The 251,093-nt window shown below is 39.4% G+C and overlaps 3 protein-coding genes across 8 annotated transcripts; all 3 read left to right on the forward strand.

Moving 5' to 3' along the window:
- Positions 1–11,079: 11,079 nt before the first annotated feature.
- efcab7 (EF-hand calcium binding domain 7) lies at positions 11,080–31,099 on the forward strand. 6 transcript variants are annotated; one of them, XR_007039807.1, is made up of 14 exons: positions 11,080–12,013; positions 14,007–14,218; positions 15,169–15,255; positions 15,553–15,742; positions 17,048–17,166; positions 20,021–20,162; positions 23,354–23,463; positions 23,613–23,776; positions 23,936–24,069; positions 24,151–24,299; positions 24,410–24,613; positions 25,955–26,050; positions 26,189–26,296; positions 30,709–30,730. XR_007039807.1 is itself a non-coding variant. In XM_047375787.1 (13 exons), the coding sequence occupies exons 1-13, from the start codon at positions 11,884–11,886 to the stop codon at positions 30,787–30,789; spliced, it is 1,830 nt and encodes a 609-aa protein (XP_047231743.1). In that variant the 5' UTR covers positions 11,428–11,883; the 3' UTR covers positions 30,790–31,099. The 6 variants fall into 6 exon arrangements, 4 of the variants coding, with proteins under 4 accessions (XP_047231746.1, XP_047231743.1, XP_047231745.1 ...); XR_007039806.1 differs by having other exon boundaries at positions 25,955–26,296; positions 30,709–30,753; XM_047375787.1 differs by lacking the exon at positions 25,955–26,050 and having other exon boundaries at positions 11,428–12,013; positions 30,709–31,099.
- Positions 31,100–36,131: 5,032 nt separating this feature from the next.
- pgm1 (phosphoglucomutase 1) lies at positions 36,132–48,370 on the forward strand. The gene is made up of 11 exons (XM_047375733.1): positions 36,132–36,471; positions 40,503–40,665; positions 40,817–40,960; positions 41,152–41,277; positions 41,364–41,554; positions 43,723–43,877; positions 43,966–44,081; positions 44,165–44,300; positions 44,607–44,790; positions 46,184–46,318; positions 47,680–48,370. Exons 1-11 carry the CDS (start codon positions 36,226–36,228, stop codon positions 47,767–47,769), a joined length of 1,686 nt encoding a protein of 561 aa, XP_047231689.1. The 5' UTR covers positions 36,132–36,225; the 3' UTR covers positions 47,770–48,370.
- A 9,633-nt stretch (positions 48,371–58,003) lies between these two features.
- On the forward strand, positions 58,004–230,256 carry ror1 (receptor tyrosine kinase-like orphan receptor 1). Its single transcript, XM_047375899.1, has 12 exons — positions 58,004–58,358; positions 167,285–167,344; positions 181,530–181,817; positions 181,998–182,031; positions 209,502–209,629; positions 212,012–212,329; positions 214,315–214,560; positions 216,341–216,552; positions 221,008–221,187; positions 222,657–222,884; positions 223,151–223,515; positions 225,890–230,256. The coding sequence occupies exons 1-12, from the start codon at positions 58,253–58,255 to the stop codon at positions 226,587–226,589; spliced, it is 2,865 nt and encodes a 954-aa protein (XP_047231855.1). The 5' UTR covers positions 58,004–58,252; the 3' UTR covers positions 226,590–230,256.
- The last annotated feature ends 20,837 nt before the right edge of the window (positions 230,257–251,093 follow it).

Raw genomic sequence — 251,093 nt, forward strand, 5'->3', positions numbered from 1 at the left:
TATGATACAAACTAAAATTTTCAAATCAAGGCAAGATTAATAATTTTTATATTCTATTGGTGTATTGAGGACATATTCAAACATTATTTGTTTTACCATTTAAAATCTTTATCTCAAACCTTTATATATATTTAGAATATAAGTCACAAAATTGAATAACACCGCATCATAATTAGTTTTGAGCAATGATTTCATCTGAACATTGTTGTTTATTTAACTTTGGACCTTCAATAAATGTGAGAAACTCTTATTCCAATAAAAATGTTAAAGACCCATAATAAAAAAAAAAATCAAAACACCAGTTTTTACACATTGCACTAAATGTTAGAAACATTTCTAGTGGGGGGATTATTGTGGGTACTACTTTAGAGTTTATGATAGCCTGGCTCTGACTTTTGGACTCCAGGCAGCACACAGTCTGTAAATACTGTATGGCTAACATGTAGCTCTCCTCACAGTTCTTTATTCACCAGCTCACTTTTGCCTTATTAAAAGAAGAGCTTGTAGTTTCTTAGGTCAACTTACAGCTAAAACAGCGTTTGTTTGCATCGTGTTCAGGTGATAAATGGTATTCAAGCCACCACAGGTCCCTCAATCAGCTGCAAAGGGAGGCTTGTATCAAAACATTAGCTTTATTTATGGGCGTGCTTGCTTTGTCCTTCACGTGGCCTCTAAGGGCGATAAAGTGAGAGTTACACGATCCACCTTGGGCAGAAATAGGAAATGTTGCTGTGAACGCCAGCTGTTGCTTAGGTCAACTAGGGCAGCGAGAGGCTTCGGCCTTCCCAGGCAGGCGCTTCCAAATTAAGAGCCTACAGTACTGTGTAAGAGAGTTTCCCTCACTGAACATGTCCTTTCTAAAAGCTGTTATACTGCGCAGCTAGGGAGGATGGCGCTGCCTTAGTCATAAAGAAGATGGGGGTTGCCATCTTAAAGAACATTATTTGCACAGCATACCTGCATTGTGTTTAATGCAGAATCAACATTTGTCAGCCTCCAGATTGACGCTTTGGTTGAAGGGATGGGGTCTAGCATGTCGAGCTGTTCTCTCCTGCCATATTCAGACACCTCTCTGAGAAACGAATGACGTCTTCCATGACTGTTCAGCCCCAACACTGACAGCGCAGATTCCTCATTCATCTTCTGTCTTATCTCCTCGGGATCATACGCACAAGTGCTGAAGAGCAATTCCATCACCTGTCATCAGCCGAGATCCCTCGCTAACAAAAACCAGGGGAATATGCGGGAGAAAAACATGATTGTAACCCCTCTGGCAACAAATGATATTCCACACCCGCTGCAGTCACTGTCAAGACTGAAGGTTTATGAAAAAAGGAGACTTTTTTTGCATCAAGCTGCACTTCCTGTTTGCAAAATGTGCAAATAATGTAGCGCTGGGTTTTTATTCATAATTAGTCAGAGGATTATTGTAAAAACAAGCCCTCTTCCTGAAACCACATACAAAGAAAAGTATATTTATATGTAAAAAACACATACAAATACAAGTTTTTTACAATATCAGTCTTTTGCAATGTAAAAACTATGAGGCCCCTTTTCAGAACTTCTTCCAACTTTAATGTGACATTTTTCTTGTTTAATTTAAATGAAAAATTAGAAGAAAAAAAAAGAATTTTCTTCTCAGATTTAGTTCTGGACACTGACCTGGCCATTCAAAATCTTACATTTTCTTCTGGGAAAGCCATGATTTCAATGAATTTGACATATGCTTGGATTAAGACAAACACAAAAAAATAAAATCCCTCATCATTTACAGCTTCCTAGCAGACACCTGAAGGTTTAGTGTCAAAGCTGCCTGATATTTAGACTGGGTCATGAAGTCATCCACCTCAACAAGTCTAGTTCCATCTGAAGAAAAGTAACTCCAGACATCCCTGTGTCAATATGCAGAAGAACTATGTTTCACTGCAATTACAGCAACAATTTTCTTTGGCCCATGTCTCTACCAGCTTTGCACATCTAGAGACTGAAAACTTTGCCAATTCGTCTTTACAAAATAGCTCCTGTTTAGTCAGACTGGATGGAACATGTGTGAATATTTATTTTCCTATTATCTTCCCATTAACTCTTACCAGCTTCACTGTTCATTCTAAAGAAAATCTATGGCATGATGCTGCCATCTCTACGGAGATGGTGTTTTCCTTCACACATAATGTTTTACATGTAGAACAAGTGTTCTACATGTAAAACACATAGTGTTTTACATGTCCCGTTGGTGTGTCATGTTGACAGATTCTCTCTCCTGAGCTGTGGATTCCTGCAGCTCCTACAGAGTTATTTTGGGCCTCTTGGCTGCTTCTCTGATTAATGCTTTGTCGGGTCTGTCAGTTTAGGTGGACAGACATGTCTTTCTAAGGTTTCCAGTTCCTTTTTTGGACTATGGATTGAACAGTGCTCAATTAAATGTTCAAAGTTTAGAATGTTTTATATCCTAAAACATTTCCAACTCTTTACATTTTCCAACTCTTTATGTTTGACCTGTCTGCTGTGGTCTGCTTTGGTCTTCATGTTGCTGATTGTTCTCTAAAAAAAAACCGAGGCCTTCACAGAGCAGCTGCATTTATGCTGAGGTTAAATTGCACACATCTGGACCCTATTGACTAATTTGGAGACTTTAAAAGGAAAATTGGGGCTTAATACATATGTACACCCCACTTTAAGATTTTTATTTGGAAAATGTTTTTCCTCTAGAAATATATACTACTTTTTGTTGGTCTATCACATAAAATCCCAATAAAATATATTAATGTTGCTCCTCTCATTATTATTTTGTTAAAACATGCCAGTATGAGGTTTCTTTAGACCTTAAAGTGAATGTAATGGCATTACCTAAATCAGAAATCACATCTTAAAACATTGCAAACTTGGCTATACACGCTGTCGATCGATAGCTTTCAGGTTCACTTTGATCAAAGCCATCGAATATAAAACTCTCCCCCTTAATTACATCCACCAGTCCAATCATAAAACACACGGTGGGTAGGTGGCATCTGTCCATGAGACTCCCTCCCTTGCCTAAAATTGATGTGCTCAAGTGTTTCAGCTTCCTAAGCTGACGGCCCCATGCCCTGCGACACTGTCCCATCGCTTTTATGACATCTTAAGGAATCTTTTTAATACAGTCCATTACTGCAGCCATACAAATCTTCCCCAACGCTGCTCCATCTATGGCCTGATCAATTTTTACTCTGCTGAGCTGTACCCTTTACCCTCATTTTGTCGTCTCAAAATTCATATTATATGGGATTTCCTTATGAGAAAAACTGCAATAAAAGTATGTTACAACTCTGACACAAGTCAGTACCTGACTCTACCTAAAAAGTCTTTCCATGAGACAGAATTTGTTTCTGCAGTAAGCAGAACTGTTTAAATGTTATTTATTTTCACGTACCTAAGAAAATATATTGTGAAGTGAAGCATTGATTTAGAACATAACCATGTCTTGATACGGGTTAGAGGGGCTGAATTTATGAATCCTTTGCACAACTCCTTTAATTGAATTTTCCAAATCTCTCACCCCACACAAATAATCAATACGCACTGCTGAGAGAAACTTGCCCCAGAATTATTAGGCCCCTTCTTTTTCAATTTTGTAGTCATCAGCAAATACCAGCGTTGGGGGTATTTGTGATGCCGCGACTATACCTGGAGGATTTATGCTCGCCCCGAGCCTGATTGCTTACTGAAAGTGACTTTTTTAGAATGCTTACCGAAACTTTTGTTAACCTTAAAAGAACAGCTGTAAGCGCTTCTGAAGTCTGCAGTCTCGCTCCAAAGAAAGATGTAGATTTAACAATTGCAGCACAGAGGTGAAAAAAGAGATGACAAGGCAGGAAGGAGGGGAAATAAAGCAAGAGGAAGAGTTGCCATAGATTGATTCAGTTCTGCAGATGTGTAAACTCTGTATTATAATAATATAACTTATTGTTATATTCTAATACATATTAGAATAATATAAGAATTTAAACATTGAAAACTGAAGAAAATACCTTTGAAAACTTTCTGTGAAATCCATCCATCCATCCAACATCTATACCAGCTTATCCTTGCATGGGGGCTGGTGCCTATCTCCAGGAGCCAGTGAGCAAGAGGTGGGGTAAACCTTAAACAGGTTTCAAGCAAAGGGCGCTTCTGTTAAATGTACTAAAAATGCAATCTATGGTAAGGAATAAACTAGAGCAAGCCCACATTAATTCCAAATTAAAATTACACACAGGCTAACACATCAGGTGCACATGATTACAACATAATTACCAAAGACATTTAGTTTAGTCTACTCCTTACTGTTGATGTGAGAGTGAACATTATGGTGAGATCGAAAGAGCTGTCAGAGTTCTGAAGAAAGCAGCTAATGCACCTGGTAAGAGATCTCAAAAATGTAAACATTGAACAGAAACTAATCTACAAGCAGAGAACTTTCAAAGAAGTCTCCAAAACCCCTAAAATGTCATCTTGGGACCTACAACAGGCTCTTATTTCTGTTGATATAAAAACACTTTTTAAAATTTAATGGGATTTGTGCAAGGAGGAAACTTTTGCTCTCCAAGAAAAGCATGAATGCCAGACTGAGGTTTGCCAGAGAGGATTATGATCATGTTTCCACCATTCTGGAATAATGTTTTTCAGCTGGAATAAAAGCTGTTATGCTTTCTTTGTTTTATTGTAATTTATTAACATAAAATCTCTTATATGCTGCATAGTTTCAGTATTTAGCTTTTGAGAATGCTGTCGAAGCTCACTGAAAACTGCTCACTGAAAAAAGAGTGGCTTCTTGGGGCCACCAAGTCTCCATTAGAACAATTTAATTTAATGCTCTTGTACACATCTTAACATTCATATAGGGCTCTGTAATTCACAAAATGGAAGTGCATGTCTATCCTGCTCATACATCAGCTATCTTTTCTTTGGAGTCTCTTAGACATTCAGTACATGAGCCCAAAGCTTAAAGACCATATCAGCCATCTGAACAAACACTTTACACTAGAGGACACTCATGCATCAAGATACCATCAACATCAATGGTTTGGATTTCATGCTCCCAGCAGATATAGGCCAGAGCTATCCAGCAGCTTTGAACAACAGTTTGTTTATTTAAAATGTGTGTCTTAGTGTGCATAGAGGCCCAATTCTATCTGCATCGACTCTATGAGGTCTGTTGTTGTAAGGAGGTTCCTGCAAAGCTGATAAATTTCACGGCTCCACCATGTGACAGAAATGTGACATTCCTGGGGTGTGCACACACAATGTATCATGTATGTTCGGCTCCTTTACTGGAACGAATTAAAATAATTTTTAACAACCTTATCAGAAAACAAGCTCGCCTCCCGACAATGCCCCCCATTGATTTTCCACAAGTCCCCATTGTATGATTGAATCACAAGAATTGCTCCGCTGCAGGCACAATATGTGCCTAAAATAATCAAATTAATTCTTTCCCTAGGAAATCTACTCATTGACTTGTTTGTGCAACCATAACAAAATGTTGTTTTTCACCAAAGGTCGCACGACACAACTCATACAAGCATCCATTGATGCCGGAGTTAAATAGCAAAGAAGATACAGGGAAAAAGATAATCAAATAGTGAAATAGTAGCACACGGGGACGTCTGAAAGAATGAAACAGCCTTGTGACTGTATCTGTTTTTCTTCATAAAGTCAAGCAAGCATAACATTTCTGACACAAAATAAATAGTCACATTAATGTAAACAAGTAAATCCAAGTCCATCTTAAGAAATTAAAATGTCACTAAAAGCTCATTTATTTCAATAATTCAATTTAAAAGTTAAACCCGCATAGATTCATTGCACAAAGTGATCAATTTCAAGCTTTTTTATCAGTTTTGATGATGTCTAGAGCCAATTGAAAACCAAAAATTTTGTCTTACAGAAAATTGTACTGTACTGTGCTTTTGCCTGAATTAGTGCATCAATGCAGCGTGGCATGGTGGTGATCAGACTGTTGGCTATGGTGTCCCTCATCTTCCTGTTAGTATCTAATCGATTCTCTAAGAAGTTTAGGTGATGCCATGGTCAAGAAAGCAGATATTGAGAAGAATGTAGAAAGTCCAGCATCTCCATGAAGCTTGTCAGCAGGGAAGCAAGAAGTGCTGTAAAATGTCATAGTAGATGGCTGCTCTGACTTTGGACTTGATAAAACACAGTGAACAATCACCAGCAGATGACATGGGTCCCAGAATCATCACTGACTTTGCGCAAATTCTACATTGACCCAAAGCAATGTGGATTCTGGGCCTCTTCACTCTCCCTCCAGAATCTGGGACCTTGATTTCTTAATGACATACATCATCTTCCATTCATTGGAAAAGAGGAGCTTGTACCAGGCCAGGTAAGCTGTTTTTTTCATTAATTTCAGTACTAGTTTAACACATTGGTCTTAAAGCATTGACCCGAGCTGCAGTCCACATTTTGTGAATCTCCACCAAACTCTTTAATGGGCTTTACTTAACCATCCTTTCAAGGCTCCGGGTCAGGGATTTGTTGCATGTGCATCTTTTTCTGCCACTCAATTTTCCATAAAATACTTGAACACAGCACTCTGTGAACTGCCAACTTCTTTAAGAATGACCTTTTGTGCCTTACTCTCCTTGTGGAGCCAGTGACGGTTTTCTGAAGAACTGTCAAGTCACCAATCTTCTCTATGATGTGTTGAATATAATGTCAAAACAGGATATTTCATAATTATAATTATTTTTTGGTCTTCTAGTTTTCTGATAAACCAAAGAAATGGGGCTTTCATTAGCTGTAAGACATAATCTTAATCATGTTAAATATGTCACTTAAAGTACGGCTTTGTTATAGCTGCACATACACATTATGTGCAATAAATCTACAGTTAAGCCCAAAGGTATTTATACTCGGGCAGATTTAGGTTTAAAATAGCATTTTGATAACATGTTTCTTCTGGCTAGAAAAGTAGTGTTGTGTTGCGGCCCATCATCAGTAGTCGGAGCTCATCATCATAGATAAATTGTTAAAATATCAGTAGAAACATTCAAAAAGAAGGGGTTAATTGCTGTAATGTAAGTAAAGATTTTTCCACTGATTATTGAGATGCATATAAATAATTTTCAACATGCTATTTTTTTAAAGAAAATGTAAAGAAACAGAGAATAATTGTTTCTTCTAAACTGATGTTCTTTGCACCTCATTTCATAATCTCTTGATTTGGCTTATTTCTGATCAGTAACTTCTTAGTTGCATGAAAATAATTTTGAATCTAAATCAGCCATCAGTATGAATATTCTGGGCTTAACTGTAAATAAAATGAGTTTTACCTATTGAATTGAATTTCTGAAATAAATTAACTGTGTTTAACAACCTACAGCTTAAGTAATAAAAAGAGGAAATACAACACTGTCTCAAACCAATAGTCCCAAGAATCTATTTTAAAGTTCAGCTGAATTTAAGAAAACAAAAGCTCTCAAATGGTCCAAATGTAGCTCTGATGTGTTTTCTGTTTCCATATGTATTATAGGCAAGGCAGGTCTATTTGTATAGCACATTTCAGCAACAAGACAATTCAAAGTGCTTTACATAATGAAAACAAAAGAAAAGAAAGATAAGAAAAGTACACAGCGTTGGCATAATAAATGAAAGAAAAGAAAAGTTGGACTACAGATTGAAATTAATAATGTTTAGCAGTCAAAGGCAACTCTAAGCAAATGGGTTTTAATGCTGATTTAAAAGTCAACTCAGAGTTTGAGCATTTTTACAGTTTTCTGGAAGTTTGTTTCAGATTAGTGGAGCAGAACAACTGGATGCTGCTTCTCCATGTTTGGTTATGTTTCTGGGGATGCAGCATAGACTTGAACCAGAAGACCCGAGTGGTCTGGAAGGTTGATACAACAGCAATAAATCTTTAATGTATGTTGGTGCTAAGCCATTCAGTGATTTATGAACTAACTCAAGAACTTTAAAGTCTATTCTCTGAGATACAGGGAGCCAGTGTAAGGACTTTAGAACTGGGGTGATGTGCTCTACTTTCTAGGTTCTGGTGAGGACACGGGCAGCAGCGTTCTGGATCAGCTGCAGCTGTCTGATTGACTTTTTAGGCAGATCTGTGAAGACACTGTTGCAGTAATCAATTCAACTAAAGATTATAGAGACTTTCCATAATCATTGTAAAACAAATTAAGAAATCTACAGTAATGTTATACTGCAATAAGAACATTTTTTATTATTACAATAATCATGACAAAACCATGGGCGTTATGCACATAAAGTTTTACATTTATCATAAAATAGTCTTTGTGATGTTGAAAACAAAATGTAATTAAAATTATGTAAAACGCCAGGAAGAATGTTGAGACTCCAACGTTTGACTGATACTTCGGAGCTATCTAAAAGAATCACTAGCATTGCCTTGTTTTCACGCTTAGTTGCGACACTACAGCCAGGATAACTACAACTTCTTCAAGAGAAAATCTTATTTATTAATGAAAGTCATTAAGGTCTCTGCATACTTGTCTTCTGCTCTCATTCAAAGAGAGGAAGTGTACTTGCTCGCTGCTGCCCTCTGTTGATTTATTAGAATACGGGAACAGAAAGGCAACAAGCACAAAAAAAGTGGAGGTTGCATTGAAATGGGATCGGAGAAAACTCATCCAGTCACATGAACAGCTGTTGTAACACAACAAGCAATGTCAGAAGTCAGTATTCAGTTGCAGACAAACATCATCTCTGTCTCTCAGCAGGATGAAGACAGGGATGTGATTTCCTAAAACTCTTTCTTGGCTCTAGTGACCAGTGACTGTTACAATTTAGATGAAAAAAAAAAACACATGACACTGCATAAAAATTACAGGAAAATTTGAATTTCTGTGAAAAGTGAGATAAGTATTTGATCTGCTACAACCCAGCCAGAATTTTGCCTCCCACAGATCGCTTATGCATGCATGTGGTACCCAAGAGCACCATCAACCAATTAATTGTAGATAATTCTATACTTTACTCTTCATTTGTCAAAAACACAAGAGTCCACAGAACCAGTTCCTTCCATTTCATTCTCTTTGCCAATATGAACAAAACCAGAGAGCTGTCAGGAGACGTCTAGGACAGGACGGCAGCCCACCGGCTAAGGTGTCCTACAACCCCATCAGCAAGAACAACTCATGGTGCAATTATACAGAATTGTAGTAAATATGATCCCCACTCCAGGTCTGGAGTAACTTGTTTTCCCATCTTGTTTATCTGTATCTGTTTATACACTGACATTATTCGTGTCCAGTTTCTCATACTTTTCAAAGTGATGTACTTGGATTGCTGCTGATCCTGGAGTTACCTTGAGATGACAAAATCAACCGTTTTTTATGAATGCTCTGTAGATTAATTTTGTGTGACTATAAAATCCCAAACTAATCCTTGTTTTGATAGATAGACCAGACTCCAATTGTCTGCTTCAGCTAAGGAAATGGTTCTTGTCTTAAGTGACTCTTACACAACTATTTTTAGTGCTATGTAAATCACTGATAATTTGGCCAGTGATGAATCGCCGTCGTTCCGTGTCTCCTGTCATTAAACTCTGCTATGTCATTTTGACCATCAGAAGAGTGTGACAGTTGAAATATAGTGACCCATAAAAGGGAGCTTTCTGTAACTCAGTGCTTATTACAGACTATGGCACATAATGTGTTGGCATTTTAGAAAAACCTTTAACTTATGAAGAATAACCATGTTTCATTCATTTTGAAGCACCATTTTGTGGGTACAAATTGAAATAGATAAGAGACAGAACTAAAGCTGTACTTGGACTGTCAAGAGATTAATTATACATTGAAAAGAAAATAATGTTTTTTAAATAAAAATCTGAAAAGTGTGGCATGTATTGGTATTCAGCCCCTTTTATTTCAATAAACCTAAATAAAATCTGGAGCAACTAATTACCTTCAATTGTCTTCTTATTAAAGCCTTTGTGCATAATGCACCTGTGTGCATTATGATCTCAGTTTAAAAATAAAGTTGTTCTATGAAGGCTGCTGAGATTTGTTAAGGAACATTAGAGAACAAACAGGATTAGGAAGACCAATGAACACACCAGACATCTTATGGATGAAGTTGTGGAAACATTTAAAGCAGGATTAGTTTGCACAAATTATCCTAAATGTTGTCTATCCCACAGAGTACTGTTCAATCCATCATCTGAAAATGGAAATAGTATGGCACAGATACGAACCCACCAAGACATGGCCAACAGTAACTCTGGAGGAGTAGCAAAGATGTTCAGGTTGAGAATCTGTCAATAGGACAACTATTAGTCGTGGATTTAACAAATATAGCTGTTCGTCCGCAGTTAAAGGGAAGCTGGACAGAGTTTATGGGAAGATGGATAAAGTTAAATACAAGGCAGTCCAGAAATGAAAATACTTTAGATTGCGGTGGAGGTTCACCTTCCAGCAGAATGACAACACTAAATATACAGCCAAAGCTGCAATGGTGTGGTTTAGACTAAAGTATTTTCATTTTTTATTCTTGCAAAGTCAAAGTCCAGACCTAAATCTAATTGAGAATTTCTGGCTAGACATAAAACTAGCTGTACCTTGTTCAGGCCTTGCTCTTCAACCAGTCAGACTAAGCTTGAGCTTCTTTGCAAATACAAATAGGCAAAATTTCAGTCTCTAAATGTGCCAAGGTGGTAGACACATCAAAATACTTGATGTAATTGCACCAAGCAGGGGTTCTAAAAAGTGTTGCTGAGGGTGGTCAGCTAATGATGCATAACATTTTTTTTAGGTTTTATTTGTAAAGCAAATAATGATAATAAACTCCAAATGAAAAATGTAATTTGAGGCCTACATGTTCTGATGTGCTGACACTATTTTGAACAGGTCATTAAAATTTGTATTTTAAACAAGACACAAAAGGTTCCCGTAAAAAGCCAGCTAGTCCGGTGACTGAGGTCGTGTTGATTGAGCCCAGTTCCAAAGCTTGTCCTGATCTGGGTCTTTTAAAACAACAACTGACTCAAACAGCGATGAACCTGGGTGTGACGCAGGACAGTGACCTTAAGTCTGATGCCCGGGTCAAATCAGTGGTCAAGTTCACCTTTTGTATTTAGGACAAATGACCAAGGTTGAACCATTCCTGTCACGGCAGCATTTTGAGACTTTAATCCATGATTTAATCCAAATCGTTTAGACTACTGTATGCGGGCTGAGCCAGTTGTACTCAAAGAGGAGGTTAACCGAGCGTTTTCAGTCGCTGCCCCCAAACTGTGAAACGACCTACCTTTGCGGATAAGACAATCCGACTCATTTCCTGTTTTTTAAATCATCTCTTAAAACAATGTTTTTCTCTTTAGCTTTTATTTCGGTTTGAGATGTTGCCTTTTATTGTTTTCATTGCTTTATGACCTTAACTGTTTTATTGCTTTGACTGTGTTTATTTGATTTTATTGTTTCGGAATTGTGTGTGTGTTTTATCTCGTGTTTTATTTGAGGTGTACAGCACTTTGATTAACGGTGTTGTTTTTAAAGGGCTTTACAAATAAGGTTATTGTAGAGCGCTGTATTGTATTGCACTAGTATCGTTTTATTAAACTCTTTCGCCATATAATTTGGCCAAACACGCGAACTTTAAATTGGGTTTATTTTGTCGAGGACACGTTATTTTATTAATTTAGGAGGAACGTCTTCTTTTTCGTTGTTTCCACCGTGTCCTATTTGAAGCGCACCGTGGAGTTTTTGTTTCCTTAGCAACAGTCCCAGCGATAGCAACTATGTATGTATCACATTTATCAACAAACAGGCAGATGTAACAGTTCAAACTAATAGTAGCCGGTCTGTTCTCGGTTTACTGTATGGCGGACAGACACAGCGAACGGTAGCCATATTGTTTTTTCCGTACAAAATGTCTTTTCAGGAACCATCTCGTCCCTCCGATGAAGATGAGGATTTTTACATGCAATGTCGAGCTGCTTATCTTGCTGTGTTTCGATCAAGTTTGGCAAATATTTCTTCAAAGCAGCAGTTATGTCGGGGTAAGAAACGCTTTTGAAGTACTTGTTGATTTGCTGCTCAACATTGCATTTTTACACGTGTGAAAATCGATAGTGGAGCCGATGTTTACTTCAATGCACCTTTTTACCTGAAGTCAGAATAGATGCGTCTTATAAACTCTGACCATGGTCGATCTAGGTCTCAGTCAGCCATCTCTATTCTCCATTAAGTATGTAAGTCTTTAAATGTAGAAGCATACCTGTAATGATGTCAATTTTTTTTAAATCAAGAATACTACAATCATGTCGAAAATGCACGAACATTTTCAAGTTAAAGTTAAATGTTGAATAGAATAACACTATTGTCTGCTTATCCAGACATTGCATTACAAGCTCTGGTTAAGCTAAATTCCAAGTAAAAATGTATAAAATACAGTTCTAAATTAATAAACTAGCTCCCATTCTGACTTCTGTGTAAAATCAGTCACTAGGTTTAGCTACAAACTGGTATCAAAATATATCAAGGTTTAAAGCTTCTAAAATCTTCTGTCAGGCCGTCCTTTCACAATGACATCCTAGAAAATGTTTTTTCCAACTTGATAGAGTAAAACAATGCTTCCCTCCGCACCTGTTGCTTCACGCTGCTGGTCAGCTGGCTGAAAAAGACCTACTAGACTTTTCTGCACTTGCAAGAAAGGCAAATTCGCCAGTTTGTAAATATTTACGGTTGCACAAAAGAGACAACCATATTTGGAAACTAAAGAAGTACCACCCAGCATTCTAAGAAAATGCTGTAATACAAGCAGCATTTTGGTTAAGTAGCTGACTGCAGGCTAGCTAAAACTGCAGATAGCCTGACTAATTAACCAGATATCATAAGCTTGTTTTACTGGTGTTCCTTTATAAAGCATGGCAAGTATTTGTTCTCGGTTATAAACATCTCTCGTTTACCTGATGGGTTAACTAATGGTTCAATTAAGAAAGCCACAGAAAGTTCATTAAATTGCCAACCTTAATCCTAAATAGTAAAGTTGTTCTTGAGAAAATTAGCCAGTTCAGCGTCCATGGTCAAAGTTTCTCTTCTTGTACACTTCTGCATTCATCACCTGACATTTGTCCTCCTATGTCTGTAGTCACTGAGCCATTTAGATAGATCCAAGGCTTTTTGGTGCGAAATAAATGATTTCAGCTTTGCTTCCTTTAGTTATCTACGCAGCCAAAAAATGCATGTTCTGGCAGTCTGCCTGCTGCTGAACATGGCAACTGGGGGGTGCTTAAATGCAATTGGCTGATGTACCAAGAAGTACCCAATGACAGCACAAAACTAAAACTATACCACCAGTTTTGATAACTCAGACTACAGCAATATAGTTGATTCATTTTATTTATTCAATTATTTAGATAATTATTTAGATAATCGGGCTGCACGGTGGTGCAGTTGGTAGCACTGTTGCCTTGCAGCAAGAAGGTCCTGGGTTCGATTCCCAGCCGCGGGTCTTTCTGCATGGAGTTTGCATGTTTTCCACGTGCATACGTGGGTTCTGACCGGGTACTCCGGCTTCCTCCCACAGTCCAAAGACATGCCTGTTAGGTTAATTGGTCAATCTAAATTGCCCTTAGGTGTATGAATGAGTGTGTGCTTGGTTGTTTGTGTGTTGCCCTGTGACGGACTGGCGACCTGTCCAGGGTGTACCCTGCTTCTCGCCCATAGACTGCTGGAGATATGGAATAAGTGGTAGAAAATGACTGACCGATTTAGATTATCAGTTTTTCTTTCTTTCAAACACATCAGCTTCAGATTTGTCTGCTGTAGGTGTATGAATCTTGAACTGTGGTGTAGGTACCATTGGTGGTTCTCAGTCTCTATTGAGTGTTCTTCCAGGGTAAAATAATTTGGTTTTAACTATTTACTTATTAAAAGCCAAACTATCGTAGGATAAACTTTTCATGGCAAACCAATTAGCCAATGTGTCTAACTTTCTATCAGAGTTTTTTCCTACGAGATGTCATGGTTTTTCCCATTAATCTCGCCTAGTTCTCCAGCAGGCTGGTAGAAATCCGTCCCATGCTACCCTTAATAAATACTGGACTTCTAGAACATCTAAGCTAAACTTTGATGACTTCTGCGAGATTCTGAAATGTGAGAGGAAAACCGAGGAAGCTGAGCTAATGAGGGCTTTCAGAAAACTGGACGTGAAGTGTGACGGCTACATCACACACAGCGTACTGGAGAAGGCTCTAACCTCTGTAAGTAACGTCTGATTTTTTTATACGACATATTTTCAGGAAAGTACAGGATATTTTATTAACAGTAAACTCTAGTTTTGTTGGTTAAATTTTGTAATACTTGCTTTCTCCTGGACTGGGGTCTTTAACTTGGGGTTTTGTTTTGCAGCAGCTCCTTCATAACGATCCCTCTTTGGTCCAAAATATTTTATAGAACTCAGCAATGAGAATGGCTAGTTTTAGCTGTTCTTCCATCTCTTTTTATGCACTATCTACACAACATTTCCACTAGACAATGAAACATTTTTTGTGATTAGGCTGCAAACTGTGTACTTTATTTCTAATTTTTGTTTAAAAAATTGAGTGTGCCACACAAGAACAGGAATTAATTTACTTGTTTTTTGTTCTAAAACCTGAAAACAGAGATGAAATTGTAGTTCTTTACTGCCACCATTTTATTTAAGTAGTTAGTATGCAGGCTGTGAAAGTTTTGTAAAGTATAGAATTTGAGTTTTTTATTCTGGGTGGAACTATTGGGGAAAAAAAGTTTGGGAAAATATCTGTTTTTTAGACTTTATTCCCTGTCCCATTGTCAAAAAATTGAATCCATCCATCCATCCATCCATCTTGTCAGCAGTTTTTGCAGGTTACGTATCTAAACACTAAGCACTGGATCTTATACAGTGGTTAGGGCTTTATAAATATCTGCCTTGAATCTACATTGAACATTTTTATTTAGATGTTAAACACTGGAATAAAAAGGAAAAAGAATTGAACTTGAATGAACTTATGTTATAAAAAAAGCCCTGTATTTAGTAACAGCAAAGTCAAAATGGCTGTTTAGAACCCAAGGGTTGGTGAGTCCAGTCTAGGACAGCTAGCCAATGGAGCTCTTTTGAGTTAACTTAACTAAGATGTATGTACATCATGTTTGGTCATACTTTTTTTTGTAACTGTGTTTATTCTTGCAGAGAGGTGAGAAGATGACAGCTGAGGAGGTGAATGCTGTTTTCTCATTGGCAGATATAAACAGGGATGGCAAACTGGACTATGCTGAGGTATATTCAGACAAGAGAAATCTGAATTTTTCTAACACTTATTATATTGTAGGATAATTAAAGCAACAAAGGCAAATGAATGAATATGAAATGAATATTTTAAATATTTTCGGGCCTTGTTACATTCCTTTGAACCATTTAGATTTCTGTACAGAGTTTTATCTCTGTTGTTTGTTCCAAATCTGTCTTGATTTGTTGTTCATTCTGAAAAAATTGAAGTCATTTATGTTCCTCTTTGTTGGCTCTTAACATTGCTCATGTATCATTCTCCTACTACTCATTTCCTGTTGCTGTCAGTTCTGCAGGCGACTTGTATCTACAGTGGAGCAGTCTCAGACGGCTGCTTTGGAGAAGCTAGAAGCTGACGCTAAGCTAAAGAGGCAGAACTTTGGCAGCCAGTTGTACAGCCCTCCTAAAAGCTCAGTGGCATCAGCGTCATCTGTATCAGTAGCGCAACATGCAGAATCAGACTCCACTGTGAAGAAAGGTATAAAATACTGTATGAATGGAAGATATAGCACAGGTCTACCTGAAATCTCCCCAGTGCACCCCTATGATCGGTTTTGATTAATAAATCATAGCTCTTTTATTGATCAATTTTTCAGCACCAGTGTGACAAATCACCCCATTAGGGCAGTCCACATTTCATAATAGCCACACAATTAGAGCAGCTTGTTTAGAGGGAGGAGACAGCTATTCTGGTAATCATTACAGCCATTAGAAGATTGACAAAAACTCACTTTGGCCTGAAACCACTTGGATTCAGTCAACGTAATGTTTTTGCTTGACAGTGATAAGGTATCTGTACATTTTCTGTAGGTCTTGAAAAAGGATGTGTGTTTTTAAAATTTTGAACCCAACTGTAGAAGAAAGGATTAGAAGGGCGGAGCTCCAGGAAGATAAGGCGAGTGAGAGGCCTACGTCGGTAAGATAGATGGGGTTGATTTAAGTGGTCAGTCCATGTTCTTGTTATTGATTTGGGGAGGATTCCACCACTTCTCACTGGGGAGGTGATGAGGGATTAGAGAGGAGGAGCAGCCAGCCACCACTGCAAAAACAAATGAGCTCCCATGTAGTAGTCAGGATTATCACGTTATTGTGCCGCTCCCATGTATTGATTTATACCTGTTGCGTTTTAACAAGGCTTAGACCTGAGATGCTGTATGATCACACATGTCAAATGGGTTATTTTGAAGCCTCAATGCTGTTTTGGTTTGATTTAATTTTACTTTCATTTAGGTTAACACTTGACTGTAAAGGAATTTGCCTCTACTGTAAATTGGTAATTTGACTGATTTGTTTGAAAAAATCTTTCAAAAAAGAGCTTTATTTTTACTCTCTTGGTTAGAACACGACATAGATCTAAAATATAACCATGGTTAAATATATTTACAGTGGATTTATTTATTTCTGTGTCTAAGTAACTTTTCATTTTTCTAATCATCCTGATTTCTATGTTTGGAAACAATCAGCCCCTTCATAAAAGTAAAATGTATGTTCTGCTCTCAGTTAGTGTTCAAGGAAAAAAGTTAAGCAAGAAAATGAATTTGAAGGGTTGCCTTTAGTGATCTTAATATGGCAACATAATTAATTACAGGGAGCTTGATCTCGAGATTGCACTTTCTCAGAACCCAAAACCAAGTCTGCATTGACACTTGTACAACCAGACTCTTAAGAAGGCAGATTATAATGCAAAGAGTGCTGGACTTTCCCTACTTTCCCTCAGTTATTCTGTAAATTAGTCATTTTAAATGTTGAGTGTTCCTCTAACTGCTGTGTGTGTGTTTCTCAGACAGCCAGTCCTCCTCTCGTCCTTCGGCTCGCAGCAGACGGTCCTCCCTGTCAAACTCAATCACAATGACATCCAGCAGCAGTAAGGCGGGCAAAGTTCTAGAACCTCCAGGTTTACAGGTAACTGAAGCTGTTAATACTACAATAATGTAAATAAGCATTAACTTGTTCAAAACGTACAGAAATGGGGAACCCGAGGTCCTGTAAATTGTGCGTGTCTGTTTTGGGTTGCCGGCTACTGCTACGACAGGACAGAGTGTGTCGCTTTTTGCTGAAACCAAATGTCCTGTTTTTCTTGTTCTCCACACCTAGGGATCAGCTTGCAGTCTTGGACTGATAGTTCAGTGCTATTTATACTGCTTATGTGCACCACCAAGTGGTCAAATAGCATTAAGCATGCTGAGGTGACTGAATCATTTGTCCTGACAGAGCCTCTGCATAGTGTAAGATGAGAATAATTGGCATTATTATTGGATAATTGCTACAATATTTCATAGAATGTTCAAACAAGTTGGCAGTGGCTCATATGTGGGGTATATATGGTGTTTGAAATCAGCATCTCTATAAAGCCTGTCAGCAGAGGGAAGCATAAGTGTTCCTAGTAAAAAACGTGGGACTGCTGAATTTGAGCTTGATTAAACACAGTGGACCAAGACCACAGTCGCCTTTGTCTCCTTAGCCCAGGTAGGAAGCTACTGCTGTTGTCTCTGTCTCGGGAATTGCTTAACACAAGGAGAGTTCTGGATCTGTGTGTGTGTGCTTGCTGTTGAAGTTCTGACTCCAGCTGCAGTCCACACCTTGTGAATCTCCCCCAAACTCTTGAATGTGCTTTGCTTCACAATCCTCTCAAAGCTGCTGTTATCCCTATTGCTGTTGTGTTTTCTTTAGCACGTTTGTTTCTTTGTGCTACACTTTTCATTGATATGCTTGGATACAGCACTATGTGAACAGCCACCTTCTTTAGCACAAATGTTTTGTGGCCTAGCATAACATAACATAATATTTCTGCAATACAAGCCCGTTTTTATTGGTTTATCTAATCATTTCTGTGTAGGTCATTTTATCAAAACAATTGCTTAATGTACTCTGCAATGAATCTAAATACTATTAGTTACCCATTTTAAAAATCAAATTACTGAAATAAATTAATATTTCAATCATATTTTTATTTATTAAGCTCTAACTGTGTATACAGTGCTATTGTGGTTTATTATAATTTCTAAATATGTACATTTTGTATGTTTGCTGAATAACTGGATATCTTTTTGTTTCTGTGGAGGACGTCAGTATAAGGAGGACCTAGCGCTGCCATGCAGTGGCTTCGATGGCTGAATATAGCCTGGGGTGGATAGATATACACTGTATTGATCTGGCGCTCTTTGTTTTCACTCTTTTGGGCTTAACCCTGGCTGGTTTGCTTTACAGCAAAGGGAAAAAAAACCGTAAATAAATAAACAGAACAGGACGGGTCTGAGCACTGTGTTGAGATTGGAAACGGCCAGACATCATTAAGGGTAACAGAATGTGTGTCCAGAGAGTACCTCGAAGGGGAACTTCTGCTCCCTGTAGTGGCTCCCTCCCTATATTGCCACCGGCTAATAACTGCAGCTGATGGAGGACAGATGTGGAGCTGTGTCGGTATGCATGTATTGTTGCATCTTCTGATATATAAATTTGTCCTTGTACACAGAAATCTACATAGTAATCATTAGTCTTTTTTTGCTATAGCTTTTTATATGTAGATAAAAGTAGGAAGAGAATAAAGAATGTTTAATTGTGTGTGTGTGTGTGTGTGTGTGTGGTGTCCTGCGACCCTGTGAGACACTAAATCAGACCTGTGGCTGGAGCAGGTGACAGAGCCTGTATTAGTCTGCAGGCTGACCCTCTCTCTATGGAGGCATTAATTCTGATGTCCTTAACCAGTGGATGGGTGCCCATGGCATTTTCCCTCATTTAATATTGTCTGGACAAACCACCGAAGTGTTATGGTTTGATCTTTTATGCCTCTCACTGCCCAAAATAAATACTCAGAGAAAATGGCTTTTCTCTAAAGGAGTGGCATGCTCCGTCTTTATGGTACTTTCTTTGTTTAACTTGGTGATTTATTTATCCACTAAAAAGATATATAGCCTATTCCAGACCTGCTCGGTCCTCAGTGTCCTCTTACTGTGTGTCCACACCAACTGTGTTTTCATTTAATGTGTCTCCAATGAGGGGAATGAAAACTTCCTTGTGTTGATGTTCCAATTCAATTTCAAATTATTACCTAATTTCGGTTGTGTAGCCAGACAAAGCAACAACGGGACTGCAAGATGTGAGAAATATTAGAATTCATAAATATCGCCAAAGTAGTCCCTGAACAGTTTTGAATGACTGTTCGCTCAAGATTGAAGAGGCCGTATTTATCAAGGTTAAATGGACTCCAATTTGCCCCAATCAGGTCCAGGAGGGAGATTTGCCTCAGCCCTCTGCAGACACACTGTGTGACACTCCTGCCCTCTTCTGGAGCAGTACTAGTATAGCATATGTTTCACGCTGCTGAGCTAAAATTAAAAAATGCTGCAATGAATTTTCCCTCTGAAGATTGGAGTGGTAATTATAACTGTGGTAGTCTCTGTTAATCAACTGAGCTTCTTCAGCTTATTTATGCCAAAATGTACTTCCCCTGTCACAAGAGCCATCCTACTTTTAATAGGAACTCTTAATTAGTTTTGGTTTCTGTTGACTGAATAAATGAATTTTGCTGTCAGAGATAAAACAGGGGTGTAATTTTGTCAGGATCTGAGCCAAGGCCACAAACACAAAAACGTTTCAAGATCGATACAAGATTTAATGTTTAATAAGTGTTATCAAGGCCTCAAAATGGAGACGACCATGTTTCTCTGATTGTTCCCCTGGTTTGCCAACCACACACCCATTCCTAGAAATGTAAACGTTTGTGTTTGTCAAGCAGAAATGTTTTCTGTCATTCCAGGAATGGCACCACAGCTATATGAAAGGCTGCTTCTTTGTGGAGGATAATGGGAGTATTAGCTCTCTGCAGTACCACCTTCATCTCTCTGAGACAACCAGCGTCTATCTAACCATCCAGCCACTGAGCCTCAGCCACAGACCCGGTTAGTTTTAACCTTATTTGTATGAAAATATAAAACTGTAGTATATGTTTTGTACAGTTGGGAACGTATTGCATAATCTTGCACACATTTAACCTGCAAGATTCCTTTTCCAGAAATCGTAGTAGAGTCTAAGCCACTCCTCACTTAGCTTCATTTGGCTTTCTGAATGTTTTTTGGACTATTTGTGAAAATTGACTATTTTTGACATTTTCTAAATAATGATTATGAAACACTGAATCATAAAAAGGCATCTTAGTTCAACAGACGGGTAACAGGAGTGTTGTGCCTACACACGACAGACAACTCGATAATAAATCTATTTAAGCTTTAGTTCTTTAGTTAGCAGCTTTAGGTGCTGTTATACTCAGCCTGTCATAAAAGTCAAGCTAAGCTTAACTGAACCTTATCTACAGTGGAGAGAACAAGTATTTGATACACTGCTGATTTTGCAGGTTTTCCCACTTGCAACGCATTTGGAAGTCTTTGATTTGTATCATAGTTACTCTTCGACTGTGAGTGAAGGAATCTGAAACAAAAATTCAGAAAATCACATTGTGTGATTTTTTAAGTGATTAATTAGCATTTTATTGCATGACATAAGTATTTGATCACCTAAAAACCAGTAAGAATCCCGGCTCTCATAGTCCTGTTAGTTCTTCTTTAAGAAGCCAACCTGTTCTCCACTCATTACCTGTATTAACTGCACCTGTTTGAACTCGTTATCTGTATAAAAGACACCTGTCCACACACTCAGTCAAACAAACTCCAACCTCTCCACAACGGTCAAAACCATAGAGCCGTGTGACGACATCAGGGATAAAACAGTAGACCTGCACAGGCTGGGATTGGCTACACGAAAATAGCCAAGCAGCTTGGTGAGAAGGTAACAACTGTTGCCGCAATTATAAGAAAATGGAAGAAGTTCAATATGACGGTCAATCTCTCTCGGTCTGGGGCTCCATGCAACACCTCTCACCTTGTGGGGAATCAATAATCATGAGGAAAGTGAGGAATCAGTCCAGAACCACACAGCAGGACCTAGTCAATGACCTGAAGAGAGCTGGGACCACAGTCTCAAAGACCATTAGTAACACACTATGTCGCCATGGATTAAAATCCTGCAGTGCACGCAAGATCCCCCTGCTCCAGCCAGCGCATGTCCAGGCCCGTCTGAAGTTTGCCAATGACCATCTGGATGATCCAGAGGAGGAACAGGAGAAGGTCCAGTGGTCTGATGAGACAAATATAGAGCTTTGTGGTCTAAACTCCACTCGCCTTGTTTGAATTAAGAAGGATGAGTACAACCCCAAGAACACCATCCCTACCATAAAACATGGAGGTGGAAATATCATTCTTTGCTTTTCTACAAAGGGGATAGGACGACTACACCGTATTGAAGGGAGGAGGGATGGGGCCATGTATCGGGAGATCTTAGCCAACAACCTCCTTCCCTCAGTAAGGGCATTAAAGATGGGGTCATGGCTAGGTCTTCCAGCATGACATTGATCCAAAGCACACAGCCAGGGATCAACTAAGGAGTGGCTCCGTAAGCATCTCAAGGTCCTGGAGTGGCCTAGCCAGTCTCCAGATCTGAACCTAATCGAAAACCTTCAGAAGGAACTGAAAGTCCATATTGGCCAGTGACAGCCCCGAAACCTGAAGGATCTGGAAAGATCTGTATGGAGGAGTGATCCAAAAAATCCCCGCTGCAGTGTGTGCAAACTTCGTCAAGAACTACAGGAAACGTCTGATATCTGGATATGGCAAACAAAGGTTTCTGTACAGAATATTAAGTTTTGTTTTTCTGATGTATCAAATACTTATGCAATAAAATGCAAATGAATTACTTAAAAATCACACAATGTGATTTTCTGGATTTTTGTTTTAGATTGTCATTCACAGTTGAAGAGAACCTATGATAAAATCTAAAGACCTCTTCCTGCTTTCTAAGTGGAAGAAGCGTATCAAATACTTGTTGTCTCCACACTCTTTTAAAACCTAAAATAAGAAGGATCTGCCAGATTGTGATAACAGAATTTGATGCCCCATAAATAGATTTTTTTTGTACCAGTCATGTGATTTACAAAAGAGAGATATCCTGAGACTCCATTCTGTTTCACGACTGATTCCATTTAATCCACTGTAGATAAAAATGGGAGCTTTTTTACTTATTTTTTCGCCATCCCCCTATTTTTCTCATCTTTTCAATTCTGTTTTTTTATATAGCGCCAATTCACAACATGTTGTCTCAAGGCACTTTACAATGTCAGTTCAATCGAATCATAAAGATTTCAAGTTTGGTAAATACATTCCAATTAATCCTAGCTGTCAAGCAGTGCAGTTGGATTCAGTTTATTATTCAAATTGATTTGTAATTTTTTATCCTCAATACCTAGAAAATATATGCTAATGCATGCTACTGAAGATTGTTATTCTTTTATACTTTTTAGTTATTTTTCATGATTTCCTGTTTCCCTGGGGTATATGACATGACGCAGAGCATTTCTTTTTCCATTCTTCAAAACTAAAAAGACACAACAACAGTAGAACATACCTTTTTAAATAAGGCAACTGTGTGTTGATCTTGGCTGCAACAAAATAGCTGCTCACCTAACCTTGCAAATATCTACAGTTAGAGTAGCAAATAAACAACTGGATCTATAACTAACAAGGCTGGACGAGGAGAAAACTCCTTCCCATGGTACCAGTGCCAGTAATTGTGAACCGCACTTGGTGTCCAATTTTTGGCTAATTTAGGAATCACTTTGTTGGGTAAAAATATATGTATTTTATGCCACCTAAGCAGCGTTAGCTTTGACTTTTATTGTTCTAGATTACAGAAACTGTGTCTTTGTCACAAGCTACTACATAACTGCAATGATTACATTTGACTATAAGTTAAATGGTTCTTTGTGAACACCAGTTTATTTCTGCATGTGCATTTTAATGCTTAAACTGTGGCAGGTTTGGTTATTGAAAATAAAATGGATCTCTAGTTAAATAGTTGAAAATTTGTAGAAACAAAACTCCATGGAAGCTTAATATAAAGAAATCATAGGTTCTAGAAACTTTACCCGGTACCGCACATTACATTTGTATCTGCTTTACATGTGTGGATTTTGTGAAATTAAATAATTTGTGGTAAAAAAATGTTTTATTTCTTGTTATATTTCTTTATCTTACCCTTTCAGACAAGCCTCCAACATGGATGAATGTGGACACAGCTCTTTTTGTCATGTCAGCTTGTGAAACCAAAGAGGACTCTGCTTTAGTTTGTTTCACCGAATCAAAAGACAAAGGAGTAAGTTTGTATGTAAAAAGGCACTTTAATCACTATATTCAGTCAGTCAGTCAGTAATTATATAAAACATCTGTGCTCTTACAAACTAATATAATCCCTGTTTGTTTGTTCTTGTTAGATTATTTGTTGATGTTCTTTTGCTCTTGCAGAAGTATGTTTGGAAAGGAGAACTAAATGCCGGGTCATACCACCTGCTTCCCTTCAGCACCGGCTGCAGACTAAAGAAGCAAAGCAAGAATAACTTTTCGGATAAATCTGTTGAACTTGTCTACAAGACTGACACGGGAGAACTAGACCTCACCAGCGAGCTGAGGTAGACCTCCCTATATTGATATATATCTGATATTGATATCTGTTGCTACTACAGAGTTTAAACGGAGAACGGCTTTATGGATGCAGGTTTTTTGTACAGGAAAATACGATGAAGTCAAGATGTGGGGCATTCATCTGTGATACTCCGTTTTTGCCACAGGGAGGTGCTGTCTGAAATCTTTGAGGTGATCGACCTGGATGGTAACGGCTTGCTAAGCCTGGAGGAGTACAACTTTTTTGAGCTGAGGGCCAGTGGGGAGAAGTGTGACAAGGATGCCTGGACCGTGTGTAAAGGTAATCATCAACAGAATGCCAACATGAAATCAATTGAGCACATCAAGGTTTTAATAATTCATCCTTATGAATATTGACCAGAAAACTTTGATATGAGAAAAAACCAGCTGACACGGCAAGGTTTTATGGAGCTGAACATGATGGAGGCCACCGAGAAAGATGGAGACCCCGCAGACTTGTGGGTGACCCTGGAATCTATGGGTTACAATCGTATGCTGGAGTTAGTAGAGGTAGGTTGTACCCAGAGCTAGACTCAAACACATAAATGTCAACTCACTTGAGTTTGTGCTATAGCATGAATGTCTACCAACTAAACAAACCTTTCTTCCTACTCTGAAAGGCATGTCCGTTCCAAATAGATGTTTACTGTGAAGGCACTCAGCCGTCCATGCAGCCACTTAGCATGGACTCCAAGCTTTTGAACCAAGCTCTCCAGAAGTCCATCACCTCGAGGTGTGGGGCCAAAGCACTGCGGGGGCATGGCAACGTCTTTATCTACACCTACAGAGAAGACCACCGGATTTCCTCCCTCATAGCCAACAAGGTGGACCACAGACTTCATTTACACTTATCCAGCTGCGTGGGTGGTACTGTACCGGTTACAGGTTTTCATTCACTCATGATGGGCATGAATGTTATGTTTTTTAGAATCATACACCAGCAATATTTGTTTCAATGTCTCTTAGCAAGTTGAAGAGAAATCCCACACGTTTTGTAGACATCAACAGGGTTCTGCCGTAGTTCTGGCTGGATCTTTCCCCAGAAATGATAGAGCTCATCTAATTTGGGCGATTTACTTTTTGAGAGTCAACTTTGACACATGTTCGGTAACTTTTCATTAGATGTGAGCTCGGGGCCATTCCGCGAACCTAATGTTAGCCGGCTTTATCCATCTGATGGAACATCCATTTGTGTCCAGGTTTCAATCTGACCGAAGCTGACACCAGTGCCCCTGTCCATAGTGAAGGGAGAGTTGAACATAGGCTCAGAGGGTACTACCAAGAAAGAAGGACCCGCTCCAGAATCAACGCCTCCATGCTTGTCTGTAATTTGCAGCTGCCCACTTGGTCAAGCCAGATTTTCTCTGGAGAAAAGTTTCATGGTCAGACAAAATAAAGTGAGCTTTTTATCCACAATGAGAATTATGTTTGAGTAGCTAATGTGAGGTTTTAACTTCAGAACATTGTTCAAACTGTCAGGCATGATAGTGGTAGCATGATGCTGAGGGTCTGTTTCGCAACCAGTGGCACTGGTGAATTATAGCCAGACAGAATTATACGTGAAGCTTGAAGATGGTTGTAAGGAAGTTGTTTTTTCTACAACAGGGTCAGAGACATTTATCCAAATATTAGTAAGGGTGTATGTATATATTTGAGCCTTTATGTATATTGTAGCCCTGCGTAGATTAGAGACGGTGGTAGGGGTTTGTCTTGTAACCGGTGGGTTGCCAGTTTGAACTTACGTGTCTCAGTCATTGTGTCCTTGGGCAAGACACTTCACCCGCCTTTCCTGCTGATGGTGGTCAGAGTGCTCGGTGGTGCCGATAGTTGGGCAGCCTCATTTTTGTCAGTCTGCCCCAGGCCAGCTGTGGCTACAATGTAGCTTACCACTGTCAGTGTGTGAATGTGTGTATGAATGGGTGAATGACTGATTGTAGCATGAAGTGCTTTGCGGTCCTTGGACCTGATCAAGCGCTATACAAGCGCAGGCGGTTTACCATTAAATTCGAACTTGTGCACCTGGTTCTTTTCAGAATGTGTATGTTTTTAATATGTTTTCTGTAACCCATTGACCTCTGTTGGGTGAGCATTAAGAGTTATATGAACTACATTTCCCAGGATTTCAGTCAATGCTATCTGTAACCACTGGAGTCTATTCAATTTAGCATCATTGATATGCAGCAGGGGTACCCATTCTCCTGGCAACAAAAGCCAGGCTGAAAGAATGGCTGAGTGGCCCAGAGCACAGCTAAGCAGAGAAGGTAGTTTACTTCCTTATCCAAAGATGAATTTGTGTAAAACTCTTAGTTTCTGTCATCCACATTTATCTTCTTAAACTAATTTCTGCATATTTACAGATTTAAACTGGAGAAAGTTAAGGACTGCTTTCTGTTCTGCAGGCCAATCAGAAGGTGACGGTTCATGTAAACAACGAACAGAGCAGGAACTGTTGCAGCAGCAGAGGGATGACCGTGTTTGCTGTAGAAGTTCCAGCCAGGACCAAAATGGTGAAAACAATTCTTAGGATCACTGCTTTAGTAGTGAAGCTAGTGTTTTCTCCACCTTGTGTTTCTGTTGTTGTAATTGCTTCATTTTAGCAGCATGGTCAGGTGACATCTACAGGGGTTGGACAATGAAACTGAAACACCTGGTTTTAGACCACATTAATTTATTAGTATGGTGTAGGGCCTCCTTTTGCGGCCAATACAGCGTCAATTTGTCTTGGGAATGACATACAAGTCCTGCACAGAGGTCAGAGGGATTTTAAGCCATTCTTCTTGCAGGATAGTGGCCAGGTCACTACATGATACTGATGGAGGAAAACGTTTCCTGACTCGCTCCTCCAAAACACCCCAAAGTGGCTCAATAATATCTAGATCTGGTGACTGTGCAGGCCATGGGAGATGTTCAACTTCACTTTCATGTTCATCAAACCAATCTTTCACCAGTCTTGCTGTGTGTATTGGTGCATTGTCATCCTGATACACGGCACCGCCTTCAGGATACAATGTTTGAACCATTGGATGCACATGGTCCTCAAGAATGGTTCGGTAGTCCTTGGCAGTGACGCGCCCATCTAGCACAAGTATTGGGCCTGTTGTGATTATTAATCTGAGAATATTATTTAATATTTATATTAATATTTTATCAAATAATATTTCGGTCTGTTAAGGGTTGTCCTGTAAATACCAGCCCAGTAAGGCGATGGTATTAGGACAAAATAGAAAGGTGTGAGACGAGCTCTGACATTATTAAACAGCATAAACTCTGTACATATATGGAATGAATTCATACAATTTCTTAAAATACAAGAATTTGACAAAAATAAGTTAACTCAAAGTCAAACATATTTCAATTAACAAACTCTTTACTATGCTAAAACAATCCAACTAAACTACCAAGCAGAATTAAAGAATAACGAAGACTAATGGGCTATGTACAATATAAACAAGTTGATTAAAGATGATTGGAAATTATGACCAAAAGAGTGATGCAACATTACCATGCAATGTTTATGTTTGAGAACCAAGGATTATCTTGAAGAATCTGGAAGTGAAGTTAAGTTAGTCTTGGAACTAACTTAGGCAATAATCAGCAAACGTTTAGACAACCCTTCAAAATGCAAGATCATTCTTAAAATATTATTTTAATAAAATAATGTTTTAAGAATGATCTGCTGAATAAAACCAACCTTCTGGATGACTAATTCTCAATGGTGTCTAATTAGCTGCCTTTATTTATTAAAATAATATTTGAATAAATATTATTAAGGGAATATTTTGGAAAGAGCCAAATATTTCTGGAGAAATGGGGCTTAATGGTGTTTACTTAGTTATCAAATCTAGTAAATGATGTTTAGGGAACTATTATTTACTGGAAAACTAAACCTTTCTGGGGTAAACATTATTTAGCAGCAAGCTCATGTCCTTAGCTGTTAGCAGTTAAGCTAACAAAGAAGCTGATAGCTTAGCACCAGATTCAAACACACACCTTTAAAAATACCGTTAATAAAAGGGTTAAAATGCATAAGTGCGGACGGCGCATTATGATCAATCTTCTGTTTAAAATCACCCTTTAATAAAGTGTGTCTTAACTTTAAAAACACACAAAGAACACAACCTGAGCACGTGTGCTGCAGATATTCTGCTAGCACCAAGATAGCTGAGGTCAACACAAACAAAACCAAACTTCATAAAATGAAAAATGTTTAGATCATTTCAATCTAAATCACTTCTATGTTATTCTGCCCAAACACTTAACCTCATGAACTGTGGTGAGGAACGTTGTCCAAGGCAGAGAAGTTTGAAGAAATGTCCACAGTCTTTAAACGGTTAGCTACAGCTAACCTCCTTAGCTGTAGGGAGTGGCGGCTGTTCTGTCGGCCGGTCTGTGCACAAGTGGTTAGCTTCTAGCTAACCTCCGTAGCTGTGGATGAAAGATGGCTCGTTCTGTCCGCTAACCACACTGCACGTTACCGTTACCACGGTAATGGGGTCTCTGCTGTCTTCCTTCCAGACTGGGAGACCGCTCCGCTCGGCTTCATAGAGGCCGCTTCTCTGTAGGGAACTTCTCTGGGACAGTTTGCTTCTGCAAGTCTCAGAGGAAAAAGTAAGCAATTCTTACACCTTAATTTCCCCGTTCATGAATGAAAATACCGGATACACAGACAGTATTTCATTCATACTTAACTTTGCATATGATCGATGATCGTATGACATCCTTGGATCCAGTTGAAGAGTTTATGTCTGTTTGCCAGCAGAGACATCAGCACGCTTCTCCCCTCCTTTCCCGATGATCACCGGTGGAAGAGGTCGGCTTGTTGGAGAGGGGATGCTCTTATTCAGACAGTGGCATCATGGGAAGTCTGCTGTTACCCCCCTTTTCTCAGTTGCTGGAAGTCAGTTAAATGCTATTTATTTTGAAAGTTCCAGAAAAGTGTGTACTGGAGTTTTAATGTTGTTTCCATGGCTGGGTCCCAACAGGCCAAGGGAATGCCATGATCCACCCCCATGCTTCACTCTGGGCATCCAACAGTCTGGGTGGTACGCTTCTTTGGGGCTTCTCCACAACGTAATTATCCCGGATGTGGGGAAAACAGTAAAGGTGGACTCATCAGAGAACAATACATGTTTCACATTGTCCACAGACCAAGATTTGCGCTCCTTGCACCATTTAAACCGACGTCTGGCATTGGCATGAGTGACCAAATGTTTGGCTATAGCAGCCCGGCCGTGTATATTGACCCTGTGGAGCTTCTGACGGACAGTTCTGGTGGAAACAGGAGAGTTGAGGTGCACATTTAATTCTGCCGTGATTTGGGCAGCCGTGGTTTTATGTTTTTTGGATACAATCCGGGTTAGCACCTGAACATCCCTTTCAGACAGCTTCCTCTTGCGTCCACAGTTAATCCTGTTGGATGTGGTTCATCCTTCTTGGTGGTATGCTGACATTACCCTGGATACCGTGGCTCTTGATACATTACAAAGACTTGCTGTCTTGGTCACAGATGCGCCAGCAAGACATGCACCAACAATTTGTCCTCTTTTGAACTCTGGTTTGTCACCCATAATGTTGTGTGCATTTCAATATTTTGAGCAAAACTGTGGTCTTACCCTGCTAATTGAACCTTCACACTCTGCTCTTACTGGTGCAATGTGCAATCAATGAAGACTGGCTACCAGGCTGGTCCAATTTAGCCATGAAACCTCCCACACTAAAATGACAGGTGTTTCAGTTTCATTGTCCAAGTCCTGTAAGTAAACATAGGAACTACAACAGGGGCAAGCTAGAGTACTTTGCAGGATGTTCACATGTGTACAGTTCTGTTAAATAGCCTAAAAATTGTACAATATACAATAAACAGAAATACAAAATTGTAAGTAAGTTTAACATTTTAAAAGCTGATGAGTTCTTATCTATAATTACTTCTTTCCACATTTTAAGCGTTCACTTGTAGTGGTCTTGCTATATTTAACTCTTTCCACACATTCAGGAATTTAATCTGTGAAAATATAAAGAAAAACAATTTTTTGCATAAATGTGAGAACTCTTATTCATAAAATCTATAAATGCAACCTTTTAAATCTTTCTTGAATAAAAGATGCAGATTGTGGAAAAACAAATTTTCTCTGCAATAGTTCCAGTATGAGTGCTTAATAGTGCTGTGACATTATGGGGTAATAAATTTTAATGTTTCTTTTTACCACAATAAAATTAAGGAGATACGTTCATTTTTCTTTCACATTGGCAACTAGTTGCTAAATGACAAACTCCTTCAAAAGGGTGAATAAAAATGCAATTTTTGTACCCCGAGAATTTATTTTCTTTCCAATCTACCAACCAAATGTTCCCTATCCACCCACCCATCCATCTTTCATCTCTGTTCCTTCCTTGTTCCATATTAAAACCCTGACCACCGTAGAATAGATTGATTGGAATGTATGTTTTATGTATGTACTTTTAAAATGGGTTAAAAGAGATTGAGTACTCTGGAAAGTGGGGTTTGAAAAAGTATGGCGTTTTAGAGATGAACAATGTGTGAACCCCTGAACACACCCACAGAAACCTAAGAAAACCAAGACAGTCAGAGACTGCATACCTCCACCACTCAATGTAGAATCACTGATGCCATAGAAAAACAAAATCCTGGATCCAGGTCATGATCCGGATCACCAACAATATTTAATGGATTCTTCGTTGGGCTAAGACACACCACTGGTGGAAAACTTTCCATAAATTTGGTAACACTCAAACACATACACATAGTCGAACAAACTAAACTGAAAACATAACCTCCTTGGCGGAGGTAATGAAAAGAAAACCAGCTCTGCTGTTACGGCAGCTTAATATGGTACCACAGCACATTATATGATAACATTTTGTCGTGGATTCTAATACAAACATGTTGTTTTTCCTGTAGGTGTGCCAGCACATGCTACCCATTAATGAGAAGCAGGATTGGATCTATAACTGTGCGGAGGCCAGTTTACCCAGCACGTAAAGCTGAAATTCCTTAGACCTACTGCAGTCATTAGGATGTCTAGAAGAAGACTCTCTGATGCTTGTTTAGAAACGTTTTACTAGTAATAATTTATTTCATATTATTGTTGTGTTTCATTTGACATTCAGTGAAGTTAAATTAAATCTTTTATCTTGTCAGCTTTTATGCCTTGTTTGAAAAAAACTGAGCACTTCTCCCTCATGGGTCACATTCGTTAGCTTCATCTGCAGGACTCATGCAACCTGTTATACCACAAGGTACAGTAAATAAAAGACAGTTTTCCTTTTCTTTATTAAATTTGTGTACTCTATCTTGCTAAGCTGTTGGTTTTTATTGAACCTGGTTTTGGACATTTAAGTTACAAACATACTAAGACAGTTGTAGAAATTGCATATCAAATTATTCCAATGGGTATAAGGGAACTCCTAACATTGGTCCTTACATGCATTTAACTCACAATAGATGGATCTCATAAATTGACAAAAATGTCTACGGCATTTAATCTGTAAATACTTTTTTTTTTTTTTTTACAGTAAAATAAAGTAATGTAGGTAGCTTCTGAATTCACTTAAAGTGTGTGTGGCATGTATGAAATATGTTTGAAGCTTTTGGTAATTTTTCTAATGTTGGTGTCCCAGGATGTGTAGTTTGCAGTGAAATGCATTCCTCTGGACTGCACTCTGCACTTTACTTGGCCACGACCTTTCCAGTACGATCCTGACCTCCTATTTTTGTCTCTCTGGCCATTATCTGCCCTTTGACTTTCACTGCTGAAACAGTAGAGCCAGCTGACTCAAATGTCACATGGCATGTGAGATGTATTTAATGTCCTGAACCTATCTGATCCTCTTTTCCCAACACAGTAGTCTCACTCAGCTGCTTGCATTGAAGTTTCAGTTGTTTAACCAGAGTGATGGTCTGTCACTAACAAGCTTCAGTTTGTTCTTTAGGATTTTATATTATAGACCAGCACAAAGTAGTGTATACCTGTGTGAATTGGAATAAAAACTTTCAAAATTTTTACAAGTAAAAACCTGAAAAATATGGTGAGTTTATATTCAGTCCCCTTTAGTCTGATATCCCTTAATAAAATCCAGTGGACCCAATTTCATTCAGTCATGAACTAGTGAATAGAGTCCACCATATTTTAATATCAGCATAGTTGTTTGTTGGAGAACATTAGTGAACAAACAACATCATGAAGACCAAGCAACACACCAGACAGGTCAGAGATAAAGTTGTTAGGAAGTTTAATGCAAGATTCGGTCATAAAACCACTTTTCACGCTTTGATCACCTCATTGAGAACCGTTCAATTCATCCTCTGACATTGTAACGATCAGGGCGCAGCTTTAAACTTCCTAAAGCAACAGGGTGGGCAAAAAGAGTATAAATCAGAAGCAGCCAAGAGACACATGGAGGAGCTGGAGATAGCCATAGCTCGGTGGGAGAATCTTCTGACGAGCACCCCATTAAGTAAACATGGCAGTTTTTGAAACGTGTCCCTTTTTCGGTTCGTCACGTATGAGACACAGCAAACGTAAAAGGTCCTCTCGTCAGATCAAATAATTTCACTTTTTGACTTGCATGTATAATGCTATGTGTGGTGAAAAACTAGCAATTCGTATCAATCTGAAAACATTTCCACTATGAAACGGTGGTGGCAGCATCATCCAATGGAAATGCCTTTCTTTAGTTGGGAATGTGGAGTTGGTCAAAGTTGACAGATGGAAAAAATACAGAGCAATACTGAAAGAAAACATTATAGAAACTGAGAAGGACTTCAGACAGGTTGAAGTTCATCTTCTAGTAGCACAACCCTAACTGAACAGATTGTACAGTACAATGGTTGAGATCAAAGCATATTCATGTATTAGAGTGGCCCAGTTAAAGTCCACACCCAAATTCAATCGAGAAACTGTAGCAAAACTTCCAAATAAATGTTATGCATCCAATCTGACTGAGCTTCAACTATTTTTCAAAGAAAATTGGAAACATTTTTAAATTGTAAGGAATGTAAAGCTACTTAAGACCCAGCCCAAACGACTTGCAGCGAAAAGGGATTTTACAAAGTATTGAGTCAGGTGGGTTGACTAAAAATGCATTTGACACTTTTACAGATTAAAAAACATTTTATTTCAAAAAGAAAACCTGTATCCTTTACTATCATCATATAAACTCCCAGAAAAAAAAACGCTTGTGGATGTAACAGAAAAGTATGAAAAAATGGTTCAAGGTTCATGAATACTTTTTACAAACCACTGTTTTCACAGTAAAGTCAGGGTTTTTAGTTTCAAAGAGAAAAAGGTCCTCTGCTGAGTTGACCAAACACTGTGATGCAACAAGCAAACTGTTGTGGCAAGCAGGGAACTATTTCCCAACGTTTTTGTTGCAAAATTCACCCTTTAAAACTGAAAATAGCAGGTGCCATATTTGAACATCTTTTTGGACATTTTGTTTGTAAAATGCAATTGCTTTCACTCATTTAAATAAAATATTTTTGTCTATATTTCTGCTTATGATGAGGAAACATGCTTTGAGGGTCACTGACAATGTACAGGTCCTTCTCAAAATATTAGCATATTGTGATAAAATTCATTATTTTCCAAACACCTGCAAAAGATTCCTGAGGCCTTTAAAAATCCCAGCCTGGTTCATCACTCAAAACCCCAATCATGGGTAAGACTGCCGACCTGACTGCTGTCCAGAAGGCCACTATTGACACCCTCAAGCAAGAGGGTAAGACACAGAAAGAAATTTCTGAACAAATAGGCTGTTCCCAGAGTGCTGTATTAAGGCACCTCAGTGGGAAGTCTGTGGGAAGGAAAAAGTGTGGCAGAAAACGCTGCACAACGAGAAGAGGTGACCGGACCCTGAGGAAGATTGTGGAGAAGGGCCGATTCCAGACCTTGGGGGACCTGCGGAAGCAGTGGACTGAGTCTGGAGTAGAAACATCCAGAGCCACCATGCACAGGCGTGTGCAGGAAATGGGCTACAGGTACCGCATTCCCCAGACCTGGGCTACAGAGAAGCAGCACTGGACTGTTGCTCAATGGTCCAAAGTACTTTTTTCGGATGAAAGCAAATTCTGCATGTCATTCGGAAATCAAGGTGCCAGAGTCTGGAGGAAGACTGGGGAGAAGGAAATGCCAAAATGCCAGAAGTCCAGTGTCAAGTACCCACAGTCAGTGATGGTCTGGGGTGCCGTGTCAGCTGCTGGTGTTGGTCCACTGTGTTTTATCAAGGGCAGGGTCAATGCAGCTAGCTATCAGGAGATTTTGGAGCACTTCATGCTTCCATCTGCTGAAAAGCTTTATGGAGATTAAGATTTCATTTTTCAGCACGACCTGGCACCTGCTCACAGTGCCAAAACCACTGGTAAATGGTTTACTGACCATGGTATCACTGTGCTCAATTGGCCTGCCAACTCTCCTGACCTGAACCCCATAGAGAATCTGTGGGATATTGTGAAGAGAACGTTGAGAGACTCAAGACCCAACACTCTGGATGAGCTAAAGGCCGCTATCGAAGCATCCTGGGCCTCCATAAGACCTCAGCAGTGCCACAGGCTGATTGCCTCCATGCCACGCCGCATTGAAGCAGTCATTCTGCAAAAGGATTCCCGACCAAGTATTGAGTGCATAACTGTACATGATTATTTGAAGGTTGATGTTTTTTGTATTAAAAACACTTTTCATTTATTGGTCGGATGAAATATGCTAATTTTGTGAGATAGGAATTTTGGGTTTTCATGAGCTGTATGCCAAAATCATCCGTATTAAGACAATAAAAGACCTGAAATATTTCAGTTAGTGTGCAATGAATCTAAAATATATGAATGTTAAATTTTCATCATGACATTATGGAAAATAATGAACTTTATCACAATATGCTAATATTTTGAGAAGGACCTGTATATAACTCGACCCTAGAAGAACAAAGGCCTGATGTGTACAAGTGTTGTTTATCCTACATTAGTTAAACTGCATTTTTTCCCAATATTTCTCATCTAACAGTTAAGCAGCACATAAATGTATTAATATATGCATACACAAATACTGCAGTAAAACTCAGATTGTTCTCCCCACCAGGTCAGGGTTACTACTTCTGTTTTCTTATTTTTATTTTTTTGTTACAAAGTTTTGTTTTAGAAAAATCAAATAATTTAATTTTGTTTAATTATGTGTTTATTTTATGTCAACTGTGCCAATTCACAGCAAATCATATAGAATCCAGTCTATTCTAATACAATCCAGTTATACAGTCAGATTCAGACCCAATAAAGTCCAGTTTACTCTAGATAAGATAAATCTTTATTGTCATTGTCACTTTTTCAAGGTACATCGAAATTAAAAGATGCTGTCGACTGAGGCATAAGAAGAGTAAAATGGCAATAAAAGGTAATACACACTGATTGACTTGAGTTATTCACCTGGCATCAAGCAGTTCTACTGAGAGTTTAGGGCCGTCATGGATTTTGGGTAAAATTAGATTAATGGCCGAGATATAAAAACAAAAATATTTCTCCAACTCGAAAGGGTGCTGCAGAAAAGCTTATGCTGCATTTGACTTTCATCGTTTCATATTCAGTTCAATTCAGTTTTATTTATATAGCGCCAATTCACAACACATGTTGTCTCAAGGCACTTCACAACAGTCAGATACATACATTCCAATTAATCCTAACCAGTGCAGTCGGAGTTAGCTTTTTATTCAAATTGGATAAAACGTTTTTCTATCTAAGGAAACCCAGCAGATTGCATCAAGTCAGTGACTTGCAGCATTCACTCATACTGAGCATGCATGTAGCGACAGTGGAGAGGAAAACCTCCCTTTTAACAGGTAGAAACCTCCAGCAGAACCAGGCTCAGTGTGAGCGGCCATCTGCCACGACCGACTGGGGGTTTGAGAGAAAGAACACAGAAGCACTGATCCAGCAGTACTTTCTATGGGAAGGACAAGTAAATGTTAATGGATGTAGCTCCTTTAGTCGTTTCACCTAGAAAGAAAGAACAAATCAACTCTGAGCCAGTTTTCAAGGTTAGAGTCTGAAAGAGAGCACATATAATTAGTTACAGTTAAGCTCAGTCAATTGCCATGTCTAGGAGAGAGAAAGGGTTCAACACTGAAAGACAGGGCCATGTGGATCATTGGTAGAGGGTGAGCATTAAGTTGTTGCCAGCAGAAGCTCGGACGACGTTTCATATACTGATGTTGCTTTTACCGATATCTGAATGTTTAAGAAGTTATCTCGCCGCTGGGTGTGAGGAAATCCTCCATCATGGTCCCTGCTTGCCCTTTAAACCGACACGGCGGGCGGGTTTGTGTGCGAAGGGGGTGGGGGGAGCTGTGTACGTGTAGCCGCTCAGCTCCTGCCGTCGCTCGGACTACACTGCGGATCACACGGGCTGCTCTCTGGTGGTAGTGGAGGTCAAACATGGTGAACATTACGACCGTTAAGACCAAACCGTACACGGACCAGAAGCCCGGGACGAGCGGGCTGAGGAAGAGGGTGACGGTGTTCCAGCAGAACCAGCACTATGCGGAAAACTTCATCCAGAGCATTATCTCCGTCATCGACCCAGCCGAGCGACAGACGGCCACTCTGGTGGTGGGAGGAGACGGGAGGTTTTTCATGAAGGACGCGATTCAGCTGATCGTTCAGATTGCGGCAGCCAACGGGGTTAGTTGGAGGAAAATAAGTGATAAAAAAAAACAACTCTCTGTGTTGAACTAATGTAGCATGTCTGCTAGCATGTGTAAATCTAGCTAGCTGTCAAGGTTGTTTGCTGGTTTCTTCCTTCACTCTACTGTATTCTACATTTATACGATATCATTTTAGTCCCGAACGATTAATTAAAAAGCTGGTTGCATTTGATGCTAAACTATAATTAACTTTACCCTAATTAGGCGTTTTGCAAGAGGGAAAAAAAAACCTTTAGTTCAGGCAACAATAAGCTGATTTAAAAAGTGATGCAACTGATGCTATCAAAGTAAACTGTCGATTTGCCAAATAACCTGCATGCCCCTAGGAGTTCTCCACAGTCCCTTGGTTGGAGCAACAGCAGCATTCCTGCCTTCCCTTGTCAGTCTCTTATTGGCCTGCTTTTTAAGTCAGTCTGTGTTTATTGTCCGGTTCCGAGCTCTTCAGAATGAACTATACTCACTTGTCATGTTTTACCAATCCCTACATGAGCAGAGGTCCTTCCGATGAAGTGCAGGATATGGCAAGCAGTTGTAACATATAATCAAACCACAATCTTTTACTGTTTTTTTTATTTTTATTAATTGACTATTAATTTACTTGCTTGAGAAAAAAAAAAAAAAAAAAAAGAGTAGCATAATGTTTGCACGAATCCTAATTCTACCCCTCGTGCCTTAGCACTAGTTATTGCATTTGCAAATACGTGTCAATATAACATAATCAGTCAATAAGTACAAATAATTAAATACAAATCCACAAACACAACAGAAACATTAAATTATATCATCTATCCATCCATTGTCTATACCAGCTTGTCTTTGCAGGGTCATTGGGGGGACGACAAACCATACAGGTCCTTCTCAAAATATTAGCATATTGTGATAAAGTTCATTATTTTCCATAATGTCATGATGAAAATTTAACATTCATATATTTTAGATTCATTGCACACTAACTGAAATATTTCAGGTCTTTTATTGTCTTAATACAGGATGATTTTGGCATACAGCTCATGAAAACCCAAAATTCCTATCTCACAAAATTAGCATATCATTAAAAGGGTCTCTAAACGAGCTATGAACCTAATCATCTGAATCAACGAGTTAACTCTAAACACCTGCAAAAGATTCCTGAGGCCTTTAAAACTCCCAGCCTGGTTCATCACTCAAAACCCCAATCATGGGTAAGACTACCGACCTGACTGCTGTCCAGAAGGCCACTATTGACACCCTCAAGCAAGAGGGTAAGACACAGAAAGACATTTCTGAACAAATAGGCTGTTCCCAGAGTGCTGTATCAAGGCACCTCAGTGGGAAGTCTGTGGGAAGGAAAAAGTGTGGCAGAAAACGCTGCACAACGAGAAGAGGTGACCGGACCCTGAGGAAGATTGTGGAGAAGGGCCGATTCCAGACCATGGGGGACCTGCGGAAGCAGTGAACTGAGTCTGGAGTAGAAACATCCAGAGCCACCGTGCACAGGCGTGTGCAAGAAATGGGCTACAGGTGCCGCATTCCCCAGGTCAAGCCACTTTTGAACCAGAAACAGTGGCAAAAGCGCCTGACCTGGGCTACAGAGAAGCAGCACTGGACTGTTGCTCAGTGGTCCAAAGTACTTTTTTCGGATGAAAGCAAATTCTGCATGTCATTCGGAAATCAAGGTGCCAGAGTCTGGAGGAAGACTGGGGAGAAGGAAATGCCAAAATGCCAGAAGTCCAGTGTCAAGTACCCACAGTCAGTGATGGTCTGGGGTGCCGTGTCAGCTGCTGGTGTTGGTCCACTGTGTTTTATCAAGGGCAGGGTCAATGCAGCTAGCTATCAGGAGATTTTGGAGCACTTCATGCTTCCATCTGCTGAAAAGCTTTATGGAGATGAAGATTTCATTTTTCAGCACGACCTGGCACCTGCTCACAGTGCCAAAACCACTGGTAAATGGTTTACTGACCATGGTATCACTGTGCTCAATTGGCCTGCCAACTCTCCTGACCTGAACCTCATAGAGAATCTGTGGGATATTGTGAAGAGAACGTTGAGAGACTCAAGACCCAACACTCTGGATGAGCTAAAGGCCGCTATCGAAGCATCCTGGGCCTCCATAAGACCTCAGCAGTGCCACAGGCTGATTGCCTCCATGCCACGCCGCATTGAAGCAGTCATTTCTGCCAAAGGATTCCCGACCAAGTATTGAGTGCATAACTGTACATGATTATTTGAAGGTTGATGTTTTTTGTATTAAAAACACTTTTCTTTTATTGGTCGGATGAAATATGCTAATTTTGTGAGATAGGAATTTTGGGTTTTCATGAGCTGTATGCCAAAATCATCCGTATTAAGACAATAAAAGACCTGAAATATTTCAGTTAGTGTGCAATGAATCTAAAATATATGAATGTTAAATTTTCATCATGACATTATGGAAAATAATGAACTTTATCACGATATGCTAATGTTTTGAGAAGGACCTGTATGTTGTAAAATGACAGCTAACATTTGTTACAATGAGCAATACCAGCTGTGATTAATACCCCAATGGATCACTGTAAATCTTCACAATAATCTCTTCTCCATGTTTGCTTTTAGCTGATTTAACTTTGAACACCTTTTAAGATGTTCCACCATTTTGCACTACAAATGGATATAGAAAACCTCTGGTCTCCCAAACACTCTTCATCTTTAGATTTAATGTTTGCCTTAGACAATAATTTTCCTCTCTATCATGAAAAACAGTTTTAATATCAATACACTGGAACTAGAGCTGCACCATAAATAAAATTGCTGTCCTCGTTGACATATCAGCGTGGGTAATATCGCATTCACAAAGGACTTTTTCCTGCAATATTTCATTGAACATTATGTTTCAAGTGTTAGGAATTGAAACCATGTATATCAGTAATATGTCTGGCCAGTTGAATGGACTCTAACTGCCCTTAATGCCCACATCAGTTGCATCTAAATTCATGTTGATTGTGATCTTTTTTTTTTTTTTTTTTCTTTGACAGGCTCCTGTTTCAGACGTTAACGATGCTCATTATTAAATGATAAAATGGCTTGTCAAAATGTCTTTGACATTTGCGCACTGACGCTGCAGCATTGCTGCGGCCTGAAGGATTGAATGTTTTCACTGACTCTCTACTTCGTTCTGTCTTGCAAAAGATATCAAAAAGTCTGTAAGAAGAAGTCAAGATTTGTTTCCGCGTTGCTTCACAGAGTGACCAGAGGGAAGGGATATCAGCGCCGGTGGGGGGGGGGGGGGGGGGCGTGACGTGCATCTTCTCACGTTGCTCTGCGGCCTTGGAAGCAACTGCGCCCGAAATGGCTAAAATGCATCACTGTTTGGGATTTAAATTCGGACTTTAAGGCATTTAATCACCAGAGGCTCGTGTTTAAGTCATGAAACCGTCAATGGAAAGCATCAGACTGCCTGACTACTAGACAGAAGCCACTACTGGTTACAGTCTACAGAATGTGTGACCTTTTCTTTAGAAGGCCATTTTGCCAAAAAGCAGAGATGTGCAAACCTCACCACTATTTCTAGTGAATTTAACTAGATTAAAAATATTATATTTGGGTTGTTTAGCAATATTTGGTCCATTTTGGGAAAATTATTTTTGGGTAATGCTAATGTAGACCAAGCAGCAGACAAAGGTACAGATGTTTACACAAAACATACCAAGATGGAGATAGTGGCATTGTTTCAAAACTAAAAGGAGCAAAGGGGCTCTATTTTTGGTTAACCTCCCCTGCAGCAACAGTCAAGTACCAGCAGGCATCAGCATTAACAGAAGTAAATGAAAATAGAAGAGGCTGTGGGGTTTACTAAACTGGATTTGACCCCATGCATGTTCCTGTTACATCAAAACACCTGATATTAACAATGACCTGTTTAAAGATGCTGCAGTTTTTTTATTAGCAGTAACATCTTGTTTTTTTTACCTTAACCTTGTGGTGTATTTACTTAGTTGTTGGATATGAGGACGTATCCAGACGTGGATTAATCTGTGCATTGTTTTGCAGATTAATCACCTTGTAATTGGTCACAATGGCATAATGTCCACCCCAGCTGTCTCCTGTGTGATCCGCAAGATGAAGGCTGTGGGTGGTATCATCCTCACAGCCAGCCACAACCCGGGAGGCCCCAGTGGAGACTTTGGCATCAAGTACAATATTTCCAGCGGAGGTGAGAGGAGTGTACAAACCTCAGCTTCTGATTGCCGTGGAGAAAATGCACAAAGCAGCATTTTATTGACATACATATGTTTCTGCATTTTATGTGTTATTAATCCAGTATTTCTGCTAATCATAGTTTTCTTACCACTCTTTTTCTCCAGGACCTGCTCCGGAAGGCATCACAAACAAAATTTTTGAGATCAGCAAAGGCCTGCAGGAGTATCATATCTGCCCAGAGCTGAAAGTGGATCTGGCTACGACTGGGAAGCAAACGTTTGAAGTCGACACTTTTAAGCCCTTCATAGGTACAGCAAAACATCTGTCTATAAATTGATATTGAGCAACAAGAAATGTATATAAAATTCTTATGGTTCATTAAATCTTTTTTTCTAACACAACCTTTAGCGGTTTTGATTTAATATTTAATTGAAATTTGTTGCAACTAGTGTCCAGATCTTGACAATTTAAGTCTAAAATGTGCATATTTTCTCATCAGTGGAGATTGTTGACTCAGTTGAAGCTTATGCTGAGATGTTAAGGGACATCTTTGATTTTGCTGCTCTGAAGAACCTTCTTTCTGCTGCTAACCACATTAATGTTCGACTGGATGCAATGCATGGAGGTATGAAGCAACCACAGATAAATATTAAGGAGTTGCAGAGTTGTATGAGCATATGTGTTACTTACTGATACTTTTCCTCTCCTTAGTGGTGGGTCCTTACATTAAGAAGATAGTCTGTGAAGAGCTGGGTTCTCCTGTCAACTCGGCTGTCAACTGCGTCCCCCAGGAGGACTTCGGTGGTCATCACCCTGACCCCAACTTGACCTACGCTGCTGACCTGGTCAACACCATGAAAAGTGGAGACTATGACTTTGGAGCTGCCTTTGATGGTGATGGTGTAAGTTACAACATGTTTTTCTGGGAAATACTTTGCAGCTTTAAATCTAGCCGTGTGTTTGTGAGCCGTGATTTTAATTGATGATGTCACTGCTCATGAAAGGACTTTATTAAACCTGGTTCTTTTTGGGTTGTAATTCATAGCCCGCATTAAGGAATCCAAATTATTGCTTTCATCTTCACTTATCTCATGTTTCATTGAATAAGAAAAATTAAACAATACACGACAGAGCAATAAAAAAAATGAGTGCAGCAGGTTTAGTGAATTTGTTATTAGATTTCTTTAATACACACCTCACAAAAAGTTTGGGATATTTCGCTATCACAGTAAAATTTATAGTAAATGTAAAAAGTTCATGATACAGTGATACTTTATCATTTTAAGTAGAAGCATGGAATGGTGATTTCCTCATCTCAAACAATTTGACAAAAACCAACAGTGGTGGGTATACCACAACAAAAATATCAGTGTCTTCGTAACGTGTCATGTGTCCTTAAGCATCAATTACAGCTCGACAGTGATGTCTCATGCTGCTAACAAGTACTCCTATTGTCTGGTAAGGCATGGCATCCCACTTGTCTTGAAGAGCAGCCCACAGGTCATTGAGGTTCTGGGATACAGAGTTACAAGCCTCTAGACGCCGATTCAGGTGACCCCATAGAGTTTCTAAAGGATTCAGGTCTGGAGAAAGTGCAGGCCAGTCCATTCGAGGTCCACTGTCCCCAGCAGCCGTTCACTAATGATGCAACCTCAATGCTGAAGCATTGTCATCCGTGAAAGTGAAATTAGGCCTGTGTCGGTAATGCGGGGGCACAGTGACTGGATTAATGATGTTATTCAAGTAGTTTGGGCTCATCACTGTACCATTCACAAAGTGTAGGGCAGTTCTGTAATAGCTAGACACACTTGTCCACACTGTAACACCACTACCATCAAAGGGTCATCTGGTGACAACAGTGGCTGATACATAGCGCTCTCCTTGACGTCTCCAACAACGTTGGCGTCCAATATTTTTTCTCAACGTGAATTGAGTTCCGACAGAGAACGACACTGAGGCCCACTGGTCCCTCATCCAGTGTAAATGCTCCTTGGCCCAAGCAAGACGATGGTGCCTGTGCCTGGTGGTGTTGTCTGGTGCCGTTCCAGGTCGGCTAGCGTGTAGATCACGCTGGTGTAAACGCTTTCTAATGGTGACACTTGGATGCTTCTCACCTCCCTGAAAAGTGCCTGGAGTTGAGTTGCATTCATGATCTGGTTCCACACAGCATTGTTCACAGTGAAGCGGTCATTAATGTGGGATGTGGGCAAACTAACATCCAGCTCTTTGCCTTTCTGTGACTCTTCCAGTCTCTCTGTATCTCTATTGCAACTTGTTGTCCCCTGTGACTCTCAGCTCAGTGGCCACTTCCATCTGAGAACATCCTGTTTGTCGCCTTGCAATGACGAGGCACTGTGATCAATGATAGGTGTCATTATTGGTGATTTGAAGTGAAAATGTGAACAGCATGATGAGGAGGACTGTTTAAATGTCAATTCTGACTGAACCAGATTTATTGGTTGATTCATGGATCAAAAACCTGTTGTGGATTTTGTCATTAAGCTCATTAAAGAACAGCAAGTTGTCCAAAAAGTACTGAAAGATTGAACAGTTAATACTTATACTTTTGATGCATTTCAATTAACCCTACATAAAAGTATTTAACACCTTTCTAATTTACTAAACGTCTGGGTACTTTTGGCCCTTGATTACCCCCCACCCACCAAAGAAGAAGAAATAGCACAAGTTTTAGATGAAATAATTTCCTGACAGGCTTATTCATATATGACCTGTTATATTTTCTTTGCAGTTTGCATTTTTAAAAAAGTTGAATCGTTTTTTTTTTTTTCCAAACTGTGCCGAATACTGCTAAGCTGGATTTTATGAAATAATGTTTGGGTTGGGTAAATATTTATTTTTGAAGAGAAAGGCATAATGGAATATGCTGAAAAGACGAAACGAAGCACAAAAACACACTTTCTGCTAAGCAGATGATAGCATTAAAAATCGATGGCTCGTGAAAGATCGTGGCACCGGTCTTCTGTCTTAATATGCCATACCTGACTGGAGGAGAACCAACGGACGTCACAGTGGGCTTTACATGATAAATGTTCTCTGGATTCCCGTTTAGGACCGAAACATGGTGTTGGGTAAACATGGCTTCTTTGTAAACCCTTCCGATTCTGTGGCTGTCATTGGTGCCAACATTACCTCCATCCCATACTTCAAAAAGACAGGCGTCAAAGGCCTGGCCCGCAGCATGCCCACCAGTGGGGCCCTGGACAAGTAAAAAAAACACATTAAATAATTGTTTATCTTAATCATACGTAATAGATCCATTTTTGATTTTGTGATGTGTCCCAATTTGTCCCAGTGTGGCCAAAGCTCTGAAGATGCAGCTGTATGAGACTCCAACAGGCTGGAAGTTCTTTGGTAATTTGATGGATGCTGGTAAACTCTCGCTGTGTGGAGAGGAGAGCTTTGGCACTGGTGAGAGCAAGTCTGGCACTCCAAAAAGAGAATACTGGCTTCCTTGGCCACTCGTTTACATCCCGTCTTTGTTACACATGCAGGTTCGGATCATATCCGTGAGAAGGACGGCCTGTGGGCCGTGCTTGCATGGTTGTCGATCTTGGCCACCAGGAAACAGAGTGTGGAGGAAATCATGAAGGATCACTGGCAGAAGTTTGGCAGGAACTTTTTCACAAGGTCAGAAATAATACAAGCTTGGGTTATAACTGTGTTGGAAATTCATGAATTAATTGATGAAAGTTAGTCTCCTAGTTTGTTTTGCACCACCTAGTGGTAAAAGAGGGAACTGCAGCACACGATATTTAATGCTTTTCTTGCCAGGTGTTTACTGTAATGCGCCCCCTGCCTGTAGATGCGTAAAGACTTTCCATTCCTGTTTCCTTTCATTTATAAGAAAATATTAGTACTATGAAATAAAAATTACTGTCTTCTCTCCTTATTCCACTCTATTTTTGTGTCACCTGCATCCAATTTTTCATCTAGGTACGACTATGAGGAGGTCGACTCAGATTCTGCAAACAAGATGATGAAGGATCTGGAGACACAAATGTCCGACCCGTCCTTTGTTGGAAAGAAGTTCTCATCGGGTGACAAGACGTATGTGGTGGCTGTTTCTGACAACTTTGCCTATACAGATCCCGTGGATGGTAGTGTGTCCAAAAACCAGGTAGAAATCCTTCAAAACTAGATGATCTCTTCATTTTCCTGCTGTTATGACAGGGCCTTTTCAAAAGTATTGATACCCCACTGAAACGTTCTAATTTTGTCATGTTTGAAACACAAACCTCACTAAACTGTATTAGAGATTGATGTGATAGACCAACACGTAGTGTTTTTTTTAATTATTAAATCTTCCTTATTGAATACTTTGTAGAACCACCTTTATGTACTGTATGTTTCCAGCTGCTTTACACATCTAGAGACTGAAACCTATGTTCATTCCTCTTTGCAAAACAGCTCAAGCTCAGTCGGATTGGATGGGAAGTATCTGTTAGCATCTATTCTTAAGTCTTGCCACATATACTCAATTGTATTTGAGTCCAGGCTTTTACTGGGGCCGTCTAAGACATGGATGTGCTTCGATCTAAACCATTCCATTGTAGCTCTGGCTGTGTGTTTTGGGTCATTGTTCTGTGTGAAGGTGAACCTCCCGTCTCAAACCTTTTGCTGCCCTGAACAGGTTTTCTTCCAGGATTTCCCTGAATTAAGCTCCCACCGACTTGGTCTCGTTTTCCTGTCCCTGCTCAAGAAAAGCTTCCCCGTGGCATAATGCTGCCAACACTGTGTTTCACTGTTCATGTATGTTTTCTGCCATGCCATAACGAGTTCAGTTTTGGTCTCATCTGACACGAGTTAACCCTACATGGTTTGTAGCAAACTGCAAATGTCTTTCCTTTAACACTAAATTTCCTCTTATCACTTCTCAGCAAAGACAAAACTTATGTGATGCATGTCTAATAGTTGTCCTGTTGACAGATTCTCCCACCAGAGCTGTGAATTTCTGCAGTTCCTCTAGAGTCCTCCTATTGGCTGCTCGGTTTGTGCAGCCTGTTGATTTAGGTGGATAGTCTTGTGTTGATAGGGTTGCAGCTGTGCCATTCTTTCTGTTATTGGACGGAAGACTGAACAGCACCCTGGGAGATGTTTAAAGCCTGGGGTATTCCTCATCCCTGAGCTGTGTGCTTTGTTTCTTGGCCTGCATGGTGCTTTTATTCAGTTTTATTTCCCTTTCACAGATGGCTTTTGTTTTTTCAATCATTTATCCCAATAAAATATGTTGAAGCTTTTCACTGTAACATAATGAAATGTGAAAAAGGTTCTCATGCTCAAATTTATAAAACGATTTAATATTTCAGACTGAACCCACATTATTGGATATAATAATGGTACTTGTATAGAAATTGCCCTGATGCTTGATTTAAGTCATCACTCAAGTGTTGCCATCCCACCATATGCATCCTAAATCCTCATCTTCTACACCTGCACATGGTTTCTATCAGCAACTATTTTCTTTTCTCTTTTTTAGCTTGTCTCTCCTTACCTCTCCTTTATTCTCTCAGGGCCTCCGGATCATCTTTTCTGACGGTTCTAGGATCATTTTCCGTCTCAGCGGCACAGGCAGCGCGGGAGCAACCATCAGGCTTTACATAGACAGCTACGAGAACGATGCCCAGAAAATCTTTCAGGATCCACAGGTCAGGACAACGAGCAGTGATCTCAGCTGATAAGACAATAACCAGAAACGGGTTCAGGAGCAGTCCAAACATTCTTCTTTTCTCTGAATATTTTAGTATGTCATCCTTTAGTAATGTCAAGGAAAAAATATATTAATTTACTGTGTCATAGCACCCTCCACCCAGATTACAGTAGGAGTCCCAGAACTGGACTCCTCTGAAGCTTGCAGGTCTGCCAGCTCTCTGTGCGTGGAGGTCTCGGAAAAACAAGTGTCAGACATTTTATTCAACAGGCAAGCTGACGATGATGGAGATGTTTGGCAAAGCTTTGAGTTCTGACAGCTTATCAGGGCATGTAGGAAAAGAGAGAATCACATTGGGGAAAAATAAAGAGCACATGTTCCAGCTGACACTTAATAAAGTGGTTCTGACTGGTGTAGACAGGGAGGTGATGCAGTACAAGAAAGAAAGAAAGTGAAAAACAGTTCTTCTCTGGTTCTTCATTTTCCTTTGAGCTTATGGAGCATGAATAAAGCGTTAAGCAGAAACATACTGCTGCCGACTCTTAGCTTGACAGGAAAATATCCCTTGGGGAATGATTCAGTCGGCTGATGCTGGTTAGATTTGATTTGCAGACCAAAAGGAAACTGGAGAAAGGAGTTTGTTACAAAACTAAATTCAGGATTTTTTTCCATCCTGCTGGGTTAAACAACGTTATTTTACAAATAAATATGGCCGTTTATTTGAAGTGTATCTGGTTGCATCGTTTTGGGCTAACACGTAATACATGAGTTACTTCCTCCCAAACCATTGTTTGACATTGATATTTAAAAATAAAATGTCCATTTATGAGTTGAGTTACTTTTTAAAAGGTTCCTACTCAGTCTTTATGTTTACTGGAAAACTATGACATTTCATTTAGGTATTTTCCAGGTCTGGATAAATATTGGAAAATATTTGTGTTTCCAATCAATATTTGTGTCTCCATCCATCCATTTATCTGTCTGCTTGTTTGTCTGGATGTCCATTCATTTCTTTATTCTTTCATTCGTCCATCAATTTCAGTGCATATAAAGAAAAACCTGACTTCATAATGAGTCTTTTGCATGAATTGCTTTAACAGCTGTAATGACTTTAAGGACCACTAGGTGTCACTACCGCCTACAGACGGTAAGAGGTGGTGACAGCTTGGTAGGCAATGTTTTGTTGTTTTTTTTAGTTTATATTTTCAGGTTCTACCTATTGATTATACCTCACAGCTTGGTCTCTCCAGTATTTTCATGCTGTTTATGAAAGCCACACGTTTTTCACATTGCATATAAGTTCCTAAACTAAACAGGAAGTCTGTTCCACTTAGTTCTTTTTGTTCTATCCTTGTCCAGGTGATGCTGGCCCCTCTGGTGGACATCGCCCTGAAGGTCTCCCAGCTCCATGAAAGGACCGGACGCACCGGCCCAACTGTGATCACATGATTCAGCAACAGATTACCTCCACTTTCTTTAGGGGGGTTAAGCTGCCCCTGAATGCTGTCATAGCCTCAGTGTGTTGTTAGTTGGGCTGAAAAAGGGAAACGCAGGATAAAAATAAGAAAATACACGAGAATTACTCTGACTTATTCACTGCCTTCTTTTTGTACTAAACCACAGTCATGTATCAGGCTGTTTATAATGTCCGAGGGGTACAGTTAACTGTCCTGACACATTTCACTCACCTGCTTGACATAAAGACATTGTTAGACGTTCAGATTTGCAGGAACAGTTTGGAGACGTGGTGCATCTTTATCACCCTGGTAGAATATGTTGTCACTTGTGATTTCATAAAAAATAAAAGTGCACTGGAGCCTGCCTCTATCCGACTCTGGTGCATGTCAAATTAACACAAAGCAGACCCCACTAATCTGAGCAGAAATCAGCCATTCTGGGCAGCCTTTCTCATCACTTTCCCCTGTCATGATGTTGGGTCTTCCTGTTTCTGTTTTCCTCCAAGCCACCGGCATCGCCTTTAAACCTGAACCCCAGCAGTGGTATTAAGAAATAATGAACCAACTATGAATAAAAGCATTGTGGAAAACAACAGTGGTTGAATTTATTTATTTTTGTATTTTCCGATCTAACACTTTTTAAGGTTGCTATTGCATCTTAGTAAAATAAAATATGATCAAAAAGTTTATTTCAGTAATTCAGTTCAATAAAGGAAACCTATGATTCATTACATGCAGAGTGATATATTTCAGTAGTTTATTTCTAATAGAATAATCTATAAGACCCAATAAAGAATAATGCAAAGGAAAGCAATAAGTGGTTTCCTTTTTTTCTACTGTGCTTTTCCTTCCACCTAACTTTCCTTTAACATGCTTGGAAACAGACAGCTATTTTAACAGATATTTTGTGGCTTACTTTCTTGTGGAGGATGTCAATGACTGCTCAGAGGTCTTCCTCGTCATGTGGCGTCATAGAAAGTCCTAAATTTAACATTTCTTTAATAAAAATGTTTTTTATTGGTCTTGTGACATTTTAATTTCGTGAGAAAATTCATTATGGGTTTTAATGAGCTTTAAGGCATAATCAAAATATGCTGAAATCAAATTCTTACATAATTCTGTGTGTAATTAATCTACATAAGGCTTTTTTTTAATGAACTTTTTTATGATATTTTAATTTTATCAGATGCAACTATAATCTTTAGTCAGGGACATTTAGCATTTATGTACGTCCACCTTCCTGAACAGACCAGAGTTAAGACACTGAACTTTCACAAGAGAAGATTGTGTTTAGTGCTGATAATGAACTTTCCTTCTCTGGGTTGAAAAATGACTGTAGATAAACTTAGACATCCTATTGGACAAGGAGTGAGCCAAGTGCTTCAGTATCCCTCCGAAACCCTGTCCTGAAGTAGATAAAAAATTATAAACATTATTTCAGTCCCTCCTAAATCTTTTTTTGTAATGAGATACACTGTAATCATAATCAAAAATTACAGATATAAAGTTTCAGGATGTCAGGAATCCCACAAGCTTGATTTAAAGACATGAAGATGAGATGATGTTTTTCTTCTTTTTTTTTTTAGGAAAATGTGGAATTTTTGGAAGGACGGCAACAACGCAGCTTGGATCATTTTACACTTGAGGTGCAGGATTAGTTTAAACCTTTCCTGAAGGACCTCAGTTATTTTTGGAAAATTGTTTGCAATTTAGTTCATTTGACATTTGGGTGGAAAGTCGGGTGAACCTCAGCAAGCTTGAGGATCGGTTCACTTTTCTTGGGTCGCAATAAAGAAAACTGGCCTCAGTCAAACATTAGGTTTGTGAGCAATGCTAGTGCTGCTCACTATGACCAACTACACTAGGTCGACATTTACGCATTACTGGTTGTCTTTTGTGAGCTAAGGTTTTTCACACAGCTGATGTCTGATGACAGCATATCACCGCCCACTGGATCATCAGACATTCATTTCCTGTCATTAAGCTCTGAGACACATTTCGCCTGGCATTGTTGGCTATAGATCTGAGTAATGGTGTCCGATCTTTTATCTGTGTTCACATTAAGTTAGCAGATAACGTCTTCATGGCTGGCTGCCACTCTTCAAAGCTTTTGGGCTCTACTGCTGCACCATGTTCCTCTTTATTCCACGAGCAATCAGGGCAAGGTGGAAACATTTTTCCATGCAGGATTGTTTAAACCTTGTCAAGCTGATACAGTGCAATGTATAGGATGTTCTTTTTGTTTGCTTCATAATAGCGCGCAGGCTTTATTTGGATTGGCTGTCATTAAATAGCTAATCACTAAGTGGCTTACGTTAAACTGGCCTCCAGCTATTAAATGTCCAAATGCTGGGTGATTTAAGAACAACCTTTTCAATGCTCTCCTGCTGGAAAAGAGCGACACAGAGGAGAAAGACATCATTCTGAAAGCCCAGAAATGAGGCCAAGTGAAGAAATGAGGTCTCTTCTTGTGTGTTTGAAATGTTTTATCTGTTCCTGCACAGTTGATAAAATATGACAGGAAGACCATGATGACACAGTATTTTATTCCAGTCTGTCAAACTGTAATAAATAGTTTTGTTTAGTTTCTTTTGGTCGTAGTAGATTTCTAACAGAACGGAATGACCTATAATCTGATCTTAATAGGTCTTAATTTTAAGTAAACAGAATCCACTGAACAGCAGTAGATTGTATTCGTTTTTCATGGTGGAGGGATTATACAGCATACAAATTCAGTAATTTACTTTCTCAACAAGCTTTGGATGCATATGTTTTAATTTGTTGCGAGGTTTTGGCTCATTCTCCCAAAATTATATGAATGAATGTCCCTTAGATTGAGCTGTTCCGCTACTTAAAGCCAAAAAAATATTTAGCAGAATTGACATGAGGCTTTCAAACCTAAGAACACTACCAACTGTCAAGTACGGGGGTGGCAGCATCATGCTTGGGGTTTGTTTCGCTGTTAGTGAAACAAAGGGCCCTTAAACTCAACCAACAGACAGGAACCATTAGTGGCTGTCCTCATTACCAGAGTTCTGCAAATCCTAATCATGTCATTCATCAAACAAATTAAAACATTTTATCATTTTTCTTGCTTAGACCTTTTCCATAAGCCAAAATATTTTACAATATCTGTCGCTCTTGGCAGTCATTCTAAATTCAGTTCGTACGGTTTAGAAATCTAAAGTCAAGATCAGAAGATTACACATGCTCATTATGAGATGAAAAATGTTGTCTTTCCTTTCCAGTTTGGGATGATTATACGTAAAGTTGCTTTAATAAATTATAAAAACAAGAATTGGCTGCAGAAGTTTGAATTTCAGGATTTTCTTCATCCACACAGGATCTAAATTGCCAAGCCTTTAGATGTAGCCCATAAATATTCAGGGTTATATTCAGGGCCTGTCCAGACACTTAGTGTTATCTTGCTTCATTCATTCCAGTTTTGAACTGTGCTTAGGATACCCGTCATGTTGGAACAGGAAACTGTCAGAGTTTCACTAATATGCCACAAATTTGAATTTGTCAGGATTTTCCAGAAAATACCAGAAAGCATAAAGGTCCAAATCAGTTCTAAACTCTAGCACCAGTATCAGTGTCCACAGTGAAACCAGTTGCACCAGCTCCAAAATCAACACCTTCACGCTCGATGGTCAGATGAGACATACATTAATCTGTTCGGCCACACAATTACAACAACTGTGTTTGGAGGGGTCAAGATAAGACTTTTAAACCCAGGAACACTTCCTAAAAGCATGTTGCTTGCAAACTATATTTCCTCACTTGAAAGCTCTTTGTTGCCTTATATGTTTAGATGGACCAATTTAAATGTAAGATTTACTTGTAATTTAGCATGTCTCTTTAAAAAGGGCCAAGACCACAACTGATGGGACATTTCCCCACCATTGTGCATTTTCACAAGACCAGCAACTATCGTTATCACATTACTTTCCAACTTAACAATGGCCAAGCTTTTAAAGAGAGTAAGAAACTGTAACAACTCTGCCTAGTTGAAGAAGCGAACCAGCTTTCCGCAGGGTGTGTGAGGATAGCCAAGTCCCAGAGAATCCTAAAATAAAGGATGACATTAATAGATGCAGAGGCACTGCACTGTATGAATTATCAGTTTTACCGTCTCAGTTTTCCGGGTCTGGAGCCAAGTGTACAGGATGATGTGTGAGGCCATTAAAAACTGTAAGTAATGATCCAAGATGAGCTGGAATGTTTCTGACCGTTCAGTAAAACTGAGTCGTGTGGAACCAAAACTGGATTTTGTTCAGACTTCTCACGGAATCGTCTTCTTTGTCTGAATCAAGAGGAAAATAAACACTCTACAAGACATATATATGGCTCATTGTCCAGGGTGTGTGTCAGATGGAAAGCCTACTGGACCTTTTATAGGAGTTAAGATGAAAGAAAATCAGGTACTGGAGATTTAACGTCAGCAACAATTAGTCAAAACAGATTATTTATGGTGTCAGCAGGTATGGTTTTCTTTTCTTCTTAAGAAATAGAAATATTAGAAGATCCCTTTCTCGATGAGGCTATGTTTGCCTTGTTAAATGAGACTTCATTTAATTTAAGATACTGTAGGTTCATTACAGAACAGCCTTAGTGCCAAGGCATAAGCTGTCCTGTGTTTTTAAAATAAATTGCAAGAAACTGGATCATTTTAAAGTTGTCTTAATGTGTTTATTACTCATGGATTTTAAAAGAGCTTAAGGAAACACCTAATGTGAAGTACAGTTCCCTGCAAAATATTTATACCACTATACCTTCCACATTTTTCTCATGTTACAACCAAAAACCTCAATGGATTTTATTGTTATGGGCCAAAACAAAGTGTTGCATAATTGTTACCCGTGCAAATCTGAAAAGTGCGATGCTTATGTCTCTACCAGATTTGCACATCAGCAGACTGAAAGTTTCTCCAAGTCTTCTTACCAAAAAGCTTGGTCAGATTGGATGCAGAGTGTAAAAAAAGTCTTGTAGCAGATTCTCTGTTGAATTTAAGTCTGGACTTTGATCGATCCATTCTAACAGATGCTAATGCTTTTATCTAAACCATCACCTTTTGGCTCTGACTCATAAGTTTCGCATCATTTTTCTGGACTTTGACTGTTCCATTCGAACCCTCAAATTTGCTTTATCTCAACTATTTCCTAGAAGCTCTGGCTTCATGTTTAGGGTTGTCGTCCTGGAAGGTGAACCTTCAACCCCGTCTCATGTCTTTTATGCCAGTATTTTTTAAGATACTGTATACTCGCGTTATTCATCTTCCTATCAGCTGTGACCAGCTTTACTGTCCATCCTGAAGAACATCATCCCCACAGCATAATGCTGCCACTACCATGTTATTATTGCTTTTCGTTACTACTAGTAGCTGCCTTGACAACAGAGATGTGAATCTAAACAGCTCCTACAGAGTTATCATTGGCCTCTTGTCTGCCTTTTTGATTAATGCTCTTTTCTGGGTGTTCAAGTTAAGGTGGACAGCAGTTTTGCCATATTATTTCCTTTTTTGGATGATGAACTGAAGAGCCTGCTGTTACGTGTTCAGTCCTGCTTTAAACTTCTACACAATGTTCTCCCTGACCTGTCTCCTGGGTTCCTCGATCTTCATAATACCATTTGTTCTCTAATGTCCTCCATTAGAGAACCTCTGAGAACTTCATTGAGCCGCTGGATTTATACAGAGATTAAATTACACGCAGCTTGGCTCCATTCACTAACTTGTGATGGCAATTGGTTGCAATGAATTTTTATTTAGAGCTATAAGAGTAAAGGGCGATAAGAACATATGCACACCACATGTTGTAATGTAGCAGAATGTGAAGACGTTTGACCATGTATGAAAGGCCCTCCATATTAAGACCAACCTAAAAGCGTACATCAGACCCTATTTTTGAGAGATTTTGGCGCAACAGATTGACATGTCCATTGACCACTGAATTGTGTTTTATCCAGTAAAAGCTAAAATTTTACATTTCGCCCGGAAATTGGATAGAAATCTTGGGAAAGCAGAAAAGCTAAGCATATGTCAGATATTTTTGGAACGATTATCATCATTACTTTTTTATTTATTGACTGAGACATCGCTCCCAGCTGGGGAACAAAGAGCCTCCCTGTGCATGTCGTTTAGTCACAGCAGAAAGTCGCAGCCTCTGGCATCTGCTCTCTAAGAGACCTTTTGAACCCTAATCCCCCTTCTATATATTATAGGAAGATGACTTTCACCATGTATGTTTGCAATTTTAGTAATCTTATCTTATTAAAGGACCGGAATTACATGGGAGATGTATCAGAAATAATCTCACGTCATGATTGGCTCTAAAAGTGAAATTTCCTCCATCGGAATTAAAACCACACAAAACACGCATCGGATTGAAATAATTAGGCTGCTTGTCCTATAAATGCCTCAGGAGTGAGACATGACTAACATAATGAAAGTCATCTCACACATTTCCTCTGACTGTAATTAGTCCCGTTGGATTTTTACTTTGCTGGTATTTGCTCGGCACATGATTTGACAGGAACACAAGAGCTTTGTCTTGTGTTCATTGGAATCTTATGTGAAATCACGCACATGGACATTATGTATATGTAAATTTTTTTTCCTAGAGGCTAGATGAGGTTTTGAAAAAGCCTCTTATGAGCGGCTAAGAGGTGACGGTTTGATGATTAGGGAGCTGGCCTCCACAACAATAGGGTATTGGGGTTTGGGATGATGGAAGTTGCAGGCATGGGGAGGGGTACCTTCCAGTGCTAGGCTCCATCCTGCACCTCAGTTTTACTACTACGCAGACACGTAGGGTTTTAGCCCTAACTCGCTCCTCCTGAATTTTGCTTTTGGGTACTGGGGCGGTTTCCCATCCTACTCACTGGATGGTCTTGCTCCCAGGTGCAAAATAAAAGTTGGACCCTCCAATCTTTCTGACATACCAATAAGATTGGAGGGTACTATACTCAGTCATATTCAGTAAATTAGAATTGGCGCTCCAATGAGGCTCATTCGTCAGAATAACAAATTTTAAGCAGGTATTAAACATACTTTTACTAAAGCCCACATTTCTGCATTAAAAAACGATTTTTTGGTCGGATATATTCTAATATATTCTAATTCTAATATTCCACTATTCTAATCTTAAATGCTACATTTTCATGAGCTGTAAGCAGAAAATCATCATTATTAACAGAAAGGCTTGAAAATATCACTCTCTGATTAATTAATCTATAAAATGTATTTTACTCAGCTATCTGACTTACAAATTTTAATTTCTTGAAAATGTTACTGAAAATTTTTATTTACTGAATATGACTGTACATACTGAACAGCTTTGGTTCAAACCTGACCTCTTGGTAAACATCGGTATTATTATTTAATATAAACCCTCACAATAATGACTTTGAGACATTTTTTCATCCCTGGAGTCAATGGAGGGCTGAAAATACGGTCCCCAAACGGAATTTAGAAGACCACCGGAAGAGAAACGTACACACCCCAACCCTATCTCAGCCCTTACAGGAAACTTGGACAGTTTTATCTCCACCCGTTAGTTAGCAGCAGCCCTCCAGGGAGGATTCTGTGGGTAGATTTAGAGATAATAGGGAAGGGTGCCATGAGGTAGCCATGGCTTCCTGGGCTTGAAAAGTGACTGATTCATCTTTTTTTTTTGCCTACAGATGAGAATAATCAAGTCCCAAAAATAATTGTTGTATGCTTTTCCTCTTCTCTGCAAGAGTTAAATCAAAACCTGCCTCGGAGAGGATGATGTTTCCCTCTAATGAGGACTGCAATAGGGGGAAATCAGGGATGCTAATTCGCTGCTATTCTTCTGACAGTACATGATAAAAACACAAGCAGGAACAGGATCTGTGCCAAAAGTAAGAAGAATTAAAGGAAACTACACTTGGGCTTACAAAGAAAAAGCAATACAATAAGAGGAGTGTAGACCCCCTTAGTAAGCCTGTTAAGGTGGATGTGTAGCCGTTTAACATGTCTGCAGGCACAAGAGGCCTTTGTCTTTTCCCCACACTTCCTACATTCATCCCTCTCTGTCTTTGTGCAAAGAAAAAACACGGCCACAAAGTAAATCTGTGAGCTAAGCATTTGGATGTGGTTTTAATATATTAGGTAATTTATCTCGTTGGTATGAAAGCGAACACTAAACAGCACCAGGTGGATCATTTTCAGAGAGCTTCGCATACAGCTTAACCATTCACATTACTCAGATCTGTGTTTTATTAGGTGAAAATGTGCACTCCTGCAAATACTTGCCAGTTTAAAATAAGAGTTGCAGTTCATAGCAAATGTTCTACTTTCTGATGTTCTGTCTTGTTTTTCCATTCATCCATCTTCCAAAGGCGCTTTGACCTGTGCATCAGAAGCTATCCCAAATTTGGGCCGACACAAACACGCAACCATGAACACACTCACTCTTGCGCTCAACTTAATCACCAATTAACTTAACATGCATGTTTCTGGACTGGACTGTGGGAGGAAGCCGGGTTGTGTCGACAGGACCCAGGCATTCACATGGAGAAGACCTGCTCACCTGGGGGTCAAACCAGAGACCTACCTCCTGTGAGGTGACAAAGATAACCACCACACCAACCTGTCGAGGAAAAAAGGATTTTCTTTCTTCCTATGAAACTATACTACTTTTACTGTAATTGTGGTACTTTGCTCATAAATGTTACTGTCATTGTTGAAATTCTCATAGTTGAACCAGGTTGACCTGTAAGACTGTAAAATAAGACAAAAATATTACACGCTAAAAAGTTATACTACCACTGCCATGGTGGAAATATAATTATTTTTCTTTATTAAAAATACAGCAAAAATCTTATGATTTTGACATGTTAATCAATATTTATATTTGATTTGGTACTTCTAAACATCATTGTTTTTGTTTTTGGCCTTAAATAAGTTTAATTACAAAATTATTTCAATTCTGATTTTGTTTGGGTGTCAATAAGCTGGTCAAAATCCATACAACTAATTTAAGATGACATCCATTTTTTTTAATTAAGTTTAAGAAAGAATCAGAATCTTTATACAAAATCGAGTGACATTTCCCCAATTGTCAAAAATCTTCAGAACACCATTGTTTCTTTGTCCTGTTGACATGTGATTACTACAGACTAACTACAGTTAGGTAAAGCACAGGTTGAAGGGATGATGGCTCAGGTCCATTTAGTTTACCAGAAGGTCAGGAGAGTGAACAGTTTGAACAAATGGGAGATCCTCACTAAGTGCAATGAAGCCACAACTTTTCAACCTTATATTTTTATTCGATAACAAGTCAGCATAGTTCTCTGCAGAAAAAAGAAAGATCAATGACAGAGCTGTACATCCCCTAGAGCTGAAAAAACCCTCAAATGATATTAACTTCTGGTTTTCTTTGTGGTTTGAGCTGTCTATATTTCACATTCTTTCAAGACACAAAAGAGAAAAGATGAGTTGCAGGTTGTTTAATGGAAGCAGCTGATTTGAATCCAGCTGAAAATTTTGCATTATCTCCATGTTCATCAAATGCCAGCCTATTCCTCTAACCTTTATTTGATTTATCCTTAATTCAAAAAGAATACATGTTTGATGTGTTTTAGACCCAAAAATAGCAGGAGTTCTTAGTTTTAATTTATTTAAAGAATGTGATTTTTTTTTATTATTTGACCTACCAATCAGCAGTCAGAGCAGATTAAGGGAAAATTGGCTTATTTTTATCTCCAGCCTACTGATTGGTGCATCTCTACTGGGAATGCAGAGCATGGGCTCATTCACAAAGGATTACCACATCTGATAAATACAAGAGTGCAATGACATTTATAATTTAAATGGTTAAAAGCAACACAATAAAATTCGCTCTAGTCTCTACTGGAAGCCAGATAGATGTTTATGATTTGGTCTTGACATTTCAATTAAGGTGGACTTAAAAGATTCCCCTACATGTGTGTGGTTGAAAGGTTCTGCAGTGAACATTTATCACTGGAAACTTTATGCATTTAGCTCTTTGAAATGGAGACTGCATGCACTTTAAAATAGGTATTAAAAATCAATTTAATACCGTTTTGAGAATATGGTCACTTGTTACCGAAACAGAGAAGCATCAGGCCGTTCAGTTGTTGTTCCCGAAGTAAACACACGGTGGCGACACATGTCTAAACACAACCATGTGGTTCCTTTGGGGCACAACTCTGATTATTGAGGTTTGTTGAAAGGAGTTTGCGCTCATTTGGAGAGGGAGACACACACTGTCGGGACTCCAAAGTTAGAAGGAAACGAGGCAACATTTCCCTTCAGCCTTTTTATCCAGATAGTTTCGGTGCGCCTTTTTGAAAGAAAGCGCAAACAGCAAACTCTAAGCCAGCGCGCTGAATCTGGAGACTCGTTCTGAGGAGAGAAGGCTCACCTTGAGATTTTGTTCGGATTTGGATGTGAAAAGCGAGTAAGGGTGTAAGACAGAGCCGGAGGAATGTATCAAAATCGGGCAGCGGTGCGGCAGCGTCTGTGGAGATGTCCACCCTGCGCTCTCTGGATCTCCCTGCTGCTCCAAGGCGTCCTGGACTTGAGCGCGTCTGGTAAGTTTCAGCAACTTTCTCCTTCCATCGGAAATCTTTCCTGTCGCTCTTCTGCGTCTCTGTTGGCTGTGTTCTTTGCGGGTAATCCTCATTCAGCTATGTGCCCTATGTGCAAAACTTGATTGCTCTGAAACGTGTATTTATTTTAATTAAATTGAGACGGTTCCAGTCTTTTACAACCATGTTTATATTTTGAAAGCTGTCTTTTGTTTCCACGCAAGAGACCATCTCCGTCGCATGAAGATAAAGCAGATCTGTTTCCCACCACTCATGCAAACGATCTTTGGTTTTCAGATTGAAGTCCTTTTGTGATTCTCAAGTCTCGGCACGGGGAGAGACTTCACCCATTGATAGACATGAGGGGGACTTTTACCTTGGCTGTTGGGAGCGCATTGTGCGCCCCACCACCCCCTCAAATGTAGATTAGTTAGAGATAAGGATGGTTGAGGGCTTATCTCCAGGGCCTTTTCTCTTTGCCTTTGGTTAATATCATTAATTGCTGTTGAGGACTTTTTATAGCGTGTGGCTGCTTATGCAGAGGGGTTCTCAGATTTGTGTTTGCAGTGCCCTGCAAATGTATCCATCCCCCTTAATCTTTTTCACATTTTGTCAAGTTACCACCAGACGTTATATTTGGGATTTCAAACAACATAATGCCTAATAAAAAAAAAAAAAAATTCAATGTTTGTGGGGCTAAGAGTATGAAAACACTGATGTTCATTTGCATCCAGCGCCTTTGAATCAATGCTTTCTAGAACCACCCTCTCTAGCACTTACAGCTGTTTCAGGGTAAGTGAAATTGTTGTCCATATATCTTCACAAAATACTGGAAAGTCAATCAGATTGGATGAAGAGAATGTGAATGTCTTTATTTTGGTCTCAGATTTTCAATTGTATCCGAGTTTGAACTTTGACTAGATCATTTTAACACATAAAAAGCTTGAACTTAAACATTCCACTGTAGCTCTGGCTGCATATGGTTGTTGCCCTTCTGAAAGGAAAACTGCTACCACACAAAGTATCCCCACAGCATGACTCTGCCTCCACCCTATTTCACGACAGGGATGGTGTTAGTGTTTTGCAAGTAGATAGAAAAGTACAATTTTGGTCTTGTCTGACCAGACCACTTTCTTCCACATGTATGCTGTGTCCCCTACATGGCTTGTGGTAAACTGCAAAGGGGACATCTTCTGGCTAATCTTTCAAAAAAGTAATTCTTGTCACTCTTCAATGACTTGAAAGGTGTTCTTTGAGATGTTTGAAGCTTGGGAAATTTTGTAACAGAATCTTGCTTTGAAGTCCTCCAGAGCTTTGAAGAACCTTGGTCTTCAGGATGCTGTTTGTTCAGTAATGTTCTCAAAGGCCTTTACAGAACTGCTAGATTTCTGCTGACATTAAATTACATACTGTTGGACTTTGTTCACTGATTAGACTGAATGCAATTGGCTGTACTGGATTTTATTTCGAGATATTAGAGTAAAGAGGGTTGAATACAACGTAAGCCACACGTTTCAAATTTTATTTTAATTAAAAGGTACGTTTCATATTCCTCCCACTAAACAATTACGCTTTGCTTGGCGTTGGTCTGTCATGTAATTCTCCATTGAAATACATTGAAGTTGGATTTGTATGAATATTTTTGCAAAGCACTTTATCTTTAGGGCCTTTGCTGCTTGGGTTTGGCTGATGCCTCTAATGGGCGTTAAGACAGTAAGATAATATTTTTTCAAAAAGTATTTAAGTGACTTCTGAGACAGAGTAACTCCCTGATTTGTGGGAAACCGTATTTAGGACTAAAGGCTATAGTTTTGTCTTGTCAGTCTTGAGTTTTACTGCTTTTCTCACCTCCTCCACCTTCACACAGCTCTGTGTGTTTGTGTAGGACTCTAAAGGAAAAGATGGCAGATGGCCTCATGCAGTATGTATATATATAACTGCTTGACTAATATAAGTATGATTAATTTTAGTTTGAATTAGCTATGAACTGTTTATGAAGCTGCTCATGGAAGGCATTTCAAGTTTTTTTGCTGTTCTGGCCTTTTTGAGTGTGTTGTAAGTATCCAACAGGCCTCCCGGTGCAGATAGGTAGTTATGAATTATCTCCGGAAGATTTTCTACGTTTGTTTGGATTACCTCTGTCCTCCCCTAAATGCTTTGGGCTGTTATTTACGATGACACTGTGCAGCATATGCACTGTTGAGCTTAAAGCTTTTATGTGATAGCCCTTTTTCCCATCCAATCCTGATATTCTGGCCTTTTTCTTTTGCTGGGAGACGGGGAGGAATGTTAATCCACATTACTTAACAGGATGAGTTGGCTATGGGTTTTTCAAATGGAGTTTAATGGTGGAATATGGAGAGGAGAGGCTTAATTCCCCCCCTCCATGAAATCCAGAAATTCAACTGTATCCTAATAGTAGAGGTGCACCAATAAATTAATCAACCAGTTTTCTGTGTCTTAGTGTCCCTATTATAGTCGTCATGTTGCTAAAATGTCACACTCGATTCCAATGCCAAAAAAATACTGAATCTTCAATACTGTGGGAAAAATAAAGATATAAACATGACAATATTTTTAAAGTCCTAATTACTGCAAAACCACTTAATAGTTATCAGGCAAGACAGCAGCCACTTAGATAAAAACAATGCTACTTTTTGTAGTTCCAGCACATTATCAGCAGGGTAGGATGACACATTTTCTGACTAGTTTGAAGTCAACGTTTTTTCTGTTTCACTCTGGAACTAAAGAAAAAGCCCCATAAAATTATTTTAAGATATGCTTTTTACAATAACATCGGTATATGGCGCATTGGCAAAGGTTTCTTCAAAACACCAGGATTACCATGACATGTTTTTTTATTATTCATGGATCAAAAAATGCTGGCTGCATCACTGCTGTGCCAAGTTCACTTCACCTTTATTTAAGTTATGTGACAACTTAGGAAGATACCAGCTCAATTAAAATATTTTCAAAAAGTCTTCTTGTTTTAGAATTGATTACCACCAAACATTTTAAATGTACACAGCCCCTTAAAACAAATCTGAATCATAAAAGAAATCAGGTCAGACCTTCAAGAAAATCAGAAATTGGTACTGGCCAAGGAAAGCTGTATTGGTACATCTTCACCTAATAATTTAAAATATAAATCAATAGGCTTTGCTTTACATTTACAAATTACTGATGTCTCAAGGACTGGCTTCATTTTTTCTGAGCTGAAAGTCAACAATTGTCAGAAAAAACAAAGTACTTTCTCAAGATTGAAATAAATATGCTTTACGTTTCCAGTCTATTCGTAAAAGTAAATGACAGTAATTAAGGAGCTTTTATGAAGCTTTTCTCTTTCAATGACAACCTCTCCACCATTTGTCAGTTGATGGGAGTTTTGTCTCTGTTCTAGCTTGGAGTCGGAGAGGCACAACAACAATGTGGTCCGGCTGTAATCAATTGTAAAGAGAACAGTGCGGCTCCCTGTGATCTGTGGCTGTGTTACAGCCACACTGTGGAAGTGTCTCAGCACATGTGGCCAAGAAGAAAGGGAAGAGCGTCGTTATCTGCTTTTATTTGCGGCCGTCTGGTTTGCATGTCACTCTTCAAGCTTCCAGTCAGGGGTCGGAGGTCGCAGGTCTGTCGGTGTAGTATAAATGCCAGCATTTTCAGGAACAATTAAAGTTTCCCCGGCTTCAACAAGGGAATTTTGATGACATGTCGGACAATACATGAGTTTGTTATAGATACAAACAGACACATGTAGTTTATGTATTTTAGGGAGCTACATATGCACTTCTTAAATGTTTATAAATACTGATGAAAGTAAGTCAGGAGGTCATGGAAGGAATTTGGTTTGATTATTGCTGGACAGGAGATTATGGCCCTTTGAATGGCCACACCCACTGAAGTCAAAATCTGCTTTTCAGGTGCAGAACTAAACCTATTGCTGCTAATTCATGTTACTCCCACTTCCCTTCAAGGTCTGAAAAACTTACACAAATATCAGCAGACCTTGTATTTAATATATGCCTTATATTAAATCACCACTATTAATTCAGCGTAAAGCAGTCTGTGTCGCATTGATTTATTTTCATTTATTCTGAAGTTAAAGTCAGGTCTTGCATAAGACCTAACATAAAAACAAAACTGTTTTATTGTTAAATGGTGACAGCTGTGCCTGTACTGCTTTTTGGCTATAAGTAATAATGTGGGACACTTTCATTAAACGAAAGTATTAGCTGTGTTTTTATAATTCCATTTCTACATAACCTGTGTAAGTATTCCTGACTGTAGGGCATTCACCTCTGAATGTTAAAGGTCATATGAGTGGCAGTCATAATGAAATCTGTTTAGAGTTGCATTTGGCCTTTTAATGTCACCCAGAAAGGCTTTAAACAGGGTTAGTCAACCTTTAAAAGAAAACTGGTATAATATATACTTGTTTAAGTCCATCAGTGTCTAGAAACTTTGTTTAGTAATATTCTTTCTCTCAGAAGAATGTCCAAAGAAAACTGTTGGAGAACTTCAGCAAGCCTTTTTGATTTGGGCCAATAAATGTCAAATTTAAATGAACTACAGATTTCTCTGAGATTCAGTGGTGTAGCCCAGGGGCCTGATGTTAATTGGTACACACAATTGTGTTACATTTCACTGGATCTCACCATAAATGCAACTGTAAAGTTCCACATTTTCCCTTTTAAAACGTAATGTTTCCTGTTTTAACCAATGAGAATTTGTAGGCAATGAAACATGAGATGGATGGTCTTCCCTTTTTTCCTGACAAATATAACGCCCTCTTTCAGCTTCCTTTGAGATCCACGGGTGTTTAGCTGAAAAAAGCCCCCCTGCTGGGAAGCCACCTCAGTCATGGGAAATGCTTCGGTCCTGTGTGTTCTGCCCACAGATGTGCCTCCCTTTTAATCAGCTTAGTGTCCTCAGGTGTGGCCAACGCTTCATATTTAGAAAAAAAACCTTGTTTCATCCAGACAGGACATGTCACACCTTATCTGGTCTGAGTGGTGCATCACTTTCAGTGTTTAGATTTTTTTTCCCACTCTGCACATCACACACTACGCCACCTCTAGTGTAGAGCGCCGTGCGTCCCCCTAAAAGCCCTTGGCAGGCGCTGAAAAATGTGTCAGGAGCTGTATGTGTGAAACAGATGTAGTTTTTGCTAGGAGTGGGAGAGAGTTGACTCTTTCTGAGACAGCTCGACTCCGTTTTTAGTGTTTGAAATGGGGGGAAAATCATTGACTTTAATTTAGTCAGCACATAGCCATAAATCACACACTCAGACTCTGTTCTATGTTCCTGATTTCAACCGTCGGTGTGTACATTGCGCTCGGCCGATTTCTCACTTCCCACTCCTTATTAAGCACATGTGTGTTGCCAGTGCTCAGTGTGCCTCAGTGTTGTACTGCTTTTTGGCTATAAGTAATAATGTGGGACAAACTACTTGGAGAATGCTTATTGTTTAACTGGTGTGTAGTAAGCAGTCTGACTGCTCTAAATTATATAAAGTATATATAAAGAAAATCCAGATATTTAGTAACTTCTCTTAGTGTTGTTGTTAATCCCCCTGAATACTGTTGGTGATGCAAAAAGCCCCAAAATGTTTATGTTGTCTCGCTGAGGTGCTGGTTTTGGTTGGTGGAAATGCTGGAAAAACGAGACACCATCTTTTCCAGCTTTTCTGTGCATGACAGGAGGTCTAAATTTACCAGTGAAGAACAAAAATAAGCTTTGAATCTTAAATCTGATTTTTTAAAATTTATTATTCCTTCATTTTCTGTTAGATTCAAATGTACTACTTCTATCAAAACGTCTGCAGCACATATTTTTTCTATTTGGATAAAAAAAAAAAAAAATTGGTATCGGTCAGGAAAAGCCTGATTGGTTCATCTTTTTTTTGGACTAATCGAGCTCTTAATTTTTTTTTTTTTTTGTGGTCAGTGGGAACGCTTTATCAAAGTCCATGGTGCAATTCACTCGTATCTTCCTTTTTGATGCTTGATAATGTTTCTGCCACTGCAAACTGTTGCCAAGCATGAAAACCTTTTTCCTGCAATTTACTGTCTGCTTGAGTGCTGAGTGGTAAACGGCTGGATAGAGAAAACTCTGTGGAGGGTTCATGGAAATCTGGAGCTGGATGAAGAGAAGGAATGAATTGCAGTGATTTAGGGTTTTAGCGCTAAAGTTCAGAGGTCAGTGTGGCTACTTAACATATTTTGCGGGGATTTTCTTTGGAAAAAGAAGCTGCAAAAATGTCATGTTGTAATCTCCAGATTCTGTAATCTTCAGCTGCGCTCTACTTTTCTGTTGATGTCTTTTGAATCAGCTTCGGAGACATAAAAAGCATTGCTACATATGTCAAGTTTCTCCGCTGGTCCGTGTCTTGTAGTCACTTCAAAATAGGAAGAACAGTTGACAGCTAATAATATGCTGAAAGCATCTAAGGATCAAGTATGATGACATTTGACGTCTTTCTTGACAATTTGTGGGATTTTCCATCAGGATATAATATAAAAGTGATGAGGGACTAGCAGGAATAAATGTTCTTCGACTGATGATTGGTTAGTACGTTAAAATGTTTGAAGTGAAGTGATTGTCTTTGCCAATAAAATGTAAGGTACTTGTTTTTTGACATAAAATTAATACTCTTTTTTTTTTTAAAGTAGAATTTAAAAAGTAGAATTTTACTTTGTTTTACTTTTCTTATTCATTTAAAACTAAATATTGTTTTTAACTTTTTTTTTTATTGATAATTACTTATTTTTTCATATTTTTTTCCCCAAGCGCATAAGGGAGATTTGGGCAGTTTTTAGGGGGTACAATGGCCCTGAGTGGTCAAGACAATACTTCCTGCAAGAAATGACTAAGAATAAAATACAAATCAGTTACAAATTCAGAAACTTATGATAAATTTGCCTATATTCACAATCAGAGCAATACATGAGAACCCTGATATAAGGCTGGCAGCAAGTTTATCCTGCCAAAAATGTCTCCAGTGATCACTGTTGGAGAATTGCAGCAAAGATTGGTATCTTGGGGTCACCAAGTTTTCAAATATAGCGGTTAAGGATTCTAGGGCTAAAGTTACAAACTCACATGTGGCCACTTGAGATGTTTTTTTCCAGAGAAAGAGGCTGCAGAAAAGTCTTGTTGTTTCTCTTCAGATCCCTAAATGTTCTGTTCAGTACTTTCTGTGTTGATGTCTTCCGACTCAGCCTGGAAGATAAATTACAGTTGCCAAATTAGGAAAATGTTCCCCGCTGTACTTCATGCTCACAATACAATGAGTTCTTTGCTGCAGCTCGGTAAGCCAAGCTGAGAGTGTGAGACTATGCTGATGGCAAAGTGACACTTTAATGAGTGTAATGGAATAAAGCACACATTTTTTGTATCAGTTTCCTATATGGATTTAAAGATGTTTAATGTTGAGCAGCACAGGGAGTAGAAGAGCTGTAAATTCCATCGTTTGTTTTATCATATGAGTGCTTCTTAAGCATCATCTATGGTAAACTGCCTAAAACGTGAACATCTTGCAGGCAGTATGAAACATGGTTTTTTAAGTTCCCCTATGCATGTCATAGTAAATCTTCTTAAACCTTGTTTGCTTTGCATTAAGGACCCCAGATACCAGCTCTCCATACAGGCAGACTGATAGCTGTTCACCCACAATTAGGTCTTTGTGAGACACTGCAACTCCTCCCAAGGTATTAAATATTGCTAACTTTATGGCCTGCCAAATACACATGCATTTATTTAAGGAAAGCCATTCACTTTACCATTTTATTACTTAGGCACTATCTAATTGATGCCTGTATAAAAATTAAAATATGTTCATTGCTTTTAGAAATTGAATTAAGTATAGGGTTGCAGTGTTTTTATGGGCAGTAATTTGCTATTACTTTTTCAGGACCGGATAAGTATGCAAAATAAAAGAGCGTGGAACAGTTTTGGGCCAGTATGACATTGTAATGGTATAACTTTGAGCAAAGATTTTGCTGTTTCATTGCATTTCCACAAAAACATAATGTTGCTTTTTTTCTAACAAAAACACTAATAAGTATTACCAATGCTGTCAAATATCACACAATACTGATTATTAGTCATAATAATGTCTATTGATTGCTTTAATTTTCATCCATAGACCATAACAAAGTAATACAATAAAGATGGTGGAAGTGTGCTTCCAATGTGACCATTGGTTTGTGTTGAATTTGGATCAACTTGCATTAGTGGTGAACATGTGAAATCTTGGCTGTGTGATCTTTTGAGAAATGTTTTTTTCATTTTCTGGAAAAAATAAAATAAATTCTTGGTTGAATATAAACAAGTTTAAACCAAAATCTACCAGGGTTATGCATGATCTTGGCCTTAACTTTGCTGCACTTCTCTGAATTTAACAAAATCAGATAAAGCTTAGGGACATATGCAAGTCATACCTGTCTCTAACTGCTAACAGTCTCTCAGGATCAGTCTAGGTTCTGCAGAAGTTGTCCATTTGTTTTCAGTGGTTCTCTCAGACCTCCTTTCTGCTCGGTTGGATATGAGAAAACACTCGGCTCCCCTATCATTCCACCACCATGATGGGCATGACAACCAAACTCCTTGGCACTCCTCTTATCTGACTGGCAAATCAACATTGAGACTAATGCTGGCACTTTTCTCGCAGTTTTCCTTTTGCCTTTACTTTCACACCGCCTTCCAAAGACCTCTTTCTCCCACTCAGACACACATGCACTCTGTGTCTATCCTTTCTCTGTCTCTGCAGCTCCTTTTGGCTGCTCAGTGGCTCCTCCACTTGGCCCTTCTGGCCCCTCTGACTGACATGCTAGTCTGAGCTCAGGCGTCTGTTTACTCAACAGTAACTGAGGGCAGAGTGGCTCCTATGCTCTGCAGGGTCACATGAATAACAACTCTGCCAGCTTCTGGCATTTGGTTGTCATTCTTATGTCTCAAATGTTAGTTAGAAAAATCTTGTTGAAATTAAAGCAGGCTCTCATGCAGTAATTCTTCTATTTAGAATCAGGGACCTTTTATCCAATGAAAAGATTTCTGATAACAGCATTGAGCAGCATATTCAGCTACTTTTTTCTTGTCCAAGTCGGTGTGGTTAGACAGCAAAAGCATTAGACCATCAGCTGCTGAGGGATTTGTATAAACTTGGCCTTCTGCAGTTATTATTAATACATCATCACATGTATTTTCTTCTTGGCAGGTCCATCCCTCTGTTTTTTGTTTGCTTCTTTCTGTTTTTTCACCCTTGCATGTGCAAACACAAATGTTGTATTGTATTGTGGAAATCCACCCCTCCTGGAAATGGAATCATTAAACAAAACATGTCTGGGCTCCGGAAAATCAAATTTTACGGACCATCTAATGATTTGTGTTTGGGGTGAATTAACTCTGTACTTCTATTTTCTGTTTGCTTGTGATTAGTTTAGGTCTTTTAGCATCTCATATATATATATTTTAGAAGGTTCTATTACCATAGAAGAAACCAAAAGAAGTGTGCTTTTGTGCTTTGGCTTTTACTGCTTTGTAAACACTGGTAGTGGCCACTGAGACTAGTGTTTAAGCCTGTCTCAGGTTGACTGCAAGAAGGTTCTCCTTTGGAAGATTAGTTCCTCCAAATTAGTTTAAAGCTGCCAGTTAAATTAGGCAACTTGGTCACCAAGCAGATTTTTGTGTTTAATGCTACATTTTATTATTTAAAGATGCTATCATTATATCAAATCTAAATTATTTAGGATCAAATTAATAATAAGATGTATTTTGCAATGTTACACAGCAAAAAATATGACAGCATGAACGTGAACAAATGTGAATGGTGGTTTTAAAATAATCTTTTAATTTTATGCTATAAATTTATGATATATTTGAATGTGAATTGAGATATGAAAAAGCATTCAGGCTGCCAGAGAGCAAGACTTTCAGAAGATAATAGGAAGGATCAGGATCAGAGGACAGCAAAGTTACTCTATTTTTAACTTTTAACCTCTGTGATGGAAAATGTTAGATATGGAAATGTTTTCAGTTGTTTTTGTAAAAGAGTTGAGGGGCAGCATTTGTTAGGGATTGCAATGTGATGTCGCCTCTGCTCCTGATATAAAAAAATAATGGCCCCTCACTGCAAGAAAACAGGGAAAAGCACTATGAATACTATTCTAATACCTTCTTATGTTGAAGTTCTTAAAGAGAAATCTGAATTAGCTAAAATTTGAAGTTATTAAACTACTGGATTCTTACAAAAGATGGGGTGTTGCCTTGAATTTGGTGTACAGTGATGTTGTTCAGGAGTTCCCAAAGATTAAGTTAAGACTGACAACCACCTTTCTTTAACAGTGACAGAGCTGCCTATAACCCCAAACTGGACTGTTATATAAAACGAATAAAAAAACATAAACCAAAGAAAACACAAAAACTTCACTGTCTACATTAACAAACGTTTCTTAAGTTAAAGGGCTCACTGTAATTCTGAATTATCGCTAAAAAAGCATCTACCAAAACACTGTTGGCCGCTGTCCTTAAAAATCATGCCTCATTTTGGCCTTAACTGTGTTCATTCTTCCAATGGATTTGGTAATAGTCCAGAAAAATGTTCATATATGTACACTAAGTTCTAGTTTTGTTTATAACATCATTTAAGAAATAGGTGGTAGTTTTAAATGTCTGAAGAATATGACTTGCTGGGTACTTGCTCAAGTTCAATTTTTGCAATTTTATGCAAATGTTTGCAGAAGGCACCAGTGCAAGATGTGAAGGGAATAAATTTATGACACATTGTATTCTCAGGACGACAAAGAAAATGAAACCTTTTTATTGACTCTTAGCTGAATATCAGTGACTAAATATTTGAACACAAACGGCTTATCGATCATTCGGGTGAGTTGCTTTCCATACCCTACCATATTTGTGCATTAAAATGCCCTAAATGAGTGTAAAAACATATATATGTTTTAAAAATTTTTACTTTGATATTTCCATAAACCAAATCAGTAAAATGAATGTGAGAGGATTCCTATATAAACATGCCAAGAATCTTCGGGAAGTCTGTCAACACTCACACATTCACACAAATCCGTTGTGGATTTGATTAACTCAGCACGAGGTAGCTTCCCTTAAGGAAGAGCAATTGAGGTCTTAACAATTCAGGTTTTTGGTGTATTAAACAGAAACAAAAAGAATGGAATGATACAGTCAGACTCTCAAGATGGATTTAAGGGTTTATAGCGCTACCGATGTCTTGTGTAATGTCTGACCATTTAGAGTTCCTGTGGTTAAATTCTGCCGGAATGATAAAGGAAGGGTTTGAGATAGTCACAGAACTGGAATCCACTGTTGTATTACCTTCTTCATTCTTGTCTCGTTCTGTCTGACTCTCATTCAGGATGCCAGTCGGTCCCACTGCGAGCCAAATAACAAAAATGGGGATCACTGTTACTCCAAAGTTGAGTTTTCCCTCTGAAGCAGTCTCCCGGTGTTCATATTTTCACTTTCACCAGTGATTTCGCACCTCAGATGTTTATCAAAGCTGACACTGACTTGGAACCACCCCGGCTTAAATTTACCAACTGGTGAGATCGTCTCCTGGGTGCCAGTGGTTCTCTCGCACCAACTTTTATTTTCTTGTCTCTCTATATATTTGTCTCCTTCTCTGTCAGTCATCAGCACTCCATCCCTCCTATCAAAGAGCATTAATTTCAGCCAGACAGGAAATGAAACTACATTGCCCTGCGACTCCAGCAGGAGAGGGGGGACCTGGGGAGGAAAAGGGGAAGAGGTTCATTGTGTATATGACGCACAATAGTAGTTTATGAAAAACAGGGAAAACGAACAATAGTCAGAGCAGGTCGGGAATGATACTGAAATGAAAAAATATTTTTCATGTAACAATTTGAGTCACAGCAGCCCTTTTAATTAAATTTTAAATACATCCAGAATCTGAAAGATTTGACTCTGGAACTTCCAATGATTGCCAGAGCAAAAGAGAACTTGTTGGACCTTCTGGCCCCTTTATCATGCACATCTCCTGAACTCCATCTTGCTATCAGAAGTCAATGATCTTCTCTTCAGAGGGGCCTATATAAGAGGCTTAGACCTGTGTGATTCCACTGTGTGTTTGTTTAACCTCTGTGTGGCTCCTTCTGCAGCACTAAGCTTTACCCAAAGAAGCTCATTACCTCTCGCCATTATGTCTGCCACCATTTTGTCGAGCCATTATAGTCACTGTACAAAAAAAGCCAGTTTACCTTAAAATCGCGTAATGACGGTAAAATAATTATTGATGCACATAATTTCTAAAATGAAAAAATAAACAGACTAAACTTGCAGAGTAAACTTGAATAGAATATTTACTGAACTTTTTGTTAAGAGGTACAACTGTTCGTGCAGTAGCATTTTGATACATCAGAATATGATTGAAAAGTTTACTTCAATTAAATAAGTGAAACTTGTATATTATATACATGTATTACTCACAAAGGGTTAATGTTAATGATTATTACACAAAAATAATGAAAACCCAAAATCCAGTTTACAGGAAACAATCATAGGGAAGACTACTGACTGAACAGCACTGGAAAGTTGAGTGGAAGAAAAAATAACTGATAGAAAAAGATGCACAACCAAGAGGGATAACCACAGCTATGAAGGGTAAAACCCATTCAAGAGTTTGAGAAATTTGAGGGAAGAGTTTTTGGGCTGCAGCTGCATTAAGTCCCTCACGAACCACCAGACACAGACATATTCAGGACATGGGCTACAACTGTCATGGTGCTTGATTTTAAGCCACTTCTGAACCATGATTTAGAAACGGCTAGGAGGAAAATGGTTGGATTCAATTGTGGTTTGGTCATCCTTTTATATCAAAAATAAACTTTCTACTCCATTTGGAAATCAAGGTCCCAGAGTCCAGAGAAAGAGCAGAGAGGCGCAGAGTCCAAGTTTTGTCAGTCGGTGATGATTTCGGGAGTCTGGGCATCTGTCCATTGGGTGTTATTAAGACCAAAGTCGGGGCAGCCATTTACCAGAACATTTTAGAGTCCTTCATGCACCCCTCAGCTGATGAGCTTTGTATAGGTGATTTCATTCTCCAGCAGGACCTGGCATCTGCCCACGCTGACAAGAGTACTGATACTTTTTTAATGACCAGTCATGCTTGATTGGCCAGCAAATCTGTCTGACCTAAACTTCATTGAGAAGCTATGCAGTACTGTCAAGAGGAGGATGGAAGACAACAATGCAGATGAGCTGAAGGTTGCCATTGAAGGGCTTCCTTAACACCTCAGCAGACCACAGGCTGATCACCTTCATGTCAAGCTGTATTGATGATAGTAATTCATGCAAAATGAGCCTTGATCAAGTATTGAAGGCATATACTTTACAGTACATTGACATACTTTTCTGTAAGCTGACATTTTTGTATTACAAATCCTTTTCTGTCTTAAGTAATGTTATAATTTTAAGTAAATTAGAGTTTTAGGTCATAAATAGCTGTAAGTCATAATAAACGAAATGAACAGAAATAAACACGTAAATCTAAATGAGTTCTAGTTGTTATTATTAAATATCTGAAGTAAATAAACTTTTGGATTATATTTTAGTTTACTGAGATGCACTAGTATTGTTGCACATAATGTGAAGTGATGTTTTGCAACAAGGTCTGTCTGTAGATGCAGTTTGTTTCTAGAAAAAACAAAACCCTGGGGTTGTATTGTGGCTTTTTATTCGACATGCTCAGCTGACGCACTGATAAAAACTGTGCTGCTGCTGATAATTTGCAACAAGTTGGATTGCTGTGGGTGTGATGCTAGACTCATGGTATGAGAGTTTTAAACAACAGTGGTGTCAGAATTTTCCACTGCTGGTACAGTTTAACAGTTTGGATTTATACTAAAGTTTGTCTCAACTTTCTTTCCCCTTTTCTCTTTGGCTTGATCTCTTCCTGTCCTCTCTGAGACTTCTGACCTTTTTAGTGTTGGTGTTTTAGTTTTATCCTGGAGCATGTTTTCTTCAGCTCAACATTATTATTATTTCTCGAGTTGTTCCTGTCTCAGCCATGCAGCACCGACCCATTGTCCCCTGCTGCCCTCATGTTGCACCCTTAGCTTTGTCTTTTTCATTTTATCTTTGCTTTAAACCTAATTTATCTCCAGCCAGCTGGCCAGCTAAAGCTCTTCATGAATACCCAGACCAGACACTGTCCTTTGTTTTGAAAGTTGCTTCTTATTTACAGTATTCTTGCCCGTACAACTTTTCAAGCAGCTGAATTCAGTTTACAGCTGCTAGAATTACCTGCTAAAATCAATTTAAGATATTTAGCTCACTCTCAGTTCCCTCACTGTTTGTTTTTCTTTTTCAAGTGACTGTTGGGTGATCAAACTTACAGACAAAAGAGTCGAGATTTAGATTGTAATAATAATAATAATAATACTATTATTTCGTTGGAAAGCTCAGAATAATTTTGTGTTTTATCTCTAGAGATAAAATCACTTTTTGATTTGTGTTTGTTTTCGTAATATTGTTTTGCTATGTCAGTTGCATGGTTGCGAGATAAGTGAAAGGCTGAAGCAAAGTTAGGTAATTCGTGTTTGCTCTGCCTCCCTATTTGCTACATGTAGGATAATTTAAGGAAGAAACAAATTTCCTGCCCATTGGCCTCCATGTTTAATGGCTACAAACAGCTCACTGCTAATGAGTGTAGTGTAAGCTCGTAAACCTGTTTAGAAAATCCCAACACTCTGAGTGAGCTGTGTTACTATGTTCTTTTACATATTGGGATTCTCTAGCAAACTGGTTCCAGTACTCCATCCAGTTGTAACGGGTTGAGCAAAGATGGTCAAGAACCATTTTGGTTTTCCATAACCAGAAAGCCAGCTTGGCACCACCTTATTGCTTACCTAGAGCATCTATTTCAAATCATTCATCCAAGCAGGTACAAAATTCATTGGAAAATTTTCATATTTGCTTAATAACTGCTGGTTGTCGAGATATCCAAATGGGACCCCAAACCAAAGCAATGGAAACAAGCTGTAATATAAAATCTTCATACATAATAGACAATTAAATTATCTGTGGGATTTTACAAAAATTTAGAATAAGCAAACCAAAAAATTTGTGCAGCCAGTGGGTGTTACACACTGCACTTTGCAAACATTCTCCAAATCCATCAGATTGAAAATAAATCTCCTTTGTCCTCTGGCCTCTTAAGCCCACTCTATAGAATTAACTCTGGACTCCAGCTAGAATATTCAAAAACTTTAATTCTTCTTGTGAAGCCTTCCTGGCCTGGAGTTTGCATACACGCGCGGGTCTGCGAGGATTAAGCCAGCATAGACCATTTAACTGAAAAATACTTTATTATTCCCAATGAAAAGAATGGATGCTGGAGAAGCTCTCGTCCTCCAAGTCAACTCCAAAAGGCATTATGAGTGGTGATGGTTGTGGGCAGGAAAGGTTGAATGTATGGTGTTTATATTGAAAACATGATGTTGCCTTTTGTCTAAGCAAGGCACAATTGTAACCAACTACCTTTCAACTATATGTTGCAAGGTGGTCGGGGTTGATATAGTGGTTTAAATCTCAATGTCTTTGTTTAGTCTACATTTTGGCATACTCAATTGGTTGAAAAAATATTTAACCATTGAAATCGTTGAATAAAAGACAATGAAAAATAGGCATAAAAATGTGACTATGGAAACCCATTGTTTGAAGAGTTAGCATCGGCTAGTGATGGCTACAATCTTACTACAATAATACAAAAAAATTGCAAACTATCCAGTTGTGACAACAATGAAATTGCAAACAGATATGAAATCAGAGTATAAATACAGATGTATTGAGATGTAAATCTGTAGCTGGTCATGCAGCTGGTGGGATTGGCTTGCATGCATTTGTGCACACCCCACGTCTCAGTGTTGGTGGTCTTGGAAAGCCACCAAGCTCACCCGGGTGCTCTGTAATGTGAAAGCAATTAGCAGCCAGTGGTTTTACGCAGTGCCGGTTTGTGTGGAATAACAAAGGGGAATATAGGTCAGCAGCGAGCGATAGGTAAAATGTGTGGCCACTGCATCACCTTGGACAGTGTCTGTTTAAATAACAATTCATAACAATTGCAAATCTGAACCTAATTTAGTTGCTTTATGTTTTCAATTGGTTTACTAAAACATGATTTTCTTCCATTAGATCAGATCAGCAAACAATAAAATTCTTAAAAAAGTCATATACTGATCATGAAAAGCAACTAAACTTGATGCTTTCTGAAACGTGCATGCAGGTTGTTTCTGTATCTTTTCTTCTCTTGCAAAGATTCATAATCAAATCTGACAGAAACGGGTTGTTTTAAGTTTAAACCCAGATTTATTCAGCTTCCTGCAGACCTCTTTGATGTATTTTCACGCCCTTTACATCATCTGACCTTCATCCCAATGAGACGGACCTGCCCCCGATAGAGATCTACCCACGGCTCTCAGTGGGAATAGGTTAAAAATGGATAAATTCACTTTGGATTAGCTTGACTGTTGTGCATGTTAAGTTTTTGTTTGTTAGGTTTACGGTGTGTGGTTAGGGTCTATGCCCCCCGTCACATATGGCTGTTTGTGGTTTTTTTCATGAACTGCTAAATGACGGGAAAAATACTCACAGCTGCATTCAGGAAATCTCACCTGGTGCAGATGCTTTTTTTTTTCTTTTTCTCATTGTTATTTACATTGTTTTCTATTAACCTTTTTATAGACCTTCTCAGAAAGTGCCCGGGTCTTTATTCAGACCAGCTATGCCATCATTAAAGCTTACAAATAGCCTTAAAGATCAATTTACTCCTAATTAGGATAGATTTGCCCCAACAAAACCTCAGAAGTCAGATTAAGACAAGACTAGAAAGACAGTTTGGCTAGGTTACATGTAGAGCACAGCCTCTACCCCTAGCAGAAACCTTTGGCTTTTTGAAGGGAGCGCAGCGGAGATGAATCAAGGTTCAGTGCGGATGTGCAGCTTTTGTCGCAAATGACCCTATGAGACCTCTGCCTACCCTTTCCATCAGCAAATCATAAACTATACAGACTACCCAAAAACAGAGGAGTCAAAAACAAAAGTAAAAAAAGATCAGAAGATAAGAGAGTGCAAGATGAAAGACTGAACAAATAAAATTTGTTGCCACTGTCACTAAAATTACATTTTTATCCAAGACTAAGTTTAAAATCAGCAGGAGCCTTGAGTAAGAAGACATCAAGAGTCAGACCTCATATTCAATGAACAACAACAGTGGAGTTCTTAACTCTACGTTACATTTATTATCTCAGATAATAGACGTCACTTAATAAACTGTCTTTGCCTTCAGTTTGGATTGCACGAGTCAGCTTGCTGTTTGCAAATGAAAAGCCTAATCAGCACAAATATTTGCATCGGCTTTTAATGGTTTGAAACTTTTACTAAGTTTCTCTTTTTTTTGTTGCCTCTAATTAATTAAATATATATGAATCTTTTCTTGTGTTCATTATTCTAGATATTGGCTAGTAAGTGATTCCCAAAGTGTGATAGACAAGCTTGAGGGAAAATATCAGTGGTTTACAGTGTCAAGGCATTTACATAAAATGTTTAAATAAAAATGTATAATACGATCTAAAATAGTGTGCACGGTTGTTTGTCCTGTGTGTGTCTGTGTTGCCCTGTGATTGGCTGGCAACGTATCCAGGGTGTACCGCGACTTTTGCCCAATCACTGCGGGAGGTAGGCACCAGCACCCCTGGGACCCTGCAAGAACAAGCAGACGAACAAAATTCTTAGTTATCATAATATATAAGTTATATGTAATTATAAACACCCGCTAAATTTAGCAATAGTTTTCAAATGCTTATTACATGGGATATTATACATATCAAGGAGACTACATGATATTGCCTGGTTAATTAGTCAGGCTATCTGCTCGGGATGCCAGCCCGCAGAGGGCTGCATCTTAATAATTGTGATTAATTGTGCATCTTTATTCTCCATCCTAGGACTGTGTGCATTTCAGAAATAAAGTGTAGAAACCTTATTTTAGTCTGTTAACTCATAGTTCCCAGCAACAGATGGAGCAGCAATGCATTACTCTATGTGCCATACAGCTGGAGAAAAGTCCAGTCACTTCGTCATTGCATGGCATCTTATTAAAAGGGCTTTAAACCGTAGGAATAATATAATGCCAAATTATAGCAGTTTTGAAACTGTAACTTTTTAAAATCTTGATATACATTGATACAGATAACAAACACACCTAGACTGCTTCTATTCTTGTTACATTTCATCTGTGGCTTCTCATGATGTCTTTGTTTTTCTCTTTACTGTTTTCGTGCCTGGGCAAACACAAAGCTGTCTCAGCCAATGAGTAATTTTAGGAACCACATCTATCAAAGCAAAGCTTAAAAGAGATTTTGTAGTCATGCTGCCTTCTACTGTTAAACCATCATTTTGGGATTTCCCAATTTCACACTTTTTATACGCTGAATTAAAAAAGGAAAATGCTGGTGGAAACAGACAAAAGTGCAGGGGAGTCTGGAACTCCATCCATGTATGCTGCTGCTATGGTGAGCATGTAAAACTTTTTTGTTGTCACATCCTGGTTATTCAACATTACCTAAATACCAGATTTACATCCTTCTGGTGTTATCTAAACTCAAACACAGTTATGTATAAATAGAAGAACAACACATCTAAAATGGCATTAAAATACTTTAAATATTTTGTTATTTTTTTAAGGGGTAATATTCTTTTAAAAGGTGGCAGTTTTTCTCACCTACAAAAGGTCTGTTCTCTAAAGCTCTGGCTAGTAGCAGTTAGCATGATTTCATTTGGATAAATTAGCACAGAAGAAGTGCCAACTAATTTAAATCTTTACAGAATTTCAGGTACCGGTTAGAAAAAGAACAGACTCAGCGCATGCCCTATAGCATAAAAATTACACAGAGGGAGCCGAGATGTCAAAAGGCTAATAAAAAATGAGCGTATCGGCCTAATTTCAGCATAGCGGTGACAACTTTCAGCGTAGCGGTCCGCTACACTGAAATGCACTGGCGAGAAGCCTGATTAACATAGACATGTCTTGCTGGAGTGCCACAAAACTAAACAGTTCGCCATTTATTATGGAAAGTTTTATCCAGAAGCATCCTAAATAGAACAGGTTTGAAAAGGTGGCTGTGGTAAACGTCTGAAGGCCTCTTCTCTTACAGTCAGGTATTCCCTACCTGAACCACCCAATACCCAAAAACATACCACTGCCCCACCAGTACCACCACTGACACATCACACCAATCAGGCCACAGTTGTAACTGCAGACTTTTCAAATTCTTACTAAAGGAACACTCTTGACCACTTGGTTTGCAGTGGATCTATTGTAAACAGTAAAACCACACAGGCAGCATATAAATGTTTCTGTGCTGAAACACACTGACTGAAACCAGGCGAAGTCAAAAGTTGTGAACCATAAAATCACTGTGAGGACAACCCTTGGATTGCAATGCAACACAACTGAATCTGGCAACGTTATTGACAGATTACATATTGGTGGGGTGGTGGACTGTTTTGGAAGAAGGTGTTGGCTGGTGGTTGCGGGTGAGGAGAGGATTTGGGTTGTTCAGCTAAAAAAAAAGACCCAACTCTAATAGGCCTGGTTCGCCACTGTAAAATACATTCGCTAAAGTCACTTCAGAGTTGCTAAAAAAAACAATGGTGTCTTTATGGGATCCTCAACTCTTCCAGTTGGACAGTTTTTCGCATCTCTTCCTCACATCATGTCCATGGAAAGTAAAGACATGAAGAAGGACGTGTTCTTGTAATGAAAATCGCAGGTTTTGAAAATAGTTTGTTTTAAAGGTATATATGATATACATACACTTTGAAAATAACCTCAGTTTTTTTCCTGCTGTTATTGCAGATTACTTTACTCTCTTCATAAAAGCTACATATCTGCTGTAGTTTCTTGTTCCAGTATCTTGAACTAACATAGTTCATAACTTATCAGAGTGGTGCAACAGAGTGAGAAGGAAACCAACTGTTTTACCACTGGCCTGTGCTGAAAAACCTGTGTTGGTAAATTTATGCCATTCATGTCTTCATAACTCAGACAGTGAACGACTACCAGACCTCTGAGAGGTCATTATGAACTGACGCTCCTCTCTGATCTCCTCTCAGAGTTTAGAAAATGGAAAATGAATGCCCCTACTGGGATATATAAAGTATGCCATGCAGATCGGTACACTTCCTCAAAATCTTGCAGCCCAGTCCCATAAGTGCTGCTGGACCACCAGTATTGGCAGACAGACCTGCTCTTTGGACTGGCCTCTATTCCAAAAAATAATTACAGTGCGGATGCATTTTCTTTGGAGTGCAAAACCTTCGACTGGAGCCTTACTTGTCTACCTCTGATGTTGTCAGAATCAAATGATTTGAAATATTCCAGTAAATGTGGTCAGATTTGATTACTTTTGGACTTGTATAAGAAAGCATTTGCAGCAGTCACAATGCCAAGAAAGTTATTTTGAAAAAAATGGTAAAAGTAAGCTTTCATAATTTTACCTTTTTCCAAAAATTCAACCAAATGCTTTCTTAGGGTTACTAAGGGTTGAGAGTATGGATATGAGGTGTGTAGTTTATGGGGATGAAAGGGAAGTAGGTTGGGGAAAAAACAGCAATAGCTTGGGATTAAATGGCAAAGAAAGGAATTTAAACCGAATGGAGACTCATCCACTTCAGCTTAAAATAAGCAAAAAAAGTATATCTCCTGTGTATTTGACTTAATAGACTCCAGGGGTCAACATCCAACAGAGATGTCATCTAATCTGTAAACCAGCACCTGTTTTTCAGACATTAGTGTAAACTTGGTTTAACTGACATTATATGGCCAGTCATAATCAATGACCTGAAGCTGCATATTTCAAATTAACAATGTTTCTGCACATCTGATGCTGGTAAGGATTTCCGCAGGTTACCAGGGTGATGGACCTCAGTACGGACTGAAAAAGCTTTGTAATACTGAAAACCCAAAGCTGAACTTGAAGTTACCTCGGTAAGCCATTAATCCCATTTTTCATTACAGGCCCAGTCTAATAGTGACGGTTCCAGTACAATATTTGAAGAGAGTTGATGAATAAAAGGAAGAAATGAGTCCAGAAGAGCATTAGAAAGGGCATACGTGGAAAAAGGAGAAAAACAAGACAAGGAAGCCAAATCTAAAGAGGCACTTTAGAAATCATCTTGCATTGAAGGATCTTGTTGTGTTGCTGCACGTTTCACCGAATGGTAGCAGATGACTGGGAAGCAGACTTTATGTAAAGTAGTTAATTCAAAGGAGTGGGAGAAAAAGAATATGTGAATGAAAGAGGGAGAGAGAGCAAAGCAGAGAAAAACAGAGACACAGGCAAACCCTTTATGGTGCATAGAAAAAGTGTGAAAGGAGGAGTTAATGCCTCCTGTTGGTTTGAATAGAAGGACCCCATGTCCTAAATGCTGTTAAATGAACAACTCCTGACCTAAAAGAGCCTTTTAATTAGTAGAACCACCAGTTAGGTGTTTGGACAGCTTATGATGTGAAAGTGAGAAATGCTCATCCTCTCGGTACTGTATTAAGTTATGCTGAATGTGTTCAAACCTTGGATGGCTATCAGTTACACAGTCATATAGGAAAATCTTTGATCAAACTCAACAGCAGCTTAGTTAGAAAGTTAAATTAAACTAAAAATAAATTAAATATAAATGAGGAAATTGTGTTGCAACAACATTTTGGGGTGTCCATGCCTGATAATTACATTTGAAGATGTGACCTCTACTGATTGTGAAAACAACCATAGGCAAAGAGAAAAAAATGGCATCCGTTAACATAAATATGGCTTAGAACATTTTTCTGCTTGATTTAAATTTTTTTTAACAATAAGTTAAGAGTTTGATTGCAACCTCTTTGTCATCGGTCATGTTTACCCCTAACATTTTCTGTGTGTTTTATTTAAGATGTAATTTTATATCTCCGGCAATTTAGCCTAGTAGTGCCCCTTCCTAATCTTAGCAATAAAGTATAAAATAGTCAGTGACATCATATACTTACCCTGCCAGGACAATACTTACAATATTTACAAGTTAAAGCCAAGATGGGTTTAAACTAGTTTGAGGTAATTGAAAGGTCATATTAAGTATTTAAATTCTGAGATGTGTAGTCCCTTTTTCCATTTCTAGGGTGCATCAGATGCACATTCTTATGGTTTGTAGAGGGTGAAAACTTCTATGTTTCTGTACTTGTGGTATTAGTAGATTAGAATATATTTTAGCTTAGATTTGGACCATGACAGTTGTTGGATTTCTTTAGCATTTAAAAAGTTTGATTAACACATTTTAAACATGTTAGCAAACCCGTTTGGCATTGTTTTGGCTCCTTCCACAATTGCTTTGCAAAGGAAACAAAAAAAAGGCTCCAATCTTTCTTTTTCCATTGACAGATCACTAGTCAGGGCAGTTCATGAGGAAATTTGGCAGTTTCTAGTGATTGGCCAATTTCACAGTGCATCTCTTGATGTGCCCTGAGCAGGGAGCGGCCAATAAAAAACTGAAGATGTCCAATCTTTTTCTAATCAGTGATTGCACCATATGTAAGCAATGCCATTCGTTGAAGTTTGACAGCAAGTTTAAAACTGCAGCCAGGGGATAAAAGAGATTTAACAAGCTAACAGGAAACTGTATTATCTACAAAAGGTTAAAACATTTCTGTGGTTCTTTTGGACTGAGGGAGCGAGAGAGCGCAATACCTAAAGCAGATAACAAGAAGGCTGAACAAAGTACACAGAATGTGTAAAGTATTGTGCTAATACCTAATAAAACAAACAGGCAATTGCCGCAATTCTGCGCATGTCTCTTTAGTAAGCAAATGCACCTTCTGCAACCTCTGCTGTATTTTCTGGTATACACATTAAGTCTTGTTACAGAAGGTTCTCTTGCTGCAATGTGACTTACTGTCTGAACTAGGACATGCTGAATTTGGAAATTCTAGCAGCCTTTTTGTAGCTTTGGAGGCTCTACATTTTCTAGGGAATACACACAAAAACTCATTTTAGTAATGCTAGCTGCAATAACAATGCTAATTGTTAGGATTAAGTTTTAAATACATAATAATTTTGTCACATAGTTTGATGTTGCCTTGCTATTAATCAATAAAATGAATTACTGCTAATGGCCAGAATAAACATTTTTTAAGCTGTATATTAAAGGCCCTGTTTACACTTTTCCGTTTTCACCAGAAAACGTGTTCCAGTGTAATGGTTTGAAAACATCACGATCTAAATTGTCGTGTACATGGAAAAAATTGAATCTTTCTTATGTGGAAGCCCTGGCTCAGGCGCAATATGACTGAAATCAGTAGTAATTAATTCACGAGCACAGCATAACGACTGCCGACCAGCTTAAAACCAACGGAAGACGAAGATATCAACAATAACAATGGCAGAATGCAGAGTACCTACTTGTGCTGCTGACTCTTTTGAATCTAACAACGGTTCTCCAAGAACGTGCTCATTTTCTTTCCCGTTTTGTAAACAGAAAGTGTTGTGCGTGTTAAGTTTCAAAGAACATACCACCTACTAGTGGTGGGGGAATTACACCATTTTCACATCTCCACTTTTGCTGTGTGAATGGAGATTGAGTTTAAAATGTTTTCACGTAGACATGTTTATAGAAACAGCAAAAAAAAAAAAAAATCACGTTTTCAAAGGATTGCTGTCTTGTAAGCAGGGCCAAAGAATAATCAGCCGACATTGATATTACAGGTGAAAACCGAAGATAGTACTAATTCCCTACAACATCCATCTTCTGTTGTAAATCGCTGTCTGGATAATCTGTTTTTACTGCGATTGAGGCTGTGGAAACAGTAGGGGTAAAACAATTCCCCTTAAAGAACTCCAAGGGTTCCAGAAAAAAAGCTTTCAGAAGGTTAAACATGCCTTCATATTTGTTTTGATTTAGGCCCCGGTTCGTTTTACTATTTCCTCATAAAGCCTACTCATTTTGACCCTACTAAATGGATTTAAGTTCCTCAACAGGTTTATTTTCATTGCACAGATTGAGTGCAAATATTTGTCCCCACTTTGTGCTGTTCTGCAACAAAAGATTTCAGATACTTAAGCCAAAATAATCCACCTAAAGCCACTCAGCGTCAGCAAAAGAAAGTCACTGACATTTTAATTCCAGGTATTACTGCTAGTAATACAATTTCTAAGAGTTCTTCAGTAGTACTCTGAGTGGCTTTTCATAAGGCTCCCAGCTTTGACTAAGACTTCTTGCTTGTTTAGGAAAAGAAGAATCCTTGGCCAGATGACCGTGGAGAAGAGTGATAGAGTGGGACTGCTGGGTTAGGTGGAGAGAAGATGAGTGAAAGAAGCAGTTCAAGCAGAAAGAGAAGGAAAAGGGTTAAGTGGAGGCAGGTGTTCCATGACAAACCTTACAACCCCCACTTCTTCTTTGGCTTTAGTTCCCTTCACAACCAGAAGTCCACTGAGAGTTCAGAAAGTCAGCCCAAGAACAGATAGTTGTTAGTCACTTCCCTCTTTCTCTTTTACCTTCTTTGTTAGTTCCTATGCAATCACTTTATCCTCCTGATCTAATCTGTCCGACCAAATTGTATCCTTTTCTTTTTATCCGAGGTTTCTTTCCACGGCTTCCCTTGTGTGCTCTCCCAGTTGTGGTGGGACCACCTGACTTTGTGGTTTAAAATTGTATAAAACTTGCGTCGCTTTAAGAAGATGAACAACGTTCTCTCTGCTTCACACTCCATGACCCAGCTGGCAAATTCATTTAGATTGAACTGGATTTGAAAAACAAAAACTGCGTTCTCTCATCAAGTTCCAGAGGGTTTTAAAATCTGAGCTCAATGCTGGAGATGTAAAGTACACAAATCTAATTCTGATTGCTGGTAAAAATGGGAAGCACATGATTTATGGCATTTTGTAATTTTGTTAAATGAAATGAAATCAGGCTGTGATAACGCAGGTAACCCTTTCAGAGAGAATCTCTTCCAATTGCTTTAAATTTTTGACACATTTCCTTCACAGTTTTGGTAAACCGACCTTTTTAGCTGCCTTTTCTATCCTCACATGCAATATTTTAGACATCACTAAATGGATTTTGAGGCACAGTCGAATGCTTTCTCCAGGTCCACAAAACACATGTGGACCGGTTGGGCAAACTCCCATGAACCCTCGAGTACCCTGTAGAGGGTATAGAGCTGGTCCAGTGTTCCACGGCCGGGACGAAAACCACACTGCTCCTCCTGAAGCCGGGGTTCGACTATCGGCCGGACTCTCCTCTCCAATACCCTGGCGTAGGCCTTACCAGGGAGGCCGAGGAGTGTGTTACCCCTGTAGTTGGAACACACCCTCCGGTCACCCTTCTTATGTAGGGGGACCACCACCCCAGTCTGCCAATCCAAAGGCACTGTCCCCGACAGCCATGCAATGTTGAAGAGGCGTGTCAACCATGGCAGCCCCACAACATCCAAAGACTTGAGGTACTCAGGGCGTATCTCATCCAACCCCGAAGCCCTGCCACCGCGGAGCTTTTTAACCACCTCGGTGACTTCAGCCCGGGTGAAGAAAGAGTCCATCCCTGAGTCCCCAGACTCTGTTTCCACCAGGGAATGCGTGATGGCAGGATTGAGGAGATCCTCAAAGTACGTCTTCCCCCCCAGTGGGCCCACCACCTGCAGGGGGATCCATGAGGGACCGGTGCAAAGAGGATTGGGCAGCGGACGAAGGTGGAGACCTCAGTGGCCCGATCCCCGGATGCTTAGGCTGGCTCTAGGGACGTGGAATGTCACCTCGCTGGGGGGGAAGGTGCCTGAGCTTGTGCGGGAGGTCGAGAGATATCGACTAGAAATAGTTGGGCTCGCCTCCACGCACAGCGTGGGCTCTGGAACCCATCTCCTCGAGAGGGGCTGGACTCTCTTCTACTCTGGAGTGGCCCACGGGGAGAGGCGGCGGGCTGGGGTGGGTTTGCTTGTCGCCCCCCAGCTCAGCCGTCTAGTGTTGGGGTTTACCCCAGTGGATGAGAGGGTTGCATTACTGCGCCTTCAGGTTGGGGAGAGGTCTCTGACTATCATTTCAGCCTACTGGCCGAGTGGTAGTGCAGAGTACCCAGCCTTCTTGGCGTCCCTGTCGGGGGTGCTGGATAGTGCCCCTCCCGGGAACTCCATTATTCTGCTGGGGGACTTCAACGCCCACGTGGGAAACGACAGTGACACCTGGAGAGGCGTGATCGGGAGGAATGGCCTCCCCGATCTGAATCCGAGCGGTGTTTTGTTATTGGACTTCTGTGCTAGTCACGGATTGTCCATAATGAACACCATGTTCAAACTTAAGGGTGTCCATCAGTGCACTTGGCACCAGGGTACCCTAGGCAGGAGGTCAATGATTGACTTTGTTGTCGTATCATCAGACCTTCGGCCGCATGTTTTGGACACTCGGGTGAAGAGACGGGCTGAGCTGTCCACTGAGCACCACCTGGTGGTGAGTTGGATCCGCTGGGGGAGGGGAAAGCTGGACAGACTTGGCAGGCCCAAGCGCATAGTGAGGGTCTGCTGGGAACGTCTGGCGTACCCCTTGGCCAGGGATGTATTCAACTCTCACCACCGGGAGAGCTTTGACCAGATTCCGAGGGATGTTGGAGACAGAGTCCGAGTGGACCATGTTCTCCGCATCTATTGTCGATGCTGATTGCCGTAGCTGCGGATGCAATCCCCGAACCCGGTGGTGGACACCGGCAGTAAGGGACGCTGTCAAGCTGAAGAAGGAGTCCTATCGGTTGTGGTTGGCTTGTGGGACTCCTGAGGCGGCTGACGGGTACCGTGGGGCCAAGCGTGCCGCGGCCCGGGCGGTGGCAGAGGCAAAAACTCGGACATGGGAGGAGTTCGGTGAGGCCATGGAGAAGGACTACCGGTTGGCCCTGAACCGATTCTGGCAAACCGTCTGGCGCCTCAGGAGGGGGAAGCAGTGCTTCGCCAACACAGTTTACAGTGGTGGTGGGGAGCTGCTGACCTCAACTGGGGACATTATCGGGCGGTGGGGAATTAAAGTACCCTGAGAAATTGTAATGTAGCTTTTTATTTGCTGTAAGCTATAATCATATGCATTAATATAAATCAATTCTTAAAATATATCTGTATGTTGAACCTATGAGTTTCATTAATTTTATTTCTGGTAAATGACTCAAAAACACCCTCTAAATGATTTTCTCATTTGCTGAGATGCACCTGTATGTTTTCTATAATGATCAAAAAGTAGATGTGAGTCAAAATGACTTCTTTATTGCACACATAGATTTTATTTAGTCTTTCTCCTTTAAGTGTGAATCCCATGGTTATTGGCAGTGAGGTCAGCCTGGACCTGTAATGTATATGTGTATATTGTGTTTATAATATCTATTTATAGAATATGTTAATTATTTTCAATATGTATGTTGTTATCAATGTAATATGCTATGTTGATATGACAGTGATGATTTAGTTACTAAGCTGTAAATGGCAGCAATCATGTAATTTCTTAAGGAATGGGAACGGCGGTGGGACTAAATAAGTTTTTCTTCATCCTACTCCTTTCCAAGTCATTCTTAGTATTATTATTATTGTGTTTGCTATTATTGTTATAATTATTTTTGTATTCTGTAGTACACTATACTTATTTCGTTTCTGTATTTTATGCGTTTTCAAACTGGCTTGGAATAAACTGTGAAAAAAATCAAAATTAATAAATCACAGAGCCTATATTGTTTGAGTCATATGTGGGTATATTTGGTGTCACTGGAATGTTTGGATGACTGAATGTTATGACAAGTGTGTATTATAAGGACTGTTGACGTGTGTGTGCATGCTCTGGCAGGGATGGGTGGACCTTTAGTCCTTGCAAGTCTGTTGATTTGAGTCTCACAGTGACAGATTCTTGTGTCCTTGAACAATGTGAAACAGGCGTCAGAGTCAGCGAGACATCTGGAGGCAAAACGGGGTGCCGTTCAATGGACTAAATGTTAGAATCAGCACAAAAATATCCCAATGCCACCTTACATTTTTCTTTCTTCTTTCATAAATATCATCTCTTTGTTCAAGTGTTTTTTGTTGGTTAGATTTTGTTTATTTTCAGAATGTTTTCCACTGGGGTTAAAACCTGCAGTCAGTGAAGTGGGATCCAGGGTTGTTGGAAGGTCTGAACCCCTCCCTGAGCAGCGCGACACTGATAGACACACAGGGATCTGAGTCTGACCCAAAATAGAAACAACCACAACAGTTAACTAAACTGGCACTGATTTTAGATGTAAAGAATCCAGACCTTCGGGTGCTAGCGCATGTTTCTGTTGTGTTAACATCAGTAATCATTGAAATCTAACGTATTTGAGATGATATTATTACAGTAAAGTGGAATCGTATTTAACTCAATTACTTTCATTATTGGATCTGTCGCCCACGCTCATATAGCTACAAACACTGTATGTCATAGCAAAATGCCTTTCTACTTCAGCACAAATCAGACCATTGATAACAAAGTCGCCACTTCATGGCTGCCGCATTATCTTAGCTGGTGTCCATTTGCGATAATGGCTAGACGTTATCCATGTGTTATCGCCCACAGGAAGAGAGGCTACATTCCCAGGCAGCAGCAGTTACAAATAAAAGTGAGGAGCACAACTCACAGAATGCATGGACATCTCCAACAATTACATACTCTATGATATTCTATTTTTTTTTTTAATGTGAGCTAATTCATCCATTTTTTTATGGCGGGGCAACACCATGACTATTCACAGATCCCCAGGTACAAAACATAGTACCTAAAACCATGTCTCCTCAAACTTTTCTTCAAAATGGATCTCATTTGTGCCACCAGTTGTACTATTGCCCAACCAATGCAATAAATGTAAAAATTACAAATGTCTGGATGAATAATTTTTCTTGTCCCTAATACTGGCATTTAGAATTAGAATGCTTGCCTAATACTAGCTTAAAATGAATAAAATCAACCCCGTATATATTTATTCAAACTATGTTGCTTTAATGTGCATTATTATGACACATTAGGAGACTAATCTAAAGTTAGCATGTTTACCACCTGTTTTGATATGACTCATTGATTATTTGGCTCATGATATATTTCAGTTTAGTTCCAGGTAATTAATGTGCATACAAGGCATACAGAAAAAGTGGTTGCCACCTTGTAACCTTTGCCATTTGCTGTAACGGCTTAAAATGTAATGAGTAGTGTTGCAGCTGCTCTCTGCTTAGATGTTCCCTGCACCACCAGAATCAGAACATTCCTAATAAATATATAAAAAAACATAGTCACCTTAACTTTAATTCCTCTTATAGTTTCTGTGCTTTACCTTGTCTGTTAACTCATGCCTTCGCCTTGTCTTACTATTACATGGTGACATTGGAGAGACATAGACGTATAGCCTCCCTCCCATCAGAAATTACAAGGAAAACGCTTTTATAGAAAGTCTATATACTGTACACTCTTCAAGTTATCTTTCCATTTCTATGTTTGTATTATGAAGTTCTTTTGATCTTGTGAGTCCGTTAGTAATGTCTGAAAGTCATAAAAGACGTGAGAATAAAGGCTATCTCTCTAATTATAATACTGAGTTTGAAGTAGAGGAACTGATCAGGAGAGCAGTAGGTTATTGGTTTGTTCCAGAAATGGCTTTCATGACTCCTTTCATGACTTCCTGAGCCTGGCTGTATCCTCTGTTTATGCTCAGGCAATGGGTCGCCAATTTGGCAGTCCTGGTATTCACCTGATTAAAATGACCTTCTTATGTAAACTAATCTGGCGGTTTGAGACCAGAGTGCACACATGGACCCTTAGGAGCCTGGACATTGTATGAAGGATTCTGTCGGGGTAATTAGCACACACACACATGCTGATGGCCCATGTTCACACTACTGCTTATCCATATTTCTGTTGAAATGAACATCTAAATCCCTTTGAAAGAATACTGAAAGATCTTCAAGAAATGATAAGTATTAAGTAACAACATCATTGCTGAAGACGATATCTTTGTTTGCATTAAAAAGATGATTTTGCAAGCAAACACATGGAAAAATGATTGAACATTATTGAACAACACGTATAGATCCAGCTCCTAGTTTTCTCAGGCTGCCTTTCTTCTTAACATTGTTTTGCTACGTGTTGTTTGCCTTTTCCTTTCAATCAGTTCCATCCCTTACAATTTTACTTCTGCCTTTCTCCCCGTTGTCCTTTTTTATGTTTGTTTTATGAGTTCAGGTCAAGTAGCGTGATTTCGGCCCCAGTAGGATCATAAAAATGAAACCCGCTCTTGTTCCCTATGCCAAAGCAACATGTGCTGTTGGGGTTTTTTGAAAGTTTGTGTGTTTCTTTTGCAGAGTCTAAGTGTATCATGTGGTTGATAAATCACTGCTGGTAGCTGTCCTACTGGTAAAATGCAGCATCTTCTCAAGAGCAGATGGTTTGTATACCTGTGTGTTTTTTAATCACCCCTGCTGCTGGAAATACTTTCTGGTATGAACCGTGATAATTATCATATTCAGTAATTCAATTAAAAAAGTGAAAGTTATGTATTCATAGATTCATTACACACAGATACAGATAGATATATTACAACCTCTTTTTCTCGTTAATTTCAATTACTATGGTTCATACCTAATAACAACCTAAATTCAATTTCTCTGAAAATTTCAATACAACAATTTTATATTGGTTTTTACAGACGCATTGAAGTTTCTGGGGTGGCAAGTGGTGTAGCAGAAGAGCACCACATATGCAGAGGCTATCAGTCCGTGTTGTGGCGGTCCGGAGTTGGTTTCCTGACTTTAAGACCTTCGATGCATAGCCTCCCCCCTTCTCTCTGATTATTTCTGATGTAACTGATTTAAAAAAAGAGCACTGGTGTCAACCCTAAAAATTTGTATTCACACTTCTGAATAGAACAGGTTTAAATGCATTTGCTGGGTGCCGTCTCCAGGAGCATCGGCCACTGGCCAAAGGCAGTGTGTTGTTTGAAAATAACAAACAAATTTAATTTGGAAGGGATCTGATGCCGACAATGTGCCGTTTAGACTGTTAGATAAAACCCAGATTTGTTAGAGCAACAAATTAACAGCTGACGTTAATAGTGCAGCGGTTCTCTGGCTAACTCTATGGAAGCTACAAACATAAATTTGCAGGCAATACACCAACAACAAGGACTGGGAATTAAGTTTATTAGAAAATCAATGGTGCATTGTCAAGGGGAAATGAGAGACACCAGACCCAACAACCCATATAATCTGAAGGATGCTGTTAAAGCAACCTCGGCTTCCTTAACACCATTGCAGAGCTGATCGCCTCCATGCCACACTGCAATGATGCAGTAATTCATGCTCTCCATAGACATACTTTACAATCTGTGTGTAATTAATCTGTATATTAACTTTAGGCACTGTGCATTATAGGAATACTGAGTTACTAATTACAACTTTAAGAAAATTAGTTTCAGTAGCTAGAAAAATCTTCAAAATATAAATCAATCTTTTGCATGTGGAAAAGTTTCCACAACATTAAACAGTTTCTTCAACCAGACCCTTTTTGCCAAGAAGGGAAAATGAAAACGATAAAAAGTGGATTCAAGCCAAATAGCACAATATCTAAATATACAGCAACAAAGTCTGTGATTTCACAATGTTACTTCCCCTACCCTTTATTAGAACATATGTTAGTATTTATTTATTTTTAGATACGTGCCTACTTAGAGGTAGGTGCAATTAGTGAGCTAAGTGTTGTTTCTCTGTAAAGATTACACTATTGTATTTGAAAAATGCCTTAAATAACCTTTTAAATCTCTAAAAATTAATGTGATGTGTGGTTATTAATGCCAATTATGTATTGAACTTTCATTAAGAGAAGGGGCATGTTGCCTAAACTTTGATTCTAAGTTAAATATAAACACAGAAATTGGAGTAATTGGATTAGCACATGGCTGAAACGACATACTGACCTCTCCTGCAGGGGCCCAGCAGTATGGAGCGCAGATGAACCCCCCTCTTCTCTTTGCATTCGTGTCTGTATCAGTTATCTCACCCCTGTGTAACATCTCACATCAGGTAGTCGGCAGTGTTAAACAGACTTCAGATCAAAGTTACTTTCAAGGCCACGCTTTTCTGGAGTCTGAATTCCAGTTTAACACATGGAACCAGATTGGATTCTTTAGTTTAAGAAGTAGCTGAAAGTGGTTAACAAATTTAGATAAAATATTGTGTCCCTTATGTTGTAGACTTGCTTTTTTCTGGAGGGTGCTGAGCTTTAGAGGACACTGGGAGGAGTGGGAATGTCAAGACAAAGGATACCAGTCGAGAAGGAATGCTGGTGTCCTGCTGAGCTAATTCCAGTTTGAAGAAAGGAGAAATGTGGAACTGCATAGGAGAAGAGGGAGGAGCCAAAAAGATAGCAAAGGAGGGTCCCAGAGTCTGGGCAAAAATGGAGAGCATTGCTTAGAAAAAGAATCTTCCCCATTCACCTGCTCTCCATGTATAGCACAAGGGTGTTATATTGTGCTGGTGGTCCAATGGGTCTCTCTTTGGTTATCAAGGCATTTGGAGTTAATGAGACAGCTGGACTATTCGAGAGGTGATCCGCTTAGCCTGGGGCTAACCCTTTATTCAGTAATGCCAGGTTCACGACTGTGGCTCAGTAGGAAGAGTAGTTGTCTTGCAATTGGAAGGTTGTGGGTTCGATTCCAGCTTCCTCCTGCCATATGATGATGTGCCCCTGGGCAAGGTACTTGCCTACCGATCTGCATATCAGTGTATGAATGTGTGAGCGTTAGTGAGCGGTCTGTATGACTGGAACGGCACTATATAAATTCAGTCAATTTACCATTCATGTTGAAACAAACATCTACACCAGCTGCCTTCAATGACTTGACAGATTATTATTAAACTGGGTAAGGTCTTTTTTATAGCCATGTACTGTTCATGTGTGAAGGATGAAAGTTATCTTTTCTAGGTTTTTTGATTAATTAATCTTTTAACTTCAGCTTTTGTTATTTTCATTTTTTCAAATGTTTTTAAAAAGTACATTATAATATTTCTTCTTCTTTATATTATTATTATTATTATTATTATTACTACCTCTAATTCTATGGCTTCGAACTTCATCTTTTTTTGCTCTTCCAATCTGTCCATGAAAAAAGCCAGTGGCACTATCAAAATTATTATTTAAATTGGGATATAGAGAAGATATAAAATTGTGGCAATTTGAACCTTGAAAAGTATGAAATTTTGACATTCAAAATGTGCTGGAACCTGACTCGTGAAACTGCTCTTTTCAGTACATAAAACCATTATTTATTCCATAGTGAGATTTAGCACATCCTGTTGAGGATTTTAAATCATGTCCATATTTTGGCATGTTATTTTTCAGAATTTGTCCTGGGGTGAAATTTCTGTCAGTTTTGCATATGGGAGTTTAAAGAGTTTCTAAATGTTTGTAGACAGTTATACTGCCATGCTGGCCAATGTGCATGAGCACTTGTTTTCAATCCAAGCATGACAAGAGACTGAGAAAGTCTGATTTAAAGCAGATCTTCAAAACCTGTGCATAAATGCAGGCTGGGGGCTCCAGCATCAGATTGACCCCCAAGATAGGAACCAGACCACTGGGAGCTTGGGGAACATTAGAAAAACCCAATGCAACTGAGGACAGGCAAAATAAAAATGATTTTTTAGCTTCTTATTATCATACTTCTACAGATAGGTTCTAAGTTTGCCATTTGGAGGGATTACCATTATAAATATGTCATTCTTCTAGATCCCAGCTTGCTGCCTCAGCAGCTGAATCCAAACTATTTCCTGTCCAACCTCCTTCGCCAGGCCTCCTGGTTTTGTCCTGTCTGGTCCAAGCTTGAAGCAATTATAAGCGGCTCAGGGGAAATCACCTCCCTTTTACAATGTGCTCTGGCTCATTTTTCACAACACCACAGCTCTTTTAAAGTGTTGACAGAGACATTAAACATGAAGGCTTCCATCACTGACAAGTTTGGGAGGAAGGTGAGACTATATCAACTAAATAAGGATTGAGATTTTTTTTAAATGTGCAGAAACGTAGATATTTAGGGAGAAAAGAGGTCAGGAAATAGGGTAATTTTGGTTTTGGACTGTGATTATCATCATGTCATCTGCGTAAAATGACATCAGTTTAAAACGAACTGTCGTCTCCTCTGCTTGCATAATTTTATGGTCAGTTATAAAATGCATTTAATACAAAATATGCTTATGAAGGAATAATCTTTCAACAAGTAGAAGGTTGAGGAATGTTATTCACATATATTTCTGCATTTGCTGTGCGGCAACTGGTCCAGACGGATTTCCACAGCGGATGCAGACTGTAGACAGGACTTTTTTTATTTTTTTTTTACGATTTTCCTACTTTCACTCCTCACAACTCATCACATACTCACAGAGGTCAGCATTTCCCTGTCATTTCTGGCTCTGCTTTTCTTCCTTCTCCTTTTTCATCTTTTTTTATTCTGCTTCTCTTTCTGTTTTTCTTTATGCTTTACAGCCCAGCAAATTCGTCTTACTCGATTCCAGAAGACTAGATGATTTAAAGGGCTCTCCATTCTTTGTGCCAAAATCATGCTTAATGTCTTGTTTCTGATAACTTGCATGCAGGAAAGAGGAAGAGTTCATTATTTGAAAGATTTGGGTTTGTCTTGAGAGTAAAATCTGAAAGATTAAGCTCTAAATATTGTCAATTCCTTTTACAAAACGCACATTTTAGAAGAAGGAAAGAGCCAAGGAAACAAGGGGGGGAAATAGAGAAGGGTTGTTAAAATGTTGGGAAAGGCTGTTGGAGACATGGATTTCATTAGAGCTCCCTGTGTGAGGGTGCCTCCTCCAGGAGAGAGGGCATTGTTCTGCTCTCTGCACCCGGCTCAGAGTTCTTGCCATGGGTTAGACTTGTTAGAGAGAAAGCCTCCTGTAGAGGCGGCTGGACAAGGGTTATCAAAGGACAAAGAAGCCTTTTGGTGTACTGACAGGCGGACAGGTCAGACGCTGTGGTGTGTGCGTCAATCAGGGAGCGGGTGTGTGATGATGTGAGTGTCGGCGTTCTGGCACACAAGAATCCCTCTCTTGTTTTTTTTTTTTTTTACTAGTCCGTTCGTAGCACCAGGGCCAGTGTGAATAAGGACCACTGTAGGAAATGTTTGAGCAGAGTTTTGCTTGTTTCTCTGGCAGCTAAAACAACTTTACAAATCCAACGTGTTTAAAAGTTGTTGAAATGTTTACTTTTGGATTTTACCCTGTGCACAGTTGCCAAACGATTTTACTGTTTCAGAGAAATGCAGAAGAGCAGCTGTAACCGTGTCACTAAAACATGCAGCAACAAAAGATGATTCTACATAAGGGAACTTTAATTTTTGGTGCTTCAGTGCACCCAATATGAGAACATTGCTGACTTTTAATTACAGCTTAAAGATACAGCAGCTGTGCTTATCAGCTGATCTAACCTCGTCTTTACATGAAATAGTTTATCCCACTATTGGGATGTCAGTGAAGGCTTCACTAGTGTTTTCCCTTTAATTTGACTAAAAAGTAAAGGTCCAGCTGTCTTTATTAAATGTTGATAAGATACGTTTTGGTAACTTTTCCTCTAGGAAACCAAAAACAAATTTTATTAAATTCTGAGCATGCCTCTGCTGGGCACAATTCCCCCTCCCTACCAAAATGGACGTAATGTCATGGACAAGCACTATAAAACCAGTCAAAAGAAAAAGGACAGGTTTTATCCTAGTTCGGCTGAACATGTTGCATGGCGTATAATTAAAGCCGTAAATAATCCATGTTACCAATTTAAGGGACAAATATAAGCAGGAAAAAGGCAGCAGTAGTTGTTTTATGCTCTAAACTGCCTGGTTAATTTAGTTGCCCAGTCTCCGTCTCTAAGCACATCTTATTATGTGCATCCTCACTTAGTCAACCGGTAGCCTCTTCAGCTGTTCATGTGGCTCTCTTGATAATGACAACCTTCCATATACCTTCAAGGATTTGTTCTTGTGTCCATTGAAAAACCAACAATAACTATCCATCAAGGCAAAAAAAGCACACATTTCGGGAGCAAAGGGGAAAGCTGGAAACATGCGTCCTTCCCCAACCCACTAACATACTTCAGGCTTATTTCCACTTTAAGTTCCTGAAGGTTTTCCCTTGCGGACTTAACTTTATAAAACCCAGGCTGTTTCTTGGTTGTTTCCATTGTGGGGTTTGAAAGCCGGGCCGTTTATGCTTAGATTAAGCTCCCTGTCTCAAGGCGGGTCCTTCTGCATGCTACTGCTTAGTCTGGGTACTCAGATCTCCATCTACCACAACAACGGAGTCCAGAATGCCATTAGAAACAGTGCAATATGGCTAATACACCATTAACCTTATTTGTTTCATACTTAAAAAGTAAGACACAGACTGCCACTGCGAGAAAATGTGTAGGTAGACCAGATATAAAGCAGCTCCGCGTCTGCTTCATTCAAACTTAAAATTGGTGAAAGATCAACAATCCTGGGCAGGTGTTATTGCTTAAACCTGTATCTCAGAACATAAAGGCTAAAAAATATTTTTACTTTATCAGTTTAATGCTTTTGTGTTATAGGTAAAATACATGTATTCATCTCATCATCTCCCATATCTGGTTCTGGCATCACTGTTCTGCAGATCTGAGTCAAAGGTCCTGACCTTTCAACCTTATCTACATTCCAGGATATGAACTGGTATCTTTGTTTTTTGTTATGAGAGCAAGATTTGTGGGTAAACACTGAGTTTTTCTTTTCCGAATGCTCCTGAGCTGAATATCTGTCACAAGTTAACTGTTGATTTTTTTTCTTTAGGTACTGATAATTTTTTATTTAGAATGTATTCATCCTCTCTTCTAAAATCTCCTTTGGGTGTGTGAGATGGTAGGGGGAATATTTATGGTAATCACAGGTCAAATTTACAACATACCCTGTTCTATATGCAGCATAATCTGCAAAACTTTCATTTTGCTGTTTTATTAAATGTGCCTGTAGTGGTTGAAGCCCCTCAGAGCTTGATTCAAGGGCAGCTAGATGGATTAAGTATGTTATTAGGGGAGACAAGAGGTGTCGACCCTCTAACCCCTCCCTCTACAACATATGTTTGAGCTTGATACTGCTTATATGAAAAGGGCATAATTTCATCCTGTCACATATTGTGCCCATTTCTGTGAAATCGATCCTTCCAGTCATGTTGGGAAGATTAAGTAAATCTAAAGAGCTCTTTTGCATTCTGTATTAAACATTTTATTTTGCATTTCTGTGCTTTTGCACAAACATCTCCAGCATGACCCTGTTCCTTTTCTATAATGTTTCTTTGTAAGTTGATTTTGTTTAACACAACTACAACATATTTTTCCAAGTGTTCCAAATTGTGCTCGTTTCTGGGTAATTTCATAATATTTTTGTGTCTGCAGGTTTATTTTTTTGTTTATCAGATTACCTGTTTATTATGGCTAGTGAATAAAATAAATCGTGGAAGAATGCACCCAGACCTTTGTTGTCATCAGGAAACGAAAAAGACCTCCTGAGTCAAAGATGTTGATGCCATTCATGTTCCATCCTTACAAAATGATTCTTAAAGCTAGTATCCAAATCTGAGTTTTTTTCCAGTAACAAATGTACTTCGATAGTAAAAATACAGCACAAAGTTTTTGAAAAAGCACATGGATTTGCACTGATTCTGTTTTGTGTTATTTTGGGTAGATGACATCACAAGAGGCACAAGAACCAAGCGGATCACTGGGCAGTAATACAGGTCCTTCTCAAAAAATTAGCATATTGTGATAAAGTTCATTATTTTCTATAATGTAATGATGAAAATTTAACATTCATATATTTTAGATTCATTGCACACTAACTGAAATATTTCAGGTCTTTTATTGTCTTAATACGGATGATTTTGGCATACAGCTCATGAAAACCCAAAATTGCTATCTCACAAAATTAGCATATTTCATCCGACCAATAAAAGAAAAGTGTTTTTAATACAAACAACGTCAACCTTCAAATAATCATGTACAGTTATGCACTCAATACTTGGTCGGAAATCCTTTGGCAGAAATGACTGCTTCAATGCGGCGTGGCATGGAGGCAATCAGCCTGTGGCAGTGCTGAGGTCTTATGGAGGCCCAGGATGCTTCGATAGCAGCCTTTAGCTCATCCAGAGTGTTGGGTCTTGAGTCTCTCAACGTCTCTTCACAATATCCCACAGATTCTCTATGGGGTTCAGGTCAGGAGAGTTGGCAGGCCAATTGAGCACAGTGATACCATGGTCAGTAAACCATTTACCAGTGGTTTTGGCACTGTGAGCAGGTGCCAGGTCGTGCTGAAAAACGAAATCTTCATCTCCATAAAGCTTTTCAGCAGATGGAAGCATGAAGTGCTCCAAAATCTCCTGATAGCTAGCTGCATTGACCCTGCCCTTGATAAAACACAGTGGACCAACACCAGCAGCTGACACGGCACCCCAGACCATCACTGACTGTGGGTACTTGACACTGGACTTCTGGCATTTTGGCATTTCCTTCTCCCCAGTCTTCCTCCAGACTCTGGCACCTTGATTTCCGAATGACATGCAGAATTTGCTTTCATCCAAAAAAAGTACTTTGGACCACTGAGCAACAGTCCAGTGCTGCTTCTCTGTAGCCCAGGTCTTGGGAATGCGGTACCTGTAGCCCATTTCCTGCACACGCCTGTGCACGGTGGCTCTGGATGCTTCTAGTCCAGACTCAGTCCACTGCTTCCGCAGGTCCCCCAAGGTCTGGAATCGGCCCTTCTCCACAATCTTCCTCAAGGTCCGGTCACCTCTTCTCGTTGTGCAGCGTTTTCTGCCACACTTTTTCCGTCCCACAGACTTCCCACTGAGGTGCCTTGATACAGCACTCTGGGAACAGCCTATTTGTTCAGAAATTTCTTTTTCTAAAGTGAAAAAACTAGAAAAATACAAATGCATTTAATCCAAAAAAAAAAAACTAGGTGCCCTGTCCCTTATGTAATGTCATCAGAGGCATGTGTATGTGGAAGCTTGTTTCTGGAGAGTAGGTTTTATTTTTGTTAAATGTCATAAAACATGCCCTGCATTGGACTGGCGACCTGTCCAGGGTGTATCCCACCTCTCACCCGTAGACTGCTGGAGAAAGGCACCTGCGACCCTGTATGGAAGAATCGGGTATAGAAAATGGATGGATGAATGGATGTTTTAAAACAAAAGAGCCAAACGAAAAGCAAACTGACAATGACTTTTGTTCGTGGCAAACTTTGTCTAAAGTGAATTTATTCATTTTATAGAAAAGTCTTTCTACAAACGGTATGTGAGCTTAAGTAGTTTATTTGCTCTATGCTCTGTCTTATCAGCAGCAGAGTTTCTCATCTTGGACCTGGGCAAGCTTTATGTCTTATAAATGAAAAATATTTAAATAAAATCAAAGCCCCCCTACTGAGGGCTCAGAGGTCATGTGTTTGGTTCATAGTTTTGCATACTTGCAGAAGTTCAGTTGAAGGCCGAACGCCTGCCGTGATGTAAGCTGAACTTCAAGTCGAGGTTGAAATCCTTCCTCTGGGGATTCAACCGTATGTAGTTGATATAACCCTGAGGAAAATATTTGACTGACTCCACAGAGGCACATGTATTAGAAACACGCTGACGTGTAAAGTACAAGGACGTTTTGACTCTCCAACAAGAAAGGAATTATAAACTTCTACTCGCAGAGTAGAAGAAACAAAAAGGACCACCCAAAGTCTAAACTCTGCCTGTCTCTGTGGGGCCATGCCGAGGATTTTCTCTTTTATCAAGCATATATACACACACACAAACCCTCCCCACACACACACTCTTGAACTGTGGCACTGCTTTAGACAAGCATACACGCTCTGATATGTAGGGCAGTGTCCTGTGTGTACTCGCAGACATGTGCAATGTGTCTGTTCACACATACATGAGAGGAAACCAAAATACAACATCATTAACATTCAATCCTGTATAAACACCTTGTTCCATATTTGTCTTTCAGTTCACTCCTGATTTCCACTTAAGTACACAGACAGCCTGCTGTGGTAAAATAGATTTATTTAATTTTTTGCCTTCATAGCCTTTTGAAGTTTACCATTGTATGATTACACAAACCCAGAAACTAAAATTTTGTCAACTGATTCCGTTTTAGACAGGTCGGGAAGACAGCTGCAGCCGACAGCAGCACTGACGGAGCTGTTCTGGTTGGGTTTATCCAAAGAAGCATCCAGGCCTGACTAAAATTTCCCAAAACCTTGTGGGAGAACATGGTACGGTCTGAAGGAACCAAAGTTAAACTTGTTGGTCATAATTTCTAACTGTTTGTTTGGCACAAAATCAACACTGTGCAGAGCACCAAACCCACAGAGTAACACGGTGGTGGCAGCATCATGCTCTGGGGTTACTGTTCTGGAGTTGTGAATCAGAATCTGATTCTGATTGTTGTGTAAGTTGTTGTGAAGGTTGCAATGTTGGTGGCGATGGTGGTAGGGGTTAGTCCTCTAACCAGTGGGTTGGCAGTTCAAATACCCACCCCATCCCTCTCAGTCGTTGTCTCCTTGGGCAAGACAATTCACCCGCCTTGCCTGCTGATGTCGGTCAGAGGGCCCGGTGACGCCGATTGTATGACAGCCTCACATTTGTCAGTCTGCCCCAGAGCAGCTGTGGCTATAATGTAGCTTACAGTGTGTATATAAATGGGTGGCTGACTGATTGTAGTGTAAAGCGCTTTGGGGTCCTTGGACTTGGTATAGCGCTATGCAAGTGCAGGCCGTTTACCATAGAATTGACATTATAGAAAATTCAATTTTTATATAATATAAACGATTTCATTTTTAGCATCACAGAGAGTCCAACCAGACATCCAAACTAACAGAAATTGTTTCACCAGACGTAAACTGAAATTCGAGGACTAAATCTGTAGGCTTTAGGTTGATGGCACAAGAGTAATTTCCTAGCAATCTGATGGGTTTGGAGAACCTTTCCAAGGTGCAGTAGATATGTATTTCCAAGATAATTTGTTTAGATTTTTCTTAGTTGAATTCTTTATATGTGACAATGAAAGCTGGATAATTTTTTTACATGTTTAGACCTACCTTAGTAACAGAGGTGTGTACTCTTAGACCTACTGTGTATTTATGCTGTAGCTGAATGAAAAGAACAGAAGGTGGAACCTGGGACAGGCAGTGTCTTTGTGCAGATTTCTACGCTACATCTATAAACCGAGGACCTTTACACATGCAGATCTGATGTCCCCTTTCTAAATTTTTTGCCATCTTCTGTTATTTTTCTATGTAAGCGTGTTACCATGACTGAAAACCTTAGAGATTTGTGTGTTTTAGCAGTCGACCACACGAGCTGTCATATCATCATACTGCTTGGCAAATAAACTTAATACACCAACATGTGGACTGCACATGGAGTAATAATACCTTATGTCCCGTCTTGGCATCAAACCTAATTTGTTTTAGTCTCTGTGTCACAATCTTGCCCTTCCCATCTTTGATCAAAAAAAACGTTCATCTTTCATTCTAAAACTGCCACAACGATCATGTTGGCGCTAATAAATTGCATTAATTTCTACCTAATGTAAACCATAAGTAGAAAATCATGAGCAGTTGGTGTTATTATTAAAGTAATAAAGAGCTCTAACACACTTGGGTCAGTTCTAGTCGAAATATGGGACAGTTGGATTCTCCATCATGATTATCAGACCAGTGGGAGGGAAATGTCAGGCCATTATTGTTTTAGTAAATGTTTTTGCATTCCATCATATGTAGATAATTTTCACATGTTACACACATGGCTGAGCGTTTAATGTTGTATTATTTATTTCTTTTTCAGTTAAACAAAAGATTGCCATCTGCTTCTGGTTGTGTAACCAGCTTCTCCCGAACATCTCCAGTGTTTCGTAAATGTTTCTGCTGACCTAGGAACATCTTCAAAGTTTGACTTGAGCTCCTTTCAACATAGTCTTCATCCTCATTTATCTTCATCTAGTGTGCAGCCTTATTGTGGATTGAATCCATTTTTTCCATGTATTTGCTGTTTGGTCTTCCATGTAAGTGGTTATTTAATGGAGCACTGTGGTAAAGGAACATATAAAAATCTGATGACTGAGCTTTTCATTCACCTCACTGGATGCATACTATGAAATATTAAAATTGGAAAGCAACGTTTAAGAAAGAGACTAAATGACCTATCATCGCAAGCGAATCTGTTTCCATAGTGATCAACAACCTACAAATGTTTAAATGTTTCCTTTTTTGTAGTATATAAGAAAATATACAAGCCAATGAAGCCCAAACAGCATTCAAGGTTAGTTATTGTCCTACATTCAGCTGTCAGAGCAACACTCAAACAGTGGCACGTGGCTGTTTTTTCAACAGATATAGAAACATACTGAAAGAAAGTTGAGCTTCAGTCAAAATGTCCTTAAACCACAAATCTATACCAACAATTTTTACTCTAAACTCAAACACGTCTTAGTCATTAGCACAATCTTAACTTTCTTGCTTTCTTTGACTTCTGACCTGATTATTCTAACTTTCTTTCTAAGGGCTATAAAGCATGCACTCTTTGGTCTTAGTTCATCAATCAGTTCTAACAGACTTTGATCAAAAAAGAAAAACTGCAATCCTTGTTTTTTAATCCCTATGGAAAGGATTGCTAGATTATTCTCAATTTTCCATTAAGGTATATGTCCCTAATTTCTACTACAACATCGTCAATGTCCCAGGAGCTTTTAACATATTCTTCCATCCTCATTTGTCTTTCTGTCTGTTTATTTATGTGTTTACAAACCAAAAACACTGGGAGGTTTTACTTTAGGACACACTGATTTGTATCCAGTTTCTGATACCATTTTTAGTCTGTTCTGAATTACATCAAAATAGAGTATACAGATGAACACGTACGTCTGCTTTCTACATCAATCCACAATTTAACTCTCTTGAAGTTAGTAAAATAGGCAACTTGAGTGCGAGGCAGAGCAGTCAGAGCAGCTCTGCAGTTTAACAGAATTTCACTATTATCTCAAAGCAAAGATGATTATAGAGTTGACATTTCACCCAGTGGTAAGCATTTTAAATAAAATTTTATCATGATTAGCAGTGTTAGCTTCAGTAGTTCCCTACCTTTACTGAGATTTCTAAATGATTGCTAACATTTCTAAATCCATGTTCCGGACCTGTGACAGATGGAATTGGACTCATAAACAGGATAAAACGGAGCAAGCCTGCTGCAGTATGTTCAGTTTACTCTTACATTCTGAGGTCTGATTCCTTGTTCAAAACATCAGCCGACTGGCCAGATGATCAGACCAAAATTGCCTGATTTGAGTCACCAGCAGATTTTTTTGGGAGTATTTCTAGTTCTGTTGCATTTAATGTATTGGGATTTCATTTGTTTTTTTTTGTTTTTTTTACCTGACTAATTGCCAATCAGAACTTATTAAGGAGAAATTGTCCACTTCTGATCAATAGATAATTAAAAAGGAGCTTGGATCTTGTGTTTTCCTTAACTTACCACCTACTAACCTGGTGTGTGGTTGATTTCTCTCCAGTGTTTTGGATCTCATCCTTAATCTTCTCACAATACAGACCAAATAAGGCTAAGTTTCATTTTCTGTCTCATTTGATCTCTTTTTGATATTAATTTTTAGGATTTTTTTAAATCTAAATTATCTTTACAAAATAAGACAAATCCCACTGAAACCTCAACTAAAAGTATTTTTAAATACACACTCCATCCTTTACTTAACTGCTAATGAGCTAAATGTAACAGAGCTTAAAAAAGCCCAGTCCTGTTTCATTGCTCTTAGAGAGGTACATGCATCAAACCATACGTTCAATCTGAGCTTCTCTGTTTGGGTTTGCACGGTCTCAGTTTGTTGACTTTGCAGTGCATGCCTTACGCAGCGCAGTCTGCCGCACGTACATACATACACACGGCTGTTTTTGTTGGACCCTGGAGTCTTAGACCTGCAGTGTGTCACTTTACTGTTGGAGTGAGGGCATATTGGGAGAGACCAGGTGTACTGTGTCCCTTTTTTATATTCGTGTGAAGAGCGGGCTAGCCCAGGACCTTGTTAATGTGTGTTTTGTTCGCCATATTACAGTTCCTGACCAGGCCAGAAAGCATACTGAAGTCTTACTAAGGTCTCAAGTGAACATAGGACATTATTTAACTTATTTATTGGCTAGGACTGTAGAAAATAAGACATAAATTAATAAGGCATTAGTTTACTGTCACAGCATACCGTTTTATGTCACTCACAGTTTTGCTTTACTCATGAATAGCGGCCTTGAGACTGTGCAAAGCCAAGCATGCTGTCAGAGAAGAATGTTGTTATCTTTTTTCTTCAGGCTGAGTATAATGTAGAATAAGAGAAAGGACAGAGAGATGCATTTTAGATGATGAAACTGATTAGTTATCAGAATGCCGTGAAGACTTCTTAGCCTGATAAAGTTAACTTTTACAGGGCAAATGCAACCTCACTTGCATGAATTACACAGGACCAGAATCAGGAGCCACTTCAAAATGATTCCCATTTTTGCAGAAATTGGACATTCTGCTACATACAAGGAGTTGTTGTCAAAGCCATCAATTTTCCCTCTCTTGCCTATGGTTAAGGGTTTGACTCCAGCTTTGACATTGTCCTTGCAAGGGTTTTCAACTGAGTTAACTGTATGTTTTTGAAACCACACAAACACAAATTCTGCAGCAATCCTTTCACAAGTTGTGATTAAAAACATCAGCCATGTAAAAAAAAATAAAAAGCACTTTCACTTATCAGACTTTGGTAAAGAGAGAAATGAGTGTGCGTGTCTTGCTGCTGCTGTGCAGTTAAATGACAGGGCGGCAGCTGGATGACGGCATAGCTTTTGATAAATGGGTTGTTAATGAGAGGAGAGCAGGACTAACGCTGGGGACCAAACCTGTAATACTCACATGAGAGAACTTCCCCATCGGTGGGAGCTAAAGCTCAGTTCTAAACACCAGCTGCATGGATCATAGTTATCAAATATGTTAACGGATTCAAAGCAGTATGGAAACTTGTTTAACCCCGAACAAGTTCACACAATGCTGAAGACTATTTGTGTGTTGTAGCAACAATGCTGGCCAGAACTAGACATTCACTCATCATCAGCATAACTAACACATCATCTGGGGTTTTTAGTGATATAACTTAGCTGTTCTTTTTATCAGGGTTGGGTAATTATACCAAAATACAACTTCAATAAATTTGGTGTACAAGTTACATTTGTTCTGTTTTTTTTTTTTCTTAATCCACAGATTCTTAAAATTGTACATATGTATGCATACACCATCACTACTAATGTGGTATATATGTCCCTTAACGGCCTGAAGGGTTTGAAAGTGCTACCCATGTATGGAGGTCTTAGTCCTCGACGCAGGCTGTTGCCGAATCCCGGCCCCGGCGATGTTTTCTGTACACCCTTCCCTCACTCTTTCCACCATTTCCTGTCTGCTTACTGTCAAAAAATGATCAAATAAAGGCCACCAGTGCCGCAAAAAAACAATAAAACTTCTAAATCAAACTTCTGTGAAATCAAACTGTCCACTTAGGAAGCAACACTGATTGACAATCAATTTCACAGCTGTTGTGCAAATGGACTAGACAACAGGGGGAAATCTCTGGCGATTAGCAAGACACACTCAATAAAGGAGTGGTTCTGCAGGTGGGGACCACAGACCACTTCTCAGAACCTATGCTTTCTGGCTGATGTTTTGGTCTTTTTTGAATGTTGGTGGTGCTTTCACACTCGTGGTAGCATGAGACGGACTCTACAACCCACACAAGTGGCTCAGGTAGTGCAGCTCATCCAGGAAGGCACATCAATGCGAGCTGTGGCAGGAAGGTTTGCTATGTCTGTCAGCGTAGTGTCCAGAGCCTGGAGGCGCTACCAGGAGACAGGCCAGTACACCAGGAGACGTGGAGGAGGCCGTAGGAGGGCAACAACCCAGCAGCAGGACCGCTACCTCCGCCTTTGTGCAAGGAGGAACAGGAGGAGCACTGCCAGAGACCTGGAAAATGACCTCCAGCAGGCCACAAATGTGCATGTGTCTGCACAAACAGTTACAAACCGACTCCATGAGGATGGTATGAGGGCCCGACGTCCACAAATGGGGGTTGTGCTCACAGCCCAACATTGTGCAGGACGCTTGGCATTTGCCAGAGAACACCAGGATTGGCAAATTTGCCGCTGGCGCCCTGTGCTCTTCACAGATTAAAGCAGGGTCACACTGTGACATACGTGACAGAGTCTGGAGACATCGTGGAGAGCGATCTGCTGCCTGCAACATCCTTCAGCAGGACCGGTTTGGCAGTGGGTCAGTAATGGTATGAGGTGGCATTTCTTTGGAGGACCACACGGCCCTCCATGGGCTCCCCAGGGGTAGCCTGACTGCCATTAGGTACCGAGATGAGATCCTCAGTGAGACCATATGCTGGTGCGGTTGGCCCTGGGTTCCTCCTAATACAGGACAATGCTAGACCTCATGTGGCTGGAGTGTGTCAGCAGTTCCTGCATGATGAAGACATTGAAGCTATGGACTGGCCCGCCCGTTCCCCAGACCTGAATCCGATTCAGCACATCTGGGACATCATGTCTCGCTCCATCCACCAACGTCATGTTGCACCAAAGACTGTCCAGGAGTTGGCAGATGCTTTTGTCCAGGTCTGGGAGGAGATCCCTCAGAAGACCATCCGCTGTCTCATCAGGAACATGCCCAGGTGTTGTAGGGAGGTCATACAGACACGTGGAGGCCACACACAATATTGAGCCTCATTATGACTTGTTTTAAGAACATTACATCAAAGTTGGATCAGCCTGTAGTGTGTTTTTCCACTTTAAGTTTGTGTGTGACTCCAAATCCAGGCCTCCATTGGTTAATAAATTTGATTTCCATTGATGATTTTTGTGTGATTTTGTTGTCAGCACATTCAACTTTGTACAGAACAAAGTATTCAATGAGAATATTTCCTTCATTCAGATCTAGGATGTGTTATTTGAGTGTTTCCTTTATTTTTTTTGAGTGGTGTATGTGTCTCTCAACTAGTTGCGCTACAACCACACACATTTTGCAACCATCAACCTGGTTCCAGAATACTTCTGAGTAAATATTTAAGCACACATTGGAAATGGCAAGGCTCGTTTCAATTGGTTGGTCTTCTGCAATGCACTTGGCTTTTAAGCACAGTCAATAAATTTTCATGAGGGTTTTGATTGGGGCCATTCCAAAGGCTTAAACTATCTATTCCAAACCGGTTTGATGTGTGTTGGAGATCATTGTCCTTGTGGAGCACCTAATTATGTCCAAGTATTGAGCATCTAGCTGTTGATTTGAGGTGAAGTTGAAGAATTTGGAGTTAATCATTCTTCATTATTCCATCCACTTGTCCAAGTCAGTAACACTTGAAGAAATGCAACACTTGAAGAAATGCAGAGGTTCAGCATAATGCCACCACCACCATGCTTACATACATACATACATACATTTGTTTTAAATGACGGAAATTGAAATTCACTTTTTTTGTCTTCTTCTTTCACTCCTTCTTTTTTCTTTATATATTCCTCTACTTCCACTACTCTAAATAGTAGTACTAGTAGGGGTGTGAGGTGGTTTGTTCTCTGATATTTTTCCACAAGATGTGCTCATCACCATTGTGGGTCCATTTTCACCATGAATGTGATCATTTTTCAGGTGTACTGTTCCTAGACTGCATCTGATTCAGTCAGATGTCAGGGCTTTTGGTTTTTGGGACCCTATGTTGTCTACATTAGTGTCCATTTTGGCTACTTACTAGACTAATCCAGGGCCAATTTACTTTTCCAACGTCTGTAATGTATTTTATACGTTGCAGAAGTTAGTTTTACATCTGGGCTAAAATTGGCACGTAGCCTAACTCAAGTTCCTGGAGGCTTGAGTTTCCATCAGAGGAGAAAAGCAGAGTTTTGTGTATAAATTTGGCCACAGCTGGTACTATTAAAAAGTGCCTCAGTGGTTGTCTTCTCTGTTTTTTATAAGATGTTTTCCTCAAAGAGAGGAATGGAAAAAATTTTGTTTTGGTCACTAATGGCTATGAAGCTGTACTTCGCCATGGGCCTACCTGTTTAGTTTCCTTTTTTCAGTGAAAGGGACATATGTGTTTTCATGGTTTTGTATATGAAACAGGAGTACAAGTGTCTTTTTTGTGGTCTGAAAAAGAAAAAAAAACCCTCTTGCTCTGTTTGTGTTGTAAAATCTGAACATCTTCACTCTAAATCGGGTATGAGCAGCAAGCGACATCTGAGTTATTGCTGCCATGCAGAGAATACATGATTAGGAAATATAGTAAAATAGCATTCATTTCAGTCCAATCACTCCCTTACATTACTGATGTCTGACATGTCGACGCTAACAGTGAATGTACAGCCCTACTACCATGCCTAATACCTTTTGTTTTTCTTTTTAAGATTTTTTTCGGCACTAGAGGCCTTTATTTTTGACAGTAGGCAGACAGGAAGGAGGGGCAAAAAAAGGGGGAGACATTCGGCAAAGGTCGCCGTGTCCGGGACTCGAACCCGGGACGGCTGCTTTGAGGACTATAGCCTTTATATGTGGTTACGCGCTATAGACATACAGGGGTTGGGCAATGAAACTGAAACACCTGGTTTTAGACCACAATAATTTATTAGTATGGTGTAGGGCCTCATTTTGCAGCCAATACAGCGTCAATTCGTCTTGGGAATGACATATACAAGTCCTGCACAGTGGTCAGAGGGATTTTAAGCCGTTCTTCTTGCAGGATAGTGGCCAGGTCACTACGTGATACTGGTGGAGGAAAACGTTTCCTGACTCGCTCCTCCAAAACACCGCAAGTGGCTCAATAATATTTAGATCTGGTGACTGTGCAGGCCATGGGAGATGTTCAATTTCACTTTCATGTTCATCAAACCAATCTTTCACCAGTCTTGCTGGGTGCAATGTCATCCTGATACATGGCACCGCCTTCAGGATACAATATTTGTACCATTGGATGCACGTGGTCCTCAAGAATGGTTCGGTAGTCCTTGGCAGTGATGCGCCCATCTAGCACAAGTATTGGGCCAAGGGAATGCCATGATATGGCAGCCCAAACCATCACTGATCAACCCCCATGCTTCACTCTGGGCATTCAACAGTCTGGATGGCACGCTTCTTTGGGGCTTCTCCACAACGTAACTCTCCCGGATGTGGGGAAAACAGTAAAGGTGGACTCATCAGAGAACAATACATGTTTCACATTGTCCACAGACCAAGATTTGCGCTCCTTGTACCATTGAAACCAACGTTTGGCATTGGCATGAGTGACCAAAGGTTTGGCTATAGCAGCCCGTCGTGTATATTGACCCTGTGGAACTCCTGACTGACAGTTCTGGTGGAAACAGGAGAGTCGAGGTGCACATTTAATTCTGTCGTGATTTGGGCAGCCGTGGTTTTATGTTTTTTGGATACAATCCGGGTTAGCACCCGAACATCCCTTTCAGACAACTTCCTCTTGCGTCCACAGTTAATCCTATTGGATGTGGTTTGTCATTCTTGGTGGTATGCTGACATTACCCTGGATACCGTGGCTTTTTGGTTCCCTTTGCAATTTCCCTTTAAGTAGTAAGATTAGTTTATTTTGTGTTTTAGCTTTACTTAATTAATTACTAAAATATGTTATTATGTTATTACTAATTGGTATGGATTCGATAAGTGAATGCCTTCAATGTATTCATTCAGTTTCAAATGAAGTGTTAATACTGGGATACTGAAAATAGAAAAATGGTAATAATATGTAATCTCATTCATTGCTATATCATATATGGGATAAGATGGCTCGCTAATTAGGAAAATGTAATATTTCGGATTGATACAACCACATGTACTCAGCCAAGAAAATTAACAGAAGACTTTAAACATGCTGTAATTAGCCTTGAAATACCTCTTTTCCCCCAACTGACCTTGACTCTGAGAAGTGGGTACAGTCTTCTTCTCTTGCCACCTGCCTGAAGAATGTTTTATGGACACAGCTGAAGCTCTCTAATTGGCCCACAGCAGTTAAGGTTGGCTTATTGTGAACTATAATTGATTGTTACACAGACTCTCCACTGGGTGACTGAAATCTCATTAGTCTCTGGGTGCTACTGGCCAATGACCCGTCAGGGGCAAGCAGTGACTGCCTGCTTGTTTGAACTACAGAAGTACAGATGATAAGAGATTAAGGAAATCACCTTCAAGGTGACAACCTGGTAACCATCTGAATCAGTTATTTTTTAATTTTGCCTTCTTATTGCACGTTATCCTTCTGTGTCCCTCAGTGACCCTATCCTTGTTTCCTTGTAAACATTGTTTGTTGCAATATTGTACAACTCTGGATTCAAGCATACTTCAATTAGAATCAGGATTCAATTTATGTTACTGAGGCTACATAGATCTAAAATCAGTACACCAAGAACTATCAAGATCTCAACCGAGCACTCAGTACATTGTACAAATTGTAACACTATTGTTAATTGAAAACACGTGCAGAAAAAAGGCATTTTGATTTTAACCATTATTTATTGGCTCAATGTGTACTAGATGCTTGACAACTTTTTTTAGCCCCATCACAGTTTTCCCCGGCTAATGTGTTGAGCCTGTTGGAAATTCCCATGGCTGGGCCTTCTGCAACACAGATGCCAATACTGGTATTTTAATATACTTAAACAGTGCTTCAGATGTGAGTTTGATTCGTGCGAATCATTAAGTACTGAAGCGTTGCATCTGCACTAACCCTAAAGTATTTTTGTGAATAAGCCAGCCACTCAGGAATGTGGGTCACACATGATGCAGGCCTTAAACATGCACACACACTTCCTACTCATTTCACCAACCCGCAAACAAATTCGGCACACACATGCAGTCTGCCACTTACATGGATTTGTATGGAGTGGGTTGAGTTTTATATGGGGCACTGTTTCTGAACCCTCCTGGTTTCAGCACTTTAAGTCTGATATGCTAACTAGATACTCATACATCTACTCTCCCTGCCAACAGCCGGCTGCTGCAAGGGGCCTGCTTGCTGCCAGATTTAGTCTCATTAATGGCAGCTGTTATGCACACACTATGAGCAGGAGTGAAGCAGTGATAGGACTCTGAGATCAAACATGCAGCTTAAAATCTGAGTGATAGCTAATATACAGTGCTGTAAAAAGTATTTGCCACCTTACAGATTTCTCCTACTTTTGACTTTGTTGTCAATGATCATTTCATTTATTGAGGAAAAAACTATTCAAACCAACCTAGCCCTATGTGGAAGTGTAATTGTGCCCTAAATCCAGTAACTGGTTGTAACTGGCAGCAACAATGGCCGTCAAGCATTGTTGATAAATGGCAATAAGTTTTTATATTGGTTTAGAGGAAGTCATTGTGCACTCTTCTTTGCAGTCTTAATTCCACCACATTGGAAGGTATTGAAGCCTAAATGACGTGAAATAATAAGGTTTCTGGTATACCTTTACCCAGTTCCTAGGTGCATGGGAATGGAGAAAAATCTGGTGAGGCAAAGACCCCAGCAGCACCTGAAATACAAAGAAACCAACGTTATTAACAGACTAACACATTTTGGCTTGTGGCCTTCAATAGGGTCAGGACACCAAGTTGCTGGAGTCTAGGGAACATTATCCTTCAGGATTTTCTGGTAGAGAGTATTCATGGTTACGTCAGTTACAGCTTTTCCAGTTCCTGAAGCAGCCCCACACCATCATGCTGATGCCACCTTTCTTTACCGTCAGTATTTTGATCTTTTTCTGAAATGCTGTTTTGCACCAGATGCAATGGGATACACACCTTTAAACAGTTACACATTTGTCTTGTCAGTCCACAGAATACTTTCCTAAAGAGCTTCTCACAAATAAAATATATATATATATATATATCTTGACGATCCCAAGACTTTGTGATTTAAAAAAAAAAACAATGTAATATTTATTGTTCCATAAACCTGTGTTGTTATTAATTAGCTGTTGTTTAGAACTTTCCCATTAATAAAATTTTTGGACCTACTATTTCTGGTTGTTAAATTTTGATCTTAGCTAAGACAAATGAGGTGTGCAGTGCTCTAGACTTTGCTCTGGGTTCTTTTGTGACCTTCTGGATGAGTCATTAATACACTCTTGGAACCTCTGTGGAGGTTCATTTCTGTTTTATGCTTTCTACATTTTTGAATACGGTTTCATCTCTGGGTTGACTCCCAAAGTCTTAGAAAAGGCCATGTAACCCTTTCCAGAATGATGGATGTCAATAAATCTGCTCTTGAATTTTTTGGGGGCATGGGGCCATAGGTTTTCCAGATTTGTTTGCCTACATCTAGTCACATGATTTCTTGACTCTATTGTCCTGTCGGGCCTAGGTGTGGCATGTAGTTTTGAACTCAGCTTTCCCAAAAAATGGGGTCAATCAAACTTAATTTATTGCTTACCAAGGAGGCGGTTCACATAATGCCGTGTTGGTTTGAGTAGCTGAATTTCCTTTTAATAAATGAAATCCTCAATAAAACTGCTTGTTGCATTTAATCAGGTTGTCTGATATTAAAGTTAGTTTGATGATTTGACAGTGTTACAAGAAAGTTGAAAGAGTTATCTGCAAGGGGGCAAACACTTTTTCCACAGCACTGTTAAATGAGTGGATAAACTGCACAGTTCAGAAGGCTGTCAGGCTTTTAGGAGTCACAATTTCCAAGCCTGGTTAAGCAATTAGACTAAAAAACAGGCTGAGCAGGACATAATATGTCATCTGTTGAGATTCACAAGTTTTCTGTATATCAGCACTACCCTTCAAAACCTTTAAATATCTTAATTTATTTTCATATGGATTAAGAAAGAAAATTTTCCATTATCAATTAAAAAAAGCCAATATGTTAAAAGGCTGTGTGATGTGTGTTTTGGTGAGCAGAGAAATAGAGGTGTACTACAGTAAGAGCGCTGCAAGGGGAGGGATGGATAGAATAAATGAACCCTTTATGGATTGCAGGGTTAGAAATGACATACAAACATACCCTATTTGCTTTTCACAGACTTTAGCTGTCCATCAACATATGTGCAGCTCACTTATGTCACAGAAGGTATAAAAAATTAAAATATAGATAATCCCTAATTTAATCCTATAAAGCGGAGGTTATCAGAGCTGTAAATGTTGATAGTGTCTTATTATGACCTCTCAGAAAAATGATCAACGATAAATTAATGTTTTTCTGTCCTCCACTTTCTTATATCTCTCAGGAGTGGACAACTGTGTTCTAGATTTCTGCAGCAGTTTCTTGCCCCTTTATTGGGTTTCAGCTTTTAAATGAAGGGCGGGAGGGGCAGCTCACACCCCTGTCAACGCTAAAACCGCCAGCACCATGAAAATATACAGACGAGGGCTCCGTCCTCCTGCAGACTTCCCCATTGCTGAGTTCAACATCTGTGTTGTTTAATGCCACACTGAGCAACTCCCACTAAAACAGATATGGAACTTATTAAGAAGCATTGGGGATGCAGAAAATGGCTGTAGTATTTTCCATAGCAGAGAAAAAAAGACTGAAAATACCAAATTGATCACAGTTCTACTTTTTTATGGTTTCTTACAGTGATGGAAACTGAGTCCAGAAAGCTTAGCTAAATGTCTTTTTCAAGTTATTTGTTAGAGATGGAAAATGTACAGGCAGGGGTGAGTTAGTGGACCATGAAGGCCACTAAGCAGCCTCTGTGTTCACATACAGGACTAGAAAGAGACATTACTCTCGTAACAAGGATGAAAACTATAAAACTTCTCTGCTTAAAAGAAAAGAAGATCTTTCTCTTTCTTTTTTTTATAGGTATGACATTCGAGACGCACCAACCTGAGGTTTTGTGGCCGATTTTCAGTTTTTTTTTGTTTTTTCCCTTTGATCTTTTAATACTGATTTCAGCTGATTCGGATTTCAACTTTTTAATTGTAATATCAGAAGATATAAGAACTGCATTAAAAATACATGTAAATCTATTCTGCAGTAAACAGTGATTAACTATTTAGATTAGAAGCAAAAGTGGGGTCATGCTGTTGGTTGAGAGTGTAGTTCCACTGTTTTGAAAGAAAAAGACTAAATGAATTTGGACTTAACATTTCTAACCGTTTTTAGCATCTTATATCAGCAATAAGCTTATTATAAACAGCAGTCTCCGTGTGTATTTCCTAGAGAATGTAGATCCTTGTTTTAACTCCAAAAGGTTGCTAACATTAAAAATCTAGCTTGTTTTATGACAGAGGTTGAAAGCTTCAATGGATAAATGGATAAAACAGAGCAACTTTGTTTTACTCCATTTAGACTTCCTGTTATTTTCTGAAATCCTCAATCTCTCCTTCACATTCTCATTCTTAATAAATTGCAGTTATGGCTCCCAGGTCATAAAAAATATTATTTTAAATGACCTCTTCCATCCCTCTGCTTCCTCTACCTTTATTTTAAACACTGGCCGACACTGAAAACAGTTAACTCTGAGTCTTTTCATTCTGTAACAGCATCCACTGTAAAGATTGTTCCTATTAGTGTGACCTAGTAGCGCCCAGCATGATGCATTCAGTGATCAGAACCATCTAGTGACTGATTGTCTGGTCACCAGTCAGGCCCGATGAAGATGAAAATTTGCCAATTGCGATTAATGTAATTTCTCAATGTATCTCTGGGGAAAAATATATTGCAAAATTATCTTCTACTTGGATTATGGCTATGGCCACTAGGTGTATACAGTTTATAAGAAAACTTGGTATATTTAAATATTTAAGTGTAAAACATATTTTAGATGTGAGCTTAAACATCCAAAAGTAAAATAATCTAAAATGGGACCTGCAGGAACACAGGACCATAGTGTCTCTATCAGTGACCCCAACCATATCTGATCCAAAAATCAAACTGGGATCAAATACCAAATGTGAATGAAATCATCTTCAACTTTAATGTTATTTCCCAACAACGGCCTGAAAACTTGAGTAGTCATTTTGCATCACTTTAGTGATATTCTTCTCTTTTTTAAAAATATGATTAGCTGAAAATGCTGCTATTTACCATGTAATTGACATTTCCAGATAAAACTTTTGAATGTGCTGCACCCATTAAGTATTGTTGTTAGTTTAACAATTCCTGTTAAAGAATGTTAAGTTTATTCCCTGAAGCCTTTTTGCATTAACCAAGCTGCTACGAAAAAAGGCACTTATTGATCTCCTGGAAAGTAAATTTTGACTTCATTGAAATCCCGACTTCACACTTTTCAACGTCCATATCTTTAACAGATGAGCTCCTCTGCAGATATGGTAAGTCGAACATGTTTATTAAAGATGTGGGGTGGGGCATTCATGTAATTTAAACCTGAAGGAGTGGACTGTAGGCTGAGCCAAGAGAGGAAATCACAATGAAAAGAAAACCAGGTAGATTGTTTTTACAGATTCAGCCAGGGGTATATGAAAAAATGGTCAGTAATAATGAAATATTAAAAACAAAATCACTGCATTGTTGTATAAGAAGCGAAACCTACTTAACTCACACAGCCAGACAAAAAACATCCAGGCTTGTAATGACATTCAAGACATATCTGTAACAGGGTTGAGTCAGCCACATCTCCTGGCATCCTTTTTACCGGCTTATCTTGATATAATGTCAAATCACCATTCATCAACATGAACTTTAGACAGAGCTTGGCTCAACGTAGCCCACACAACATATGGAGGGCGAAGGGGATGAGATGGATAACGGGTAATCAGAGAGAGCTTCATGACAGAGACTGAAGATGCACGGGAATGGAATGCAGGAGGGAGGAGGGGATGGAAAAAAGGAGGGAGAAAGGGCTGTCAGGAATAACGGAGTGGTGGCATTTATCTCTCTATGGATTGACCTGAGAGAAGGAGGGACAGAGATTGACACTGGGAGGGAAGACACCAGATTTGATAGGTTAGATGCAGGCACAAAGTTCAGTGTGCTCTGTGAGCTCTGAAAGCCAAAGAAAACTGTGCTGTCTTCAGTGGATGAATAAGTGAAGGTCATATCAGTGCAATTGTTCTATCCAGGGATTCTCTGCTTATTTTGGCCTGTCTTTATGAAGGTATGGTTTTCCAAAGCGAATGAAGTACTTCATCTGTTCCTCCACTAATGTGGGATAAAGCAAATTATCATACGGTACTCTATAAAGAGCTGAACAGCCAAAAGGTATACTATTCTGTTCAATAGGCATTACCTTGAAAACTACTATTATTTAGCAAGTGTTTGCTTTATTATTATAACTGTTACTGATCAATTTACTGTATTATTTTAGGGAGCATACTACAAGAACCTCATACTTGCAGTGTCCTGCATTGAGAAATATTTTTTCAGCTCCCAACTCAGACAAGCCTTATTAAAAATATTACATCCTGCTTAACATCTAAATGTTCAAATAGAAACTTAAAAAGAAATGTAAAAGCTTTTACATCTTTTAAAATACATCTAGTAAATACGTGTTTTTTATTTTAATCACTTTTATCAGCAAAATGTTGTTAGTCTCAAATATGGAATTCAGTGTTTTTTCATTTAAAATGCAGTAAAAGCAGATGATTAATGTTTGGAAGTAAACGGTTTGAAAGGATAGACTAATATGGTTTCTGGCAGGCAGAAAAGAATGAGTGTACATACATTAATAAAGTGAGTTTAGAGCAGGAGATGATGATAGATTGGCATAACAGAGCAGAGGCAGTGAATTGGAATGTGGACAAACAAATGGAGAAAGGAAAAGCGAGCGAGGGATGCAGAGTCTGTTGAGGTGTGTTTTCTCAGACCTCTCTGCGTGTCACCTCTGTTCGACCTCGTTTTATGGTTCTTTTATAGCCTGTGCGTACTGTAGTCATCCAGATTCTTTTCTCCAGGGTTCTGCTCACCTCGTCAACCCTGACTCCAGGCCTCAGGCTGGGTCAACTGGCCTGTAACACCTTAACCCCTCCTGACATCCCTCTTCCAACACGCACACACACACACACACACATACACACATCCGTGTTTTACTATCTTTATGAGGACTTTTCGGTTACTTCCATTGACTTCCATTCATTTTCCTTGATTTTTAGTGCCTAACCCTGACCCTAACACTAACCCTAACCAGTTAATACCTAACCCTAACAATAACTCAATTCATACCCTAGTCCTAAACCTAACCCCTGTCCCAAGAAAGGAATTTGAAAAAGTGAGGACCAGAAAAATGTCCTCACTTTGTCAAAATGTCCTCACTTTGCGATAAAAATACGAAAAATGGTTCTCACTCAGCAACAAGTACAAGAACACACACACACACACTATCACAACCCCATCAGCAAAACCCTCCTGATCGTCGTCTAATTAAGTCCAGATTAAACATAAGTTCCTTCACTTTCCTCCCATTATTTGAAGCAAGCATCTGCACTACTCTTTTCTAGTCAGCCATTCATCAAGCCTTGGGCTATCAAATAGGAGAGATACTTTTTTTTGCATTAGAATGAATAATTTGATATATTCCTGAACTTAAAATCAGTTTATTTGTAACTTCCATTTTGCATCTGGATTTACAAACTGATCCACTGTAGGCAACTGTAAGACATCCAATAAGCAACTATTCTGATGCTGTAGTCAAGCAGAAATAGTTTACATATACTACAATATTTTCACTTTGTTTCCACTTTACTGCATCTTAGGGAGAAATGTAAAATTATCTGTCCTACTGCAGTGTAAGAAATCTTTTTTTTTAATATTAGTGTTATTATTTCTTCAGTATATTATTAATTAGTTGGGACTTAAAACGAAGCTTACTGTCCTACTTTGTGTTGTGTGTTGAATTGTCTATTAATAACCCACAGAACACACAAAAGAGCTTTAGGACAAGAATGAAGTGTTGGTGTGTTTGCAGACATGGCCAAAACAAATTGGAGGGATATTAGGTAACCTCGCCTTAAGCAGGTTTGTGTTCTCCTTATCTATAAGACTTTTACTGCTATGGTATTTGATCATCCTGATTCAATTCAATTTCAAAAACACTTTATTAATCCCAAAGGGAAATTAAATGCTGTTGTAGCTCACTATGAAAGTTTCTTCAAAGAGCCGTTGTAGAAGCTGATGGCTGTGGGCAGGAAGGATCTCCTGTAGCGCTCCGTCTTACAGCAGATCTGAAGAATCCTCTGACTGAAGACACTCTGTTGTTGTAGGACAGTCTCATGAAGAGGATGCTCAGGGTTCTCCATAATGTTCTTGCATCTTATACAGGTCCTTCTCAAAATATTAGCATATTGTGATAAAGTTCATTATTTTCCATAATGTCATGATGAAAATTTAACATTCATATATTTTAGATTCATTGCACACTAACTGAAATATTTCAGGTCTTTTATTGTCTTAATACGGATGATTTTGGCATACAGCTCATGAAAACCCAAAATTCCTATCTCACAAAATTAGCATATCATTAAAAGGGTCTCTAAACGAGCTATGAACCTAATCATCTGAATCAACGAGTTAACTCTAAACACCTGCAAAAGATTCCTGAGGCCTTTAAAACTCCCAGCCTGGTTCATCACTCAAAACCCCAATCATGGGTAAGACTGCCGACCTGACTGCTGTCCAGAAGGCCACTATTGACACCCTCAAGCAAGAGGGTAAGACACAGAAAGAAATTTCTGAAGGAATAGGCTGTTCCCAGAGTGCTGTATCAAGGCACCTCAGTGGGAAGCCTGTGGGAAGGAAAATGTGTGGCAGAAAACGCTGCACAACGAGAAGAGGTGACCGAACCCTGAGGAAGATTGTGGAGAAGGGCCAATTCCAGACCTTGGGGGACCTGCGGAAGCAGTGGACTGAGTCTGGAGTAGAAACATCCAGAGCCACCGTGCACAGGCGTGTGCAGGAAATGGGCTACAGGTGCCGCATTCCCCAGGTCAAGCCACTTTTGAACCAGAAACAGCGGCAGAAGCACCTGACCTGGGCTACAGAGAAGCAGCACTGGACTGCTCAGTGGTCCAAAGTACTTTTTTCGGATGAAAGCAAATTCTGCCTGTCATTCGGAAATCAAGGTGCCAGAGTCTGGAGGAAGACTGGGGAGAAGGAAATGCCAAAATTCCAGAAGTCCAATGTCAAGTACCCACAGTCAGTGATGGTCTGGGGTGCCGTGTCAGCTGCTGGTGTTGGTCCACTGTGTTTTATCAAGGGCAGGGTCAATGCAGCTAGCTATCAGGAGATTTTGGAGCACTTCATGCTTTCATCTGCTGAAAAGCTTTATGGAGATGAAGATTTGATTTTTCAGCACGACCTGGCACCTGCTCACAGTGCCAAAACCACTGGTAAATGGTTTACTGACCATGGTATCACTGTGCTCAATTGGCCTTCCAACTCTCCTGACCTGAACCCCATAGAGAATCTGTGGGATATTGTGAAGAGAACGTTGAGAGACTCAAGACCCAACACTCTGGATGAGCTAAAGGCCGCTATCGAAGCATCCTGGGCCTCCATAAGACCTCAGCACTGCCACAGGCTGATTGCCTCCATGCCACGCCGCATTGAAGCAGTCATTTCTGCAAAATGATTCCCGACCAAGTATTGAGTGCATAACTGTACATGATTATTTGAAGGTTGACGTTTTTTGTATTAAAAACACTTTTCTTTTATTGGTCGCATGAAATATGCTAATTTTGTGAGATAGGAATTTTGGGTTTTCATGAGCTGTATGCCAAAATCATCCGTATTAAGACAATAAAAGACCTGAAATATTTCAGTTAGTGTGCAATGAATCTAAAATATATGAATGTTAAGTTTTCATCATGACATTATGGAAAATAATGAACTTTATCACAATATGCTAATATTTTGAGAAGGACCTGTACTGCTCTATACTTACTCTCACTCACATAAAACTGTGCACATATATTTATATTATATTGTAGATATGTTTATACTGTTTAATTTGTATTGTATTGCACCGACTACGCCAAAACAAATTCCTTGTATGTCCAAAAACGTACTTGGCAATAAAGCTTTTCTGATTCTGATTCTGATTCTGAATGTTCTTCATTTTATGAAGAATCCGTCTTTCCACAATGATCTCCAGAGGTTCCAGAGGAGTCCCCAGAACAGAGCCAGCCTTCTTTATCAGCTTGTTGAGCTTTTTTAAGTCCCTGGCTCTGATGCTGCTTCCCCAGCAGATGATGGCAGAAGAGATCACACTTTCCACAACAGACTTATAGAAGATATGCAGCATCTTGCTGCAAACACCAAAGGACCTAAGCTTCCTCAAGAAGTACAGTGTGCTCTGTCCCTTCTTGTAGATGGCCTCACAGTTGCATCTCCACTCCAGTCTGTTGTCCAGGTGAACACCGAGGTATTTATACTCCTCCACCACCTCCACTTCTTCTCCCATGATAGAAATAGTTTTTGACTTATTCCTGTTTCTCTTAAAATCTACAATCATCTCCTTTGTTTTAGTCACGTTCAATATGAGATGATTGTTTCCACACCATGCCACAAAGCGATCCACCACCTTCTTGTACTCAGCTTGTTGTCCATCTCTGATCCACCCCACGACTGCAGAATCATCTGAGTATTTCTGCAGATGACAGGAGTCTGTCTTGTACTGGAAGTCTGAGGTGTACAAAGTGAAAAGGAATGGTGAGAGTACAGTCCCCTGTGGACTACCTGGTTAGACTCATAACCCTTCAGTCTCACAAACTGTGGTCTGTTTGTCAGGTAGTCTTTGATCCAGGAGATTGTTGAGGCCTCCACCTGAGTCTTCTGGAGTTTCTGACAAAGCACATCAGGTTGGATTGTATTAAATGCACTGGAGAAATCAAAGAACATGATCCTCACAGTGCTACTGGCTTTGTCCAGATGACAGTTGGTTTGTTGAAGCAGGTGTATGATGGCATCTTCAACTCCAACTCCACAGCAATAAGCAAACTGAAGGAGGTCCTGATGGTTTACTGTTTGCTTACTCAGGTGGGTCAACAGGAGTCTCTCTAGGACCTTCATGATGTGGGATGTCAGGGCAACAGGTCTATAGTCATTGAAGACTGATGGGTGAGTTTTCTTTGGTACCGGAACAAGACAGGAGGTCTTCCAGAACACCGGAACCTTCTTCTGGGCCAGGCTAAGGCCAGGCATAGTTGTACCAGAAAGGTGTGTCTGGATAAAAGATTGAACCATTCTCAACTCACTTTGTTCTTTAATAATTTGTTTTCTTTGAGATCTGATCTTACGATTGTGATTTTGAACAATTTTTTCAATTTAACGAACTGTAATGCATTAAAAAGGTAATAAAATGGTATGGCAAGAAACAATGGTTAGCAGTTGTGTAGGCATCCCATTAATGGAGACTATATGTCCTTGTCTTTCCGGGATTCAAAGCTCGACCTTGAGATTTTTGCTGCATGTCCTCCCCCCTTCTCTGTGCCTGTTTCCGGTCTTAATTACTGTGAATTTAGGCAACTAGTGTGACACAATCCTTAAATCCTTAAAGCTCTGCTTGATATTTTTTAAAATAAACTTTATTAGAAACTGCTTTGGGATTATTTTAACTGTTATGGACACGGAGACAGAAACAAAAAGGAAAAAATTAGAACCCATGAAAGAGAGAGAGGGTTGGGGCAAAAAGGAAAAGGAGAGGACAAAAGAATGGAGAAGAGAAAGAAGGATGAAGAGAATATAAGATAACACCCTGCTTGCTTCTCCACCTGCAGAAACATTCATGTTAACACTTTTTTTACCAGGGGAGGAAATAGATCCAGGAGAGGGAGCAGTCCAAGACCCAACTTGACAAAAAAAACAGGCACACCCAGTCACAATCACACATTCCCACCCTCATGCGTACACATAAAAACACTCACACCCACGCACCCAACATAAAGACAAACAACATTGGACATCGTACAGTCACTCACACTCCCCATACATACTCTATAATCCCAGGTCCAGATGCCGATACCCTATAGGGGCAACCGGACCCAGGAGGTGGTCCCCTTCCCTCCGGGGGTTGGAGACAGGCCGATCGCCCCAGCACCTGAACCTGGGCTGGGCTAGCCTGGGCTGGTGCCTGAACTTGAGCGACCTCGATCCCCCGCCCTGCCCCGACCCCACTCCCCAATGACCCCCATTCTCATCCGGAGAGGGGGCCATGTACAAAAGAGGGGTCTACATGGTCCAAACTAGCCTGCCAACCAGAGCCGCCACAGGATGAAACAGTCCCAACCCCCTAATGAATAATGATACTAACTCCATGAGCCCCCCACCCTCAGTGAACCGTAACATGAATTTCTCCACAGGGCCACCCCCAACCAGGACACAGGTATTGAACACAAGGCCCCGAAGCATAATGCCATGAATCCCCTCGCCACAGCACAGGGGCACACAGGTGAGCTCCATCCCTGAAAAGCCGACGAAGCCACACCCACACAGCGCAAGCTCCACACACAGCCTTGCTCCAAGCACCCCGCAACATCCTGCCCCCCACCACACAGCGCACCGCAATGGCAATGCAAGCCCAGGCACTCACAGGGGCAACAGGACAGACTTCACTGAGCACTGCGCCCACACCGGACCCCCTGACCCCACACCAAGATGGGACAAACTCACCCAGTAAGAGGTCCCCGGCCAGCGGCAAGCACCCGGGGCCTGCGTCCCCCACCACGACCCCCGCAACCACACAAATTCACCACATCACCGCCACTGCAACGATAGCCCAGAGAGAAACCCCACATCCATGTGACCCCACATCCAAGAAGAGGACAGAAGCCCACTAACAGCAGCCCCCCCTACACCACCCTCTAGCCTGCCTTCTAGTGCAGGCAGTAGAAGTTTTATACCTTTATTTATAAGCTTATGTTGCTAAACTTTATCAGATGTTTCCTAAACCCAACAAGTAAATGTTTTTGGTTAAACAGTTCATACACTAAAAATGCTGGATTGTTGTTGGTTTTGAAAATTGGATTTTCAGAATTTGACCTGATGATTCCCTATCAGAGACAGAAATTACACTTTCTATTATGGTAAGTGTCAGAACAAACCTAATAACCATAGAGCTTTATATTGAAAAGTACAGCCAGCTCAGTTTATCCACAATGTATGCTCTATGATAACTCGTTAAAATTTTACTTATGGTAGAGTTCAACTCACCGGGAGGTGTAGTAATGAGAAAGGTAGAAGAAATGCAGCTAGGGTCCCAAGGTTGGAAATGAAACTAGAGATGGCTGCATTGAGAACCAAGAGCATGTAGCAAGTACATGTGGTGCATGCTGCTCCACTATGCCAAGCACCACCCCAACTGAAAGGAGGGTAACAATAATCTCTGTTTTCTGAAATAATTATAACCGCCAGTACACTGTGTTACCAAGACGTCATCCTAATTCACTGCACAGTGAATGAATAGATCCTGAGTCTATTTCTGTGAGCGTTATACCAAATTTCACCTTCACAAACAGGAATTTGGGGAACGAACTAATAAATAAATACAACTCAGCAGGGAGACGACTCAAAGGGGACCACTGATGGAAAGGCATAAAGGAGCCTCTTAGCATCTCAGTGTTCATGAAGGTGTTTTTACAGTACTGCATGCACTTTAGAGCATTTCTGAATTATTGGAAACATTTTAAATCTAGGAGAAGTTCTGCTTTAAGGTGAAATATTTAAATGTCCTGAATCACATTCATGTTTGCATACCTAGGCTAAAATATTTCAGGCCTAAATAAGACATAAGTGTGAACTAGATGGAGGTTTATACACATAGGATGAAAACAAGTACAGATATTTCATTCTTAAGATTAAAATAATTTTATTCTTCTTTTTGTTGCAGTAAACTCTCATTCTCCTGCTTTAACCTTTCGACATTTTAACTGCTGATGAACTGAGTGCGAGTGTCGGTGATTAACATCAACCTTAGGCATAGGTTCCTATGAGATTCTCATTGTATGATAAACATAATACAGTAAAACTGTGGGGACAGTATGATGTAAAATGTTAAGATTTTGAAACTGCACATTTTTCAAGTAGCCTATAAGGCCTGATCAGACTCTTATACAACTTTTTATCCCAATCCAAAATAAAAATAAAAGCCTCCTTAACCACAAAAGAGATAGATGTTTGTTAAAAACATAAGATTTACTTCTGTTTTTTTTTTTTTTTCACCTTTCATATGCTGCTGTGTTTCAAAAAATTTGACAATGCAGACTTGTGACCTAAAGCATATTCTGACTACATACTATGGAGATCAATGAGAGTATCATAATGTTTTCATAATTTCTATATCACTTTCATATGTATTTGAATTTATCAGGTAAAGGGAAGTGCACGTAAAAGAATACCAGACCACCTTTTGGCTCAACTTCAACAGAACTCACGTTAGGCAGGCATGCAGATGCCTGCATAAATCTGGATATCCAGGATGCTATCATGATTCTGACATCTCCTAACCTAGAAAAACATGCAAAAACAAGCCTTTTTTCAGAAAACATCTTAATTTGCATTACCATAACTATTTATTTTATCTTATTAATGTTTACATTCCTGGGCTACTTTATTTCCTCAAATACATTCTGTGGGCATAATAAAGCAGGCATTTAATAATGGTTAGGGATTTGGCAGATCTAATAAAATGTTGTCATTGGAAACCTTTATTCAGGTATCCTACGTAAGTGAGAGATGTCTCAGGTCTGAAGTACCAAAGCATGTAGATATTTCTTGAAAGGTTCTTTAATGAGTTCTTCTGTGTTGTCATGTTTTGTTGATAGATAGTTTAGATATTTATCCTGCCTTTCAATAACCTTTATGTTAGATTAATAAAACCGTGGAGAGTATAAGAGTCTTTCTGTCATACTTCCATCATATTTTCTGTTATTGTAGAGATATGCTGATAAACTCTTGGCTACAGATGAGGCACTGCTCCTCACATTATTATAATTTTCTGGCCGTTATTCTTGTGAGAAATACAGTTGCTTCACTTACTATTTAAGGAAAAACATAATTTTTCAAATTGATAACATTAGCTTTTAACATTAGCTTTCTGAATAACTTTTCTGGTCTGTTAAGATACGCAATAAATCAGAAAAGTTATGAGATTAAGAGTGAAACAGGCATACAATGACTTCCTTGTGCAGATTCCAAGGACTTTCTTGCAGACACTGGTCCTCAGCTGCAGTCTATATCCAAACTTAGCATGACATGAGCCCTGATAATGAATTCTGATGTTATTAGGCAAAAATCAGGAAAATATGCCTCCATTGCTACTTTAATGGTCCTAATTCCTTAAATTTATCTTAAACCCATTTCAATTATGGACAGTTCAGGAGTTCAGTCTCAAGTTGGTCAGTTAAAGGACTGAGCCCTCTGATTTCAGCTCCAAATGACACAGAAGCCATGACTGGGGTGATTTATATCTGAGAGAACAGCTAATTATTCCACTGAAGTTGCAAAAACTTAATTAAGTTATTAAAGCACCATCTTCTGTTGGCCAGCTATAAATATACCAACATCAGAGGCTAGTCATAACAGCTAAATTATAGAAACAACAGGACATAATTAAAAGCTCTTTGCATCGCTCTTATTGTTTTCACAAATAATCTAAGTGTGAAAGTGAAGTAAAGATATATATGTTATCTGTTTCTTAAACAATCATTTGAGCCCCTTTGCTGATATGGTAAATATTGGCAAAGTCAAACTAGTTATCTTTATATGGGACACATAATAAGTGGCCTAATTGATGGGAGTTGCATATCTTAACCCTTGCTGGCATCCATCTCTGGTGTAGCAACAGCAGCATCATTGGTAACACCCACCTGCAGCATCCCTTAGTGCTTTAGCCAAGCCAAGTCAGATGTAGACGAATATTTTTCTTCTTCTGTAATGACCCTCAGTTGTCACTGGATGGATGTCTCGGGGCCCAACAACTGATACGGAGAAGCAGGAAGTCTGTCTTGTTTACCTCACAATAAAAAACAAGAGAAGCAGGAAGTCTTATACCCTGCCTGGTCCCAGGACATCTGCTTGGATTTTAACCCTCCAGCCAAGGGGCTCCACCCCCCACTTAGACTGCTGAAGATCAAAGAGGTCAACAGACAGACAAATTATGCTGCACATGATGCTGTAAAGAAAGGGGCAAATTAGTGGACCTGTATGAACCCATATAATACAATTATCTGTATTATATGGGTTCATATTATAAAATCCAGCAGCTGTTTTGTACTTTTGAGAGAATTTTTATGACATGTTAAATTGAATGAAATAATTTTTTTGAAAAAGAAAATATTTCAGACAAATTCAAGCCTTTTTAAGAAGGCATACCAGAGAGTGTATACCAACTTTCAAGGAATAGGGATGGGTAATTATCTTATTGTTTGTAATTGTTGTGAAAAAATAGACAACCTGGGAGCCAGAGAAGTTTAGTTGTCTGGTCCACATTTGAAGCACTTACCACCTTGTCCCTCAAGGCATTTTGTTGGGAGTGCTGTGGAAGTGTGGAGCACCTGGAATGCTTTCAAGGGCCATCCAGTCCTTGTGTACTTAAAGCAAGTGATGTGTCCTCTCTCTCTTGTTCCAAGAGCAGGTTGACCTCTGCTAGAGCCGCTCCACGTCACTGGTCCTGTTTCTGGTGCTCATGGACAGGATCTCAAGGCGTAAGAGGGGTTTCTTTTTGCAGAAGATGACCCTCAAGCCATGACTTTTAGCATGCACTGGAGTTGTTCAAAGCAGAGTGTATGGTGTCTAGGATGAGAGTTTTTTTATGACTGATGGAAGGATGGAGAGGAAGATGGACAGACGGATTGAAGCCTTGTCTGCTGTGAAGTCAAAGGTCAATGTCAGTGGGTTCCTCTGGATGAACAGAATTCAGTCTATGAGTGTTTCTATTTGCACAAGTCTCTAACTAGTAGTTTAGTTAGCTCCCCATCTCCCATAATTAATTGATTTTGTGATTCAATGAACCCATGACAGGGGCAACATCTCTTCCTGAATAAAGAACAAAGAGATGCACTTTTGTTCCAAATTGAAGCTGAATAGTAAGAAAATTTAAAAAAAGATATATACTGTGTGTATAGAAAAGGCGCAAGAACAATATGCCTTTTGTATTATTTTTAGAATCACACCCATTGGTCTAATAAAAAATGAACATTGCTGAAATAACAAGTTGATTCTTGTCAACTTTGTTAATGAACCTCAATCACGTTTCTTTATTTAATCTCAATATGTGACCACAGCAACAAATGAGTTAACGGTCTTTAACATTCACTTACATCACTTAATCAGCTTACAGTTATTAGTGATTTAAAGTGTTTGTGCAGCTGCACATCTTGAAGGTGACCTAGAAATGTTACAGTGCATTGTGAGTGTAAATGAGTTTTGCAGTGTGATGGAGTAGGGGAAGGAAGCTGAAGGTGAATAAAACAAATTTACTCTCAGAGGGGGATAGATGGCTTTTCAGATCATGCACGTGTTTTCACACATACGTCTTCACGCACACACATCTACACACACTGTATCGACACACAGTAAACGCACTGTGTTAAGTGAACATTACTGAAACTATGTGGACCCGCTTGCACTAGTGCACACGTAACCTCCACCTCCATCCCTCGTTCCCTCCATCCTTCTGTGTCTGTCACCACCAGAGGATTACACAGTGGGATACCTTACATCACTGTTCCAAAAAATAATAATAAAAACTCTGGAAAAGATCAGGTTGGCGCAAAAAAGCAACCCTTTTTTTCTATCAGTCTTTCTGCTGCTATGTTCTTCAGCTATTGTTTTTCCATCTTCTTTTGGCTGCTCCACAATTTGTCCACTGCTTTTAGTATTACGGTGGAAAACTGCCATTTTGTTTTGTGTTTGTCAGGTGAGTTACGTTATCTGCTAGTGGTGAAGATTAAAGCTATATATTAATCCAAACATGATGAAACAGGAAAACTTTGAAATGAAATGAAATAGTTTTTGCTGTTGGCTTTGAACTTAAGTGTTTTGTTGCAACTAGTCATTGGTCCTTGTCCGTTTTTCTTAGTATTACAGCGTTTTTAAAAGTCAAACTTCCCTTACTTTTTCCCATATATAACATGTCTCTCTTGTAAATGAGACCATGGGTCTCAAGAGACTTTCCTGTATAAAGACATATAAAATAAAATAAAATACTATTCATGCAGTTTAAACTTTACTTGGTGACATATCAGAGACGGTGTGGATTAATTTCTGTTAAGACAGAGTGTAGTAAAGTAGGTGCTGCAAACTGTCAGTCAGCTCTGTATGACATTAGCAGAAGAAAGCAAAATGGTCTCAGGTTGTAATCATCTGGAGGTAGTAGTAAGATTCCAGCCTCTCCCACCACTTTCAACAAAACCATTATGTCTTTTAATGGCCTGCTTGGTTTTCTGACCTTTTAATTGTCATTGGCTTTAGGTTTTATCTCAGTAACTCAGATTAAATAAGGATTTTAACTTTGCAGGCAATCTACCATTCACTGGGTTTAAATAGAGTCACCTGTGTTTTACAAGAGTTAATATTGTCTGTGCATCAAAATCAAAGGAACTATAACTATCTATATGATAGTCATAGTTATAAATAAAAATTACTCCAACCAAATTATTTTTTTTATAAAATCAGTTAGCTCAAACTGTACATTTGCTATTTGTATCTTACATTTTTATTTTTATTATGCCATGGGGATTTTGCTTGATGTAGTCATCCCATCAGAATATCATACCAGCCTATGAACAGTTAGAATCACAAGGAAAGAAAGTTAACTTAAATAATTTCTATTTCAATTTAATGTAATCGTATCACTTTTGTCAGAATACCAGTATTAAATGTATGTAATTCTAACTAAAAAAGAAACTTTCAGTACTCTTTCATGCTTGCAAGTTTTTATGCTTTTAATAAGATGTGAATACTAACAAAGGAAGAAAAGGAACAAATATAATTGAAAGCAGAACTAATTTCTGGTTTCCTGAAAAGGAACAAATACATAAAATTATTGTTTATAGTTGAAAGTTGTTCTCTCTGATTACACATTTCCTAAAGATCTGTAGCATCTGATATTCCAAACTCCATGTAGGATTTTTTTGGCATGTGTCCTTCGCTCAAGGCGCCCACAAGTCCTTAAGTTTCTCTCATGCTTGCTTATGAGCACTGTGACATTGTCTTCACCTCCTGTTTGAAAACCTCAGGGGGAAATTTGTACATCGCCTGTGTAATCTATGAAATCTGTCTAAAAGCAGTAAATCAAAGGTTTGTGTGGTGAGAAATCATATCCGACCCCGAGGTGACATCTTGGAGGGCGTAGGAGACAAGTCCTGGCGCATATGGCCCCTCTTGGTTTCAATCAAATGTAAACACACAACATTTATTACACATCTTCCTCAACTTCCTGTTAGATTTCAGATTTGTCTTTTAAATGGTCACATTTTCTATTACACTTTAACTGGTAGCTAATCTTAAACACGCGGTCTCTAGACATTTACATTACTTCTTCACCACACACACTCTCACTCACACACACGGGAACAGGAATGCCAGGTATGTTGCTTCCATGCAGGCCAGAAAAGGAAGAGCTCTGTTAATGTGACTGAAGCTATCCTGCTTCTCTGGGCTGTGGTATGAAGAGAAGATAACAGCACTTTGAGATGAAAGCTTTGAAATGTCTTTATCTCTTCAGCTGTTGTCAGCGGTCAAGTCTTTGTTCCTGTTCTCTGCTCCAGTGTGCTGAAAATTATTTTGTCAAGACTTTTCAACTTGACATCAGGGTATTTGTTTTTAGATTCGAATGGATCTGTACCATTTTGCCATCTTCCCTTATTTGTTATTACTACTTATGCAGTTAGCCATTCTGATACCGTTTGAGTGTTATTCTGTTTTCATAGCCAGTTAATGAATTTCAACATTCACCCTGAAGCGGCCAAAGAAAAAGCAAAAACCTGATTTTTTCAATAAAGAAAATATTTGACCTACAGTTTCAAGGTCCGGCCCAGACTAGAGCATCCTGACAAAAGTGTGACTGTTCTGTCACAGCTGTGTGTATCGGGTTTGCATTTACACTCACCCCCATGACATTTAGATATTTTATTTTATACTCAAGTTCAACAGCGGCTACTCTTAAAGTCCCAGAAATCAACGAATATCTTGGTCGGGTTGTTTTCCTTTGATAGTTTAAGATTTTCACACAATGATGACCGTGAGTAACTGCTTTGCAAGTATTAGTATTAAATTTAATAATTGAAATTGCAATTTATAGAATGATCTAATTGATTTTAATTAAAACGGCTTGTCCGCCAACTTTGAAAGTTGACAGCTGTATACACCGTTTCCTCAGTTTGATTGATTGGTGGTGCTCCATTAAATGGACACCATGATTTTTATGCTTTTACATCTTGAAATATTGTTAATAATTTAGTTTTTATTGTCTTGTCTTCATTGTCTATTTGAAAAATGTGAAGTGGTCTTCCTTTAGCCAGCTAATTGGCAGTGCACAGCAACAGTTTAGAAAAGGGTATCACTCCCAGCTGCGTAGTGCCTCTCCCCCACTTTCTCTTACGTTTCTTTGAAACTTCCAGATGTTTCTTCCTTTTCTTTGTCCCAACCAGAGTTTCTGATGGACAGCTGTAATTTGCTCCTCCAGCATGACTTAGCTCAGTGTGTAATGTAAAACAAGAATAGTTTCATCATTTGTTTCTAAATGTACATTTGACCTGACACAAACAGGCACAGGTTTTCATTTACTCATGTCTTGCTCCAGCTGACAATGTTGTTGCACCCACTGGCTGCATAAAAAGCATACAGCCTGCTGAGGGTTTAGCTAACATAATCAGAGTGGGTAGATAACCAAGCAGAAAAAAAACCACTCCTTTACCCATAGTATTTCTCCTTTTTGTGTATTTTAATCCTCATCTGTCTAATCCTTCTTCATTTCAACATATTGTTCGTTGCAAGCACTTCAATCAGCACTTGGTAAAAAAACTCCCATCCTTTCCCTCAGTCGCTGACGGCTTGGCCCCTAAGAGATCCAGTGATGATTAGCCTTTAATTAATCGAACATAATTTCTGCATTCAGATGCTCTCTAGGGCTTGTTTTACCTCTTTGTAACTAGATGCTCTTTGACCATATCCAGCTGCAGAGAAAAGACCCAATTTCCTCAGCAGCATTGTCCAGCCAAATGATGCTGTTAGTGACCGGTGACTGAACCCAGGATTTACTTTATTTATGTGTCCATTTTGGCTGTGTTTGCTTAGAAAGTAGCATGTTTGGGGGCAAGTAAAAAGCAAAAAGACTCAGCTTCAAGAGAATAGGCTTAAATCAAGTTGCAAAAATAAGTTAAAAAGGTTATTAACTGTAATAAAAGTTTTCTTCTCTTGCTTGAAAAAAAGCCTTGCAGTCATACCTCCCTTGTATCCATCTGTCTTGTATTCATCCGTATCCTTGATCCATTGTCTTCTACTTCTTATCTGAAGTCAGGTTGCAGAGGCAACAGGTCCAGGAGGAAAACCCAGATATTCCTTTCCTTAGTGACTTTCTCTAGCTGATTCTGGGGAAACTTTCCCAGGCCAGAAGGATATTTATATATATATATATATATTTCCTCTATTGAGTTCTGGCTCTGCCCCAAGGCTCCTTCCAGTGAGATATGCAGAAAAAGCATCTACAGAGAGGCGTTATTAAGGCTTCATGATCAGATATCCAAAACACCCCAACTTTCTTCTTTCGAAGTGAAGGTGCAGATGTAGTATTATTATCACAGATTTTACTGTTTAAAAGAGACACTGTGATGGGTGTAGACTATTTCTGGATATGAAAGCAGCTCTGCCATGTTCTAGTCACAACATGCTTGCTGGACGTATATTCTTTTGTTAACCTGTTCATTTTATAGCCTGATAAAATGCCTTAAAAGGGTCTTAAAGGAACACAAATAGGTTACCTTTTACTATAGTGCAACAGAAACTGCAGGATGCAGTGATAGGGGTAGAGGTCAAGAGTTCTGGATATGTAGACAGCGTTCAATCCACACAGATGACAGAAAACGTTTCTGTTTGGTGTGCACTGCAAACAGTGTCTATAACTGAAAAGTACCATCACCAAGCTCAATGCTGCATCTCATCTTAAGTGGTGCATTGAGATGAAAGGTCTGACCTTTGTTGATGGTTTCATGGTTTGCCTTATCTGGTTTCTGAAAAATCCTCCAGAGTTGCCCCCTAATACTAGCATTCCAAGCTAGTGTTAGTGCAATAACTAGGGATTGAGTTGGAGCCATTGGAGTTGGGCTGCTAATGGAATACCCTTGAAATTTTCCACATTTTATAATATTACAACCACAGTTACAATTACATTTTTGGGGGGATTTCATCTGATAGACCAACACAAAGTCAGAAAATTATACATAGTTTTCCATTTTGATGTACAAACAACATGGAAAACTCTTAACTCTGTTACTCTGATACCCCAAAATAAAAGCAACCAGATATCTTCAGTTTCAATTCGTAAATAGAGACCACCCCCCACCACCCCATGTGTGATTTAAACTCAATATAAATACACCTCTTATGTGAAGGACTAACAACATCACAAAGACCAAGGAACACGGCAGGCAGTTTTATAGCAGGGCTAGGTTATAAATACATTTCTCCAAGCTTTGAACATCTAACAGTACTGTTCAATCCATTACCCCGAAATCAAGTGTATGACTTAACTGCAACCCTATCAAGACAACAGCATTTATCTGAACTGACAGTCTTGGCATAGAGAGCATTAACTAGAGATAGAGCCAAGAGCCCCATGGTGACTCTGGAGGAGCTACAGAGATCCACAAATGTTCCACAAATCGGGTCCATTTGAAGAGGGCAAGGAGAAAACATTTGTAAGTCATAAGAAGTTTGCATTGAGTCACCAGCTATGCCATACAGCAAATAATTTGAAAAACTAATTGCATTTACACTCTATTCTTTTCAGAAACTAAATGCATGTGCACTCTAGTTTTTTCAGATTTATATTTGTAAAAAAAAATGTTTAAGCCAACTATTATTTTCCTTTCATGTTATAGTTATGCACTACTTTGTGTTGGTCTATTAAAGAAAATCCTAATACATTGAAATGTGTGACTTCAGGTGTAGGAGTTTTCTTTCTCTCAGTAAAAATATCAGTGGCAGAGACAAAAAAAAAAGTGGCCAAAAAATACTGAAAAGCACACTATAGATATGCCTTTGAGTATTTTTTGGGCTTCCTCCTTTTCTTCTCTGAAAGCATTATGCATTATAAGTCAGTATATGTGAAGGATCAAAATAGCCCCTATTGGAGACTAACAAAGACCCTCCAGCTTCCATGTTCCTGTCTTTACGTTGAAATTTGTGTTTGGAACGTAAAAAATGTGAAAGTTCCATAGGCATGCATATTTTTGCAAGGTACTCTACACCCCTAAGTTTGAAAATTAAGCTGATGTAATGGACATCATTCTGCTTTCAACTAATTAACAGTAAAGTTGATCTCGGTTCTTCCTTATAAATCTCATGTACATCACTTCCAGATTCCAGATTGTTTTACCTGAACGAAAGCCGTCTTGTTTCCATTTGCTACCTTCCAAGCATCATTCATATTGGTTTCATTGATACTTTGAGAAAATGGGAAGCAATGATGTGAGGGAGAGTACTCTATGGCTTGGGGAACTAAAGCAAACATGAATCAAGGGTGTTTGACCCATCTTTGACCCATGTTGCACAATGACCTCCTCCATCCTTTCTACGGTCAGTTAAGCCCAAGTGTGTAAAGCTGTGGCTTTCTGAAATTCACACACTGGAACTTTCCTTTCCTCTTACCTTTAAGTTATCAAGTTTTTGATGTATATAAAAATATTTTAATGCCACAAAGAATAAAAATAAGTAAACATTCTGGTAAAAGGATACGGACATTCTGGATTTATCCCAGAGGGAAAAACACGTTTGTTAGATCAAAGCAATGTCTCTTTTCATTTTGCTGAAAAAGTACAGGAAAGGGCCATGAAAGGATCACATGAGCATTCACAAAGACTTAATAGATGTATATCTCCTGTCAGATATTGGCAAAAAGATGTGGATGAGCATAACGAGTCCACAGCAGACATGTTACACTGTACTTGAACCTGTGTAAATCTGGGACTAATTTAACAGAAATGTAATAACAGAAGCAATTCTGACGATAAAGTACTCAACATGGCAAAAATTACCACCAACCACACAACCGCAGTATATTCACACATAAACACACATGCATACAGGCTTGGGAAGCTGTGCTTTCTAGGGCAGTGGGTTTTGTTTCCATTTATAGTGAAAAAACATAATTTTTCACTATTTATTAGACCGTGGAAAGAAACACTTTTCTTAGAAAAACACACAGCTACAACACTTTTTATCAACATACTGGCCTTATATAAGCAACACAACATATCACAGTAGTTCCTGAGTACACAGCATGTATGGCTAATGTCATAGATTTATTTCATTTATATTTACCCGCATAGGAGATAGAAAGCAATTCCTGTCCTAAATTAAACCTGGTCAACCATAAATTACACAAAACGTTAAGGTTTTATGGCCATTACAAAAAGCATTGCCGTGATAAAGGATTATTGAGTCAGGATTACTGCAACTCTCCAACAGAAGAAGACACGCTGAAAGTGTGAATACACACATGCAAATGTCATGCAGCTGTTTGGAAATCCACACCCTCTGCACATGTCAAAGTGCTGGTGTGAAACTGACAAGTTTCAAACCTTGACCTCGATTAATCTCACTTTACACCTTAGCTCTATTCTTAAATTAGATCCCAGCTAAGTCTGAATTTTACAAGAATTTGGTCACTGTACATAAAATAATCTTCTTGATTAAAAACAGAAATTGGCATTATTTAATAAACACCTGTTTGTAAATGTGAACAGCCTTTCTAATTTGAAAACATGTTGGTGTTAAAGCCAAAAAAAAGAAACTTAGGAATAATGGCCCTCTCACAATTTTGACCCTTCCATTTTTGTCCATGCCCATCTGTCCGAGGTTGACCTATTACCAGTGACCTTTCAACTGGCGGGATGCATGGATGCAGTCGGCTGTTTTATTAGAAGGTATCAATGTCACAATCTCAAGCAAACAGCTTTGCAAGCAGCTATCAAATGTCCAGATTCTTGAGGACTTTGGACCTTGGTGTGTGCTCTCTTTCTTATTCTCCTTCAGCTTGCCTTTATTATAAGAATCTATTACCTAACTGCTCTCAATGGGCTCTTTGTTCTGTGTGTGTGAGAGAGTATGCTTTAGAGAGTTTCGCAGAATGAACCCATGTCGTTTACATCGGAGTGTGTCTGTGACCCTGGAAATAACCCAGAAATTCTTAATAGCATGTCATCTAACAGTAATTGTATCACTTTGATTCGCTGTTAACTGCTTGATATTTATGTTCACTGTCTAATTAAAGTTGTTGACTTGGTTAGCTTTGAAATGTTTACAGGGAACTTCGCAAGCCCAACAAAAGGTATTTGTTGTCAGTTATGGATTTTTACCAAAACAGTTGTACACAACAAGTAGCACATTGAACATTGAACGTTTATTTTTGGTGAGTAGTTCTACTTATATTTTGCTGGAGGATATTTTACCGTTAAATATGAAGACCTCAGAAGAAGTCGTCAAGTCTTGTCAAAACCATTCTAAAGCTATTTGAAATGTCTTGCAATCTGAAAAAAATGGTCTCTTAAATTGTTGCAAAACCTAATCCCCTTTATGACTACATCAGATTCAGAGTAGCTGTGACACTGAATTCAATAATGCTTCTGAAGGACAACATAATAAAGAAGACCTCAACATAATACTGTTAATTTTCCAGTTCCAAGTTAGAAATCTCAGTGGAACACCCCCTGAAGTCAGAATGCTCACTTGGAAAGTTAGCAGTTCCAGTCAACCTCAAATCCAAAATGCGTGCTCTTTGCGTTGGACATGTTGAAGCTCCAGTAATCAGCTGTTTACTTCCGCATAAGACAATTTGTATCTCAATAAATAAACTGCAGATTCTACAGTTACTGTGAGCAGTTTATTGCAGTTTTTCAATGCTTGAAATGAATGTAAATACTTGGTTTTTGCCTTGTGTGGCTAATAGCAGTTAGCCTCTTCACTGACCACTGGGAGCAAATTTTCATATTTTTCCAACTTGGACCTTGATTAAATTTGTCATGATGTTACTCCCAGATCAGAGCTAAATGGAATCCGCTATAGGTGTTAATGCATTGCTGGTTTCATTGGTTGGAGTGAAGTTTTTAAGTAGGAAAAACTGAAAGAAACCTTCTGCTGCAACCTTTTGCCACTGCTTTTACCTTGTAAACTGCACAGTTAGGCTGATATTTAAACATATATTAAACCTAATCTTTTGCAAATGGTAGTTTGTGCTAAATCCATATGAACTTCTGCTTAAGTAGCACCAGGTCTACAGGAAACCTTCACTTATAAAATGCTTGAGATTTCTAAAGTTTAAAGTCTTGATTTAGGATAGTTTCAGTCTTCAAGGGCCAGTGTCCTGCATAGTTTAAGATGTATCCATGGTTCATCATACCAGATTTAAATAAACAGGTCGCTATCAGGTGTCTGGAAAACATGATGAAATTCTGGAGAAGTAATTCATAACCTTCTGAGCAAGAACACAGAGAACCAAAGTAGCTGTGAAAACAATTTTTGATCTATGAGTGTCATTATGAGTCATTATGTTGAAATGGGATTACAATGAATAGCAGGCATGCCTTCGCTCAGAACACAAGAGGCATGTGCATTTAAATAAAGGTTAATGCTATCTTTAGCCTTTTAGATATTAGTTTTTACTTGTTGGTTCTATAACTATGGCACCAGTATTGATAGTTATCAATTAATGGAATTTTCAACAGATGCTTGCATTAGGCTATTAGACTTGTCACTTCACTTTTGTTGCATTATTTTCAACATGGTAACTACAGTTTAAAGGTGCTTTCTTACATGAGCAAGCAAACGTTTTTCTTTCAAGAAATACTGTTTCAGCTTCACTGAATGTTCAGGGAAAGCAGAACGGCCAAGGAGTCACCCAGACTTTACAGGGTAGTCTTCCTCCTGCTTGACCTCCAAGAGTTGTAGCAGCTGCTGCTCCGGTCCCAGTTTCATCACCTACGTCTGATTAAAGATATTCACATCCACAGATTTTATCAAATTTTTGATATATATGAAAAAGAATTTAATTACTTGTTACTTGTCCAAAAAAGAACAATATACACAGACCTGGCACAAAAGGGTGGGCCTGGGGGACTGCGCCCACCCATTCAGGTATCTGGGCCCGCCTATGACGGATTACAACCCCCCTGTAAATTAAATTGCAACTATGCAATGAATTCACTCAAGACAATTAGCAGAGGGTGCTGTAGGCTATTAAATGGGACTTTGGATGTGGTAAAGAAGACACTTTGACACAGTAATAGGCCAAAATAGGCTTTGGCTGTGTCCAAATTCAAGGGCTGTATCCTTTGAAGGCTGCATTTTAGGCTTCACGCTGTCACGGTTACTAGGCGACAGAAGTTGCACTGAGGTAAGGCGGGAAAGGCTGGTGAAGGCAAGACTGTTCAAATTCATAGCTGATCACTTCACGTTTTTTCCAGCCTATGTAGAACAGACCTTCGAAGGATGCAGCCCCTGAATTTGGACACAGACCTCAGACACTCCACCAATGGATGGCATTTAAGGTTTGTGCAAAAAAAAAAAAAAGTGTGGAAATGTCTAAAATTTTCAGTAGCCTGTTCTTTCAAAAACATTTCCACGTCTCTCTCTCACAGTGATAATAATGCAGAGCTTATTAGTTTCTAAGGGTTCTGCAACGACTGAGCTAAAGTTTATGCAAACCTGAGCATAATTATTCAGCATTTTCTGGTGACTGGTGCACACTTGCATGTCGTTGTTTTAAGTCTTTATTCTTTATTTTGTATTAATAAACAACATGGTTATCTACATAAATACTGATTTACGTATTTATATTAAATAAAAATACTGTTTACCGGTCCCCCCCAAAATTAGCCACAGCCCCCCCACCCCAAATAAATTCCTCTGGAGACGGGTCTGACTATACATATGTAAAGTAACAAACGATGTCTCAACATAATTGGGCAAATCAGCAGTTTGACGTTCTAAACAGGAATAAAGCAGAGCTTCGGCTAATGTGGCATTGTTTATATAAAATATTTCAATTCTTCCTCCATTAGAGAACTGGAGACTTATCCCTGATGGTCAGTCCTTGCATAGACTAAAGAAGCTATTGTTTGGACTGAGTGAGCGTATAGACTTGGGTTCATGAAAATTGATGATCCATTACCCGGACATCGGCTTGATTTAATTAGATTTGACTTGACGTCACAAGAAGTTCATTCAGTGATGGTCTCCAACACTGCTGTCACCAGTCAGAAAGCCTATTGTTTTCTTCCATTCACAGTCTACCTCCCAGATGTGAAACACCATCTTGTTTTTGTACATTCCTCCTGCGTCTAGCAGAAACAGACACCCCGGGCCGACAATTAATAACTTGCTTTGCCAAGAAAAGTATGGAAGAAAGAGATAGCAGACCAGTGATACAAGGGTATGTAATTTCTCTTACCTTTGTACTGTGTGTGTGTGTGTGTGTGTGTGTGTGTGTGTGTGTGTGTGTGTGTGTGTGTGTGTGTGTGTGTGTGTGTGTGTGTGTGTGTGTGTGTGTGTGTGTGTGTGTGTGTGTGTGTGTGTGTGTTTTAAATGTGTGCATTTAAGGCTGCAGCAGGCTGAGTGAAATGACAGAGGCCTAATTTAAAGGCAGCTGGATCCTGAGCTATTAGCAGGAAAAGGCTGTAAAACAAGCAGGAATTTTGCTGCCGGGTCCAGATTTCATTCTGGACAGTGACAGGGGTTCTCCTCAAAGGGAAATGGGGGAGGTGGGCTGGTGGTGGGGGGAGGGACAGGCTCATGCAGAGAAAAGCTTTAAAGCACAATGACAGTACGATTAGTGAATGTCTTGAATTTCAATGTACCTTGATGTGTGAAACATAACATCTAGGCACACCAACTTTATGTTTTCACATAAAGTTGATAGGAATGCAAAGAGTTGTTTAACACCTGAACAACAATGTGATCTATAGAGCACTTAAATGCAGGATTCTAGGTCTGGATAAATGTGATAATGCAATAAAAATATTTTGGCTTCTAGACATACTTGAGTTGGATGTATTTCATTAGTATGAGCTAAAGAATCTCCAGACTAATAAATATTTGCCAAAAATATAAAATGCACTGTGGTAAAATAGTGCAGACATCAACCATTGGAAACCCACCATATAAATGATTAAGGCTAATATTTGTATTTACCTAATAAATATTATCCTGAAAAGTAATGGTTCAATGACCATTATAAATATATGCCAGGAAATTGCAAAGAGTCATGGCCTCTCTAACAAGAAACCAACCCTTAGCAATTCGAAATTCTCAACAGTCTTCAAGAGGATTTGACATTTTTTTATGCCCTTAAACATAAGAGCTTGATCGGTACAATATACATAATTAGCTAAACTATATTATTATCTTTCTTGTAAGAAGCTTTGTATATGAAAATAACTTACCAGCAACCCTTCGGCTTTTTGTAATTATTTAGCCTGACGATAGACAAAACAAATCTGTGCATCGCTATTATTGGCTTTTTTGCAAAAGTGCTTATTGAGTCTAAAAGATGTTTAATGGACGTCTTCATTTTGTCATCATTTGAGCTTAACCAATAATGCCAAAACAACTTTGGAGGCAAGATTTTGGTATAAAATTGTGATAAATGAACCAATAAAGTCCCAGTGTGGAAAGGGCTTTGAATACTAAGATGTCTTAAATAGCTCACAGCTTGAATCTTTTATTTTGCTGTGGAGTTATTTACAGATCTATCAGATAGCTGGTGAATAACCTTTGGATGCTACAGTTAAGATGTGATTCTAACCAAAGGGGGCGTCACTAAGTAAAATTGATGTTTCAGCATTAATGGTAGATGCTCAGACATTTATTTCTTGTCATTTTCTTTCTAACAAAACAAAATATTATCAACATTATTTGATCTAAAATAGAAAAATTACCTTTTAAAATTCATAAATTTTAAGCAACAGAGATGCACCGATCAAAATTTTGTGGTCAATTTCCAATTTCTGTTGTTTTGTATAGCTTGGACTGGCCAAAGCGGATTTTTGCCAATTCCAAATTCTCTTTGAGACTTAACTACAAGATAAAGTTCTGTAAAACAGTGCTTTACTAATATGTTTAAACAAAGACAAACTTATTGGGGAGTTAACATTTTATTGTTTATTTTGCATCTTGTGTGTCATTAGTACATTTAGTTTGAGTAGCATTACTCTGTAGCCGTGTCTATTCGCAAGTAAATGTAACTCTGAGATTTCCAAAACGCTGCTAAAATTTCCAAATGTGGCAGCAGGATGATGGCTATGTCAAAAATGAGCACCTTTGCTGTACTCCATTCAGCCTTTCTGTTATCTGCTTTAAGGCTAGCTCTTTCTGAAGAATGAATGAACCCAATACATGTCTCAACATGACTTCATTTCTTAACACTACACTGGTGCTAAAACGAATCAATTGAGTATTCTCTTAGTATAAACTTCCATACTGAAGTGTTGTCTGTGCCACCTGTTAGCGTTTTTGATATAACCAGATGAAAGGAAAACTAGGAGCTCAACAATGTGACTTGATGTTCAGTTAATAAACTCTAGACAGCAACTGAATATAAAAAGATTTAACCTTCAATGTCAAAGCAGTAACAGGGTGTGATTATTATATTAGGACAGAGTTAACATTATTCATCCCAGCATCAGTACAGATTTTATTCACTTTACTGTGATCTCAACTTAGGAGAATGGAATTATGGTCCAGTCTGAAAGCTGAATACTTGGCACCAACACACACACACAGACACACTCACACTTCTGATTAGAAATGTGCTTCAGTGCCACACTTTAAGTAAAGCCGTATGGCCACACAGAGCTCACGCATCCTCCTCCTTTAAGACCCCACAGCTCGCCAGCTTCCACCCTACAGAATACACTTGCACTGACACACACTCCGAAACACCCACATGGCTGCAGTCATCAGCACACTCGAGTCGCATGCCTTCTTATTGCAGAAGCGAGTCTTGTTTGAAGATAACACAGTATAGACAGATGACTGTGATTTGCATGTTGATGTATTGTCACCAAGCACCTTTTCTTTGTAGGGCAGACGTGTGAAAAACTGCACATAATCAAACTTGGTGCAGCTTTTTGGATCCTTTCTGCCTGTGGACCTACTAAACCAGTGTTCCTGTTATAGCTTGACTGGGGTTCTGTGCAACAGTGAGATGGAAGTGTCTGGAGGTTTGTTCTTGCCTAAAACCTTCAACTGCTTCCCCATTCTGCTGCAGCCACTAGTAAAAGTTGCGGCAAGTGTTCAAATTAAATAGAAGCATCCTGCTTTTATGAGCTTTCTCTCTCTTTTGGTCCCCCTTTCAGCATTGTCTTACATTTTTCAAGTCCTGATGTGAGGGTGAAAGTACTCTGTGACACAGTTTGGGTTGATTAGTCATTACATTCCTCTCTGATCAGTACTCTATTTTCATTAATGTTGCAATTTTCTGTCCCAACATTCCTGACCATCTCAGTTCTCTTCTCCCGTTTTTAAAGGCGTAATAAACCAAAATTCACTCTATAGACTAAAACTGACCCTGTGATAATCTCCTCTAAATGATGTGAAAAGATCCCATCAAAGAGTGAGGCTAGGATGGATTTAATGCTAGAGAAAAGAAAACATTTAGGCTGCCAGCATGACATAATCATAAAGAGAGATATACAGTTACGTTCAGTTGGCATACACTGTCAGCCACCATTCATAAATCATCATCTGAATGACCAGCCGTTCTGAGTTATTCCTGCTTATTATTTGCTTTTTTTTCCAGGGTGCGTCATTTCTAACGGCCTCTCGGGATAATGACAATGTTAGTCGCAAACGTAGACCGTGCAATTGGATCTGTCTCCGTGCTGGTCAGCGTTCCCAGGATTGATGGCTTAGCAGTCAGATGAAGAGCAATGCCAAATCCATCAGACAGCAGTTTCTTTCCATGAGCTTGGGCAGGAGGCTGGTGACGAAGCTTCGTGACCTTTTTATAGCCATTCTGCTGGAGTGATACTTTTTCAAGCATTTATACCACTCAGCAGGGCTGTGAGTGTAAAGTGGCCTTGAGTGGAGTGGTATTCAAATGAACATGTATAGAGTTTTACATTCATATTGGTTCAAGTTCCATAGATGCAGCACAAGTGTGATTTATTTTTAAAGAATCTTCACTTGAACGCCTGGCATCTGAAACAAGTGGCACAAGTGAATCCAATCTAACATCGGTTCGGCTGAATTTAAACCATGTTGGCACCTTATCTACCAATTTTCTATTTATACATTGTAGAACCTTCGAAGAAAAAGTATTGCGCTGTACTAATACCCACATTACATGATTACATATCTCCCTTGGATTTCTATCACATGGTAAAATATGTGGCTTTAAGTAAATAATATTCCAGCAATGCCTTCGATGCATTCTGTAGAATATAATCTCCAGCAAAGCCAGGCTTCCACCATTGTTTGCCTAAGAGAGACACAAAAAACATGGCATGTCAGCACCCCAACTGCATAATTTTGGTTAATTTAATGCATTCTCATAGCAAAGACCCGATAATTATATTCAACTTTGGTACGCTATGCAGATGCTCTGTTCGCAATGAAAGAAGATTTACTCATCTCTTCAGGGGATCTGGCTCTGTGTACTGAGTAATTCTGCTAATAATTATCTGACCACTTGGGGGCACTCATAGACTGTATTAAACTTTCAGCCCAAGATGGTACGGCAAATATGAACAATGGCAAAAGAAAAAAATTGAAACATTGTCATCACAATAAAAGGAGCTTTTCTTTTCATTTTAGACCCTTTATTGCAACACATGCAATATATTGAACAAGGGATCATGACACACACATAGTTCATATGCATGACAAGACCTGATGTTTCTTGTTTCTTCATGGCGTGAAAATGTGCTTTTAGAATTTGCAGCAAAATTGACAGTAACTTAAACATTTAAAACTGTCAAATTTGTTTTTATTTAGTTCACAGCATAAACCAGTCAAAACAAGTAACATCTTCTGTAGATCAGCAAAGCTGATTTTTGTTATTTGTGCACCACGCCCCACGCCCTGGATTACTTTTACCCCTGATTGGAAATGCCATGTGTTTTTATGGCTTCTATAAGCTATGCTATAGCAGCTAAGATGTCATTAATCACATCTTTATGCGGAATATATAATGTCACAAAATCTGCTAATTGGTAAAACCTTTAGACTCTAATTTGTAAACTAAAAACCAGACAATGCAGTTTAACCCAGATCTTTACAGCTTTTATTTTTCATCGTATTTGTCTGCAAAATAAATATTTTATTGATTGCAAATGCTCTCTTACATTAAAATATTCCTTTACATTCCAGACACATTTGCTGGAAGATTTTGATGTTTGTCTCAAGAAGTACAAATGTAGTTGGCTATCTTAGTGGAGTTTTTTTCTGGTGCTGTATGGGCAACTTCCTGCTGAAGTTGTTCCACAGAATAATGGGGAACATTTTGGCTGATGGTTGACCTAAGTGTGTTGTCAGCCTGTAAAAGTTTAGGAGGCCCCTCTTTATGGGGCTGCACTGAGAATTGGGGGCATCTTTTTTGGAGGCAGTAGTCACAGCTTGTTGCTGCCATAACTCGCTAAGTAAGGAATAAAAGAAAATGACGACAATATTCTCTTCCAGTGCTTGGAACAGCAAGCTTTTACTCTGGTACATTTTTATGCAATCTGTCCTTTTTTTATGCAAGAGTGTTGAAGAGAGTAAAAGACTACATGTAATATGTATGTCTGCAATTAGTACTAGAAAACAAATGAAGCATATTGAGGTGCCAAGAGGGTAAAAGCTCAGCTGCAATGGGGTTCTCTTTATATGACCTAAATACCCAAGTTTCCATGATCTCAAAGAATATAAACAAGGCCAAACAATTTTGAAGATGTTGGGATATGTGTCCCTAGAAAAACAAATACCAATGTCAGTACGTAGCTCTACTTGTGTAGGTCGGCTAATGTTGTTGGATAAAGAGTTACTAAGATTTTATTGAGGCAGCTCCTTCAGCAAGGAAAGGAAAGGAAATTGTCATTTTTTTGTAACGTAAAAACAGGCAGGGCAATATTGAACCCATGCATCCATCCATCACCTATACTTGCTTATTCTCATAGGGGTGCCTATCTCCAGCGGTCATGGGGTGTTAGGCAGGGGACACCCAGGATACAGGACAGACTACCCTGTATACGCCCATACATAAGGGAAATTTGGAGTAAAAAAATTTGACAGTCATGATTTTGGACTGTGGAAGGATGGCAAAGTACCTGGAGTAAACCAATACATGCAGAGGAGAAAACATGGAAACTCCACAAAGAAAGACCCCAGGCTGGGATTTAAACCCTCTTGCTGCAGGACAGCAATGCTACCAACTGTGCCACTGTGCGGCCCTTCATTGAACCCTTTCAGGAGAATTTTTCTGATCTATTGAGCTTGTTTCTCTCTTGTTTTAACTTGAGTTTTTGTTTGTTTTGTAAAGAATGTTGATCAAATTCTGTTATTGTAGAAATTAACAACACTGACTGATTGGTCGGGGAAAGAAATATGGATCATTGTCGGTTTTGAAGAAATTATATCCATATCTCTACTTTTTATATCTTGTTTTCTCAGCAAATATCATACCTAATAGTTTACAAAACCACTTCAGATGCCATTTTATGGTGCATTATCTGTTAAGTGCAGGAGAAACATAGAAGGCTGTTTGGGGTCACCAAGTTTTATATACTTTAGGATACTCTGTTTTTGTACAAACTACCCTCTATAAAGTATGGGATTATAGGAGCACTAATTCTGCACAGATGCTTGATGCCGACCAGTGACCAACTATAAAGCATTGTAGTAAAGCCCACCAAACTAAGCAATGGTGAACTTTATGGTACAAAAGGTCAGCAGGGCAGAAGCCAACTCTGATTACTTTATAATAACTCTTTCAAAACAACTTTTCTCTATTGGCTGCATCATTATTTTACACTTGCTGGCTGCTAATGGTGCGAGTCCAACATTGTTATTGTTACGAGTGCTGTTCTCAGAGCTGATCAGTGTTGTAGGTTGGCCTTTGGGAGGGTATAATATAATTTTTCTCAATATCTGTAATTTCTCAGATGTCAAACATAACAATACAAGTGATTTGTTTTCAAATAAACACAAAAGACTGAAGAAAAATTTAAGCAATCATGAGAAGCTTAGGGGCCTTATAAAAATCTCTAATTTGTTAAGAGAATGTCAGATTTTCTCTGAGTGTAGCAGCTAATGTTTTTTAAGGTTTGACTGGCTTGTATTTTTCATGAAAAGCATTACAATCAAAACATGACCATTCTGTTTCTTTAGAAATATAAAACAAAGGTGTCAAAAATGGTATTTTCTGGATGTATTGTACTTTATTTTGTAATTTCTGGTCAGTTAATAAACCTCACTCCTGACATCGTTGCCCAATTTGCTAAATTTTAACAATTAATAGAATGACAAGCAAAGATGAAACATTTTGATCAGAGAATAGTCTTTAGTCTTATATTAGCAATATACACAGCTAGCATTACTAACTGTAAGACGTCATCACGTGTATTCTTTAAATTATGTATATCTTCCTTTATGTCTAAAAGCTTAGAGAAAAGCTGTCAACATTGTCAAATCCAGTTTACTGTGTTGCAGACAGAGGTTGAAGGCCCAAATAAGATCAAAGAAAAAAACTTTGGTGTACTGTGCTCAGCCTTTCTGGTAACTACTGAGGTCAGCTCCCTATTGATTTGTTCTTTTGGCAGTTTGACGAAATGTCCTAATGGTGGGTACTAGTAATGTCCTTAGGGACACCAGGGAAAGGTCCAGCTCTACAAAGCAGCCAAAATAACCAGACGACATATGACAACATAATTTCCTTTCTAAAAGTTCTTATACCTTTTGTCCTTCCTTCCTCTGACTTCATTTTTATATACCTGACTTATCCTGAAAATGGCCAACTTTGAGTCCTCTTTCCTCAGTAACATCTACACCAAGGAGTGGTAAGATTAGAAATTCCAACTTACTAGCTGGTCACCATGTGGACGGTAAAGCTGAATTTCAGCTGATTCCAGTCACCAACCAATTTCTTGCTGCCTCTCTATGAACTGATGCACAAAGGTTAACTGAAGCTGAATTAGTACTGTACTGCACAGTCTAAGGAAAGCATCAGTTTGCTGGATTTGGCAGCACAGATATCCCACAAAGATAATAAAAGTAATAATGTGGTGAATAGCTAAGGTTGATTTTCTAAGATATGTGATGTGTTTGCATTTGCGGTGAAGATGAAATTGTTTTGTAAGCCTCAGCTAATGTCTTTTGCATTTCACGTGCCTCTGCAGAATTCAAAGCTATGTTGGACCATCACAAATGCAACTGCAGAACCTGAAGTACATCGACAGTTTGCACAAGTGCAGAGTGAACTGTCTCATATAATGAAGGAATAACAATAAAAAGGAGAACAAATTTCTCCTTGGTGGATCACTGTTCTAAGAAAGGAAACACGGCAGACATACAGTTAATAAAAAAATTAAAGATGTGGGAAGAATCCTATAAAGCAATATAGTCGTAGCTTTAACTGCTGTGAAATATTTTAAATTGTCTTTACAGCATCCCAGTGTACAATTATTTTTTAAATATACTTTACACAAACTGCTGCATTTGTACAGTCTGGTTGGCTTTGAGAGGTAACTTAACTGTGATGTGCAACAATATGACCACATTAACAATAATTTCTTTCTTTAATCAGCTGTAAATAGCTCATATCCTGACATTTCGTCTTGAAACTAAACTGATCTTTTGTTCTTTCTCAGTAAGCTCCTCATCCTTTATCCTCCAACATCTCTGTTCATATATTTGTCCACATTGGGTCCTTTTTGCTGCTCATTCACGCTAAGTGCCTGTTTTGGTTGTCTTATGAGTCCTCACCCCAACTGTTGGAAAGAGTCATAGACAGAAAGGGCATCAAAGTTTTGGACCCAAGTAGCCGCATAATCTTAACCCTTCGCTTTCCTCCGTTCCTCTTTCAGTTTTTTGCTCTTCCATCTTGGTTGTTCCTCCCCTCATGTGCCAGTGAAAACAACAGGGCCAAAAGGAAAATACAATCTTTGTTTTCTAGGCAGTGGGCAAGCTCAGAATTCCTGCGGATTTGTATCGGTGATGATCATTTAGATCCGTAGTTGTTAAATGCTACTCTGGAGAAACATCTTGGGTCTCTAGTAACACAACTTCCTTCCTCTTTTTCCCCAGTCATCAACATCATTTTCTCATTTTTATTTTGATATACATGTAGCAGATGAAACAACGCTCTATTCATCCCCTCATGTCTTTTCATATGTCCACCCAGCTGTCTTATCTCACAGGCAGTCTAGTTTTAAGTGAAAGGTCAGATAGTCATGGTTTGTATAGTTACTGCTATTGTGTCTTTGTAGCCAGGGGTTCTGTTTTGTCATCTGCTCTGAGAGTAAAGGACTACCAGCTGTCTTCATTAATGGATTGCCTGTGCAGTGACATTGGGCAAAGATATTGACAAGAGTCATAATGGAAGTTCCTTACTATATTATAAACAGTGGAATGGTCTTATTATATAGGTGCATTCTATTACTCAGGGGCAAAAGTTATAGTAAGAAAACTTTGAACTCCAAATGACATCAAAAACATTTTGTGTTTTGCACATTTACTGTTTGTGGAATAGTGTTGTCACTACACCAGAATTTCAAAATTGATATGCTGTCCAGAAAGTTTCCTGATACTCTAAATTATTTTCTATACCACAGTGGATTAAAGAATAAACACCAAAATTAAATAAATGGACACACTAACATTTTTTTACTAATTGAACCGATGCTTATAATTTACATTTTGAGAAGCTCCAGCATAAACGTTTCATCGACTTCACCATCTAGGTCCCATTAACACTGGATTAAGACAGTCCTGCTGTTTTAGGAGTTTTTAAGAACAATTGAACTTTGGTGGAACAAACCAAATTTGAAAAACCTTATTTCAGTCTGCGGAGAAACATAACTTTACTGCACTCTTACCCTCTTACATACAGACTTTACCTCCTGTGCTGCAGTGGTGGCACTTAAATAATCAAGGACCTTTGCTCATAACCTGAGCAAAGGTTCTATATTGGAGGTTTCTGCATCGACACCATCAGTTTCTGCTTTCACACTACAGAGAGTCCTATTTGGTGCAATGATTTTAACCTAGCTCAACTAAATGTGCCACTGGTAAATATTTTTGCGACGACCTTTATAAATACATAATCCTTCTGAACTGCAACCTAAAGAATTTCCATCATACTGCCAGCATTCTCTCTATATGCGCAATATAGAGGCATGTGGTTGTTTTACACCTGGGAGATAAATTAGGGAAATTGGAGTGATGCCAGCCAGAACAGTGTAATTGCGATGAGGTTCTACCCTTGGATTTAGGGAAGCGTGATCAGTCCTGCTTAAAATAATTGGTTCATGGATAAGCCACCACTGTTGCTACCAGGCCCCTCTACACAGTACTGTTCACTGAGTTCTTGATGAATCTTATAAGATTGCACCAACACCCTGCAGGTCCAGTTAGTGTAAAGGGGCCTTTAACATCAGTTAATCTGCCTCATCATTACTAAAGTATATTTTAGTTCTGCATCACAATCACTCTAACTTAACTATAATTGCTTGATTTATGTGTGTGAACACAAAGGAGTTTTGTCTTTGCAACTGCCCAAAGAGTGAGATATTCATAAGTTGTAATAATAAACATTCAGACGAAAACAGGAGGTTTTCATGTTCCAGTGTACGCTTACAGGAGAAACCAGCCAGAAGAGCAATTTCTACCAAAAGCTAATAAAGTAGGTGAAGTACGGATCACAGTCACTCTGGCATGGTTGTCTGTTGACTGGAGGGTAATGAAAGAAAATTCAAGGGCTCAAGATCAGATTATATTTCATCAAACAAAGAAGGAGAATTTGGAGAAAACTCTGAGCCTGCAAATGATTTAAATCAGGAGTTTGACACCGCAGCATACATATGTCGATGCTTAGACGTTGTTGTGTGCTTCCCACTGCAGAGCAATAACAGATCTGTTAAACAAAAGAGGTCTTATGTGATGATGCTTGTGTGTTTCTTTCCACTGCATCTGCTGGTTTCTCAGAATTTTGTGGTTACTCTGACCTGGTGGGGTTGTTGTATTTGTGCATGTTGAACACACTTGTGCAAAAATATACAGACAGCTCACATATACTGCTGTGGACTAGTCTGTGTAGGGCTGCAGCCAGTCATCAGCTGGTCAAATGTGACATGTAAACATTTTTTGTTTAGTTCTGTTTTGTTTCACCCCTGCAGGTGGAAACAATACAAAGATCTCCAAGTTTATTCCCAACTCTTTTTTTTTCTGTTAATGATGTCCAGGAAATTGGAAGCATTTGACTCCATTTGTTATCCTTCAGCAGAGGGTAAAACTGTGTCTTTAGGCCTTTTCAGAACGTATGAAAGGTTATTTCTTTCTGAGTTTGTGTGATTGTGGTTTGAGTGGTTATGTGAGGTGAGTCTTACAGCATATTCTCTGGACTTAGGTGGACTTTTAGGTTTGTTTCATCTGAAGTAATGGCAAGGCATGGCCAAATACATCTTATTCTAGTTTATACACAAGTTGCCAATCTTGGATGTTGAACCTTGTTATTATAATTGCAAGAAAATCTTATTAGCCCTGGTTTGACAGCAGTTGGTTTTCAGTTTGGAATGTTAAATCCTTTTTAATCATATCTTTTGTTGAATGTCAAAAATGAATAAGTTAATTATGCCTCTCTGTTGCAATTAGCAATGGAAAATTATATGACATATTTTGAGACACATCCAGATTTAAATCACAAATCTAAAACACGAAAAACTTCAATCTGGTGATTCATGCTGCTTAATTCATGTACCTCTCCATTCTATTAGTCTGAACAACAATATGTTAGGCTTGGATTAGGATGAGATTCTCAATAACTTTATTGAGCTGCAGCTACAATTATAGAACACGTGTTTTATGGCTATATTAAACATATCTGTTTTAATTATTAACTGTTATATATATTTTTCTATTTAGATACATAGACTGTAGCTGCTGCCACTGTTGTTAACCATGTTGACTTGCAGTAAAAAGGTCCTAGGTTTAAATTCCAGCCTGGGGTCTTTCTGCATGAAGATCTCCTTTTGCGTGCGTGGGTTCTCCGCAGATACTTTCTTGTACCCTTAATTTCATGTTGTGATTGCCTGTAAACCCAAAATTAAAATACTGAGAAGTATATTTGTTGCAAAGATAGAAGTGAAGTGCAAAGATAGAAGTGAACTGACAGTGTTTCTGATTAGGTTTTCTTTTATTTCTATTTAAAATGCAGGAATTGCATTTACCTCGATTCTGGTTTATTTCCTTGAAAAACGTTAGCTGATAATGAATTTCATTATATAGAGATGAGAAGCCTCCGGGAGATGTCATGGAAATTTGTAACTTGAGTATAGTGTGGAACCAGACAGATAAGAAAAGCAGGATGTTTTATAGAGTTCTTTCAGGATTATACATACATTGTAATTTGGTTACAGATTCATGAGACACTTGTCCAAAAGGGAAGAATAGGTTTTTATTGCTCTTCCATGAAAGACAACCTACTTCAATACTTTCCTGGGGGGGTCTCTTGAACCCATCCAGTTCATTGCCAGTACAGGAAACAAGCAGTTGTAGAAATGTTTCAGATTGACTTTAAATACCTGTTAAGTTTATGTCTGAAACCAGAGGGGTCTGCCAAAGAAGCGTAAAGGAAAAGCGTAAAGCCTTAAATGCTCCCATAATTTTTACCTTATTGAAAACTGCCAGAGCAACAGCCGAACTTTCTTACTGTAAAAGACTAGATGTCTTGTGTATATCAAAATTGGTTTAAGCACTTTGTCAATAAATCGAGGTTTCTCCGTGCCAGGTGATGGAAGAGACACATAAAGAAAGAGCTGTTGGGTGGATTTGGACTTGAGGAGTTTTTGAGAAGCAAAATAAACACTTTCTCATTACCTCTGAAATTACCCCAACATCTTTAAAACAGCTTGTGTTGAATATGGCTATTTATTGGGACTGAAAGAAACTGGAATGGCTTATTTAGCGCATACATTTTCTGAAACTGGCTCATACTTAACCAAGTTTTCAGCCTGGTTTCCCCCTCAGTGCTATGCTACAACGATGCCTCAGGAAAACAAGCACAGTCAGACTTTTGAAAACTCTTACTGAGGAAGAAACCCCAACCTTTTTTAAATCTGTAACCGACTCGTGAAGGTCTAGTGATTGTCAGCAGTGGCTGCTCAGTTCAAAGGATTTGTACTGTATAATAACAGGCAGGCAGACAGAGCTAACGGTTACATATATTGAAAACACCTAATATGTCATGTTAGTATAATGGTTATTATGGAGTTTAAATAAGAATCGGTAGGACTCTATCAGTGGGCAAAAACTGTGCTATAATTTGGTCTTTCAGCAAGACAAAGGCCTGCATTAGGATGGAAAAGGACATAAAATTAACCTTATTCCAAGACCATCCCATCCCCTTAAGCTAAATCCTATGGGAAACCTTAAGATAAAGAGAGTGGTACATATGAGATTATCCAGGAGAATCTAGAGAGATCAAACACAAATGAATGATCAAATCCTGGCCTGGGGTCTTTTGTGCATGAGTTTGCACGTTCACCCCATGCATGCGTAGGTTCTGTCCAAGTACTCCGGCTTTCTTCCACAGTCGCCAGCACCACTACGACCCTGCATGGATAGGTAACTATACTGTAAACAATGGATGGATAAATTAATGTAAGTTAAACAACAGCTGTAGTTTTTTCAGTCTGGACTATGCCACTATTATAAACAAAAATAATTTATTTCCAGCATTTTTCAGCATCTTTACCAGGAATAACAATAAATGCCTTTTAGTTTCATGCTTTCTTCATTCATTCACCTCCTCTTTTGGAGAAACCCATGCACAAGTTTCTGCCTAAATGGTTTCCTCCACCGTTCAGAATGCCTATAAATGCCTTTTAATACAAACATTTACAAGCTAGAAGAATGATTTTGAGAGTGCAGAACTCTATGCTGTGATCAAATCATCAAAGACTTAGTTAAAGTTTTAAAATCTTTTCCATCATCGTTTTAAAATCATGATAAACAGTTTAAAACGGTGCACATTGTTTGGATCCAAGCTCTTTTTGTTACTGTGGATCACAAATGAGGACACTGTCAGTAAACCCAGCAGTCTATTCTTCAATCTCTCTTTCTGTTTGCCTTTTGAAGTAGAGGGAGGATTGTTTATGTTAGCATGAACCAGACCTGGGCCTATTGTGGCTTTATTGCTTTGAAACAGACCCCGGGCACTGTGTAATGTGTTTAAAAGAGAGACACTGTGTACAGTAGAGAGAATGCTGCTCAGGGCAGACCTGAAAAACTGAGAATCCTGCAGTGGTATTGAAGAGAAACAGCATGGGCATTTCTGTCTTGTTCAGAAAATAAGAAAAATAAGAAATAAAAGAAAAAAACGTCTCTATTGATTTGGCTTCATGGGGGCGAACATTTGATCCTACTGCTGTTTTGACCTTAAGATAGAGGGAGTGGATGGAGAAGAGCTTTAAAGCTGCATGTGTCACCAATTACACTACGGAGAGACCAGGTAGCGTAATTCACTGCTTCACTCAGTGAAGCAGTGGGTGGACGGGCCTAATAAAGCCCAGAATAGCCAGCAGTGTGCGCCATCCACAGACTCTGGATCTCAAGGTCACACAAGCTTCCACATGATGAGCACTTTCACGCTGCTCACCACATTTAAGAGCTGATATTCCAAAGATTTTCATACTTTCACAGTCATAAAAAGTCAACAGTGGTTGTGTGGTTACTGTGGTCTCATCAACACTAAACCGTTCAAACTTTGAAAGAACATATTTTGTTGTTCTAGAATGCCAAATATACAGAATTTTGACACAACTATATTGATTGTTGCAAAATGTTTGGATGAATTTTTAAATCTTTGTAATTTATTTAGGATCTTGTACAGGGGTTGGAAAATGAAACTGAAACACCTGTCATTTTAGTGAGGGAGGTTTCATGGCTAAATTGGACCAGACTGGTAGCCAGTCTTCATTGATTGCACATTGCACCAGTAAGAACAGAGTGTGAAGGTTCAATTAGCAGGGTAAGAGTACAGTTTTGCTCAAAATATTGAAATGCACACAACATTATGGGTGACATACCAGAGTTCAAAAGAGGACAAATTGTTGGTGCACGTCTTACTGGCGCATCTGTGACCAAGACAACAAGTCTTTGTGATGTATCAAGAGCCACGGTATCCAGGATAATGTCAGCATACCACCAAGAAGGATGAACCACATCCAACAGGATTAACTGTGGACGCAAGTGGAAGCTGTCTGAAAGGGATGTTCGGGTGCTAACCCAGATTGTATCCAAAAAACATAAAACCACGGCTGCCCAAATCACGGCAGAATTAAATGTGCACCTAAACTCTCCTGTTTCCACCAGAACTGTCCGTCGGGAGCTCCACAGGGTCAATATACACGGCCGGGCTGCTATAGCCAAACCTTTGGTCACTCATGCCAATGCCAAACGTCGGTTTCAATGGTGCAAGGAGCGCAAATCTTGGGCTGTGGACAATGTGAAACATGTATTGTTCTCTGATGAGTCCACCTTTACTGTTTTCCCCACATCCGGGAGAGTTACGGTGTGGAGAAGCCCCAAAGAAGCGTACCATCCAGACTGTTGAATGCCCAGAGTGAAGCATGGGGGTTGATCAGTGATGGTTTGGGCTGCCATATCATGGCATTCCCTTGGCCCAATACTTGTGCTAGATGGGCGCATCACTGCCAAGGACTACCGAACCATTCTTGAGGACCATGTGCATCCAATGGTTCAAACATTGTATCCTGAAGGCGGTGCCGTGTATCAGGACAACAATGCACCAATACACACAGCAAGACTGGTGAAAGATTGGTTTGATGAACATGAAAGTGAAGTTGAACATCTCCCATGGCCTGCACAGTCACCAGATCTAAATATTATTGAGCCACTTTGGGGTGTTTTGCAGGAGCGAGTCAGGAAACATTTTCCTCCACCAGTATCACGTAGTGACCTGGCCTATCCTCCAAGATAGTGGCCAGAGGGATTAAAATCCCTCTGACCACTGTGCAGGACTTGTATATGTCATTCCCAAGACGAATTGATGCTGTATTGGCCACAAAAGGAGGCCCTGCTCCATACTAATAAATTATTGTGGTCTAAAACCAGGTGTTTCGGTTTCATTGTCCAACCCCTGTACATACACATATACCCGTTATGGAAGATGTTCCATTCCCAAATATGAGAGCCAGCAACCAGACTATTTTTGTGGATAATGGTTCTCACTGTTGTTTTTAACCTTTCAGGTACAAAATGTCCACCATGCTGAGCTATGACAGGTTTTGAGTAAAACTCAGCTTTTCAAAAAATCTGATTAGTCACAGCTACTTCATTTTAACAAGGGGAGCAATTATTTTGTCACATGAAGCTTGTAACATTGCTCTGGGTAGCTTTTTTCTGTTAATAAGGGAAATCATAATTTGATCTTTGTATAAAATTAATCCTTCACAGCAGTGTGCACTGCATTGATTTTATTAACTTTAATTGACTGGGACTAGGTATCAGCAAATACATCATCTTAAATGAACATCCCTACCAGTTACTAATAAATTATGAAGAAGCTTGCTGCCTTTCTGGCAAGTTCAAACAAGTCCAAAGTGAAATGTTACTGGTATCTATTATACAGGTCCTTCTCAAAAAATTAGCATATTGTGATAAAGTTCATTATTTTCTATAATGTAATGATGAAAATTTAACATTCATATATTTTAGATTCATTGCACACTAACTGAAATATTTCAGGTCTTTTATTGTCTTAATACGGATGATTTTGGCATACAGCTCATGAAAACCCAAAATTCCTATCTCACAAAATTAGCATATTTCATCCGACCAATAAAAGAAAAGTGTTTTTAATACAAAAAACGTCAACCTTCAAATAATCATGTACAGTTATGCACTCAATACTTGGTCGGGAATCCTTTTGCAGAAATGACTGCTTCAATGCGGCGTGGCATGGAGGCAATCAGCCTGTGGCACTGCTGAGGTCTTATGGAGGCCCAGGATGCTTCGATAGCGGCCTTTAGCTCATCCAGAGTGTTGGGTCTTGAGTCTCTCAACGTTCTCTTCACAATATCCCACAGATTCTCTACGGGGGTTCAGGTCAGGAGAGTTGGCAGGCCAATTGAGCACAGTGATACCATGGTCAGTAAACCATTTACCAGTGGTTTTGGCACTGTGAGCAGGTGCCAGGTCGTGCTGAAAAACGAAATCTTCATCTCCATAAAGCTTTTCAGCAGATGGAATCATGAAGTGCTCCAAAATCTCCTGATAGCTAGCTGCATTGACCCTGCCCTTGATAAAACACAGTGGACCAACACCAGCAGCTGACACGGCACCCCAGACCATCACTGACCGTGGGTACTTGACACTGGACTTCTGGCATTTTGGCATTTCCTTCTCCCCAGTCTTCCTCCAGACTCTGGCACCTTGATTTCCGAATGACATGCAGAATTTGCTTTCATCCGAAAAAAGTACTTTGGACCACTGAGCAACAGTCCAGTGCTGCTTCTCTGTAGCCCAGGTCTGGGGAATGCGGCACCTGTATCCCATTTCCTGCACACGCCTGTGCATGGTGGCTCTGGATGTTTCTACTCCAGACTCAGTCCACCGCTTCCGCAGGTCCCCCAAGGTCTGGAATCGGCCCTTCTCCACAATCTTCCTCAGGGTCCGGTCAACTCTTCTCGTTGTGCAGCGTTTTCTGCCACACTTTTTCCTTCCCACAGACTTCCCACTGAGGTGCCTTGATACAGCACTCTGGGAACAGCCTATTCGTTCAGAAATTTCTTTCTGTGTCTTACCCTCTTGCTTGAGGGTGTCAATAGTGGCCTTCTGGACAGCAGTCAGGTCGGCAGTCTTACCCATGATTGAGGTTTCGAGTGATAAACCAGTCTGGGAGTTTTAAAGGCCTCCGGAATCTTTTGCAGGTGTTTAGAGTTAACTCGTTGATTCAGATGATTAGGTTCATAGCTCGTTTAGAGACCCTTTTAATAATATGCTAATTTTGTGAGATAGGAATTTTGGGTTTTCATGAGCTGTATGCCAAAATCATCCGTATTAAGACAATAAAAGACCTGAAATATTTCTGTTAGTGTGCAATGAATCTAAAATATATGAATGTTAAATTTTCATCATGACATTATGGAAAATAATGAACTTTATCACAATATGCTAATTTTTTGAGAAGGACCTGTATCCCAGTGAGCCAGAGAGCTCCAACTGGGAATTGGACATTAAGTGAAGGGGCTGATTCGAAGCCTAAATGCCTTTTTACTGATTTCAGTTGTGAAGTCATTCGCTGGGTTTATGCTGTATCTCCAGGACACTAGCGGTTAGCATTTGGATCCTGCAGCCTTTGGATTATGCAAGCAATAAATCTGTATGGATTTTATACTTACTATTGTATTGGAGTGCAAACTGCAAGTCAAGGTTCAATCGATACAACTGACAGCAAAGGGTTTGAATAAAAATGATAAAATTTGACTTTACTTTAAATGACAGTAATGCATTTTATGTAACAAGTAAGTGTTTCTATAGGGTAAGTAGAGATGTAGCTGTAAAAGTTTAAACAGCCAATATAAATAGAGAGAGAAATGCACATAGAACATCTGGTACACTAACAAGAAGCAAGGAGGGGAAAAAGCACACTTCATGTTCAGCACACTTCATGCTAGCAAAAAGAGCCGGAAATAAGCTAACCCAGCAGGCATCTTCCCGTTCTGATCCACCTATCGTTCTTTTTATTATCTGTGTTGTAGGCAGAAATGTCATGAAATGTGTTTGATAAGGGTTTAATAAGAGATGTGCTGAGACTGTTTGGTGAAGCATTCTGAATGTGCTCCAGGATGAGCTGAGTCAGCCTCCTCACCAGACTTGAAGTGAAATAAAATGGTTATTAGGAGAAATTTGGGAACAGAACAGGAATTTCACAGACCAAAATATGTCAGAATAAAAACAACAGGTGTTATGCCCAGCAAAAACAAATTCTGAATATTACACATAAAAATGTTCCTCTATTATCCTCCTTTTCCAGGTTTCAGATTTTATTTCATTGTCCTTTCTTCTTTATGCATCAATAATTCCCAAAAAGCGTCAGCTAGTCAGTTCAATGTTTCCATTCCATGAGCATTCCACGTTGTTTAGTTTACTCTGCATGTTATGAACAGTTTTATTACTTTCACATGTTCAGCATTTTTTCTGCATTTCCCCTTTTTTTCGTCCTGACATCATGTGGTCCCCTTTTGACTGTCTTTGAAAACTAAGCAGATCCAGCCAGGGGTCTCCCCTCTGCTGTATTGCTTCATTTTTCCAACATTAGAGTTTGAGTTTTCTCATAACTTGCAAACATCCTTTTTCTTTCAGAACCCCTTCTGACATAAATGCCTTTTTTCAACCTTTTTTCATTTGTTTTACCTGTGGGACAGTTTGAGTCCTAATCCTTTTATTCCAATAACTGAATATGGTTTATTGGTCATGCCATTTTAAAATGGTAATTTTATTTCACATCTGCAGTACATCTATAAGGACAGCTTATTAATTTATTCTGCTTTGCTTTTGTTTAGTTCACATGGTTATTTTTTTACATGCTGCGGTATCTTATTCTGGAATCCTACAGTGCAAATTGCTGGCTCTTCAAACTTTTTCCGGAACAGTGGAAAGATCTTTGGATGCCGACTCTGTGGGTTTGTCACTCTGCCTGATTTGCAGCTCTCTTTGAGTCTCTCTCCTTCTTTCCCCTTCCTTTCTCTTCCATCCTCCTGTCTTCCTCGTTACCTGTGTGCCTCTTTGTCCAAACATGTTTAAGAATGCCGATGCTCATTTTCCTGACCTGTGACAAGGAGAGGTTTTTCTGTGGAGAACATCTGTGTGATTGACAGGTGAGCCTGTCCTGGAAATGCTCAGATGTTCTATTTGCCAGAAACTCACTGTGCAGCTTTTTCCAAACCTCTATCAGAGACTAAGTCCTGGCTGAAAATGAAGGAACTGGAATGAAACTACATGCATTTATTGACTGAATGTTTCTTGAATTCTTTGCATTTTAATGCAATTTCAACTTACTGTGTTTGTCTCTGCAGTCGTATCCTTCTGTAAATCTGTTCTTATTGTTCTTTTCATTTGAATTGATTTCTCACTGCATCCCTGTTCTAATTCCCTTCTTGTCTTGAGTTCTGGAGTCAGATTCCTGGTGACTGAGACTATCCTTTAACGTCAGGCGCTGGGAGCTGACTCAGCTATGAGTCGACGGAGACATGATGTCTCATGCCCAGTTTCCCAGAAGCATCTGAAAAGTATCCACATTTTATTAATGCAGCTTGAAGCCATCAAGCTGAGGCCTCTGTTGTTCTTTGAACAAATGTGTACATTTAATTGCAATCATCGTTAATAAAAAAACAACCAACCACAATGATTATATATTCATACAATGAAGCATTGTAATAAAAATGTCAAATTAAAATGTTGTCTCCTGTTTTGCGCCAGTGCAGCATATCCACCCACTAATTGCTAAGAGTTTCAGTTATTCTAAGAATGACTAATGTCCGCTTTAACTGCTTGCCAAAAAAAACCATAATGTCTCTTTTTCTTTATTCTGTAGCCAAAATAGTTTTTAAGCCACAGTTTCTTTCCTTGTTTATGGCACCACTCCCCAACAACTATGAGTTGTGGCTCTATGTGTAAAATTTACCGCATGGGAGAATCTTCCATTTTAATGTATTTTCCTTTAGAATAACCACGTCTTGGGCTGCACCATATTGGGGAAATATCCACAATATTATTTTTGAGGATTAATACTATTTGATGGTTGTAGGAGTGCATCTCAAGACATCTGAATATTATAAAAAAATTTATTTATTCAGTAATTCAGTTAAAAATGTAATTCTTACACACAGGTTGATATCTTTTCAGTGTTTATGTTCATTTTGACGTTTGTGGCTCAACCTCAATTTGGTTTCTCAGAAAATAAGGATAAAACATAAGACCAGTAAAAAAACAGATTTTTAATACAGAAATGTTGCCCTCTGGATTAGATTTTTAATTCAGAAACAGCCTACACAACCCAGGAAAAGACTGCTGGTTTGTTATTTGTCCAGCAGACAGTAGCTAACAATCTCTACAAGGTGACTGGACTGTTGCTAAATGGTCCAATGTTCTCTTCTCATTTGAAAGTTAATTTTGCATTTTATGTGGACATCAAGGTCCTAGATTCTGGAGGACGACTGGAGAGGCACAAAATTCAAGTTGCTTGATGTCATCTGTGAAGTTTCCACAGTCAGTGACAATTTAGGAAGCCATGACATTTTCTGCTTTTAGTGCATTGTGTTTTATCAAATCCTAAGTCAGCACATCTGTCTACCAGGAATGTTTATAGCACTTCTTGCTGCCCTCTGCTGCTACATGTAATGGATTTATTATAGGACATTCATTTTTAAAATGTTTTTTACTAAAATTAGTGCACTTTTTAATTCATTCATTCATTTATCTTCTATACCGCTTATTCCATAGAGGGCCACTGGGGAGCTGGTGCCTATCTCTAGAAGTCTACAGGCGAGAGGCAAGGTACACCCTGGACAGTTCGCCAGTCCATCGCAGGACAACACAGAGAGGACAAACAACCATGAACACACTCATTCACACCTAAGGGCAATTTAGAGAGACCAATTTACCTAACAGTCATGTTTTTGGACTGTGGGAGGAAGCCGGAATATCCAGTGAGATCCCACGCATGCACGGGGAGAACATGCAAACTCCATGCAGAAATACCCCCAGTCTAACCATGACAAATGTTTAAACATCGTGGGTATAATAATTTATAGTGTCCAAATGACAACACCACTGTAATGATGTCATTCAAAACAAACATTATTTTATGTTTTTTTCTGAAAATTAATAACTATATATTTCATCAGTTTAAGCAGGTCTGTCAATAGTTCTGAGTCATCCCTTTAGACATACCAAATAGATTATAAGTCATTTAGACATCCTCATCATCCAGGCCATTTTGGTAATATAACAGCATTGTCGTTGGTGTCTTAGATGCTGTTTGTTGAGGCCTTTTATAGATTTAATCCTCAAGGAATATTGGCCGTGCTTCCTAGATAGTCGCCTTTATTGAGCCTATATTGTTGGTTTGGTTTTCCCAGAGCACTCACACATGAGCAGGCAGACATTTAACATGGCATGTTTCCTATTCACACCATTCACTCTGTTGGCATACACGATACCTTATTCACAGAAAAGTCATGCACAAAACGTCAAGAAAGATGACTATATTCCTGTCTCCCAATCAGACAGCCTGACTGAGTTGGGCTGCAGGTTTTAAATCTTACTTGACACTCATGACCTGTGGCAGACATCTCAACCCAGGGGAAAAACAAAACCTGTACCATATTCCAAGTCCCAGCATAACATGTAGTGTTCTTTAACTTGCAGTGCCTGACAGACAAACATGCAGGTCTCTTAACGATGCACGGGCAAAAGCAAAATGTAGCCACTGCAATGTACATCAGGGTCTCAAGGCTCAATGTGTCAGCTTTGGAAACGATCTGGTTTATACAGAGACCTGAGCTGTTGGGCTCACATACGTCTACCAGACCTTGTCAGGTGAAAACAGATGAACTGCACAGTAGGTGGTAACATGCTGGTGCACATTCCTCACCAGTCTGCTTATACCACTAGTAACTGGAGCCAAGGGGAGCCTCATCCAAAAATGGCCTAACCAGGTCCGTTTTAGATCAGCGTGGCCCCGACTGCAGAGCCTCACAGGAGCAGTAGGGGCTTCTGCAGCAGGAAACAGATGCTGGATCAAGTTTTACAGCCAAGTTTCTGCTTCAAGAATAGGTTTACCCACAAATTTTACACTTGTGGTGGTCATGTTTCTGGAAATCACTGGTTTAAGGTTATTATGTGATTAAATAGGCAGAATGCATGAACATTTTTCATCTAGAATTATAACAAAGGCTAATTAATATCAACAACTCCATTTAAAATGTATAAACCCAGGGCAGCACATCTAATGAGATCGGCAGAAAATGGTCATTAATTGTTATGAGCACATTTAAATACAAATATTGAATAAGGTACTAAAAAGATGCATACTACAAAATAAAAATAAATGACCAGATCTAACTCTGATCAGATTTGGTGTTGAGGAGGTCCTGTTGTGAAATCATCTAGATCTGTTCTAGACTTAAGGTGCAGTTACAGCCAAGTCCCAATATGCTTATATCTCCTCCTCTGTGTATTCAGGAGCATCTATTCACTCCATTTTTGTGGCCATCAAGGGTACATTGGTGCTAATTGCAGCAATGCAAATAAACTATGGCAGTTGACTAGTTTAGATTAAATTAAGGTAGGAATCCCTTTCTTCAAATGCCTAGCTATTCAGACTTGTTCCATTCAGGAGAATTCACCAAAATGCTGCAAATCTTTTTATCTTTGCACCTCCTTTAGAGGTCAGAGGTTGTGAGGGGTCAGTGTTTTTTGAGTGTTGCATTGCTCTTTGTTACTCAGCTTTCTCCAGGAAGCACTAAGGAATGACGGGTGGTGACAGTTGTCACTTGTGCTGTTTAAAAGGTCTCCTCAGTACTTGTTGATGTGTGTCACTTTCAGCTTCTTCATGATGTGTTAGATTTCTCTGAGGTAGCTGTGTAGCAGTTCAACAACACATCATGGTGGCATGCAGTCCATTTTTCATCCTGTTGGTGGGTGTATCAGTTAACAACCTAATGCTTTAGGTGTAACAAAGCATGAGGATTTATGGATTTGATTAATAATCAACATATACTGTCTTCTGACCTTTTGTGATGGTCTTTTTTTTCTAAATGTGGCTTAGTTCTACTTATAACGCTTAAAGAAGTTGTATTCGTTTCCTGACAAACAGTTGTATTATAATGAATTGTATTAAAGCCTGAGAATGTCTTGTTTAGATGTTCTGATCCAGAAGTGCCTTGTCACACAGCTTACTATTATCTTCTGTGCTCCTCTTCCCCTTGGACTCACACTGACCCCTCCGTCTGTGGTCTTATAAGGTTACAGAGTAGGACATATGCAGGACTGTGGTTGTGTGTTTGTGTTAGTTCCTGTGTTCTGAACTGAACTGGGCCTGGTTTTGTCTGTTTCTGCTTCTGCTTTGGTTGATCCTAGGAACACATACCTATCTGCACACAAACCTGCAGGTACAGCTATAGAAGCATGAACACCTATAAAGTTTTTCTGCTTCACTGTCATCTTCCCTTCTGTCCCTGCCTAAAGGAATATTGTCATATTATTTAAAAACATTTTTTAATTATTGTTATAGCTCTAGATTTTGCAATATTTTGTCTTTGAAGGTGGTTTTGAAGGTATCTATGTTACAATCCGTCAATACAGGCTGTCTCCTTGCCTAATTTGTATTGCAAAAACAAATTACCTTTATTGTTTTGATGTCTATAAAGTCCCCACAATCAAGGAGGTGGCCTTTAAAATGTTTAGCTCATAAAATGAAAGCTCATAATGATAAAACAGATTTGCTGTAATCTATTCAGCCTTCCTGTTATCTCTCTCTTGTACTCTCTTGCAACCTGAATGAAATACAGAAATGTGTTAAAAGTACAGTTTCTTCCTAAATAAACTCTTTCTTCTTGGTCCTTCCTCAGCCGTCAAGCTAAAAACTGTCCCCACAGAAAAAAACAAACAGCTTACCACGTGCTAGCATGTTACTTCACAGATCCACAAGCAACAAACAAGATTTCAAACATATACTGAATAAAAGCTGCATCTGTTATATCTGCAGATATTTACTGCATTTAAGAACCTCAACACTGCAGAAGCTGTGGACAACCCTGATTTATTTCAAAATTGAGGATTGTTTTAATTAATAAAATGGCACTTAACATTTGGGTTGTTGAAATCTTGCATGGTTACATTTCTGTATGTTGCTGTGATGTTGTAAGTTTTTTGGTGTAGTAGGGATGACTGACTACTTCCAACTACAACAAAGCCAACTTAAAGCCTATCTCTTGTAAAAAAATATTCAGCTGTTTAGCTATTGGCATGGGCTGCTACCTGTTTTCATATACTCAGGTTTTGAAAAGTTTTAGTTTTGATGCCACTAAAAGTTTCCATTATGCTGTAGCTATGATTTAAATATAAGATAGACTTTATTGATCTCACATTGGAGAAATTAACTTGTTACAGCAGCTCTTAGTAACACACAAGTAGGGTGCAGATAGTTATGAAAAATGTGCAATCATATAAGAACAAGGTAAATGCGCAAAAACAAGAAGTAATAATAGAATTAAAATAAAATAAAATTACTTATGTAAAGTAAAAAGTAATTTATACTAAAGTGACAGTGATTGCAGGTATTTACAAATACAGAGGTTGCTGCACTAGTTCTTATACGGTAGACTTGAACAGTCTGACAACAGTGGGGATAAAGGACTTGCGGCAGCGCTCCTTCCTCCACTGAGGGTGTCCTTGTCGTCCACTGAAGGAGCTGCTGAGCTCCTTTACAGTCTGGTGCAGTGGGTGAGAGGTTATGTCCATGATGGATGTCAGCTTCACAGAGTCAAGTGGGCATTCCAGGACAGAGCTGACCCTCCTAACCAGCATATTCAGTCTCTTCCTGTCCCACTCTGTGCTGCCTGGGGCCCAGCAGACAACAGCGTAGAGGCTACCACAGAGTCATAAAAAGTCCCGAGCAAAGGCCTGCTCATTCCGAAGGACCTCAGTCTCCTCAGAAGGTGAAGTGCTTTAAATGAGAGTTTTCCCCGGCTTAAAGAAGTCAAATACACTTTGTACTGCAAAACAAATCCAACTTTTTAGAAATTTATCAGATTATGAAAAACATGGACATTCATGGTGGGGTAACCAAAGGAGCACTACCTGAAGCTCTTATTGAGGTATCTCTGTGATGCAGTTGGCTAGCTATAAGGAGGATGTCTGCTAAGCAGTCCACTGCTGACTGGCTCCCTGAGCAGATAGCCTGACTAATCAAGGTAACAATATAATTGTTATCTATAACATTATTATAGCATAATAATTCCTGTTGTGTTATTTTAGCAGCAGCTGGAACCATTGCGTTAGTTTCTTTGTTTTAAATACAATCATTTAAATCATGTTGTATATTTATGTTTTAGTTTTTCTGTTTAAACATTCAGATGACTGTTAGTTATCACACTATCCTGTCCCTGCCCACATATTTTTGTCTTACTGTCTCTAAGATAATCATGTGTGACTATTCTTTATGCTGTTTACATCCCACATGACGATGGTCTATACTGACTCCAGCCAAAATTAAACGACAGCCAATGTACACCCGCATTGTGCTTAGTGTGAAAAAAGTTGCTGATGTATTGTGTCTTCTCTAAGAGATTACCTAGAAGTTTCCTTGTTTTTGTTTTCCTGATTTCACTCATACTTTACAAACCTTTTTCAGTCATTTACCATGACAATCCTGGTGAAATAAGACAGTTTTGTGTTACTGTTTCCAGTCATTTACCATAAGGTTTCTCTCTTCATTTGCCCATTATTCCATAGTCTTTTTCAATAACATGAAACTGTCTTATTTCACCATGATTGTAATTTTCTACTCACTTTCCCCATCATAATCCTTATTCTGCTAATAGTTCATTAAATAGCAATAGCTCTGGTTTTATATAATATCTTTGACTTGAGGATTTATGAGGTTCGAGTCTCTGACAGCAAAATAACCATTTCTCAAGTAGAAACATCTCATTTTATAAGATTAGAAGAGAAAGAGGACTGTTAAAGATAAATGGGAGGTAGAATTAGCCATCATCCCTAATGTTCTGTTTCATCTCTTTAAGACAAAAATATTGCACTGTAAAATGTTTGGTTTGCCCCTTTTCCAGATAACCCCCAAGTTAGGTCAGTTTTCCAGCTAACTGGAATGAAAGAAGTCTTTGGGAGAGGCCTTAATAACAGAGCGGGAGCGCTCATACATCAGTCTCACTCACCACACCAACCACCCTGGCTCCAAACACAGACCCCAGACCATATAACAGCATATTAGTTGCTACAATATGCATAACTGCTCAAATTGAATATTTCTGATTTCTGGTTTAGCTTTACCCTCTAAGGTTGCTTTTGTTTCTCGTTCCTTATACACTTTTCTTTACCCTTTACTCATTTCCCTTTCTTTGTTTCTGAGCCTTCGACTCAAACCTCAGCTCTAATTCCCATATGTAGCTGTCATAGCAAAGTCACACCAAAATCTGATGGCTTTATGGGACTTGAGCTTTTGTCCCTGCCTGATTTTTATCTTCAGAAGCCAAATACAACTGTATGAGGATAAAAGGCTGCTGCCATTTCATTTTCTGTTAACTTTTTTTTCTTACATCCAATTGCAAGATTATTGTTCACCTTTATTGCAAAATCCAATAGAAATATTGTCGCAGCTCAGTTAATCACATTCCATTGCTTTAAAGTCACTGAAATGGAAACTTAAGATTTGAAGTTGAGAAAGTTAAAGTGAATAAAAACTTCACTTCCTCTTTCTCATACTTGTCTAAGGAGATATTTAACCAAATACTTTTAGAAAGCTGAGAGGTGGCATTTAAAAATGTCCCAACGAGATGGCAGAGAGATCATTTTGATTAATTTTATAAAGATATTGAGATAAGACAGGGTTTTTACACAGTCTGGAGAAATATGGAATTTATGTTTTGTATTTTTAAGTCTAGATCATTTTAAATCTCATCCATCCATCCATCCATCCATCCATCCATGTACTGTAAACAAATGTGATTTGTTCTATTTCTGCTAAATGTTGTCTAAGAAAAAGGAGGGGGTACTATGGAAATTTGAATTTGGAAAAGGATGATATCATGAAACATTTGTAAAAACTCTTTGAAGGAGGTCAAATGTGACAATAGTAGAATGTATTTAGTGTCTAGTTTATTGGTGGATCGGCCATTAGCAGTAAGTCAAAGTCTTCTTGTTCACAGGTACTGTTCTGGGCTATAAACAGAAACAATAAAAGTTATAATACAATTTAAATGTTAAACATACATGGTGGCATGCAGTCAGTTGAGTATGCATTTATAGTCCATTACCTAGAGTTTGCTTTATATGTGGGTGTTATATATTTGCATCCATTCACACTATAAAAGCACATTTGGGATAGTGGTGGGGCTGTAGGAAGTAAAAATAGACCAAATGTGACCTAAATAAAGAAAAGAAAAAACGGACAACAGTAAGAAAACGAAATAAGCTGATAGTCTATTTTCAGTTGAACATTTTTATTGTCTGCTGTGTCTCTGTTCCTAAAGTGAACTTCCCAAATTGCCTCCACTATATTGTTTGTAATGCCTTCATTGGCAACATTAATTACTTCATTCACTCCCTCTTCCCTAGCTTTTCCCATCACCAGCACTGCTGATTCCTCATATTGCTGTTACGCTCGACTTACTCTGTCTTAGTGAAACCTGTGAACTGCAACACCTCTTCTCTTCTACGTTTTGTCAACCAAAGAGCTTGAGGCTTCTTAAAGTCTGTCAGCACAAAAAAAAAAACTACGTAAAATTATGTTCATTTTGGGGACAAGACTTCCTTTCATACCATGTCCAGGAAACAACCATCATTTAACTTTTATTCCCTTCAACAGTACGCAGGCAAAAACATGATTTATCATGTAATAATAAATTAACAGTGTGGAACAGAGAGATCATTGAGCTCCAGATGGTTTTACTGGGTTTGCACCCTCTTTATTTTACGTGGTACCAGTGTTGACTTTAATTTATGAATCTGCAACATGATGTCATCCAGTTGTTAAGATGTTGAACATCCTTGCTGACTTGTGTAGAGATCTAACTCGTTGCTCATTTACACCAAGAACCGCCATAAAGTTGTTACTACCCTGACACAGAACGTGCGACCCAACGCAATATCACCAAACTAGAATGGCTCTGCCCTTTTCCCTGGGGCATATTGACTGCACACTTTTTCACCATGTAATCCTTTTTTTCATGCCTCAGTCATGAAAAGACATTTTTCTTTTTTGTGGTTATTTCAAATTTTAATGTAGATTTCTTATTTGTACAATTTTTGTTTAAGAACTAAAAAAATAAAACGGAGCATACAGAAACATCTCCATAGGGTGGCCGGGCACTCCCTTAGAGATAGGGTGAGGAGCTCGGCCATCCGGGAGGGGCTCGGAGTAGAGCCGCTGCTCCTCCACATCGAGAGGAGCCAGTTGAGGTGGCTCGGGCATCTGTACCAGATGCCTCCTGGACGCCTTCCTCGGGAGGTGTTCCAGGCACATCCCACCGGGAGGAGGCCTAGGGGACGGCCTAGGACACGCTGGAGGGACTATGTCTCTCGGCTGCCTGGGAACGCCTTGGGCTCCCCCTGGAGGAGCTGGAGGAGGTGTCTGGGGAGAGGGACGTCTGGGTGTCTCTGCTGAGTCTGCTGCCCCCGCGACCCAGTCCTGGATAAGCGGAAGACGACAACGACATACAGAAACACCATTCAAGTTATTGTTTTTCTAGTTTTCCAGTTGTGAGCAGTCACTAAAACAGACTTGTACTATTTTTAAACTAAAGAAAATGGCAGAGTTGGCTTTATAAACACAGCAGTATGCGTGTTTTAACGCTAGAGAATGTAGATCCTTATCTTAACTCTGGCTTATGTTAACATTTCCAAATCCAATATGCTCCATAACATACAAAGGTTGAAACAGAAGAAAATAGAGTGCTTTGCTGTACTCACTTTAGCCTTTCTGTCATCTGCTTAAGTCTTGCTCTCTCTCTATCTTTTGCAGCCTAAATAAACCACAGACATGTCTGCACATGCACTGAAACAATTCAATTTCCTTGTAAAAATTGTCTTACGTCTTTGTGCTTCCTCTGACTTTTTTTCAAATACCTCACAAAAAATAACTAACTGTGAGTCTTCTTCCCAGGGAAAAAACCTCCACACAGAAGAGTTGTGAACCAAATATAGCATACCCTTGCATATTCTGCATGTGCTTGTTGCTGACAGCCATTTGCTTATTCATCACACACATAATGACACATACAAACATAATGGGATGCTATCTGTGAGCTAGATGTTGGTTTTATGGTAACCTCTGGTAATAATTTGTAGTGAAGTCTGATGTTTCAGGAGACTTGTCTGTCCTCCATGTTTGGCTTTTTAATTTGCAGAGAATCACCCATGACCTGTGGCATCACAAACTGAAGCCCATTTTCTGTCTCTTGTAATGAAAAACATAGCTCAGCTCAGTCGTCAGTTGGTAATAAAGGAGCATTATGCCCAAATTGCCTGCTGATAGGCTCCCTGTTGTACACTCAGTGCTTTGATCTGCATCAGCAAACCTACACCGTCACAACATGTATCCAAGCGAGTATTTTTTACCATAATGCTTCTGCAACAATACATATTTTTTAAATTAAAATTTGTTGAATTTTCCATCTGGAAATCATTTATGTAAATGTTCTTTATTTGCTCTGTTTTCAGGATCTGAGTTTGCCCAGGACCTCAGTGTACTTGCTGCCACCTCATGGAACGCCACAGATGGTAAAAAACATTTTAACAAATACTTTTATACCTTTGTGAACACATTTGTGAAAGGAAACATGATGATATAGTGGAGTATTGAGCCTTTTTTTTTAACTTGTATTTAATTTGTATTTAGCCCCCCTGAGTCAATGTCTTGTAGAACCACCTACTGCAATCACAGTTGCAGAATACATGGCCTATGTCTATACCAACTTTCCACATCTTGAGACTGAAATTCTTGCTCGTTTGTTAGGAATAACCTTTATTAATATGACTCATAGCTGTTTTTCCCATTTATACCGTAGTGAAATAAAGTATATAAGTTCTAATGTTTCACTTTTGTTACAATAGGATAAGAATGCTCATAGACCTACAGTACAAGGATAAATGGCCCAAGGGTTGTCATAAATGACCTGAGGCTGGGGCACTGGGGTTGATAGTGGAGCGGCTGGTATAACTGGGTTGATTAGAAAGCCACAGCACACTTAGATTAAGTATGGACACCCGCTACTACACAACCTAACAGATAGATACCACAATGGTGACACATAGTCTACTGATAATCACTGAGGGAGTGCACATTCATTGCATTGGAGTGCCAGATATTAAAACTATATGTGACCTATACCAACTTTCCACATCTTGAGACTGAAATTCTTGCTCATTCTTGTTTGTGAAACAGTTCAAGCCCATTCAGATTAAATGGGGAGAGTCTATGAACAGCAATTTTCAAGTTTTCCCACAGAATCTGTTTTAGGTCCGGATTTATATCTAAAGCTTCGACCTAAACCTGTGGTGTCCAAAGTCAGTCCTGTTTGTTTTAGATGTTTTCTTGGTTCACTGAACCTCAATCAAATTAAATCATCATTAACAGGCTTCTTATGCTGCCGTCATATAGCAGGAACACATCCAGGAATACATACAGGACATTACCCCTAGATGACCGGAGTTAGACCCTCCTGATCTAAACTATTCCATTGCTCTTGCTGTATGTTAAGGGTTGTTGTCCTACTGGAAGGAGAGCATCATCTACAGTGTCAATTTTTTTATAGCTTTCTTACAGAATTGCCCCATTTTTTTTTAGCTCCATCCTCCATGCCATCAACTTAGCTTCCTTATCCCTGCTGAAATTGTCCCCACTACATAAATCTGCCAACAATGTATTTCACAGTGGGGGTGTTGTGTTCAGGTCGATGAGTTATGTTTAGTTTTCTGCCACACATTAAATTACTGATGTTGCACAGTAGCTTTTATTTTGCTACTCTTCCATGAAGGCAGGGTTTGTGAAGTGATTCTCCTACACGAGCCCGGGATGTGTGCAGCTTCTGCGCTGGTGGCGCAGGGCTTTAAGCACTGGAAGTTAAGCGGCCAACCCATGTACGGAGGCCTGGCACGGCCGTCTTGGGGTTTGAGTCCCCTAATGAAAATAAATTGTCATGTCTCCTGCAGCTCATCATGCCTTTTTCATCACATCCCATTAGAGGAAGCAGCTGTTGTTCTCTTGTCAGGGCTGCTGAGCTAACTGAGCCAAATTTACAGTTTTCTGGATATTTTCACTAAGTTGTTGCACAATGTCATCAGTCAAAAGCTGCTCCTCCCCTCAGTTTCTCCATGAACTACCAGGATCCGCCTAAATTCCCACGATGAAACACAAACTTGAAAGATCCAGAGTATGAAATTTTGATGGATGTGACCTTTATTTTATTTTATTTTTTTTGCTCTTTGTCTGGTTTAGTTTAACTCAACTCTTGCAAAGCCAAAACTCCCACAACATCCTTCCCACAGCGCATCCACAAGGAAAAGGCATTTTCAAGGGACGGGCATAAAGGAAAACAGTAGTTTCTGGACATGATTGAGCAGTTCAGCGAAGATAATGATTACAGAGAGCAATCAGGGATGTTTAGAAAATCATAAATAAAATGAGGAGAAGATCCAAACAAATCACAGAGCCTGCTTTGTTTTTCCACAACATCAAACTTTTGAGCCTGTAAAAGTACGCCAGCATTTTGAGCTTAGCATCAACATCTGTTTGTGCTCTGATGAATTGGTGATTGTCTCTTGTTTTGTCTGCAGCCAAAGTTTTGTTTTCCAACAAGGCACAACATTCAGAGGGTGGGTGACAGAAGTGTGCATCAGTAGGAGGAAGTTATAACGCTGAAGAGCCGATAAAATCGGGTTGATGATGGCTCATTACTTTATTTTTTAGTCTTGCTCTGTTACCTTTTTATATTTCTCTATTGGAGAATAATAACAGTTTTATTAAATTGTGGGTAATCATGGATATTGTGGGTAATATAAAAAATGAGTCCTTTGTTTTAGTCATTTAATTAAAGTAGTACTACTATTATATTGATGCATTATATACAATGTAATGTATATTTCAGGCGATTGTTTTTTTTAAACATTAATTTCCAGTAAAAGGTTTAAATGTTACATTACACCAAAGAAAGAAGGATTTTTAATACAGATATTTCATGTTACAGTTGCTGTTGTCCAACAGTCAGTGACACCATCCACAAGGGAAGTAAGCCATAAAAGCTCATTGCTAAAATAGCTGGCTATTCACAAATTACTGTATCCAGCTATATTAATTAAAAAAATTAAGTGGAAGAATTAAGTGTACCAGGAGAAGGTGCACAATAAACACTGATAGCTAAGCATTGTAAAGCAAAGTCCATTCAAGAGTTTGTGGGAGATTCACAACACATGGACTGGAGACAATGCCAGGAGTGTCTTAGCTGGGTAAGGAGATAAAGGATTAGAGCTGTTCAGTGGTCCAAGGCCCTCTTCTCATATCAAAGTATTGTATTTAATTTTAATTTGAAATTAAGGTCCATGACACAGAGTCCATGTTTTTTGAAGTCCAAAGTCATTGCTGCCACCTATCAGTTAGAGCCCTACACCAAAAGTACCAATACATAGTTTATGACCATGGTATCAATGTTCTTGATTCGGCAGCAAACTGACCTGACCTGAACCTCAAAGAAAAACTGTTGTATTGTCAAGAGAAAAATGAGAAACACCAGAGCCAACAATGCAGACCGGCCGAACAACGCTATGAAAGCAGCCTGGGCTTCATTAATACCTCAGCAGAGCCAAAGGGTGATCCCTTCCGTTCCCCACTGAACTGATGCAGTAATTCATGCAAAAGGAGGCCCAATTAAGAACTGAGTACATACAGGGGTTGGACAATGAAACTGAAACACCTGGTTTTAGACCACAATAATTTATTAGTATGGTGTAGGGCCTCCTTTTGCGGCCAATACAGCGTCAATTCATCTTGGGAATGACATAAACAAGTCCTGCGCAGTGGTCAGAGGGATTTTAAGCCATTCTTCTTGCAGGATAGTGGCCAGGTCACTACGTGATACTGGTGGAGGAAAACGTTTCCTGACTCGCTCCTCCAAAACAACCCAGAGTGGCTCAATAATATTTAGATCTGGTGACTGTGCAGGCCATGGGAGATGTTCAACTTCACTTTCATGTTCATCAAACCAATCTTTCATCAGTCTTGCTGTGTGTATTGGTGCATTGTCATCCTGATACACGGCACCACCTTCAGGATACAATGTTTGAATCATTGGATGCACATGGTCCTCAAGAATGGTTCGGTAGTCCTTGGCAGTGATGCGCCCATCTAGCACAAGTATTGGGCCAAGGGAATGCCATGATATGGCAGCCCAAACCATCACTGATTCACCCCCATGCTTCACTCTGGGCATGCAACAGTCTGGGTGGTACGCTTCTTTGGGGCTTCTCCACACCGTAACTCTCCCGGATGTGGGGAAAACAGTAAAGGTGGACTCATCAGAGAACAATACATGTTTCACATTGTCCACAGCCCAAGATTTGCGCTCCTTGCACCATTGAAACCGACGTTTGGCATTGGCATGAGTGACAAAAGGTTTGGCTATAGCAGCCCGGCCGTGTATATTGACCCTGTGGAGCTCCCGACGGACAGTTCTGGTGGAAACAGGAGAGTTGAGGTGCACATTTAATTCTGCCTTGATTTGGGCAGCCGCGGTTTTATGTTTTTTGGATACAATCCGGGTTAGCACCCGGACATCCCTTGCAGACAGCTTCCTCTTGCATCCACAGTTAATCCTGTTGGATGTGGTTCATCCTTCTTGGTGGTATGCTGACATTATCCTGGATACCGTGGCTCTTGATACATCACAAAGACTTGCTGTCTTGGTCACAGATGCGCCAGCAAGACGTGCACCAACAATTTGTCCTCTTTTGAACTCTGGTTTGTCACCCATAATGTTGTGTGCATTTCAATATTTTGAGCAAAACTGTGCTCTTACCCTGCTAATTGAACCTTCACACTCTGCTCTTACTGGTGCAATGTGCAATCAATGAAGACTGGCTACCAGGCTGGTCCAATTTAGCCATGAAACCTCCCACACTAAAATGACAGGTGTTTCAGTTTCATTGTCCAACCCCTGTATACTGTCAATTACATGGACATATTTTTCATTAGGCAAAAATATCTGTTACAAATGATATTTATTGGTTTTATGTAATATTCTGATTTGCTGAAAAATTGAATCATGGGTTTTCTTTCGCTATAAGCTACAATCATCAAAATTAGGGGAAAAAAATCTTAAAGTGCAGTATATCCCTCTATGTAATGAATCTATACACAAGTTTCACTTTTGAACTGAATCCTGAACTTATTGAAAATTGAGATTCACATCTCACAGAGCTACATTTGAGACTCCATCATATCGGCTGAGTGTTTAGTTAGCTGTGCAGACTCTCAGGTTTCTAAGACTTCCTGAAAAGATCCCTTGCGTATGTGTGGTATTATAAACAGACACGTCCGCTTACAGAATACAGTTTCAGTGGTGAAATAAAGAGAAGGCTCTGAGCATGTAAAGGTCTGTGTCTCGCAATTGTGTGGGTGCATGCTTGTTTACTTTTACATGCCCGCACGTGAGCGTTTGATTGCACAAAAGTACAGCGAGGGGGAAATGTGGGCCGATGACGGGGCACCATTTTAGTTGCCCACCACATTAAAGGGACAATTCTCAGCAAGGGTTTAAGTTTCAGTGTGCCCCTTGTGCCAAATACCACAACACTCACCACGAGACAATAACATACAGAGGCTTAGTTACACAGACACATGTTCCTCCTCTGCACCTCTCTTTTGTCTATTTGTTTTCTCTCATTTTGCTTTATTGTCAGTAGATATAATGCACTAATGAAGTATGTAGACCTCCTGCTCCAAAAATCATTTTCTTTTCCATCATCCCAACTAATGAAACACTATTAAAGTGACTCAGTGTTTTGACCTTCCTGCCTTCTGGCAAAACACCTTGTCTCATTCAAAAGTATGTGTGTTTTCAGATGCAACACTGGGTTAAACATCGAGTAGGCAGGATTTGGTCCTCTAAATGTTGACTGTACATGTAAGCACAGATTCTCTGCAGACCTCCATGCTTTTCTGTTGATGGTTTGGCACTTTGATCACAGAGACCCAGGAGCTAGTATGCACAGATCAGTCATATACCCTCATCACGATGAATGGAACACCCTCTGCAGCTCACCTTTATCTTCACCCATTAGTGTGTAGTTTTAACACTATACATTGTGTTTGTGTTGTTTCCATAATAGATGACTAACTTGTAACAGCTTGTCTGAATTACACATTATTTCCATTTTAAACCCAACACACTGAATGGTGTTCTGCTTTCAGTGGTCCTCTATGACCTAAGAACACTCAAGCATTCCAATAACTGCATCACACAACCTTATGAGCATTTCTGTTGCCACGATAAAGGTTTTTGAGAGTCCAGCAAAAATTTGCTGTGTCACAATTTATAACGCTGTATGGTTCTCGCTAAAACGTGAATGGTAAATTTATCTTCATTGGAATTAAGAACATGATTCTCTCAGATGGCTACATGGTGGCACAGTTGTTAGTACTGCTGTCTCACAGCAAGCAGGATGTGGAATCAACTCCTGGCAAGGGCCTGTCGGGGTGGAATTTACATTTTCATCCCGTGCATGCCTGGGTTTTCTGGGAGTACTCTGTCTTCCTCCCACTGTCTAAAAACATGATAGCACACACTTGGTGTGGATTGTGCAGGCAGGGTACCCTATTCAAAAAAAGTATTTTGAATAGGAGTCAATGACGCAAAAAATATCAGAGGGATACAGATCGCTCTGTTTTGTTTTAAAGACAAACAAAAGACTAACATAAAAACAAGTAGAGCAGTGAAACTGGGGAGGAATTTCTTAATTGGATGTGGACATTTTAACTGACCACCACAAACAGCTTTTCAATATTGTTAATACTGTTCAATACTATGCAAAATATAATAATGACCCCTTATCAACCCAATATATCTCTAAGCAAACTCCTGCTGGTATTTACGCAAGTCACATAGCCACAGTTCTTCACAGTAGACTTGAGTATAATATAGAAAATTGCCTTAATTTACTGGTTGTCAAAGCAGGTAAAATATATCACTGACAGGTATGAATTGAGGCATAGTCAACAATAAAACTTGTGACAGATGTTTCCAGATGGACTACCTCTTGTCTGGGGGTAATTGGTAAAACTGGCTTTTCTTAGTAAATTAATAGAAGTAAGTTTAGAGCTCTATAATGTAACTTGCAGATTTTTTTAAGCTTTTCAGTCTGGATTTCAAAACTACCCTCCACTGAGACAACTCTTGAAGGTCTATAATGATCTTTTAATGGCTTTGGGTGCAGAAAATGTTTCCGTAATAATTTTACTTCATCTCAGTGCAGCCTTTGATACCATTGACCCTAACATTTTATTGAGTAGGCTGAGGGATTTAGCTGGCATCATTCAATCTTCATGACATCTCTTATATACACGTTTATGCAGATGATATTCAGCTGTATATGCTTTTTAAGTCTCATCAGTTGGAGAGGCTGTCCACCCTAGTCCACTGTTTATCTCAGATTAGTGATTGGCTTTCTAGCAACTACCCTGTTTTAAACACCAAAAAGACTGAGTCTATGAATATAGCTCCTCATGAACTAAATACAAAAATCAGTCAATCTCTTGCTTCTTTTTGTTCCAACACTTAAGTCCAGCATTCACAATATTGGTGTAATGTTCTATTCTTCTTTTGGCTTTGACTCACTTGTAAATTCTGGATATTTATGATCAGTTTTAATAATAATAGTAATATGAATAAATGATCAAAATGTGCAAAACACACACACATTTATTCCCACTTAAATTGGCTGAATTTACACACAGACATATCTCATTAGGAGCACATGATTAGAAGATCGTTTCTCTGCACATTGAAGGACGTTTGCCCTGTTTAACCTAAAGATGTTTAGCTTTATGTGCTCTTTACACACCATGGTAAAAGCTTTCTCAGGCCTTAAGAAAGCAGATTATAGCAATTTATGAGTCTGGTATTAAAGAAGTCTCCAGAACAATCTGATATCAGTCATTCAGCTGACTAGAAAATAGTCTGCTAGTAGAGGACTTTCAAAATGACTAATCAATGCAGGTTTACTGCAAGCAACATATACACTGCTCACAAACTAAATTTTTAAAGGATAAGTGCACCTGATGTCCCCTGAAAGTATGGGAATGAAAGTTCTTGCTCTTATTGTGTCATAAACCACATGACTGTTACTTATTTCTTTCACTGACCAGTAGTAATAGTTTGACTCCACGTGTGTCTGTTAATGCAATAAATTCAGTGCACACGACAGAGAAGATTACGAGAAAACAATGTTATGTTATTTAGTTTGTGTAAAAATAGCTTTAAAAAATAATGACGCAGTCATGGCCGATTATCTCACATGAGTTTTAGAGGCACTGTAAATGTTAACATAATCAGAGAAGACAAATCAAATTAAAAAAGCAAACAAAGTGCAGATTAACAAAATGGCAGCATAAACATGCTTTGATAAGAAAAATAAATAGCACAAATTAGCTGCATAAACTTCTGGACTAAATTTTCGTTTCCTTCTCATTTTACAATGTCAGATCCAATCTTAAAGAGCGTTGATGTTTCTGCTTCAGGAACACATCAGAAACTGGGTTTAGAGTCCTGCATACTCTATTGTGTCTGTTATGCTCTCTCCAATTCACATGTGAGATTTATTTATTTTTCTTCCTGAAAGAGAGGTTTTTCAGTGGAGTCAAGGAGTAGTTAAAGTATATACATGTGGAGGAAATGAACATTTTATGTAGCAGAAAATAAATCACAGTATTACCAGTGGTAATGGAAGAGAGACATTTTTCCACTTTGATTTACTGGAGCCTTTGGTCTCTGCAAAGAAGATACAGACCTGTACAAATATTGAAGACAGTTGTTTACCATATAGGTATGAAGGAGGACAGATATGAAGTAAGTGAGAAGGGGTTGTTGGTGGGAGTCTTCTCATGTCAGACATTAGTGAAGTCTTGGGTTTAATGGAACGTGTCACACAAACACACACCACACACACAAACACTTATATGCTTGAAGTAATTTATTTTGCTGAAAGGTCCTGGAAGACTGTAGGACAAACGTTGTCAAGATGTACTGTATGTTCCAAGGCCAATTCAAACTTCCAAATCAACTAGTAATGAGCAAGTCCATTTTATTGAATTCGCTTGGGACTTACAAGAAAAAAAAAGGAAGTTCATACATGCAGTTGTTTCTTTTTTATTTTTAACTATAAAGCGTGATCAACAGTATCATTCTATAAGAAAAATTAATTTAACCATGAACAGTTTAAGTACTTTAAACACCCCTTAAAACACACAAATGAAAAAAACTACATTAAGTGAACTTAGAGGGCCGCACACTAGGCGAGGCACGTTTTTAATAGAGCACATTTCAGCAACAAGACAATTCAAAGTTCTTACAAAAACATAAGAAAGTACATTGCAGTGGCATGATAAAGGAAAAAAAAGGACAGTAAAAAAGTCAAATAAAGAAAAGTTGGACTACAAACTAAAATTAATGAATGCACTCAATGCTTTTAATGAATGCTTTCATGCTTTTAATGTATAAAATTGTGACAGTTCAGAATAAAAATAGCCAGAACTTATCTGGATTAATCAAACTAATTCTTAAAAACGAACCCGTTTGTTATCTATAATAATTTTCATGATTTAAAAAAGTAGCACATGGTTTCATATGAAGGCAAAGAAACATCTTTTTAAAATCAAACCTTTTGTAAATGTCACACTGCACTTTATCACTATTACATATTCTACAGTAGTATTGTGTTTGTGCTCAACCTAAGTTGATCACTAAAAATCACGTTGAGGAAATTTCTTTTAACAGCAGCCAATATTTTGTATACAACTGAGTATCTGAGAAGTCTTCTCAGCTCCATTGTCATTGTTTCCCGTAGGACCATCTCACCTGGTTAATAGTCTTCATCAAGCCAGCATCTCATCAGCTTAGGGAAATATTTGCTGAGTTGCAAGGCTGACGTGATTGTCTTTTTGATAATTTGGCAGATGCAATATGTTTTTATACAATTCTTATCAATCGTGTGTGAACGAAACTTACAAAAACAGTTGTTTTCCTGCTTCATAAGCTGATTGCTTTGCTTTGAACATCATAAATCTTATGTAGTCATAAAAAACATTGTGATGCAGGACGCATCGAACAGACCAGAAGCAGCACTAACTATTACTGCCTCTATTACTCCTTTTTCACTGTGAACATCAATGTAAAGAGCACACTGTTGAGAAACCTCAAAATAGTAGGTCAGACCATCGTATTCTATGATACTCCAGGTTTTTCAGGGGATTCCATGTTATTGATACAGCATATCCAATTACACAATTTCTTCCATGTTTGTCACATTGCAGGATTTATAGGGCCCTAGGAAAGGTGTGGTCTGGCTCCACGGTGACTGCCATTAGATCCAGATTGTAGTCCAGTCTGCCGCAGGACCTAAACAAGGCGAACACCGAAGGGAAAAGAAAACATTGCCTTTGAATATATCTTTAATGTGAACTTAAATTTAAGAAAGGAGACCCTTATGATCTTTATTTTTGTATCGGATACGGCTTCCTAACTATTACTAGTGATTTACGAGTAAAAGTGTTAAGTTTTGCTTCTCCCCTGTGAGTTTGCACAAGGCTCTACAGTATATTTTGCCCGCCAACCTCTATGTTCACAAACACTCGTGTTCATCCAACGGGAATTTGAGATTCCCCCTCCATCTGCTTCTCCTCCTCTGTTTGTCTTGGCCAGTTTGTGTAACCAGAAGCGTTTCTGCATACCTAAGCTAGGTTTTGGGGTTGAGGGAACTTTCCGGAGTTTTTTTATGACATTAAGACCAATGTTTTCCAGCACATTAAACTCTTAGGTGGCCCTCCAGGATACTGTTTTTTCCTTGCCACATTTAGGAAAGATGGTGAAGATAATCTTGCATGCATTTTTTCTCAGTTTTCTAATACTATGCCATATATCAGCTTTAAATAAATTGTTCTGGTAGATTCAGCACTTCAAAAACTGGTTTAAACTTCGTACAGCAGTTCGAAACACTTAAGTTGGTGCCCACAGAGCAAATTTGCTTGCTGTTGTCATCTCTGCAATTCTCAGTAGCCATTAAGAGAAGACTTTAGTTTTACCTGCTTTATCATCTTTAAAAGCTATTGATGTACATTTTGATGAAGTTATGTTCATGTGTTTAGGTGTGTTTTGCAAATTTAAATGCAGTGTTTATGAATACAAAACAACTTTTAGGTAAACATTCGAGGACTGTCAAAACATTACAGCTATAGCTACTATCAATGTGTGCAAAATTGCTATTGCAAAGGACTGCTTGGATGCAATTTTTGGTTGGATATCATATTTCCAGCATCATGAGTTCACGCTCTGCATGCCAGTATTATATTTGGAAAGTTGGATGGTCTCCAGATGCCCATCATGTGTGTATTTTTAGTGGGATGCTACACCTCACATAAAACAGTGAGGAAACTGCAATGATGGAAAAGAAAGAAAAGAGTTAAAATGTTGGTCAATAGTAATCGATATATCTTCCAGATATTTAGAAGTATTGCAAATACAGAGTTTCCTGATATTATACAGCCTTATTTACAGTCATCTGGTTTATTATTGAATAGGCCAAGTACAAACAACATCTTAACAATTATCAGTTCACAAGCATCGTTGCCATTGCAGTATCACTGGTAGTGTGCAATCACAAAGGACTACTTGGATGCACTATTTGGCAGGTTTTTGTATTTCAAGTGTCATGTATGTGCCATAGATGGATAGCTGGTTAGCTTTGAGGCCAGTTTTAGCAGGGCCTGATGTCGTTTCACATGGGTTTGCTATGTAACAATTTTGATCGGTCTCAAAAAAAGTTAAGATATGTGTGTCAAAGTAACAGCTATGTGAAAGACAGGTTGTAGTTATTTCTGGCAAAACATTGCAATGTAGCAAGAGGGATGGTATTATTTACTCTGCATAAGACTTATCAAGACAACAGAGTTGGTTCTCTCTCTGCAAGTGGACTCATACTCTATTCAGACTAGCAACTGTTTTTTGGTTTTTTTTGTAATGTCCAATGCATGCCATTATTTTTGTTGATGTTAGAACACATAGAGTTACCTCAGTATAATTGTTTTTAGTGTGCTCTGTAAGTGTTCAGATTGTTGCGGCACCATTTGTCTTGTGCTGAGAGGTTTGAAACAGTAAAGAAATCCGAGAAGCGGTAAGAAATGCATTTAACTGTCACAGAACAAGGCTTAAGCCCAGCTTGGTCCTGGCATGGAAAATGAGCCTATTTTAATGGTTACATAAATACCAGTTTGACATCATGGTTGCTCCAATGTCTTCTTTCTGATGTGGAATAGAAGATGTTATTTAGATGGCAAACACTGAATTTATTTAAAGGATTACTTACATTACGTAGCGACTATGTTTCTGGTTAGAGGGGTGAAGTTACTAAGCTACCTGCACATTCTAAATGTTTGCATTCCCATTTAATTCGTAAACCACAGTAAAAGGAATGTCTACTTCTAAAAAAGCACTATCGGGCAAATTGCATCTCTCGCCACTAACACTGTTAGCTCTTGTTTGTGAATAATTTGTGGATTATGATGCAATTATGGGAAAATCTGCAATTTTTTTTTGTGTGGATCAGTGCATTAAAATGATCTACTTTAGGTATTGAAGTAGAAACCCTATTGTGAAAGTAATTTCCTCCCAGATACATTCAGATATTTTTCCTTTTTGACCGTGTCATCAGGACATGGAGCTATTTGTGGTAGGACAACTGTGAGCCAACACAAATATAGGGGCAAATTACTTAATTTGTTGGACTTGACGGTAGTAGTTGCAAGTGTATGCAGCTACAGCAATCTGCTTTAGGATGCTTTATGAATGCAGTGCAGAAATGAGATGGAGAGCATATTCAAAGCAAGTTGTCAGAATAATGATGTCAGAGCTCCTGTAAAGAACCAGTTGCATATTGTAGTTTTTGTTATCGGGACAACTTTGTGAAACTATTTTCTTTTATGTTTCTGTGAGTGATATCCTTTGTTTGAACAAAAAGGCTGACACGAGTGAACTGAGATAACCTGTCATTGCTGTTTAACCAGTTTAACCCTGAGCTGTGTAACAGGACCATGAATAATATCAGACAAGTATTTACCACTTGAAACATTTCTTTTACATTTGGCTTTACCTCTGTAACTCTAGTTGTGTTTTGCGTTGTAATATAATACAGGTCTTTTTAGAAATAGTCCTATGGTGATGTAACATTTTTTAAGAGCAAAAGGAAAAAAAAAAAAGCTATTTACCACCAGAACCAATTTAAAATGAGTTCAGAACATAAATGTGGTGGGTTCTTTGCCTTCACCAGTAATTCTTGTACTTTTTTTTCATAAGCTTCAGCTTTAAGTCAAGTCAAGTTTATGTATAGCGCTTTTCAGCAACGAGGCACTCAAGGCGCTGTACATAAGGAAAAACTTTACAATGATACAGAAAATCAAATAAAGGTAATTAAAAAAATAAAGAGAATAGAATGATGGATAAGAAAACAAAAGGAGAATTGCACTGAAAACTTAACTAATACTCTTTAGATAACACAGTCAAAGGCCACTCTAAACAAAAACGTTTTTAATCTTGATTTAAAGCAACTTAGGGTTTCGGCGCTTTTCCAGTTTTCTGGAAGTTTATTCCAGATTAGTGGAGCATAAGAACTAAAAGCTGCTTCTCCATGTTTGGTTCTGGTTCTGGGTAGGCAGAGTAGATTTGAGCCAGAAGACATTATAGGTCTGGGTGTTTGATACACTGACAACAAATCTATAATGTATTTTGGTGCTAAGCCATTCAGTGATTTACTAACAGAAGTATGTTAAAGTCTATTCTCTGAGCTACAGGGAGCCAGTATAGGGACTTTAGAACCGGTGTGATGTGCTCCACTTTCTTAGTTCTAGTGAGGACGCGGCCAGCAGCGTTCTGGATCAACTGCAGCTGTCTGATCAACTTTTTAGGAAGACCTGTGAAGACACCATTGCAGTAATCAATTCTACTAAAGATGAACGCTTGAATTAGTTTTTCGAGGTCCTGCTGAGACATTAGTCCTTTAATCCTGGAGATGTTCTTTAGGTGATAGAAGGCCGACCTTGTTACTACCTTTATGTGCCTCTGAAGGTTCAGGTCTGAGTCCATCACTACACCCAGATTTCAAGCCTGAATGGTGGTTTCTAGCTGTATTAACTGAAGCTGTGTGCTAACTTTTAAAAGCTCTTCCTTTTGTCCAAAGATTATTACTTCAGTTTTGTTTTGATTCAGCTGAAGAAAATGTTGGCCCATCCATGCATTGATTTCTTCTAAGTATTTACCCAGCGCTTGAATGGGTTCATAGTCACCTGGTGAGATTGTAACGTATAGCTGTGTGCCTATGTAGACGACACACAGCTTTAAACAACACACAACCTCAGTGTTTCTTATCCCATGATAAAAGTGAAATTAGGTTTTCACAGCAAAGGTGAGCAGAAAACAATGTTCAAAACCAGCCTCTGAAATCTGACTGAAATCAATCATTTGTTTTACCACCGTCTTTCATACAGCTGCTAGTTTTATAATATCTGACTCTTCTGCCTTTATTTTATACATAAAAGGCTTTGCTGAATAGATTTACCACTCTTTTTTGTTCTTTTGTGTTTATTGTTATATATTTCAATTTGGCCTCTCTTCCTATTATTTTTATCCTACCTATTCTATCTGTCTTCCAGGGCCCTTTATCCACCTTGACGCACCCATGAACAACATAACGACGTCGCTGGGTCAAACAGCCGAGCTTCTTTGCCGTGTCTCTGGGAACCCGCTGCCTACCATCCGCTGGCTGAAGAATGATGCCCCAGTGGTGCAGGAGCCAAGGCGGGTCTCCTACCGGTCCATGCCATATGGATCACGCCTGCGTATCCGGAACCTGGACACTACAGACACAGGCTACTTCCAGTGCGTTGCGAGCAACAAGCATGGCAACGTTTCCACAACTGGGGTGCTGTTTGTTAAATTTGGTAAGAACATCTTTAGTGGTCTGTTCAGTGATTTAAAACAAATTCAGTGGCACACAGATATCACTTTACAAAGACACGTTTCTCAGCTGATTCCTCTCTTAGTTGGCCTGCTTGCACTGAGAAAATCTGAAATCAATATTGTTTATCCTGTCATAAAAATCCCCTTCTCTATCTTTCCAGATCCACTCCCTACTCCTCTGTCAGGAAGGCCAACGTAAGTTGCTTTTCTTCTATGCATTTTTCTTTCCATCAATCTGTTCATGCAACATAGACTACAGGAAATGTGAGAACGTAGTGCAGAGGCTGCAAATCATATTGCAAATTATCAGTTTTACAGTTTATAGTAGTTTGAAGAGATTCATGAAGACATACAGTACAGACCAAAAGTTTGGACACACCTTCTCATTCAAATAGTTTTCTTTATTTTCATGACTATGAATATTGTAGCTTCACACTGAAGGCATCAAAACTATGAATTAACACATGTGGAATTATATACTGAACAAAAAAGTGTGAAACAACTGAAAATATCTCTTATATTCTAGGTGTTTCAAAGTAGCCACCTTTTGCTTTGATTACTGCTACACACACTCTTGGCATTCTGTTGATGAGCTTCAAGAGGTAGTTACCTGAAATGGTTTTCACTTCACAGGTGTGCCCTGTCAGGTTTAATAAGTGGGATTTCAAGCCTTATAAATGGGGTTGGGACCATCAGTTGTGTTGTGCAGGAGGTGGATACAGTACACAGCTGATAGTCCTACTGAATAGACTGTTAGAATTTGTATTATGGCAAGAAAAAAGCAGCTAAGTAAAGAAAAATGAGTGGCCATCATTACTTTAAGAAATGATGGTCAGTCAGTCCGAACAATTGGGAAAACTTTGAAAGTGTCCCTAAGAGCAGTCGCAAAAACCATCAAGCGCTACAAAGAAACTGGCTCACATGAGGACCGCCCCACGAAAGGAAGACCAAGAGTCACCTCTGCTGCGGACGATAAGTTCATCCGAGTCACCAGCCTCAGAAATTGCAGGTTAACAGCAGCTCAGATTAGAGAACAGGTCAATGCCACACAGAGTTCTAGCAGCAGACACATCTCTAGAACAACTGTTAAGAGGAGACTTTGTGAATCAGGCCTTCATGGTAAAATAGCTGCTAGGAAACCACTGCTGAGGACAGGCAACAAGCAGAAGAGACTTGTTTGGGCTAAAGAACACAAGGAATGGACATTAGACCAGTGGAAATCTGTGCTTTGGTCTGATGAGTCCAAGTTTGAGATCTTTGGTTCCAACCACCGTGTCTTTGTGCGGCGTAAAAGTGGTGAACGGATGGACTCTACATGCCTGGTTCCCACTGTGAAGCATGGAGGAGGAGGTATGATGGTGTGGGGGTGCTTTGCTGGTGACACTGTTGGGGATTTATTCAAAATTGAAGGCATACTGAACCAGCATGGCTACCACAGCATCTTGCAGTGGCATGCTATTCCATCCAGTTTGCGTTTAGTTGGACCATCATTTATTTTTCAACAGGACAATGACCCCAAACACACCTCCAGGCTGTGTAAGGGCTATTTGACCAAGAAGGAGAGTGATGGGGTGCTGCGCCAGATCACCTGGCCTCCACAGTCACCGGACCTGAACCCAATCGAGATGGTTTGGGGTGAGCTGGACCGCAGAGTGAAGGCAAAAGGGCCAACAAGTGCTGAGGATCTCTGGGAACTCCTTCAAGACGGTTGGAAAACCATTTCAGGTGACTACCTCTTGAAGCTCACCAACAGAATGCCAAGAGTGTGCGGAGCAGTAATCAAAGCAAAAGGTGGCTACTTTGAAGAATCTAGAATATAAGTCATATTTTCAGTTGTTTCACACTTTTTTGTTCAGTATATAATTCCACATGTGTTAATTCATAGTTTTGATGCCTTCAGTGTGAAGCTACAATATTCATAATCATGAAAATAAAGAAAATTCTTTGAATGAGAAGGTGTCTCCAAACTTTTGGTCTGTACTGTATATTGGAACATATGTTATTTGTGGATTTGATTAATTAAAAATATATATTTTTAATATTACCCACTCTTTAATTTTATAAGTGTTTATGGCGTAAATTCAGATTTAATATGAATGTTTGCATCCCAAACCTGTTTTTCTTTATTTTTTATTTATCAGATTTTCTAGCCTTTTTATTTCCTGTAAGGGTTATCCAGCATAAAACCTCTGCCAAGTCCATGTGCAAGTTGTAATGATTTGCTTTGGTGACCCCTGAATAAGGGAGAAGCTGAAAATGACCTATTTATTCCTTAATCCTATGTTTTAATTGATGAAACTAAGAATTTCTAATAATATATGGAACATTTTATTATGATTATAAATTTGAGGTTAGATTTTGGTTAAAACTGTTAAACACAAATTTAACTTTGTTTCAATATTTGTTGTAAAGAAGTAGACCAATTGTAATTTGTTGCAGGAAACTCACTGGTTGCAAGTTAGTTCATCCATGTACTATATAATATGATTTTCCTCTAACTGAAAACATAGTTTAACAAAATGAAAACTCATGTTGAACTGAAGAAGACATAAACCCTGTAATCAAATTCACAAACACTTAATTTAATTCGAAAAGTGAAGCATACATGGGCTGCACGGTGATGCAGTTGGCAGCACTATTGACTTGCAGCAGAAGGTCCTGGGTTTGACTACTGGCGAACACAGGGATCTTTCTGCATGGAGTTTACATGTTCTCTCAGGGTACTCCGGTTTCTTCCCACAGTCCAAAGACATGCCTGTTAGCTTAATTGGTCTCTCTCAATTGCTCTTAGGTCTGAATGGGTGTGTGCATGATTGTTTGTCCTGTGTGTTGCCCTGCGATTGCCTGGCGACCTGTCCATGGTGCACTCTGCCTCTCACCCTTAGACTGCTGGAGATAGGCACCAGCTCCCCCGCTACGCAGTATAGAACAAGCGGGTAAATGAAATGGATGGATGAAATCTGGATGGAAAATGGATGGATGAAATCTGAGGCAGATTTCTGGTTATTCCTGAAAGCTGCATACTGCAGTCATCCAGTCGACTAAAAATGAAAGCATTTCATGTTGTGTTTTTTTTCTTTTCTTTTTTGATCAGCTCTTTAAGCTCACATGGTTCAAATTTAAATGGTGACTGTTTACTCTCAGCTAAAGTTGGAATGTGGATCGAGTAGACTGATGGATGCAAAAAGGTCTGCACACTAGTTTCAACACAGACACCGGTACAAAAACATGATGTCCAGCTTCTAACCAGAGACTTTTTGGATAATTGAGATTAGCAAGCAGGACATGAACTGAAATAACAACAAATATACAATGTGCAGCATGGATTAAAGGCGAGGCTGTATAAAGGTTTCCTACCTGAACTCAGGCTAAAATGTTGCCCCCTGAAATGCTCGGTATCGCAAAAAAGACCCACATCTGTGTCTATGGCTTGGGTTTTATTGCATTTAATAGTAACCCAATTAGCTGCCAGCAGTTTGAACTTACAGAAGAACCAGCCACAGCACTGATTGCTCAACATGAACAGAACAAAAAGGGGGTCTTTAGGGTGGCAAATGAAGCCAAACAGAGAATGTTTTTGGCCATAGAAACACTTTTCTCAGTATGAAAATTCATTTTGAGTCCAGCCATTTTTCCTTTTGCTTTGTTTGACATCTCCTCGGCTTTATTGAATAAAACACCATGACATCTGTCTGTTGACGTGATTCTCAGAGGATCAAAGCCTGGATGATTTTCTCCAGTGACTTTATGCCGAGGCTCGCTGCCATGTTCCATGCAGCGTTCTGCAGATCAAAGCTGCTGGCGTTGATTGGATATCTCACTCTTTCTAAATTCAGCCCCTCATTGAGATAAACGAATACACAGTCATCTACATGCTCACACTAATACACAAGGGTTCCTCCTGTGTGCTTTAGCCATTGCTTTGTTTACTTGTTTTTGATTTTTATACAATTGTCTTTTTTATGAGCCAGTCATGTTTAACTTCTCATGCAGTATAAATAAACTGAAATGGAAACTTGAAAGAGGAGAATATAGAGCCATCTAATTTTAGTTTTAGGTTGCTACTTGATTATCAAAGATGTTTCCAGATGGTTTGAATTTCCCAAGCTTTCAGCAAGAATTCACAGGCACCCTTACTTAACTCCCAGTCATTGTGTTACGATATCTGTATCTCTGCAGCAGAGACCTGGTGATCAATGTCGGCCATTTTAGTGTAAGGAAATTTGTGTTGTGATTACTGTTTTTCTATATGATTTTCTAAAATATTATGCTTTTGTTCAAATGTGCTAAAAATATTCTAAATTAATTATTAGAACCTGTTTTTGAAGTAAGACCATTAGCTTCACTCAGCTTTGCTTGAATATACATGTTTGTATATTAATAATAGTTAGTTATTACTATTATTATTATTAGTAGTAGTAGTAATAGGAATAGTAGGAATAGTAACAGTAGTGGTAATGTTATTTTTTTATTTCACAATTTTAATTCTCACCAGTATAGTATTATTCAATTATAATTTTGTTTTACCTTCAATTAAATTAGGGCTGAAACAATTGATCGGATTAATTGTGATTAATTGATTATTGAAATAATTGCGAACTAATTTAGTAATAATCCTTAACTGGAGTATACAGACTCTAAAATATGCCATTTGCTGAAAAAACAACCCACTCAGAGCGGTAATTAAGCCAAAGTTGTACAAAAAATATATACAGCTTGCATTTAAGATAAAAATCCTTTTTTGTCTGTAAATATGTTCTATCCAGAACTCCTTAAATTACTTAGTTGTAGTTTCACTTGGTTCAAATTCTGTAAAAAGTCTCCTATTAAGCACCTTATGCTATCCAGTTATTAATCAATTAATTGAATAGTCAACGGATTAATCGATTAGCAAAATAATTATTAGTTGGAGCCCTAAATTAAATACATTCCAGTTCCATCCTGCATTTAATACCTTGCACTCAATTTTAGTTTATTATCCCATTGGGCCAATCTGATCCGTTTTCTAAGGAATCCGAGTCACTTGTTTAGGATCATTAGCTTTACAGAGATCGCTCCATCAGAGAAAGCATGTGGCGACAGTGGAAAAGAACGACTCCCTTTTAACAAGAAGAAACATTCAGCATAACCTGCCAGTTTTCGTTGTTTGAAATATTTAAGTCCAAAATCTGATGCACAAAAAAACTTTATTTTTTTTAGCTGCCTTGTGTTTTACCAGCATTAGGATTATAAAAAATCGGACACAGCACATTCACACCCAGAGAGATACTATAAGCTGTTTTAATCAGCCTTAAACATGTTATTAAGTTCAGAGTGAAGTATAAAGGTTTGAAGCTTTGTGAAGATTTGCAGGTAATTGTATGATATTTTGTCATAGTGACCCTTTTTAGCAAAGCCGAAGATCCTTGAGCTGGCATAAAACTTCGTGTTAATTTTTTTGTTTGTAAGCAGAGTCTTGGTTGCACTGCTGTTAGTCCGAACTGTTAGTTGTTGAAGCAGCCCATTCAGAAAACTGCATACATTCTTCTACTTATATTAGTTGCCTGGTACCTGTAGTAAAGAAAAGAAATCTGCCTTTTTGTATCTGCTGCAAAAGAGCTAACATGTTATATTTAAGTGACAATAAAAAATTTTGTTTTTAAGAGTACATTGAACAGACCCCTTACGATACAGTTTTGCCAAAAATCTGAATAAATTCACATTTACCGGTATATTTTCATCTTACCTTGACAAGTTTAAAGTTCCGCACTCACGTAAAGACCATTGTGAGCTCGTAAGTGATTACAGTCATTGCAGACTTCATTTAAACAGACAGCGGCCTGTTTGGACAGCAGCAGAACAACAGCGATATTGTGCTGATTGTCGCTGCTGCTCATCGTTAGTGTCACGCCCGACTTATTAGCCGTAGAGTCAAGTTTGGCAGCCGTCATGAAGATGAGGTCAGCTAATGATGACAAGGGATGACCTGTGCCTGCTTATTAATACCACAGCTGTTCAAGCATCAAAACTCCAACATCTGGTGCAGAACCATAGAAGTTTGGAAATCTACACATTAGCTTTTCACTACTTAAAAAAAAAGAAATTCTTACTTCCAAACAGGTAAACACAGTGACGAACATTTCCCTGGTCAACAAATATTCCTCACAAAGTTTGGAGGAAACTTTTCCCACCACCCACTGTGTTGAACCGGAGCACAAGGCGAACCTCAGGTTCTGTGTGTTGTCTTTGCCATGATCCGTGCTCTGATTTCCATCCCCTCCACACTGGGCTAAAGTATACACTCTGTGGTGAGTGTGTGTGTGTGTGGGTGTTTGTATCTAACCTGAAGCGTGGGTTTTCAAGGTTAGCCGCAGGCAAACTGACAGCTCAGAGGTTTGAGCTCAGAATCCCGGCAGCTTGTGTAGCTTCCTTAGAGTCAATGAGAGAGGCTTATAAAAGCAGATCGTAATTACAGGCATAACAGGGTCTCTACCTAGACTAGAAATGAAGAATATTTCAGTGTGTTATGAGTTATAATAAGTGTGCAGTAAAGAAAACATTTGTATTACCATTTTTAATTACCCATTTATCCAGCATAACCTGCAGCATGTTATTTTGTAGGTTTTAATTCTAAAGCCTAACCACTGTGGAAATATCTGGCACAAATTCTGTGATTTTGTTGTTTTTTTTAATTATTATTTATAAAAAAAGTACTAAACTCTGAAATTTGAGTCTGGAAAAGTATGAAATGTTGACGTGAAAAGTGTGTAGGAAGCGCGGCGCTAATAACAGGCAGGTGAAATCTTCATAGAACCATATAACCTTTAGTAAAAATACCATCGTATCAAAGCATTAATATGAACATCTTTAACAAAAATGTAAAACAGAATCTAGTTGCATTTATTTTAAACAGAAAAGCAATGATTATTTCTACTGCTAGTTGACTAATATATTGATTTATGATCGTTGTAATCATGTTGTAACATTTATTGCTACTATGATACGTACACTTAAGCAAGAATTTTCAATAAATACCTGAAAATATTAGTATTGTTTGCAAGGTAAATTTCTTATTGGACAGAAAATGATCCCTTTTAGCTTTTCTGAGCAACACAAGTTTAACAAGTTTATATCTGCATGAGAATAAGCTGTGTAGAAAGCCTGCAGCTAACAATCGTCATGCTCGTAGCTTGCTAGCTGTACTTTAGAAATGCTCGCAGCTTAACAAGAGTGGCGGGTGGCACTCCTTTAGGTTTTTCACCATCAATTTCCATATTTGTCACAACTGGAACTATTTCCAAACATCAAAAAACAACAAAACATGTCAACTTATTTCAGCCAGCTTAGCAGCAGTGTGCCACAACAGATAACGGAGGTGTTGTGCTCTATGCTATTCTTCACAAGAACAACAAGATATTATAGGTTAATAGCAAATAGGGTCACTCTTGAAGTGGTAGTAAAAACTGTAGTTTAAAGAGTTTAGAGATCCTTGTAGAGACTTAATCATAAATTCCTTCTGTCTAAATTGGGCTGCATTTTTTTCTATACCTATCCAGAGTTCTGTCCAAGGTTAAAAAAAGAAGAAACCATTGATGCCAAAGTTGGAGGGTTAGAAGCAAATACTGAAACCAAACCAAGATGAGCCACATTTCTTTCAGTTTTAGCTGAATAAGTGGATATAGAAAGCATATGGCCGTGCAAGATCTGTCAATTGCCACTGTCTCCCCATCTCTAATTGTTTCGTGACTGGAAAAGGGCAAACCTTGATTACTTTTAAACCAAAACATTGCAGCGAAGTCAAGATTTAATTTGAGGAAATGTTTTGGCCTTTTGGGAAATGTTTGTCACAAACTAGCTCAGTACTTGCTCACAAAAACAGATATCACACCTAAAACAAGTTTAAACTTGTTTAAAGTTATATAGATAGCTGTTTTATTTAGGAAGATTAGAAAGGTTATGGGAGACGTTTAAGCTAAGACAGCAAACCAAGTGTGGACACAAAGAGAGTTAGGAATAAAGCTGATTAAATTGTTCGAATAGATGACCTTTCCAGATATATTTTTGCTCTTCTACGTTGTTTAGTGGTTTCTGAACTAATAAAAACCTGAACCGATCAATTAGGAAGCAACAGGAGCCTGAGCCAAGCTTAATATAAAGATGAGAGATATCAGAAATTTGTCATGCAACGCTGTCAGAAAGCAGCAGAGTGTTTTAAAATCTAGTGATTAATGACATTTCCTTACAGGAATGCCAGTACAGATCTGTTTTCTTCATCAACCAGCAATGATCGATTTCCCATTTTGAAGTGACAAACCACAGCAAGCAAACTGTTCTTAAATGCCTTCTTCAGCACTTGATGTTTTAAAATTCAAGTGCTGGTTGTTTAAAATCAATATTTGTAGAGAACCGCACAAACTCTAAGTTTCTTGGCTAGTTATTTCATTAATAACTATATTTTATTTATTTGTCTGCTTTTTCTTGTATGATGAGAAGCATCAGCCCAATCCAGGTACAGACCTAGTTTAGACAGAAACGAGATCTAAGGATTTGTAAGAATACAATAACAATATCAAAATCTGCCATTGTTGGATTTTACAATTAAAAAATCATGACTGAGCCTTCACCTTAACTCATCTGATTCATGTTAGCAGATCAGGGATTTCATGATACACCCAGCTTCAAATAAAAGAAAAACATAAGATTCCCCTTTTTTCAGTGTTTCACACAAAAAATGTATCTGCATTCATGCATAATTAAAATGCGAAGTAAAGTGATATATGACAAGCAAGTTTTTAACCGTTAATAACCTCTCAAAAGAAACTTTACAGCATAAAATGTGTCCAACAGTCACCAACAAGTACCCAGTAAAAATTTTGTTAAAATAGGAAATGCCAACAATGAAAAACAAAGAGCTGAACCTTGCCATTTTAGTTCTACACTTATCAGATGTTATTAATGGTATTGTTATGTTTGGGATTTTTTGGTCCTATTTTGGTCTAATTACCATAAAACCCCAGTGTACAGTACCACATCATGCAGCAGACACACAGGTTTAGCAACCTCCTGTTTTTTTTTTTTTTTTTTTCATTTTCTATAACTGAAAGTGTGAAGGGAACACTGATCACTTCTTGAATAGAAATGTTTATATGTGTTCATGACACTAACACTGGGTTGCAGTTTTTAGATTGTCTGTATTATAATTGTCCCTATAACTCCTATCACTAAGTAAAGAAATGGACATTACCAGCTTTAAAGATATATGCTGGAATTATTTTTTTTTTAAGTTTTCTTTCTGCTGCTCAACAGGTTTAACTTCATTTTTTTTTTTTGTTTCCTTAAAAATGTTTACTTTCTGGATATAGAAGTTCCTAATCTGACAGCAGCCATAAACAGACTTTATGCAGCACGGCTGCTGATCCTGGAGTCTCTGTCTGTGTTTATAATAGAGGGGTTTTCTTGCTGTCTGAAAAGATTAATACCACTACACCCAGGCTGTCAAGGCTGTTTAAATTTCTCAAAACTTTCCCCACAACGTTTCTCTCAACACCGGCTTAAAAAAGAGCAATTACAAAAATAGCTGCTTTATTATTATTTTTTTTTTCCTATTTTTCCCTCCACTGTGCCTCATCTTCGTCTTCAGTCCACCCTGTTCTGAAGAATAGCGACTGGGCAGGTTTAACAAGGAACAGATTCTCTGTGATCTGTTTTTACTGCATTCTTTTTGTCTCGGCTCCTTGCTCATCTTGAACCTTCGTTTCTATTGCTTCAATATTTCCTGCTTTTTTAAAATACAGCTGGCTGACTTTGATGGGATTTGCGCTCTGATGTTCTTTTCTTAGCTGTTCTACAAACTTTATTGAAGCATGTCTAGCTCCAATTGAAAGTTTCCTTGAGTTTGTGTAATTTAAAACAAGCCTGTGTGTAGTTTGAAAGGTTTTAAGAGCCCGACTACTTTATTTTGGATAAGATGTATCCAAACTTTTCGCTGGTACTTATGTACGTCTACATCTGTGCAACCCAGAAAAACCTTTTATTTACCTTTTTTGTCAGTTTGCAATTCATTTTCCAGTTGAGATCTTGTTTGGGTGTAACTTGACCACTCGGAGCGATTACTCCAATCAGGTGTGTTTAACTTTGATATACTATAAACACACATGTAGTGTAATTCTTCCTCAACTCGTGTGCAAATCGTGTGAATAGGCCCCGCATATCTGCATGTGACTGTGAGGCAAGAAAACAGCCGACACGCCGCAGATGGCTCTGTAATTAGCCAGCTGTCAACACAGTGTATTAAATTGACCTTGGAGCACATGTGCCCAGCTCACCGACGTTCCAATTATGCAGTCAGAGATTCAAAACGTTAGAAAAAATTAAAGAGCAGCATGGCTTTTCATGCACAGGGTTGTAGCCCGTATGTCTTCACCTTCTGCAGTTGTGGGGTTGATTGACAAATTACCCCAAGGAAGTAGTTTCTCAAATGTGTGATGATTTAAAAATGTCATCTTCAAGTTTGATCAGACTTGCCTGAGGATATTTCACCTACATGTGTGCAGTATTCAAATATCATAGGTGATTTATTCCTGAATACTGCCTTTCTTGTAGCTACAATGTCTGTGCAATTAACCTATGATTTATTAAGACTGGTAATTGGACCATAAACGAGCCTTCTGGGTCTGTTGTGAAATTGTAGGGTGATAAAGAGATACCATCAAAGGGCTTAAAGATCAGCAAATTATCCTAAATGAAGCCACAATTTGGCTTTGCTGAGTGGAGCCACCCCCCTCAAGATCTGCAACTCAAAGCAAGCCAGACGTTTACTGCCATTTCAGCTAAAGTTTACCACAAATAATGTTTAACCACAAAAAACAATTTAAACAATGTTAGTAGAAGAATTTCCTCTCTATATAAGGTGTTAATGAAACTTTCATATTTATTGAGCCTAGAGGCACTTTTAGCTCAGAACTAACATATTTTCTTAAATTCCTCCTCAACACCTGGAATACTTTGTTGTGCAACATTCATTATTTCCACCCCTCTTCACATAACAAGCTGCAAGCACCTTAAAGTTATAGTTTGTATGCTTTTAAATTTAACTGTTAGTGGGTTGCTAGGAGCAGTTAATAGCATATTTTTTTTCTAACTGGATCTAAAATGGCTCCTTGCCATTTCTCTGTGACTAAAGTTTTTTAATACTGACTCTGGTCTTAGAAGTCTATTGTTATTTACACTACATTCCTTTGCAATATTTGTTTTAGGTTAAACAAGTGCTGCCAAACAATGTGTTGAGCATGTCCCCGGGTGAAATTTCCCCCCTTCAGCAGTTTCTACCCATTTGTACCCATGTTTTGTCCTTTTGACCATTCCTACACCGATGTTGTACCTGGAAACAATCCATGCCAAAAAATATTATTTGTAGTTATAAAAATTCAAAAAATGTGGAGATAAACAGTAATATAAATGCTCAAATCTCAGGTAAGATTTAATTCAATTTTATGTTATCAGAAAATATTTTATTAAAGTAGCTTCCCTGATCAACCCAAAATAACTCATAAATGGCCTCCTGCTGATGGATACTATTTATCAGACTCACATAACCGCATTTCCTTGTGGGTGCATATGAGTAGAATATAGAAAATTGCTGTAAATTGTTGGGTATCAAAGCAGGTACAAAACGTCTCCCTGGTGGTTACGAATTAACACATGACTGGGACGACATGTCCTGCAGTGGATGGTATCTGAAAAAGTCTTGTGCGCATTGAAAAAAACCTACAAAAGCACAAAAGGGTGAAGGTTTAGACAAACCAGTATGTATATAGTAGTATAAAGTGTACCTGACCACAGTTGCTATGTAAAGAAAAAATTCTGTACTGGGATAGAAAATCACTTCGCAGGAAATACTATTACTATTGGATCTTGGATGAACATGTTCTTTAGGGGAGATAACTATGCAATTCTTTGTTGGTGCAAATCTTTGTTTTCATCAACGGGGCCAGTCATGAGAGGTTTTGCACCAACCCTGACTCAATGCATGCCCACTTTAGGGACAAATCATACCTGTATGAGTAGCCATAAGATAAAACAATTTTCTATTATCTACTCTTGATCTACTGTAAAGAAATATGGGTTGTAAACTCACCAAGGCCTAACTGGCCCGCAGTCATTCTATGCACACAGCCGCTAACGTGAAAGAAAGGCCAGTTTTAAGATCTCTGTTATTTGACCCGTGTCTCTAAGCTGAGGTTGTTAAGACAACTATCCGCTGCAGCAGCTGGACTCGTCTCACAAGATCTTTGGAGCTGAAGATTTTTATCAAATATCATTGTAAGTTTCTTTTTCACAGCATAAAAGGAAGAATGTTCACTTACTGCTACATGCGTATGGATATGGAGCTAATGGTTAGGCCACCAAAACCCAAATAGGAAATACACATCATGACTCTATTCATCTGTAAGGAAACCCACATCTAAAACATACAGAGTGATGTATCTTGTTTCTTTAATCATACAATACATTTAAAAGCAATTGGCTATGGTATTCTCAGAAGTCACTAAAAAAATAGTCCCGGTATCCCCGTAAGACAACTTACCCAGCCTTTTACAGTGTTTTTATCTGTGTAAAATCTGAGATGACACAAAACGTATCCTTTAGTCTGAGATAGATACAGTTGTAATCCAAGTCCACCTTTTAAAAACCAGTCTCTTGACCCACTCAACAACCCCTTAGCCCACAGCATAGAGTGGGTGCTGTTTTTGGTCACAATGGGCTCTTAAATCAGACCTAGAACTTGTGTGTGCTGTATTGAGAAACTCTGGATTTCGGTTTCACTCCCGCTCACCTCAGAGCCAGTGTCAACACCGCTGTGGTTCTCAGATGTTGGCCAGGAGAGATGATGATTTGCTCCACGCCATAAGTGCTGCAGCCATTCTGGCCGAGGGCGGATGACGGCCCGCTCAGTTTCAGAAAGTATTCCTTGCCAAATGCTGACCCACTTTAGCAGCACTTCATGTGACTTGTACAGTTCTCCAAACTTATGTCACTTGAAAAAAAATGTTTAACTCATACTACACTGATAAAACAAACTGTTAGAATTTAACTAAATAAACTGATAAAACAATTTTCATTCATTTTCTCAATAATCAAGATTCCAAGTAGAAGTTGTAGGAGGAAGGAAACAGTTTAGCAAGTTTTAGTTTAGCACTTCAATTATTGGGACTCAAATGCTGATCTATTCTAAAAGACTGCACCAAAATGACCATGAACCAACGTTTTGGCCTTTGTTCACCAGAGGCGTTTGCTCTCCTGTCAACTTCAGTTGACCACCTGGATTGTATTATTTAGACAATGTAGAGCAGTTTCTTGAACCAATAGGCTGTGTTCTCAAAATAATATTTTTATGAGTGTTATGCTGCTGTTCAGGTTATATGAAAGCAATCTATAGCCGAAGTAGATCCCCCTTTATGTGATAGATTAAGAGATCATGAAGGTGAACAATTGTCTGCCTTTTTAATTTAAAATCCATAAATATTCAGGTGTTTTTTGCAGAAATACACCTTGTTTGGTAATCCTGAAAGGAATCTGAAACTAGTTTTATCTTGTAAAAGATTATATATGGAAAGATTAATCGTGTTAACACTGTATAAGAGAAATACATTTGTTTTTCTTGTAAATTAGTAATTATTCTTTATCTCATTTTCTTTAGTTTTAGTTAACAGTGAGTAGACATTGAATACTACATTTATTTTACAAGTTTATTCCATCAATTAATATTAGCTCCTAAATATAATAATTAGGTTTAAGTGCTAAATTCTGGAAATGTTCAAGAACTAATCAGTTGTGATACTGATTGGATTTTTTTACCTAATGAGACATTAAAATCATTTTAAGTAGTGAAGTGACTTAGTTTGCTACACAAACTAATTGGGCTGATTAAAATTTAAAATAATTTCAGTGGCTAATATGTACAGTATTACACTTCGAAACTCCTTCAAGTGTATCGAGCTTTCTAATGATGATGTTTGTGAGACCAAACATGAAAAATAATTCAACTTTACATGTAAAACAATAAACTATTTTGCTTAAATTACATATATCCTGCTTTTCTGAGAAGCAGAGACACCCTGCTGGCACTGTTTCACCCTCAATGTGTTTTACTTTGCACATCCGGAGCAGACTGCGCCGTCTCACCACAAGCCTTTATACATGAATCACAGAACTGGAGAACTTTGCACACAGTCACTCTTACAAACTCGTTCCCTCACACATGTTTGGTTAAATCCTCTGTGGGGCTTAATTGCCGTCTTGTTATGGATTCTTTTTAGGGTGGTGCTGATTGATTGGAGATCAAGACCATATTATAGCTCATCGGGGACAGGCCCTTTGACATGGCCTGGTCCCAGGGCATCAGCACTGTTTGAAACCAGAGATTCCACCCCCCTCCCCAACCCAAACCCCTGTGAGCTCAGTTGCCCTCATGCAAAATGCTGCTTACATCACACAAACACACATGCATGCACATACTCTTGGGAACTGTTGTATTGGTGTGTAGACTGCTGTAACTATTAAACCAATTTACATTATTAGTCATTACTAAGACGCTTTGCCACACACGGCGGTTTTCTCACATTATTAGCAGAGCCTTCACACTCCGATTGGACATGACCCACTCCCTGTTTCCTGTTTCCCAGATTCCCCTGTGTCAGTCTGTTGGTGATCCTGCAGGCAGGTCTGGTCATGGTCGTGTCTGGTAATGTCTGTGGTTAGAGTGTTGTTCAGTGTGTGCGCTTTGTGAATCACGGTTTATCCCTGAGGGCTTCGAGGCCTACATTTGGGTATGTGGTGTTTCCCTGAACTCTGTCCTGAACCTCCAGTGAACACACAACTTCCCGCACACACCCCTGAACAGAAGAAAATGGACACATACATGCATGCATGATCAGTGGTGATGTGAGAGGGAAACAGACGGCCAGTGTACCCAGCGTATTTCTAGGTATAAATGAAAACTGTTGTTAGAGGTTTGGATCAGAGGCCTGCGCATCAGAGGGAGACAATATTTAGCTGTTTAACAGGGTCGATGCAGCTTGAGGTTAAGTAAGTTGATAAAGAATGGCCTTTTTCCTTCATCGTTGGAGGTCACTGTATGAGTCAGGTTTTATATTTATTAGCCCTGGTGCTCGACAAATTGCCTGCATCTGACTGGAGACCGTCCTGCAATAAAAGGCTCTGGCTCTGAATTTAGGTCTCTTTTCACTTAGAGTACAACTAAATGTCAAGCTTAAGCATCAGTAAACACACTGAACGTTTTTATACCTGAGTGAAGAATGTGAATTTTAGCAAGTTCTGAATGACTAAAGTCATTGCTGTCACCCGTCTCATGTGTGAAAAGGGGTTCAGTGCTTCGCTGAGTCTCATTTGTGTGTTTAAATTAGTATTTGTTTATAGTTCTCCCTTTAATTTCAACCCCCATAACTGTATTATTCATGCACACAAGCTGTCTTTGAGCAGAAGATTAATGTCACAGATTTTCTCTGATTAGATGGTGGGATTTACATCTCATTCTTTTACTTTCATTTCATTATTCTAGTTTCATCTATGAAACCTACAAATGTCCCTGTATGGGCCCAGTATTTAGGACCCAGGGGAGGGCAAGATCGGCTGCTCATTTCTTTGGATCCAGGGAAAATAAATGTGGACCACATTTGGGCCCAGCTTGCCCAGATATTAGAATGTAAAGCAGACCACATGTAGGCCTAGCTTAATTTGCTAATGGGCTGTGATGGGCTGTCCATTTGTTTGGGCCTAATGCTGAAGATGTGGGTTAGCTTTGGGCTGCCTATTTCTGATGGCCAGGGTATGCTCTTGTAAAGCTCAGGTCATGTGTAGGTGTCACAGCATGGGGCCTACCTGGCCTAGGTTGGCAGCTGCTATCTGGGGGTCCAGATGGTCATATACAGAATCTTTGGGTTTGGCAGCCTAAGCAGGATAGCAAAATGTATTCAACCCTAAGCCTAGGGCCCAACTGGGGCTACAGTCAGCTGCTTAGTTCTGTGGACCCATGTACTGGCATGAAATGGTGGTGATTATAGGCCTCACAGGATGGAACCCAGGTGGGGTCATGTTGACCTGCCTATTTTTGAGGTCCTGAGTACTGACACAAAATGTAGTCCGCATGGCATAACGCCCAATTTTGGACTCCATGAGCCCCCTTTTTTGGCAGTCATTATGGGTACCAGTGTGGTACCCATAATGCACACAGTGAACTCACATGGGCCCTGCATGGGCACGTTTACTGGAGATATTCTAAACCATTTGTTTTTCAGCATAAAAATATCCGACTTATCGAATATGACGTCTGTTCATACTTTTCTCAATGTGTTTTTCATAATTGCACTAATAAATAACTATGGTGGCCGCTGGTTACATTAGTATATAATGGATTTTGTCAAATGGTAGAAGTGAAAGGGTCTTGCAGAAACAAATCTGATGTCAACAGCTGATTAGCAACTTTGTTTAACTACTGGATGAATGTCTTTTGAAATTTAACAAAAACATAAGCCTCTTCTGTTTGTTTTCTGTCCTTCAGACATCTCTGACAGCGGCGTGTGTAGAGAGGGATTATTTGTGAGCTTCTTAGCACAGTAGTGTTTTCCTTCACTACACAACCTGTCTTTAGCAACTCCAAATCACTCTCTTCACGGATTATTCTACCTTTACCAGGAGGCCACACTCGTGTTCAAACATGTATGTTCACGCTCAGTAGCCACTCAGCCAAAACATGTGTCCTCCTGTTTTTTTTCTTTTGTGTTCAGATTGAGATCAGTGATCTCTGAAAAAAAGCTCTCATAAATTAAACTTTAACTCTGTGTGTGTGTGTGTGTGTGTGTGTGTGTGTGTGTGTGTGTGTGTGTGTGTGTGTGCGTGCGTGTGTGTATGTGTGTGTTTATCTGTGTGTGTTGAAAGGGGAGGAGGGAAGTATGCTTCAGGCGAATGAGGTTTTGATTGTGCTCTCATGTTTGTGCTTTCTTTCTTGTCCTGTTTTTACTTCCACACTGATGTTGCAAGCGGCATGGAGACAATTCAAGGACTGCTTTCAATAACAAGCAGTTAAGGGAAGGAACTTCTATAGCAACAAAATTGGTAAACATAGGTTGAATTTGTCAACCAGAAGTTAAGTCCTCTTACGTTCCCAGCTGTTACACCCACTTGCATATTTGAATTAAGTTCTCGCTGACAAGCCAACAATGTCTTCAGTTATTTCATGTTTTAATTTAATTAAAGTTTTTTATTTTTGGCATATGTTCATATGTGATCAGTCAAAGCAAACCTTTGTTTTCTCCTGTTTTTGTTCCTGTTGCCATTTGTTGATCCAACAGTGAGACCACTGTGCTCCATTTGTCTGTTCAGTCCCATGCAAAAGTATTCATACACCTTGAACTTTTGCAGTGAATGCAGCGGATATGTGAACGAAGGTGCTGTGCTCAGTTGTTATCAGAATTTAACTTTTTGGCCAAAACAATGTGTAATGCAGAAAAATTATTCTGCGCATCATCCTGAACACACCCTCCCCCCTATGAAACACAATGATGGCAGCATCAGGCTGTGGAGGTGCTTTTCTCCACCAGGGACAGGGAAGCTGGTGACAGTTTAAAGACTGGAGGGGGGGGCAGAGGTTCCAGCAGGACAATGACCCTAAACATACAGACAGAGCTTCAATAGATTGATTTAGATCATAGCATATCCATCTGTTTCAATTGTCCAATTGTCAATTATCCAGACCTACGTTGAATTAAGAATCTGTGGAAGCATTTGAAAGTTTCTGTTTACAGAAGATATCCATCCAAAACATCCATCAATTTTGATCTTACACATTTAATATTGGCATTGTGCAATATGTTAAGGGGAAGTGGATATGAGTGAATCTTATGCGATGTCTATGAATTTTTGCATTGTGCATCTGTCTGTCTGTCTGTCTGTCTGTCTGTCTCTCTGTCTGTCATAATTTCCATTTCTAAATACAGTACAGACCAAAAGTTTGGACACACCTTCTAATTCAAAGAGTTTTCTTTATTTTCATGACTATGAATGTTGTAGCTTCACACTGAAGGCATCAAAACTATGAATTAACACATGTGGAATTATATACTGAACAAAAAAGTGTGAAACAACTGAAAATATGTCTTATATTCTAGGTTCTTCAAAGTAGCCACCTTTTGCTTTGATTACTGCTCCACACACTCTTGGTATTCTGTTGATGAGCTTCAAGAGGTAGTCACCTGAAATGGTTTTCCAACAGTCTTGAAGGAGTTCCCAGAGATGCTTAGCACTTGTTGGCCCTTTTGCCTTCACTCTGCGGTCCAGCTCACCCCAAACCATCTCGACTGGGTTCAGGTCCGGTGACTGTGGAGGCCAGGTCATCTGGCGCAGCACCCCATCACTCTCCTTCTTGGTCAAATAGCCCTTACACAGCCTGGAGGTGTGTTTGGGGTCATTGTCCTGTTGAAAAATAAATGATGGTCCAACTAAACGCAAACCGGATGGAATAGCATGCCGCTGCAAGATGCTGTGGTAGCCAAGCTGCTTCAGTATGCCTTCAATTTTGAATAAATCCCCAACAGTGTCACCAGCAAAGCACCCCCACACCATCACACCTCCTCTTCCATGCTTCACGGTGGGAACCAGGCATGTACCTCTTCTGTGCTGCACAAAGACACGGTGGTTGGAACCAAAGATCTCAAACTTGGACTCATCAGACCAAAGCACAGATTTCCACTGGTCTAATGTCCATTCCTTGTGTTCTTTAGCCCAAACAAGTCTCTTCTGCTTGTTGCCTGTCCTCAGCAGTGGTTTCCTAGCAGCTATTTTACCATGAAGGCCTGATTCACACAGTCTCCTCTTAACAGTTGTTCTAGAGATGTGTCTGCTGCTAGAACTCTGTGTGGCATTGACCTGTTCTCTAATCTGAGCTGCTGTTAACCTGCGATTTCTGAGGCTGGTGACTTGGATGAACTTATTGTCTAGGTCTTCCTTTTCTGGGGCAGTCCTCATGTGAGCCAGTTTTTTTGTAGAGCTTGATGGTTTTTGCGACTGCACTTGGGGACACTTTCAAAGTTTTCCCAATTGTTCGGACTGACTGACCTTCATTTCTTAAAGTAATGATGGCCACTCGTTTTTCTTTACTTAGTTGCTTTTTTCTTGCCATAATACAAATTCTAACAGTCTATTCGGTAGGACTATCAGCTGTGTACTGTAACCGCCTCCTGCACAACACAACTGATGGTCCCAACCCCATTTATAAGACTTGAAATCCCACTTATTAAACCTGACAGGGCACACCTGTGAAGTGAAAACCATTACAGGTGACTACCTCTTGAAGCTCATCAACAGAATGCCAAGAATGTGCGGAGCAGTAATCAAAGCAAAAGGTGGCTACTTTGAAGAACCTAGAATATAAGACATATTTTCAGTTGTTTCACACTTTTTTGTTCAGTATATAATTCCACATGTGTTAATTCATAGTTTTGATGCCTTCAGTGTGAAGCTACAATATTCATAGTCGTGAAAATAAAGACAACTCTTTGAATGAGAAGGTGTGTCCAAACGTTTGGTCTGTACTGTATGTGTGTTGTATTTCTTCCTCTACACAATCATGCACTTATTTGAGTTGGTATGTCACATAAACCGTAACACATGGAAGAGTGATGGTTGTAATTTAGCAAAGTGTGAAAAAGTTCAAATGTTATAAATACTTTTTCAGGATGCTGTATGCATTCTGGATTTATGCATGCAACAGAATGTATGTTTTTTGACAGCACACATCACCTCCTGTCTTAATTGATAGGCTGATTGGCTCCCCTTAGTCTCCCCAAACCCTAAGCTGCGCTTACCCTCTCGCGCACCTCTGATTTCCTCTGGGGAGGTGATCTCACCGGGTAAGGAGTTTTTGTGAGGAGTGATGGGATTTATGTTCAGTTCTTTTCCTGCACACTGAATTACAAAGTATGAAGCCACACTTTTATTAAAAGCTTTTAGCTTCGTTCTCAGTCAAAACGTCCTGCCTGCATGGGCAAAGTCCTGCCCTTTAAACAAATCCCATCACATAAAACGCATTACAGAGTCATTTTGGTGCAGTCTTTTAGAATAGATCAGCATTTGAGCCCCAATAACTGAAGTGCTAAACTAAAACTTGCTAAACTGTTTCCTCCTTCAAACAGTGAAAGCTGTGCCTGTCTGCTACAATGTTTCTAGGATAAATACTTTTACATTTCTAGCTGCGGATTCATTTGCTTCTTGGGAATAGTTACAACTGTATATTGTGTATGCTCACAGTTTGCACCATAACATTAGGCCATCTTAAAACTGATTCTAACATAACTGTTGAAATCCAGCTGCCTGACGTACTTTAATGACGTTGGTTTGAGCTCAAATATCAAGAGCAATAATGGGGATCAGCTGACTGTTAATTCAGCACTGAGGTAATGAGAGGTCCACTTTATGACTTTTTTCAGCTGTTTTCGGAATGATTTTTAATATTTTTAAAGTTTTCTTGAAGAGTTGATTCCTTCATCTTGGTGCTCTCTGGGAATTGGCAGCATTGTAGTAGCTCTGACAGATCCATTAGTCAAACATTGAGATTTCAATGCAAAAAAAACAGTGGTTCCTGAACAATTACGTAAAGAACTTTCCATCAGACTTGATCTATTTTTTCTCTTTGAAATGAGAACACATCACCTCCATCCTGTATGCCTCTTCTTGGCTTCCCTCCTTTCTTAGTTCACCCTGAAACTCCTTCTCTTTGACAGAAGCATCCATTGTTGCCATCACTGGGCAGCAGTAACATGAGGACCCGGAGTGCCTCCTCTTTCTCCATTGTATCCTGACGCCAGCTCCTCAGTTGCCCTCACTCGTTCTTTATTCCCAGAACGGTCATGGGCCACTGGCAACCAGAGATCCCAGTCAACCTCAGCCTCTGGTGGCTGTTTTGGCCAGAATTTATTTGAAGAATTATTTGAACTATCTTTTCAATCAAGTTAATTGCTGCCCCAGAAACTGAGTGATTTATTTTTGGACACATTTTCTTTTTAAGCACATACCATTACAAAGAAAGAAGAAAATCTCTGTTAGACATGCACACATAGCTGTATATAAGCAACAGTGCAGTCTATCACTAGGAACATCTTGTCTGCATTTAGTCTGGTTAATTCTGAAACTACAATTCCCCTGTAGTTTGTTGGAGCCCCGGAAGATTATTTAAAATGTGTTTTCTCCATGGTTCAACTTCCAAGGAAGCTCCAGGGTAATCTTCACACTCTAAATAGATCCTAGAACAACAACATAAACATAACCAAATCACTTAGGTAGAGAAGAATGGATGTTTAGTACTGTATAATGAATAGTTGTAGACGCACACTTCCAGGGTTCCTACACAATCTGGAAAAGTAAAGGATTTGATTTAATTATTTTCAATTCAGCGTAGTTATGGAGAACTATTATTGAATAATATTTGCATTTCCAATTTTTATTCCCTATTCCATTGTCTAAATGTTCCATCCATCCAACCATCCATCTGTCCATCCATCCATCCTTGTACCCTTCTGACTGCTTTACTCTTTGCCACTGCATCCATTCATTCGTCTGTCAGTCAATCAACTTATCCATTACTCTGCTAATCTAAATCTGGAGAAGTATGGAAATTGAACATAAAAAATGAGTAGGAACTCTGTACCTCTGGAAAGAGAAAAGTTTACTTCTCTTTCATAAGTTGATGAGCATAAAAGAAATCTCATTTATCAGTTTTGTTCACTCAAAGTAATCATGCAGAATCTGAGAGTCCTGCAGCACATGAGGGGCAACCCCAGTTGGAGTCTAACAGCTGTGAGCTCCTGCTGCTGGCAGCTCATCTCCTTTTCACTCAGCACCCTCAGCAGCTCCTGGAAATGAAACCCTGATATCTAAAATGTCACCGGGATCTGCCCATTCGCCTCCTTTTTCCCCTGAAATCCCATCCCTTCGGTGTTCCTTCCAACAGTGAGCGTTGAGATTCACATCTTAAGACTCAGATGAAACCTGTTATCACAGCATGAATTTTCCTGACGAGAGAAAGAGGATGTCCTCAAGATTTCATTTGTAATCAAAACCTTGGTTCTGAAATAAATAATGGAAGCTTCAGTAATGTCACACACTTTAAAGTATTTATTTAATAAGATTAAGTAAGAGATTTAAACACAGTTAAATTCACCGACAGAGATGCAAAAGAGACTTAGGTTCAAGTGGAAGATTTAGGAAAAATTGCAGAAAAGGACAAAAAAACTATTTTTAACTCTAGTCTGTGTCTTGTTGAAAAACTGCAGCAGCTGGAGAGTTGAGCCATTATAGGACTGGTTATTCCTGTGGAGAGCAGCGTGACATCTTGATCGATTATAAGTCCTAAAAGATTCTAGTAGTGTGAGCTTTGATGTTGAGTTCAACTTCTCCTTGAAGATGAATAATAGTGGAGTCAACTCATCCGTTTACCTTCCCGGCAGTAAACTCCCTCTGCCTCCAATGTTACATCTGTCTTCAGCCGTTAACAATTGCCTAAGAGATCAAAGACATTTTCATTCGTACAGTAAGAAGAGTGTAGGTCAGGAAAAACACCTGAAATAATCTACTCAGTATATGACTATTTGGAAGTGAATAAAAGTCATGTGTTTATGAAACTTTCATCAAACATAGTTTCATGACTTATGTTCTCACCTATGATTATTATTAATATAGGTATTGCTTCTGTTTTATTAGGTAAAGAACTCATACTTTGGACTGACTGGGCACATTTTAGTTAGGAAAACCTGCTAACGTGAGGGGAAAAATGACGTAAATTGAATATATTTGCTCCTAACATGTACAAGATGAGCCTCACTGTGTATAGTGGCAAAATAAACTTTGTTTCTCATCCAGTTGTTTGTCATAATCCCAGTTATAATTACTTTCATTATTGCTCTGACTGTAGATGTAAGGAGTTTGGTGAGAAGCTGTGTTTTTTATAGCTATTTTCTGATAAAGATCAGAATGTGAATGGTTTGTTCTCTTGTCTTTCCCGTTTTTAGGAGTGGCTAAGAGAAAAGGACCCATGTGTCACATCATATTTAGTTTTTCACATTTTGCCATGCTACAATCCACAAACTGTACAGTATTTTTTGGGATGATTTGTGCAGCCCTGGTTCAGTTAAAGTGCGTTCAGACTATGCAAAGTTAGAATTTAACCGCAGGGATCTTACCGAATTGGGGTGGATCGTCTGCTCCTTACCTTTTCATTTGAACAAACTTTACAGTGCTTCTGGGATGGAAAAACAACATAAAGTAGTGTATACTGTTATGATTTTCAAAGATTTTGGCACGAATTTGTATTCAGTCCCCAGAGTCAGTACTTTGTAGAGCTGGCTTTTACAGTCTTTCTGAACATTGGGGCATCCTAATATACAGTATAAATATCCTTAAATTGAACCTCTCCATTTCAGCTCCTACTGTATGTTTAAGGTCATGATGCTGGACGATAAACCTTCACCCCATTCTCAAGCCTTTTGTCCAGTATTTAGCTCCATCCATCTTCAAATTGACTCCGACCAGTTTCCCTGTTCCAGCCGAAGAAAAACATTTCCACAGGATGCTGCTGCCACCACTGTATTTCACTGTGGTAATTGTGCATTCATGGTGATGTACAGTTTTGTTTTTCCGCGTCATAATGTTTTGCATGTAGGCCACAAAGTCCCCAATATGGATTATTGGTTCCTTTCATTGTTTTTATATTGAAGTTATTTTATTATCTTATTTAACACTCTATTAATTTATCTTTTTTCACACTTTTTTCTGTTTTTACAATTTATCTACTGTATTTCACTAATTAGGTTGTAACAAGAAAAATAAAACCTTTAAAAAGTAAAACAGCATGGCAAATATTCACTGTTTATGAAAGCACAAAATGAAATAAATAGACTGGCCCCTCTGTCTGCACAGAAAAAGTTTGGTCCTTTTTCAAGTTTTCGGATGATCCCTTTTGTAAAACCCAAAGGATTTATTTATAGATTGGTTAATAGACAGAAATGACAGGTTCAATACTTATGTGTATAGTCTCACATTTCAAACAGGTTACATCCACTGCACTGTTAGAACATCCTGTATCTGAAAAAAGTGCAAACACTCAAATACCTGAATAAATAAAACAACTGAAAAATGAGAGTTGGACATTTAGTCCTGGTTTACACATCTTCCATAAAGAGGCTTGTCTTTCTTTTTTATATTTCCACTGTAGATCAAGTCTAAGAGGGAAATGTTTTCCCAATAATTGATGGCTATAAAACATTATACAGAGGGCCCTTGGTGCTGGTGCGTAAAATAAAAGCCCCAAACAACTGTCCACTGTTTTCCCAAATAGCAACCGCACTTGGTTTTTTCTCTCCCTGGTATTGCTCACTCACAAACACAACACAATAAACTGACGGAGGAATAAGGACAGAGGTGCTTTCTGAAAACGTCAGATTTCTCACAATGAATGTTCTTTTTTTAAATCTCTATTTTTTTATACTAAGATTCAGTTGCATACATTTTATCAAAGCTATTATAAATCTAAGTTGATTTAAAAAAGGAAATGCCGTCCAATAGGGCAGTGTGGGTGATTTGTGCAGTCCTGGTCCAGTTAAAGGGATTTTGGACCGTGCAAAGTTATAATTTCCCCGCAGGGATCTTACCGAATTGTGGTGGATCGTCTGCTCTCCCTTGTCATTTGCTCGTCTGTGTGTGGCTTTCTGCTCGCATGGATGTGTGTGTCCTACATTCTGTGTGACGCACTGACCTTTCTGCTGCCTGCACACACTCCAGAGCTCACCGACCCATTTTTGTTCATGCCTGTGTGTGTGTGTTTTCATGTACTGTGACTTCCTTTTAATTGTGGCTCATCTTGTTAACAAACCAGTCACTCTGAACCTGTTCTCACAGTTCTACGTATTTTTCAAATCGCATGATTTAAAGATTTATTGTCAATTCGTTTTTAATCTGAAAATACTTTTTTAACTAATGGAAAGATTTTTGAAGATGAAGCAGTTTTCATATTTGTGGCCTTTTGAAGGCCAGCAAAGACTTCTGCAGCCTGACCACAACACAAATTTTACTTTTATGTCAATATTTTAGCAGGAAATTCCATATCCTAAGGATATAATCTGCTTTAACCACCTTAAAATGTGATATTGGGATCCGACAGTAAGCAGACCAGGGCTTTATATTTTATTGTGTCCATCTGTGTCTGGAAAGTCCATTAAGATGTGCACAGTCAGGAGTAAGGGTGAACTGACCTTGGCCACTCAGTCACTTAACGCTCCTCAGAGAAAGGGAACCTACTGACCCCTGACCCAAACCAAACTTACACACCCTCCTGATGTCATTAAAATGGTGTGTGTGATTTGTTTGATTGTGCACATATAGACATGTGTGGCTCACACATGTCTATAACTGCAACTGAATGCACGCACAAATGCATACGGCTCGTATGCATTTGTGCGTGCATTCAGTTGCAGTTTTAAAACAAGTTAGAGCAGTTTTGATTTTTGTGGATTCAATAGTTGTGAAATGCACCAACAGTGATCGGAATCTGCCAATTTTCTCTCCATCGGCTATGATCTGAGATCGGCAGGTCAATCACTAAAAAATAGGATTTATTTTGTTTTTCCTATTAATTCAAGGTATCAAAACTAAGAACTTCCCCTATTTTCTGTCTGTAAACAGATCAACCCCAACAGCTTGTACTTCAATACACTTTAAGTTTGCCTTAAAAAAGCATCTGATAGCACAGGGACAAGTCTCATTAGTATTTTCACAATGAAGATCCTCGCCATCACCCTAATCTTCAGTTCCTTCCACGGATTTTTTATAAGACCCAAGACAGAACTCTGGCTGGCCCTCTCCAAAATATTACTTACTTACTAAGCTAAATCTGCCCTGGGGTATAAATCATTTTGGCCTTAACTGTATATGCATAGGAAATTAAGTGGAAAGAAAAAGTGCAGTAGTAACATATTAACAAGCAATAAGAATAACCCCAACTTTTATTTTGAAGAAAAGTCAATTTAAGGGTTTGTTGGATATTTTCCAGACTCAGTGCTTCAAGAGCCACCAAATATACATAGGCATATCCAGGTCCCAGAATCTATAGGAAGAACAGAGAGACACCGAATGTAGGGTGTTTGAGGTCCAGTGTGTCATTGATTTGGGAAACAATGTCATCTGGTGCTGTTGGTCACCTGTGTTTTATCTAGAAGTCTAGGGTTGGCAAAACCGTTTACCGGGAAATTTCAGAGCAATTCGTTTTTCCCTCTGCTGACAAAATTTATGGAGATGCTGATTTTATTTTCCAGCATGACTTGGCACTGCTTACACTGCAGGTCTAAAAGTACCAATACCTGCTTTAACAGCCACAATATCACTGTGCTTTAATGGCCAGCAAACCTACCTGACATAAATTGTCAAGAGGAAGCTGATAAACACCAGAGCCAATAATGCAGACTAGCTGGAGGATACTGTCAGAGCAACCTGAGCATCCTGAGCACCTGAGCAGAGCCACAGACTGATCACCTCCATGCTACACTGCACTGATGCAGTAATTCACTCTAACTGAGCCTTGACCAAGTGTACCTTACAAAACAATGGCATACTTTCAGTGGCCTAACATTTCTGCATTAGAAACACTTCTGTTTTTGTCTTATCTTATGTAATAACATTTTCTAGAAACAGAATACTGGGTTTTCATTAGCTGTCATCATCAAAATTAACAAAATAAATCCATGAAATATATCACTCCTTTTTTGAATTAATCTATATAATATGAGTAACCCTTTTTGAATTGGATTACTGAAATGCTTATAATAAATGCATTTTACAAATCTTTACGGTTTAGTCAACTTCAAAAGAATTGTTTCCATTTGCCATTAATCCAGCAACGGCCTGAAGCATAAGGATGTACTTTACATCAGCCAATAATGTGCCGCTATGCCCAGTGGCATCATGTCCTTCCCTGTACTATTTAATGTGGCTTTGCCTGGTCTTAAAATCCCCATATGGCATGACTTAAAGCTCATGACTAAGTGATCTCACACTGAGCGAGTAGTTTGCTAGTGTGCATGCGGTTTGTGTGTGCGGGGATGTAAATATAGAACAGGAGAGGTGAGAGATCAAGCCACTTTGAGTAAGATGAAGGTTGTGGGGGGTGAGTTTAAAAGAAGTAAAAAGTTGGTGTAATACGTAACGAAAATCCCTTAAATGAAGTCAAATTTGAATCCTTCTTTCTGCACGTTTTAAATTACAGTCTGTAGTGACATTTCTCCAGCTTCAGCCAAATATTAATTCTTTATGTGGTTTACATATGTGCTGTGAACTGGAATTTACATGCATGAGTGTTTTAAATTTCAAGCTTTGACAAGACAATGTCTTCTCTTTAGCCAAGGAAAGAGGCAACAAGAACCAGTCTTTCTCTCCCTCTGTAGTTTTGTCTAATAGTCGAACTTGGACTGACCTCTAGAGGTGATGTTATGCACTGCACATTTGTGGTTTTAACAGGCTGCATTTCCTCCATCTGCTTCTGTTGTCTCTTGAAGTGGCTCAGAAAGATGTAGTAATAATCTACAGATGACTTAAAAGTGATTCTCCTCTCCTCTCTGTTTTGCTGTCAGGGTGGATCTGAATGAAGATGGATTCTGCCAGCCGTACAGAGGCATAGCCTGTGCTCGCTTCATTGGAAACCGCAGCATCTACGTCGATTCCCTGCAGATGCAGGGGGAGATTGAGACTCAGATCACAGGTGGGGAAAAACGTATTGAAGCATTTTTGTTTGACACGTAGCTTCTGACGTGTCCCAATGTGTGTTGCCCTTAAAACTACTTGAATGAACCATTGCTAGTAGCAATATAAGTAGCTCAAAGATTTATGAGATTGTTTATAGTTTATACATTATTAAATGCTAGTAAAAATGTTTGGAGTATTACTGTTTAAGAAAAAGACCAAAATAAAGAAACAGCCAAAACTAAATCTTCTAATACAGTTCATTTTATTTATTAAAGAAATTCTTAGCTCTACAGCACAGCTACCCAACATGTGTATGTGGACCCCATGTGGGTTTTAATCATGCTGAATGGGTACTAGGCGGGCTGAGGGTCACAATATGGTTCTTGCATGGATCCTGATTGGGTTGACTAAAAACAAATCATTTTAGTAAAACCAACTGGGCCCCCTTTGTCTCAAATAGATACTAATGACATTAGTTCAAACTGGCCAATACATCTAGGACCCATATGGGTCCCTCTTTTTATCTCCAGTTGTCCTGTATGAATTCTATATTAGCAATTAACTTTGAGCCATTTTAACCCAAGGAGAATCGCATTTGAGGCCCATTTTTCAGCTCATTTCCTACCCATCTAGGGCTCACCCCCTCTTTAATGTTAATTAGGCAGCTGCTACAGAAGTTACAAGAGTTTGAACGAATTCACAGGACTCATTGCTGAAAGGTAACAAAGATTTGTTTCTGAAGTAGTTTTTTGCTAACTTGCATTAGCACTGCAGCACAGCTAGCTGCTACAGGAAAAGTTTAGAATAACTCCAATGACGCTTTGCTTTAAAGCAACAAGAGGACTTCTGTTAGTCTATTATTAATTAACTTGAATTTTCACATGCAAAGTGGGTTTCTTTGGCTTAATGTTGAGTAATCCTAACCCTATTTATATTTCATTGTCCTGCACGTGCTCCTATGTGCCCTAACCAATTTTAAATTGATAAAAGAGAGTAAGTGGTGTTGAAGTACCTCTTTAAAGAGGCCTTCTGCGCGTTCGTTTATTCACCATAACCTGGAGGAATTCACACACATTAGGATAAATCACACGTAGACAGCTGTATGTTATTCAAAGTACCTGGACCAAGGAAGCTCTCATGTGATCAGGACACACACCGAGACGACTTTGGAGCTTCTCACTGGGCACATTGCTTTTATTAAAACACATTAAAACGGGCAGCGCCCTGTTTACAGTTTTTTTTCTCACATGTAGTCACGTACACACTTTTTCCGGCTTACCATATTTAGACAGTCATTGTCCACCAGCTGCACTCGTATCTACTGATATAAGCAGGGAGTAACACTTATCACCAATTTTCACACACTTCTGCAGTTTTCAGTAATTTTCCACTTCACCTCTTCTGTGAGAAATACTTCTGCAGACCACACAATACACAATGTCTTTATACTAACACATGTTATACATTTTATTTCCCACACTGGTTATGAACATAATAATAATGATGCACACACATAATATATGTCCACAGTTGCTTATCTGCATATTAATGGAACTCTTCTGCAAATTTGGTTTTTAATCATTGTCGTTATGTCTGGGAAGGAAGGCAGGCAGTCAGAGTTCAGTGGGAGTTCAGCTTTGTCTCCTCTCTTTATGGAGCACACATGGCCCACAGTGCCCTACCGTTATAAACGTCTGTGGTTCCGCTTCTGTTCTTTTGTTTTGCTTATTTGCGTGCGCATGCCCTTTAGAGGGCAGTTTAATGTGAACGTTATTGATGACATCTATGCAGCTGTCAGCTTAACCCCCCAAACAGTTCATGGACAAAATTTAATCTGAACCCAGGCTTTAATCCAAAATATCAAGGACATGTGATACTTAAGATGTATGCAGCCACTGTATCATAATAAGCTGACATTATGGCAGTAAGTCATATATGTTTCAGCTCTGGCATCAATATACAGCATCTTGGAATAAATGTCACCTTTTTTGGTCTTTATTATCACTTTATTCAAACAGCATGTGCAACAGGAACACTTGAATGGTGACCAAATTCATTTTTCAACTTTTTATTGTCGTCTTCTCTATACGGGGCAAAGCAATCACAACCACAGAAGAAGAGAATGTTTGTAATAACTGCACAGCTACTAGTTATACAATGAAAAATGCCACCTTTGTCACCAGTTTTATTTCTCAATTATTGTGTGTGTAGATAACAAAAGAAGCCAACAAAAAAAAAGATGGGAAATGCTCTTATAAGATGCACTGATGTGTTTTTTTTTCCAATAATCCTTTTGAAAAGCTATAAAATATCATAAGGCTTACCTTCCTTCATTCTAAAATAAATCTGGATGTTTTTTCATACTAGCCTTCAAAACTTTATACTTTCTTGTTTCCAGCTGCCTTCACCATGATCGGGACTTCCAATCACTTGTCCGATCGCTGCTCCCAGTTTGCCATCCCTTCCCTCTGCCACTTTGCCTTTCCAACATGCGACCGCACCTCAGGCATGGACAAGCCTCGGGATCTTTGTAAGGATGAATGTGAGATCCTGGAGAATGATTTGTGCAAGACGGAGTACATCATCGCCCGTTCCAACTCCATCATACTGAAGAGCCTAAAACTGCCGAACTGTGAGGAGCTAGCTGCCTCTGACAGCCCGAAGGCTGCCAACTGTTTAAGGATTGGGATCCCCATGGCTGAGCCCATTAACAAGAGTAAGATCAGTTTATCAGTTTGCTTCATTGTTGACCACAGAAATCATGGCATCTCTACCTACCAAGGATGATAGTAGCAATAACAAAGTATTCAACTCCAATTTGAGTTCAAGAGAGAGCACCCTATGGAGGGCGAATTACAATTTCTGCTGCTGCTCTGACCAGCATTGTTACTCTGATGTGCACAGGCACGAGCCAGCAAAACTATGACTAGTTACAACTGTGTCACAAAAATTATTTATATTACCAGGCCTTGCAGTACAAGTCTCACACAAACAGTCGGTCATTGTTTTGCACCTAAGGATTTAACTCTACTATGGTATTGTAGCCATCAAAATGTTCTGAGTGACAGCAAGGCACGGGTGGAGATAATTATTTTGGGTAAACATACAGCAGGAATGTTTAGAGAGTTTATTGGTTTATTAATTTGATCCATGGACATCAGCAGATGTTATGCTCTGAGAGGGAATGCTGTAAAAAACTAAAATAACAAATGTCCTTATTTGATGAACTCATACTCGTCGTCTTCCGCTTCATCCGGGACCAGGTCGTGGGGGCAGCAGACACACTAGAGACACCCAGACGTCCCTCTCCCCAGACACCTCCTCCAGCTCCTCCGGGGGGAGCCCAAGGCGTTCCCAGGCCAGCCAAGAGACATAGTCCCTCCAGTATGTCCTGGGTCGTCCCCTGGGCCTCCTCCAGGTGGGACGTGCCTCCCGCGGAAGGCGTCCAGGAGGCATCCAATACAGATGCCCGAGCCACCTCAACTGGCTCCTCTCGATGTGGAGGAGCAGCGGCTCTACTCCGAGCTCCTCCCGGATGACCGAGCTCCTCACCCTATCTCTAAGGGAGTGCCCGGCCACCCTACGGAGGAAGTTAATTGTAGCCACTTGTATCCAGGATCTCGTTCTTTCGGTCATGACCCAAAGTTCATGGCCATAGGTGAGGGTAGGAACGTAGCCCGAGTGGTAAATCGCGAGCTTCGCTATTTGATAAACTTCATATTTATGAACTGAATCTTCTGACACCCTGGTGGTCTGGCTGTTGCCTCCCTGCCCAAGCTATTTGTCCAAGCTGTAGTATGGACTGTGTTATGTCCTCCTACCTCAGCTTTGAGTTGTTCCTCCTCTTACATCCGAGTTTTCAACAGTTTCATAATCTTGGGGCAAAAAATTTTTTCAACGGAGAGACTTTTTGGTTAGTGATGAGAAATTAGCTCTCCTTCCTCGTTTACTTCCATGAAGCTCACTGTTACAACCCCTTATTGTTAGGTTGGGCATTTACCTTTCATATGCTACACTGATTACTGATATGGGACACCTGAGAACCTGGTAAGGCTCTCAGTTAAACCCTGGCGGCCAACAAACCTGTCTATGCTCCCCTCCACACGTATGCTGCCACATTTAGCTCTGTAGATTATTTTGATACTCATGCACACAATACACCACTGATTTAACTGGCTTTTACGTTTCATATTAGAGCCTTTTGATTTAAACCTTAATTTGTGTTGAATAAATCTATATTTTGGGCGTCCTATACATGGTGTGTCTCTCTTTTTTGTTGTGGCCTTTGAGTCAGGTCACAACACACACCCAAATGTCCTCTATTAAGGATTTTTGTAGCAAAGTTGCTTACTATATCCATTTTCTGTGTCACAAAGTAGATATACACATATCCATGTGACATATTCCATTAAAATTGGTCTTTTTTATCAAAAAAATCATAATCTTTCCATTTTCAGCAATAACAAGTATATGGTTTCCAGACTGTACAAATGCTGTGTCATTAAGCATATGTGGAAGGTCTGGTTTTGAGAGCATGACTCAAAAGTATCTTTTTGTGTCAGAAAACTTTTTTAAACCACTTTCAACTTTAATTAACAACAATAAGGCAGATTTTCATTCATTTCTGTCTTTCAAAGGTTTTCTTTAAAGCATTGAGATCAGTTGTTGGGGCAGGCAGTAAACAACATTTATGTTTCTCAGATCACAAGTGTTACAACAACAGCGGGGCAGACTACAGAGGGACGGTCAGCGTGACCAAGTCGGGGCGCCAGTGCCAGCCGTGGAACTCCCAGTATCCTCACAGCCACACGTACCTGGCGGTCCGCTACCCAGAGCTGAACGGGGGCCACTCGTACTGCCGCAACCCCGGGCACAAGCACGAAGCCCCCTGGTGCTTCACGCTGGATGAAGGTGTCCGCATGGAGCTCTGCGACATTCCACTCTGTGGTGAGACACTGGAATATAAATGTACAAGTTTATAATCGTAGTGTTTCTTGTAGATCGTGTTCCAGGTTTTTTATGTTTAGAAACATTATTCTTCTTATGCTGTATGTTGTTTGATCACCCTCTGTGTATGTCACCATTTGTAGTTGTGCATGGAGCACTTTTTTCTTTTCATGCAGTCTTGAAATTTTGATCTCTTCTGGCTGCCTCCTTTCACCAAATCTTGGCTTTATTTAAACTGGAAGGGTTTGTTAGGTAGATATATAAACTCACTCCTGGAAGGAGAGAGGTGGAAGCAATGGATCACGCTACAGGAGGACAAATTGTATCAAATGCATGTTTATTAAACGCTGAATAAAGCTACTTCAGTGCACTTTTGCACAAAGCCCAAACAAAAACAAAAAAACTATTTTTCAAATACTTTTATTTAGAAAAAAATCGAAATAGTTTAAAATGAACAAGCTTTTGATTCCTTCATTTTCTTCTTCTTTGACAGCTTTAAACAATGCTCCTTCTTTAAGCCTGTAATATATTTGTTCATTTGTGTAGAATGACCTCCAGTGTAAACATTTTATTAAATGAACACAGGGTTTCTACTGTCTTGCAAAGTGTGGAAAAGCATGGAATTTAGTCAACAATTTTCCTGGGTAGGTATGGAAAAATGTTTAACTTTCCAGACTTTCTGCACTGTCCCACATTGATGTTACGATTTTATTCCTTTTAGTTTTTGACTTACTAAGTCTGGTTTAAACACCCAACAATGCACTATATGTGCTATTTTTTTTCACTAATTAAAAAACGGTACTAACGTTCTTCAACCAAAATTTGTTTAAAGAATTTGCATCTATTGAAGGAAACTATAGTTCTTATTTGGCATTAGATCGTGAATTGGAGCTGGTCTAAGTAAAAAAAGCCATGAGATGGCACTATTGAGAAAATCAGAAGCCAGTTTCAGGCTTGTGTTTTGTGATATGTGGAACCTACAAATAAGACCACCATTTAATCAGTTTAAGGTAAATATTTTGTACTCAAATGTCCAGAATGCTATAACTGCAGAAAAATGTAGAAGTTTGAGACCAAAGTAAGGAATTTTGGCATGAAAAATGTGTAGAAACCCTATTAACACATACCAGCTCATCTAGCAAAGCTATAAATGTTTCCTGTCATATTCTGATGTTAATGGTGTATCCTGGCCCTCACCCAGTGAACGCTGCAGTTATGCACCTACTATCTTCCCCCCAGGACCAAGCAAGGATTAGCAACTAAAGACAATGGATGGATAGAAATGTTAACTTTTTTATTATGTCATTTGGTACTGCTACACACAACAAAATTAATTTTTAATAAATTTAGGTTATTTATAAAGCATCAAACATCTCGACCAGGACTACTTTCAGTGGCAAACAATAGCTTCATTTGCTTCTTCCAGGGAAGACATACACCTAAGCACAGAAGCACTATGCCATGGTTACTTTCTATGGAAAAGGGTATCATTACAGAAACATCAAGCAAGTAAACAAGGATAATGACAGCAATAGCTCCATCGGTGGCTCTGTCCAGAAATGGACAACTGTAAACAGCTAGACACTGGAGTAAAAAACAAGTAGAACTTTCTATGGAATATAAAGAGAACACACAAAGCTAATGGCAGGAACGGTTCCATCAATGGTTCAAGAAGCACGTGGTCAGGATTACTTTCTGTGTAAAGAATTACCAATCTAAATAACATTTATAAAGAACATGGCTACACCATAAACACTGTATTTTTCTTTCTCTGTTTCAGACCATAAAGACAAGTCAGGTGGCAGCATGGAGATCCTTTACATTTTAGTTCCCAGTGTGGCGATCCCCTTAGCCATCGTTTTGCTTTTCTTCTTCATTTGCGTGTGCCGCAACAACCAGAAGTCTTCGAGGCCTCCGGCTGCTCGTCCACCGAAACCCGTCCGAGGTCAAAATGTCGAAATGTCCATGCTCACAACTGCCTACAAACCAAAGGTATTACACATGCCAACTTATGACATTGTGACTTAGTAAATGCTCTTAAAGTTGGAAAAAATAAAACTGTAAAATGATCAGGCATCTCATGTTTTTCCAGGTTAAGTTAGAAAACTGTGAATGTGAACTGAATGTAGGATTTCTTGCTTTTTTGGGGTGTTTTTTTTACCTTTAGCAGGGTCTAAATGTATAAGTTGAGCCTAAAACAGCCTTTTAAAAGGACCCAGTACTTTCAGGAAAACACTTGCACTGTCTGTGAAAGGTGCTATATAAATAAACTTTTACTTACTTTACTTTACTTTACTTTACTTTACTTTACTTTACTTTACTTTACTTTACTTTACTTTACTTTACTTTACTTTACTTTACCTCTGAACACCTCAGACTGATCGAGTGCTCTCCAGATTTCCACTCTCATATCTTGGACACATCATAAAAACTTTAGGCAGTAGAAACAAAGACCCCAGTCTGACCAAGTAACACATGTTAATTTAATAAACTACTTTAACTTGCACTGCATTTTTGGACCCCATTGCAACTTGTCGTAAAGATATTCCCTTTACTTTGCAAGAGCTGACTAGAGGAGTCAAAACACCGGTGTTGCTCCCTGCGTGTTGGCTGGGACGCCTCGCAGCATGCCAGGGTTACAAGGTTCAGTGTGTGGAAATGACCGGCATGAGGCAGATCCTCAGATCTCTATCATCAGATCTCAGCATGTCCAGGAATGTCCAGCTGCAGCTCCTTTCCTCTGTTTATTTTTCTCCCACTGTCTGTTTTTTCACAGCTCTCCTTCACACTACTGCTTTCACTTATCCCATCCTCTTCTTGTTCCTCTTCTTATGTCCTCTACCACCATCCACTTCACTTCTCCCTCCCTCATTCACAGAGACTCTTTGTAGAGCAGACCATCAGGTTTATGCACCCCCAGCCAGTGTAAAGTTCACATCAGAAACTGAATCATGTTTCATTTAAGGTTGCACACTTAGCCCTTCTACGTCTGTTTATAATTTTCTTAATATTTTACCAGTTAAAGTGGAGAGTATGTGATTATCTACACAGTATTTTTTAAATGTTACATTAGCAACTAAGAAAAGCAGAGTCCAATAATTTTACTTGTTTTTTTAAGAGTTTTGGCGAGAGCAAATGTTTATCTTACCAAAAAGGAACGCACTCGTCTGTATGTTTGGATACAAATCTGTATCTGCCGAGTCAGATTAACAGGAAATTCATACATTTTTTTTCAAAGTGGCAAGCTTATGGCGTGCCGCTGATGGTGTAGGGGTTAAGCGCACGACCATATATAGAGGCTACATTCCTCGAAGCAGCTGTCCCGGGTTCGAGTCCTTGACCCGGCGACATTTGCCGAATGTCTCCCCCTCTCTCTACCCCTCTTTCCTGTCAGCCTACTGTCAAAAAATTTAAAATAAGGGCCACTAGTGCCAAAAAAATATCTTTTAAAAATAAAAAGTGACGAGCTTGCATTTAATACGTTATACAGTTTATTCTTGGCTCTGAAACATCTTTCAAACCATTAGGCAACACAGCCATCTCTTCCAAGACTGGAAAATGGTTTCCATGAGCATTTTGATAACATCTATTTATTAGTAACCTGTTTGAAATTGATGAGGTTTTCAAGTTTTTTAAAAGTGCAAAAATGCTCATACAGCACCTTACAAGACCTCTCTTACCAACAAAAAAGTAGTGCATAATTGTGAAAAAGGATACATGTTTTTTTTTATAGTAATTAACCTGAAGTGAGGTGTATATATGCATTCAGTTCCCTTTAATCTGGTACCCCTAAATAAAATCTGGTGCAATCCATTGCCCTCAGACGTCATCTGATTGATGAATCAAATCCACCAGTGTGTAATTTAATTTTATTGTAGATTAGAACGTTAGTGATTGAACAAACAACATCACAGCAGACAGGTCAGGGATAAAGTTGTTGAGTAATTTAAAGCAGTGTTAGGATATACAACAATCTTCCAAGCTTTGAACATTTCACAGAGCATTATTCAATTTATTGACTAAAAGTGGAAAGAGAGTGGAAGGACTGCGGACATGCGAAGACATGGCCGTCCACCTAAAGTGATAAACTGGGACAAGGAGAACAGAAATCCTGGAACCAACTCTATGGTAACACTGGAGGAGCTGTGGTCATCCACAACTCAGGTGGGTGAATCAGAGGACAGAAATACTATTAGTCTTGCTCTCTAAAAATCTAATCTCAGTGGCAAGAAAAAAATACATTGTTAAAAGAAAGCTATAAAAGGTCCGATATGTGTGAAAGAAGGTGCTCTGACCAAAATTTAATGTTTTGGTGTTTTGGCCTACAATACAGCACACTGTGTGTGGCGAAAAACTAGCACTAGCATCATCTTGAACACAATCCCCATGGAGACATACAGTATTGGCAGCATCATGCTGTGGGGATACTTCTCTACAGCAGAGACAGAAAAGCTGGTTAGAGTTGATGGGAAAGTGAATGGAGGTAAATACATGGTAACCGTGGAAGAAAACCTGTTGGAGGCTGCAGAAGACTTAAAACTTGGGAGATGGTGAACTTCTAGCCTTGGAATAATTCTAAACATCTATGATGGAACGATTTGGATTGAAGCCTGCTAATTCCATCTTAAAACCCACCTGTTTTCTTGGCTTCAATGCTGATTGAGGTGATGCTTTGATGTTTTATAATGTTTGTGGCTTGTGCCTGGAATATGTTAAATAGGCCTAGTCAAAGTCCAAACCAATAGAGAATCAGTGGTAGGACTTGAAAATAGATTTTCACAGACCTTGCAATCAGTCTGAGCTTTAGCTATTATCAAGAGAAAGATTTGTAAAGCTTGTAGAGATATAAGCCCAAAAAGCTTGTAGCTTTAAGTGCAGCAAGAGGCACTTCTGCAAGTATTGACTTTGGGAGGGCTAAAAACAACTGCACGCTACAATTTTCAGATTTTCATTAGTAAAAATTATCATAAAAAACATGCATGCATTTTTCTTCCCTTTCACATTTATTCTCTAGTCTGTTTTTTTGGTTGTAACATGACAAAATGTAAAAAAAAACATAGGGTTATGAATATTTTTGCAGAGGAATGTATTTACATTTATTTCCAAGGAAACTGTTGCTGTTTTGTTTTTACTCATTTAAAACTCTGCAATGTTTTAGGATTTGGCTGCTACCCAGCAGGCTTCTCCTTTGGGTCATGGAGGGGCCAGACCCTGTAACAATTTCTTTAGACACACGTGCTTACACACACACACACACCTGTGGTGGTGTAACAAGGATCTGAGGCTTTAGGTGTGGGAGTAAAGAAGGGGTGAAACAAACCCATAACTGAAAACATCTGCTTTTCTCCTAATATTCAGCACATACTCGCGCCCCCCTCAAAGGTCACGTTGATCTGTGTGTGTGTGTGTGTGTGTGTGTGTGTGTGTGTGTGTGTGTGTGTGTGTGTGTGTGTGTGTGTGTGTGTGTGTGCATGAATGCGTGTCGCGCTTACAGAAAAATTTCATTATTCAACTCAAAGTTCCTGGAATCTTTAAATCTCTGCCAACCTTTGTTCATTTTTCGTCTTCTTCCAAATCCAACCTCACACATCCCTGATAGAGCTCCTTCTCATACACATACATACACGCACGCATACACACACACAAACACACAATTTACCATCAGTGCACTCCAATAATGCTCACAGAAACAGGTATAAAAATAACAATCATATAAACCTGCTGAAAGCTCAGCTCATCTTAAGATATTTATGTTGATACAAATATGACATAACACCATTCATGATCAGTCTGCTGGTTATGGGCATGACTCTGGTCAAGGTGGATAATGATAGGAATTAGGGGTTTCAAAAAGACACATTGCCATTTTATTCTGAGGACCGCTGTTTTCATGTTTCCACACTAAAATGTTTAAAGATTTCTGTACTCTGCATACTTGTAAATAACAAAATCCATACATATTAAAAAAGGAATGTGGCACAGAAAGCCCTCCTATACAATTAGCCTAACAGCCTTTTTGTTACTTCTGCAGCAGTTACTTACATTTCTGCCTTGGGAGTTAATTTTCCCCAAATGTTGCTTACACTGACAGCCAAATCACATTTTTCAGCTCGATTTCACAATTTTCCCTTACCGCTTTCCAAAAGTGTTAGGAGAATTATTAGGTGGTGATGTAATGGATTAAGTCTGACTTGAATAATTATAAATTCTTTGGGAGATTTATTTTCCTCCTCTTAATTTTACATTTTCAACTTGTATTTGATGTTACATGAGGTAGTTTGTATGTATAAAATTAGAACCAGAAATACCACCTCTTAGGATTTCTATTTTCTATAAAAGGATAATGGTGATTAAAGAGTACTGGCTTGTCAGAAACCAAACCGAACGATCCAGTTTTCTGCCATCTTTCTGCGACCCATTGATGTTAGGTTTCGCTTGTCTTCGCAGAGTAAAGCCAAAGAACTTCCCCTGTCCGCGGTGCGTTTCATGGAGGAGCTCGGACAGTGCACGTTGGGGAAGATCTACAAGGGTCATCTGTACCTGCCAGGCATGGAACAGGCGCAGCTTGTGGCCATTAAGACTCTGAAAGATATTTCCACCACCCAGCAGTGGACAGACCTCCAGCAGGTACAAAATGAACAACTGACTCCAGAGGTTTTTGTTAAATTCTGTGTTCATCTTATCCTTGCTAAATAAATTATTCATTTAAAGTGATTTCTTTAAGACTTTCTTAAACCTGTTCCATTTTGATTTTATTTAGGCGTGTAGTTTACAACAGCTGTATTCCTTTCCATGTCTAAAGTAAAGAAATATGTTAAAATGCCTGAAAAGAAAGAAACTGACCTTGTAGCATATAGCAAAATCTCCAGTTTGAACATGAACTCATATATTTTAATTTGTGCAGTAAGGTGAAAGTCAGTGTTGTGCGAAAGAGACCTAACAAGCCGGCATCCTACCCAGCAATTTAAAAGCTCAGTCTATTTGTAATACACCATAGTGGCGAAAGACCACTTGTGACAAAAAAGTCATCAAAAACTGTGATTAAAAGCACTAAGATTCTAGATTTTAATTCAAATTCTGATTTCTGCTCAAGTTTTTCTGATATCACTGTCACAGAAATACTTTATATTAGTAAGCTGTGCATGATTGTGAAACATAGCAGCAGAGAATGAAAGCAGGCCATCGAAATTTAGATTTCTCACAAAACATGTTATTTTTTCCCTTAACAGTCACTTCAAGCTATGTCACGTGACATTCTAAGGGAAGTCAAAGTAACCATAGACAATCAGATAGGAGACTACAGTTAAACACTCACTTGTTTATTTGGCTTAGACACTCCACAACATGGTTTTATAATAATTTATTGTGGGTAAAACCATGCAGGGGAAAAACTTTGGATGGAGTTTTTATTGATTTAATTTTCCAACATGATCCATGGATGCAGAAATAACAGATTCGTAATTGGTGGCAAGAAAAGTTTTCAGAAATCCACCTTCTTCAGCAATTTACTTTTGTGAAGCTCAGTCACTTTTCTTGTATCTCTGGAGAAACATGGAATGTCTCGCTCTTCTTTTTCATCACTCTATATATAGTTGTGCGGATTCTGTTTAATTAACAGAATAATAATTAACACTGTCATATTAAGTTAATACTATGAAGGTATGAGGTTTGGCTCAAGAATATGTATTTTAAAGATGTGAAACCGCATCTTTTCAAAACCCATACTTGATTTAACTCTGATTTTTAAGGGATAATGTCACTTAAATTCCCAGAGTCCAATTTCTCAGTGGAAGAGACTCTCTTCCTATAAGACTTTAGGCTCCTCTTGTTATATTTCTAGATAAGTTAAATATGGTGGACTACTGTAGACCTCATACTGCTTAGAACCACTGAAGGAAAGACAAGTTCCCTTGAAAAAGTTCAAAAACTGAACAGTCAGGGGTTTTAAAGAGATGTTGGACCAACAAGGTTTTGTGTGTCTCATTTTGAAACAAATGACCAGCTCATATAGATTACTTTCCTTTCACAGATTTCAAGAATGGTTTTCAGGTGTTTTTAGTAAATCAATTTTGTTATTTGTCCGTCTTCTGTTACAGGAGGCTGCCGTGCTGACTGAGCTTCAGCACCCGAACGTGGTCTGCCTCCTCGGTGTGGTTACCCAGGAGCAACCCGCCTGCATGCTGTTCGAGTTTCTGCCACAAGGAGATCTCCACGAGTTCCTGATCATGCGTTCACCGCACTCTGACGTCGGCTGCAGCAGTGATGAGGACGGCACTGTGAAATCCAGCCTGGATCATGGAGACTTTCTGCATATGGCTATACAGGTGGCTTTAAATTACACATTCAGACTGTACATGTTTTTTATATTATTGCAGCCTTAAATCATTCGGAAAATAAAGCAAATATAAGATGCAGACAATGATAAAACCATCCCTTGTTTTTTTATTGTCATTGCTTTAAAATTTAACAACTTTTTTCTAACTTTTACCCTAGTTGTTCTTTTTTTCCATCACGTTTCCCATTTAAAGTCACTTAGAATAATTACATGGCAAATGAAAAGATTATTACCTCAATTTCTTTCTTCAATTAGGTTGCTGCAGGGATGGAATATCTAGCCAGTCACTTCTACATCCATAAGGACCTCGCAGCAAGGAATGTTTTAGTAGGTGAACAGCTACATGTGAAGATTTCTGACCTGGGTCTCTCCAGAGAGATCTACTCCTCCGACTACTACTGCATCCAGCCTAAGACTCTGCTGCCCATCCGCTGGATGCCCCCTGAGGCCATTGCCTACGGGAAGTTCACCACGGACTCGGACATCTGGTCATTCGGAGTGGTGCTGTGGGAGCTCTTCAGCTATGGCCTGCAGCCGTACTACGGCTTCTCCAACCAGGAGGTGATGGAGATGGTGAGAAAGAGACAGCTGCTGCCCTGCCCCGAGGACTGCCCACCAAGGTGTGTTGTTGCACAGTTTATGATGAGGTGATGTAACTAACTATCCATAGGGCTCCTGCACATTCTGCAATAGTCCACTAGAGTATTTTGTAGGTCAGGATATTTATGCAAAATGCTTAGGATTTACATCATTTATTGCTTATCTCATTATCTAAACATTGTATCCATCCATCTGTTTGTCTGTCCGCCCATCATCCATTGATGTTTTTTTTTGGGAAATCCATCCATCCATCCATCCATCCATCCAGTCCAATTTGCTGAAATTTCATTGCAGCAACTCAACATGGTACTCAATGGCCCCCACTTGCTTGTATGCATTTATGTTTTATTGGATTAAAGTGAGGGGAGCATATAGCCCAGTCAATGGTATCAGTTTCTTCATCATCCAGGAACTGCCTGCATACTCTTGCCACATGAGGTCGGGCATTATCATACACCAGGAGGAACCCAGGGCCCAATGCACCAGCAAAGGATCTAACACTGGGGCTAAGGATTTTATCCTGATATCTAATGGCAGTGAGGGTCTAATATTTTATCCTGTACAGGTTTGGGTGTCCCTCCATGGATATGCCTTCCCAGACCAACACTGACCCACCAACAATCTGATCATGCTGAATAATGCTGCAGGCAGAATCACATTCACATGAGCTCAAAGTGACCCTGCATTCATCTGTAGTGCATCATGCTACCAGTAGCTACACTGACCCTGGTCCAATGCAAAACTACTGAAAAGTAGTCAAAAACATGAGGAGGGAAAAATCTGAGTCCCTGACCTGCAAAACCTTTCTTATTTCTTGTAGGATCTTCTCACTCCCCTTTAGTGCAACTGTGGGTAAGAAAGTGTGACTTTGTAGAACCCCCTGATATGGCAATTACATCTGCAGCCCTTTTGGGGTTTTTCAGCTTTGCACATTTAGTGGCTGAAATCTCTGTCCATTCTTTTAGACTCAGATTTACTCAGTTAGACTGGATGGAGAGCATATATAAACTGCAATCTTCAAGCCTTGCCACAGATTCTAAGTTGGATTTCGGTCTGGGCTTTGACTGAGTGATTCTAAAACTGAAAAGGATTTTTTGGATTATAGGATCAATTCTGACTAGCTTCATGTACCTCTATACGACAGACATTCACACAGCATGATCCTGCCTCCGCTATGTTTCACTGTCGTGACATGTTTAGGGCAATAGAGTTTGCAGTGTTTGTTTCCTCCACATATAGTCGTTTATAGTTAGGACAAAAAGTTTACTTAACCCGTAGAAGAAGAGTCCTAGATTCTTCTTCTACGGGTTATCTCGGACCCCTGCATCGCTTGTGGTAAACTTTATCCCGGGCTTCTTAGGGTTTTCTTTCAACAACGGCTTTCTTCTTGCCACTCTACCATAAAGGTCAGATTATCTGCACATGGGAAGCATATCCAAGTTTAGGGAAGACATAACCTAAGTAAAGCGAAACGTGATTGGATGACTATGTCACCATTGGGCGTAACTTTCTTCACTTGTGTTTTAAGTAATAAGCTACTTTTCAGCATACGTACATAATGCAAACTGACAACAATTATAAATCCTTTTGTTAGAAACACTAATTTCATAAAAAGCGTTTTACCATCATTCTTTTCGTCTTGCCTTGCAACTTCCAAAAGTAAGGAAAAAGATGGGAAACGGAGCAAAAACAGACCTAGTTAAATAAACCAAGCAATGTTTGTGTGGGCAAAACACCTTAACTTCCAAACCTCCCACCTACAGTCTACAGATGTACCACTCTCTATGTCTTAGTTGGTCTGCAGTTTTACCATTTTCTTTTAACTTTTAAATGTTAAACTGAAGAGTGCTACTTGAGACATTCAAAGTTGGGGAGATTGTTTTAGAGCCTAACTCTGCTTTAAACTTCCCCACAACATTCTCCGTGACCTTTTCCGCTGTGTTCCCCATTCTTCATGAAGCTTCTTGCTCACTAATGTTCCCTAACAAACCTCTGAGACCTTCACAGTACAGCTAGATTTATACTGAGATTGAATTATGAGGTAAACCCTGTTTACCAATTAGATGAAGCCTGAAGGCAACTGATAGCACTGGCTTTTATTTAGGGGTATCAAAATAAAGGGGAGTTGAATACATTTGCATGCTATTTTGATTTTTATTTATGAAAAAACCAATGTACTATTTCCTTCAACTTTAGAAATGTTACTTTTTGTTATTCGCTAAAATATAATTGCTAATTCTAAGAACTAACAATGAGAACAGTTTTCAGTTTTGTGTGAAAAATATATTTAGGAAGGTAGATTTTTTTTGTATTTGCATTAAAAACATCTGTTTTTTAAGTTTTTATGCTGACAGCCTTTGCTGTGAATAACTATCTGTGTCTCTCGTCTTTCAGGTTTTATGGTCTGATGACAGAATGCTGGCAGGAAGGACCAGCACGCCGACCACGCTTTAAGGACATCTGCAGCCGCTTGAGGGCCTGGGAGGGGCTGTCATCCCACGCCAGCTCTAGCACGCCCTCTGGTGGAGGAGGCAATGCCACCACTCAAACAACCTCGCTCAGCGCCAGTCCCGTCAGCAACCTCAGCAACCCTCGTTTTGCCGCCGCCGCTGCAGGGTACCTCTATCCCGCCCAAGCCATCCCTGCATCAGGGCAGATGGCTCCTATTCCTGCATGGACACAGATGGCTGTGACCCAAACCCATCAGCGCTTTATCCCTGTCAACGGATACCCAATCCCACCAGGATACGCAGCCTTCCCAGCTCACTTTGCAGCTCCGGCTCCACCTACTAGAGTAATCCAGCACCACCTGCCACCTCCTAAAAGCCGCTCACCCAGCAGCGCCAGCGGTTCCACCAGCACGGGTCACGTTAGTGGGGTGCCTTCCACCACGGGCTCCAACCATGAGGCCAACACTCCGCTGCTTTCTCACTGCATCATGCCAGGGAACGGTGGAGGGCAGGGTCAGGTTTACGGACAAGTTTCCCAAAAAGGTGTGATGCAGATTGACCACCTTACGCAAACATCAGCTCTACTCACTCCAGACTCAGACGTGCTGCTGTACAATGACTCAGTCATCACCGCAGACCTGTAAATAGGCAGAGGAATGCTCACTCTCTTCCTGCTTGGGACCCTTCAATGAGAAGTTCTGCCTCTCAGCCAGGGAGCAAGAATCCCAGTTCAACTTTGGCCATAGTGAAAACCAGGCAGATACAAGCTTGTTCACACTGCTGGTTGTGTAAAAAACCATTGCTGCAGCTACAGAGGTATTGCAAACAGATGTCTGACTTTCCTTATTGTTTAAAGTGTTTTTACTTTCAAGGTTTAATAATGCTACTATGGTAATCACTGTAAATACAGTACATAAAAGTGTTGATTCAATGATAAAAATGCGTATAAATATATCTATTCTAAAGAACTTTTTAAGATGAGCAGCAGCAAGTCCACCCTGCATCCCTTTAAACATAGATTTTATTAGACCCTTGCAGTATCTGTCTCTCTTAATAGACTGTTTCATACAGAGACATAAACATTCATGAGACTCCCTTTGGGTGCCTTGCAGCTGCGTTCCTGAATACACATACAGGCCCAAGAAAGCCAACTTGCTTTCAGTGAGAAGATCAACATGCTGGTTTCCTACTCCACCCTTTGGACTCGAGCGTGTCTGGTTCTGTGCCTGCCTGGGTGTTTACAGCTCCACAGTGAAGCAGCGGGAATTAATACGGCAACCACTGGGATGCAGTTGATTTTTTATTGTTAAGGCCATTCTTTCAAATAACAGAGATCACATCTTCATTATTGACATATCCTACAGTAGAAAATGACAGCTGAATGTTTTTTTTAGTTTGTTTCAGCATGAATGATACCTTCACAAAAAGCATCTTCCTTCTGCTTAAACAGTCCTCAGAGTTGCTCAAAACAGAGATGTCTGTTGGTCAATAGCATCAAACTTCAGTCCTCGCCTGACTCACAGAGATACACAGATTCAGCCTTTCCACAGTGAGCAGTTTTGCTATTAGATATAAAGTTGAAATAGATAGTTTGGTTTTTCTTAAAGTCATCTTAAATTGAATATGCATTAGTTGTCAGCTGATTGCAGTCAAAGGGATAACAGTTTGGAGAATTGGAGAGAAATTCCCATAGAGGAGTCAAGCTTGCAGCTAATCAAAACAGGAGCCATGCTAGAGTGAATTTCAGCAATCTAAACTCAAATAAAAAATTTTTGCACCTGATCACTTATGCAAGAAGCAGTTTTTGCTTGTGTTTTTGCCACTAGTGGCCTTTATTGAACAGCAGTTTGACAAGAAAGAGGGTGAAGAGAGAAGGAGGTGACATGCCCCAAATCAGGAATCAAACTTAGGACAACCGCGTCGAGGACCATAGCCTCTGGACCTGATATGCCTGCTCTATCAGCTGAGCCGCCCAACAACCCATAATCTGTTTTTGTTGTTGTTATTTTCTCAACCAAAGAACAGGTCTCAGTTTGCCTCAGTCTAATTAAAATGTAGTTATGTTGAAAAAGTCCCGGGGAGTTAAGAGGATGTGTGAGACAGAATAGAGAAGAACTGTTAGTGACAGCATGGCTCTTGGTGGACTTGGTGGTTCAAAAGCAATAGGATCCTTTAGCAGCCACAGTAGCCGTTAGCACACTACCTGAATAGATGTTAATCATACAAATGCAAACTGTTTGATTCGAACAATCTGAGACTTAAAAAAACTTAATCAAAACTTTCCAATGTGGAGATTTTGGAATTCGGTGTAACTTTGTGTACTTGACAAACTATTGTCAAACTTTCCAAATGCTTTCTATTGCTCTTAACGTTGGCCACTAGAAAGAAATTGTCTTTTCTTTGGCCAAACTGGCCTCCACCTTGCTGCAATTCACCTTCATGTCCTGAAATGGTTGAGGATTGAGGAGAAATGACAAACATTGTTGAAGGATAAAAAACTGACAAAAGTTTAAAACTAGCTTTGGTTCCATTTTAATTTGCCTGTAATAAGGGCACCTACTGTTGTGGCTTAGGTATTTTAATGTTTTTTTAAACATTTCTGCAAACTCTGTTTTTAAAACAGACATTTTAAACTATTGATTAAAAATTATGAAAAATGACAGTCAGGGCCATAAACAGCTGTTTCGGTTGAGGCCAACCTCCTAAGAAAGTTAGTTTGAGTTGTTTTGAATGATTGAAAAGTGCTGCTAACTTAACTCCCTAATGAGAATTTATTTTATTTTTATTCAAACTAAGATTCCTCTGACACCTGTCCTGTTAAGGGCAAGGTACTGACTAGCTAATCCAAACACCCTTCCTTCAGAAAAAAATACTCACAACTACCACACAAAACCCTAAATTAAAAAAACAGGAAATAAACCATCCCATCCAGCTCTTCAAACCCATTTAAACCAACACAACCATCTAGAAATAGTTTTGACTGAAGATGTTTTAATGCTTAATTAAAAATATATATATATTGTTTTCTGGTTCTATTTTATTTTTTCATGAATTTGAAAAACAATTCCATCCAGGATAGCAGTATTGGAAGTTTAATTGTAAAACACACAGTGCCTCTGTCAGATGATATCACCCTGGAACATTCTGGGGCCTCTGCTATTTAAATGTGAAAAACAATGGATCTCATCATACATGTGTTTTTTTGGCAGATTTACTCATTGATTATATTCATGCACCAGATTCTGTTGATATAACATTTAGTGTATTGGCATGCTGGGTAACAAGTGCCCCCCCCCCCCCTCTACAATCATTTGTATTTATTTTTCAGTGTCTTTACAGCCAAGTAATAAGTTATTGGCTCAGATTGTCTCTATCCTTTTCCAAAATGAAGAAGTGTGTGTTGGATAAATGGTGAACTCCGTCCTTCATTACTGTTGGATGGTGATGTTAATTAATTGCTAAATATGAAGCTTTTGTTATGTTTTTTAAGGGTTATGATACCACAAGCAGCAGTCTATCAATGTTTTGACTGTCAGAAATCCTGCCCCTTTGTATTTGACAATCCTCAAAATGTAAATGTTCACACAGGTACTCTCGGCAGTGTGTGTGTGTGTGTGTGTTGCTCTAGTGCTCTGTCACTGACTATCAATCAGCAGTGTTTGAGTTTTTATGTGCAGCACAGAATTTTTACTAGCAAAATAAACACTTAATTGTTAGTATTTTACTTCTCTGGTGAGATGAAAAATACTTTTCTGTTTTTACTTCAAGGTGTATGTGATCAGTGTCTTGTTATTGTAAAAAAAAAAAAAGGGTAACTGCTAAAATGATTTCTACTTTACAAATTTCAAAAAGGAACAATTGAATTAACTGTGTACAAAGTAAATTTCGATCATAAGTTCAGGGGTTTTAAAGATTATTTTTTATGTTTTGAAGAACAATTTAACTTCTGTCTAATAAGTTTTTCTTCTTTTTGCCTTTCTGTAGTTTTTTGTTTTTTTTTCTAAAGTAGACGGAGCTACCTAAACATGAGTTTGTTCACTTCCAGCACGTAACGGATGTGTGAGTGCAAAAACCACTTGTACACAAGACTGTGAATCTTTATCAAGTTGTTTTTGCTGTTTTTTTGGCAAAACCATCATAAATCTGCCCTTTTCATCATTTATTTTTCAAGAACCAACACAGATTTATATTCACATAAGGTTTATTTGCATATTGACCAAGGTAGGCCTTGTTTTTGTTATTCATTCGAATATTTTTGCACAGATGTTTTTGTATTGCAAAAATCATTAATATTAAATGATGTTTGTTAAACTTCTCTCTGAATTCTTTTTAGTTTTATGGACTGTATAACTGTAACAGAAAAACAAATCCACGAGGTGTCAGCAAATCTCCTCGTCTGTGGGTTCTTATGTCTGCTGCAGTGACCGTTAATGAACAGGGGGTGGTGCTGTGTAGCTGTTTGATAAATGGCCTCTAAGCAGCTAGAAACGACATTAGTGCAGCATGAATTTAACCATAGTTGGGGAAAAAACCTAGTGTAGTGTTCTCCTATGGTTACTCGTGTGCTTTTGTAATTTCTTTTTTTGCTAAAACCCATATTTGACGTGCAAGCTTTCAAAAACAGGTTTACGATTGACCAAAAGGTCTGCGATCATTCAAATGCTAACCATAAAACCAGCAATGCTGCAGATATATAGAGGGGATTTCTAACGAGCAACATGCTCCATCATATATTTGGTGGAAAACCTTAATGGGGACAAATGTAAGTTTGAATTCATTGCAAGAGAAATTCAGTATCACAAATAAACAAAAACAAAACTGCTGCACTATCCGTACTATCCCTTGAGCTTTTTTTGCTACAACCACAAACTTCATTTTATTGGGCTTATGTGACAGAATGACACTATATTGTAGACAATTGTGAGCGAGAAGGAACATAATGCATGGTTTTTTTTTTACTTTCTTTCTTGTAAAATTCCTAAAAAGTGGTTTGCATGTGTATGTGGCCTTCCAAAGTCAATAATTTGTAGAACCACCTTTAGCTCAATCTACAGCTGTGTGTACCAACTTTGCACATCTAGATATGGGAATTTTTGCTCATATGTTTTGCTCCACTGGATTTCATTGAGAGGAACAAAGTAAAGGGGCCTGCATACAAATGCACAGCACACTTTTCCAGATTTGTGTTTGTAAAACCTTTGAAAACCTTCACTTCCATTTCATTAAGCCTCACAATGTGTTGCAGTACAATATGTTTGGCTATCACATAACATCCCAATTAAATATACTTAAAGTTGTGGTTATGGTAAATGGGTAAAATGTTAAATGGAGATGAAAACCTTTCCAAGCCACTGAAAGGTCCTTCTATGTTAGAGTGCAGGAGTGGGAGCTCAGCATTTGTTCTCCTAGTTGCCTAAATTGTAAATCCTTTTATAAATCTGAAACTCTGCAGATTTAACTTCTGAAAATGTTTTTGGTCATCTGTTCTGACCTCACTAGAACGGTTAAATGGAAGATCTCAAAATCACACATTAGCAACTTCTAACACAAGACCATAGAGATACCATGAGATAAAACATTGATTAGATAAATTATATGAAGTACACTATAATGCAGTCAAACTGAGTTGACCATTTAATCCAAATGTCTAAAGAAGGTAGCTATCCAAGAAAGGCCAGGAAATTGCTTTGCATTGTTTTTCAGCATTATATGCGTCACTGGTTTTAATAAATACAAACCATCAAAAGTTAAAATGAATAATTATATTGGCCACGATCATTACATTTTATATGCAAGCAGCTATATTGGATACTAAACCCCGGGTTTCCTCGGCAAGCAGGGCATTCTTATTTTTCTGACTGGTGACTCAGAAAATCCCACTTTTGAGTAAGAAACTTTGGAAACCATGTATACTTTACAATTCTATCCACTGCACTGATTTGTTTTGGTTTATCTGTTATGACACTGACTTTAGTTTTCTCTGTATGTTTTGAGTTGTCCGTGTGTTTTATACTTAACTCTATGTTTCTCTAGTTCACAGTTTATCCCTGTGTTTCACAACATTCCTGCGAATCGGTTTTTTTCCTCTGTGTTTCTTTCTAATGTTTAAATTTTTCTGTGTATCTCCAACCAGCCTACCTCAGCTGCTACATTTCAGGTTCTTCAGCTGCAGTACATCCACAATTAGATTCACCTGTTCATTGTTCCACTAATCATTCCTCCCAGCAGTTACACTCTTTTATTCATTCATCGCTGGAATCTTATGTTCTCCCCATCATGTTTCCAGTTGTTCCCGGTTCTGTCTCAACGTTGGGATTTCCTGGCGGCCTTTGTTCCCATTTTGTAAGTTTTGAACCTTATTTTTTAAATTATTGACCTTCACCTTTTACATAATTCGCCCTGCCTCATGCCTGGTGTTGTGTCAAATCCAACAACACTACCAGCTAAAATCCCAATTAACTACGCTGGTGTCTGTGACTTTTTGCAAGGCACTATACAACATAATTGAACTGAACTGATTGAACAGTTTCATTAAATCTACCAGGAACTTTGACAAAGCTCAGGTTCATCATGAAGCCTTGCTTCTCATTTCCCTTTATCGGGCTTATTATTATATACAAGGTCACTTCTTTGACATGCTTTTCTATTTACTAATCATCAGATATAGCTGTTTGTGAAATAAATAAAGTTTGTGAAATAAGTAAAGTTAAACAACAGATCAGTTAGACTGAAGAGGAACTTTTCTTGACTTAAAAGAATGGCTGATCAACATGCATGCTGGGAAGCAGTGCAGTTAATTGTTTCGGTTGTGCCAGAGCAGAGAGACATGTTTGACATGCAGGAAAGTGGGACCAGGTTTTGGAGCCACCAGCATCAGGAAAGCATTTGGATAGAATAGAATCATCCCAATTTATTTTACAAAATGTTACATGAACATTTTCTAAACCAGCAATTCCAATCAGCAGAGATTGAGATTGACACCTCAAAAACGTATGGTTTAGTTACCAAAGGTATAGTGCAATTGCAAACAACAGTTGTTAAATTTTAAAAGGTATCTTTCTTTAAGGACACCACCTGCTGGAGGAAATGATTACAGCGGAAGTTGGAGCACGAAACATAATATATTCGATTATTGTTTTTATATAGTATGTGCTGACCCTCATAAACATCAACACAGTTCCTTCAGTTTTTTCAGCTTCACTAGAAATGTTTAAAAAAAAAAGGTTGGTGTAGTAAATCCTGAATAGAACAGAGGGAGTTTTTCATGTTTAATTCACAAATCCTTTTAGATCTATGTGCCTTGAAACACTGCACAGTCTTATTAAATTAGTTGTTAAATGCTACACTTCACATTCCTTCAAGTTAAACTTTTGTAACGTCATTAAGATACTCATCTTAAAGCATGGTGCGTCTGGTTTACACAGAATGTGTGTTATTTACAGTCTGGGATTGCATAAATGGTTCCTGGATTTGGGTCATAATGTGTGACTGTGGGTCAGTGGGGAGAGTAGTTGTCTTGCAATCTGAATACTGGTGGGTTTAATTTGATGTTGTGCTCCTGAGCAAGGCACTTAATCTCAAGTTGCCTACTGATCTGCTTATCGGTGTGTATGAATATGTGCGTGTTTGTGAGTGCGAGTGGCTGAAAGTGGCTGTAGCGTAAAACGCTTTGAGTGGTCGTATGACTGGAAAAGCCCTAAATAAATCCAGTCCATTCAGCGAGTAAATTTCCCTTTTAAAATGGTGCAAATGTACATAAAGAAGTGTATACATGCTTCAATGCAATATTATAAAGTGGCACCTATTGCTGTAATAGAATATAGAATACTCGTACTCGTCGTCTTCCGCTTATCCTGGACCGGGTTGCGGGGGCAGCAGACTCAGCAGAGACGCCCAGACGTTCCTCTACCCAGATACCTCCTCCAGTTCCTCCAGGGGGAGCCCAAGGCGTTCCCAGGCCAGCCGAGAGACATAGTCCCTCCAGCGTGTCCTGGGCCTCCTCCCGGTGGGACGTGCCTGGAACACCTCACGAGGAAGGCGTCCAAGAGGCATCCGGTATAGATGCCCGAGCCAGCTCAACTGGCTCCTCTCGATGTGGAGGAGCAGCGGCTCTACTCCGAGCCCCTCCCGGATGGCCGAGCTCCTCACCCTATCTCTAAGGGAATGCCCGGCCACCCTACGGAGGAAGCTCATTTCAGCTGCTTGTATCCGGGATCTCGTTCTTTCGGTCATGACCCAAAGTTCATGGCCATAGGTGAGGGTAGGAACGTAGACCAACCGGTAAATTGAGAGCTTTGCTTTTCGGCTCAGCTCTCTCTTCACCACAACGGACCGGCACAGCGCCCCCATTACTGTGGCAGCCGCACCGATCCATCTGTCGATCTCCCGCTCCATTCTTCCCTCACTCGTGAACAAGACCCCGAGATACTTAAACTCCTCCACTTGAGGCAGGAACTCCCCTCCAACCTGAAGAGGACAAGCCACCCTTTTCCAGTTGAGTACCATGGCCTCGGACTTGGAGGAGCTGATCCTCATCCCAGCCACTTCACACTCGGCTGTGAACCGCCACAGCGCATGCTGTAGGTCTTGGCTAGAGAGGGCCAGCAGGACCACGTCATCCGCAAAAAGAAGAGACGAAATCCACTGGTCCCCAAACCAGACCCCCTCCGGCCCTTGGCTGCGTCTAGAAATCCTGTCCATAGAAGTTATGAACAGGACCGGTGACAAAGGGCAGCCCTGCCGGAGTCCAACATGCACCGGGAACAGGTCCGACTTAGTGCCGGCAATGCGGACCAAACTCCTGCTCCGCTCGTTCAGGGACCGGATGGCCCCTTGTAAAGGGCCCCCGATTCCATACTCCTGGAGCACCCCCCACAGGGCATCACGAGGGACACAGTCGAATGCCTTCTCCAGGTCCACAAAACACATGTGAACCGGTTGGGCAAACTCCCAAGAACCCTCGAGCACCCTGTAGAGTTTATAGAGCTGGTCCAGTGTTCCACAGCCGGGACGAAAACCACACTGCTCCTCCTGAAGCCGAGGTTCGACTAGCGGTCGGACTCTCCTCTCCAATACCCTGGCGTAGGCCTTACCAGGGAGGCTGAGGAGTGTGATCCCCCTGTAGTTGGAACACACCCTCCGGTCCACCCTTCTTATGAAGGTGGACCACCACCCCAGTCTGCCTGTCCAGAGGCACTGTCCCCGACCGCCACGCAATGTTGAAGAGGCATGTCAACCATGACAGCCCTACAACATCCAGAGACTTGAGGTACTCAGGGCAGATCTCATCCACCCCCGAAGCCTTGCCACCGCGGAGCTTTTTAACCACCTCGGTGACTTCAGCCTGGGTGATGAAAGAGTCCAACCCCGAGTCCCCAGCCTCTGTTTCCACCACGGAATGCGTGATGGCAGGATTGAGGAGGTCCTCGAAGTACTCCTTCCACCGCCCGATAATGTCCTCAGTCGAGGTCAGCAGTCTCCCACCCCCACTATAAACAGTGTTGGCGAAGCACTGCTTCCCCCTCCTGAGGCGCCGGACGGTTTGCCAGAATCTCTTCGAGGCCAACCGGTAGTCCTTCTCCATGGCCTCACCGAACTCCTCCCAGGCCCAAGTTTTTGCCTCTGCCACAGCCAGGCCGCGGCACGCTTGGCCTCACGGTACCCGTCAGCTGCCTCAGGAGTCCCACAAGCCAACCACAGCTGATAGGACTCCTTCTTCAGCTTGACAGCCCTTACTGCCGGTGTCCACCACCGGGTTCGGGGATTGCCGCCGCGACAGGCACCGCAGACCTTATGGCCGCTGCTACAGGCAGCAGCATCGACAACAGATGCGGAGAACATGGTCCACTCGGACTCTATGTCTCCAACATCCCCCGGGATCTGGTCGAAGCTCTCCCGGAGGTGAGAGTTGAATACATCCCTGGCCGAGGGCTCCACCAGGCGTTCCCAGCAGACCCTCATTATGTGCTTGGGCCTGCCAAGTCTGTCCGGCTTTCTCCTCCTCCAGCGGATCCAACTCACCACCAGGTGGTGATCAGTGGACAGCTCAGCCCCTCTCTTCACCCGAGTGTCCAAAACATGCGGCCAAAGGTCTGATGATTCGACAACAAAGTCGATCATCGACCTCCTGCCTAGGGTGTCCTGGTGCCAAGTGCACTGATGGATTCAGATCGGGGAGGCCATTCCTCCCGATCACGCCTCTCCAGGTGTCACTGTCGTTCCCCACGTGGGCGTTGAAGTCCCCCAGCAGAATAATGGAGTCCCCGGGAGGGGCACTATCCAGCACCCCCGACAGGGACACCAAGAAGGCCGGGTACTCTGCACTACCACTCGGCCCGTAGGCTGAAATGATAGTCAGAGACCTCTCCCCAACCCGAAGGCGCAGGGATACGACCCTCTCATCCACTGGGGTAAACCCCAACACGAGACGACTGAGCTGGGGGGCAACAAGCAAACCCACACCAGCCCGCCGCCTCTCCCCGTGGGCCACTCCAGAGTAGAAGAGAGTCCAACCCCTCTCAAGGAGATGGGTTCCAGAGCCCACGCTGTGCGTGGAGGCGAGCCCGACTATTTCTAGTCGATATCTCTCGACCTCCCGCACAAGCTCAGGCTCCTTCCCCCCCAGCGAGGTGACATTCCACGTCCCTAGAGCCAGCCTAAGCATCCGGGGATCGGGCCGCTGAGGTCTCCACCTTTGTCCGTCACCCAATCCTCTTTGCACCGGTCCCTCAAGGTTCCCCCTGCAGGTGGTGGGCCCACTGGGGGATGGCCTCGCGTCTCTCGTTCGGTCTTGGCCCGGCCGGGTCCCGCGAGGAGCAACCCGGCCACCAGGCGCTCTCCGACGAGTCCCGACCCCAGGCCTGGCTCCAGGGTGGGACCCAGGCTCCGCCGTACCAGGCGACGTCACGTGCCTCAATATTTTGTTCTTCATGAGGGATTCTTGAACCACTCTTTGTCTGACCCATCACCTAGAGCCTGTTTGCCATGGGTGACCGTACCAGGGGCATTTAGGCCCCAGACAACATAGCCTCTAGGATCATTTGAGCACTCAAACCCCTCCACCACGTTAAGGTGGCGGTTCAAGGAGGGGGAATATAGAATAAATGTTGCAAAATAATAATCAGTAAATAAATATACTTTAATCTCTGAATAAATTAACAGCTTTATACTCCTTTATTTCCTTTGTCTTTTCCTAGATTTGTACCCTCTACTTCTTTCTTTCTCCTCTGCCACGCCCATCTCCCTGCTCCACTCAGACCCTAATAATCCATCCAACTATGCTGTGGAATGGAGGCCTAATGCGTTCCATCTGTATGCGTCAGTGGAGGGGGTCCAAGGGCAAGGAAGGCCTGCCACTCCTTATTCAATCCCCCCTCTCTGATTCAGCTGATTTCCAGCAAAATTCTCAGTCTGGTTCCACTCACTTTTAAAATCTAGGATCTGACTCCATGTTGGGGCCCCTCCTAGCCTGAGGCTCAGGGAGGGAGGTTGGCTGGACCCCTGGATTTTTTCTACATGGATCCTAAACATTTTAAGTTAGAATGAACTGAAGGACTGGTTAATTACCTGATGAGATTGAATTATAAGATTGCCCTGAATAGAAAAAAGCTTGACCTTATCTATCTGAGGTTTGATTGTTGGTGTTATGCAACACTGATGTAAGCTCTGCACCAAAACCCAGCAACATGCATTCATACAGCAACCCCCATCCTGAGGAGATGTGAAATGCTTAAGGTTAACTTTCGAGGAAGAGCTGAAAAACTGAAACAGTTTGTACTGAAACTTCACTTCATCAGCTTGGTTTTATTAGGTTCATTCAACACTAATATTGTGAAAAACTGATGGCTAAAACAGTTACCAGCATAGTTATCTCATCAACTGTTCATGCTTAACGTCATTATAGTTCTCGCCATTATCATAAATCTTACGTGACGATGCACATCAGATAACTTTTTTCAGTTTTTTTTTTCTTTGTGCTGCCACAATAAATATTTCATCCAATATTTTATGACCACTTTTATTCAGATCATCCTCTTCTTACTTATTCTGTGTCAATGTCGGACTCCGTAATTTTCTCTGGTCCCCTTCCTGATCTGACCTGTGACGACATGTTTAGCCGCATGCTGTCAGTCAACCGCTGGCTGTCTAGGTGGTGTCCAGAAAACGATGTGGGCTACATTCGTAATTGGCGAACATTTTGGGGAAAACCTGGTCTGATCCGGAGAGACTGCATCCATCCCACTTTGGATGGAGCTGCTCTTCTTTCTAGGAATCTGGCCGAATTTATTAGTTCTCCAAAACTCTGAGAACTAATAAATTCAGGATTCAGACCAGGAAGCAGGGTTGTAGTTTAACACTTCTCTCTGCAGCTTCTGTACTGCTACCCACCAATTACCCTATTAAGACAATGTCTCGCCTATGGCCAAAATTTAATAGATTAAAAAATAATCTAAAACGAGTACATCAGGAAAATCTAATAAAAATAAACACAACTCAGACTAAAAATAAAACAATTAAATGTGGCTTACTGAACATAAGATCTCTCTCTTCAAAGACTTTACTAGTTAGTGACCTGATTTGTGACAATCAGATTGATTTATTTTGCCTCACAGAAACCTGGCTGCAGCAAGAGGATTATGTTACTATAAACGAGTCAACTCCTACTAATTATTTAAATTTTCACATTCCTCGAATTACTGGGCGAGGAGGAGGAGTAGCAACCATCTTTCAGTCGGATTTATTGATTAGTCCCAGACCAATCAATAGCTACAACTTTTTTGAATATTTAATCCTTAGTTTTCCTCATCCAAATTGCAAAGCATTAAAACCACTTATGTTTGTTGTTTTGTACCGTCCACCAGGTCCTTACTCTCAATTTTTAGATCAGTTTTCAGACCTTTTATCTGATTTAGTGTTAAATACAGATAAGGTTATTATAGTGGGGGATTTTAACATTCATGTTGACACTAAAAGTGATAGCTTAAATATAGCCTTTAATGCTATCTTAGACTCAATTGGCTTTGCTCAAAACATTAACAAACCTACCCACATTTGTCTTCATTCTCTGGACCTTGTGCTGACATATGGCATTGAGTGTAAAGACATAACAATATTTTCTCTTAACCCTGTCCTGTCTGACCATTTTTTAATAACCATTGAGTTTAATTTAACCGAGTACTCCACACCTGAAAGAAAATTTCATTATAGTAGATCATTATCAGATAATGCTGTAACAACCTTTAAAGAATCTGTTCCACTTTTAATTTCCTCAACACAGAAAAACACAGTGGGGGGCAATAAATCTGTTTCTTCCTCTTCACAAATTGATTCTCTTGTTCATAGTGTTACTTCATCATTGCGTGGTGCATTAGACAATGCAGCCCCCTTGAAAAAGAAGGTAATTATTCATAGGAGGCTAGCTCCTTGGTTTAATTCAGAGCTGGAACTTTAAAGCACAATGTTAGAAAATTGGAGAGAAAATGGCGCTCTACACACCAAGAGGATTCCTACTTAATCTGGAAAAATAGCCTACTGTTGTATAAAAAGACACTTCATCAAGCTAGAACAGCTTATTTCTCATCATAAATAGAAGAGAACAAGAATAATCCTAGGTTTCTCTTTAGTACAGTTGCTAAACTTACACAGAGTCATAGCTCTGTTGAGCCATCCATTCCCTTAGCTCTCAGCAGTCATGACTTTATGGGATTCTTCCAAAAGAAAATTGATTCTACTAAAAAGAAAATCTTTGACATACTCCCAAAGATTATTACTTCATCCTCAGCAAGTGAGACAACATTGGAAATAACTGCAGAACCTGATTTGTGTTTGGACTGTTTTGATCCTGTGAAGCTTCCTGAGTTATCAGAAATATTAGCTTGATCTAAACCTTCAACTTGTATGTTAGACCCAATCCCAACCAAATTATTTAAGGAAGTGTTCCCTCTGATTACCAGCCCCATTTTAGATATGATTAATTTATCCTTAGTAAATGGATATGTACCACAAGCTTTTAAGGTAGCTGTAATTAAACCTTTGCTTAAGAAACCTTTGCTTGATCGAGATGACTTAATAAATTACAGACCTATATCCAATCTTCCATTCTTATCTAAAATTCTTGAGAAAATAGTTGCTAATCAAATGTGTGAGCATTTACACAGCAATGACCTGTTTGAAGAGTTTCAGTCAGGCTTCAGAGCTCATCATAGCACTGAAACAGCTCTGCTGAAAGTCACTAATGATATTCTTATGGCCTCAGATAATGGACTTGTGTCTGTACTGGTTTTGTTAGATCTCAGTGCTGCATTTGATACAGTCGATCACAATATTCTCTTAAAAAGGCTGGAATATGCTGTAGGGATCAGGAGAACAGTGTTAGGCTGGTTTAAATCTTCTCTGTCTGACAGATTCCAGTTTGTTCATGTAAATGATAAATCATCTTTAAACTCCAGGGTTAATTGTGGAGTACCACAGGGTTCAATACGTGGGCCAATTCTCTTCACTATATATATGATTCCAATAGGTCAAATTATCAGGCAGCATAGGAGACATTTTCACTGTTACGCTGATGACACTTAGCTTCACTTATCCATGAATCCTGATGAGCCCAACCAGTTAGATAGACTACTAGCATGTCTTGAAGACATAAAAACTTGGATGACTTTAAATTTTCTGCTTCTAAATTCAGACAAGACAGAACTTGTCGTCTTTGGACCGGAGTCTTAGAAAAAGAAACTGCTTAGTCAATCACTTAACCTGGATGGCATTAAATTGACTTCCGAGTAAAAAACCTTGGTGTTATTTTTGACCAGGACATGTCATTTAAATCCCATATTAATCCCATATTAAACAGGTTTCTAGGATTTCCTTCTTTCACCTCCGGAACATTGCCAAAATTAGAAATATCCTGTCCAGGAGTGACGCTGAAAAACTAGTCCATGCATTTGTTACTTCAAGGCTGGACTATTGTAATTGGTTACTATCAGGATGTCCACAAAATGCAGTTAAAAGCCTTCAGCTGATTCAAAATGCTGCAGCAAGAGTTCTGATGAAAATTAAAAAGAGAGATCATATTTCCCCTACTTTAGCTTCCCTTCATTGGCTCCCTGTTAAATCCAGAAAAGAATTTTAAATTCTCCTCCTCACATATAAAGCCCTTAATGATTTAGCTCCATCATACATCAGAGATCTGATTGTTCCATACGTTCCTAACAGAGCACTTTGTTCTCATACAGCAGGTTTACTGGTGGTTCCTAGAGTCTCTAGAAGTAGAATGGGAGGCAGATTCTTTAGTTATCAGGCTCCTCTCCTGTGGAACCAGCTCCCAGTTTTAGTCCGTGAGGCAGACACCCTGTCTACTTTTAAGGCTAGGCTAAAAACTCTCCTTTTTGATAAAGCTTATAGTTACAGTGGCTTAGGTTATCCTGAGCTATCTCTGTAGTTATGCTGCTATAGGCTTAGGCTGCTGGAGGACATAATGACCACTTTCACCCTCTTTGCTATATTCTCACACTACTCTCCAATTTTGCATTATTTGCCGTTATTTCAGTTTATAACTTTATGTTCTCTCTCTTTTCTCTTCCTAGAAGCTACACCTGGCCTGACTCTGTGCCTACCTGTGACACCTTTCTGGACAGGGGAATCGTCCAAGCTTCTGCTGGCAACAACTTAATGCTCACCCTCTACTGATGATACACTTGGCCCTGTCTTTCAGTGTTTAACCATTTCCCTCTCCTAGACATGGCAATTGACTGAGCTTTTACTGTGACTAACTCTATGTGCTTATCTGTCTAACCTTGAAAACTGGCTCAGAGTTTATCTGTTCTTTCTTTCTAGATGAAACGACTAAAGGAGCTACATCCATTAACATTTACTTTTCCTTCCCATAGAAAGTACTCCTGGATCAATGCTTCTTTGTTCTCTTTGTGTCTCTGCTCTGTTGTCTCAAACCCCCAGTCGGTCGTGGCAGATAGCCGCTCACATTGAGCCTGGTTCTGCTGGAGGTTTCTTCCTGTTAAAAGGGAGTTTTTCCTCTCCACTGTTGCTACATGCATGCTCAGTATGAGGGATTGCTGCAAAGTCAACGCCAGTGACTGTCCACTGTCACTACATGCTGCAGGAGGAGTGAATGCTGCAAGTCACTGACTGGATGCAATCTGCTGGGTTTCCTTAGACAGAAAAACTTTTTATCCAATTTGAATAAATAACTGAATCTGACTGCTCTGTTCAATGGTTAGGATTAATTGGAATGTATGAACCTGACTGTTGTGAAGTGCCTTGAGACAACATGTGTTGTGAATTGGTGCTATATAAATAAACTGAATTTAATTGAAACTGAATTCTTCCTGTCATTTGGCTCTATTAATTTAAACTTAACTTATAATATGCTTATTCTTTAAAGACGTATTACAAAATGCTACCAAAAGGCAACTTTGCAGTGCCAGGAAGTATGTCCATCTAACAAATTTCTCCTAACTTAGCCTTTCTGTCACCTTTAAAATTATTCAGATCAAACAAATTTTACAGTAGTCCAAAGATAACAGCAATACATTCAAAATGTTGTTTTCAAATTTGATTTAATTTATTAGGACAAAAAAGCTGTTCAAACCAACCTGGCCTTTTTGTAAAAAGAAAAAAATTAATAACTTGTGATTAATGAAATTTCTACACCCACACCCTTGCCTGGTTACTCTCACACCTGTAGAATCAAGAATCCTCTAAACCGAACCTGTTGGACAGCATGAAGCTGGCTAAAAGATTGCAAAAAGCTGCACATCATGCCCCAATCTGAAGCCATTAAAGAACAGATGAGAAACAAAGTTGCTGTCTTCTGTCGGTCCAGAAAGCTTACAAAGCCATTTCTAAGGCTTCAGGATTTCACACACAGTGAGAGCAATTGTCCACAAATGGAAAAAATATAAAACATCTCCGACAATTGTTTACGAACCCAGGAGTAGTCTGCCTACTAGAACTACTTTAAGAGTGCACTGACTTCTCCAGGCGGTCACAAAAGAACCCAGACCAGCATGTAAATTACTGTAGGCCTCTTTTGCCTCAGTCAATGTCAGTGTTCAAGATTCAACACTAAGAAAGAGACTGGGCCTCCATGAGGATCCATGAGAGGCGCGGATTTAAAGGCCAAATCCACTGCTGAACAAAGAAAGTACATCTCGCATCCAAAGCATTCCAGCAAGTCCAGCTCTTAATGGCTAAGAGGGCCAGGTTGGTTTGGATTGCTTTTTTACTCTTAATAAATGAAACTGCTTTTTGTATTTACTCAGCTTATCTGAAACATTTAAGTTTAATATAAAAAAGCAAAAATCTGATTAAATCTTACAAGAGGTAAAAAAAAATTTCACAGCACTGTATTGTGTCAAAATCATCTGTGCCATTCAAATTTGTTTCAACAAAACCAAGTAATTTCATTATAAAGTCCTCACTGTATGACAACTTAATTTTTAATTTAATGGCTTGAACTCAGAACAGAGTCTGACAAACTGTTTACTGGATCCATAATGAATGAGCAGTTTGTAACTTTATGCAAAGACACAGCTTTGCCCAATGTTCAAGGAACGACACCAGAAACTCAAGTTAATGCCTGTGTTATAGTGTGATCATTGCGTTAGGGGAGTGGTTTATACACTGCTCAAAGAAATTCATGGAACACTTTAATCTGAGTATACGATCAAGTCAGCTAAACCTCTAGAATATTGATCTGGTCAGATCATCAGGGGGTTGTTAATCATTGTCTGTTGTTTTGGTGTCAATGAAATTAACAACAGGTGCACTAAAGGGACAACAATGATACAAACCCAAAAACAGGAATGGTTTTGCAGGAGGAGGCCACAGACACTTTTTCCCTCATTATTTGACCACTTTTCAGAGAACCTGCGGTGAACGTTGCTGCCTGCAACATTGCTTGGCATGATCGGTTTGGTGTTGGGGTTATGTTGGTCTGGGGAGGAACATCCATGGAGGGACACACAGAACTGTGGATAAACAAGGGAACCCTGATTGTCATTAGGCATTGGGATGAAACCTTTAGATCCACTGTTAGACCTTTTGCTGGTTCAGTGGGTCCTGGGTTCCTTCATGTGCATGATAATGCCTGGCATCATATGGCAAGAGTATGCTGGTAGTCCCTGGAGGATAAAGAATTTGATACCATTGACTGATCTCCATGCTTATCTGACCTACATCCAATCAAACATCTCTGGGACGTCACATGTAGGTCCATCTGACACCACCAGGTTGCACCTCAGACTGTCCAAGGGCTCAGTAATGCTCTGGTCAGGATCTAGGAGGAGAAACCCCAGGACACCACTCTAATAAGGAGCATGTTCTGACGTTGTCAGGCATGCATACAAGCACATGAGGACCATACAAACTACAGAGTACCATTTTTTTATTGCTGCAATTATATTTCAGCAAACTCAGCTGCCTGTGGCTTCAGTTTTGCAGTTGAAATTTCTCTGTGACTTCAGATTAAGCCCCCTGTGTAGTGATAGGTTAAATTTGTATCAAATGATGTGGCAACCTTTTGTCCCTAACACATTTCTGTATCAGTATGGATGTCCAGCATAATTTTTCCCCCAATTGAGATCTGATGTGTTTTCAAAATGTTCCTTTCATTTATTTAACCAGTGCATTTACTAACCTAAGTAGTGGATGGTAACTGCCCTTTATATTCCTTTTCCTGTCCTCTTTTCATATTCTCTTTAAGTGCTATACCATCCTTTTTTCCTTTCATCACCTTCTCCACTCATTCCTTTAGAAATCTTTTCTGAAGGTCTGTGTCTGTACTTGCACACAGATTGTGAACATGTGAACATATGTCTCATTAACAGGAACACCTTTGGGGTCATACTGTCTGTATTTGCTGTGTAAAGGCAACCATTTCTTCAGGTTTTCAACAGAAGCAGCACTTTTTCCATCTTTCGCACATGGAGATGTCAAACACAGCCCTGCACAATGCCTCAGCCTCACATCTTGAATGGAGCCAGAAATAGCTCTGCATTTGACTTGGAATCGGCTTAAGTCTTCAAAGACAGAAATTTTTGATGCAGCTAAAGGAGTGAGGAGAGGATGGTGAGAGAGAAGGAGGCCCGAAGCAGAGCTGATCCAGCTGCAAAAAGGGGGCCAAAAGACTTCAAAGAGCCATGTTTCTATGGTAACAGTATGGTGCTACTTTAAAACCCCACCCCACCTACACAACCTCTCTGCTTAGACATGCATATGATGGTGGAGGACTGGAGTCCATGATGGCTGCAGACTCACCCTCTAATCACTTATTTTTCTTTCTCCATCTGTCTGTTTTCTTTCATGGATGCTACTGCCCTCTGTATCCAGCAGAGATCATACTGATGCATTTAATTAAAACCCAACAGGGTTAGCCTCACTTTCCCAGTATGAAATGATTGGTTTAGTCTTATCTTTCAAAGCCGGCAACGCTTTCTTCATGTTTGTCCCCATTGATGTTTGGGGCTTGCTCCCTGTAATTAGGACTTGCTATCATTGTGTAGTCATCTCAACTCTATTTGGTAATCAGATCCATTTCCCAGTCTGTCATTTCTTCTTTCTCATGGCAAGGCTTTGCGTTCTCGCTGCTCTTATTAAGTTACAAGGATTTTTAAATACAAGTTCCTTTGAAAAGTACAAAGAGACTAGACATCTTGTGTGAACATGTCACATTTTATTTCAGCATACTGCATCTGCTTTGATTGGTTTCTTTGCACTTGGTAAAGTTAAAACTGTTTGTCTTTTGTTCACAAAATTTGGCTTGCCCCCCCTTCTGATCCAGCAACAGATTTACTGAACTTATGACAGAATAATATTAATAAATGTTTACTCTTATCAACCAGAGTGAACATTTGAATATATAATTAGTGATTATTTTTAGTTATCTAACACGCCTGCAGTGTAAAGAAAGAAAACCCTTTTACTTTGGTTTTAGAAATTTGCAAAACGGCTCATACAAAAAATTAGGAAAAAAACTTTATCAATGTATCCCATTCATTTATTCGATTAAAAATTATAAACAGTGCTGTGAAATGTGTTTGCCCCATTATAAGTTTTATTTAACCTTTTTTTGCTTTTTTGTCACTTTTAGTTTCAGAAAACAATTTCTTATAGACAAAGATTAGCTGAGTAAATAAAAAAACAGCTTTAAATGTTGATTTTTATTTATTAATGAAAAAAACGGTTTCCAAACCAATCAGGCCCTATGCGAGTGAATATTTTCTCCATAAACATACCTGCTTGTGGGCTGCACGGTGGCACGGTTGATAGCACTGTTGCCTTGCAGGAAGAAGGTCCTGGGTTTGTCTCCCGGCCAGGGGTCTTTCTGCATGGAGTTTGAATGTTCTCCCCGTGCATGCGTGAATTCTCTCTGGGTATTCCGGCTTCGTCCCACAGTTCAGAAACATGACTGTTAGGTTAATTGAGCTCTCTAAATTGCTCTTAGGTGTGAATGAGTGTGTGCATGGTTGTATGTCTCTGCATTGCCCCGCCTTCTGCCCATAGACTGCTGGATATAGACACCAGCTTCCCCATGACCCACAATGGAAGAAGCGGTATAGAAAATGACTGACTGACATACCTGCTTGTGCAACCCTTGGGGACATCAACTATCAAACATTTGAAATAGCCGGTGATGATGCTGCCACCATCATGTTTTGTGGCATCGATAGTGTGTTCATCATTAGTTTTACATCATGTGCTGTGAATTGGAGCTATATAAATAAAACTGAATTGAATCACACTTTACATGTTGGTCTCATCTGACCCAAGCACTTTCTTCCACAGGGGACACAACAAACTGTGTCTCCTGGCTTCTGGCAATCTCCAAACAGCACTTCTTGTTATTTTTCTGAACACTGGCTTTCTCCTGGACACTTTCTGATTTGTGGGTAGAATTGCTAATGGTCGACAAATCCTCCTGTAGCTGAGCTACAGCCCTCCCTCCACAGCGGAGCCTGTGGGGAACGTGCAGGCTAGTAAGCAGGGCCACCGAGGATGGCGGATAAACGGCTATGGCATATTCACTGGTAGGGACGAAACATCAACAATTTGCATCACTTTGATTATAAACTTGGTCCTTAAATCATTAGAACAGCACCATTAGCACAGCTGCACCACACCACCAATCTTTGCCTTGAACGACGGTACACACTGTGCTGAGGGCTGTGAGCAGCATGATTGACACAGCTAAGACATTCCTCCTGGTTCTGATTGACTATTTCTGAGCAGGAACGGTGTATTTCTGCAAATGGCAGTAGGACCACTGGGAGGAGCCAGAGGAGCTTCCTTTTTTCACAGGTTATCTGTCTCACATTGTACTGTCAGGACATAGTGAATGTTTTAAAAAATATGTAAAAAAATAAATTTTTACAAAGTTATCTACTGCAGCTTTAAAGGGGGTGAAATGCAAACACACACTGCACTTTTCATGTAAAAATGCTGTTACTTCACTTCCACTTCACAATTATGCACTACTTTTTTGGTGTATCACATAAAGTCCCAAGAAAATACATTAAAGCTTGTGCTTTTAACATGCAATATGTCAAAAGGTTTGTGGGGCATGAATACTTTTGAAGACATTGTGATATCTGAACAAATAACTGGCAAATATTATTTTTAGAAAAGTGGAGTTTCAGTACCAAGTTTCAGATAGCAGCAGTATGAAGTTGGATTAAAGTTTCCCTGCCCCCATATTGACTTTACTTAAGAAAACCTTTTTTTTTTTTTTTTTCCAGTACGTTTTCCCCCGATTTTGGTTGAATGCCACATTTTCTCAGCAAGCCCCTCCTTCAAAAGAAGAATAAAACATTTTCAGTTGTTCCTAAAAGTAACTGGTTTATATTTCATTGAGGTTTCCAAATTCCCATAGTGTCTCCATTTCTACTTGAGACCTAAAACAGCACAATCCTTTCTGATTTGTTTTCTGTTCTCCGTTCCTGGTGAAGCGCAGCAGACTGTCACGCATTAAGCAGCAGATCTGGGTCTGGCTGGTTTGTCCCTGCAGCGCTTCCTCTGTGCAGATGGATTGCAGCCCAGAGACTCTGAACCTGAACTGCTGAAGATGCCAGTGAGGTCACATCAGCTGCAGACTGGGAGGTTGTTTTTGTCTGGAATGATTACTGAGCTCACGATCAAGTGATCACTGAGGCGCCAAAGTCACCAAGACAGAAAATCTGTTAAGTCAGTCATCATTTTTATTTTATCAAATGCATGTTAAACATTATTCAGAGTCATATCAAGGCTTTTTTAGACAATGTGTCTTTTGTACTGACTACTGTTGAAGCTACGTGGTTTTTTACAAACTAAAAAGCAACATTGATGCATCTTAATAATTTTTTTATCCTGAAACACAATGACACTGATTGGCCATGAAGCTAGGATGAATGATTTTTCTGAAAAGGTTGATGCCTGTAAAGAGAAATATTAGGTGGAGCTTTAGAAAATGACAACTGTTGGTGAGATTATTGGGAAATTGGGAAAAAATAAATAAATAAATAAAATTACCTTTAAACCATTTAAACTTGGGGCTCCATGCAACATCTTCTCTCATGGGATGAGAATAATTAGGGTTAGGGATTGTTTCACGGAAGAGCTTGATAATGGTCTGAAGGCAGTCAGGACCACAGTTACCAACGACAACACTGGGAACACACTACCCTGTAATGGATTGAAATTACACAGCCCGTCATTATACAGGCCCGTTTTGATTTTGCCAGTGTACATCTAAATGATTCAGAGAAGGATTGGGAGGAAGTGTTATGGTGAAATAACAAGGAAATCTCGATCCTTGGCATCAACCCAACTCATGGTGTTTAGGGCCAGAACAATGCTGAGAATGACCTAAAGAACACCACCTGCATAGTCAGGCAGAGAGGTGGAAGCATTATGCACTGGGGTCATTTTACTGGTGACGGTACAGGAACACTCTACTGCATTGAGCTGTCAAAGGATGGAAACATGTACTGCAAAAGATGAAAACCTTCTTTCCTTATAAGACTGAAGGTGGGTCATGGAATGGTTTTCCAGTATGAAGAGACACAAAACATATCTAAGTCAACAGGGAGTGGCTGAGGAAGAAGCATATCGAGGTTATATAGTGAATTTGTAAGTGGCCAGACTTCAGTCCTATGGAAAATCTCTGAAGGCAGCCTAAGCCTAAGCATTGAGTTGCCATGAACCCTAAAGGTTGTTCAGGGTTTCTGTACTGAGAGGTGGATCACACTTCTTGATGAAATGTGTGCAAATCTGGTGATCAACTACAAGAGGCGTCTTAAAGCTGCGCTTGCCAGTTAGTATTTCTCCCGCAAGTTCTAAGTCATACTTTGTTGGGGGTCAAACACCTATTTATCTTGATGAACCAATACATTCTTTTACTTTTATGTTTTTGTTTTCTTAATTTTGATCAAATGAAATCAAGATCACAGAATGTCAGTTTGTTCTTAATTAGGCAAACTTAGAAAATATTAAACATCCTTTTACCCCGTCTGTATGAGTTGTAAACATTTTATGCACTAGACCAACACAAAATAGCATTAGTAGCAGCAGTAATAGTTATAATAATGAAATGATGAATGGTTTTCAAATTATTTTACAAATAAAAATCTAAAAAGTATGGCATGCATTTGTATTCTCACCCCTTTACTCTGATACCTTTTTACAATTTTATGAAACCAAATGCTTTCAGAAGTCAATCTGTTAGTAATATAATCTCCGCTATATAAATTAAGTGGTTGTGTGAAGGTCTCATAGATTTTTTGAGAGCACATTAGTGAACAAATACCACCCTGAACACCAAGGAACACAGCAAACATGTCTGGGATAAAGTTGTGGATAAGATTTTTTAGTAACATTTTTTAGTAATACCAATCTTTGAACATTTTATGCAGCATCCATCATCTGACAAACGTGTCTGGCACAACTGCAAACCTACCAAGAGATGACCATCCACCTAAACTGGTCATCCAGGAAGGGATCAGATAACCCGATAAGTTGCCAAGTGGCCAATTGTTACTCTGGAGGAGCTGCAGAGATCCACAGCTCAGGTGGGAGAATTGGTACTATTAGTCAGGCTCTCAACAAGTCTGGCTGCTGGTCAGATGAGACAAAAATTTAAGTTTTTAGGTCACATGAAAAACACTTTGTGTGTCAGAAAACTCACACTTCACTCTGAGAACATCATGCCCACTGTGAAAATGGTGGTGGCAGCATCCTGCAGTGCTTTTCTTCAGCAGGGACAGATAAGCTGGTCAGAGTTGATGAGATGGATGGAGCTTAAAAAAAAAGGGAGCAATACTGGAAGAAAAGCTGTTGGAGGCTGCAAAAGACAACAACTTGCCGGCTAGTCTGCGATGTGTAGAACTGACTGTGTCTCAGAGGGATAAATACAAATGCACATAACACTACTCAAATATTGAGTTGCAAAAATCATGTGGTACTTTGTGCTGGTCTATCACATAAAATCCCAATATAATACATTGTAGTTGTGATTGTAATGAGGCAAATGAAGCAAACCTTTAAGAGCCATAAATACCTAACAAAATAAAAATAACAGTAATATTTAGGATCAGAAACAGACTTATTGATTGTGTAAGCATTCTTAAAATCAAATTGATTTTCTGAAATATTTTTATCTGTTAAAAAGAAAACTCTCTTGCTAGTGTTTTCTAGGGCAAGGTGATGGTTTGTATTGAAACTTGCCAACAGAAGTCTGGTATTAGCTCCTGCTCCAACAAACATTAACAAGGCATCATGTAGAAAGTAAGGGTTGCAAGACTTCATACTTTTTAAAGTCAAGTTCAACATGATGGAAGTCAAATCGACTTAGACTAGTCGCTGTGATGCCATAGAAACGCAGGAACGAGCACTTTACAGCAACTGACCGGCTTTATTACCTACACTACGAGTCAAAGGTTTGAACCTACCTTTATCATTCAACAGCTTTCTTTTTTATTTTTATTACTTCCTGCATTGTGGATGCATACTGAAGACATCAAAACTATGAAGTAATATGCATGCACTTATACAGCAAACACAACATTGTAAAATATTTCAAAACATTTTTATATTTTAGATTCTTCAAAATAGCCCCCCTTTGATTACTGCTTTGCACACTCTTGGCAGTCTTTCAAAGAGCT

Source organism: Girardinichthys multiradiatus, chromosome 9 (genome assembly GCF_021462225.1).
Source record: "Girardinichthys multiradiatus isolate DD_20200921_A chromosome 9, DD_fGirMul_XY1, whole genome shotgun sequence".
NCBI lineage: Eukaryota > Metazoa > Chordata > Actinopteri > Cyprinodontiformes > Goodeidae > Girardinichthys > Girardinichthys multiradiatus.

Excerpts from the sequence above, each read along its gene's own strand:
- efcab7 (XM_047375787.1), top strand. The coding sequence starts at position 11,884 with ATGTCTTTTCAGGAACCATCTCGTCCCTCCGATGAAGATGAGGATTTT. Across the intron at positions 14,219-15,168 it reads TGGAGAAGGCTCTAACCTCT|AGAGGTGAGAAGATGACAGC; the intron begins GTAAGTAACGTC and ends TTATTCTTGCAG. Across the intron at positions 23,777-23,935 it reads GACCTCACCAGCGAGCTGAG|GGAGGTGCTGTCTGAAATCT; the intron begins GTAGACCTCCCT and ends TTTTTGCCACAG.
- pgm1 (XM_047375733.1), top strand. The coding sequence starts at position 36,226 with ATGGTGAACATTACGACCGTTAAGACCAAACCGTACACGGACCAGAAG. Across the intron at positions 41,278-41,363 it reads ACTGGATGCAATGCATGGAG|TGGTGGGTCCTTACATTAAG; the intron begins GTATGAAGCAAC and ends TCCTCTCCTTAG. Across the intron at positions 44,301-44,606 it reads GGCAGGAACTTTTTCACAAG|GTACGACTATGAGGAGGTCG; the intron begins GTCAGAAATAAT and ends TTTTTCATCTAG.
- ror1 (XM_047375899.1), top strand. The coding sequence starts at position 58,253 with ATGTATCAAAATCGGGCAGCGGTGCGGCAGCGTCTGTGGAGATGTCCA. Across the intron at positions 58,359-167,284 it reads CCTGGACTTGAGCGCGTCTG|GATCTGAGTTTGCCCAGGAC; the intron begins GTAAGTTTCAGC and ends CTCTGTTTTCAG. Across the intron at positions 212,330-214,314 it reads GGCTGAGCCCATTAACAAGA|ATCACAAGTGTTACAACAAC; the intron begins GTAAGATCAGTT and ends TATGTTTCTCAG.